At 42.0% G+C, this 288358-nt stretch overlaps 1 protein-coding gene across 1 annotated transcript; it reads left to right on the top strand.

Moving 5' to 3' along the window:
* The first annotated feature begins 47690 nt into the window (after window positions 1–47690).
* Window positions 47691–287156, top strand: ncam2 (neural cell adhesion molecule 2). The gene is made up of 17 exons (XM_022765596.1): window positions 47691–47754; window positions 215441–215515; window positions 220640–220846; window positions 225162–225305; window positions 227339–227476; window positions 236594–236711; window positions 242175–242344; window positions 248187–248332; window positions 253999–254149; window positions 256052–256239; window positions 257022–257118; window positions 258279–258452; window positions 261667–261786; window positions 262884–263005; window positions 264634–264808; window positions 277910–278117; window positions 287042–287156. Exons 1-17 carry the CDS (start codon window positions 47703–47705, stop codon window positions 287154–287156), a joined length of 2400 nt encoding a protein of 799 aa, XP_022621317.1. The 5' UTR covers window positions 47691–47702.
* Window positions 287157–288358: the final 1202 nt, after the last annotated feature.

Below are 288358 nucleotides of genomic sequence, written 5' to 3'. Positions count from 1 at the left end.
GCCTTTAAGTGCCTTCTACTTTCCCAACTCAAATGCTTCACAGACGTCCTGCTTGACACCGGTTTGCCTCGCTCAAGCGTAATACAGTCGCCACTGACCTAAACTTTGCTGAACTCCATGCACTTTTCCCTCAACCTTCTCCAACCCCTGAAGGAGGCGTAATGTGTTGGAAAGGTGGAGAGAATGACAGTAATAACACAGATTTTTAAAGTCAACAAATAGATGAGGGAGTGATGTTGTGTTGTGCCGTGCCAGGTTGCTCAAATTACAAGAAAGGCTGTCAGAAAAGGCGTCTATTCTTCACACAACAGATGACAGATCAGTAAAAAATACACTGTAGCTGTGTTGCACTGTGGTCGACTGAGGCAGCCGTCGGTAGAGGAAGGGTCCTTCTATGGCGCGTTTCTCTCGACAGGAATACTGGTGCAAAGTGATAAGTCTGAAAAGACTGCTTTTCATTCTGATGGGCTGATGTCAAAGCTGGTATTTATCTTTTGTGTTTTTTGTGTTGCTGAGGTTTTTTCATTTTTATTTATTTTTTTCTGTGTTAAATTTCAGTTAAAAGCCTGAAACGGCTTGATGTGGCGTCAGGTTGTCCACAGCGAGACACTCACCGTCAATCAACAAATGACACCGTTATGCTATGTTTGATGTCGCCGTGAAGATGGCAGAGGTGTAAACATGAGTCACATGGCATGAATCTGATAGCTTTAGGTTTGATCTGACCAAATCAAAAAAAAAAAAAAAGACAGGTAGAGTTAGTTAAATTTCAATTTAAGTTTAAGACTTTGACTTAACTTGATTTGACTCTAGATTTTATAGCCATGTCTTGTGAAACACTGGACCTCATGTAAGAAAATATGCAAATTCTTATCATGAACCTGTATTCAGTTTGTTGTGAGGTTTGCTTGTGTCAGTGTTCCAAGTCGGATTCACCAAACTCTTAACTGCACCAACTCATCGTACAGTAAGTTGCCTGATTTAATGTCAGCCCGTTCACGGGGAGGTGCGTTTGATTTTGAACATATACAACGCCCCTAAATTGCTGTATCACAAAAATGTCACCCAACAGGAGAATGAGGAACTCTCTGTCAGGCATCGGCGGATGAAAACAGAACGTATTTGGCTCCAACGTGTCTTCAGAGCAGCGCTGCACTGTGACAGAACTAAAGAAGCGATGGTTTCATGTGAAGATTAGATGCTAAAACAAGGATCTTGCTGAAGCAGAATCATCAAGAAACGTAGTTCTGGCGGCGTCTCGTTGGCTCACCTGGTAAACCGCGTACCACATGGGCTTAGTTCCGACCGCAGTGGCCGTGTGTTCGAGTCCGACTCGTGGCCCTTTGCTGCGTGTCATCCCCTCTCTCTCTCTCCCTGACTTTCCTGTCTCTCTCTCACTTTACCATCTGTGTAAATGCAGAAATGCCCCAAAAAATAACTTCACTTGTACGTGCCACAAATTTGTTTTGTACGAGCTTCCTTCCATGAGGCCTGATGACTTTGTCACCTCTATTAAAAAAAAAAAAACACAAAAAAACAGTCAGCATGTCTTGTCACGTATGGGACTGTTCTTGCATCTGGGAGCCTGGTTGTTTGATATGTAGCTGTGACCACAGGCATTTCATAGAAGCATATGTCTCACGCAGGCCCGCATCATGAAAAACCTGATCTACTTGAGATTCTGTGCTGCTGTGTACTCGGTGAAAACTAAAGACAGCTTCCCCCAGCGCCACTCAAACTCCCATGTAACTCCTTCAGTGTCAAAATCCTGCTAAACACGCTGTTTCTTTGAAGGACGACAATAACAATAACATCAGGGATTTTTTTCAACGCTATAGAATAGATTGCACCTACATGGGCCGTCAACATTTTGCAGATTGTGACAGTGGAAATATTCTCCGTCACAACAGTATGCGTTTTTCATTTTTCATGAGAGGCTTGCTGTTGCTTTGTTAGCACAAGAGGCAGTGGAGGAGATACACAGTGCTCTCAAAACACAAAAAAAAGAAAAAAAAAGACTTTAGACAGCTGGAGACAGGCGTTTTGGAGAGAAATTGCAAATCTGTCTCTTCACTCTTTTCATTATCTAACATCATGACGAAGTGAGAGTACCCGAGGGAAGTGGCAACAGATATAGCAGCAAGTATCAATAATTCATGTACTCATATATTGGACAAATACGAGCTCACTATTGTCAGGCAGTTAGATATAATTTTACTGAAATGGAGAGGAAAGAGCCAGAAGCAATCTCAAATGGCCCAGTGATCGTTATTCAGCGGTGGTTAATTGTGCTAATTCTGGAAAGGCTAAGATATGCCTCTGTGGACCAATGAAATTAATGTGTAGAGGAAGAAGTCCTCTGTTGTTTAAGAAATTAATTACAAACGTTTAATGAAAAGGAAATATTCCCTTTAGCATTTTCATGACTCGAATATCCAATGAATCTCACGTTGATGCAGATTGACAGGCCCCCTTTTTTTTTGACCATGTGCAGTTTGCCTGTTAACTGATATATTTAGTCTCATCAAGTTAATGTCACCAAACATCTTTTTCATTGATTTTGGATGGCACTTTTGAAAAGCGCTCATCTATAATTTTTTATTGTTTTTACCTCCCATATCCTCAGCCACGAAACCACGAACATTGCCGCTGCGCTCGTGCCGTTGTTCAGACGTTGGGAAATATTCCTTCCTGCAGTGACTGGACATGTCCGCTTCTCTTTAAACCCAGAGGGGCTTCACGCCTGCAGATGGAAACCCATTTTCAAGCATCCAGGACATTCCAATGATGCCACAAATTTATGAAGATGTTGTTTTGAGAGCTGTTGTGACCCTAACATGATGGCAAAACACCCGGAGGATACCTGGTAATGGATTGCACAATGCGTTCATAGACCCACGCAACATCAGTCACTCCCAGAGAGGGAAACAAGATGGGGGCGCCAGGACTCTCATTTTGATTAGGAGTGCCTTATTCCCTCACTTCTTTTTTGTTCTAGGCCTGAGGTCTGAGTTTTGAAAGCGTGGGACCTTCAATGATCTTCAACAGTTTGTTTTTAACAAGCAATGACAAACAACACCACCCCCACCCCCCCACCGCCTCCTCCTCTGCTCTCCCACTCTGCGGACTTTTATCTTTGCTGAGCCTTTGAACCAGGCCTTAAGGCAGCTGCATTGAAATAGACATGGCCCCGAGGAAGCCTCACTCCAGATAGAATACCCTCTAATTCTCGTATCTCTTTCTTACAAAAGAGCTGAGTGGCCGTGGGGAGGGAAATACTGCTAATACATGTCTGCCTATTAATCACTTCGCAGTTTTGAAATCTAGACTTTGTAGCATAGTTTAGTTCAAGTTCAGCCAAAATGTGGGAAAATGTGCTCATCAGCAGTTGAAAGGCTATTAACTCAAGAACTGTACTTACAGTTTTTTTTTTTTTTTTTTAACAGTTCTGTGGTACTATATTTGAGCATTTTCATGGCGGTACGAGTCATCAGAGCTCCTTGTCAGATGGTTGGACAGCTTTGGAAACTTCCTCCCCTCACACCTCGTCACCACAAAGAGACATTTCCCTTTTAACTTCTCAAATGATTTCATTTAGATAACTCAGCAAGTCCCAAAGAGCTCAACTCAATATTCTCCCCACCCCCCCCAAAAAAAAAAAATGCAAAGATGAGAAATGAATTAATGTTTTTTTCTTCTTTCCCATTAACCATTGAACGACCTCTCAGATGTGTCTTATGAGCCTTCAGTTGGGAACCTCTGGACAAAACCACCTAATTGTGTATAAAGCACAGGTGCTACATTTTACTGATACTACCTCACTTCTTTTACTGAAGTGGAGTTTTGAATGCAGGATTTTTACATTCATGTATTTGTACTTTTACTAAAGTGACAAAAAACTGTAGTTTGAGTACACACTCAGTCCACTGTAGCTGCAGTCTCAGACTCTTCATCAACATGAAGACAAAATATTTGTATGTATGTAGTGCCCTTTAATCCATAGACCGTTTTTGTGGGGAGCTCAGCATGTGATTTTTTTCTTAAATAAGTTACTTTGAAGGATCAAATCAGCTGAGGTACACGATATGTGTCTTATCATTTTAACATTTTCCTGTAGTTATGATGAGTATGTTAGATCAAACTTCATCCTCTTTTACCTCTCTTTGTTGTTTCCTGTGAACCAGCAGAACTCGGTAAAAGATCAGTGTCGTGTGGTGAGGGAAGTGTTTCCATTGAAAACAAAATGAATATTAACTGGAAATGTTGTTCTATCGCTCTCTTGCTTTTTCACTGACATTTAGTGTCATTTGCCGAAAGAGACATGAATAAATTAGAATTAAAATCATTTTGCTCAAGTGCTTGGCATTTGTTAAGGTTTATGGAAAAACAAATTTGCAGAAAGTGAGAGAAATTAAATATTCAACACAATTTATAAGAAATAAAACAAAGTGCAAACATTAAAAATGTATTTTTGGACATAAAATGTTTTTAGAAGCACAGAATTGATGTAGTTTAGATATATTTGGCTTGTTTATGATGCAAATAACTAGGAAGCACGTTGCAGTCTCATCAAAAAAAAAACCAAATTCTTTCAGCATTTGTCTGGGACTTCCATTTAAATTTACATAAATCACTCTAAAAGCCTGTGTTGGCTTGTCACATTCACCTCCTGAGCTGAGTGGTTTGTCCGTTTAAGAGAAATCACCAGAGAGCTTATGCACCTTAATGGATGCTGAGCCAAACAAACCTTATTGTCTCTACTCGCTTTAATCAAACACACGGCACAAAGAAGTCGATTATTTCATTAGTTTAGAAGTTGCCGGTGACGAGGTAACGGCCAGCATCCTTCACCTTCACCTGCGTGGGTTTGCTCCTCACCGATGATGCCAGCAACATAACTTCTACCACATTGCATGGTCTTGACTAGACTATGCAGATGACAGCTAATAAGTGGGACCATGAGTTGAGAAAATGTTGACACTGAAATTTGAATGTGCAGTATATATAACAGTCCTTTTTCCTTTGTTGATAATCTGATGTATTTGCTTGAACACTGTAGGTACAAAAATTGCTGCTCTATTCATTTCAGTGGAATACATTTCGAACCAACTTTCTTGCCTGGTACATGTTGCTCTGACTGATGAATGAATGCGAGGCTCACGCTCATTATCATCTGAAGTAGTAAGACAAGAACAGCTTGACCAGTGAGATCTGCCCGCCTTCACAAAACTCCTTGAACCTTGTGTTCTCCCTCGCACTGATGCCTGATTTATTGATGGAAGATCATCGTCCTTCCTGCATGCAGCTACGAGGCTCCACTAATAAAAAGCCCCTTTTATTTGGATCATCTTTTTCCATGAGTGAGACTTCAAAACAAGAGCAGCTCTCTCTTGACTACGGGAAAGAAAGCATCACTGAGCTCTCCTGTGATACCTGGCCCACTTATTACAATGAAGCATGTCAGTTGCCAAAGCGCATTCATCCATCACATTCATGTTCTGATGTAGTTTGTCCATGTGTTTGTTGTTCTCCAGCGGTGAAAAGTACATTTACTTAAATTCAATTTCCTGCTACTTTACTAATGTATTTCTATTCCAGCCCTACTTTACACTCCTACTTAACTAAATAATAACCACTGTTGTTCATTTCACTCCACTCCATTAATTTGACATCCCTTCCATATGTAGATTTTAAATATCTCTATTTTTTCTGTTTCTGTTTATTTAACATATACAAGGGAGATGTGATTTGCATTGAGCATCTAGCTGAAACTAATTTGCAGCCTCTGTCCTTGTGGTTAATGACTAAGATGCTTTATTAGAGATTAAATTACCCGTTTTAATACAAACCAAAATTAGCTTAATTTGACCAGCGATGACATTAACACAGCGGCCATATTTATATCTCATGAATACTTTTACTTTTGACATGAAATAGATTTTATATAATAAATAGTTTGTGCTTTTTACAGCATTTTGAACGCGGGACTTTTACTTGTAGTTTAGCATTTGTACATTGCTACATTTTACTACTAGGATGGAAATACTTTGGCCTATCTAGCTTTTCACAGCAGAACATTTTGTAATCCTCTACAGAACTCCATTAGGTTTTAGTGTAAAATTCACCCTTCAGGACACTTTTCCCAAAATATGCAGGTAGACACCCAAAGTATCTGTGAATATGCTACGGCAGGGACCTGAAGTTCATTTTTTTTTATTTTTATAATTTAATCTAATTTAAGTCTGTTTGTTTATTTGACAAGCACTGTGATAATTGATCACCAGAGAAATATTGTAAATGAGCCAGAGTGGAACGAGAATATAGACTAAACTGTAGAATTAAATAGTACAAAATAGTATGGTGCACATCCACTAATAAGTAATGTATATATTCTTTTTACTTATTTCACCTAAACATTAATGCACAGCTGAGTTCATATTAGAGTAGAAGCGACAACTTGAAGGAAACATCTACCCCTGGATACTCTCACATCATTACATGCTTTTAATTTGTGTCAAAGCACAGTCAGAATCCATGTGAGTGTATTTCACACACCACTAACAACAGGCCTGCAAATGTGTGCAGTTGCTGCATTGCATCCTGGTCTATTGAGGCTACTGTCAGTGTGGAAATTGCTATCTGTGCCTCCTCTGTGATGGATTTCTCCCCGTGTGATCATTGAATGCTGGTGTGAAATGGTGGTTCTGGGAAGAAGCTCTTCTCTCTGTGATTCAGATGGAAAAAAAAAAAGAAAAGCTGATGCTTTCTTCGTAGATGTTTTACAATCACTCCCTGCCATCAGAAGCTGCTTTGGAAATATCTTGATGTAATGTCATGTTGTCTGTTTGGCAATTTATCTGCACCACCAACCACAAAATACAAATGCAGAAATGCAAGCATCACCAATTTAGTGTTTTAGGGTGCATTTTCGTCGTTACATATTTTCATGCTTTGTCTGTTATTCCACTGAACGTATTTGTCTTTTACCTCTAAAACACACACAACACTCAGTCACCTTTAGTTTGTCTTTGTGGGGCCGTTATAAAGAGCCTCCTGCGCTGTTTGTGTGTTCATACTGACGGATGAGACAGGCTGTGCTTGTTTAAAGCAGTTTACACTTCTTCTTTTAGAGGTGTACCATGCAACCTATTCTCTATCATCAATAGAGCTTGGTGAACTTAGATAGGGTCAGATGTCTGTATTTCCTCACAGAAAACCATAACCAGTTTCCCCCTTTGGCCTAATAAAGATGTATGTGTTGTTCTGTTATGTCTTCCAGCATGTGAGGAAAAAGCAGGACGGATTATTTTGTGCTGTATCTTCCATCCATATGGATGAGTGAGACTCCATTGCTGATGCAGAGTCTTACTTTCCTCTATCTGTGATATTTAAACACTGAACACACACTCTGAAATTAATTAGAAAACAACTTAATGGAGTGGCAGAGGGCTTCATAAGCAGACCTAACGATGCTCGCCTACACCAGGCTATTTGGAGATTCAAATCTAATTCACACACTACCTTAATCTAATTCAAACACCACTACAAAGATTCTCATCATTATAACTGGCAGCTAATTATAGATGGTGTACGCGGTGATCGACTTAGAGGGAAAACGCTCTTCAAATTAAAAAGTTGTGTTGCACGTAAATCACGCTCTATCTAAGCTTTTCTTCCGCCAGAAAAGGATTGTCTAAATAATTTCGGCTAAATAGCGATAAAAGGCCTAATGTCTAATTTTTCTTTAGTAAAGGGAAAATAGATCAAGGTTGATTATAGAGGCTGTCACATTATCAGCAAGCCTGTATGTTGCTGTTCACGGTTCCAGCTGAGTCAGAGAAAATGGGATAAAAGGTGAGAGGGGTGAGCAGGCTTTCTAACTAGTTGTCAGTGGTGAACAATGACGACTTTCCCCCAAGCGTCAGCTTGCCGCGACAACAGCCGACAGTATCATCCACTTCACTCTGTACTGTTTTTCTTATCTGCTTAAGATTCTGCATCATCCGAAGCCTTTTCCACTCTATGATTTTCAGTGATGCGACGGCTCTCCCAGAAAATATGTACAAGGCATATAACACGCAGGAGATGAACAATTTCTACAGTTTTATCCTGCATTTACATAAAAATAAAGTCAATAAAGTTTTACATTGAAACATCATTTCATGCTTTATTTTACTTGTTTCTCTGACTAAAAAACCTTGCTGCAAAGATATTATAGGCCTTATTTGTGTCCATAAGTATGATGGCACTTTCTCTTTTCAGCTCATTCACTCTGTTTTTTAGAGCCAGTACATATCAATACATGCCCTATTTGATATAGAAAACATTTCTAGTTTTCATCTTTCATCTTGACAAACAAACATAGGATAGAGGATACAGCATAAATGAGTGAAAATGTTTCTCAGTATTGGCTGGATGTGTAAAAAGGCAACGATTTGCTCGCATGTTTCCCATATTAAAAAAAGTCAGTTAATGCAGCTTTAAGTGAGAAAGAACAAACAGGATCTTCACTTTTATTCTTCAAAGTGTAGATTTTGTTATATACAACAATTTTAAATGTAAATCTTTATGTCTGTAGCAGCTCTAGAAGCCTTTTTTCACAGGAGATATTTTGTTGTGTTATTGCAGGAAAAGCACAGTAACAGTGACTCAGTTCCATTAAATGCCCCAGTAAAACACTGGATGAGGATAAACAGGATCCTTCAGTGCAGTGGTTATTAACGCTATGTACTTTTTCATCAATGACGCATTAAAATGTGTGATGTTAAAAAGGCTTATTAAAGGAGGGAAGTGCACACAAGTATTTAAAGGCAAATCAGCAATACTTGAAATCTTGAAAAGTAAGCTGATCAGGGGAATGGAGACTTATTGTCAGGGTGCATAGAGACATACTTCAGCTGTGAGTCATCACAAGTGTAAAAACCATTATAGCACTTGTCATAGCTTGATAATTTAGATTCCCTTGCAGACATGGATTTTTTATTTATTTATTTATTTTTTTTTTACCTCCAACTGCCAAATACACTCATACTCATGACAACAAAAGAAATCAGAAATGTGGCCATTAATTCACAGCTAAAGGCCTTGTGGTGACGCCCACAGACCAGCTGGGGCAAAATCAAGAAGTCTTTGTTCAAAGACACCACAAAACAGATCAGTTTTTTTTTTTGTTTGTTTTGTTTTGGGGGTTTTTTTGGTGCCTTTTTACAAGTGAAAAACCCATTGGAAATGCCTGACTTTTCCACCGTGACTCTGCCACTGTGATCACTTTACGAGGTAATTGCAAGCAAACATTTTTGAAAATTAGCTCGTAGACGGCACCTGGCCTAGAACGACACTGACCTGCTCGATTCCGCAGTGACCACAATGAAAAAGAGATGAATGGACAGACCTTCATCCAAGACAGTCTCTGGCCTTCTCTCCTGAGCGTGTTGTCATACATGATTTCTCTCCCCTCTTGTGTCTCCCGCCTTTCTCTCCTCTCTGTCTCATACTACCTCTTGTAAAAGCAGACCTTTTCATTTAATTACCGTTGGTATTTTGGCCTGACCTTGCTGCATATAGGTTACACTTGCGTAAAATGGAATTGATGAGAACATCCCCTCTTGACTCCAGCCTCTCCAACAGGTTCTCTTGGATCGGATCAAAGTGTTGCACTATATTATAGAAAGAGGGATGTTTGGACATTTCTCATTAAGCGTGAAAGTTAAATGGGTAAAAATGATTCGGAAATGACTCATCAAAGTTTCTGCTCAAACACCGTTTTAAAGGACAGGAGCAAGATGATCTTGCTTTTGGCTCATTACCAGGTTCACTAAGCTACACTTCCCATACCTCTCTGTCCCACTTCTCCGTGAAACAGATTCCACCGCTTGTTTGAGAGGCATAATCCACCATTGCAAATATGAAGAGGATATGAATGTACTATCAAATACAAAAGGTATAATGCTAATATTAACATTTTGAATTGGCACAGCCTTTTATGCAGGCAGTGAGAACTAAAAATGAAACTACAAGAGTGAAGTAGAAGGTTACTATCTATTTCTGTTCTGTCACAAGAATATCTTTATATTTTATTTGTTTAGATCTAGTTTTCTACTTCCATTTATTCTCCTTATGAATATATGTAAGTTTAGCCGCTCACAGGATATACAAATGAACATTTTCTTGTAACCTAAATACCTAAATTAATCAAAGTAGAATGCATGATTTTGTCCCTAACTTTCAAAATAAAGAAAAGCTGAATCTAAATAAAAGCTGTGTTAGTGTAAAAGGTGCAGGTAGAAATGAATAGTGGAAAAAAACTGGTTAAAACATGAAGTTACTCACTCAATAACTCATTGGGCCCTGTTTCATCATTTAAAAAAAAATCAGGTTGTACTGTGCAATTCCAAATCCCAAAAAATATGGCTTGAAGTTTGTATGAAAAAAAGAGACGTTATTCATTCATAGAAATCTGAAAAACGCTGTCATTATGCGCGCACTTTTGAGACGGTCCCTAACTCCGTCATTTTCCCCATCCACTATCCAGTCATGCAAGGTACCATGCTTCGATCATGAGCTAAAAACAAAACCTGCGGAACATCATCAAAACTTCTTCCTCTAGCACTGCTCAACGAATGTGTCGAAGGCTGGTGGAAAGTTATCCAGTCTCCACACCTCTGTGTTTTGAACATATAGCCTGCTTGTTTATACAGGACCAGTCAAAACTGTTACTTAAGCACTGTATTTTAGCAAATGGGAAATGTTGCTGCAAAAAATACTGAACTGTTGTTTGTGTCTGTTCATATCCAAAAATGTAAATGTAAGGGTTTACTCTCCTGTGAAGTAGAATCAGTAGTTCCAGCTCCGTCACCACTTGCAGAATATGTCAGGCTTTCTGCTCTGTAACCCCTGACTGAATGTTTACGCACCAGCCTCTCTGCTCTTCATTTTAAGGTGTTTTATCAGAGTGAAAAGCCTTTTTGCCTGTGTTGTTTGGTTCACACCGGCCTGCACACATGCCAGTAGGTGGGTGGATGCTTTCCCTGTTCTCAATCTTTGTGCTCCAAATAATGAAGCCCATTTCCTTATTCATATTCAGAAACTCTGCTGAATTATTAAACCAAAAAAAAAAGCACAGCAGTAACTTGCTACATTTTCCTTTTTATTTATTTTTAAATGAGTTGGACAAAATCTCATTCTCCAAAGCGTTTATCTGTGAGCACATTATAAATTAAAATGATCATCTTATGTTTTTCTGAGGTGTACTGTTAAATGAAATTTGGTTTCTGCTAAAGAAAAAAAAAAAAAAAAAAAAAACCTGTCCTCTTCATTAGTTGCCTAGCAACTGTAGAATTGTTCCCCAAAAAGATTGAAGATTTATTTATTTCTATTTTTATTTATTTATTTTCTTTACCTGGCATCAGCAGCTGGAACACCTTGCTCCACATAAACACACTGTTAGGCAATCGAGTTGATGTTTGATGTATTTTACCCAATAACTCTTGTGAATTACTGTTTGAACGACTTTGTGTTTGAACTTGTGGCACTGTGGAAACTAATTACAGTGTTATTGGTGAATTGGCTGAGCACTACAGTAGATCCAATCTCCAATTTACCGCTAGTGACGAGCATGTAGTGTTTGGACTGATTATACACTCTTCTTCAGCCATTTTTCTGCAAGGTATAGACCGTGTGATGTGAGCCGAGGAAACCCGGCCAAAATAATAAATCAAAAGTCATTGAAACATCACCACGATCTCAAATCAGCCCCAAACTTCGGAATGAGTAATTAAACCCTGTAGTAAGCAGTAGATACTTTGTATTCACAGCTGGCAACACACACAGTACTAAATTTAATGTTTAAAGATAGCTGCAGCGATAAGAAATAATGTTTCATGATGTGCAGGGATGAACACGAGAGTTTACAGTCATTGAAGCTCGTACAAAGACTGACTTATAATGAGCAATTACTATTTAATGACTAAATGAGGCATTCAAGGAAAGCCAGGAAAAAAGAAGAGAAGAAAATGGGATACATATCACACAGCATCTGATGTTTGACTTTTTACTTATACATCTTTGTATTTAACATTGAATTTTTACTACTTTCAAATTATGTGCACACGTTATTAGTTACCCAAATGTTAAACAAAATTAGTAAACTGACATTTTGGATATTGTGTGAAAGTTCACTTTCCCCATTTGAGTTCAGCGCTTTATTGCAACGTTCAGGGGCTCTTTGCTTGTAAATTAAAGTGTGGAAAAGGGCAGAAAATGTAGCTGCATAATCTAATTTGCTACATGTTATGGTTTCAGACAAACCTTGGTTTCAATACTGTTGTTGATTGCAGCCTGGTAATTAGAAAAAAACTTAAATTAGTTTCACTTAATTATTTAGTCCTGAGGCCCTGAAATCACTTAAAATGTTGTCAATCGTGTAGTCATGAATATTCATGACTATCATATTTTGAGTATTTAGATGAATAGTTTGATGTGCTGGGAAATACTCATACTCGCTTACCTGCCAAGGACACAGGGCACATTTGTTTTGTTTTGTTTTTTTTTTTTTACCGCCTAGCTACCTCATAGTAATGACAAGAACTCAGGAAGTTACTGCTCCTGGCCAGAAAAATAGCCAAGCACACATAACGCACCATAAAACCTCAACTGGATGTTCCGCTGAAGTGTTTTGTAAGGATAAAACAATAGTTGTTATGTGTTAGTCAGTGAGTTTTAGAGGTTCTTTAAATTTTGTTCCCTTTGGACAGAGACAGGTTAGCTGTCTCCACTCTGTTATTTGCAGCATTAGTGTCCAATGCGCATGGCAGCTGAATTGACTTGGTATGACACGAGTGGGCTTTCGTTGTGTAATAAGCTTTGTGAAAGACGAGAGCATATACGCATTTGAATCAATGTCTTATTGAAGTGTTGGAGGACTCAAGTCTTTGACGCCTGTGTTATGTATTTTACATGGTGTCTCTGAAGCTCACTGTATTTCTTTTAATTGGTATGTGTTGTTGTCCTGGGAGAGGACTGCAGAGAAAAAAAAGAAAAGAAAAAGAAAAAAAGATTGGAAGTATAGTCACCATCTGTTGTCAAGGTCATTTGCCACACTATAAACACATCCATCATGACCAGAAAATGTTCACAGTTAAGTGGAAATGGAGTCGTTAGTCTTGGTGACATTTCACATTCAATATTTTGGATCATTGTGCAGTATAACAGCGCAGTAAAGACCAGATATAATCACCAGACCAGCTATAATCACGTATTTGATCTTTAATTCATTATAGCTACAGCGCTGAAGTTTCTTTTCAACTAACAAAAATAGCATTTTGATAAGTCAGCAGCAGAAGTCTTTATTCTCAGTGTCAGGGCGCAGCTAGTACAGCTTCCTTATTGACATTCTGTATATAACCTCTTCAAGAATCATCTAGCCAATCAGGGGAGGTTCTCACAAAGGGCAAATCCCCCAACCCCAAAAAAACTCTCCCAACATCCTGTCAGTCATGCATACAGGATTTCAACTTTGTTTCATCTCAAATGCCAAGTCAGGGCTACATGTCTGTCTTGGCAGCTAAATGCAGGTTATTTGATGGTGAAATGTACCGTGAGACTTTGAACCTGGTGTAGCGTGATCGCACTTTTGTTTCCTGTGCTGGAAGAAACATTCTTTTGAATTTGATTCATTTTACTCTCACACCACCTTATTAAAGGCAAAACTGTGTTTATGAACCAAAGGCACATGGACTCAAACTTAAGCTATTAAACAGAGTTTAGTAACCTGCCATAAATTAGAGATTTCCCTGGCAGGGGGAGTCAAAACAAATTCAATTCCAGCCTGTGTAACTTTAATTAAGCATGATGGACCTGCCCACGCTCTTTATCATAATTTTCCTTCTTTGGCGTTCATGTCATGTGCGCTCCTCTGCCCATGCAGTAAGGACTCATTTCACCTCACCACAGTTGGACTCTGAGGTTGTGCTCAGTTCATTTTATTGTACAAGTTTTTAGAAGGAGCAACTTCTGGCTATTAATGAAGATGGGTTTCTTTCTAAATGCGATACATTCAAGTGTCTGCCCCTGTGTATGAAAGACACTGACCTGTTCAAACTCAGTGAATTATGAGAGAAAAATTTGCTTATTGTTAACGAGAGGTACTGTATCTCACTTTGTGATTCTCTGATAATATTTCTTGTCTGTAATGTTTGAGGGTGCTACAGCAAATTATTCAAGGCTCTACATTATAAAACATCTCATTTATTGAAAACTGTCCTTCTAAATACTAATTGCAGACATAATCTTGGTTCAGAAAAGGGGGAAAATGCTTCAGTGCAACTCAAATATACCAATGTGCGGTTAATATCAATTATAAACTAGGAGTTTCTTAATGATACAGTATTTGAGATTAAAGTAGCATTTACGCACCGTGGGGAGCACTGCACAGCCTGCTACAAACTGGAGACGTGGGGATCTAAATCATCAGATGACTCAAGAAGCTACTGTGTCCATTAAAATTTGAGTTTGTAAATGCATTGAACAAAGAACTTTGGGAGTACAACTTCCCCAGATGTAATTATTTACAAGTTGGAAGGAACATGCCACAATAAGACACACTGCTGGACGTGCAACATCAAACTACCAGAACTGTGTGATACTCGCCTATTAGTGAACACACAACTTCTACCGATACAAAACACAAACAGCAATATTGATATTATCTGAAGAAAGGTATACATTGGAAATACCCCATAGGAATATTATTGAATAACCAAATCCATACATACTCCTAATAATCATTTGTACACATTTCACATTGCATACTATAGGACTTAAAACTACATTATTCCCTCTTTCAAGATAAATTCGCTTGACTTGACTTTAACTGACTCCCTGCAGATTCACCATTTACAATTTTTTCTTTCTGGTATGAACACGTTCCTAATTGAAGAGCAGAAAAAAAGTCCAAACTGTAGAGGCCAAGATGTACCTTCTTTTCCTTTTTATTGTGTTCATTTACTCAATTTATTCCTCAGTTAAGCATTCGCTCACTCCATCCAATATTCAGTGTCATTAAAAAACCCATCGGTAAAATCCTCAGACAGCAGAGAGAATTCATTTGATTGCTTTCATATAATCTCTGCTTCTTTTTTATTTTAAATGAGACTTGCATGAATCAAAAGTAATAATTAAATCCAGTAAACCTCTGACCTCAAGTTGATGCGTGTTGAAGATCAACATCCTCAAATGTCACCTGACCGTTCACACTTCCACATTCAGTCACAGAAAGTGGGTTGTCCCTCTCTCTGTCTCTCTGTCTCTCTCTCTCTCTCTCTCTCTCTCTCTCTCACACACACACACACCCATAACCTGCCCATAACCTGCCTTTAAATTTGTAAACATCACCACAGCGCCCTGCTTACATTTAGCAACAATGATAAATTGTCCGGAAACTCGCCAGTGGCTGTCTCTTATTGGTTTTTAAAGCAACATGAAGTCCCATCGGAGAGTAAGTCTGACCCAGTAACAACAGAAATGGATTTATGATAACAAGGCACAAGAAAACGCTGCAGTGGGAGAGCGAACAACTGAGGGAGAAGCTCTTAGGGGTCGAGGGAACAAGTTAAAAACATGGATTTTTGTCGCTCTTTTTTTTTTGTAGGTATCTGAAAGGTCAGACAGATGGAAATTGAACAGGCAGTTTAAAAAAACAAAACATTGCTGACCATCATTGTTAGCTGCCATGATAACTTTAATGGTACCCAGAGAGCTAGTTACCATTTGTTGTTTCCTCCTGCTTTTTGTTGATGTGTAACAGCGTGCTGCCTGGAAAGAAAACTGTCCATTCAGCACACATGTGCTGATGGCTGTAAAAACTACAATACCCAGGAGGATGTTTTTTTTTTGGCTTTGAAAGCAGACACGATGTCTCACTGGAATGAGGCAAACACTACCTGTTGGGTATTCTTGCCTAACTACAAAGTGAAAGTATGTTAAGTAAATTTAATTGGATTCTTTGCGACTGTCAAACTGTTTGGAATGCTCAGGAGGTACTGATTGTTTTGGCCACTTGGGGGCGGTGCATTAAGATTCTACCACAACATGGAGGAATTATCTACTTTATAAAGTTGATAAAGTTGAAACTGTTGCCTCTTTTCACACCCAGCAGACAAAGAGCAACATCAGCATTAACTTGGATTTGCTGTAGCTCTGTTTTTGGGTTTCATCATCTCCCCAGAAAACTACGCACCTTGGAAGAAAAGACCACATGGTTCTGTGTATTATGTTTGCACAGGTTTCCTCAATGGATGCACAGCAGATTGTGTTCTCTTGATTGTGTAACCTTTTACCCTCCACATTGGTTTGCAACTTTTCCAGCCTACTTTTCGTTTGCTTTAATCTTTCATAACACTGAGTTAAAAACATTGAGTTCTTTTCGACAAAGTAAATGCCGTCTTATACCTAATCTCATATCACGTAACACTTTACTTGTTCGGTTTGGACGGCGCTACCACAAGAAGATGTTTAGAGGCGATGATCAGAAAAAATAAGAGGCTTTCACAGTCAGTAATAGGAAGTCGTTGAGTATATGCATGTCATTAAGACAATCCGCCCTTAGCGCTCCGAGTAAATCCAAAGGAGCACAGCTTGGTGTTTGAATCAGGGCAGCATTATCAAGCTGTCACCACGTACTGAGGCTTAAATCCCAGAATGACAAACCCCTAGCTGGCCCTTGATATGAGACTGTGGTCAGTCAGGAAATAGAACTGCCATCCACCACTGTCCTCTCACTCACCCCGTGCGTCTGCATTGTTAATATTAAGTTGATGAGTGCACATTAAAGAACGCCCCACTCTGCCGCCTTCGCAGCAGCTGCGCGGCGCTGTGAGCTGGTCGAGAAGCTCCGATTTCTCGCAGAAGACGGGTGAAACTACGCCATGACGAGTTATTACTGCAGCTGCCAAACCATGTGGCTTTTACACGCCAACTCGCTCGCTTACTTTCTGACGGGTTTGACTGAAGCCCTCAGAAACATGGAGACACGAGAGACTTCTTTACCACACTCACATTCATGGCCATACATGGACACCCGCATATGGTGCTGTTTCACAAAGAGTAAGATACTTTAATGCAGGCTTACTCACTCTCAGACACACACACACACACACACACACACACACACACACACACACACGGATGCTCACACATGCTCCCGCAATTCCAAGTTATCCCATTCCTCAACACACAGTCATGCTTCATCCCCTACTGTGGATGAGTGTTTTGGCATGAAAGTTTGATTTATCCTCGTAATATCCATCAGGTCAGAGGGACCTTGGGAAGGCTCGGCCATAAAATCAGGACTCAGGCTGGGCCTTTTTAATACAGTCTCAGTAAAATGGCTGAAGGTCAATGGCACTCTCACTCAATCAGATAGAAACAACTCCTGCAGCTGGAGTGAGTGTTGTTGCATTGAAGTCGGGCTGATACACTGCAGTAACACTGCTCTGAATAAAAGATGTTTGTTCACCCGGTAGAAACAATGACTGTATACCCTGGTTCACAGTAGAAACACGGCTCTTAGAGAAAGATGTGTCCCCCACGGTGAAGCCATTACTTTGAGGTAAAAGATATCAGTTCTATAGTGAGGACATAGTAAAAGATGTGTGTTCTGCTGGAGAAACACAACTCTGAGTAAAATGTCTGTTCCTCAGTAAAAACACTGAATAAGAGATCTGTTTCCCAGTAGAAATACTGCAAGTACAGTTCAAGGAAAACTTACCTCACTTACCTCATCATGAGCTGCAAATAGCAAATCAATAAGGCCATCGAGACTAGAGAATTATTGTCAGGTGTTATGTGAGCTAAATTTTCCTAAAAATCAGTTCTATCTGTTGAGGATGTATAACAGCACTTTGGGCGATCAGACGTTGCGCAAAGTTAATGAATTAGGCACAGTCTTAATGTGCATAGTCGTCTCATAGATGCATATTATGCGGGGAGGCATTTTTAAAGAGCATAATGAGATTTACACATGATTTCCATGCGTGAGGATCGCAGGCTGTAAGTACAGCAGCTACGTGATGTGATTTTTGGGCTTTTTTCTCTGTAAAACTTGAGTAGCGAATATTTGGGTTCCACTCGCGAATGTTACTTCTTTGCTTTATAAATCAGTTGTAAGTCGATAATAGGAGCAAATTTTGTCAAACGTTTGTCGCTTTCTAAAAAAGCCATCAGCAAAAGTTAGTGAAAGTATTATTCTAAATGTAAAACACATCATTAAAATTGGGTCATACAATCATCTAAGTCTGCAGTGATAAATGTTGATGAATTATTAATGTATGGTTTTCAATCGATGAGATGTACATGATGTATTATCAGAAATCTCTATAGAAACACCAGCTGTAACAAGGCTTCGCATCAGTACAGGCTATGAGTGAAAGAAATGTTTTCCCACAGCAGAACACTGGAATAAAACACACTTGTAGAAAAAGACATGATGAGATTCATGAAACCATGTTTGTTTCCCAGTACATTTAGTTCAATCAGTAACATTTGTGGGGATAAACAACACATTTTTGTTTGTTTCAACAATATTTTAATTACTGTGATCAAGTGTTTCTTATGGACACCATTCTGATTACCAATAATATTTCTGAAATGTATCACATTTGAAATAGCGCAGCAGCTGTGCTGCTTTTATGATGACACTGAATCACTGTCTGATGATTTACTGTGGATTTGCTGTTGGTGACATTGTGTTTTGTTTCAGTGAAGAAATTAAAACTTCATTCAGAAAGCAGCGATTTCAGCTGAAAGCTCTGCAGAAAAACAAATAGAAGGAGCTGCAGAGAAAGGAGATAGTTGTGACTAATTGTGCGTAAATTTCCTTCCGTCAGTTCTGGGGAGCGTCTCTGACAGATGAATAATGCCTGATGTTCACAGCTTAATTATATATAGAGCATTAAGATCTGGCTGCCGGTGTGATCCAGAGGGAATGAAGTATATTCTTAACCACAGCTGTCCTGCTCTCATTCAATCTGATATCTGTCACAGCAAATTCTATATATAACATGTTACATAAATTTTTTTTTAAAAGAACACACTTCTAACAGGACTTCAGATGGCCTCTAATGATGCATGGTTTCAGTGAATAGAAAATGCTACAACTACAGGCTTTAATATGGAAACACTTAACATTTAAACATTTAACAAATGGTTTATAACATGTTATAGTGTTATTGTAGGCAGACATGAGAATTTATATGATCCAACTAGTTTCGTGTCGTGATTGTCATGAATTATGAATTTACAGTGAGTCCATCAACAGAACTCTTCCCTTTTGACCTTAAACACCTGCTGCTCCTGAAAGACAGCTGAAACTCTCAAACCTTACAGATATCAAATATGGATGGCACAGCTAATGTACTCAGACGAACCGTATGTTAATGAGAACGTGGCTGCTTGCTGCTGGTTAATAACAGCGCGTCAGTCTGTGCGTCCGTGTGGGCATCATGCTACTCTGAGTGATCTAAAAAGAAAAGTGCACATTTCTCCTTGTGAGGGACTGTCAGGCCTGCTTACCGTCATTTGGAATGACCTTGTCACTCGCACGCGGCAGATCTTTGAATTACATCCCACAGTGCCCCCCTAATGCTATCATTACCATTATTAATGGGACATGACACAAGTCATTGCCACACATAACAGTCTCCCACAACTGAGGAGTAATGGCATTCCTCTGATGTAATGCCGGTGGTTTTCTTAGTTAGTGTGTCAGGAAGTCAAATATGGAGAGTGAAATACTCGGTGCTGTAGACTTAACAATGCAAGTGTGGTGCAGGGGACCTCTCACACAAGCAATAAAATCCAATTTCATGTGTGGGTGTGTGGCTATGAATTAAATGCCCCCCCCCCCCATATCCCCATCTGCACATTGTTTCAAACACTTTGGCTTTAGCAATATTTTCTGGACACTGATTGAAAAGGGGCTGCTGTCTGTGGTGCTGAAAGTCATTTGTGGGTGTTCGTTTGGCAGCGCCGGGGTGAATGTCTCTGTGGGGCGTGTTTTGTCTGACTGTAAATCATTCCTGATTTCATGTAAATTATGCAACAGATCCAATATTAAATCTCTTTTTGTACACGAGATGGAATTTGTCATAAAAACAATAGCTTAAGCTGTGTTTTGAACACTTTGCTGTGCCGCTTTGTTCTGTTGCTCACTCACTTTTATGACATTAGTGTTTTTCCCAACGTATTATGTAATAGGCTTAATAGCAAAAAGGGTCCATAGTTAACAGTTTTAACAGTAAGACTTTGTTGGACTGTGGTGATGAAGTAGAACATGTATACCTTGAGAGCATTAAAAAAAAAAAACATTAAAAAAAGTTTTTTTTATATAACCTACAGTTTGGATACTTCACCTCACTCACTCACCTGGCTAAAACACACTATAAATGTGCACTATAACTTTCAACTTTAAGAGCAAAGTGCAGTTTCTTGGCTATTTATTTGATAAATGTATATTTTATGCAAATTAATTTCAGGTTTATTATTGCACTTTTTTAATGTTATCTTACACACAGAAATAGAAATCTTATATAACCTCAAATTATATGTGTATATAATTTTTCTTTAATTTAGAGAGCAACTTAAAGGTACCTTTTGCAGCTTTTGACCACTTAAAGCACTGACAATTAGCAAACAGGGATGTGAACAATGTGCAATTTAAATTCTTAAACAATGGCTTTGCAAATCTTTTATCACATTAAATCAGGGGTACACACAATGTAATATGAATGTGAATGTAAAAATTGTTTACTAGAAATCTGTGCAGGTCGCCTTCTAACAGCAGCTGAAACTTTCAAACCCACGATGTTAGTACAGATGCTGCAACTGAATGCTTTGCAGACTTCTGAGGACTGTGTTCCTAATAACAAAGACATCATTTGCTTACCTAGATACCCATGTTAACCAAGTCATTGTTTCCATGTGGGTGTAAATATATAAATGTATGTGTGTGCCTTGTGTCAAGACAACATTTTCAGAAAGTGCCATGTGATATTTTCACCCCGTGTTTTTTATCCAGCTGGGTGTGAAAATGTTAAAGATTTAAAGGACAATATGTCTGAATTTCAGGATGTGAAGATTGTGCCTTAGGCAGTCATTATGTAGCAGTGAGCTCTGTTTGTGTGTGTGTGTGTGTGTGTGTGTGTGTGTGTGTGTGTGTGTTTGTGTGTGTGTGTGTGTGTGTAGGTGGATGAAGGATGAGGGTTAGGGATCTTTTGTTCCTTGTGAAGACAACTGCGTTAGTAGCCTCATTATAGGCTACATCTTAATGACTCTACAGCTGCTATCTATTCTACAGGAAGCTAAAGGTCAGATCAGCATCTTAATGTGCTGTCCTCCTGCCTTCTGACCCACATGCAAACTTTGGTCACTCGATCCAGACCCATAGCATGTTCAGTAGCCTGAAGGATATATAAATCAATTTTCATTTAATTAAATCGTGACATTTGCTCAAGCACCCCCTGCAAGGATCACTGACAGCAGATGAGTCTACGGCTACAGCTTTATCAGGACTTTCTTTAGAAAAGGAACTGAGCGGTTTGTGAGAGTTTGTGAATATAAGTGACTTTGGCAGTGTATGAAAACAGAAGTGATAGAAGAGATTAGAGCGGGAAGAAAATAACAGAAATTCACCCACAAAGGAATAAAGACAAAATGTCAGAGAAAGGGTTTTTACTTATTTCTCTTTTGCACAAGAAGCAGAAAGCTTTAGAACAGCACTCAAGCCAAAAAAAAGAGCAAATTTCACTTTTGTTCATGAATCCCAGGAGAGCATACATCTGTCTCCTTTGAACACCAGACAAGATTCTTAAATAAAAATTCATCAGTCTGAATCATGAAATTTCTGCATAAGAAGACTGAAGATTTTTCTGCCGTTTTCTGTTTCAGTCTTGATTTTATTTGTCTCTTTCTGTGGGCAAAGGAATGTCCGTTTTACTGACCGCAGAATGGCGTCAACATAATTTTAAATCAAAATGTTGAAAACTGAAGCTTTGAAATTAGAAATATATTCAAGGGCTGACCATGAGTACCCGAGACACCCCCCCTTTACATTTTTAAAGAAGGTTTGGGCTTGAGCCTATTGACATTGGTTGAAGTGAATAGCAATTATCGGACTGTGTTCTGCAGGTTTTCAGCACATTTCTAAGCAACAGGTGAGAGGGATTCATAAGGTATAACTGGTGTGTGCACTAGCAGCAGCAAGCAGAACGGTTTGACTTGATCACTGCTTGCCTGCTTTTGTCTTTAATACATGGGGTTCATTTTTGCAGTCACTCCCCCTCAGGCTTCCACATCTATTTCTTTGTGTCTCTGTATAAATAATTGGTTGTGTTGAACTTCTGGGGTAGGTTTACATAAAACAGGTTCTTGTATTATTTATAATCTTAGGCTAAATCACACGTGCATGCACACAAGCACAGTGTGCAGTTTAGCCAGTTAGATCACTCTCTGTCGGCTTGTCACCCAGGCTGCGGTTCCACTCTCGGTAAAACACACAGCTCATCATTTGGAGCTTCCTTTCTTTACCTCAGAGCCGATCTGCCACTCCAACTCAGTAATTACCTCGTCCTCCTTTACTGCTAATGAGAAGGTAAAATATGAGCGTCTGGCAACCGCAGTCATTTGCGACCGTAGCTCGCCTCCCGGCAGGAGAAGGGAGGTGAAGGGAGAGACTAATTTCTACCCACAAGCCACCACTGAATGATGCCATCGATCCTCAGCCCACCTGTACAAGTGATCCGACGCAACCCTGGGTCTGCTCGACATGAATGGTCCACTTTGTTTCTCATGGAGTCGTCCATGTTTGAATGGGACCTCGCCGGCTTCCTCTTCTTCAGCTGGTGTCTCTTTAATTTTTCTAAACGAGGAGATAAGACTTACTGTTTGCTAAGCAGACATTTAGGATTAGCAACTTACAATTCCTCACATGCTTTTGTGCCTTGTGTTAATTACAGAATATCCTACTACAGCCCCCATTCACGTTGTTTCAGCAAGCGGTTTGCCATGCTTAGTTACCGTTTCTAAGCGTGATTGGACGATCACTAGTCAGGGGAGGGGTTTAGCCAATGGCTAAATGATGTCATTGCCATTAGAGGGTTATTAAGGTGTGGTCTCATTTTCACAGCCCCTTCTCTCTGTGCATGTGAAAACACACTGTTTCGGTAAAAGCAATAAACACTACTTTAATGCTCTACATGATTTAAGAGTTACAATCGATGACCTTAATCTGTGAATGTGACTCATTTTTTATGTCTCAAAGGCACCTTTCACCTCCTATCAGCAACAAAACAGGAACATTCAAATACAATCAAAATGAAAAACATGCTTTATGATCCCATAAGACCCTTCATTCACAAGCCAATACATATTTCCATGTAATCACTGCACTCTTCTGTTCCATTATCATGTTTTATCTGAGAGGAAACAAATCACGTTTTTTCCAGTGTCAGGAACAAAAGCCATTTTCATGTTGAAGGTTATAGAAAAGCACAGTAATGTAAAGGAAAAGATTATACTGGTGCCCTTCAATAGACTTCAATGTCACACATGAGGAGGCAAAAAATGTCATCACAGCGATGGTGGTTTTTGAGGGCAATCAGAAACATTTTATGCTCTTAACAGAGCTTCATATTTGCCATAAAATTGTAGAGATTGACTCCCAACCCTTACCACAGGGGTGAAGGAATCCTATTAGATTGAAAAACAGCAAGAGACATTGAAAACGTATTAGCAATAATAACAGAGAGATTGCTGGGATGCAATGCATTCCACTATTTTGGTGGAAATGATAAAGCCGGGGCATGAGAAAATTAAATTCATTTCAGAGGATCATGTAAATGCTAATGTTTACTGGTTATACAGCCACTTTCATTAGAAAACCATTAGCAGGGCGATTACAATGATTAACTTGAAATTGACTTACTGCATCAATTCACTGATTCAATGATACTACTGACCATGTTGAAATGTAGTTAACCAGAATATGAGGCTTGTTGCCGTGTCTATTCAATAAACTTAAGTCTCAAGTTGTAGTAGAGTTGTCTGGGGTGGACTAACTGGATTTAGAAACCACAGATTGGTAGATGCAACATGTCATTAAGATGTACAGTTAACGTAATGGCCTGACCCCTAGTTACAGCAAAAAGGAATTCAGCTCAGCCAATGCAATTACAGCCTGATAACAGTGATTGCATTGGAAAGGTGAAGATGCTGCAGCAGCTTGTTCTGCAGCCATTGCACTTAGTTCATATGCTCATGAACACATTTCTCAGATGAAATCATGCTTCAATTCCCAGAGGTCATATGACGGTTAATTCCAAATTGTTCATGGCACATCCAAGTGGGTGTTGCAGCCTTTTGTACAAACAACAACACATGGAAAACATGGCTTCAGGCACTTCTCATGCAAGCAATGCAACGGAAAAGACCCGCACAAAATTGCAAATTTTCTTAAATCCGTATGCTCGAGTGTTTCGTGTTTGTAAAGAAAAAGAGCCAAACATCCGTGTCACCAGCCGAGTTGGGGGCATTTGTGGGGTAAGTGTTGGCACATTTGGCTGTGTTATGGCACAGGACAATCAGGTTAGTAGCACCCTGCCAGCCTCGGGTCCTCAGAACCAGACTACACTTGGCCTGATTTTGGCATGTCATTCACCAGGGTCTATAAAGAAACAGTGGAAAATTAGACTTAGTAAAAACATGGAGGGAAGCTGTGCGGTGACAAAATCTAATCTGCTCAATTCATGCACAAACGCCAGCACTAAAGGGTAAGATGAACACACAAAAAAAACAAACCTGAACTGGCAGCTGCTCTGGTTGTGTTTCAAACTCTCTGCTCTCCCCGAGGAAGAACACCATATTTATGGCTGTTTGGCTGTAATTATCATGTCACTTCTTCAGTTTTTATTTGTCTTTGAGACATGCCAGCGAGAAGAAGTCAGTATACTCCAACAAAAACCCTTTTCTTGTGTCCTTTTAGCTTTTTACCGGAGCCTGTGAGCAGGCGTAGTGGAATTTAGTTGTTAGGCCATGCCATCCAAAGTGCTGAAAAATATAATTTGCCTTGACATACTTGAGATTTGTTCTTGACAGTCTGCCCACTTAGAGTTCACCACCTACCTAAACATATGGTTTTTTCCAGTACACTCTTATAGAATCAGCCTTCAAACAAACAAAAAACAAAAAAAATGGTCAGCTGCGGTAATGATTTCTGATTGCCTTGGCTCAGAGTGGGAGAGTGTGAAGGGGGCTGATAAAGGTTGGTAGCACACTAAATAGAAAAATTGACAAATGACCAGCTGTCACATGTGTTGATAACTAAATCTGAATTCCTAGTAAGAATGCAGCTCGTCGTACTGGCTGCGGATACTCCACGGCACACAGGAATGTACAAATATCTGAGCGAAATGTAAACGTGATGTTTACAATCAGCTGCCACTGACACTCTCATTCTGGTCCCTTAAATTATTCATCTGCGGGTTCGTGCAGATTTGAACTTCTCTTGAGGCAAATTGAAAGTTAACAAGCGTTTTAGGATAAGAAAAGTCATTTTCCCAGACCTCTAAGGTGGTGCGTACTCAAAAAATAAAATGTTTTTCACTCTGAACCTCCCCCAACCTCACAATGCTTGTAATTACACTAAATGGAAGCTTGTGCATCGTTGCACATTAGCATTGTTCAGCTCCCAATCAATTAACTGCAAGTACCTCTGTCTGTCTCTGCCTTTTATCATGTAGTATTTCTAATTGACTGAAAGTCCTAACTCTGCTCTTAAAGCTGCGAATATAAACTGTTCTGAGGGGAAACTCCTCAGAATTAAATGGACGGATTCAGTGGAAGTAAACATAGTGGCTGCTTGCTCCTGCCAAAACTGTAAAACACTGCAAATGGAAATGTTTGGTTTGCTACCATCAATGAAATCTGCTGAGTCAGATTAGCCTTTACCTTTCCAAATCAGTTGAACAATATTATTCTATCAATTTTATTTATTTATTTATGCTCCTCATTATGCTCTATCCTATAACCCCACTTCCCCATGCCATGTAAATGTTACTCCATGTGCTTTTGCCTCTTGCTGGTTTATTTAGATGTATTTATTACACTGTGTTGGTTGGTTTGAAGTTGGATACCTAAATGATTACTGTAAGTGAGTTGTGTAGTGGGTGGAGCAGCTCGTTCTGAATTCCTCTTTTCAGCTCCTGTTTTTTCCCATCACTTTGGCATGATGCATATCTCTAAATACGACAAGGTTTTATGTGCTTAGAAGCCTTTGAAGTACCCCAACTAACACTGTTAATGGAGGACGGGATTGAACTACAGTCAGGGACACCTGGTAGAAACATCTAAGATGAAAAACTATGAATATTGACAGGTTGGGAATTTAGGCGATGATTGGTTGTCATAGAAACGGTCTGAATCTTTTTTTTTTTCTATTCTTGTATTATTTTCATTTTCATATTGTTTTGATTGATTTTTTATGTCAGAGTTGAAGAGTCTTACTGATTTTTAATGGAATCAATAGTGCGAAACACTCACTTTTAGTTGATGTTGTTTAAACATTTTGTAAGTTTAAAAGGACAACTAGTGGTGAAAGATTGTGCTTTCCTTTTGAATTAAAATAGCCATCATTACAGTTTGAATTGAAACTGAAAAAAAGAAAGAAAGAAATGGAAATTGTTTAGGCCAGTGCAGGGCCTCAAACAACCGGAGCCTGATGAAACTGCAATGCTATAAAGCAAACCAGATCAGAAAATGACATCTCCCTATTCAGATTGACTGATTCCTGTCAAGGCCTGAGCGCGGAAAGCGCATTCTCCGAGCGGCTGGTACAGAAAGCTAACCACACGTAGATAAGGCCGAGCTTGGCTGGTGACACGCCTGGCTTGGAAGGAAAAGCAAATCATTCAGGACAATCTATTCCCACTGCTGCCACTCACTTCACTGCTGTCAATTCAATGCCGACTGCTCCGGAGCAACACAGTGGCCTGTGAATACCATTTCCATATAATTATTCCTACACAAATGGCAGACTGCTCGCTGTTTCATCAACCTTTTGGACCACACGCTGGCAAATAGATAGATAAATAAATAAAATTCTCAAGTCAATACTGTGAAGGGGTGAGGAAAAGCTAATGGAATCGAGTGTCCTGGCAATGGGCAACAGGAAGTGTTTTGTAGCCGCGCTGGAGTTCATTGTTGGATGGGATGACCTCTGCTTGGAGAAACATTTGTCGCAAATATTTTGTCTTTTGTGGAGACAGAGGTGAGGGTCTGCGCAATCAGCAATTGACACAAGTAAGAAAATGCAGGTATGAGAAGATATACAGTACTTAATAAAATACATATTGTAAAGGCCTGAAAGGCTATCAGGGTGATGCAGCTTGTTGTTTTTTTCCTCCAGCGCCGGAACAATGTTCATTCTGTATTTCCAACATGAGTGTATGAGATCAAACAGTTTCTGAGCTTTAAACAAAAAGTTTGCTTTTCAAACTTTTGCCCCCTCATCAAGACCAGTGACTTTTTCCTGCAGACGCTCCCCTGCTGTGAAGTTAAAAGCATTTGCATTTCACAGCCACAGTGGTGTGACTGAAGCTTTTATCGACCTAAATGCCCTTTTGAATTTCTTAACATATAATTTGAGTATAAAGTGTCCTTCTCATCTGTCATTCAAGGCCAACATGTGTAGCAACATGGTCTTAAAACTCAGTACCTTTAATTAAACTTAGAAGTATGGCAGCAGGGATTATTTTTTTCAGAACAACTTCACATAGAGGAAATAATTTCTTTTTTTTTTCTCCCGGTGAATCAGCTGAGGTGATCTGCAGCTCACTTCACTGACTTCACTGTTTCCAAGGGACAAAGTGGGGAAAAAAAAAACAAAGCAACAACGTACATTTCCAGAGGAGCTGACAAATGAATCATTCCATTATGATTCAGGTATACAAGAGACATCTGAGTTAATTGATTTAATACTTGTGCATTAATGCAGCACTTAAGTAAATGTCAGACTGATGTAGGTACAGCACATTTGTACTGAGGAAGGGATAAAACGGGAGGAGCAGCTTTTCACTTTGTGAGAAAATTTGATCGATTCACAGATTTTACTGAATACATTCAGTTGGTTGAGAAACCTATTTCATGGGGGTGATCTGATGGCTATTAAAAAATTCAAATTTTGAATGCATCACACTCTTATTTTCACAAATTGATCCTGAATTGACAATTGAGGTTGAGCATTTATTCTTACACTTATTCAAACTGTAGGTTGGATGGCTCAATTCCTCTGCAGCGTCTTAATTGGTTTTACCTTTCATGCTGTTACGTCATTTTTCATCAGATAACATAAGACGGTAGTTAGGAGCACTAATTAGTCAGTATTAACCAAAATACATTGAGAAGAATCAATATTGTGACTTGAGAGATAATCATTGATTCTGACAGAGATCCAGATCCAGCAGCTCTTTAAGCATAATTAGTACATGTTCGTTAGTAGTTTGTCAAATAGGAATGATACAGACCAGTGGTGGAAAATGCATTTACACACACATACATTTTAGAGATAAATATTTCAAATCTATACTCACTACTTTAAATACAAAGTTATTATACACACAAATTATGAGATGCACAAACCTCCCTTTTCTTTGCTGTCTTTGCATTTCTCGTGTGAAACTCTGACCTGACTCTCTAGAAATGAATCGAACAAAAACAATCAGAGCACACTGACATATCCAACATGGGACAAGTGTGTTGCCGTTATTTCTATGCATAGTAGTTTTCATTGTGAGTGATAGAGCCTGCAATCCCGATTCAAGTCAAGAGGGGAGACAGGGTATGCAAGAAATTTTATCTCATTATCACCCTCTCACCTTTCTGTTAATTATGTTTTTTACACCTCAGCATGGGTGTGTTATGTTGTGTTACTACAAATGTAAAGGTGAATCACAGGAAAAGCAATGTATGTCACAACCGTTTATGTCAACAGTGATGGTTCATCAAAAAACGTGTCTACAAAACAAGACCTCACTTGGCTGTGCTGTAAGCAAAACACGCCGGTCGGTTCTCTGTTGTGTTCCTAACAAAGTAGCGGCTCAGTGAGCGTTTACTGTTCCTGCCTGCCACAATGTACAAACGCTGCAGAAACGTTACTGAAAAAGCTGCAGACCATGAAAAGTTCAGTTCAGTTTTTTTTTTTTTTGTAGCTGACAAGTTCGCTGATCGTCCAAACATTGGTGTTTTCCAGCTGCCCTAACCCCCATTGTAAACAGCTTTTTCACTTGATGTGATGCATGTGAACACTTGAAGCCCATTTAAGGAGAACACCCTCATTTACTATAACACACATGAGCTGATGGAAATTAATCAAAGCCAGTGAAGCAGATAAGTAATCCACTGGACCACAGGTCTCTGTTGAGGTCAGATCCATCATGCGACAACACTGCAACACTGCAATGTGCTTAGTCAGTGCAACCCGCAGACGATAGATTGTGTTTGGATTGCATATCGGAGTGATATCCCTCTCCGTAACCCTCTTCACGTCCCCTGTAAACACATACGCACACACAATTATGTACTCAGCTCAAAAACATCATTCACAAATACTCTTTGCTGGCAGTCATTAGAGTCCCATGGGTTCTTTTGCTTGTACCTCCTCAGTCCCGTCGATCTGCATTGCCAATAATCGTTATAATTGATGTTTCCCTTCTAAGCCTCTAATGATGTTTTTAGTATTTATGGTTACAGACAGCCAGGCAAGCTGATTCATAATAGTTTCTCCCTGCCATTTCATTGGCATGGCGTTTCTCACATTCACATCAGTAAATTAATTTTGACCCCACGATGCCATATATCACGGCAAACCACTGCGCGCTGTCTCTCCGTGACCAGGTTTTCTTAAGCTGTTGTCGTAAAGAATGGTTTATCGATCCTCCCCGCTGACGCTTTAATAAGTGCTTTGCATAACAAGTGTTTTACTGCAGGATAAATCACGTGGGCTGGCGGCAGCTGTCAAACGCACAAGTACACACACATGTGGCTAGACGAGGCAGTGGGAGTAGGCAGAGGTGGGTGACCACGTCGAATGAGGTGGCGTTAAAGTGTTTGCTTCTTTGAAAAGTATTAGATAAATGCGAGAGTAAACAAAAAAAAGTTGAAGCTTGTTTTAGCTCTTCCACAGCGAGTTACATATTTGTGCAAAGAGAAAAATGATACTCAGGAAAACATATCAGGTTTCACCCGCTTAAAAAAAAAAAAACGTCTGGCCTGATGCTAGCAAGTTAGCCACTGCCAAGCAGGTCTGTTAGGAACAGGAGGGATTCAATCAGGGAGATCCATGGGCCAGAGCAGAGGCCCCCTGAGTGAGATCGATGGCTTGAGAAGCAGGTCGCGAAGGGGGCAGGTCCCTCGGTACAGTGTTTCATCCCCGTCCCGTTGCCACTCCTGTTTAGGCAGTGTGACTCTGGGTTGAAGGGAAAGGAGGGGAGGTCAAAAGCACCGTTGCATCCAGGTCCCGGAGGCTCGATCCGGCCCAGGCCTACCACAATAATATCACTTTATGTCAGCAATGAGTGAAAGTTTCTCCCAACTTGTGGTGGGCTGATTGATGGCTGTTGTAAATCAATGTTGAGGATGCTGCATGGGATTTTATAGCAGAGCAAAATAGTGCGGGTTGTATACAACTCACACATCTGTCCTTAGCCTGATGCTTTTACCTTCATTTTAACTATTCAAGGACTTTGAGCTTCTCAAAATGAAATTGTGAAAGAAACAAAACTAACAGTAAGTGCAACATACAGAAAATCCCTATGGAAATATCTCATATATTTGTGATGACAAGATGTTGTCTAGAGAGGAACTTGCAAGTGTTCTAAGGTCCAAATAAAGTCATCTCAATCATGCCTCGAGGAACATTGTTAGGCAATTTGGTCACATGAACTTTTCCAATACAAATATAGAACAAACGGCCATGGAGATGAAATAGAGTAGGAATGAATACCCATATTGACAGAAAGTGATTCATTCCCCATTTGGCCAGCATTGCCAGTAAATAAACAAGAGGCTGCAACCAAGTGCTCAGAAATAAAAACATTATGGTGAAAAAAGAGAGCTTGATTGAGTGATCAATACCAATGCCTTGTAAAGATGCACAGCCTTCCCTTGAAGTGATCACTAAACCCTGGAGAAAAGCATAAAAAATCAAACATTTTGATTAGTCTGTTGATACAACCATCTGTGAAGTTGTGACTAAAAAAAGGAGGGCTTATAAAAATCTATCAAGCTCAAAGAGAGCGAGAGAAAAATAACTGACAAGATGAAAAGCAGAGAGAAACAACAAACTGCAAAAATAACACCAGAAATAAGATACGAAGAAAACTGAAAGCATGTCTATGAGCATGTGTGTGTTTGTGTGTGTTTTCAAAGAGACGGTAAAGGCAAATGTCATGTCAGTCAAGGGTTTGTGTGTGTTCAAAGAGATAATGAAAACAGAGGAACTGTGGGGAGAAAAACTACTTTTGATCTCTGGTTTTTGAGCTAGAGCGCGTCATCAGATTAGAAGAGTCGTATATGATTATTACTATTATTATTAAATATGTATTTTTACGCACAGCACACACCCAGCACAAAACAAAGAAATAATACAGTCATTTCTTGTGAGATAGCAGAGGGAAATTGATGTTGCCGCTAATTTGCCTGATGTAAGCAAGGCACCAGGTAATTCAGGGGTGTTCTCTCTTATTGAAAACGTTGAGAGGTGCAGATTTTTGAGGATCTTGTGAAGACTATTTGATACAGCGATAGATAGGATGCACATACATTTTGCTAGTACAATAACAGGGATCAAAGTTCAGACCCATTTCATTGCTTTCTTTTGGTCACATTACCATGTTACCAACCTAATATTGCAGATCCAGCACTCTGGATTTAGACAATATTCACACAACAAGCAACAAACTAAATGTGTTTTTTCAGATTTCTTATCCATTTAAAAAAAAAAAAACTTTATTATTTTCATTCTAGCTTACAGTAAATGCATCTCTGTCCAACTTCATTTATATTTTATTCAGTATAATTTCATACATGTAAGTGTAAGCGCTTATCCTCACCATCTCGCATAAACTGCAATAGAATCGCTCAGGTCTGCTAACCCAGCTAGCTTTAGCAGGATTTTAACTGTGCCTGTCTGTTTTCTCCATCATGATTTTGGCTGCTGCCTCATTTACAGTTGTTTTGTAGAATAACAAACTTGTTAACCAAGGTGTCAGTTCATTGTTCTCGTTCATTCGTGTTTCAAGTACAGATAACAGCTAGGAAAAACCAAACTTTAATTACATTTTATTTTGTTTATAGCTCTCCTCTGAAGAAATGACACATTTATATGGTATGATATTTTATAGTAAAACATCATGAACTCAGACTGACATCTTGACTGAATTTTGACCAAAGCACTGCGTTCTGCCTTTGCAGTGGTGGTGCTGCTGTATGTGAGATATTGGAAAATCAATCTGTAGTATAATCTATAATACTGTGTCACAGACTGATGCTGCAGCAGTACTGGTAGCCAACAGTGTTTTTCCATCTCATGATGCTCCCCATCATGACACTGTGGAATGTTTATTGAACTAATTTCTCATTCAACCAGCGTGTGTGTTGCAGGAATGCTTGATTTTTGCTTTGAGGTTGATTGGTATTTAGACTTTCTCTAAACCTTTGATTCAGGTCCAGATGAGGTGCGGCAGGAGCGCTCTGTTGTTCCCTTTGTCAAATTATTGTTATCATAGCCTATGTGTTGTTGTTGTGTGTGAAAGACGCAAGACGAATACTGTAAATTTACCTCCTCGTAGCACCGGTATTCATCTTACAGCAATGTTGACTGAGTGACTCAGTGTGTGGCACATATAGGGAAGATGCTGAGGTGGTTATTGTCAGCAAATGAAAGGCTATATACACAAGTGTGATGGCACTGCAGCTGCGTGTTCATGGGTCTCACTCCTCAGCCAATGTACTGTAAAGAAAAGCCTGCAGAGTGGAGCGAATTTAGAACACAGTGTATATTATATTGTCATGAAAAACAGTGGCGGTGTTACATGGTAGTGCAGGTGGCTTTAAAGATGGAGTCAGGGTGCCTCTAACCTGCCAACTTCATAGACTGTGTTAAATCAATCATTATAATGCAGGCAGTGTTATAATGTTGGTATTTAAGTTAATTAAAGTTATCAGACTGTAATTGTACTTCATCACATGCTGACAAATAGTTATCAAAGGGGGGGATTATGTTGTAATTTAACTTATAGTCTGGGGATGATTTATGCTTCACCACATCCATAATGATTATTGTCCTGAAAGCATATAAACTACTTTGTGGTGGCAAAGCTTCAACGTGCGTGTCGTCTGGCGCTGTAGTTGCTTCCCACTCTTTTCGTCTTGTGACCCCTTCAAGCTGCATTTCCATCATTTGTGAGCAATTCAGTCGCGTTTTTCCTTTTGTCAGTTGTTTAATTTGAAACAACGAGTATTTAGTATTTCACAAGAAAAAAGCAACAATTAGAGAAAATGAATTCACTGGTTTAATAAAACATCCCTAGAAAAGATAAACCATATATATATATGTTGATATATATATATATATATCTCAACAGTATATGTTTAACTCATTTGTATTGGTTGTAAAAGATGCCTGTGCTGCATTTAAGTGCTGACAGTGAGTGGGAATTCAACCCTTTCTTTGAAAGTTTGATAATTGTACCATTGACAGCCTGTTCATGTGAAGTGGCTGCATTAAAGTTACAGCAAGTAAAGCTGTTTTAAATTTAGACCAGCATGAGTGGCCATTATTCCACTCTTGCAATTTAACACATTTCATCTTCTTTTCCTCTCCGTCTTTCACAGTCACAAAGGTCACTGTTCTACACACAGGTTACTGCTCTCCACACACCCACAGACACACACCCACACACACACACACACACACACACACACATAATCTTTCTTACAGCATCTAGCGATAATGAGGAAAAGCATGAACTTCCACATCAAGATGAGTGGGGAGGCAGGGAGGGAGAGGGTGGAGATAAGAGTTACGTCGGTGGGCAAGGAGTCCTGTGTGAAAATCCAAAGGTCAGCTGAGCTTGACTTCACACCAGCAGACATGGAGACACTGAAGGTCAGAGAGATTGAAGAGGTAATCCATTCACAAGGATGACAACCACACCTTCAATTTCACCCAGGTTCATGTTTTTTTTTCCTCTGCCGCTACAGTTTTACAGTTTTTTTATTTTCATTTTTTTTTTATCCTTTCCTGTTTTCTTTAATGCCAGACAATACGTAGCAATTCTTTGTCTCAGTAGAGAGGACCCAATTACAACTACTACCCATCCAGAAAGGTGACCCAAAGAATGAGACGGGCAGCGACACTGAGTAAAAGTACACCTGAAGCAGAGCACTGAACCCTGGTAGTATCAAGTAGCATATTAATTCTAGAGGAGCACCCTGGATAAGTGGGGCCTCTGGGCACTGAACACTCCGGATATAATCATGAAGTCACTGCAGTCCATAACATAATAAAAATATACAGTATAACACTAACACTGTGAAATGGATGTAAACAATCCAGCGGCAAAGACGACCATGGAAATGGAAATTGCAAAGGTTTTACAAGGATTTTTTTTTCCCAGCTTGTAGATGAGACATCAGTAATATACAGGGTGCCTGTTTCGGTGCAGTGTGACCGAATTGAACCGTGCAGACTCTGGCAAAATCAAATTCTTGCAAAAAAAAAAAAAGTGAAAATAGCATTCTGTTCAGGAACAGCTCACAGATTTGACTTAAGAGGCTGTGCATTTAAATCAGTATATATAACAGTATAGCAGTCACTCGTGTTTCCTGGCTGTTTTTCTGTGTCATCTGCTTATTGTGGGGTCTTCCTCATGATGAAGGTAAAATACAGCAGCAACTATAAAACAACTTTTAAAACTTCAATAATGGTTCATAATAGTGAAACATCTTGTGCTCACACTGGGAAAACCCTTTGTGTACCTTCACATCGAGCATGTTTGCACTCGTTTTTTTTTTTTGGGCCCACACTGTGGACCGTTTACTCCTTTAGCGCAGTTTGTTTGTGCAGCATAGGTCATTCAAAACAAATAAATAATCATGCTGAAAGGTCTGACAGTCATCATCTAAGCGTGCTGTGCCGCGGTGCAGTTTGTGAGGAGCGGGAAAGCAATACAGACTCCTACAGTTTGTACTGGACAAACTGTGCATCCGCAGTCTCAGAAAAAGCTCACAAAACAGCAGGTTTTCAGGGGCAGAAGATGGATGTTGACATATGATAGCGAGCAGTTCCTCATATTTGAAAAGCCTGGCACAAGAAAATTAATTGAGGGCAAAGTGAAGTCTGGATCGATGATCATATTCAGCTTTTTCTTCCCTGTGCTCTTAACTGCTCTGAACAGCAAAGCAAGTGAAATATGGGCAAGTCTATAATGCTTGCCAAAAACCAGTTCTCAGTGGGTGCAGGAGTCTGCCAAGGCTATTCCCCTGGTCACCAAATCTGTTTGTGATTTTCATGGACAGGCTCTCAATGTGCAGCCAAGGAGTGGTGAGCTTCCAGTTTGGTGACCTTTGTGTTGTTTAAACCCCGGCTTCACTGACCTGTGACCTTAAACAAGGTAAATTTGTAGTTAAATGTAGAGTGGTTCGGGTGTCAGTCTGCACTCTGACACCTGAGGCCTTGATATTGAAAATGGTGCATTACCCCCTTTAGTCTGGACTTGTGCGAAACACTACGTTATGTTAGATCAGCCCTGACCCCCCCCCCCCATTGTTCCCCTCCACAAATAGAATGTAATTCCGTGGATGAGATGAGAGGTAGTCAATGATAACTAAACAATGATTATTGTGTTTATATTTCATATGGATTTCATATTGGAGTGTTAAGTATCAAGGTGGAATTCTTGATTTACCAGTCAATTGAATTTCCAAGCCTCATCTATGTTCATGAGCTTTGTGTTCTGACTTAAAGAAAGAGATAAAAGTCAAATGAAACAGGCTTTGTTTGCTGGGTTCACCATGAAGTACAAGAAAATCTGGAAGGAACTCATTTGCATTGAGAGAAGCCAGTTGAGGTACAAGGGGGAGGAGACCCCAATGCATGCTGAAGGGATAACATTTCCCATTTGGCTTGGAATCACCTTGGGATTTTCCAGGAGTAGCTGGAGGAAGTAGCAAGGGAGAAGGGCATTGGGGCTGCTTTACTTAGCCTGCTAATGGATGGATGAATCCATAAAGCTTAGTTACAGGGACCAAAAGTCAGTCCAATTAGCCATGTACTGTTGAATTCTCTTTAAAAGCACTGGTTTGTCTGTAATCAGACACTGTGCACTCAGACAAAGCAAATACAAAACACTACAGATTGCATTTTCCTTAGGTTTGAACCAAGCAAAAAACGAACTGCAGGTACAATCAAACCTTTTAGTGCTTTTTCAGTCTGGTACACCACATTCTTTTGATGTCTTTGGTTCTTGCTCATTACCTATAACATCACTCCCAGCTTGAAGTTGCCGAACAGCGTGGAGCCATTTGGGATGAGAAGTTCTCCAGGGGCTGAAACCCCTGTTGGATTTTCTCAGCCTCTTGCCCTATGACCGCACTTCGTGTCGGCTGAGCCTAATCTGACAGGATGCTAATAGATCGTCTAATTAACATAATGTCCACCCATTAGGAGTGGTTAACCTTTGACTCATCACACTGACAGGGATAATAGGAGAAAGGGAAAGAAGCACGCAGATGCTCAAGCACTATGAACTCATGTTATTTACATATTATTTGCACATTTCGAACATGTGCATACATGGATGGGAACAGTCATATCTTTTTAATTTAAATCTGTACACACACTGCTATTACTTTTCATATCACCGGGCCCAGTGGTTCAGTCCTTGAGCTATGCTATCAGCTTGAGCCGCTACAGACGACAGGATCACAGAGCGGTCAGGCCGTCGCCATTTCACCTCACTGAACTACTGTCGCCGTTTCACCCGTAGCGAAAAAAAAAACTAAACGCGACCCCTCTCTCACACACACACACACACACACACACACACACGTGCGACCCACAAATATATGTGCGTCCTCGCCACTGATCCATCATGACGTCTCATTCCACCTCATTTCCTCAGACCCCTGCTTCTTTCTAATTGAGGCGGCAGCGAATACAATTATGGTGAGAATCATCCCGGACTGATGTGAGGACGGATTAACGGGATTAAGAAGATAATCTGTTGACCCTCTGGCCCCGGCGCAGTATGAGGCTGGGAAGGCAATTTGAAGCAGAGAGAAGAAAAGATAGGGGGGCTTTAATGAGCGAGCTGACGAAAGCCTCTGACCACCGAGGGCTTCGCTTGGCGTGCCGCTAGGGGATTACTTTCTGCAAAAACTCCCCCTCCACAGTCTCACCTCACCCCTCACATCTGCCCTGTTGCCCACACGCTCACTCCTGTTTCAAGGATGTTCAGGAACAGCCCCATGCATGTGCCAGTGAAGGCTTTAGCTTTATAAGACAGTGACAGTCAGACAATAAGAGTAGCAGAGCCCCAACTGTTAGTTTTGAATATCTGCCTGTTTTTAATGCTCGAGTCATGGAGGTTCATAGATTATTTTTTTTTAGGCTGAAATGGAAACTTTTGAGGAAAACTGTCAGTTCGTGGAAAATAATTCATGGTGACTAAACAAATATTACGGTTTCCCCTCCATCTGCCTGACATTTCAAGCCGTAGATCTTTCCTCAACTTAAAGTGATTTTCTAGCCACTTCATGGCAGCAGAACAAGCTGTTAACACAACAGTGACATTTTCACCTTATAAAGTTGATACAGTTAACGCGTCCGCAAAACATCCAGCCGACAGATAGCATCATTAGCTTTCATTTAGAGTCATATTTGTGTTGACTCAGTGAATGTCAATCGAGTATTTACTCTCCTTTTAACTCTATTTTGGTCTTTACCGGCTTCTGTAGGAAATATCCAGCTTGTTAGCGTGTTTAAATGCTACACTATGTTCACCACCAAGCTAAATGTGTCTGTGTGGCTTTTTGGTGCTGCAGGTAGCATATAGTGGGTTAATCTGAGATTTTTTTTTTTTTTTTGCTGAAAGTTAGTGCGGCTGCAGGTTATAAAAGTAAAAAGGTGTAGAGAAAAGTTTTAAAGTGTTGCCTGATTGATGAGGGGATCCAGGCCTCTTAAAGTCCTAATTGTGGTGTTAAATTAATGACAAAATTACCCCATAAACTGTGTAAACGAATGAGTTTTACAGCTCCTGTATGACCAAGGCAACTGACAGACTGTAAAAGTTACTTATGGATGCAGTCAGAGCAAAGTTTGTGGTACCCTCATACCTAAACATGAAAAAAAATATATATGCTGAAAGTAGACTCTGGCATTGTGTCATGTCCCTGTGGATTTCCTGCCAGTAGAAGAATAAAAAAATAAAAAATTCTGCACTCTTGTGTGAAAGTCAGGTTCATCGAATGACCACCATCAGAAAAGATGAGACAAAAACATGTGAGAAACTGGCTATTAGAACATTTTTATTAACAAACAGACAATATTTCAGTCTGACAAGGATCTCCCCTCAGTCGCTTCTAGTTTCACTCCTCCGACAGTAAGAAGGATTACCTTTTATCTTCTGTGCTACAAGTAAAGTATATTTCAAATTTCTCTTCATCATGTGACCTGTCAGGTATCATCCAGGAGAAACCCTTTTAATTTAATAGCTGTGAAACAGTTGTTGATCTGCGGCACACTCGATCAATGGACTGAGATTAAAAACAATGTCTAATGGACGTTTGATGGGCTTAAGCAATGCTTTTGACTTAAACCACAAGTCATCTTCCCTTTGCTGTCAAAAAGAACCGTCTCATAATGAGATTTTCATCCTTTTACACCAAACAAAGAGTATACTGACAGTCATCGCTGGACAAAATTTAATACAGTTTGGATTCTTTAAATTTAAGAAGCATCTCATCCCACCTTTCAGCAATACACTGACAATAATGGATGGTAGACGTGATTATATAATATACTCTATATATACTTTATAGTCTTCATAATGTATTGTGTAAATATTACCTTTAGTATTTCAACAGATGTGAATATTCAACAAAAGCAGTAAACCCACTCTGTAAACAAGAAAAACAAATACTTGGAGACCAAAAATATGGAAACACATATCACGATATTGATATTTTTCATGCTGAGTCACAGCCTCATAATCGTGGTCATTTTGACAACGGGTCATGCTAATGTAGCTCTCGCTAGCTCTCTGTGTTGTGGTGATTCAGAAAGACAGGAACTCCAGCGAAAACAAAGCTTAAAATTCAGTTTTACATGAATCATTTACAGCGCTTGTCTCAGAGTTCAACTGAGAGTAAACACAGAAATTAGTCTGCTGATATTTTAGCTAACTGCATGGGAATATAATTCTGGCGCAACCTGCCAGCTCATGAGCTATTGATCTGCCGGTTTGTTTACTTGTGTGAGGCTGTCGGGTCGCTGTTGATAGAATGTGCATGCATGCTAGAAAAGTGAGAGAAGCTTGTTTATGGTGTCTTCTTAGTCCTTAATCCAGTGGACTATGGTGAGGAGGGCTCATTTCACTCTGTTGGTCGACCAAACTACAGAGTACGCAGACGAGGAGCTGCATCTAAGAGGAAACACAAAGGCAGACAGGCAGCGAGAGCACTGTCCCACAATATAACATAACTAAAGAAACTGGTGGTGTTGCTGCAGTGACTGCTCTCCAAAGCTAACCTAGAAAAAAAAACCCGGGACCTGGTGATAGATTTTCCCATGGATGAGAGTTATCCCAGCTGCATAACTGCAACAAATGGATTCACAGTCTTGAAGACTGTGTTTCACCCCCACAAAATCAAATCAAAGCTCTTTATATGATTAGCACCAGTGATTGCAACTTCTAGAAAACAATCAAAATGTTTCCATTCTTTACATGACACAAAAAATAGTACAAGTGCAGAAATAGACCTCTTATGAGCTTAAATAATGTTATAATAGCTAATCCATGAGGCTAATGACTGTGTTAGCTTTCGATTGGACTCAGAGACAGGTATATAAAATGCTACTTTTGTGTTAGCTGAGTGGACTGTAAAAAAAAAAAACTTTACCCTGAGTGTGTTTTCATTCTACACTGCCATGTTTGATGTGTGTGTTATTAGTTGATTTCCAACATGTTATAACACAGGGAAGAGAGATGAAGAAACAGAAGTGTAAAGCTTGGCAGACTGAAATGTAACTGATGGGAATCTGTCCGTCACACTGGCTCATAAAAAAAAAAATCAGTTGCTACCACTGCTCTTTTGAATTTAACATGATTTTAAAGAGAACTATTTCAACTTTAATCAAAAAGCACTTTGCTTCAAGCAAATTTGCAGTAATCACATAGCAACACTAGAAAGCCACAACCAGCAATTCCCAGTAGCATCTGTAGCATTCAGCACTTACAGACTGTCCAAATATAATTAGGGGGCTTTCACATCAGGGAGCACACTCGACCCCAAAGTCCAGTTCGTTTGATCTGTGTGAACACTGTGTACCATACCCAAGCACAGATCAATGATCCCCGCTTGGGTCTATGCTGGAGTGGCAGCATAAACAAATGTCGCAGAGTTGATGACGCAAGTGTTCTTCTTCTTTGTGCTCACGGCCACCTGCTGTATCAGTGTGTGGAAATGTGCAAGTGCAGTCTGTGGAGGAACATTACTAACGTGAAAGATGAGCGGAGGGGGAGCAGAGAGGGGTGGCAGTCGCACTCAGGCGCAGTACGGAGCGATATATATATATACCTAATATGAAAACACCCCTAGACAAGGGATTTGTAATTGATTTCTGTGTGCAGGATTCCACTGAGGATTGAAATACTGTGCAAACCGAGTCGACTCCAAGATATCCAAGAGGCGCTTTGCAGATTTGTAGTATAACCCAGCAGACAGATGCAGCAGGTGTGAATATGTGTTTCACAAAGACAGAGTGATTTTTATTACCAGGGGGTTCAGTGATTCCTCTATCTGCTGTCCACATTGTGTGCTGAGTCAGGAGGCCGTTGAGGAGTTATTTTCAGCGTCCCTCGTACTATTGTCATTTTCTGAGGCCAAATTACATTTGAATCAATAAAGTGTTAAACAAGTGGGCCTTTTAGCCGTTAGCCTCCTCGATACTTAACACAAACGCACCTTTACTCTCTCTGTCTTATGCTTTCTGCCTCTTTCATAAATATACAAACAATCATAGGTTGTTCTTTTGCTTTTACTTGTGCTGCAATACATGAAATTGGTGTGACATTGCTGCAGTGAGTTTACTTCAATGATTGAATGTGCTTGTGTTTGTAGTCAGTCTGATTTCTTTATCTCCCGAGATCTCATGAACAGTCACATAACATGCATATTTGCTGTATGCTGCTTATTTGTCAGTTACTGTAAATCTAGCGAGGCGATATCCCCGTTACCTTTTTCCTGCCTCCGAGTGGAATTCAGTGCAGTGTTTAAACCCTGTCTCCTAAAGATTCATTTCACATGCGATATAGTATGGGAAATATGTTTTGTAGGAAATTCAGTGGGGTCAACAAACGAGTTCCTAAACAAGTACTTAAAAGCATTGCATTCATATCCTTCAAAAAAAATGTCCTTAGAAAGTTTTCAAGTCTTAAATTGTAAGAGTCCTTGCACCTGTGTAATAGTAATATAATATAATAAGTTATTGTTATATACAGTTAATTAAAAATATGATATATATGTCAGTACTACTTACAGTATGACCGTGATGCATTAAACTGCATTTTAGGTGGTATAAAAAATTAAAAAAAAAGTTTAGTGAACAATGCAAAAACCCTGCTGCCGCTGCAAAATATTTGTACTGGATGTATCAGCTAAATATTTCCTGTTGACATATTTTATTTGTTTTCCCTTTGGCAGTTAAAGCATGATTAACAAATCAAAGAACTTAGTTACTATCAGAGACAGACAAACAAGATGTGTGGACTTTTACAACATTTAACGAAAACCACGGGCTTTGGGAGATGCTGCACGTTTGCATGTTTTCATTTGTGCCGTCTCGGTCGATTTCCACTCATTTTATTTTGCTGATGAATCCAAACCCTGGTTTTGTTTTGCAAGAAGGTGAAATAGCAACAAAAGGTTCCAGAACAAATTTCCGAAGGGCAGCTCTGCAGCACATCTTGTTAACATAGCACCCACGTGCAAATTCAGACACTTTACTTTGTTTTCAGCTCGGGCTCCACACAGCATGCTGAGTTAGGCGTGTGTTCTGAAGGGGATAGCCATCTGGAAGTTGCTTCCAGGCTGACAGACATTCAAGCCGTCAAAGTCTACATCACTTCAGTACCTTTACTGTATACAAACAACTGTAAGCGTGTGTAATTTTTCTGAATCAATGTTTCAGTAGCTCTGCTCTGTGTCATTTGCTTAGAAACATTCATGCACCACATTAATCATAATAATCCCGCTTTTGTTGTGTTGAATATAAAGTGTGTTTTGTGCTAGAGGAGTCGCTGAGGCAAGCATCTTTTTTTCTTCACCACCTCAATTTCACCAAATACTGGTTTTTCTTCACTTGAGAGAAAGAAAAAAAAAAGATGTGCATGTGTTTCATGAAAGCGTGTGACTCACTTCCACACGTCATAATGCACAGTGTGACATATTATCGGGGGAGCTGATGTTTTGACACGCAGCATTCACCCACTCACTCGCTCCTCACTTTGAGACTTTGAGAGGAAGATATAAAAATGTACCGTGTTCTTTGGGGAGATCTGCACAGATGAGAAACATTTTTAATATATTTTGAAAGGCAGAGACAAAGTGCTGTGGGCTGCCACACTACATGTCAGGATCCTGCATGTGTGTCAAATCCCAATAGGAAGAGCATGATATGAGATTGGAACTCTCACTGTAACTGTACAGGGATAGCAGTGTAAATATATCCCTCTATTTCTTAACAATTTCCAACCATAACCTTTTGGCTCACTCTGAAATGTAGCGCGGTAGAAGCGTAAACTCCCAGAACAAGTACAACTAACTAAGTGTACTTAATTACAGTACTTTACTAAATGCGCATCGTTGCTTTTCACCACTGCCTTTACTGCACATTAATAAAATGGTATTGTTTAATACAAATTGTTTAATATAAAGTATTGTTTAAAGTAACATCAACAAAACCAAAGTGTAAAAACACGTTTTGCAAGTAATAGTCTTGCATTCAAAATGAACTTACAGTGGAAACAAAAAGAAAAAAAAAACCCTTCTAGGGAGAGTAGCCAGTGGGAGGGAGAGTTTGTCTGACTGCGGACTGATGAATATTTAAACTCTTTGAGATGACTTTCACCTTTATGCAACTGTTCTGGATGGGAAGTCTTCTGAGATTTCAGCAGATGATTCTTGCAAACTCAAACAGTTTTTTGTTTTTCTTGTTTTTTTTTTATTAGTCAAAGTAGCTGTAACCCACTCCTCCAGTCTTGTGTCATTGAGTCAACTGACACCTATGAATGTTTTAACTATGTTTTCGATATGGAAAAGACTTGTGTGTTATTAGTTAAAAAACGGTTTGTTTATTATTGTAACATAAATCGAGGTCATTCCAAAAGGTTCATCTACTATTCCTTTTTACTATAAGTGAATATTAAGAATTATCATCAGAAGTTTCAAGTATCAAAAGTACAAGGGCTCATAATGCACAGCTTCAGAGTGCTATATTATTATGTATATTATACAATTAGAATATTATTCGCAGCTGGTTAAGGTGGAGCAAATTAAACCCCTATTTATACACACACACACACATTACATTGCATCATATTTTATAAGCAGGCCATATGTTTTTTTATGTAATATAAAATATACAAACTGCAACTGTAGCTCTCAAAAAATATTAGGTAAAAATGTAGTGGAGTAGAAATATAAAAAACACTAGAAAGTCACCGAGTAGAGCGCATACATCTGCCAAGGCCAAACAATCCTGGACATGTCTGCCAGATCTGCACCAAATTGTACAAACTCATAGAGCTCAAGACCATAAATGTTTGATTTTTTCTTTTTTTTCTTTCATTTTTTTAACTTCAAGATCCAAACATTATTTCCTGAGAAACCGACAAAAAATGCCCTGTCTTGCAATGTTAAAATTCATCGATCCGCCCCTTTAGCTGGATCTGCACCAAAATTGAACAGGTTCCTCCCTGGCTCATGCTTCATCCGTCCACGGGGTTTGGTGCAAATCTATTCTGTACTTTCTGCATCAAACAGACATGAGTGAAAACATTACCTCCTTGTCTGAGGTAATAAAATAAAATTGCATTCAATGTCCTCAAGATTGTACATGAGGACAGACCTTGTGTGACTGTACTTGTTGTATCTAGCTGTGAAAAATGAATGGACTGGAACTTGTAATTTGTGGTATTGTGATATTTGCAGAGGTCACGGTGAGAGCGGAGACACTAGACTGTTGACAAAACCTGTGAGCAAGCAGGGCAATGCACAGTTGTTCTGAGATAATGTGATGAAAGCGATTTGTCCCCCACACAGTGAAATCAAGGGAAGACTATTATATATGGATTGCACTGTTCTAACATCAAATATTCATTTCAGCTCTTGACCTGATGGAGATGTTATACTTACAGGTCAGCCTTTGAGGTTTTGAGATATATATACGTGCTGCTCTACTTGTGTGTTTGATTAAACTTGAAGTGGTAATGCATCTCCCATCACTCGTTGGCGGGTGGGGTGGGGGGTGTTACAGACTTGTTTATGCTTTACAAAGACCCCAACAATGAATTGTCTGTGTATGCAACTCCAGTGCTCAGGCCCGCTCTTCAATACAGCCATTTAACCTCGTTGCTATGGCGGCAGGGCTCGCTCGGGTGATGGCGGTGATGACAGAGCGATCACTGACAGTCTGACTTCAGGACAGGCCACAAGTTTTTCCACTTGGTGCAAAACACTCAAGGCTTTCTTTTTCCCCAGCACAAAGGAGGCAGCATTATGCAACACTTTGCAACAGTGAAGTGGCAGTGAAGTGACATATTTGTTGTGGAATGGACTGTGCCTTTTAAGTACAGTTGGACGCACCCTGACAGCAGTTATTATGTTACTATTGATTTAAAGGAAGTAGAAAACATACCTATTTAAGGCAATGAAGTGATGCAAATGATAGTTTTTTACTGATATATGTACAATTACCATTCTGAAAGTGTGACAAATGGACATGTTCGGTCGTGACAGACTAACATTAACGTGACTGGACCATCACTTCGACTCCATGAAAGTTGCAATGTACATAAGTGGTGCATAAAGACAGTATTTTCCTGTTACAAGTCACTTCCCGGGTATCCATCTTTCTATAAAGCGAACAAAAGAATCAAAACAAACACTTAAATTCAAATGTGGAGCTTTCGCTTCACTTTCATGACCTTCGTGCTGCAAGCAGACATGCTTTTCTCTTGAACGATCTTGTTTCAAAAGTCATGAATAGTTCATGTCAAGAGTATTTGACACTGGGGTTGGATTTATTCTGCATTACAAGGACTTTTTGCATCCTCGCCATCCAGTTAAAGAGCAGGTAGACATTTCACAATGCTGATTTAAAAAAAAAAAAAAACAACAAAAAAAAAAACTTGAACTTTGCCTTTTCAATGACTCATCTGGCCACGGTCTTAAAACATGAAAACTACTGAACAACTAAAATCATAAATTTGCACTCATGCCATGTGGGAACCAATGGCAATGGGGAGAACTGATGTAGAGTTCACACTTGTTCTTGTTCTTTAGTGCGATTCATTTTCTTTAATAATGACCTTTCCGCAAGTGAGAGACTGCAGTAATATTAAGTGGCTCTTTAAGCAGTAGTGCAGCTGTGTGAGAAAAAAGTCTGTCTGAATTTAGCAGGAACAATGGACTATTAATAATTGCACCAATTAGAGATTGAATCACCTGCGTTCACTTAAACCTAATCCACAACTCCAGCATTGTTCGGCTGAAATAAAAATAGGCCTCACTGGGAAAAAGGATTGTTGATCTTCATTTTCACACCTTCCCAGTTTCCACTTAGAGAGTTTGACACATATTGCACCGCGACACAATCCTGAGAGGCTACAACTCACCTCTAGATGGCTGTTAGGCAGGTTGGGACTTTCCCTTATCTGCCACAGTTTACCCACATTGCATCAGTCTGTCAGGCGACTATGGGGAATTACAGCCATGGAGCCCTTTTGACGCGTGTCCGTTAGGAGCACAGCAATGTGGGTCAAGTCACAGACCAAAAAATGAATTGTTGTTGTCGTGAAATGAAATCCAGAGAGGGCACTATGGTTTGAAGTCCATCCAACAGACAAACCTGATCCTACCTCAGACATCTATGAATGATATTGACAAAATTTGCAGCCGTGATGTGTTTTTTCTGGCTGAAAAAGAGCATGTCGCCCAGTTTTCAAGATATCAGTCCCAACTAAGGTCTCCAGAGATTTCGATATCCACTTTCATTTCTGGTTCCTTGGCTAAGTGGATCAGTGTTTTGTCAGTTTTAATTCACCACTTCATTTGCGCTCAACAGGGATGCTCACAAGTCTGAGATCTCTTTCCCTGGCTTCATGTGAGGTGATAATCACTGCCTTCACAAATCCAAATATGTCTTATGCAGGACTGCTGTAATTTATGTTATTTTTGTTGGTGAATTATTTTAGATGGAATCAGATTTCAGTAAATGTTTGCTTTCTATCTATTTAGCTGCCAAGTTCTCCACTGATCAGTAAATGCTCGCATGCTAGTCTCTAAATTTGCCTTTCTTCTGCGCGGTGCGGTTTCTAAGAGCATTGAGATTTAACAGACACAGTGCAGTTGTTACTTTAAAGATGCTAAAGAGTTAACACTCACATATTTACATACATTCACCTATTTTGCATGGACAAGCTAATGACACTGATTTGGAAGACGCGTACGAGCAAACCTCAAAGAAAAATGTTGTCGCATGAGCCCCATTGTGTAAAACATGTGACAGGAAAGGCCTGGGAGTGTCTGCATTATTCACACCAGGCAAACTTTTCCGACTTTGCATGTTCGTCTGGATTTCAGGGATAAGCAGGCTCTTCTGTTCCTATGTGGGATTATAGGTGGAGGATTCCAGGGGCCCACAGCTGGAGGGGACCCACAGATATTTGAAAGGTGTTCCTAGCCATGCTCCTGCAGACCCTGGGACTAAAGATGTTTTCTTTTTCTTTAAATCCTCCCCCTCTAACTTTACAGCATGTCTTCAAATACCTCATGAAGTCATGACAAATATAAACATGTTTTGCTTGATTTCCTTCATGTTTGTCTTCCACCAACAGCTTCCAGCAGTGAGGTTGGAGAGAAGCGATGGTGGTGGTGAGGGGGGGGGGGTCCTCAACGCGGCGCAGGCACTGTGAACGAGCGGCGAGCGGGAGCGCGCGTATAGGAAGGAAGGGAAGGAAGGAGCTGAGGCAGACCAGTCGCCAGCGGAGCCGGAGCCCAAGAAGACAGCGGATGCGCGGAGCCGAGCGTGTGTGTCGCCCTTGTCGTTTTTTACAGCAGCCGAAAGCAGCGTCCGGCAGCGCGAACCCTGCCCGAAAATGATGCTCAAACTCGTCCATCTCCTCGGGGTGCTCGTCTGCGGCAGTCAAGGTAAGGGTGCGGACGTGAGTGTGTCAAACCATCGAGCTTTGGTGACTTTGTGGACAAGTTGAGTGCATTTGCCATCGTGAGCTGCAGCAGGCAGAGAGAGCTGCTGTGGAGGGAGCGGAGGGAGAGAGAGCTAGAGTAAGAGAGGGAGTGAGAGCGAGAGAGACAGAGAGAGAGAGAGAGAGAGAGAGAGAGAGAGAGAGAGAGAGAGAGGGCTGGATTGTTTAACTGGACGTTGTTTGGTAATTGAAGCACGTCTTGCAGGGGCCAGAATGGTTTCTGACTGAAAAGGGGGATTATGATGGGGTCCCTTTTTTTTTTTAAGGGGTGAGCTGTTGAGATGTAGACTCTGCACGCCCCGGACATAAACTGTTATCTTCATCATATACCATTGCTCACTCTTTAGTTTGTTCATCTTTAGGAGCAGCCTCGGGGTGCTGTGCTGTTTTGGTGTATGGATCTTATTTACAAAGAGCTTCCGTCTTGCCTGGTTTCATCCTAAAAATCGATGATGTCTCCTAACTTCAACTGGCATCATACATGGAGGCATACATTTCAGTTCCAATATGCTGGATCATATTCTCCTGCCTTGTTTTCACCCACTCTCCTGTCCACTCTGTGTTGCTGTAGAAAATGACTGTAGGCTAGATTGAAGAAGCACGGTGAAACATCTTCCTTCTGTGTCTGCATCTTGTGCGCAGGCTGTAGCACGATGATATCGGGCCCGTGATGCTGTTACACATTGTGAAATGATTCGGGAAAGTTTGGAAATATGAGCTGCCTTTGTGACAGCAGAGTGACACTTCACCGGTAATTGGCTTTAACGTGCGTCGCGCACCTGATCCGGAGGTGCGGCGATTGTCTGTGCGCGCGCCCTCTTGTGTGTGTGTGTGTGTGTGTGTGTGTGTGTGTGTGTGTGTGTGTGTGTGGGTCTCGCGCACGGTGGAAGATGAAGATGTTACTCGGTTTACACATTCGCCTTTGGCCTTTGTGTGTGTGTGTGTGTGTTTGTGTGTGTGTGTGTCCTGGTCAGTGACGCGCGTCGCCTTGTCACCGCGGGATGAGACCCGCGTGCACCGCGGAAATTACTCAACTCCTGTAGCTTCAGATTCAGTGTTAATCCATTTCTGGAGGCGAAAAAGAACTGCTTGCAGGATGGGATTATTTTATTATTTTATTTATTTCAGCACAAATGTAAATGCACTTCAGGCAGGCTTCTTTTATTTAAAAAAAATCTTGCAACAAGTTAATTTGCATCCGGGATAAGACGCATTATCATATCCCCTTGGCCAGATTTTCCCACTTATTAAAAAAAAACAAGAGTTAGATGGACATTTTTTGCAGTGTTGTCACACTGGGTTCCTGGCGCACAACGGCAGGTGGGGGTAGAGCGCTGCAAAGTGGTGCCAAGAGTGAAGCCACTGGTCATTAAAGCGTGTTGCATCTCATTCATACTGACTGCTTTGCTTGAAGTCCTTCAGGGTAGTGGGTCTCAAAGGTGTGTGTGTGGGTGTGGGAGGTGCTCCTATGGAGAATCATTGATCAGTTTTTACCATACTTCAGTGTGCTATACATAACACCAGTTTGAGGAGGTGTAAAAAAAGACTATGCATATTTATAACAGGTCCATCTGTCACTGCTAATGTGTAATTGCATATAATTCCGATTATAAACCTGTAGCTGCCTTGTCATAGGGAGATTTCTGGGATGAAACTGAGTCCACATGATGTAATGGGTGTTTGTTTTGGTGGTTTGTGGCATGGAAACAGAAGCAGACACACAAGAGGCACAGAGTTTGATTATGCTCAACATTTTAAAAGGACTGTAGTATATTGGCAGTTGAGGTAAAATAAAGAGGCACAGGCTACTGTTCGTAAGCCTCAACTGGAATATTCATGGCTTTGTTACTTTCCCTTTGTTACAGTAGTATTACATCATCCAGCCATCCAATTTTCATTCTTATCATGTTTTTCATGATAGCAAAGTCCATGCAAATTGACCTATAAGACAAAGCAGAGAACATGCTGTAATGTGAATAATAAGGATAGTTCTGAGATGAAGGGTATGTACTGGAACCTGACAGGGAGCCTGATTCTCAGCGTTTCTTATCCTCGTGGGGCTTTGGAGTGGACACTAAACCATTAATAAAAGAAGTAGAACCAGAAAGAGGTTTCATTCGCTTGCACCGATTCATGACGCCAGCTTGATTTTCTGACAGGAGTCAGCGAGGTGCCCCGGCTCCCACCACACTAACTCTACAGATATCCTCTGTTCTACCCCTGCTGACTTCTGAAGGAAAACATTTGCTTTTGAAGTCCCAGCTCACCGTCTACCCTGCACTTGAGTGTGCATCCATGAAGGTTTATGTATTTGGCTTTTACCGATGCTTAGTACAATGAATTATATGCTTGCTTGGGCTCACCCGGGACTCGCCGATGTGATGTTAAGTGGCGTAATTAAGATACTTCGCTGTATCTCATGGGGGGAAATGTCAGTGGCTGAGGGTTTAAAAGATTTATGCCCCTGCGCTTAAGTGTCTCTCATTGCACCCTGAGCCGAGGCTTAAGCATGTATTTGAGGTTTGCTAACATCCTGTAGTTCTGGTTTATGTACATGCTCACATGAGTGAGCATAAATGCAGGGACACACACACTTAACCGCACATAGACACTGTACTCGGCATCAAACTATTCAAATGAATCATCGGTTAAATATTCATGAGGGTAGTGCAGGGTTTCTTTTTTTTTTTCGGAAATTCACTCCACTAGTGTTGCAAGAGGAACTTTTTTTCTATCTTTCCTTGTATCCATTCTTTTTTTCTAACTAACTCTAACTAAATCTAGACCCTAAAAGTTTCTATCTTTCTATATTTCCTGCTCTGCTGATTATTTGATACTGGAACAATGCTGCACACAGTTCTTAACACCATGCAACACCACTCACAAACCCTTATTAAAGACATGCAAAGCTGTTCACGAAAGAAATCGCCTGTGTCTTGGTCCTGCAAGGTGAATTTGATTGCATTATTTGATTAATAGACTAAGACTGAGAGCACACATATAGAGAGCCAGTGTATATATGAAAATGGAATCACCCCCTCGAGGCAACCGCGTATGAGAAATCAATTTAAGGAACGACTAGAGTCAGCAGGCCTCTGAATTGTACAAAGGGCAATCTCAGTGTTATGGATACACTATTTATTTGCCTGCAAGCTTTTGATTTCTCATGTGTGCCCTTTAGCACCGGATCCGCCGAGATCAGGTCCCACCATTGAATTTGTGCATGCAAGACAAGAGGCGTGTGTGATATTCAAAACACCTGAACACTTGAGAAAAGCACTGCCGAACATCTGTGCCGCAGGGCTTGTTGTCAGCCTGCTGAGAATGAAGTGGCGTAAATAAGACCGAAAGGAAATGAGCAGTAATTTTGAGATATGACATTGCCATATTTTTTCTAACTCCTACATGCATATGTTCCAGCCCATTTCCAAACTCAAAGACTGTAGAAGTATTAAATTATTAAAGAGTAGACTGTGTGACTAAAACTTTTCTCACATGCCTGGTTCCAGCAGTGGGAAATTCAGATATATTTTTAAACAACCTTATCTTCTATATGTTACCATGCGGTTGATAACAGCGACTAGCCAACGGGTCCTGGAGGGTCAGGCCACCCAAAGATCAGAGCATCTGCTTGAAGTGTTGACATTTCTCGTTGGAAAGTCAATCAAGTGACCACAGAGGGATACAAAAAGACAACAAAGAAACCCAAAATTACCACAAAGAGACCAAAAAAAACAACCTCCAAGAGAAGAAAACAACAACAGAAACTAAACCGACCTCAAAGACACCTGAAACGACAACACAGGGACCATTAGGATGAACAAAACAACCACAAGGAGACACAAAAGAACTTCAGAACACCTATAATTACTACACTTTTACATGTTTATACCCAGCGTCTGTTTATGTCCTCATTCTTCCGTGTACGTAACTACTTCATTGGGAAGTTTACAGGTCAGTCTGAGTGCAGCACCCTTTAAAAGAAACGAATTGCCTTGCTCAAGGGTAGTTTGGGAAGCTCTGTGTACAAGCTGCACAGTCATCAGCTCTCAGCTCGGTTAACAGGATTAGCATCAGGGATTAGGAGACCTGTGCGGCTAAAACGTTCATAGTTGCTTGAAAAAACTGTCTTTTAATAACATTTCTTACGCAATAGCAGAAGTACTGAGAGGCGAGATGATATTAAAACAACAAGCTCCAGTAGGTGAACGTTTGGCATATTTTTTGAAAACCTTATTTGTGATGCATTGAGCAAAAACAGCGGCATGTTCAATAATGCCCTCAGCCAACCTCGCTCCATTTTCACTCAAATTAGCCATTATTATCATGGAAGTGACTAATGTTCTCTTCAGGGAGTCTCTCCCAACCAGAAGCCAAGAAAACGTAGATACGCTAAGCAGTTGGGGCCTCTTGTAGGAAGAGTTTGGCGTCGCTCATTATAGTCTATAGTCTGAATGCCAGAAAGAGAAAATTGAGAACGATGGAGTGAGCAACACGATTTATACAGAGGGAGGAAGCGAGGAAGAGATTATGTTTAAAAATTCATTCAGTTCAAGTGAATCTGATTGCATCTAGTTAAATTGCATTGCCAGAGATTGAATCAAACTCTGTGGAGTCGCACTGCGCCAAAATTAATAAAATGTAATTGAATCCTGTCGAGATGGAATCAAATTAGGCCAGAGTGACGTGATTGGAGGAGGCAGCTGCTGCATGTTGCCATGTGCTCCTGTGGGTTTGTCTACTGTTTTACATCACTTTGGTGCTAGCCAAGCAGGAGACCCTTTGGCTCCTGCCCGTGTGTGTCCTGCCAGTCTAAATGCCAGTCTAACTAGCAGGCTAATAGGCAGAGCCAGGATGCCAGGGTGACAACAGCATCAGTGGGCACACTCTCTGACTGACAGATGGATGTGGGGGAAAGTGGTTGCGTGGTCCTCCTTCTCCCTCTCTTGTTGTTCACTTTATTTCTGCAGCATATGCATTCACGTACACACGCGTTGACACCCCTTCACAGCCTGCTCCTCCACAGCGCATCCTCTCATGGGACGCATCGCTGTTGGTCTGGGGCTTAGTTTTGGGTTCGGGCACCGGCAGGCATGATTAAATGAAGAACAGAGGGATCAGAGAAATGGCAGAAGAGCTTCAGAACAACTACAGTATGGGCTGTGCGTTTTGAGTGACCCACTTAGACCGTATTAATAACCACACTAAAGCTGTGGGATTTGCTGCGGAGTGATCTGATGTAGAGCATATGTGAAATATACATTGGAGACTACGTTTTTCTATTACGTAATACATACATTAACGAAACTGAATGGCAGCAGTAGAGGACTGTCTGCATGTCCTGTCCCTTTACTTCAGAAACACTGACTTGACAGAAACACTGATGTGATGTCAGTGACGTCAGTGACAAATTTTCATCCTCTCAGTTACAAAGATTTTCTGAAGGTTGTTATGTGTTGGGGATGGAGGGTGAAGGGGCGCAAACATGTGTGAGATTAACTGTGATATGTATAAGATTGCATGAACATAGGCACAATATTGATTTTTACACTCAGAGTTGGATTAACACTAACAACATGAATGTGTGAGCTTTTTGAAAAAGGGTGACAGCAATGACAGCTGTTTTGAAAAAATGAAGCTGCATTTATTTTCTTCTAGTGTGAAATATTCACTCGCTGTATCTCCCTGGTACAATACTTTCAATTTGTTTACTTATTTAAATGCATTTGTTCTTTGGTAAAAGCATCACTTTTTGCTCCTGAGGTCTCGTAGTAAAATCAAGTCTTCAAATCTTTCCAAACCTGTTTTAACTTTTTACTAACGAAGGCACAGTCTTGCGCATTTCTTCACTGCCTCAGAGAAGTAATTTCTCTGCTGAAGTGCTATAGCTACAAATGAGGACACCGAGGTCATGTCCTCATTTTATTCCATGTCTGCTTTGAGTTTTCACACACACATCTATTCAGAGGATGTTCTTTAATATGATCTCAAGTTTGAGTCCGATTCAGGAGCGAACACACTGTTATTTACACTCTAAGGTGTTAACTGTTAATCCAGTAAACGTGACTAAGTGAAAAGCGACTAAATTAAATTAAAAAGAGAGTAGAATACGTTCCCTGTCACCGCTCCACTCTCTAGTCTCTCCACCTTTGCATGACATTTGCACTTAAAACAAGTTGTTTAAAATTGGCACAAATTGTCCATTTTCTCTTACTGTCAATCCCTACTCTTGTTTGTGGAAACACTTTCCCCAGCTCCAAGTGTTGACCTCCTGAGGCGTTAATGACAACGCACAGCTGATGTGTCACGTTTCTCTCAAATAGTGTCTTTACGTATTTTAGTTCATTTACTCCCAGTCTTGTAATACTGCCAAACATTTACCAAAGCATGCTGCACAGTAAACAGTAATGTGTATGTGATTTGTAGTAAACGGGCTGGAATGTGCATGTGCCTGGAAGTGCAGGAGAGACATGGACTTCGCTGAAAGTGGATGGATAAATAGGGACGGATAGTGAGTTGGTACAGACATGGGTACATTTTTGAGCCATCATTAAAAGGAGTTTTTCATGGAACTGCAGCAGGTGAAGTCCTGGAGGGCTACCAACACACTGACAGATGAAATTCTGGGCTCAGTATGCACTAAGATGGACACAGACGGATGACAGGAAGGGCTGGCTGGATGACAGATTACGGAACAGCTGAATGTGCTAACGTTGAGAGGCGGATAGAGCCATAATGAAGAGGAGCCATCCATTGACGGACAAAGAACAATATTTTTCAACTTCTTTCCTGCTGGATGTGTGCCTGGCGTCGATTAAGCACTAGTTAGTGTGAGCCTATGGAGGCTGCAGAATGTCTATACGGTTCATCAACATGATTGAGAAAGGGACTGATGCTAATTGTAGCCGTGCTAGCAGGCAGACACTAATGAAAGTGTGGTGCAGGCTTTTGGACACACCTATCAACGAGATCAGGCGAGCCAGGGAGAGACTTTTATTACTGTAAGCAATCTAAGATTTCTGCAAGTGCTTGTGAACTTAAATACTGCGTGTGAAGAATTCTAATAACTGGTAGGGCTGGGTATGGGACTTTAATTGTTATTTAGTACTGACTGAAATATGCCTGTAGCACTGAGTTTCAAAAACTGTCATTGACTGTATGGAGAGTTTTAATCTTCTTTCCTGTTATAAATCATAAGTTTAGTTTATTCAGGGAAAGTTTTGGTAGAACTGCTTGTGACTGAATAATATTCTGAGAGAATTTTAAACTCTCGTTTGAATTAAAAGAAAAGAGGTCTTGCAAAAAAACATGTTTTTATTTCACATTAAGCCCCAAAAAAAGTGTCATTTTCATTGTGGTACTGGAATCTAGGTATTGTATTAACACTGGTATTAAAATGTTTTCACTACACCCATCCCTAATTTATTGGTTTTAAAAAAGCTGACAATACAATTGCACCACAGGATCCATTTAGTGGCTGCTCTAGAGTTTTCACTCATATCACAAGATCTTCAGATTGTTCAGTTGTCACGCAATTGTAGATTTTCAAATTTCTGAGTTTTTTTCTGAGCACTTCAAGGGCTTCTTGTCTATGCTGGCCTAAAAGCAGAGATTGAAAGAGTAGCTGACAAAGCAACCTCACCACAGTGTCCATTTAGTAGCTGTTCTCGAGCTTTCGATCATATCACAAGCACTTCCTCAGCAGATTGAGCATTGGAATTGTACATGTTCACATTTACATTTTTGTGAGCACTTCAAAGACTTCTTGTTCAGACTGCCTTATTAGTTCAGTTTTAAAAAGTTTCATGAAGCTTAGTTTTGCAATTTTCTCAAGCCTTTCAGGATTTTGTGATCCATGCTGTTTTTCATGGACGCCCCTGGGAGGTTTTTGCCTTTATCTTTGATAATGGACAATCTGAAGGTGGCTGGAAATGAGTTAAGAGAGAGTAGAGAGTGACAAAGGTCTTCAAACTGGGGGACTGTTGTGATTACCTGGTCAGCATCTTATACCCCAAAGCCACCGGGACAAACTGGTTTAAAGCTTAGATAATAACGTTACAGCAGCCAATAGATTCAGTCTCCTTCTATATAAATAAAATTGAAAACCATATTGTAGTAGTTAACTGAATGTTGTGAAGTAATCTCTCTCTTGGCTGGCGTCAGCTGCTCCTCTTTTCTCTGCAGTCTTGAGTTTCCCTTTGGGCTTACAGTATTAAATTATCTTCTGCTGTATTGTGCTGTGTTGTATCCATCATATTTCCTTGTATCCATTCATCCATCCATCCAGCCAGACAGACAGTGGGCCCCTGTCTTGTCATTCCTGCCGGTTAATTAAGCCAAATTGTGATTGATGGACTCTCAAGTGAATAGCGTTGTGGTGTGTTGCTGACCCGCCCAAGGAGATCAACCCAGCTGCCAATCACACATCACAATGGTCTCGTAAACAGTGGCTGTCCTAGAGTGTGTAACAATGAGGGCATATCCCGGCTTTAATCCCCCTATCACTGATACTTCCCAGCATTAAGATGATTCAGGTTGTCCGGTGTCCTTGTGGGACCGGGCTCTGCGAGGAAATGATGCGGAGTTCATCTTGAAAAAGGGATCCGTCTTCTCAGATTTCTTGCCAGTGGTGGCCAGCATCCTTGTTTATGGGAGGCAGCACTCGATGAGGAATAGATGAGAGAGAGAGTGAGCGATAGATGAGAGAGAAAGACGGGGGGGGGGACTCGATGTGGTCGCAGTGCAGCAGAATAGCTTGCAGTGAGGCCAAACAGTCTCTGCTCTCTTGATTGCCTCTCCATGCCAGACAATCTTCAAACGGAATCTCCTAATGCAATGTGGGCCAGCTTATTTTTGTTTCCATCTCTTCTCGTTTGACTCCTCTCTCTTCCACTTTTTTTTTTCACCCCCCTTTCCATTCCTTCCTCTTTTCATGTGCATGCTCTGTTTTCTGGTACTCCCACACTAGTCTCATCACCAGCGTCTGTGGGGGGAAGATATCCTGTTCTCCCCTACGTGGGAAGCTTTTCAAGCAGCACCCATGCTTAATGTTATTTGCTCGGGAAGCTAATGATGTTTGTTGTTCTGCTCCTCAGTATATAGTTATTAACACCTATGGATTTTATGTTACTTGCCTATCTTCTGCACAACAGCGGTCAGGAAATTTTAAGTATAGCTGTTTCAGGGTTGTTCTGTCAAGCATGTCATTATCTCTCAAAGTCATAATGATCGTCTTGCAAGCACTCATAAGGTGCACCAGGCAAAGTGTAGGCGTGTTTTTAATTACTTTGTATATCTGCACAACTTCCCATCAATCCTAGTTGGCCTACTCCCAATGTGGGCACTATGGGATTGTTGTCTTCCCGCCCACCAGCCGATGAGTTCCCAAGGACGTGCACCTCCATGGGAATACACAAAGCGTTTCTCAGTAATTAAAGAACCTGTCTTATCTTTACTTAGATCGGATGGTGTGTTTACTGACACGCAGGCCCTCCTGGTTAAAAAAAAAGTTTCCTCGCTTCTCGGCCCCAGTCCTTCTTCGCCTCTCAAATCAGTGGGTCCCACATGAGGCAGTCGGCTGAGGATATTTTTGGACTTCACTGTCCTACCTACTAAGCTTCATATTTCTTTTCCTGATTTTCTTCAGTGGTTGCACCGAAAAGCTGAGCACGAGGATCTTCATGCGCGTCCTTCCTGCATCAGTCAAAAAAACACGGAAATTGTCAAATTTACAGATCGCTCTTGTTTTTCACTAATTGGACCACATTTGTGTTGTTTGTGCATATTTAAAAGTCAAGCGAGATAAAGAGTGATGTTGGAAGAAGCAAAGAAGGAAGGTTAGCGGGAGGAGTGCCAGTGTTGGCCTTCCTTTCATGTGGATGTATGTGCTGCAGGGCTTGAGTCTTAAGAGAGCCTTGTGATCTCACACGTGCCTTTTTTTTTCGACAGGAGGTTCTTGTTGAAAAGCCTGATTAAAACGAGCCGCATAGCAACCAAAAAACAGCATCTAGAGAAACAAAGGTTGTGTGGGAACAGTTTTTCTTACAGTTAGATTCTTTATCGTATTGAATTTTGCCTGACTGATTCACAATCCGTAAGATGTGTTTAGAGGTTGTGCATTTTTCCGATATTTTGCAAACATTCGCAGCAGGTTGCTGCTCACAAAACTCCACCAAAGCTATCTTGTTAGCTCGAAATTCCTCTTCTGGTTATACTTCAACAAGACTTAACAGAACCAGATTAGATTTCTCAGAGCATGCCATGTAGGAACAAAGTGTATTTCTGCTAGCTAAAGCCTGTATATTGCTCCAAGAACCAAGATTACTTTTATTTCACGCTGCTCTTCATCCATCCTGTAAAGTCTGGAGTAGGCGACCAAAGAAATGATAGATCGTCTCGGCACTTGAGGCGAAAGCCGCAGCCGCGGTCGTGGAGAAACATTGCAGTGCAGCTCCTCAGTCAATAAGCAACAAGAATCTTTGCTGGAAGCTGCAAAGGGGATGCAGTACTGGCTGTGGCAGCTCTCTCCCCAAGGAGGCGGCCTGAGCCACAAATTAATAGAGCGCTCCCACATGATCTGGGAGTTTCATTTGGAACCGTCACGCTACATAAAGCCCCACAGAAATGAGGAGTTCACTGAGGTCCTCCTCTACTTCCCAGAGAGTCCCCAAATAACCTGTGTGATTGTAAGACTCTGCCCACTGATCCCCCACCTTCTTTACACCTCCCTCTGTGAAACTACTGGGCAAAGCTTCATGCTCATTCTGGCTACTACAACTTATCGTCTCCTTCATACATAATCGCGTTGCCCCTTTGTTTTGCCAGCTTGATTCTTAACAACCCAATACAGGTCCAAGCCTTTTGGGAAATACTAACACAGCGTGAGCCTTGTTATGTGATATTTTCAGTGCTGAAAGTTCTACAGAAGAATCCAGAGTAAGATTAAAAATGAAAGATGGAGGAAAAAAGAGTTTAATTTCATCTCACTGCCCTGATTTATTGGCCTATAAATCTCAAGCGCATGTAAACACTTCTACAGTTTTTTTTTTCCTTCTTCTCACACTCATTTGACAACAGCGTGAAATTCTTGGTGACAAACGTGGAGAGCGGCGTGCCCCTGAGGCCCGCTTTGCTCTTATCATTATCTTTGCAACGCCTGAGATTAGACACAGCAACCACCTCTCTCACAACAGTGTGCCTCAGAGCCCAGATTAACACAATGACTAATCACTCAACTCACCGGACACAAAACATACAGCACTGATTCATATTTTGTCACAAAGTCTACTTCCTAAAAAATTGGCGTAGAATATTCGCTTGTGGCGTAACATAGTATACCAATATATACTGAGAGAATAACCTGATCATCTTTTTGTCTGTTAAACAATTTACACAATAGTGGTTTCAGAAAATATTCAAATTAGAGCAAGTTTTGTTTCTTTTCAGTGCTGTGACCAGATGAATCTGGGATTCTGACCCAGAGCTGGAAACTCAGTCACACAACAACATTCAAGTAGTCAGTATACACCGGATAACTAATCAGTTATCAGTATGGATGTGTGTATGACAATGTCAGTCTGATGATTGGTTGGTTCACCGCTTTGCTCCAGACTGAAATATCTTAAAAGCTTTTAAATGGATTGTAATGTGATTTGGTGCAAACATGCCTGGTGTGCAGAGGATGAAGCCTACTGACTTTGGTTTTGACCTGCAAAACTAATGGTGTTGTGCTAACTAGCAAAAGTTAGCATGCCAGAACACTAAATTATGAATGAATATGATAAACATTGCACCTGCTTAACATTGCCTTTGTGCACATATTCACTTCTGCCTTTAGTTCAATAATATCCTACATTTCCCAGAATGCCTGTCATCAACCCCCAAAGAATATGCATACAGTCCTAAAGTTGCAGAGAGCACTAGTGACAGTAATAGAGTATATTAAAAAAAACAAAACAAAATTTAAACATATTAGTCTATTGCGTCTACTCTCAGTGGAGAGTCTTCTATGATAACAAATCCCGGTGTGATCCTGTTCTCTCCTCTCTTGAAGAGAGAATAGTAAATCAGCACTGAAGAACTTCCTCTTTGATTCCGAGCGCCTGACACCAAAAACTCATATTTACTGTTGATGTTTTTAGTTTGCTGAAAAATGCGCCTGCCTCAAGTCCAATGTAGCTGTGCTCGAAAAAATCTCAGTCTACATCTGGCCAATTATCTGCAGGAATGGAAAAGTACACAAGCAAAACAAAAACAATGCTTGAATTGCAATGCTAAAGTACTATATGACATTGGTGCAATGCTTTTAAAGTGGACTATTTCATCACTTTTAATGCAAACAATTATGACATGACTGCAGGGGATCTAGACACAGCCAGCATACAGGTCCTTTGTGGTCAAGGTCATGGACTTCACTTCCAGTCATCATATTGGCTTTTCCAAAACATACATATATATATATATTATTTGTTTCTGTGATGTATAAATAAAAGGGGACATTCCAGTGTTACCACTTTGACTCTTTGTGTTGTCTGCCAGAGATACAGCACAGTATAACAATTTTCACTACAGTGCAGGCTGGCCCTTTTCATCTGTTATCTCACAGACTAGCAAACAATCCTGGCATTCTTTTCTCTTTCACTCTTCCTTCCAAGAATGAGTATCCTCGAGCTTCGTCCTTACATCCGAGCCGTCACAGAAATACCAGGAATCGACAAAGAATCCTTTTCTCCGAAACAACAATTACCCCTCAAGTCAAAATGGAGTTGGTGATAAGTGAAATGGGTGCTGGAAAAAAGGGAATACAGGATTTGGTTTTCATTTTTTATCATGTCATCAAAGGATACAGTACGGACAGATGAAAGGATAAGAAATTAAATGGCATTATTTTGTATTCACAGGATAAGGAAGTATCACTCTGCTCTAAGTCCAAGCTCTCAAACAAAGGACACTTGTGACGAACTGTTTCTTAACCACATACTGGGATGTATTTATTTTTTTTCCCAAACACCGGTCCCTTGAGCGTGACTGCCCGTCCTATCGTTTTTAGGTAGGTGTGTGGCACTGCTTTTAGCACAGTGCTTACATAACCATTCACTTGTATAACCTGAGAAAATAGGAAGCCGACAGACATAGTTGCTGCGGTATTAGGGTGCGCTGAGTCTCCGAAACGCAACCATTTGTTATGAAGTGCAGTGGCACACTGGTTTGTGGGGAGCTGAAAGTGTTTTTGCTGTGATGGAGCACATGGAGCTCGGCGTGATGCACGGCCCAGGCTTTGGGGAATGCTGTGCCACTCCAAGGTTGTTTAATGGGAGTCTTTTGCTTGTTATAGATTTGGACAACGTGACTCAAAGGCCTCAGCACCTGAGTGCTGCATCGTAGGGTATTGTGTAGTCTGTGTGTGTGTAGTCTGTGTGTGTGTGTGCTTATGCGTGTGCAAAGGATGTGAGCTGATTGGAAGCCCATAGGTCATCCCAATGTGAAGTCTGACACTGTACGTTTGTAAATCAAATATGATTCTTTGCAAAAAGGAGCTGCTAAAGTGGAAAATGAGTTTCAGAGGGGAGAGATTGCGGCTGTGTGTGTGTGTGTGTGTGTGTTTGTTTATGCGTGTATTTATTTCAGGATTTTGCTTACTCTTTGATTTTCGCTGTTTTGGGTTTTGCCCCTTACTAGCTCAAGGCTCTGAGCGTTGAGTGAAGATGCAGTGCCCGTATCCGCCTGCATCAGCAAAACTTTATGCAAAACGACATACACACAGGCAAGCAGGCAGAGTCTCACACACACGCACGCACGCACAGACACACAGACACACGCATGCACGCACACACACACACACACACACACACACACACACACACACACACACAGATGCACACACATTTCCTGAAACGCATGTGTCTCATATTTCTTCCAGCTTGAAATCTTGAGATACTGGCAAAACTTCATGTTCAGTCGTGTGACACGTGTCCCTGCGATGACGAGAGAATTGGATAACTGGAGGAGAAAGTTCAAGCACTGAATCAAAATCAGACCTCCCACCTGGCTGCCGATTATAGTCCAATCATAATCTCTTGGCTGGATTCCTCCTTCAGTAAGTGATCATGAGAAGGCCAGATAGTCCATCAGCAGCACAGAGGGAGGGAGATGCTCTCAGTGTGCGTACGCTGAACATGCTCAAGCCGTATGCGGTGACTTCCTGGCTACAATGAGCTGCAGAACACCCGCAGTTCTTTGGAGAAGTTGTAGAAAACTGCAAGGAATGAAAATGGAAAAACGAGTACCACGTGAAGTCAGCAGTCAGCTCTATGTGAAATGTAAATGGCTGAGTATATGTTAGGCTCTAATCAGCACTTGTCGTCTTGCTCGTCTCTGCAGCGCAAACTTAGATTTTCACAATCCCCTGTATGTTTTGAAGCAGCCAGTGTGTGATTCGATATGCTGATTATCTCACAGCGTGCTCTGCTGTATGTTTGTGTGAGTGGTGTGAGCGGTGGCTCAGTATATGAACCCTCACAAAGCAGCTTGACATCTGAGCAGCAGGAGAAATCAGATGCTCCCACCTCAACAGGAGTCGCGAGTCGCTTTAAATTTCACTCTCGCTTCATATTTGACACCTATCTTGTAATGCTGTTTCACCTGCTGCTATTAGTTCAAGAAACAGTCTGCCTGCCATGATATCGAACTTTAACCTCCTTATGCTCAGATCCATCTCTGCTCTACTGTATTCAGTTCATGCTGAACTGGCGTCTGATTGAAGGTTTATGTGTGACCGGACTGCAGACGCTGTGAAGAGTCAGGTAATCTAGCTTCATCCAGCAATAATTCATATGCTTTGACCACAGGAGTCGACTCAGTGCTGTGATTGTTTGTGTTCGTGTGCAAACAAACGCCTACTGTATTTGCCCATTTTACACAAGTGAGAGTCATGTGAAATGGTCCTGTGTCAGTGCGAGAGATGGAGCGTGCGAGTGGCCAGTGTTTGCTGTTCGGCACCAGCGATGCTATCGCTGCTAATCTACTGCCTGTGTTATTGTGCCGCCAGCTGCCAGAAGAGACGGCGCCGCTTCATATGAACCTCAGTGAGGGCCAGCCAGAGGGATCACAGTGTGCTACTGTGTGCATGTGTGAGAGAAGTTAATACTTAGTGTGATGACCTTCCAGTTATTGTCAGTGAGGCTCTGTGGGTGGCTGTTTGAACACCAGGACTGTGGCAGTTGTTATTATTACATAAGTCCATGATTTTAAAATCAATCTTTTCTTTCACCAGCTGTAACTGTAGCATGACATCATTGGCAGGAAACCGCATCATGTTGCACGCAAACATGTACGTCCCAATGAAATTTGCACAATGTTATCAATACAAGGACCAACTCTTAAGAACATTCCTCCATTGTGCTCCTTTTGGTACAGGACTCCACGGTGTACCTTTAACTGTTCAGTTGTTATTTCTGGAAATAAAATTTCCCATCATAGAGGGCTAAATGCTCTTTCAAAGCCTTCCCCACTCTGCCAAGAATACGGTTCTGGGGGAAGACTGCCAAGACTTTGTTTTATTAAATTTTTGCATGAATGTTGTCAAATTTAAACAAATAAGTCATCTCATAAAATACCCGTTTCTTTCTCTTTTATGGTGATATATTCAATCTCTCGGTTTTGGACTGAAGTCACCTCTCCTTCATTTCCTTTAGGACACTGTGATCAGCAGTTTCTACTATTTTCAGATGATTCATTGATTAATTGAGAAAATAATCAGTAATGAAAAGGATCAGTACTGCAGCCCTGGACCTGACCTGACCTCAGCATGGCAGCTCCCACCCACGCACGAAATTCTAGCACAAGAACACAGGTGTGCGCAGGTTTATTCATGCGTCCTCACGTCATCGCCTGTCATCCACATGTTGGGGACCCCTGAGTCCACCCCGTGTTAGATTTCCTTGTCGAGTCATGTAAGGAAGATGTAAACAATTAATGGTGGTTGGTGAGGAAAATCAATGGCGAGGGGTGTGTGAGTGAGATGCACTAATGAGCTCTCTGCTCATCAGTGAAATTACTCTGGAGTTGCTGCATCATCTTGACATCGGTTCATTCCCATTGTTGAAATTCCTGGTGGAGGTTTATTATCATCATCTTTGCATTTTCACTGCCTCATCACTCAAATTAAAGTAAAAAATAAACTGGGCGTTTTTTGCATACATGTAAATTGTGTAAAATCTATGACTGTACTATAATATCATATGAAAGTATAAACAACCTAATTTGCAGCTGCTTTATGAGACGGTGAGACAGGGTGTGTGAGTGGAAGTGTATGTGTCCTTCAGGCCCCTCAAATTGGTTGTACAATGTTGTAGTGTGTATTAAAGGCATGTGGCTGATGGCTTAATTTGAGGCTGTGTGTGAGTGTGTGTGTATACATTCGCGTGCATGTGCATACACCCATGTGAACAAGTGATTTATGGGCTGTTTTTAATCACGCAGTAGAAAATGTTATTAGACAGCCTTCTCGCGCTCCCTCCGCCTGCAAATGAGCCGGCCCCCGCTGCACCCTGGGATAGCCTCCTGTAATTAGTTCTGGGAACTCACCTGTTACCGAACGAGATTGAGAGAGAGAGCGAGGGAGGGACATGAGGAGAGGATGGAGTGAGAGGGTAACAAGCAGACAGATAAACAAACAGAGAGGAGAGAGACTGGGGAGCAGGGGGGGAGGGAGAGAAAATGAGGGGGTGTGCTGGAGGTCGGGGTTGAAAAAGAGGACGAGGAGGGAAGAGGAGGAGGCGCAAGGATGAGGGAAGACAGAGGGAAAAAGAAACTGACCTCGACGCCCTCACAGCTCTCGGTTTGTCTTCTAACAAGCTAGCCAGCCTCCACCTGACTTTTCCAGAATATATTAGGATTGAGCGCTCTCGTCTGTAGCATCTCATCCTGGCTACAAGAGGACTGTAGGAGTTGTGTGGAAATTTGCTCTCAGGTGAGTTATATATCCACAGCAACAGAGCCTGCTTTACTTTCTTTCACTAATAAGATATCGCCAGATAAACAACAACCATTAATTGTTTTCAAAGCACTTTCAAACTAATTGAAAAACAAAAACAGTTCCTAAACAATAAGTAAAACTGGCTAAAATTAATTCTCTTGTTTATTGTTTGGCCTTCGAGGAGTATCATTTTAGTTGATATATGTAAGGTCTGAACCCTAATCAATACCACTGCAGAAAAGGCAGCTCCTGTTATATTGCTGGGCAATAATTTCATACTGTGATTTATCAACTTTTATGAGAATATGATATTAACATTGATTATAGTTTTGTGCAAATGTGGAAACATCAGTTATATATTACAGACTTGTACTGTCCACATTAATGATTCCAAGCAAGTAAAGTAAGTAAATGAAAAACAAAGAAAATAAGGGATTTAAAGCCGCATTCAACATTCATTAACATAAACATAATCAACAGTTTAATATCAACAATGGATTGAGTGACGGTGCGTAATGTGGAAGGGGTCGTCAGTTGGGACAAACCCTCAAAGTGTTATCCTCTAACCTTGCAGTTCTATGCAACATTTTTGCATCTGGAGCTAAAATCTCACTTCCCATCAAATAACATTTGAAGTAAGAAAAGTTGTCTTCTATAGGTATAAACTGTAGGTTCTTCCACTTTTCAAAAATACATTTCCCCCAGTTTTGAACTCACCACGCTGACAAAATTATCATGTGACCTGCCTGCTACTTGGCGCATCACTGAGGTCCTGGTGAACTGACTGTAGCTGCAGGCTGTGGGCTCTCCACTGAGCACTGCCTTGACAGTCAATCATAGCAGTGGCCTGTCACTCCCAGACACACACACACACTCACACTCACACACACACACACACACACACACACACTCACTGACACAGACACACAGAGACAAAAACACTGAAATCGACATGTACACAATTTAAATCTGCACATATGCAGACACAGTTACAGTGCAAACACACACACACATGCGCGCTGCACTGCTCCGATGCTCCTGACAGACCAGTAAAAACATTATGAAATATTCAGTAAGTCTCACTGCGGTTTGGGTTCTACCTGTCTCAGCTTTTCTCGTTGCTTTGTGTGTGTTTGTTTGTATGAGAGAGGAAGAGATACTGTCTGCGTGCGTGTTGGCATCGGCTCGGTTCAGACTTCTCCTCACTGGCACACTGAGGAGAAATATGCGTGTATGCTCGCGCACATATGCAGCGAGTGCGACTGTGTTTGTACATGTTTGCAGTATCTCTCAATTCTTGCTGTCACGATGTGTGTAATTGGGTCTGAGGGAGCCGAAACCTTTTGTCTGTGTGTTGCCTTGTGCTTACATCAACTCGGTTGCTCCTCTAAACAACATCACCAACTAGACAAACCTGGAGTCAGGCCCTTCAGCCTCTCTATTTTCAGACCTATGAGCTTTTAAGAGCACATTTTCAACACCAAGAGGCGGTTACGGATGCCAGTGCCCATTTTACCATCTGACATACTACAATTATCATAATTTTAAAGGCTTTTGTTCAGATTTCAGACCTTCCCCTCAACTGTAAGAGGTGTATTTTCGGGTTAATCAACAGAAACATACTTGACCATACTGTATGAAACACACAGCAGAAGAAGCACAGTACAGCCTTTGGTGTCCCACTCTCTCTCGCTCTATCCTTGAACCCAGTGCATTCCTCAGTCCTGTTATCCCTCTCTAGTCCGACTCTTTAGTGCTGGTGGAGTTTGTAGCTTCAACTCTAGTTGATAGCTGAAGTTTGTTCTTTGATATCAGTTCAATTTTTGACAGATTAAAGGTGCTGTCTTGTGACCCTTCCTGTGTTTGGAAAATGACTCCTCTCTTACCCTCAGCTGCCTTTTGTAGAAGGTCTTTTTCAACATAATATCCTCATGATTACTCATTTGCAGTTCTGTTTCCTCCCACTTGAACCCAAACTCTCTCTCTATCGACTCAGATGGCTGCCATTGGGGATGCTGTCTGCTGATTAACAGACCATAGCACAATTGTAGCACCTCTGCACTGATGAGGGAGCCACTTGATTGGTGTTTGGAAGAGCTCATAGAGAAGGGCACTTGTTAATGATCATCAAGAGAGTAACAAAATGGACGTTTACTAATATGAAAGTTTTGGAAATTCTAAGGCAAATGTGAGTCATTATTTTTCTCACCAAGCACATGAAGAACCAATTCAAAGCTTAGAACATTCTTTATATGATTTATTCTTTATCAGTTAATGCGCAAGAAAAAAAGAAAAAGAAAGTAAAAAAAGAAAAACAGAGAGTAATGACACAAGTCCAGCTGGTCAATACGACCTTCAAACTAAAACAAAACATCGGACTTAAACACGTGAGACTGCTGTTCATTTCCTGTTTCAAACCTTTGTTTCTTTTAGCCACAAGGGTTATTTATTTATTTATCGTGTCACCATGACGGCATGATCTGCAAGATTTAACGCCAAAACTAACAGAATTGTTTTTGTGCCTAAACCAAAACGAAACTTTCACCATAGCACTGTCATGTCATAAAAGGGCTAGTTATTTATTTTTCAGCAGTGATTCAGGAAACGCTCCTTCTGGCTAATAGGGTAGGATGGTCGTCTAGGTCAGATGACACATTCGCTTCTCTGCCAAGAGTAGGATAAAACGAGAGGGTTGATGCCACGGCTAAACAGGTGACAAAGTCCACCCACTAGCCTCCAAAGCTCACTAATTAAAATGTCATAACTTGTTTGTGAAATCCAAACTAGAAAGTGTGTAAGAAGAATGTCATTGTTGCGGTGTCTCTGGCTGCGTGGCAACCTTTCCTCATCCTTGTATTTAATAAAAACAACAACAAAGAAATAAAGAAACAATAATGAGTAGTGATGCAATTACTCTGCATCAAAAGTACAATAGTTCAAAAGGTAATTTCTTACCTGAATTTCTTCTCCTTAGGCATTTGTTGCAGTGCGTTTACAACCCCACCACTCTGACGCCATGTCATGGTTGGACAGAAATGATTGGCGTAGCTTGAAACCTTATGGGAGCTAAAGAGATTTTTCCACTCAGTCAAACAGGAATATTGGCACGACTGTTTTTCACACCGTGCATGTTAACAACTTCATTAAATGTATTCCAGGACAGACGAAGGCGATAATTTGGTGATTGGACGCATGTAAAAAGTCGATTTGGAAAGTCCTGCACACGTATGAACACACACACAAATATCTAAATATATGACATTCAAATATTATAGTTGTAATTAGTGTTGTCCCCGTCTTTGAAAAGATCAACATCTCTCTGGAGCTGATTGAAAGAGCGTGTACTGTTAAAAAAGCCATCTGTGGCAGCCGCCCAGCTCCTGCTGTGCTTTGAAAGCCTGTTCCCATTCACTGAGACATATCAGCCAGTGACGGGCTGGGAAGAAAACCTGTCAAAGGATATACTTTGCACAGCACTCAGCAGCAAATAAATCACAGAGAATGGCAGATTTCTGCAAACACTTTCCTTGACCAGTCTGTACTTTTCTACCCGTGTAAATGTGCAATAGGTAAGAAGATTTTTAAAGATCTAACTGTGTTTGTATATTTGAGGTCTAGTGATTGTTTTCATTCTTCATTGAAGTTGATGTTGAGTTTGCTTTACAGACAATGGTGCTGAAGTGCATAATATAGTAAAGACAATTTGACATTTTGGTCAATATTATTATTTGCTTTCTTGCAGAGAGTTCCCACTCAATACCACTCATATCTACAGGATAAATAGAAAGCTATACACTGAAGGGAATAAGCTTAGCAAAGCATAAAGAAACCATGAAATAAAGTAAACACGGCAGCATAAATATACTTCAGTGACAGTAAAGTTACTGACTTTAAAAATAGACTTGTTTAATCTTAACTGTTAGGGAGTTTAATATAAAGAAAAGTAGCAAAACTTTCTGTTATTATGTTGATTTGTCAAAAGTTATGACCTTTTCTTCATTATTTAATTACTCAGTGTCTAATGAGGGAGCTTGTACATAAACAGCTTAGCTCTAGAGTGATGACATTTAGCAGCAAGAGCGCAGCAGGGGTTGTAGCCTTGCGCTGCTGTCAGGTGAAAATCAGGAAAGCTTCTGTGACGTACGTGTTGTCTTCAGTCGGGGGGATTACGTGGGCCTCCGTAGGCCGAGAAACCATTTGAATCCAATTCAAAAACCCTGCGCACCATTTTTCCCAAAAAAAAGAAAAAGAAAAAAAATCAACAACAAACAGCATCTTTCTATAAACAGGACCGATTTTCTTAATTCCTTAAAAGTTGCCATTTTTGAATATACCATGCATTATCAATTTTACCTTTTGCTAGTGCTTAGCTCACCTGGAGCATACTACTGGGTAACATGGTGCCAGGTTGGAGGAGCAACACATCCATGTCATGGGATTACACTGATCTACTTTAAAAATGGTAACTGTAATCACTGTAAAAATAGCTCAGTAATCATATAAGTAGTTGACAAAAATAATAACTGTTGGATTAGAGATAGTCAGATCATAGAGGGGGATATTTAGCAGAACATAAAATAACAGAAAGGCCAATACTGTGCAGTTAACATGAACAGAAGTATGCCCAAGGTGCCCAACAATGGCTACCTGTAGGTTTTGTTCCCATTCTGGCCTAATATTTTGATCTAATTACAAATTAATTATGCAGATTAAATGCAGATTAAATGAATTTGTAGTGCTTATGTTTACAAACTAAGCAGTGTTCATTTCAGGGCTGTAAGACTGTTTAAAACCATGTGAACCTAAATCTCGTTTTCATCTGCTTGTATCTGACATAGCAGACGGATTACAAGCCCGCGTCGACAGTGCTTTCACCATGCGTTAGTACTTATGATGCAATGTCCGAGACCCCCTCCTCAAAGACAGAGTGATGGTGGAACACGGTCCCTCCATCCCAAACACATGTCGGGTAGCGTTCATTAGTCCCACCGTTCTGAGAGGTTCATAAATCACAGCCATCTGGAACGCTCTCGGTGCTGCAAAGCGGCACGCTCTGTGCACACCCACCCACCCACCCACCCCATGGTGCTGGCAAACAGCCAATCAGACAGCAAAGCCCGTAGTGGCACATCACGGCTGAGCCAGGCTGGGAGCAACACCACAGACAACCTTCATTCAAACTTTCATTTTGCTACAGACACTGCGGTTACACTGTGGTTCCACCGCATCTGATGGAGAAGCTGATTCAGAGGGAATGTGGCGTAAAACTCGAGCACAATGCTGATTTTTAATCACATATAAACCAAGACTGATGTCATTTGTAAAAGCTAACAAGGTTTAACTCCAGAACTCCAAACAGAAATAGGGTTAAATTCCACTTTGAGTGCCTCATTTAACCAACATTGTCTGCCACTGAATTGAATCATGTCACTGCAGTTTTTAACAACAGTCACTCATTTTTCCTCAAGCTGGAGATTTTTTTCAAGGATTGGTTTCACATGTTTTCAAGTATCTCAGTACAGCACTCACAAACTAGCATGTAGATTGAAAGAGCTCTTGAAAATTCATGAAGAGATTCCTTGGGGGAGGGGCAAAAAATCCATGGTCTTGTTTTTCTGCAAATATGCCCTCTAAAGTTCAGCTGAATCTAATAAGGCGTCAGCAGCCTGAATTTTTTTTTTTTTTGACAGAAGTGATTTGGAAATTGCGGCATTGCTTTATGTTACAGGTCCAGTATTCCCCATCTGACTTCCTGGAAACTGTCCTCATCATTTCCTTAAAACTTTGAATTACCAAGAAAAGCGATGTGCTAATTATAAGGCAAGTGGAAGAAGTAGTTGTAGGTAGTAGTAGGAGAAGGAGTTTCTATGTGAAAAAAAAAAAAAACAACAACTTTTAGCTAACACATTCTAGATCATTAAACTTGAATATTAATTTGTGCTTCACATTAGCTGAATTGCACACTTACCTGTAGTTTTCAGCTGCTGCCACTAACCTCAGCTGACTTAAAGTTTGCTTATTTGCACTTAAGCATGTAGTTGTTCTTCATTTGATCTTAGCAGCAGCACATGGACAAATCTACATAAAATCATATGACATGGTCAACTGATTAATCCATTACCTTATTTGTAGTGGAATTAGCACCAGCATGCAGCAGCAGTTGTCTGTTATTAGTTCAAGGAGTGGGAATAAATTATGCTAATTTTATTTTTCAATGTCACTTTTTAAAAGCTGGATTTAGAAATGTCTGCGTTTGCAGGCCTTCTGATTTTACGCGTGCGACACTGAAAGCGTGCGCACGTGTGTATTTGTGTGTGTTGGTGTGGCATGCATATATTCAGCTCAACACCTGTAGCTCCCGCCGAGCATGAAATGGCTTATTTGCTCGCGGAGACTCAGCCCCGGTGTTTGTTATGTGCTTTGCATGTTTTGAGCACCGAGCTTATCATTTAGCAAACAGAGCACAGCTATCGAACAGTTAGCCACACACACACACACACACACACACACACACACACACACACTACACACAAAGGCAGTTTAACAAACACTTATTGAGTCTGCTAGGTGTAATTTACCCTTGATACATCTTGCTCTGTTGACATTTCTCTGTTGTCACATTATCTGCTGATCCACAAGCCAAACTACAAAGAGGATATCAAATGGGGGGGGGGGGGGGGTGAGAGAACAATTTGAGTATTAAGATTTTAGCTGAGCAATGCTGAAAGTTCTCATTTGATCTGACATATTTGTATTGCCCCAGTCCATCTGGATGCTATTAAACTGAGTGAAACTTCCAAAAGGAGAATGGTGCAGCAGCAAGACAGAAAGAGACATTTTCAGCCACCAGCAAATCCCCCCCCCTCCCCTCCACCTCTCTGGGGAAATCACCAACAGGGGAGAGAGGAGAGATGTTGTTTTCTTTTCACTCAGGCGGCGTGTTACCCCCAGCGTTCTCCCCCCTCCTCTGCCCACCTGTGCCCTCCTCAGCCCTTCCTGCAGCACAATAACAATCTACCCATCTGTTGTAATCAAACTTTTCTCCTCTTCCCCCTCTTCTTCCCCTCTTGTTCATCATTCTTCTGTGCCCTTCTCCTTATCCTTTGCACCGTCCTCTCCTCTCCTCTTTTTTATTCTCCTGTACCCCCCCACCACCCTTCCCCGCCTCAATCACAGCCTCATTGTCCCTTCCATCTTCCTCATTATCTCCCCCCAACCCACCCACCTGCCTCTTCTCCACTTCCCGCCTCCCATCGCCAGCAGAACTCCAGCGGCACCATTATTGATCAGCTTAATCGGAGGCGTTAGAATGCAATTCCACCTGTCTTCTCTGCTTCATAGCTCCGTGGGCTATTCGATAACGTTTAGATGCTCGGATGCAGATGTGGCTGTGTTGGTTGTCAATGACAAAAAGGGAGGGAGAGGGGAGGGACGGTGTTAATGATGAGCCACTGCCTTCAGTCTTTCTCTTCACCATCTGTCAAAAACCAAATCTCTCTTTCTCCTTTTGCCTCTTTCTCGTTTTCTCTCTCTTCTCTTTCTTGTCTGTTTTTCTCTCCCGCACCTTTGTCTTATTTGCCCATCTGAGTCAGTGTATATATCCCTGATCCCCTTTTTTTTCCTCTTCATTTCCGTCTTTCTCTCGCCTCCTTTCTGTTACATACAAATATTCCATGTCTCATTGTGGCTGAGAGGGGATATTTTGAACAGACTGAATCCTGTATTGATATTCAAATAATCCTCCTCCGGGAGATAAAGAGGCCATTGTCTCTCATCCTTGATGTGTAAACTATAATTCCCATTTTCTCTACATCTCGCATGCACGAAATAAATCCCAGACTGGCTGGGGAGAATCTAGTTGTGGGGAAGTGTTTTCCGATCCATCAGCAACTTTTGTGCGGGTACCCTTGAGCAACACAATAATCCCCAGATTTAATCCCCAGTTTTTGCACAGTGCCCAACAGTACAAGATTAACAGTGTTTTTGGGCAGCTCACAGGTATGAAAGCATGTTATTTTCCACTATCACCTCGCGATACATTTGCACTAACCAGCATCTGGGAGCTGACCAGTAGAGCCACAGTCTGCTCGACACTGAGCCGGTCAGGAAATTAAAAGAAAACGCTTTACTGATTCACGGTTGCTTCGGTTGCCTACATGTGTTCTCAAACTGTGATATTCACGATGTTAAAGATCCTCATCATTTCCCCCATCTTCCCTCAGTGTGCTTTATCTACTTTATACACTTTTCGTATTTTGACAACTCCCAATATGGCCCATGTGATCGCATGAATAGAGAAGGTGAGTAGGAGTTAAGTCTTCAAGGCTACATTGTACTCTGGTGTTTCTGAAGGTTTTTCGTCAGCGGAGAGAATCTCGTCTTCCCTTTGGCACCAGCGGATGTATAGATTTATAGATGAAAAAGCATTTTTCGCTGAGGTGCATTCGACACATGAATACCCAGGAGCTCATTGTTTATGGAGCGTCCGCCTCTGTAAGGGATCACCAGGAAACTTTACCCTCCGGGCAACTAATGACCATGTTTTCTAAGAAAATCATGCAGTACAATGTATGCGTTATGGTTTTGCATTAATTTGCAGCTGCAGTGCCTGAATTCAGTGCCTGGTTTACAAAAGCAGCAGCTCATTCATTCACACTGTCTCTAGCTTTTTGTGACATTGGTAGGAATGTGTAAATTCAATTCTATCCCTATTACCAAGGTCTCACGAGTACATTGAATGTGTCTTGGTAGGATGCGTCACATCTGCACCTGAGAAAATGGCGGCAAATATTGTACTGTAACGCATGACATGGCGTCTCTCTCCTGAACTCGGGGTTGCCTGCCTGCTAAGCAGTAATGGAATGAGTGAAATGGTTGTTAAACATTCGGGACATGTAAATGTGGCCTTTCAATTCCTGTACTTCTCAGGTACTGACGCCGAAGCTGTTACTGTTTTACAAAAAACATCCAGCGACATCAGACACATCTTACATCTTACAGTTTGATGTTATTGATATAGATCATTAATTGGCTTAAGTCTGTATTTTTCTTCAGTATTTTTCAATATAGACCGTAAAACCTGAGCAATTGAACGCTGAAGCCCACTCTGTTCTCCAGTTTGAGTCACAGCGGGGGGCTTTTTAACTTTTGATTTAAAAAAGATCAGCAGGCAACCCTCTGCAGAGCTTACTGTACTCGGCTCGGCGGGAGGGCCGGTCGGCGGGCTGAGTCCTCGCGGTGCGAAAAGAAACAGGTGTGTCAGCTTTCGACGAGCCTCACTTTGAGTATAATTCATATGAATGCCTCTGAGAAGGCCCTGTCTGCTTGCATCAAAGCACACAAGGGCTCTTGTTGTCTCGCTGCCTCTGGTGATTAGTCTGGCTCACTCGCTTTCACCGACGCTTACCAACTGGTTGAATCCTGCAGTGGGTACTGTATGTTTTACTAGACTGTGGTGTTAATGGTCTGAACTGGTCCCCAGGGGAGTGATTAATGACTTACCGCTCCTCAAAGCTTTTGGATTCCTTAGATAAGATATAGTGGGTGCTACCCGCCTTTTTACTCGACTTGGCTTCATGTTACATCAACACACAGTTAAGGCACAACTCATAAATAACTGTCAAGTAAACAAGCAATCATTTTCAGGAATTTGTACTGTACTATGACTAAGATAAAAGTGAGTCTATGAAGAGTTATAAAGAACAGTAGAAAGATGATACCTGGAATAAAGATACTATGTGTACAAAGTGTGTGGCAGCTATAAGAGTTCAGTTGATCGTAATGGAATTTCTCAACTGTTATGATTTTTAATCAAAGTGCAGACGTAGAAACCTTTAACATATTCTCCCCTATGAATCAGTGGCAACATTTTGACACCAGTGCTTTGCTTGCTTGTTCCTTCCAAAAGATTCCCTTTTATTGTTTCCTTATTATTGTAACCTAAACTCTTCTTTTTTGTCTCTTTGATTTCACACCCTCACTTTTCTACCTCACATTTCTTCTTCTCCTTCTTCTTCTTCTTCTTCTTCTTCTTCTCGGCAGGCAGGGAGGCAGGCAGGCAGGCAGGCAGGCAGGCAGGCAGGCAGGCAGGCAGGCAGGCAGGCAGGCAGCAGATTGTCCTTGAACCTGCCGCTCTTCTCAGATCATTTGAACTCCTTTCACATTTCGTTACTCCCAAAGAAAAGCACTTCCACTCGCTAGTTCTCATCTCAGTGACTTAAAAAAAAAAAAGAAAAAAAAGAAAGAAAGACCCTTGTCGGGGGAATTTTGACCGAGCTCTCATCCTCTGTTACAACTGTGCCCTCCTTCACACTGGCACTGTAACACACAGTGACACTGTTGCTACTCTTTATAACTGCCTTCTACTACTGTCAGCCACTTGACTATTCCCCCTGGTGCCAAGTGGGGTGCAGTATCTTGCTCAAGGGCACCTCTACGGAAGATGTTCAGGGAGCGGAAAGCCTTTCTCACTCAATTTCCCCACATAGATTTTTCCCAGCTGGTCTGGGACTGAAAAAGCCGACCTTGGCATAACAAGCTCACTGCTGAACCTCCAGGCCACTGTCCCACTGTCCCACTGTACCACTGTCCCAAGACTGTAACTACAAGGTTCAGAGGAAGGACGACACTTGGAGTGTGTGTGTGTGTGTGTGTGTATAAATGTGTGTGTGTGGACTCTGTTTAAACACGTCTTTCCACTTGCCATTACAGCTCCATTGCCTTTTTTCGTGTTCATATTTTGGGATAAAGATGTTTGCGGTGTGAGTCTTTCATATCCTCCACACCACAGTGGAGTGGATGATAACACCGACCTTGGAGTAAACAAACGTTTTGTTGACACTGGATTTGAGGAGGAATAGCTGTTTCCAAGGTAACAACTAATAGAAATCCAAATAAATTACTATTCCCCTGCATAGATTTTCCTTGACGGTTAGAGTAGAGGAATAAAGGTTACATATTGTGTGTTATCCAGAAATACTCAACGGATATTGTGCTATTGTGTCAGATTGATGGTTGTTTAGAGGTGGATACATTTTAGTGCTGAAAATATCTGATTATTTGATTAGTCAATGCCAACAATTTTGTTAATAGATAAAAAAATTTTGTTATATTCTATAAGAGTATTTTTTTTGGGGGGGGGGCAGTTTTTATGCCTTCATTTGATAGGAAGGTGCCACGTTTTTTAGTTTAAAGTGTCACATTTCTCCAAAAAGACAACACCTTGGAGGCCTGTAAATGCATATAGATGCATACAAACATATTCTCTTTTAGTTAAAGTTGAGCTGACACAGGAGAAGTGGATGAAATACAGCAAGGGGGAGAGGGAAGGATATGATATATTTCTTACAGATTTCTTTTGAATTCTTCCCTGTTTTCTTCTCACCTACCATGACACATGTCAGTTTGTCTCTCTGTTTGATCAGTCTCCCTGTTGTTTCATTGCCTGGCCCCCTCCAGGGCCCCGGCAGGTTGAAGATCACATGTCTTTGGCCCAGCTGGCCATTTCTCCGCCCTGGGCCAGCCAGGAGGCAGACTGGAGGGGGAGCTGTCCAGCTGCCAGTGCTGAATCGCCCTAGCACACAGTTTCTAGCAGCGGCGCTGTCTGTGGTGCTGAAACGCAGCTCCCTTACCCTCAAGAGACAGAGCGGGGAGCAGCTCGGCTCCCTGCGCCCAGCTCTGCCTGGCCTTGTCAGTAAAGACGGCAGATGGGAACGGAGGCGGATGTTCTGTGATGCTATTTTCATGTAACTGTGTGGATGACATGAGCAACACAAGCGCAATCTCTCTCATTTTTTTGCATGTGGCGTGTCTTTCTCTGTCAAATGATGGAGGCAAGGAGCATAGAGGGGTGAAAAAAAAAGCAACAGGAAATGTGTGACTCTGACAGGAATACAGCATTTCAAGGCAGGCAGGTGAAACGGGTAAGAAAATGTGTACTGCTGGTTGTCTGTGCCTGAACAGAGCGACTCAGGAGTCAGTGACACATGCGGCACCAGAACACCTCTCTCACAGCCAGAGCACACCCATTTGTGTCCTGAGCCAAGAATACGTGCGTGTGCGTGTGCGTGTGTGTGTGTGTGTGTGTGTGTGTGTAGAGACAAGGAAAGAGAAATGGTGTTTATCTCCGGTAGAGTAGTGTGTAGTTCCTAGGTTAAAAAGACAAAAAAGAAAGGCTTAAAGAGGTGAGTCACAGTGTGGCGCTGTGTCCTCAGTTTGACACCACAGCCCACTGCCGTCATATCTGATCTCTCCAGTGAAAGGTTTTAACCTTGTGACATGCTGTCAGAAAAACTGAGGGGACATTTCAGTGCTGTGCACCTTTTGAGCTTGTCTCCTCGGAAGTGTAACTCTGAAAAGGATTGTTGAGTGTTCTAGGAAGAGAACTGAGTAGTTTTATTCTGGTTTTATAAGTACTGGGAGCAGAAATTGTCTCGTGAAAAGTGCTAGTGAAAATCAATAGGCATGAAACAGCTTTACAGTAAGTTTCCCACTGTATCACAACTTGGGTAACTAAGGAGACGAACATAATTTGTCCTAATTTGTCCAGGATGTGGGTTGTAGCCACACTGACTTTCTTCAGCACTGCGAACAAAAGTTGCTTGAGTGGACTAAAACATCTCGTAGTTCTAGTTTCTAATGGATCAAACTGGCTCCTTGAAACCCGAGCTATCATTTTTTACAAAACATGCATTCCATGTGTAATCCCTCATGTCATTTAGACTGCTGAAAAGAAGAAAAGGCTGCCATGAGGAAGAGAGAATGACAGATTAACCCCCTGCTGGTAATCAAACCCTGCTAACACACAGGATACCATTAGCATTGACTTTGATTTACTTTGAACCACCACGAGTTTGTAGCAGAAATCAGTTATTTATAGACACGAGCACTTAGATTTGTACAAATCGCAACCACAACCACTTTGTGTTGTGTCATCGCGTTGCCACAGCGTCAGCAAAACATCATTTTCAGATGTATTTCCGTCTTCAAGGAAAACGTCAAAGCTGTGTAATCGGCTCAGCCTGTTTGATTCGACTCATCTTTTTTTCCCTCCCTCTGCCAGAATCAAAAGTCGCTCTGATTACCATAATCATACAAATCTGACAAGATGTTTAATCAAGATCAAACGGGGAAGAGATTAGTGTTTTCATTCAGATGTTAGTCTTTTACACTTAATGTGTGGATGCGTTTGGCGGCAGAGGTAATCCATGAAAAATTGGTGTTGCCGAGCTGTTTAACGCTGCAGATGAGAAGTCCTCAGAAAAGCCGTGCACACATGCGTAACACTTGCTCACGCATGCACCTGATACACACACACACACACACTCTGGATGCTAATACACACTCACGAGAACCCACAAACTCAAGCACGCAGAATATTTCTTCAAACTGTGAAAGAAGAGGACACAAAAAAATAAATAAATAAAGGGGGAAATTTGTGTGGATTATCAGAGAAAAGACTAAGGGAGAGCTGCATAGGATTTCATTAATATTAAAGTTCTTGTTTGAATGTTTAATTATAAGGCTCAGTGGTTTCTAAGCTCGTAACTTTCAAATGGAATCTGGCAGTTGAGTCCGGCAGAGCACACACAAAGCACAATTTATGTTGGTCAATACAACTTTATACGGACGCAATAAATGTCAGAGACAGGCGCAACTCTCACTTTAGCAATGAAACGCAACCCTTTTAATCATTTTGATTTTATGAGGATTATTTCATTGCGCCTTATCATAAAGCAGCAGAGTGATCTGTGGCATTTATTTTAAGAATGACAGCCCCCTGCTGGTGTTGATATACATGAAAGCAGCTTGTTAAAGTTGCAGAAACATGCAACAAACAACAATAAGCGGCTGTAAAAAAAAAAAAAAAGGCTCATCAATCAGTGTCATCATGTTGGATAAAAGGACTCCAGCTGTGATGTGATGCCCTGTGATTGCAAATGTCTTTTTCCAAAGCTTCAAGCCATTTCTTTGTAATTCTACCTAATTATTCTTCACTCTTTCATGTTCAGCATGAAAATCTGATGATCTTCACCGGCAGAGCGTCTTGACGTCACCATTTGAGTTTCAGACGCTTTTTTACTGTGGAAGATATTAAACCATTGAGCCATGAAGTCTTCTCTTTCATTGCATCCTCATCTCTATTTTCTGTTTTATTGCATTTGAGGAAAAAAAAAAAAAAACAACACACTGAGCAAATAACTGAGTCCCCAGTGGCAGCACTGAATCAACCGGTCCTCACTGACTCCACAGTGAAAGAGGAAAAAAGCACCAGCCTCTTAAGAGGGCAACGAGCTAATAAAGACCATATTCTGGGAAGCAAAAGCAGACTGAAGAGTCGCGAGAGAACAAACAACCAGTAAATTCCACTTGAAAGACGAGAAGCTGCATCAAGTGTGTTGTTTACTGACAAAATAGTGAGGGGGGAAAAAGCAGGTGCTCTTCTTCATTTCATTCCTCCAAGAAGATGTTTTCACGCTCGCCCCTTTATGTTTGTAGCAGAAGTAATTGCTGGCATCTTTTGCTCAGTTTGAGTCTTGCACCTTGAGGGGCTTACGCAGGGATCCTCTGTTAAACAGGCCTGACCTCCGTCTGTCCCTTTTTTGTGCACAAACTTGTGTTGTTCTCTTCTCACCCCCCTTTCCACTTGAAGCCTCCCCACCTCCTCCTCATCCTCCTCCTCCTCCTCCTCCTCCTCCTCCGTGCCTGCTGGAGTGTGTGGAGAGCTGCTACAGGAAGGCAAAGTGTCGGAGTCAAACACGGCGCTAACCTTGGCCGGCTCAAGGGCAAGCACTCGCACTCAACCGAGCTTAAACACCTGCATGTGATCGCCAGGGATAGCCACTCACCCCCCACCCCCACCATCCCCCCACATGCGCACACTCTCCCCACCTCCACCACCACTCTCACTCCAAGCCCTCACATGTCCCCCCTCTCCCTCTCTACAGCACGTCATTAGCATATAGGAAGACAGGCGTAGTTCAGGGATGCAAATGAGGCCGAGCGCGGGCATGCATATTTATTTGGCTGCTGAGGCTGGGGCCGATGCTGATGGGGAGAGTTTGCACGCTGACCCTGGAGTGGTGCTCAATTTTTACATTAACCCAGAGACACCCACTCGTAAACACGGCTGTGTAGGGGGGGGGGGCCTCTCAGTGCCGCATGTGATTTGTGACCCCAATTACCTATTCACTTTGGTGCTCCAGTTGCGCCTCATGAGAGGTTACTCGTGTTTGTGTGGTTGTTGGCATCGTCAAAAGATGTTGTGGGCGAAACTACGTGTCACTCATTTGACACCGCTTCCCTTTTTGTTGGTGAATAACACAGTCTGTGCGCTTGTGATCTGTAAAACAGGACTTTGTCTACGTGCAGCAGCAAGCTCCAGTCACTTAGTGGAATTATCTTTATTTCTGATGCGATTGAATGGTAACCAAAAGATCATTTGTTTTGTTTTTTTCTTGGTGCCCTTTTTAAAAGCATCCTTTTTTTGTTTTTTTCCATTCCTTTTTCTATGGTGGCAATGAGGGCTCAGTGCACTGCATCTTAACAAAACAAAAAAATGATTTTAAAAAATCCTCACCGGTACCAAAAAACTGCAAAGAAATAAAATCAGGCCAATTTGACAACACATGCAAACAAATACAGAAACATTTATACCTTATGTTCTCTTTGCAGCGCATTCTTTCGATCCCTATACAAGTCCTAGGACAGTTGGTGTGAACTGATCCTGAGTCAGATCTGATACTTATATTTACTGAAATGCTGATACTGCTGATAAATACACATCTGATACATTGAAATAACAGCTGAAGCCTATATAATTTCCTGCCTCATTTTTCACAAGCTACTTCATCCAAATACTGATGGTTCAGGTACAAAACTATAAAATTTATAAGCCTGAATAATTGATATGATGAATAAAACTTTAACTGGGAGAGTGTGAGGACCGAAGTCGACACGACACTAGGACGCTAAAGAGAAGATGTCTCACTGTGTCGGAGTTGGTGGAACTGCAAAAGACACTCACTGCGCAGTGATGTTTCAGAGTGGAGGTTCTTCTCCCATAAATGATCTTTGGCCTGTCAAAACTGACAGAAGCTTTCAGTGAGGAGTTCATTTCAGGATCAGATTTTGATTTGCTTTGTTTTATTTTCTCTAATAGTTGATAGTGTTACCTGTATTTACAGTGCATTTCTGTATTTCTTCTTCTTCAAATTTTCTTCCATCATTTGCTTGTTTTTTTTTTTGTTTTTTTTGCAGCTTTTTGATCTCTCGGGGCTTCCGTACTTCCCTTGTGCACTTCAGTTTGAGATGAAGTTCACAACGGAGTCACCGGCAGCAGGCAAAAAGACAACGGACACTTGTCATCTAGTGTGATGTAGAGGGTAGTTGGCATTTGAAAACGGAGGGAGGAAAAAAATAAATAAAAAATAGTAATAAAAAATCATAGCCGACTGGGTTTGCAGACTCTGCCAACCTCAACACTCAGGCCTGTTATACCATTCATCTGTTTCTCCATTCAGCTCCTGTCAAGTGAGTGAGCTAGTTCTGCTTCTCTCAAGTGAATTTTTAGACAGCGAGGCATTGTGTGCTGCTAGCCTTCGGTGACAAAGCATGGGGCGACACCCACCACATCGGGACTCAAAAGAAGTAAGAAGAAGGGACTTGAATAGGCGGAATTGGTTGAAAGGTTTTTCGAGCAGGCACAGAACTATCTCATGTGGTGTGTGTGATTTAACGAAAAAAAAAAAAAAATGAAAGGGGTCAGATGTAGATGGAGCTGTAGCACTGGATTTTCCCTTTATATTTAATGAGTGAACACTCTCAACCAATGCACCTTTACATAAGGGCAGGATAATGGAGGAGTGGATGTTTGCTCCATCACCATCTGAATCCCGACGAGCGCTGCAGCAGGAGATAAAAGCAGCAGCTCAAGAAACAGCGGAATCACTGCTGTGAGCAAGACAAATAATCACAATTTTTACAATATTTCGCTAAGCAAATTGTGACGAGTGAAGGAGCAAGAAGCAGACTGAAAGCATGCACACTGTTCATAATGGTATAATGGAGCAAACATAATAATACATGATGTACACCCCCCTGTTTTTTGTTTGAGTGGATGTCACTGAGATTCTGCTTCTTTACTAACTTGTTCATCTGTCTTTTGGCTCATAAAGATGGATTAAGATTTTAAGTGGCGGCTTCCGCTGATGTAGTTCCACTTGGGAGGAGTAAAAAAAAATGAATGTGTTACGGAAAGCCAGGTGCGTTTACCTTTTCAACATCTGGCTAGATTGCGTCTCAAACCACCAATTGGGACAGCTATCCGATCCACCTGAGACCCACGAGGTGGCCAGGTGTGCATGGGGTAGCAATAACTTTTGTCAGACAGAGTATATTATCTTTGCGTGGTTCTATTATTTTTAGCATTATGGAAATACCTCGGTGGCGCCTTCAGCGACTCAGCAGCAAACCTAGAAAAAAACAACATGGACGTGGCAGTAAGGCAGATTCTTCCCTTCCTTCCTTTCCTCTAACATCAAATGTTTCAGTGTCCTCAATTTCACCAGATTTTTAAAAAATTCAACCGCTTGCAAATGCATCACCGCATAAATAAGATATGAGCATGGACAGACTATGAAAAAATGGGGCCCCCGGGCACAGACAGGTAAAAGGTTCCCCACTCCTCCTATATGGGGCCCCTGGACTTGAAAGTTTGTGTCACTTTATGGTCATTTTGTGTGTTTTTATGGTAATTTTTCATCTCTTTGTGTCATGCTTTTGCCTCTCTTTTTGGTCATTTTATGCCCCTCTATGGCCACTTTTCACGTCTTTGTAGTGCCGGGTCTTTTTTTATGGTTGTTTTGCCTCTTTGGGATCATTTTTCATCTCTGTGAGGTGGTTTTTGTTTCTTTTAAGTGACCTATCTGTGACTTTGGAAGCAAGAAATATTAGCAGCCACATCATGCAGGGCCGCCGAACCTCTCCGGCCTGTGGGCCTGTGCCTGGTATCCCTGTTAGTTATTCATCCATGCATATGAATGACTAATTGTTCAATATAATGAATTACCTCCTGTATCTCAAGCATGCAAGTTAGGTTTCATGGTGATGCTACAGAAATGAAAGGAAATCAGCAACTGCCTGAAAAGATATGCTTTTGAAAAAAAAAAAAAAACATTAAATGATTCATAATGAATGGGGTTGGTACTCCTTTACAACCATCTTTTGCATCACCTTATTAATAAGATGCAACATTATAGGCCTGTTTACTGTATCTCTTGTGTACAGTGCAGAGCTGCAGGGCTCTGCTCCATTTTTGTGGTGCACTGTCGCTGCATGTGGGCTGCTGTGGCCGTTTGATTGAAGGCTCGGGGAAAGAGTTTGGTGAGAGGACAGATACATCAGTGCCTCGGTGGAGCTCTGACAGGCCTGTGACTGCTATAAATGTACGGCGGAAAATCCTTGTTAGTCACGCAATGGCGCGCAAGATGATAAACAGTCGGACGTGCAAATCACCAAAGTGTGAGGGATACACGCTTTTACTGTACCGTAGGTGACTGCGGTAGTGACACGCCCTAATGCAGATATGTAACATTGCACACACGCGCACACACACATACACTCGGATAGAGGCATCTGTACTCAACAAAGAGAAATTCCATCCCTGCCCAGCGGCGTCCATTAACCATCCATCAGAAAGAAATCACCGGCACTGTGATAAATCAAGCCAACAAAATCCATGCAGCCATAAGGTCCCTGTGCCCTCACAGTATGACATGTAGGATATTATTATTACCCCTAAGCCCCGGCGTTGGTCTCAAAGGCCCTTCAGGCGCATGGCCAGCGTGGAGGAGAGGCGTGCACACTCCGAGGCCAAGGTGGCGCCGGCGCCGAGCAGGGCGTCACACGTATGCTCGGCCAAGGTGAGTTCAAGACCGCGGACAGGCAAAGGCAAAGCACACAGCTGATTTTCCACATCACAGATGATCCGTGCAGCTGTGATACTCTCGTGCTCGTTAAGTTTCGTCAGACTGGACGGCCTCGGGCCAAAGACGGCGAGCACGTCCAGTGAGATGGACTGAGTGGGCGTTTGTCTCAAAGACATTGATATTAAAGCCTCAGGTTGAAGGTTTTTGTGCTTGTTTGCCAATTTTTTTGAGCTTATAGATTTGACCTACGACCTCCCTGCTGGTGGCTAATATTTATTTTCTCCCAAATTCTGTATATTTAATCTAAAAACTTTCATGGATCATTTTTTAATGAAACCAATCTGTTATCTAGCAGCCTGAGGCAGTTTGGAAATAAATGTGACAGCAACACGAACTTGCTAGCTGTAAGCATTACACAAGCACACATCAACAGAGGATCAGTGTTCGGACTGTTGCACTTTTATTTAGAGTTTGGACTCCAAACCTACTTAGCTTTAATTGTATCTTAGTTGTGTGTTTGAGATTTGAGCGAGGCAAGCTAGACATTTCTGATTCAACATTCTTGCTGTCAGGTCGAGCACTTCAAGGACCTGAACGTTTAAGCCTTGCGAGCTAAAAAGTTGTCAAGCTCATTCTTGACCTCGTAAAGAAAAGACTTGGTTCGTCGGCCGCTGCTTCAGAGATGGAGAATGAACTGTGAAGCTCAGTCTGGTCACATGGGGGCAGAGGGAAGAAGTTGTGAACTCAACATTGACCTATCTGAGGTTTTAGAGCGATTTCATTGTTTTTCCCATTGTCATTTGATACAAGTTTAAATAAAAATATTAGTTATATTGTACCTGCTTTAATAGAGGATTTTCTATATCTAATTATAATGCAATATACTGGATATTGGGTTCAGAAAAAGGCCTTGTAGTTACTTAGATCATCTGGATACACAAATATCAAAATAAATCATGTGTAAGATGTTAGATTTAACATACAATGCTATTAGAATTTGCAGGACGCATGTTATGACCTCAGTTGCTTTCCGAGGTTGAAGAACTGATAACAAGTGAAGCAGAATATTTTTAGACGGAGCGTGTTGTTGCTGTTTCTCTCCTGTTGTGTGTCGGGTGAGAGCAACGTTACATGAAGTCCGACCCCTGCAGCGGAGGAAGGTTATTGTTCCCTAACAGAAACTGTAGTAGTTTGATGTTACGTCCCGTCTTCAGCGCGATTTCCTCACGAGCTGCGAATGTAAAATGAAAGGATTATTAAAGACGAATCTCGCACGCGGGGCAGTGCAAAAGGTCAGAGCAGTTTCAGCTTGAGGAGCAGCAAAATCTCTTCTCTTCCAGGCGTGTTCAACAAATGTACTAATAAATCATTTATAGTTTGTGACTTTGAGAGCACAATTTAACATTCATGACTAATTTAAGAAGAATTTAAGCATCACTGCTTAATCTTTAATACATAATTTAGAAATCAAGAGGGGGGGAAAGTAAAAACTACAGCTTGTATTAAGGTCTGATTGTGAATTTATGTGAAAAAGATCATTCAGAAACAACATATCAGCTGTCAGGAATCGTTCTAGGAAAGGCATTAGTGTTTAATTATTATCTCCTTAAAGGCCACTGCTCTTTCCATCTAGTTCTTTTTTCGAATTTGACAAAACTTTAAAGTGTCAGCGTCTTAAGAAGCCAGAAAATATGAGGCAGAACCTGGCTGAGACATTTTTTTTTTCTCCACTTCCAGATGGAGTTTATGGTCACCTTGTACTGTGCATATAGTAAAGAAACAAAACATAAAATTGACAGCTGGGAGATAAATTTGACAACCGGTGGAAATAAAAAAAAAGCTGATGAAATACACGCCAGCAACCAGCTGTCCCGACAGCACACCCTCCCTCTCTGACTTTCTCCCCGTCTTCCCACCCCGCCGTCATCTTGTTTCTCTGCCCCGTGCCCTGCAGATGAGACGGGACAAGTGTGACTGATTCAGACACATTGAGTCGGGGTCCCTTCGCAACCAGAGCAGAACCTGCTGTCAAGTGTGCGCAGAATGGATAGGAGTGGAGAGACATTTGCCATGAACTCCCAGTGAACCTTGCACTCCCCTGCTGACATTTTACACCGCTAAAGTGCGCACACATGCACACGCACACTCACACGCACACTCATTTCTGCACTTCCTCACCCCTCCAAATGAATCACGTCTTCACACCTCATCCCCCCATCACACACTAGTTTTTCACCTGCTTTTCAGCAGTTCCTGATGCGAGAGCTGTAAGGCCGCTAATAGGTTCCAGTGGTTGACTCTGTGTGCTGCGTTTGAGTGTCACTTAGCACGATCAGGAGTGACAGTCCGCCCTAGTGGCACCCCTGCTCCGCTGATGGACTAGGTCAGGATGGGACAGGTGTCTCTCAGCCACGGTCAGTTACAGGAGGAGGAGGGAAATATGATCCTGAAGGCATTAAGGCAGAGATCTCTACTTTCACACACAAGCGTTTCAGAGACAGACATGCGGTGGTGGTCGGTGATGAATGTGGGTTTGTGCATGGAGACTCCACAGCTCCCACTTAGCGTCAGAACCGCTTTCATCAGTTCATCTCAAATGACTTGGATGAAGGCTCCGCAATGGCCTTGATTGTAGATGATCATTGCCAGTGATTCAATTATCAGCCGCAGTTTACGCTCTGACTGTGCAATTTAAAGCACATCAGCAGCGACGCTCAGAAGAGACGACTGCAGCTGACGCCAAAATGGATTTGAGAACATTTCCAGGAACTTTGGGGAATTATTTATTTATTATTTATTAGAACGAACGCTCAGTGACTACTGGAGCAATCAGGAATCATTTAATGAGTAAATGTTGGTCGAGGTAAATTCCTGAAAGACCGATCTAACAAACTCGCAGGTATTCAACAATAAACATTTTATGGAGCACACTGGCAGTATTTTTATCTTTACTTTTAGCAGAACCAGAGCCCGGGGCTGTTCTTGCCTGCTTTTCATTTGCATTATTTACAGGCTTGTAATAGGCCCTACATGTCTTAGCCAGACCTACCATTTGTTAATGAGGCGGACTCCGAAAGCAGATGTTGCAAGTTTACCTCGTGTTTATTCACACATTTACACCAAAGCTAAAAGGGAGGAAACGGGGACGGCGAGTAGACTCCTGAGCTCCTCTGTCTCGACACATCAGTCCAATCAGTCTCTCAGCTCTGCAGCCTCCACATCGGTGCGCAGGAGTGGAATGCTTACCGTAGTTCCCATCAACTTACATGTGAGAGGTAATATACACATGATTTACAAAACGCAAACCCAAAGAAATTCAAATTACAGTGATATAAAAACAGGAAGTTACATTTAAGACACTGCTAGCAGCAAATGTTTGGCATTTTTTCCAAATAATTCATCCACTATCAAACTATGACAGATCTGACGAATCCTACAGTCGACTAATAATCAGCCTCACCTGAGCCTGTGTTTATTCACATCATCAGGCTCCATCTGAAGCCATTAGGATCAGCGTTTTATGTGATTTCGGAGTGGATTCATGGACGTTTATCCTCGAGGTACATTGTGTGAAACTGGAAAGAGAAAAGTGCCATTTTGACACAGATGGTTCTGAGAAGAAGGGTTGTCATTTTTGAACTGAATGCATTGATCAGGTTTCAAGGGTTAAATGAATGTGCATTGTGGGTCTTATTGTATGTGATTGGAGCTCCCTAGCGTTGCTTTATCAGTCTCTGGAAGACTGTACTTGGTAGTATGATACATTCAGTGTTGGCTTTGGTGTTTCCTTTGAGGGGAAGTAAATAAATAAAGTAGTGGCGGACTTATCCTTTAAGTAAAAACATGCTCCATGGAGACCTGGAGCGCTTTAACTCCCCTGCTTGATTTAAAGCAGGTATTAATCAAATAATTTTCAAAACAAGCGCAGACATGGCTGTCTTTAAGTCAGCGTACAAACATATGGCGCTTGGTAGCATTTTGACCCCTCTTTGCATTTGAGATGAATCAGCACATTCCGGCGGAGCGCAGCGCAGGCGTATCCCAGAGTCCCCCTCGGTCGCCTCTCTCCTCTCGCCCATCCGCGGGGATCGCTTTAATACTGCTCAGCGTTAATGAAGACGAATCATCCAATGAGATCGATCGATGATGGAGTCACTGTACCCAGAGGTCCCCCGGAGGGTGTGCGAGGAGCGACGCACACGAAGATAACTTAGAGCGCCACACGCTCGGATGCACACGCGCAGAGTCACACACACACACACACAAACACACACATGCTGAGGTTGTGTCGCTGGCTGTACACTTTCACAAACTTCTCTGCAGCTTTATTAAATTAGACGGCACAAGCACGTCACGACTGTGTACTCGACTGTGATTCAAATTCCCACTCAGTCTTCAGCCTGTGTTTTCAGGACTCCTTTTTCTTCTCCCCGAGTGGCGGCTGGTAGTCAGGAGGAATAAAGCGTCAATGCCAGATCAAAGTGAGCTCAAACTGCAGCGAGGGGGGAAATGAGAAATCTGAGCTTCACCCCGCTGCCATTGTGAATGTGTGTGTTAGCTCCAACAGTAATCTGTGTGTGTGTGTGTGTGTGTGTGTGTGTGTGTGTGTGTGTGGGCATAGCTATGAGAAAGGTGCTTCTGAAAAACTTCACATTATTTTTATTATTTAAGTTTCCTGGCACCTCCATTACGCAACCTGCTCATACTGTAGTATATGTAATCCTTTGAGTTTTTAAAGAGGATAAGTGCATTTTATTACTACATTAATGCAGTTTCATACCACACATGATGGAAAAGAAGGCTGACAACACTACAGTAACCTAAGCACAGAAGATGAAGACTATGAATGTTTTCCTTTTTTAAAAGCTTTATATATATATATATATATATCTTTTTTTTCTTTCTTTTTTTTTTGGCAAAATCCAATTCCATCGTACACAGGAAGGTAAAAGATTGATTCCTTTCTCCGGCTTTTCTTTGTCATTTTCCATCCTTTCAGCTGAGATAGAGGATATGTTTTCTCTTGCACACCAAGGGAATCAGATATTGGATTGTATTTGTTTTGTTATAACATATTCTCCTACAAATACACAGGCAATCAAGCACAGGTGCTCCAAAAATGGGTTCTGGGGCCACTTGAGAGCCCTCGTGTGACCTCAAACAACGTTTGATGGTTTCAGTTCAATATTGTCTTATTTACTTGAGGTTAACAGTGCAATGACAGAAAGCAATTGTGGGAAGATGTTTTCTTTCTTTACACTATATTCCTACCAGCAAAATGCCCACAGATGTGTACCTCTGCTTAACGTTGGCCTCATTGGCTTTAACCACTTCTTCATCTTAATCTGGCGCCCAAACACAACTTTTTGACTCGCCTAAACTTTTCGGCTCACTAGACAAAAAAAAAGATTTCGATTGCGGTCACACAGCATTATATTGTTTGAGGAGATGGTAATGCCTAGAGCAATTTTATGAGGTATAAAAAAGCCCAGTGAGCACCAGACTGCTCATTCTGCCTTATTGTAAGGGCTAAGTGCTGCAACTAATTATTTTCATTACTGATTATGCTGCTGATGTTCTCAAATTAACAGAGTTGTTTAGTCCAGGAAATGTAATCTAAAAGTCTCCATCACAATTTTAGATCCTAAGGTGATGAGTAAGACTAAGTTTTGTTTTTTGTTTTTTTTGTTGTTGAATTTTCAGGCCTTTATTTTGATAGAGTTCACAGGAAATGAAGGAGGATAGAGAATGGGATGTAACGAAGGGTCGTGACCTCCCCGACAGGTCACAAGCAAACAGAAAAAATAGACATCTGCTCCAACATTATCATCGTTTTCTTTTTCCTGTTAGTTACTGGACAATCGTCTTCCTTCTAAAACTTACCGAATAATCTCTTCTTTTGCTCTTTTTTTCTTTGTACACAAATCATTGTACTACTCATGGTGACTTTTCTTTTTTCTTGGCACCGTAATCTCTGCAAACTTAAGATGGGGAACCAGCAATCTCAAAATTGTAAAGATGGCTCATCAGAGATTTCAGGAAATTGGTCACTTCTAGGTGTAAGCTCGCTGTATGGTGCCGTCTTCCTCCGTCACAGTTCGGTTTGGTCGTCTGAGTGGAAGCACCGCAACATGACTGGCCGCTTTCTTCCTTTTTTTGTAAAGTTCAGCTTCACCAAAAAAAAAAAAATCCTCAACTGTAGTTTGTGATGATTCCCACCCAGCAGCTTCCCTCCTTGAGGAAATGCCCTCTGGGAGTATGCTCAACCTGAGAGATTAAAAAACGAAGTACATTCCCTGAGGCTGTTCAACTCTTGAACGGAAACCTTTAGCATTTTAAGGCACAGTTTGTTTTTAGTTGGATTTCTTTGCGACTATTTGTATATTTTTAATATATTTCACTTATGTTTTACACTGATGGTGCTTTGTGTGTTTCAAAATGGTCTTCTGTTTATTATCATGCTGTATTGAGTGCTGTGTATCCTGTTCTCACCAAGGAAAATCTCAACATTTCTTGTAATAGCAGTAAAGTACATTGTACTTGTACAGAACCGTTGACAACGGGCCTTAATTAGCCAATGCTTTAATTCAAGGGGTCACAAGCCAAAAAGTTGAAACCCTCTCTCAACTTCTTCTGCACTGCAAAGACAGTTTCAATCAATATCCAGTCAGAGGAGAAACATTAATGCAGGCAGGTTAATGCAGTCGTTCCTTCACCCTGATATAACAGGCTAATTTACAGCACAGTGAGTTATGGTGGTCATCTTACAAGAAGCAAAACTTGATATAAACAAGGTGTCCAAATGTTCCTGTACAGTAAATCGCCGCTGTGCTTGTTGATGTAGATTTCAAGAGAAATCTTCGGGGCATTTTCATGCTTGGCAGGTGTTTAAATCAGACACTGGTTGTACATAAATGAGATTAAATTAGACTTTAACAATTCTCACAGGGAAACTAGTTAATGTTTTTGCCTCTACATCATTGACCTCCAGGTTATCAGCATGTTTTGTTCTGAGCCCTTCTGCTGTCAGTCAGCTTCCACACCCGGCTGGTGTCAGGGGAGGGGTTTTCACACCTAGCGTGCATGCTTTACAAGCTCAGGGCTTTAATTGGAGCATTGGATTCACACTTGACTCATCGTTGCCCGTTTTTATTTCCAGCCATGAAAAATGATCCAGTGTGGCGGGATTTGCTTTCACCCGCACACATCAAAATCTCAAAACGCTCCGTTTTTTCTCGCTTTTTCCCGCCTTTAACCTGACAGACTTTCTACAAGTCACGCAGAAACAATTTTTAGCAATTATGTCAGAACTGCGACACAGAAAATGATAAACTCAGAGAGAGTGAGGGGTAGAAATGCAATGTAATTAAATCATACATTAAACATAAGAATTCAATGAGTGTGAGAGATTGGCAGTGTGTCTCATTTACACATAACCGTTTCGCCGGTGATGTAATTAGGTCATTAAAGGCAATTAGTCAGATCTGAAACAGCGCTGTCACACAGATAACTGACAATTTGTGAAAGTTTCGCCTCACGACACGACCCGTTCTGCGCTAGAAAAGTCAGGATGGAGGGGTGGAAAATGAGTCTGACTGCAGGTTGAAGGCAGAAAGGATGTGAGAGCAGCAGGGGGGGGAGCGAATAGTCCACGCAGCTCCAGTGGCTGTACAAAACACAGCCTGTCAGGAACATAAAACGGCATTCAAAGAAGATTCCAAGTGAAAGGTGCGATTCCTGAACACCTGTTATATCAATGTTAAACGTGAGGGGTTGGTCTAAATGATGGGGCACAAAGAGGGAGGCATGCCAGGGCGCCTGTATCTTTCCTTAGAAATAGGAACTCAAACTTAAAATTAATTTTGTATCATGAAAAAAAACCAAAAAAACAAACTATGGCGACAGTATGCCAGGAAAAGTGCTGAGGCACAACCTTCAAATGCACCTGAAAAGATGAATTTCACGTAAGCCTTCAATATAGCTTCTTTCTCTGACAGTGTTCTAGCTGCTACTTTGAATAACTACAGTTAGATAAAGAGCCCTGCAGCACCGCTGAGCATAGAAAGAGAAAATCTCAAGGGAAACAAACTTTCAGTTAAGTGATATTGTAGGTTAATCCATTGCACTCTAATGTCTAATTCCTCGCTGTACAATATAGTTCACTGTCAAGCTTCAGCATTGTGGAAAAATAGTGTGTGGGAAGGAGGATATTTATGTCAGGCTTGTTTCAGTGTTCCACATGAATGAATCAACATTTTATCAACAGGAACTGAAACTGATTTTCACCTACGTTGTGTATAGGTGGACCAATGCAAGGACCAATATGAATCTGACCTTTATTATCAGTATAAAATACTAATAATGGCAAAAATAATAAATGTTTATAACAGGCGATGTCTAAAAGCCCTATTATAAATCAATCAAAATGTGTACATGCAAGAGATCTTTTGTAAAGATGGGGAATCATTTCAAAATTGTCTGTGTTAAACCCAGATAAATGGGGACACGTCTGATGCCGGGTTCAGATCATGATCCTGGAGAGGAAAAAAAAAAAAAAAAAGAGCCGACTTACCACTCCTGCAACGCCAGGGCCTGAATATCTCAAAATCTTACCTTTGATCATACCCCCATAATACCCACGGGTGGAAGCTGCCTGAGTCCAACATCAAACACAACACGGTGCTGCACTGAAAAAAAAAAAAAAATATATATATATATATATATATATATATATATATATAGGAGGAGTGTGTGATTTTTGAACATTAGGGGGCAGAAAAACAACAGACGAAACAGCTAGACATCCTCTATATGCTATGTTCTTTTGTGTAAAAAGTTTGCATACAATTAGGTCTTCCATGTCCGTCAGAAGTGCAGCATCCTTTTGGTTTAGGATCCAATATTCACTAGAGTTTTATTCCCGCTTTGACTGTCAGGTCCTTAAAAAATATCAGCCTCTTTTTAGATTTCAAAAGTCTCGAAGAACGTGAATAAAGACACAGCTGTCAGAGGATGTGGTCTAGTTATTACAGAGACTGAGACTGAAAAATGAGAACAATTACAAATACAATAAGCCAGACAGAAAATACAAATAATAGAGAATATAGAGGCTGGTTTTGCCAATATAGAGATCGAGGTGGGTTGAGTCCTTGATGACCACTCCTCTCCTGCAGTGTATTTGCAAACCTGACCTGCCTTGTAAACAGTTTTGTCCCACAAGGCCCTCCTCTTGTAGCTCTGCTGGACTAAGCAGTGGCCTGCAGCTGGGGCAGGAAGAAAAATTACCAGTCAAGTGTGTTCAGACCTTGAGCAGTCCAGTGTCTCCCACTACCACTTCCACCGCTGATGATCCTCATTTTTTAGCCACCCACCAACTTTGGCACTAATATATAAGAAAGAGTTCACAGCATGCCCCTGTCCCTACACATTTTTACAGTCACTTTTATGTCCAAAAATGTCAACTTGGTGACATTTGCAATTTTACGTCATTATTCTACTAAAATGAAATTAAAAAAACCGGAGGCTATCGAAGTATTAATATTTCTGGCCAGATGATATAAGACAGAGGCAGGGAGAAGACACACTGATAGTTGTTACAGCTACAGCTACGCCTCAATGTTCATTAACATTTGAATGAAACTCCAGGCATGAGTGGCAGTCATATTGTAGTGATGAGTGTGTGGGAGCACCAACGATGTCTGAGCCATCTCTCATTTCTGCAGATATTTTTAGAATGGTAGCACTAGAGCGAGCTGTCAATCGCTCTTTTATTGTCCTTGGTGAAATGTGAATATGTTGCGGACGTTTGTTTGGGGTAGTGATGATTGTTGGTGTTTAGCAGGCAGTGATGTTGTTGTGTTGGTTGATATAATCCTAAGGAGGCAGGAGTACCAGACCTTTGTTGTCATAGTTACACTATTAAACACGTAACCGTCACAGTTTGGTCGGGTTTACACAAAAAAAAAAACTCAAAATTGGTGAGGTTAAAGGAATAGACATGGTTTGGGTTAAAATCAGTGCTTTTGTAAGGCTAGAAGACATTCGCTGTCATGGTTACAGTAATAAACATGTAGTCAAGGTCGGGAAATAGTCACGGTTAAAAGAAACTGATGGTTTCAAACAGGAAACATACAGCGACCTTCTCTTAACGTGGACTTTGTGCTGTTTATACTACGTCACCTGACTTCCTCCTTTGCCTATCACAATTACTACAGCCACTAGAGTTTGCCTAACAATAAAATCTAGCTATGGCTTTTAATCAACAAGCTGCGTGCACAGACAAGAGGACAGTCTCACATAATCATGTTGTGTTCACTTTACCGCACGCTGCTTTTTCTGTTGGTCCCAACCTTACTTTTCTGACTGACATAATTAAAAAAAGCTGTGTTTGATTTGAGTCAAAATTTTTCTTTCAGTTCTGCAGCTGCTGCAAAAACAATGTTTATGGATGAAATCATTGTTCGCTGATTCAAAACATAGACAAATAGTGTGTCCCAGCAGAAGCCAATCTAGCTGATTGGCTGGCAATCACAGTACAGGAATGTAGGATAAATGTATTTGCATTCACCTTGGAAAGCAAAATATGACTTATATATCTCACCACATGTTTGTTTATTTACTGTACTTCTACAGAAAACCCCTCCATCTATACCTTTTGGAAGATGATGATGGCTTGACATCAAAATTATGTTACTGCCTTGTAAATGTGCGACTCAAAATAAGAACGTTAATAGAAAACTTTGTACCATCTGTCCATCACCATGCCGTCCATCCATCTTTAACTAAAACTTTACTCAAACCATATCGTGTTACTTACAAGCATTACATGTCATAATAGAAATTAACTGAAATTATTTTAATAGAAAGATCTATAAGGTTTCCCCTGTGCCAATTGTATCTACTTTAGTTCAAAGAGAGTAGCAATGGTCACGTAGGATTGGTCAGATTGGAGCAAACTGCCGCAAGCACCAGCCTCATGTACACGAGTGTTTACTCTGTACCAATCATTGCTTTATTTAAAGGTTTAAAACTTAATATCCTCTCTTCTTTCTATCAAGAAATCTAATCCTCAATGGAATTACCTAAAAAAAAAAAAAAAATTTTAAAAGAGAAACTACTTCAAATCAGGCATCCGCTGTCTTTATATGTCTTTATAATGGTCTGACTGCTTTCAATTAAAAGACATGAAACAAATGGGTCTAGTAAAGTCAGCCTCACTCCTCTGGGACTTTTCCTCACAAGTTTGTAACAGCATTTTAAGAACTACATGACTTCTTAACACTTGTTTACAGTATATTAACAACTCCCACTTTTCACACACAGTGAAACAGAAGGGCAGATACTGTTTGTTAAATATGCCATCGCAGCTTGGAGATTGGCAGTAAGGAAGAGGCAGAGTGGGTGAGAGAGAGAGTCTGCCTATGGAGTGACTAAAGATGGCTGAACAATGGTGGGATGATGGGCTTACATTCGTGAGACTCATTTGTGATTAATTTGCTTTTTGCTGTGTCACGATACTTTGTGTGAACATTACACTTTAATTTCAACGAAGCACTACAATACCACCATATCTACAGGTTTAAATAGTTTCATCCTTGTGCCCACAGCTGTAAAACGTTTCAATGATGTGATACTTGTTTTGACATCATTTGCAAGATCTTGTGTTATTTATTTTTTTCTATGTTTGTTAATTTGTAAGATAAAACTATTTCATATTCATTGCCTGTTTTATCAGCCTCTCTTTGGGTGCATCATTTATGGTTGGCTTTTAATTGTTTTTTAACTAAACCTGAGCTTCATTAATGTTCTCCTGGAATATGTGAGGTTATGAGTTAGTGTCACTTTTGCCGTAGCATTTGCAGTTTCTTTCGTATGTTGTATGCGTGACCTTTCTGACCTGTGCATCTTTTGTTATTTGGCTAGACTTCCCATCTGGGGATTTATGAAGTTATCTAATCTAATCAAAGTTCTAATTGCTGTGGCTGATTGACTTAACAGCCTGAGGTTCAGTGAGTGTAAAGTTTAAACTAATTTAGATTTTAGAGTTTCATTTGAAACACTTGTGATATTTTGAGATTCATATATTACTTGAACAGTGACAAATCCAGTCCCTAACATGTTATACCAGCTTATTCCTTCAGTGATATAGGATGGTGCATATTCTTTATCTTTTATTTATGTATTTTTTTCCCCAGAACTTTTTCCCTGAAAAAACAGTGTGAGGTAATCAATATCTCTTTTTCTTGACAAAACATTTTGTAGTAGTCTAAAAATCCATCCTGAGTGTTCCCTTAGAGTTTGACTGTAGGATTCAACTGAGAAGGGCTTTACACATTTGGATGAGTGTTCCAGCACAAACACCCCACATCCATAATCACACACTTGGCAGGCACGAGCTGTAATTTACTTATACTGAGATCCCTCATTTGCATACAAAGATGTCTCTCTTGCACACCAGCGCTAATGAAATTAGCATGTAGTGTAGAGGCCCTTGGAGAAGTCTTATTGCGCCACAGCAACATGTTAATACTTAATGCATTCTGTCAACGAACTCCTTGATGGGTGTCTGTGGCGCGTCACTGTGAACGTGGAAGGACTGAGTAATCACAGCGCCCTCTTTTTTTCCCTTCAACCCCTCTCTTTTTCTTCCCTCGCTGTCATTTTTCAAATGGCAGTGCAGACTCTTCTCTCTCAGATCCTACTTTCTTCAAAAAATATTTGCCTTCTGCTCTCCTTCAGACTTTCTTCTTCACCACCACGTCTCCATCCATCACTTCGCCGTACATTTTTCTTTCGAATTCATCCCCCACATTGAGCTTTTTGTCTCCTTCTCCTTCTGCTTTCTTGTGTTGTCATTCTCTGTATCAGCTGCTGCTTTGGCCTCAGGGATACTGAATCATACTTAGCTGAGTCCTACTGTAGTTATCAAGGACACACAGTCCCCATTATAAAAGGAGCTGAATAGCTTCTCTGTAAAACACAAACTTGACTCTGAAAGGCCATGACTTGCCCTTGGCTGATGTTAACATTATCCTGAAATGTAAACCTGATCTCCCCTAGTGTCAAGAGAGTCTTAATAGGTGACATGTCTTTGTGTGTGTGTGTGTGTGTGTGTGTGTGTGTGTGTGAGTGTGCGCACTCTGAGGAGTATGTTTCCAGGGATCTCTGGTATATGTGTAACTTGAAGCGATGGTGGTTCGATTTTTAAATCTTTTAGCTAAGCTAGCATGTATATTATATATTATTATATTAGAATTCTATGTTTCCACAATAAGAAGTGTGTGATTTGTTTTGGCAGTGATGAGGAGCTCCGAACAATCTCTAAATATGCAATTACAAAGCAGAAACACTTGCAAACGCAAACTGCAGATACAATTCCAAAAAAAAAAAAAAAAATCCTGAACCTGAGCATGAAAACATTAAATGGCTCATCTTCTGTCATTTAGACATTTTTAAAATATTACTTTATTTAAATGAGATGATGATACCAGTGACATTGTAACTTTGCCCTGTAGTAACGAAGCAAGAAGTAATTGTTGGATTTTTTTTAAGCTGAGACCACAGAGAAGTGAAAACAACATTTTGTAGTTGCTGTTTGAGAGGCGCTAAAAAACCAGAAAGCTCATGAATAGAGTATATTTACTTATATAACTGTCTGATTGATTTTGGTTGCATGTAATGTTGCTTTTCTGTGTGTTTTAATTTCATTGTTTGGAAACGTGCACTCAATTTCGATGGAAACTGCTGGAAATGTTGGTGTCATCTTTATATACTTGTGTTGTATTCATTGCGGTGCTTTTCTGTCAGTAAGTCCAGTTGCCTCACAGGGGCATTGATACATGTTATACTGTCCTCCAAGCCATATGCATTCAGACTGAAAATGGCAATGTATTTATAAAGGAGGCTGCATTCATGTGGGTGTATCACTGGGGATACAAAGATCATGTTTGACTAATAAATAAACCATCGGCTTTAAAGTGTTTGCAGACGGGATTTTACAAGTCTGGGATGTTGTTACGCCAACTGTGATTTCATCCTTGACTATCGCAAGGTGAAGAGTGGAATGAAGTTGTTCAAGTGACAGTAACCTAATGTGCTCTTACATGTATTTGATTGACCAAGGACATGCATGGCTGGACAAAGCTGGATTGCACTAACCTTTTGTGAGGCAAATAAACAAATCAGCATCACATACATTTGCTGTACAATCAGGGGACTGTAGTGTCCACAAATGCATCGCCGCTTTGAATCACTTGTGGTATAATCAATCATTATACCGGGTCAGCAACAACAACAACAACGACAACAACAACAGATCCCAGCTTCAAATTGCAGTGAGTAATATTAAGGTGTAGCAGCCATCAAATAAATGAAATAATTGTGTCCTTGAGACTGAGATAAATGATTTTGATTAATAGCTGGGATCATGGTATTTAGCAGAGTAATCAAGATGAGCATTTCTGACATAATCATGCAGTCTTACACCCATTGTTTGTCTGATTATTGTTGGATCCTTCAACTGATTATAACCCTTGTTCTTTATTTTGATAATATTTAAGTCGTGATGAGCAGGTTTCATTAGATTTCGACATAATGAGATGCCATCAAACACACGCTGTACTCTGAGACAGGGTGGTGGGTGGAAAGGGGGGGAGGGAGGGGGGGAGCGGGAGGAGTGATGATGGAGGGGGAGAAAATGTGAAATGACACATTGACAGCTTCTCAACAAGGCACAATCAGCACTGCACTTCATCATATTTGAATCCCCGCCAAGGTCTCTGCGGAGCTCTACCTGCAGCATTGTTTCCATTACGGACCCAATTATCTGCCTTGATCAATAGCAGCTCGCAGCACCTAAGTACTCAGATTGCTGGTTTGTGATGAAATGAGCTGTTGTCTCAGGTTGCCTTTAATATCCCCTTAGGAAGACGTCAATGTCCTCAAAAGTTTGGTTAGCAGTTGCTCTCTTTTAATACCCACTCTATGCACTTGGGAAGGTAAGCAAATCCGCCAGATGGATGAAGGATAATGTGTTCTGTGGCCCATTAGCGGAGGAAAGAGGTTTGAATACCAGAACCTCCTCTGATTATTGCTCTTCAGCTGACCTCTGCATTCACAGCTCAAATGAATAGAGATACCCTGCGGTGTTTCTAAAGTGATTAGTGATGGCTGATACCCTGCAAACCGGCAGGTATCTCAGGCCAGCATTTCATGGTGAGACTGCATGCAATTTTACCGGTGCTCTCAACCTTTCTAAAGAAATTAAACCACTCACAAGACTGCACAGTTAAGTGTAAATCATTTTATTGGTCTGTAATTAGCTCATAAGTTTATTTCTAGAGCACATATAGCAACAAAAACCTTATTTGTTAATGGTGATCTACTTCTAAGTTGACTATACTGAATGTTCACTTTAGTTCCCAGTGACTGAAACCTGCCTAGCAACCTGAATCAGATTGGGTCAAACTTATATTGAGTCTAATTAGGACATGTTGTATTGCTTAGTGTCTTTGGGCCTATGTGTGAATTTGTCTAATTACTATTTGGATGTGAATGAAGTCAGTGTCAGCTTTGATCACATGGAGAAATATGCAGCTTTTCTCAGACAGGACGGAGAGTATGAAAAAAAAAAACCATGTATTTCTCCGTTTGTCAGTCACCGTTGCTAATGAATTGGAGGAGCATCACGCTGCTGCTCCCAGTCTTGGGCTCTTTCTCTACATTGATATGTTCAATTTGACTCCTGAATGGATGAGCTCTAATTATCCTTGGGTCTTTTTCTCTTGTGGATGGGTCTTTTTTATTTCTGTGGATGGCAATGTTGGTCGACCGCCACCACAACTGTTGGATGGATCGGTTGGATGGATGGACAACAGTACACTAATGGACCCTCATGGCCGTTGTTTGTGTTGTTATGGAAGGATGCTTCCACGATGGCGGTTTAGTCCGACGTCTGGAATAGTTTGCGTGAAACTTTTGGTCATATATGAATTTAACCCGGGCTGAACTTGTTTCTATGAACATGAATACACAGTATCATACTGTTCCACACGTGTCAAAATGCAAAAGCTGAGCGTCACTATTAGAAGGATGGCAAATCATCAAATTTTCAAAATGGACCCATCCTAAAAACCACCCAGAATGCCGCGCCTGCACACTGAGAATCATGGGTTCATGAGTGCAGTTGTGTTTTTCTGGAACTGACTTCTTTTGAGTGTCCATTTGCTTTCCTAGATGGTATTTGAAAGCTACGAGTATGCACCATAAATTGCTCGAGTGAACCCATTGACAAGATACTGGTCAGAAATGATTGCCATGATGAAAAATAAATGGGAAAATTGCACCCAGTGGCAAATTGATAGAGTTGTGCCGTAAATATCAGAATCTAGCGACCTGTAGCCATGGTGGAGGTAATAGTCTTCAGGCATTTTAGCACTGCAAATTGGCTTTAGGACTAGTCTACCACCGCAGGAGGATTTCAGCCTCTTTTCCCGCCACAACACTTGCTTTCTAGTTGGTGTTTCCTCAGGCCGAAGCCCATCAACTTACCGTACATGACTGACAGGTGAAAGGCGAATGACAGCCTTAATAGTGGAAGTAGCAGGGATGGCTGGAGGGAGTTAGGTGGCTGTGTCACGGCTAAGAAAAAAAGACACATGGACACAGGTGGCAACTGAAGGTGTCAGGTTGGATCCACTGGAGACTGCCCATGGAAACCCCTTGAGTCAGTGACTTACTCCTTTATATTAATACAGCTACGCTCTTTCTCCTGTTTTTAATATGTTTGCACTGCAGCTCTCCAGCTTTCAGTGTGAGCAAAATGTGTGGATGTGAGCCAAAGGTACTGCTGAATATCATCTATTCTCAGCTTATTCTCTCTGTATAAACCAAAAAAAATAACATCGGCATCATTAAGCACTTCTGAGAACATCTGCTGTTAAATCTTGAGCTGGTATTTTCACACAAGTGAAAGGAAAAGAGCAACGGAAAGCACAGGAGAGAAAGGTGGTGTTGTTGTTTTTTTTTTTAAGTATATTTTTTGGGCTTTTTTATGCCTTTATTTGATAGTATAGTAGAGAGACAGGAAATGGGGAGGCAGAGAGAGAGGGAATGACATGCAGCAAAGGCCGTCCGATGCGGGACTCAAACCAGGGCCAACTGCAGCGAGGACTGTAGCCTCTACACATGGGGCGCCTGCTTAGACCACTACGGCACACGACGCCACAGGTGGTGTTGTTCTTAACGTGATCTTTTTAAAAAAAAAAATGTTTTTATTTTTTTATCAGACTCAGCTGTTGTGTTGCTGTCTCTTGTCACATCCTCTCTTGGACCTCTTACATATTTGCTACATCCATTAAAGCCACAAACTTGAGCAACAACGACCTGATGTAGCTCCAAATTTCCAGCCAGACGAGTGAGTCAGGAGTGTATAGGATGTGATGCGAGAGTAATGAAGTTTTTGTTGCCATAGTTACCTGAGGGATAACATCACAGGTATGAAAGGAGATGTGAATATGACTCCAGAAGCAAATACTAATTTTTGTTGCTCCGGCTTTATACTTTCGCTTAAATGGTTGAATCTGGATAACCTGATAGGAGGTAAACATTAAAGATCAGTGATGGAAGAAACACTCAGAACCTAAAAATACTCCATCACAACGTATTATGCAGACTGGCTCATTTCACAGTGTTAGAATATTACATTACACCATGATGATGTAAATGTATCATTTTAATTTTGATGAATTTTTGCGTGTTTTTGATTTATGTCTCATGTGATTGTGAACCGAATGGATTAGGGTTTTGCGATGTAGGTCGAACACAACAAGCTATTTGATGACATCATACAACAATCCAGCATTTAATCTTTAAATTGGTGGATTAATCAATAATGAAAACTGATCGAAGCAATACAGTAAGAAATAATTTTACAGTGATTTTACAGTGTCTAATATCATTACCTCTCTAGTTGAGGGGAATGAAAATGGGGAATATAAGACCTTTATGTTGAAGAGCTGGAACAGTGTTGCTCACCACACTTTTTAATATTCCATTATTACATTCTGTTTGGCCCCCTCCCACCTCACGCTCCCCCAGCTCTTTGTCTGTACACCATCTAAGGTTTCCTTCAGCATCTGCCACACAACAGAAGGACATCAGAAGTACTGTATATCTGCGATCATTATGACGCCTGCCTTGCTTTATTTTTACAAGTCTGCTAATTACCACTTGTGCCTTCGCCCGTGTCCCCCTGGAGCCCTCTCTCTCCGCTACCTCTCCTCCTCTCCCCTCCATCGATCACAACTCAGGGAAAAGTAAACTTTGTGAGTGCTTTTTTTTCTTTTTTTTTCCACCCTGATGATTCCCAGTTGAGCGGCCTGATTGTGGGAGCGCTAGCAAAGATGCTAATTTGTTCTTGACTAGTGGAGTAAAAATCATTAAGGAGTACCTCAGTACCCAAGAGGGGGAGAAGAGGACAGGTATGGGAGGGGTGCGTGCGTGCGTGTGTGCGTGCATGTGAGCGTGCGTGTGTGTGTGTGCGCGTGTGTGTGTGTGTGTGTATACAAAGCAGTTTCCGCTGTGTGAAAGCTGAAGCTGGGGGACTTCCAACAAGAGTTTCAGATCAAAGATAGCCTAATATTTGCAAAGTGTATCACACACTTTCCTAATAACACTTAGCAGAACGTATTGCTTGATATTGTGTTGAAAAATCTGATCAGTGAATTAATGATCTCTTTCTTTTTCTTCTCTCTGTTTCATGCTTTCTTCCCCATGTGGATTCTCTACATAGGTAAGTCAGCCATACTGCTTGTCATCTACACACACACACACACACACACACACACACACACACTCACACAGAAAGCCCTCTAGCCATTGTTTGTCTTTGTCATAGCACTCACCAAATGGCTGTCAGCGCTTTAGAGCATCCAAACCATCTGCACCGGAGAATCCATCTTTCTCTAATGCGTGGTAATTGATACCTCTGCAGCCGATTGTATGTCACATATGTGTTTCGCTGTAGAGAAGAGAGGTGGTTGTTCACATCCAGGTATGACAGATGTGTGTATCCTGTTGTGAAGGTGCAGGGATATTGCAAAGTGCATGCACAAAACAATGCCAGCACCGGCAGCTGTGGCGCTGCAGAAGCTGTGACTGGGAGGATGTTTGATTGACGCGCATGATATTTCTGGTGTATGCATGTGTTGTGGCAGCAATCTCACATGTAATGAATTTTTATCACTTCTGAAAAAAAGTCGGACTTAAAAATTTCAGAGGTGAGAGGGAAGTAAAAAGTGGAATGATTTTTTTTGGGGGGGGGGTTTGGCAGAAATAAGCTCATGCATTTTCTATCAAAGACCGGCGAGTGATGTTATTTGAGGCTTTACAACATGTTTGCTGCTTTTTCTTTCTACCGTAAACTTGAACAAATTATACTGAGGTTTCGGTTGATACACTCGTTCAGTGTTTTCAGGTGATCTGACTGTATCAAAGGGCAATATTATCATTGAATGATATAAAGTGTCTCAGCTGCTGTTCGATGGTCTGCAATTTGAGGAACAATTGTGGAGCCATTTGCATGTTGAATGAGGGAAAAGAAGTGCCGCTTTAGTTGGTTACAATATCGTGGTGTCTCGGTGTAGATACAGATATTAAGGAAATGAGTAAGAAGTGCTGGGGGATCTTTGGAAAAATTGCAGCTATTATAGTCTTTACAGTCCAATGGTCCAAACCGATGTGGTTCATAGCTGCAGCAGTTGTTTGTAAGTTCAAACTTTGCCTTGTTCTAAAGCCAGTGATGAATATGTGGAGTTTTTCCGCATCACTAAATTAAAACTAAATCGACACCGACTAACTGCCAGGTGTAACTGCTGTCACTAACTGACAAAGCTAACGTTAGCCTGCTAATGTGTGACCCATTTAGAGCGAAGAATCAGCGAGATAATATTTGCTGTTTAATGCTGTTGTCAATGACCAAACATGATGACAGTAACATTTGGCTAAATAAGTAAATAGCATCAGTTAGCTTAGCATGATCAGATATTTCCCACTCATTCTGAGCTGTATGAATACTGCTGACTCTGAAACACACATTTCTGCATGTGTGCAGACATAAATAGAACGTAGCCACAAGATATAGAGACAAGAAATGTAAGTGATGAGTTGAATGAAGAAAAATGTGAAAACTTGAAAACCCTGGTTGCAGCCCTGCACGCACACTTTACATTTTTATTGTGATAACTTTTTACTGTAACATAAATTCAAAGAGATGAGAGTCGTACCACTTATCAAAGCATACACCCTCCTGTGCCATTTTGCACTTCATTTACATTTCAGTCAACAGAGTAGCAGTTACACCTCAATTTGAAGTTAAAGCTGAAAGGAAAACAAACGGAAAGACTTCAGTGCCCAGAAATACACCTGAAGCTTGTCAGTACATGGTCGGGTTTTGATTTGCCAGGCCTTGTGCACAAAGAAGGTAACTGTCACCAGAATTTCATCTGCGAAACACAAATTGAATCTGCAGGGTCGTAGTTAAAGGAACTGTGGTGATCATATCCGACTTCTCTCTCCTGCTCTCATTTGAATTTGTTCATCTTTGTCCAGTGATCTAATTAGTTTTCCTAAACTCTCTTTCCGTGATTTGTCGTCAGCTGAACGTGTGGGGCCCCGAGAACGCTCGGATGCCGCACTCATTCAGCACACACCCAGTTAATAGCAACAGTAATCACTTAGCCCGCCACCAGTGCTCATTTAGCAGTATGGTTGGATGAGCTGCAAGCTGTTCTGGAGGTATTTGTTGGGCTCCTGACATAAGTGTTTTCAGCACACACAAGGAAATGACTAGAGAGGAGAAGAAAAAAAGCTGTTAGATCATTTACAGAGAAAGATGATGGATGGATTTCAGTGGACTCCTGGAGTGTGGATGCATCTAAGTCAGAACGTAAAAAAGAACATCTTAAAATAACACATGAATAACGTGACCTCAATCAGTCACACCTTGAACCAACCGGGAGATAAATTCTCACTCAAAACATCATATCTGCATCACTTCCAATGAGGACAAAGGTTTGTTTTGAAGCAGCATTTGTAAATTTATGGGCGACACTCACATTTCTATTGTGCCATCCCTCACTCATACACAGCCAGTCCAATAGCGGATCGTACCAGCCCAGAATTTATTGTTCACACTGTAATTTCCTTCCCCAGGAGTTAGAGAGGTTAGCTTTTATCCTCAAAGATCGCACATTACGGCGCTAAGTGCTTTTTTTACTGCCACACGCTATCATCCGCGCTTAAACTGGCTGCAGATATATTAAAAGCCTCTTTTTTTTTAAGTACGGGCGGTCATTTGTGGAAGCGCCGTAACTACAGCACTCTCCTCCCTCGCACTTCTGCCAGCGCTTATTTATCCTTGTTTCCTTCAGAGCTTGTATCTTGTCACCGAGGATTTTTTTTCTCATGTCTCTATTCTGTGTTAGCAGATGCATTAAACTCAAGTGTTCACTCATAAATGGCTCCGATCGCTCACATGGTACTGAGTTCGGAGTGGGGAGGGATGGAGGAGAGCTAGCTCAGCAGCCACTCGTCTTCCTGAGACTAAAGGTTGTCCTGCCATGACGGAAATGTCTGTAGGACAAATGACTTCTGTGCCCTCCTTGTTCTAGTTATTTTTTTTTTTGTAGTTACTTCTTTTTATTTGAAATATTTTTAGGTCAGTTTGATGTTTTCAGCATCGTTTCTAAACCAATGCGGCAGCAGATTGGCCTCGAGGTTTAAGAAACAGACCTGTAATTAATGTACGATACTAAACAACACCCCCGAGTTGGCCAATGTGCGTTTAACAAGCGCCGTATGTCCTGTTGGACTATTTCTGAACAAGACAGCCATTGTGAGTCTATTCAGCTGATACTCTCCCTGAGCCTCAGCTGAATTCCTCAAAGGTCAGTTGACAGTAAACAAGTAAACACGTTGTACCTTGAAGGGATGCGAGGGCTCCTTTGGGATAGTCAGTAATAAGTTCCACCAGTTCATTATATGTGCTTTTTTTTTTTTAAGTCCAGCAAAGACGGTGCAGAGTCACAGGAAATCTGCTGTTTTCACGCTTCTGTTTTTGTATGGATTAAACAAACAAGATATAATGTGATAATGAGTAAGCTTTAGAGGTGCTGGTAGGCAAATTTTGTTACCATTAAATAGAGCCAAGCTACCTGCCCCCCCCTTGTTTCCAGCCTTTGTGCTAAGTTGAGCTAACCAGCTGCAACAAAAACAGACATCTTATAGATGTCAGATATCTCATTTCACTTCAGGCAAGGAAGCGAATGAGCATATTTCCAAGAATGACTTTGATCGAACATTCGATGCGTGATGCAGTGTATGTATAGACAGATTAGCTCTGATTCAGACAGTGGAAACAAACAGGGTGAGTTCAGGCATTTGTTTCATCTGATTCTCCTGCTGCGGCATTGTATCGTGGCTACCTGATCCATAACAGACGTGTGATCATCAGACTATCAGCCTTGTTTCAGTTTGTTTTTTCCTCACAAAATATATTGAAGTAAGAGCATTATAACTTCTCCAACAAGTACAATTTACTCAAAAGAAGCCACTTAAATACATGTGGTAGAGTAAATAAAACTCCCTACTACCCATCTTTGAACCTACCTAGTTTTGTCAAAGATTTCTCGATACCCTGCTGGTAAAATAAACGCTACTGAAGAGGCAGTCAAGGTTTCAAGATCACCTCTGCTATAGGGGGAAGAAGCCACTCGCCATTTTCTGATCCCCAGGTATTGTATTGATTGAGCACTCAGCTGGAGTGTCGTCCTCTCGCCCCGGCTTTCTGCTTTTCTCTTCTTGGAGACATGGAAGGTCAATTGCGACGGGGCCTGACTTTGTGAGTCTGACACATTTAAAGGAAGAATGATATGAGGAATGTGTCTGCGGCAAACAAGGGAGACGGATCGAACGGAGCAATTTCTGACAGCACCCTCTCCCGAAAATGTTCAAAGAAAGAAAAATCAACCGGTGAAATACACGGAATGGCGGCGGAAAGACAGAGGCATGTGTGTGGCATGGAAGGATATAATGAAGGGGAGATTTCACTGGGAGAGGTTCCTGGAAATTGGCTGGCCCTTCGAGGTCTGTGACATTTCTCTGAAAGTGCTTTGGGCAGCAAATTCAAGCTCTGACTCACATTGTTGGCAAACTGTTGAGACGATAGAGAACGTCTGAAAAGAATAACTGAATGACCGAATGGAGCCCTCTTTTCTTGGACTTAAGACGTAGACATGCATACGACTCCGCATTCAGTTGGTGTCAGCACCGTGCATGAATGATTCATCCAAAAAAAAACTTTTATGCTGTAGCACAGGAGTGATTAAAAGAATAAATTAGAGGACTCAAATACATGATTCATTGTATTTACGTGCAGAAATAAGAATGAATTGAAACGAACTCACCGAGCAAATAGATGTGACATGATGTGACAGGTGCTTTGTTCCATTTAAACTATACATCTGAAAGGTGGTGTTAATGGCCTAAAAATATTATTTATTATAGGAGGTTTAGCAGTATTCCTTCATGTATGAACTCAATCAAAAGAAGCATTTTTTGAGTGACAAACTCATTTATTTACCTGTTTTTCTCCATTCCCAAGAGGGAAAAATGACACAGATTTTGGCTCTAGCCCATAGGCTGTCTTCCAGTTTGTGTCCATCCACTTCAGTCCAACACGCCCTGCGGCAATTCCCACATGGTCACATTAGATCACATGTCGTCGGACCTGTATGTGCATCAGAGGAGGCTGAAAGTGCACTTTTATGTCACCGCTCTGCCTTGGGTCTTGTGGCGGTGAGCGAGGGCTTCCTTCAGGAGCGCTGTAAGTGCTAGTTTGAATTGGTCATTTGTTATATTGACGGCGCACTGAAGGCTTCCCATTGATTTCCCATCGATGTGTAGGTGAGCAGTAGATAAGCCGGCAGACGGGAGGAGATAAGCGCTTGTCGTTTTCCCCTGACAGCTACGGACACCACAAAGGACGGCGCAAAGTCAGATGTCTCCCAAAGTCACCCATTGAGCGTCGAGTTACTCCTACACCAACACACACACAAGCTCTCAAACAAAAACCCCTCAACATCTTAGCACCTCGTCCAACGTCTTGCTGTCGCACTGCAAGGCTGCTGTATTGAATTAGCTATCGTCTCTGTCACAGTAGAAGTCTTCTTCCTGACAGCAGCGTATCAATCAGCTGATTCATCCTTATTAGATTAAACTATCGGGGTGTCGCGTCGTTAATGTGAAAAATGGGACGGTGGAGCAAGAGGATGGAAAATCTATTTCAACAAAAGGGCCAAGAGTCAGGCGGAGAACGTCAAATGTTACTAATGCTAATGTTTGGAGGAAGAACTAAAGACATTAATATTGATTGAATGACACTTTAATCTGTCTTCATACATGGAAATTCAGGTGTTGGGGTTTTTGATAGGCACCACGAAGATTAATTCCACAAAGTTGGACATGTTTTTTGTAGTGTAAATTAATTACTGAGTGGCTGAATGCAAAAGTAAATCCAGCTAAACTATAGTCTCTCATATAAAGATGTATATTTTTTTGAGGAAAGTGCTGTAGCTGATATTAGAAGGAGTACAGTTTTAGAGCAGGAAGTTCAACATCAGTGATGTAGTGGTTTCTTGGTCGATGGGTACACTCTGGCTTTTTCTACTTTACATGAACAATATATGAAACAATATAAAATAGTTTAAATGAGCTAATGCTACTCACACATCATACATATATAATACAGTAGGTCTTTATGATACTTGTTCTGCATTATGAGCATTATCATGACCTCCTTTTAGTTTTTAAGACATTTTATTAATAATACTGAAACACTTGAATTTAAAGGTGCCCTGTAGAGTTTTCTTGCAAGCACATGAGAGACATGTTTGCAGTATTATCAGGATATAATCTGAGTAATTGAAATGTAGAGTAGATTTGTGAATATTTTATATCCTGCATTGTTAACATCCATGGTTGCACATGCACAATATAAACCAAATGGGGAGCCATGGCTAAAAGGTCCAGATTTTACATTTAAGTGACATTTCCAGGCTGAATTCAGGGAATAAAAGATTCCATGAAATACTGCCCGCAGCCTTGTACTGTAGAGTCTAGTGGGTATAAGAGGTATGCTTTCACATATGCATCACAACTCCTCTGTTCAAGCTAAACGCAGAGTTGGTAATTATATTTGTACCTAGTTTTTTTTTTGTCATCATAAGCAGTAGGCAGACTTAGCCTATAAATAGTTGTCCCTGATGTTTCTTCTTTCAGATACACCACCGAAATCTGCTTAGTCTTGAATCACTGCAAAGGCGATTTATGCTTGATACATAATTTAAATATTACTCAGTCCAGCATGTTTCATTCTCAGCAACACTAAATTTAGAAGAGAAATAAAAATATTCAAGTCGACTCGTGTGTAATTAGACGTCCTCCACTTCGGTTGGGGGATTTAAGAACGTCAAACCTGTTGGTAGTATGTGTGGACAGCGACTGTTAAAGTCAGACAAAGACATCCCCGAAAATTTAACACAATTGCCTGTCAAAGCAATGAGGTCGACATGCACAAAACTTTAGTCTGAAGTGGTTTTTGGCAGCCTGAATTATAGCTGAAATATGGCCACGGGCTTCTGGAACAAAGGCTGGCTCCATACTGTGTTTTTGTGCCAATTTCCACAACCCCGTAAATGGCCATTAAAAGGGTTTGTAAAAAATGCATAGGGAAGCTAGCCAGTTAGTTGTTTCCTCTGTTGTTGCCTTCTCTGAGGCTAACTACTGGTGAAGCAGAATCATATGGTCAAACAAGCACAGTCAGAGGCACTTTGTCTCTTCTCATCCCAGCTTTCTTTGCCGATCTAAACGCCCCCCCCCCCTTGTTTTTTTTTCCAGACAGTGATTATATTTGCTGTCTCTTACTTTCTCTGGGATTTATTGGAAAAGGAATAGAAGTTGATAAACCAGCATCTGAAGCTTCTGTCTAACTCTCCAGTGGCTTCTGCACCCCCCCACGCCCTGCAGTAGGTGTCCATGTGTCTCACCCCCCCCGCCGAGGGAGAAGTGAGCGACGTTCGCCCACCCGGGCCTGTGTGTGAGAGAAAGAAGAGGGAGACTGAGGGTGGGTGATTAAAGGAGTGGTACAGTGGGAGAGAGAAAATGGGGTGAGAACAGAGGAGAAGAGAAATGAGGTGACTCGACGGAGCTGCAAGTGTGTTGTGGTAGCAAAGAGGCTTTTGGAACCTCCTCAGTGGCCTCTTTTGTTTTTTTGTTTTTATTTTAACTGTATCATCCAAGTCACCAGCCCCCGAGGGGGGCTTTGAAAGAAGTGATTTGCCTCTTTTCTCCGGCTTTGTTCCAGCCGCACACGCTTTTGGTTGGAACCTCAGGGGGACTCGACGCTTGGGAGAGTCAGGCTTTGTCGCCATATTCAAGCCATGTTGTAGAGACATTTGCATTTCTGAAACATATGTTTGTTGTATTTTTATATAGATCTGAAAATCCTGTGTATTTCAAGACTCCCATATATATTGAGGCTACTGTGTAAGTCCCTGTTCATTCAGTTGCTGTAATGAGCACTGTGCGTCATCAGCCTGTGTTATCTTTCCTCTAATGTTTTGAGTATGAATTGAGGAGGAGACTTTTGTTTCAGATAAGACGTTGCCTAATTATTGTTCTGGAATCAGGTGACTGCAGAGAGACAGAACTTTTGTTCCTAAAGGAGACAATTTGCAAAAAGTTACATTAACACCTCGTCTACATATTTGCTGCAGAAGGAACACCTCACCTTTTTAGTGGCTTCACTGAATCTGAGTCTGTTTCCTAGCAGCATTTTACTGAGCTCCCTGTGAAATAAATGATTTGTGTGCTTAGTCGCAAAACTGAAAGAGTTGCTCTGCACATAAAACCCAAGTGAAGCTTGTGCTGTTCTGTGGCCAGTTTAGCCAGCCAGTATATACAGCATTTTCTAGTATTTGGCACCTTTCAGACTGGTATCAAGTGGAAGTAAAACAACATGCATCATTATTCTTTACAAAATATTAAGCTGTAGGCCACATAAAAGTGATAAATCATGAAATCAAGAAGTGTTTTTACTTAACTCTATGTGATAAGTGTATTGATGCTACGTGTGTACTTTTACAGTACGTAAAAATCCACAGAGCATGGGACTTCCAAGCAGGAGAGTGTTTGTTTGAGTGACTGTTTGTTTTATCCATCACCATTCCACAACCTTCACTGCACTTTTATGATTGTAACCATGACGATGGATGACTGTAACCCTAAGGAAGTAGTTAATGTGACCCACGATGATCTAAGTAGTTTTTGTGCCTAAACAAACAATGACCACGTGTTTATTATTCTAACCATGATGACAATGGTCCGGTGCATCTGCCGCCGTTGTGCCGTTGTTTCAGGAGATGCTTCTACGGTTTGTATCAAAGGATAGGGACACATGACCTGTATGGTCACACAGGAGGAGTGTGTGGGACTCACCAGTGTTGGATCTTTTGCCTCTTTAGTCCTTTTAGTCCCCCTTTAAAGTAATCACAGACTGACCAGGGTGCAAAATCACTACACATCTTTAGGGTATTCAAGTGGAAATAGCTCACACGGTTGCCTCTCACTACAAGCTGCCAACATGGAAAGTTGCCTAGCGCAGCTTAAAATCCGTGTTTGATAGATAATAATTACAGACAGAATCCTCTATATCACATGGATACAGCACAGCAGTTTCCCAATGTGGCTTGCAGCAAAATCAAGGACTCCTACGGAGGCTACAAATGTACAAATTGTATACCCGGATCTATCACACAAACACACCTCTTCCCGTTGGTTGCTAGGGAATGAAGGGCAGGTGTCCATGTGGTGGAAACACAGTCACACTCTTGGCAGCCTGTGGCAGGGTTATTGATGACTCTTGGTGGCAGCAGTGATAGGATCGGCTCGAGCTTAATCGCTGAGCAGGAGGGACTTACTGCTAGTGCGAGGGCTGAATCCCCTCATTGCATCTCACACACACAAAGCTCATACACTAAAAGTAGAGAACATACAGCCACATTGTGTGTATGGACACATAGAAACCTTTGTTTTGTTCAGTTTTGTAGTTTTCATAGGATAGCTCTCTGCATCTCCAGCTTCTTTTAATTCCCCCCCCCCCCCCCCACACACACACACACACACACACTCCTCGCATCACTTGAATTCCAAATGAAATCATGCACACGCTCTCAGAAAAAGCAGCATAAATTAGATAGCACAACAAATGGGTGTTTAGCCTCTGTTTTTAAATTGATGCCACTTTGCATGCAACAAGCTGGATTCTTCTTCTTCTTCAGTGAGGGTGTAATCAGGCCATTGGTTCCTCCATATGCTCCACCTTATACACTGTATTTATGATTTCTGCAGCCTGGCTACATCACACCAACGCCCCCACAGTGAGGGTCATTACTGTTGCTGTATCACGGTGATTTGTAGCACATCCTCCGCCACCAGCTTTACCGCTGTAATTGTGCATGCTTTAGCCTCCAATTAGCATAGGTTTCCATATGTATGGAGGAGATCTCCATATATTATGAGCATCGCCAGAAGAGGTGAGGGCACCAAGAGCTAATGTGTATTATTAGCATTGGCTGGTGGGGGGGGGGCTGCCAGGGATGGAAGCTGGTGAAAGATGCAGTTTTGATTCTGCTTCCTGTCAAATGAATCTTGGCCTCGAGTGACCTAATTAGGCTGGTAATAAATCAAAGCACCCCACAGGCTCTCGCATTCTGTTGGTGTGAGATATGTCAGTGACCCTCAGGGGAGGCCAGGGCAACCTTCATCACTTCCCTGAATCAAGGTTAGCACTGTAAATCAAGGACTATGTGCAAACTCTATCAGCCTTTTGGCGGACACTTGCATATTTTTACGCAGTCATGGCAGAATAAAACTTGCTTTAGTTATTATGCTGAAAGAATAAATGCTGACCTGTACGGGGCTGGTTGTGTCTTTGAGTTCAAGCGCTGGGGACGGGACGGTGCTCATTTGATTTTTCTTTTTCATTAACGGGGATTTTTAGCGGGAATGAGCTGTCATAACTCATTTAAAGCTGCGCTAATCATTTTTAATATTACCTGTGGATCAAATGACTATGTGTAATGTGACAAGTGCTGCTCATGGTGACAAACCCACAGTGAGTTATCACCGGATTCTGCAGGTCCTGTCAGCTCTGTGGAGTGGTTTTTTTTTGTTTGTTTTTTTTTTAAACATTTTTCAGCTCATTGTTTTGGTTTTATGACTCTCATCAGCAGCAGCGTATCCATCAACTGTCCATCAACTGAAAAAATAATTGGCAATTCTTTTGATAATCACTATTAACCATTTTCAAGCCAAAAGTGTGTAAAAACACGGAACACTGGTTCCAGCTTCTCAAAGATGCTTTGCAGCTTTTCTGTGTTTGTAGTCAACTGAAAAGATAATCAGCAAATTGATCGTTAATGGAAATAATTGTTCACAGATGAATGTGGTGGAGCATTTAGCAACTTAAAAGCCAGATATTTCCCTCTGGAGTTGGTGGAGACCAAAACAGAACTAAAAAACATTCAACAGGAAGCCAGAAACACGACTCAAAATTGATGCTAATGCTGCACGTCTCTGGTCTTTGCCATATTTATTTGAAATTAGATATCAGTGTTGTGTTTGCAGCTCCTTTCTGCTACCCCCAAGTGGGGATAGAGTGAAGAGTGTTTCCAGTGTTCCAAATGTGTTTCCAGTGGCCTCATAGTAACCAGCAGTGCATTCGATATCTGTGTTACGCTTCTAGCTAAAGATGGATGGCCAGTGGGCATAGGGGCTTATGTATCTAATACACCTGAGGTAACTATACGCCAACAGTTTTGAATAACTTCCTAGTTCTTGCCAAAAAAAAAAAAAGTTCTTTCCTCGCTTGTTAAGTTGCCAAACCAGCGACACACCCCACTGGTATTTTAAAAACAGAGCAGTTCTTGTCCTTCCACATGCTTCATAAAACAGCTCTCTCGCTGTATAACTAACAGAACTTATTGTCAATCACTTTTCAGCAGCAGTTTATAGAGACAGAGTGAAGAAATCCAGAAGCGGCATGGATAAACAGAGAGGGCGAGCGGTCACACTCACTGAGGGAAGCGTTCGTGCATCACAAACTAATCAAACCAGTACAACAGCACTCCCCAAGACCAAGTCGCTTACTGACTGCAGCCTCACCTGTCCACACACACACACACACACACACACACACAACAGCACGTCCGCAAGTGTGTCCTCCGAAAGCTGTATGGAAACTATATTGCTGGGAGGCTGTTAGTGTAGATGGCAGGGTGGCGGGCTGACAGGTGTGACGGGCCTCGCGCTGCGAGGGAAGGCGGCTAACAACTCTGATAGGCCCGGCGCCTCAGCGCAGAGCCCTCGGGGAAATGTCCGTGCTGCTGGCCTTATTGGTGGAAAGATGAAGCTGACAGGCCTCAGAGGATGATGCCCGGTGGAATGCCTTGTCCTTCTCACTCAGCCTCTCTCTCTCTCTCTTTCCCTCAATCTCCCCTGTTTCCCCTCCTCTTTTTACTTGCCTGGAAAGTCTCCTGTTGGTTTTTTTTTTTTTTTAGCTAAAGCAGCATTATCTACCACGCAGATAATGGAATCAGAAGCTTAAGTCATTGTTACGTACCGTATATCTCATACGCTGCCACTTTGATTCACAGTGCTAATGCTACCTGTAGGTTTAACATGTAACTTCTAATCTCCACAAATTTTACTAATGCAGGCATTTATTATATTATACAAGTATTTAACTTGGTCTGACCCATTATTCATCCTTCATTAAAGATTTCTTATATACTTTTTTAAATGTTATTTAAAAAAAACATTGATTTTATCCGTGTGAAATCTTTCAATACCTCCAGTTGGAATTAGCTTGTGAAATTAACAAGAAGTCTCACAGGCTAGATAACGGTAGGATGGTAGTTTGATTCGCCTCTGTCTCCATTCTTCAGCCAAAAACCAGCTTCAGTAACATCTAGAGCTCTTAAACCTTTGGTGAATAGTACAAAAAACAATGATAATAGTTTTTGTATTATTCATCATACAATAAATTAAGTATAAGTGAAAGATTTTTACTTGTAAATTTCCCTGGGTAAACCCTTGGTTGGGATGCTGTGCTCGTGTGACAAGGCTAATATAACGTGTGGCTAATGTGCTAACCTTACACATTTTCCTTCTATAGAAACTCTCCCCGAGGTCATGCTTAGGTTAAAATTCCATTTGTCACATAAATTTCAGGCTTCCACTGGAAACGGATTGTTCCATAATGGGGCTGCAAATGCTACTCCCACTTTACAAGCACACACACAGACACCAGCCCGACATTACACTCATGCTTTACTCATGCCGACTCATTTAACCTCTGGCTACAAGCTCCAGCATCTGACTCTGAATGAAGCACAAGAATAGAAGTAACAATGAATTATCATGGAGTTTCACTGAGTGTGCGTCTGCTAATACTGCTACCTCCAAGACATGTTTTGTGACAATCAAATGATGTACACAAGTGATGGAAAAAAGAACCATAAAGGTTTGAATAATTCATACTTTGAAGGTGAGAGATGTCTCGCCAAGGAGAGGAAATGTATTCCATAGTTGCAAATCTGTTATCTGGATGCAAGGGTGTGTAAAAATACACAAGAGCAATCTCAATAGCAGTAGATGTCAAATGACACTGTGTGGGGCGAATCATCAGCCGAAGCGGACTTGTTTTCCCCTACAAACAATCTTGTTTCCACGAGACAACCCCCCCCCCCAAGGTCACAAGCTGGAAGTGGGGCGCCGTCGACCTTCAGTGTCCTTCACCAGGCTCGAACACGCCATGCGCCTCCTGCTTGTTTTATAACGCAACAGGAAAAGAAAAAGGTGAAAAGATGAGAGACGGACAAGAAAGAAAGTAAATAGAAAGGGTGTGGGGAAACGGGAGTAAGGGAAGAGATTTGTAGACAAACACCAGAAAAACATTATATCCTCACCTTTTGTGAGCAGAATCAAAATATTTTCACGTTGCTGGATTTTTTTTTTTCTTTTCAATATTTGACGGCAAAAAGATTTTTTTTTTTTTTCTTAAAGACAGAGATGAAAGATTGATTGGGAACTGATGATTCCTTCGCTGCATGTTTTTGCAGCTCATTTTTGCAGCCAGTCTCTCTTTTGGGGCCTTATGGGAGAGAAAAGTGACATTGAAAATTGAGGCGAAGTAGCGTAGATGTGCACTTTTCTGTGTAGCTCTTAATGTTCACCTTGAGTAAAGTTTAATGCGACTGGTAAATATTCAATTTCAAGTAAAATTAGAACCCCCAGCTTTAAGACGCAGCTCCCCTATAGGGAGTGTAAACAAGTGACATCATCTCCCTCCTGCTGCTAAGCCCCTCCCCTGTGGCTTTGAGTGACAGCTCCTGGCGGCAGGGCCCCCGGGCAGTGAGTCTTAAACACAGTGCTCGGAGCCACACATTCACACAGCCCAGGGCTATGCCAGCTGCCGCGCTGATACCCCTCTGCGGGGTGCCAGCGCCGTTGCTGAGTGGGTGCACGTGCACAGCTGGCGACTCGTGCACACATGTGTGTGTGTGTGTCTTCACTCTTGTGTGTGTGACATCAGGCGTGTGTTTGAGCAAAGGATCAGAGACAGCCCCGACCAAAGCAATTCAGGGTGTTTACTTTTAATTATGTTGTTTTTTTTACCCCCTTTCTTAGCAATGAATGAGGGTTTCTATTAATTATACACAGGAAATGTGCTGTGTGTTTTCAAAGGCACTGAGATATGCCTTTTGTCCGTCCCCACATTTTCCTTCTATTGACTTTGAGCAGATAAACGAGGTATGTTTGGTTCATATTCAGCGGCTGTCAATGGATCGTGTTTAATGTCTGCTATTACGAATGATTAGCTTTGGATTAGCTGAAGCTTTTGTCTTGTCTGCCTGCTTTGGTTTTTTTTTTTTGTCCTTTTCAAAATCCAAGTCATTTGGAGAAGTGGCTCTTTTAGAATTGTATCTAAACCCAATCAAAAGCAGACAAAAAAAAAACCTGCGGGGTTGGGCTATTGTCATAGTGCTGCCTTTGATGGCGTGTCTCGACTTTGATGGTTCGACATGTTGGCAAACACTGTGCGACTTTTACTGAGAGCTGAATGTTTGCTGAATATAAAGCAGGCTTTCGATATGGTCATTGTTTGTGTGTTTGTCAAAATTTGGATGACGGTTGTATCCACTAATGGCGCAGTGGGTGTTGCCGTATGATTAATTTTGAATTAAAGACTAAATCAATACTAAATCACATCAGGGAGAAAAATTCCTGCCCTCCATATTCTGACGTAAAATGTACTTCGAGCCCATCACTGATATCAAAGCAAGTGTTTTTCCTCTGCTATCAAAGGCAACACGCACAGGATATTAATTACAAAACACTAAACACATGCAAAAAAAAGTCCTGGTTTACAAAACCATCCATATGTTCATGTACATGCAGCGGTGTATACATCACAATGAATTTGATACACAAGCCCATGCCTATGCATACAAATCCACCTGTTGGTGATGGAGAAAACGTAGGAATTGAAACATTTAAAAATAGTAATTGCAGTGTGTTTTTGAATAGAGCTGAGGGTTGAAACAAGACAGGCTAATAGGTAAGGTGCTCAGAAATACAAAATGCATTGATTATTTACAACCACTGAGGAGCATCTGGCTTACACAGCTCCACGAGTGAACCTTCAGAATAGGATTAAAGGATTCGTGTCTCAGTGGGATTTACACTGGACGAAAGCTTTAGTGCCTCGAGCTTTTATGTCTTGACCATATCACTTTAAATTGTCTTGTCGTCTTGAAAGGCGTGATACAAATGAACCTGTCTCGTTGCAGATGCAGTGAGCCATTCGGTCCTGCTGGCTGCTGCAGGTCAACCATCATATACCGTCATCTGTGTTGTTAAATTGGTAAATATATACCAGTGTTTTTTGACCTTTCAAGAGATTTTTCACGACTTTACTTGCCTTTACATTCAGTTTGAATGTGCTGCGTGATGTCTACAGAGACACAGGTGCAGTTTGTCAGCACCTATGATGCACCTGTATTTTCACCTGTTTCAACCTGTTTTATTTTTTCTCAGTTTTTTGCATCTGTTCATTTTTCTCAGGTTTGATACACAGTAGCTAAAAGGCATCAATCCATAGATCTGTGCAGCTACTTGCAATTTAGAAGCACAGATACCCTTAGGTGTGGTTTGACGCGCTGTTCTCTACTATACAAGAGATTAGAGGCTGTTATTGTGAGAAAGTGTGGTAATTGATAGAGCGGAACTTGTTAGATAAACAATAAGTTGACTTGCTCTCGGCTTGTAGCGAGAGATGGCCAATTTAACTTGTGATACAAACCAGCGTGAAGTAATTACGAATTTCATCACCTGTAATGAAGTTCAGGATGATGTGGTAAACTGAAAGAGTTCTCCTTGAATGCAAAAACTCGTCTTGGAATTGATACATTTTATTTTGAAAGAAAATCCTTCAATTAAGTGAATGAAACGTTTGATAGAGATCCCCTGTATGTTTGTTTGTTGTCTCTCCACAAAACAAGATATATATTTATGTGGAACCATAGTTTAGAAATCCCGTTTCCATTCATCCAGTCAAGAAATATAGACTTGGATGCTGTGGTTTTTATTGAGAGCAAACTGAGCCGTGACCTGTCAAGTGTTGGCTGCGACTCGCGCTTTTTCCCGTTCACCTGTGGCTGCCCGTCCCCTGTTGTGTGGAGTCAACAGCCGAGCCACTATCATTGCAGGTAATCATCTCCACGCTCCGTTGCATCCGGAGGGAGACGAGCCAAACGCCGTCTCCGGCTCGCGTTAAGGCCACCCGACTGACCGGCATGTGGCGATGTAAGCACGCCGTCGTCTGTGTCGCGGAAGGGACACCATCCGCTCACCGTGGCTGGGCTGGGGGGGGGGGGGGGGGGGGGGGTCCAATTACCTGAGCTGCGATTGGAAGCGAGAGGAAGTGCCAGCAGTGGTTAGCACACATCAGTACCCAGGAGACGGATGGACGCTTGCTTTTCCCAGTTGACTCTCCTTCCCATACATATATACACACTTACATGCAGAGCTCAAGCTTATTTATGCGCTTGCTCAGTGAACCTTAAAGTCCCTGCTGTCCTCGGTGCATGCCTGTGTGTGAGTGTTGGTCTTTCTGGGAGTCTCTCAGTTATATTTGAATGTCATAAACCCATGCATGTGTAGCCCTGAAGAGAAAAAGATAAAATTGACAACAAAAAAAAAAAGCTTGTCTAACTGTGCATAACCCGGAACACATATTCCTCTCACTCTCTTATCAGGCCTGCAAATGTTAGTTTACTAGGCAGGAAACATTCAAAAAATATTTCTCTGAGATGAATGGCGCTGGCCAATTAGCGTGTTTCCTCTCATGTGATCTGACAGCTGCTGATGCTCTGAACAAGGCCCCGTAGCTCCGCTCCTTTTTCGGAACTGGAGAGTCGATCATAGAGCAGGGGCCATAGCTCTCGCTTTGACTGCTTGTTTGCAGTTCGTCAGTGGGAAGGATTTGCCTGATCAATGAAAAGAGCATTCAATGTTATGGTTCGGAAAAAAATCAACATGGCTACAAGCTCATCTGCTAAAGGAAATGAAGTCGATTGACCTCCTCTGATGAAAATCAAGTTTTTAACCTTGTTGACATTGTGTTTTTTATGTAATACAAACACATCATGAGTCGAATGCAGATGTCACTTTAGTCATCGTTCCTGTTGAAACACAGTCTTTGTGACTGAAGCCCCCTGCCATCTGTGCACCGACAGTCAACCCCCCCTCCTCCTTTCGAAGTCACTTAGATCTGTCCCCTTTTGCCATCTTGATACAAAAATCAGAATCAACTGGGCCCGCTCAGCGTTTTTACACATGCCACAGAGCATGATGGGATCTTAATTGCTTAATTGTACCATGCAGAGCAACAGTGTGGAAGCATGTGCATTCGTTATGTTTCTCCGCTCATTTACTCAGGTTTTTCATTTAGTTTGTCATCCGTCTGTTGTTGCTAAGTGTTAATTAATCTAGGAAGTAAGTGCCTTATATTTGCATGATTGTACATTGTTTACTAATCATAATGCAACAGGCTTGGAAGCATGTTAAGTGCTAATGGATTACTCTTCTCTTTTTTCTTAAATGCATAGTGTTGTAAAGCCTCTATAACCAAACGTGGTGTGTTTGCCCTTGTGGGTGAAGGAGGGTGCACTGGGGTTATGTATCCTCTCCTCCCTCTGGGACAATCATCACTATCCCCTGTCCCCCACCAGCCCAATTAGGATAGTAATTCAAGAGCACTTGTGCAGGCCATCATACTGTCATTTGCCCTGTCTGTGGTAACACAGGTTAAATCATTCACACACACACACACACACACACACACACACACACACGCACACACACACACACTAACTCGGAGTCACTCACACAATCAGCTGAAGACAGGAACTCACACACAGCTTCTTTGACCCTCTGGTGATTATGTAGATTATGTGTATGTGTGTGTGAGGGCACGGGTTCCCCTCCATTTCACTAATTGCTTCGAATAGTAGATAAGACTATAATTACAACTCTCGTCTAAGAAAAGAGCTTGTGGTGTCAGTCTTCTTCTCTGCTGCTTTATTTCGCCACTGATGACTCTCTCTCCTCCGTCACTGCCATATAGAAGCTGCAAAAAACGCCGGCCTTATTTCTCGCTATTACCTGAGACCTACGTTATCTTTGTTCAAGCAAATGTGTTTTCTTCTCTTCCTTAAGTTCGGCTGATTGAGACATTGTGTGCGGCGTGTGTTGCAATCAGATGAGACATTAAATCAGATGAGAACCGGGTGAGATGTGTTGACAACATCCTCAACATCCAGATTTTGTGTGTGTGTGTGTGTGTGTGTGTGTGTGTGTGTGTGTGTGTGTGTGTGTGTGTGAGTGAGAAATTTTGAGTTCAGGTAACAATTGTACAATTTGCAAGGCTGGAATTAAATCAGTGTAAATCCTTTCAAAGTTTTAGCTGCTGAAGCTTTCAATCATATTATATGATCTTGGTCAGATGGTGGATTGTGACCAGCTGTCATGGAATTAGAGAAGCGTAAATTTCTTCTTTCTTCTTCTTTGAGGGCTGTTGTCTTGCACGGCTCAAGGTTAAAGATGTGTCTGAACTTTGAACCCTTGATTTTCTTGCATGGAAGTGCACTCTTACCACTCTGATATAGGGTGTGATTGAAGTATATAATTAAAGGCGCTGTATTTAGGTGACTTATTTGACTTTAATTTCCAAAAGCTAACATAGCAGCTTTGGAAATGAACTTCTTTGACACTTTTCCTCTGCGGCAGCTGAGCTCCACTCAGGTTGAGTTGGTTCTGTGTTCCTGGAGTGGAAAGCCTGCAGTCAGTTATTATGTTTACATGTACGTTCGTATCTTGGTGTTGAGTCTTACCTTTGTTTTGATCATATTTTGGGGATTTGACATTTACACAGTACACGAGGAACTTGGTTATTCAAATTCCTGTATACATAACCATAGCAGGTTTATTCTGGTGTCATTTCTTTACCTCGACAGTTGAGCTAACTGCACTTTTGTGCATTTATTATCCCACTGGAGGCGTTTCCATTTGATTTGTAATGGAAAACAAAAAAAGCAACACAGTTTATTCTCCATTATTTCAGCGTATGACACCTTTTACCATAATATTTTTTTTTGGAATTTCACTAACTCACTACTACATGACAGCAGTTGAGAAAACACCTCCACACCATGGTTTTCTTACGGAGTACTCCAGCAAGATTATACGTTTCTCTATAACATATAACCCTGATCATAACAAGGGTACTACTGCACATGAAAACCAGGGAGTAAGATGAAGAAACAGGATTCTACATTGCCACAGAAAATCATTTAAATATTAGTGTTTTTACAGTTGTGTTTTTTTTGGGGGGGGTTTTCAGTTTTTTCCACAAATAGCTTTTTTAATCTAAAAAAAAATAAAGTGCCACAACAATCCTACAACCCTAAAATTAAAAAAAGTTTTGTCCACTTGAATGAGACGATCTCGCCCAGAAACATCTCCTAAATATGATGCTTTGTTTGACTCAGAGCCAAGTTTGTTATTGTGGACTGCGGGAGCTGTCCATGGTGCTGAACTCTCAGCTCTAATACCATACAAAACATACTGCACTGTGTGTGTAGGGTGGACACTTTATATAACCCCAGAGGGGATTCTCTTTTCATTACTTATTGTACAGTATTACTCCGTCTGTAACATTATTTGTGTATTTGACAAGATGTCGGATTCAAGTGTTCTTTCTCTACAGATATTTCACCCCAGTGCATGAATGTTAGTTGAGTGTAATCCATGCTTGGGTCAGGCTCAAGGATGTTTTTCCACAGGGGAAAAGAGATACCTATATTTGTTCCAAAACCCGGTGAGCAGTCAACTTCAATTGGCTTCCTTTCTCACAGCTGTCACGTCTTATTTGTTCGATCGCTGTATCCCATATAGGTGTAACGGGGCAAATAAACAAACACAGACTGACAATACATAAGAAGCCCGGTCGATTTCAAGACTGATCAGCTAAAGAAAGACCATATTGATGATTTTAATTCCCTTTTCGCAGCAGACTTCGTCTTTCACCAGCACAGGATTAAAACAAAGTGTGAAGGGAGGTGTATGTGTGTGGGTGGGTGCTTAAATGATGGTGACAGATAAAAGGAGCTTAAGAGGCAGTTTGTGGGAGAAATCAGCAGGTGACAGGGGCTAGAAGGTACCCGCCTGCTGTGAGGAACCATTTGTAAGGGGCAAGAGCAGCGTGATGCCACATTTCTGCACTTGTTTTTGTGGACTTGTTTTTGAAAAACACCACTTGTCTCAATGAAGAATACAATTGTAGACGAAGCCTCTTGTCCACTCATGTTGACAAATGCACATTTACGCACAGCGGAGGATTTGCACACCCACACACACAGCGAGAGCAACATTTTTTTCGAAGATGACCGCGCAACACACACAGGCATAGTCATAGACGGGGGGGGGGGGCTTGGAATGATCCATTAGGGGGAGTGGTTGCAGTGCGCATCAGACAAGCGAGATGACAAAGGCAACTCAGACGGATGAATCAGCCCAGTCGCTGTGAAAGGAGCGTGAAAGAGATGTTCACATTCATCCATCCATCCTCGTCAGCAGCCAGCAGGCCACCCGGCTGTCCCCCATCCTGACGCCTGACACATTCACCCACGCACACACACCCATATTCGCACCAGAGAGACATGCGCTGATATCGGAGTCACTCACTCGGTCACACATACTTGCACTTTGTGTGCTCGTAACATCCACACACACACACACACACACACACACACACACACACAAATATTCTCACCACTCACACTATCATGGGAGGAGGGGAGTTAGCCACATCTTGTTGACATTTTCATAGGCACTAGGAGTAATTTATGTAAGGTTAGCTTGCTCCCAGTGCACTGGGCCAGAACACAGTAAAAGCAAACAGAGGGAGAAAGAGAACAAATTGCTTTTTTAAATTGCTCAGACAAGGGGTGCTCTTTTTGCTCTATTAGGACAAAGTGCAAACACTGCTACAAAGCAGGGGGGCCAAACCACAGCAGTGTGACTAAATCTAATAGAAATACCACTTGCCAACATGTACGCCAATGGGCAGTTGGCATCTGCACAGAACCAGTTTGATGTGGGTGGAAAACATTTATGAACTTGCACAGCGCTAAGCTAACTCGATACCCAGAGCTAGCATTTTCTACAAAGTTGTCTATTTTCAGCCCGGATTACTTTGTTTCATGAGGGACGAAGCAGGGAACAGTCCGAAAATATCAACACAAGCTAAAAATGTCGTTTGTTCCAATCTCCAATTGGAATTTGCTCAAAAATGCATGCGACTTTGCCTAAACATCAACGTTTAAAAAAAAAAAAGTATATTTATTGTCTAGATTCTATAAAGAGGAGCCATATTATCTCCATAATTTTTGATTCTTCATTCACGCACACCGGCGTGAACGTGTCCTTGTCTGTCTACCACCTTGTCTTTTGACCCCCATGCTGTAAACACGTCATGTTACGCACTCAATTACTGGTTACCAACGTATATTCTTCTCTCATTAGTGAGAGGTATAATTGTAAATAATTACAGAATTCTTATGACGCTTACATGTTGCAGGGATTTCTGATGTGCCCTCCATGCAGTACTTGGTTTACTGTTTTCATGGGGCTTGCACTTAGACTTCTGGGAAATGGATGAAAATAAATCTATATCACATGGAAACTTAATAAATAATGTTAAATCCTAATTTTAATGGATGAGGAATGTTTTTTTTATATGGGTCGGTTTGCCGGGTTTGCTGCCACCCTCTGAGGACCATGAATACCCACCTCTAATTTAATGGCACTCTCATCATTACCTGTGGTGATAGTTTAGCCTCAGAACTGTGCTGGAGGAGAGGTCGTAATTACCAAAATAGGAGATCCTCTGGAGAAGGGGTAGACAGAGAGCAAAAAATGACGCCACGACTGAAATATTCATGGGGACATTTCTCATGTTCATGTCTCTGAACAGGGATCTCTCGCTTGCTCTGCTGTATCTCCAGCTCTGATTTCATCAGATAAGGCAGACAGTAAAAGTGGAGGTCTGGCAGGAGCTTAACCAGATTTTATTTTGAAATAGTGCAGGAAAGTACAATATAATACACTTTCCGTGATTTAGCGCACAGTCTTAGAACGAGGTTATTGGCCTTTGCTTTATGGTGATCACGACTGACCTGAACACACCTTCAATCAACTGACTGATTTTTATTTTAACCCAGCCCCATGGTGTGTGTAAGATGATTCTTAGGGCTTTAGATTGTTGTTCTTTGTAGAGTTTTGTGGTCTCTGTACAATATGAAGCTCAAGTCACCATATGCATTATAATGACACTTTCATTGATTACTTTTGCAGCTAATAAAGGAACAAAGAAATTAATCAAAATAAAAAAACAAAGCCAGAAGAAATGGTTTTTCCTTCTGTGGAAATTAAATGTAGCCAATAGATAAATCCATAAAGTAAACAAATTTAAATTTGTGTAAGCGATGGCGATGCCCACACTCCCTGTGTGTTTCCTGGCTGGTGATGAACTTCAAAGTGGCCTGTTTCCTCTCCCTGGGTATCACAGCACCCGACACCCCCGTGGAGAGGGGGGAGAAATTGGCTATCTACAAGAGACACCCCCTGGTGCTACCATGTCCTGTCCACGGCCCTATTTGGGCTGAACCTCAATGGATGCATGTAATCCTACTTCCCTCATATGTTTATTTGGCCTCTGCAAGGCCCCCCCTTGGAGGGACATTGACGTTGTAGGGTGACAACAAGGACATCATGCTCTCCTCTTGCATTGGACCATGCTCAGAAATCAAGGTCAACGCACTCACAGAGCTCACAGTGCAGAATCGGTGTTCATGAAGTGAAAAATTGGATCCTCAAATCAAATTAGACACAACATCGGGCGAAAGGTTGATCCCGTTCACACAGTGTCTTGTGTTTTCCATTAAAACCTTCTCACTTTTCCGTCATGGAAGACTTTCTAGGAGTCGTTTTGTGCGGTTTGAGTGTATGCACAACAAATTAAAGCCAACAATGAAAGAGATTTTTTCAAGAATCTTCTGTTCCTATTTGTCCCTAATTGGTCTTTCCCCAAGATGATAGCCACTTACTACCAAGAATACCTCAAATTACTGGAGGAAAATATTCTTAAAAGCCGTTCCACTGCAATTTTAAAGGCAAATGTGCTTTTTTTTATGTGTTTGCACTGGGTTGAATTCACTCACAAGCACTCACAAATCTCTTGTGTGCACTTTAAGGCAAACATCCATACATGCATGCCTTCGACTTCAACACTCCTGTACAGAGCCCCAGTCAGAAGCATTTGACTCACTGGTTTTGATGAACTGTTTGTAAAGCTCTGCCATGCACGGACAAGCAGAAGATTAGCAGTGACAGATACTTCTCGTGCTGTCTCCTTACTGGGGGGGGGGGGGGGGGGGGGGGGGGGCGAAGACGGGCTTTCATCTACAAAAGCATGCTAACGCTTCCCGCCTATGTTGGTGTTAATATGCCCTTATGATGTTTCCCTGCTCAACACTGAACACTCGTGCAAAAGTGTCAAGGGTCCATCAGTGCGTGTGGCATTTTTTACTTCAGTGCATTCTGGGTAAAGATCAGCCACCACCCCGCTCAGTGATTCATCTTCGCAGGTGATGAAATATACATTTATCAGAGAAGGACATACAGCTGGTCCCAGTGAATAAGGCATTTGTAACGATAAGACTATGATATACTCTGGGTGAAGTTCAAGAGGGCGAGTCCGCAACACATTAACTATGATATACTATCTGCTCTCTGCTAAAATGGAGCTCTGCTGCAGCCAAAGGAAAGAGAAAGTGGGTTTCTTTTGTGTCTCTTATTGGGGTTATTCATTTTTATCAGATGTACAGACACAGCAGCAAAATCCCAAATGTTTTCTCATAAGAATTTTATTGAGAAATTCAGCTTTGAGCAGTTTGGTACCAGCTCTTTGGATGTCAATGCCATTGTTTTGATATATGGATTAGATGGTGCTTTTACCTTTTACTGGAGTTCATATCTCAAAACACTGCAAAGTGCATTGTATTCTCCAATCTATCTATCACTAACACGAGTGCCTAGTAATTCTATAATTCTATAGAAATAATCTGAGCTTTGGAAAAGCCGATATAAAAAGCATACTGGTAAATGCATATTTTGAGTTGTCAGTTTATCTGAAAATGTGCTGCTTTGTGGCAGATAAGTATATCAGTAAATACAAAAAAGGCTTCACCTGTTATCTGTGTTGTTGTACACAATCCACTTGGAAGATTTCTTCTAATGGCATTCATACAAACAGCACATTTTTCCGTGCTACGGTTGTTGATGTATGTCTTATACAAAAATGGCTGCCACAGCTATTTGGCTAAAACGAGGAGCTTTATTCCGCATCTATAAAACTGTCAGAATCCTTTTCCCTTACAAGGGTGATAATGGTCCTGCTGCATAACCATGTTGAGGCAATCCTTCTCCCCTGGTCCCTTTCATGCTCTTCCCCTCCCGCTTCTTTCTTTTCCTTTATCTTCCTGTCATCTTGTCGATTCTCCTCCTGTCCGGGAACAGTGTGTTCCTCTCCAGCATGTGTGGAAATATAAGGGATGCTCCTCGGCTGACAGCCACCCTGCATCACAGCAAAGTGCCGCTGTCTTTTGTTTAAGGTAGACTGTGAAACCCTCTTGGTAGGTTCGTTTTTCTTGAGTTGGGAGCAGCTTTGCTGTTAAAAAGATGTGTAAGGTTTGTGGAGACAGAAAGAGTTCATGTCCACCTTTGTTATTTAAACAAGAATGCTGCAATGTTAAAATACATAAAATTATAATATTATACCTGAGAATCGCTATTACATCTGCAATAGCCATTATAGGAATTTTTTATCCATTAGAGGTGACTTTGCATAAGGGCTTTTATACAGTAGGTTGGAAAATATGTGCTTAAGTTCTAATAAATGTGAATTAGTAATAATTGCCATCTTTCATCACATTTCTTGCCATAAATGTGTGAAAGTACGTGGACACTTGTCAGCGACAGCTGTAATTCTCCCGTTGGTTCAAGTAATGAGTAATTGTGAGCCATAATATCTTTTATGTGGATTTGCCCCCAGACCTCTGTTGCTGATAATGTGATAATGTGGGGTTTCTGCGCACTTGGTGTGGGTATCCCACTGCAGCCAAGGTGCCCTATTGTTTTATGGTCGTCTACAAAACAAAGACAGCACATCCCTAACTTTAATGGCAGAAACGCTCACTAGGCTACTCAGTCTGCACCTTGATTTACATGCAACTCAATCACACCAGCTCTCAGACTAATGGCGTCTCCGTGCACTTTATTTCATTACGTTTAATGGCTCTCTAATTGTGTGCATTTATAAAAATCAGAGGAACAAGAAGTACAAAGAGGTGTGCACACGTTCAAGAGCAGTCACATACTATTTGTTAAGTGAGAGGTAAAGTAACAGAATAGGTAGAGAGGTGTGTATTTCTTAAGAAAGCATTGGAGGATCATGTTAAAAAGAGCCACTCCACTGTGGCATTCAGTGAGGAGTGTGAAGTTTTTCTTGAAAGGTGAGTGTTCGTCTCACAGCTCTGTCTTACTGAAAAAGACGCTGCATCGTCTCACGTTAGTTTAAAACTGGCAGCAGCTTGAACGCTGACACGTTTTTGCACATGCTTCCGGAGCCTAATCGGCCGAGTATGGCGGCGCATCAACAGTCGCGGCTAAATTGACTGTCTCGGAACAAGTCGGTTTCTCGCACAAGCCTTCACTCACGGCGCCACTTCAATGTAAACGTCCATACATGATGCACAAAGCAAATGATAGACCTGCTGGAAATGTCAGATAACGACAAAGGTGCCTATCAAGCAGTAATTCATGATTCCCATAATGGAGGGTTCCTTTAGCAGTTGAAGTGAATGCTCTATCCTGTGCTGAATGGAAGCAAATGTCCATGTTTTTACCCAACATAATGGCTCCTTGCTGCTATGTTAAGATTCATCGTTTCTGCTTTTTTAATGAAACTATTTTAGACGAGGTGACATTGCATCACCTCACCTGAGGGCTGAAGAACTAGCCATTCATCAGTCATCTGGTTTTGTACTTTTAACTAGTTAGTCACCCTTTGTTATCCACCCATTACAGCTCAGTCTGATTGATTTTCTCCCAGTCCAACACAGGCTCTGTTATCTAACTGCCACCATCGGTGATCATGAATCCTTCTGTAAAGCACCTTCCCTCAGTAACTGTGGCCCTACCGCACTCTGCTATCACACATGTTCCACCTGATGTGTCTAAACACTCTGCATTGCTATTTGGAATCCATTCACGCAGTCTGATTCTCCATTCTATGGGAAATCTATAAGTGCTGAACAATTGGTCCCTGTTTGGTAGAAAATAGCTTTTATCACAAAGAGCTTGTCGGTCAATCAGAAAACTGGTGTGAAGTACCTTCGGAGTTGTAGGCCTTTAACAGATCTTGTACATATTGTACATTTGTGACAGGCTCTTTAGCTGCTAAATGCTCCACTGTGGTCACCAGCTAATAGCAAGTAGTGGTAGAGCACAAAACTGAAACAATAAGCTGAAAGATGCTGTAAAGCTGCTTAGAGCTGAGGGGAACTGCAGACTCTAATGTGGGTTAGTCGATACGAGTAAACCCTTTTCACAATACACATACGCATTTGATCTATTGTTGATATAAAAATATTGATTAGAGCAGCTTTAAAATGAAAATCCGAATTAGGAATTCATGAAAATGTTAATTTTTAAATGTTACAGCTGAGAATGAGACACAATAATAGTGTTTTCTTATTGAGTTCTGACTTGATACATCATCTCCTGCATGTATAACATCCTGCAATTTTTTATTTTGGCCAAAGTGCGGTGTCTGAATTAGAAGGGATGGGCCGCGTCTCACTGTTGTAACCCCCCATGATGTGATTTATGCTGCTCAGACAGTAATAGACTAATATACTTTTTTTTTTTTTTTTTTTACGTCACAACACTTGACTAGAACATCTTTAAAAGCATAACACCACGGGCAGAAAATGTGCTGGTCAATTTCCGATGAACACTTTTCCCATTTATGTTTCTCCATGCATCACTCTGCTCCCACTGACATCAAAGATGACGAGCGCAGACATGCGGCGCGCAGGAGGGCTTGTAATCCATTATTGTAAATAGCGAGCCGAGGATGAATGTGGGGAACGTACATGGCATTATTGCACTAATATTCACATGTCTGTTGGGGTCTATTTTCAGCGCCACACTGTTATTTATTCCCAGTGCTTAAAAGTGGGCTAAACAAACTTAACGCAACAAACATAATTGAAAACGCCATATTTCATGTGTCGCTTCTTTGTCTTTTGTTGCAGTGATGGATTACAGCTTTTAAAGGAAACAGTGTCTCTCTGAGGTGGTTTTGATGTTGGAACAGAATGGGAGATACTATAGACTAAAATAACAGAGTACAGTAAAATGTAAGCGCTTGGAGGAATCAGTATCATTAGTTTTGTTTGTATCCTGAACCATGAAATCCCATTTATAATAGAGTGAGGATAGTTTAATCTTAACAGGAGGGCTTCCAACTCCATTATTCAAACCATACACTTAAGACTTTCTATACCTGACATTAGTAGTCAATAAAATAAATAAAAGTGGCTTCATGGATTATCATCTTACAATAGATGCCCCTTTGTTGCCATTATTCTAATTACTAACTTTGCATATTGCTGTCGTAGTTTAGGCTAACAGCTCTGTCATGCTCTTTATTGAATTTGAGAACATCTACTTCATCAACCACAGGCAGCGTTACCTCAGATAGCATTAGGTTTAATTTTTCTTATGGTTGATGTAATTTTAATCCACAGAACATAACAAGTAGCAAGCGAAAGGTTTTGTTTGTTTGTTTTTGTTTTTTTTCTACTTGTGATCCAGTTGATTAAAGTGTGAATTTGAGACTATTAAGGACGAGTAGAAACACGTTGATAATGGGTTTTGTGGAAATTGATTTGAACCTGTATGTTTTATATCTTAGCTACTGGTGCGTCATCTTCCCCTCAGCACTTGTTTTTCTTATGATATACATGGTGAAAACAGCCATGTAATGCCAAAATAATATAAATAATGTAATGTAAATTGTATTTTGTAAAATCTCTTTAAAAATCAAAATTAAAAAAAAAAAAGTCATCTGAACTTAAGCATTTTAACCAACTTACAGAGATGACATTAGCTTATTTGGCTAGCCTCTTTTCTCTAATTAACCAAAGGTACCAAAAGGTACAAAAAAAGTTGAGTTGTAAATCTGGCAATGTTACCACTGTAAACATCATGCACAAGCTGTATTAACAGTAAGTAAGAATAGCAGGGCCAAACAAAGAGGGAGTTAGTGTGCGTGATCCACCTACAGTCAGTGCACATGTATGTTATTAAAGAGTAATCCAGTGTCATTTGTGTTGGAGCACCCTTGAATCAGTTTGGATGTAGTGCCTCATTCAAGAGCACTTGAATGATTTGAATGATGCCGCTCAGACCACCCACCAGTCTTGTGCTCACTGCAGAGCCACTCTGTTCCTTTTTAGTGCCGCAGATGCAACCAGCAACCTTTTAGGTCACCTGTCAGGACGTGGACGCGGACGTCTAGGTAGAGCAGCATCCCACACAGTCACCCGACGAGCAAGTGATGCTGTGGCATTTGTTCGCTCAGGCAAATTCAGAACGAGTCAGGAGAGAAAATGAGTGAGTGGGTAGAGAGTGAAAAGAGAGAAAACAGAGAGGCGCACCGAGAGAGGGAGAGCATGGGAGAGGAATGCAAAGAGAGATAAGTGAACCTTGGTTTCTAATCCTTCTCCTTAGTTTCTTTTCCCATCTAGAGCAAAAAAAAAAAAAAGAGGAGGGCAATCTCATTTACATCCCAGCACACGTTTGCTTCCCAACAGCCTCTGGAGGATCCCTAATCAGCCACAATTGGAGAGATAGATTTTTCAAAACGAGTCTTTGATGTGAGGGTTTAACATTTGTTTTTTTGATCTAATTATATAATAGGCAGGCCAGCCGTGTCAGGGGCAGCGCAGGCACATGCCTCTTCATTGAAACAGCAAATCAGAACAATGCAGATTTTGTCCGTTGGGAAACAACTGTGAACTTTTGTTAGGTAACGAGATGACTTGCTTTCTTTGAAGTTTTTTTTTTTTTTTTTTTTTTTTTTATTATGTTCATGTTTTTATAAGGCCGGTATTATATTCCTGGTTGTTTTAAATCTAAAAGTATTTATAAACAGCAATACAGGGCTATTCCCATGGCGACATCTTTAGGATTCCATCTTTAATTATCTTGCGATTACTGGGGTTTGGACATCCTTGGACGCTGTTGAGGTGAAGACGAGTTATACATATTGATAAAACATAAATGAAAAGGGTTTCATTTTTATTATGAGCATATATTTCCAAAGTGACAAATACTAAGATTCATTTGTTTCTTCTCTTACAATAATATTTATTGCTTTAGTCTCAATAAAAAGAGTTCGAATTAACAATTAGCCACCAAATAGATGGTTGTTAAATTATATTATATATAATTAAGATGGCAACTGCTTGTTTTAATGGTCTACCTAGCAATGTGTGCGCAGCGTCTTTGTAAAAATGACATACATACATATATAATCTTTAACTACTGGCAATGATTCATAGAGCTTGCCAAGGATATAGGAAAATTGCCTGCTTTTCTAATTTGACTGTAACAAGCAACTGCACTCACTGTCAAGAAGATGCAGCTTTAAGACTCATTGGCTCTCCATCCAGCAGTGTGCTCGATAAATCCAGAGTGGAATGACTGTGTGTGTGTGTGTGTGTGTGTGTGTGTGTGTGTGTGTGTGTGTGTGTGTGTGTGTGTGTGTGTGTGTGTGTGTGTGTGTTTTCATGTGCTTGAGGACATATCTAACTGTAGACTTAAAGTATGGGAACACTGCTGCTAAATTGAATTATTTCTGGGAAATTTCTGCCTCTTGAACTTGCGGTTTTTGAGGTCAGGATTATAATGAGGACTGGTATGAGGTGAAGTAACGCTCCAAGCTGTTGATGTATATACACTCACTGTCATGCATCTTAATTCAGCTTTAGGTGAAAACAGGATGTTCAGGCAGCGCACAGTAGAAGAGGATCAGTTGAGTAGTGGGCAGGCTGTACTACCACACACTAAGTATAAATGGAGCTGTTTGGGAGTAAATGAATATGAGGCAATCCACTGTGAAACGTTTTGCACACAATATTCAGCGGCGGTAGATTATAAAATTTCACTTTCAAAAGAATGAATACATTCCAGACACTCGGAGTAATTACCACAAGAAAAGTACAAAAAGACCAAAAAAAAGACAATATTCTGCAGGTTAATAAAATGTCTTTGATGTAAAATGGATCTATATTCATTTTATCTTTAGCCTTGAATTCAATACATTTGTAAACAAGTTGGGCCAGAAGTGTTATTCCACTTAAATCTCTACCATATCCAATATTACCTCTCTCTTCTTATACATTACCACCATTACACCAGTATCTAACCTTTGGGGATTACAGCAGGAGATTTAATCTAAAACTCACCAAAGAATGAAATATAGAAATCCATGAATATTTCTTTTGATGTAGTCGTTCAAAACCGCAGCAGCTTTTCCTTCAAAATGTATGATTAAAGCAGCAAAATCAGACACAACTTTTAAAATAAACCTAACCCTCTTTTAGAAGTTTACCAATTATCTTTACAGCATTCACAAGTGTAGCTGCTCAGAGATCCTGTTATAACCCATTGTCTTGTAAACTCAACAATGGCCGAAGCTCTCGTCGAGGAACAATCACCGCCACTGGCTCCCGGCAAGAAACCATGTTCAGCAGCAGAGAAAACTTCCAAATAATCCAAATGAATATTTGCTGTTAAAGACAAGTGGTCCGGATTTGAGACTCTTCATGGTGCTTACTACAGAAGTGTAATGTAACAGTGTTGTCTCTCTCATGAACAGAAACTTATTTGAAAAAAGACTGAGTGAGCGTGAGCGTGAGATGACAAGCTATCCGAAAGATAGCTTGAGGTTACAAAATCCCCACAATTCCACAGAAACTCCCAAGCAGTTCTCTGGCAAAGAAACATCCCTCTCAACAAATCAATTTCCAGCTCAAAGAAACGACACTCCCCATCAGAACTCCCAAAAGAAACCAGCTCGGAGCGAGGCAATCTGTTTGGTTAAGTTCATTAGAGACGAAAAGCAACAAAGTTTTCCTCCACTTTGTAATTGTTTTGTCATGGGGGAGCCTGGGAAAAGCCCATTGTTATTGTGTATTAGCGCCCATTGTCTTTTATCTCATCAGTGGTCATCTTCCTCATGTGCGCTTTAATCTTGCAGTTTGAGTCAAGGCTATTATCCAAATAACTTAACTAATTGCTCAGTGGTTGCTCAGCGGGAACATAAAAGTTTCAAGGATGATTAACGGCAGATAGAGATCTGTGCGACATTAGAAAAAGTTTCACCCCTCTGACGGCTCGTAATTGGAACATTCACGGCGTGAGAGTGGCCACACTTTGTTGAATTTAGCCTCTTATTCACCTTTATGTATTCCTCTCTGCTTATACCAGTCATTAAATTGAAGTCTCCCGGAACAATTCCCTTTTTATCGGCATGACAGAGAATCCTTAATTCAGCTGCGCCTGAAATATAACTTCTTTTTCTGTTCTCTTCATCACACTCTCCATTGTAACAAGTGACATTATCCTCCTGCTTTAGTTAACACCCAGGTCTGCAGGAGTGGGCGGACCAGATCTCCCTGATGGGGCACAGCTTTGTGACGAATGGCTGAACCACTAGAGACAGTCTCCAGTTCAAACCCTGGCAGTCCTTCATAGTGACTATTTCCATCACAACACACTACCTTTTTGTATAAAAAAAAGACACCATGGATATCTATTATATATAAGATATCAGTATGAACCCCTCCTGTCATGTTATTTTAATGCAACATGTCTGTTGGCTATAGAGCTGTGTTTTGTCTGGAGTTAAACTTAATTGGTACCATTGGGTGGATGTCTTGTCTTGCCTGTTTTTGATATATTGCATTTTTTATTGTGTGCATAAAAAAACTACCTGAGTGGAAAAACCTGAAGCATGACAAAAAAAAGAAAAAGTTTTTCTGCTTTTCCTGCCTGAGAAGGGAAAGTTGTGTATCAATGAAAGCAGACTTCCACGACATGTGACTAAAGATCCGCTGAGGAGCTTTCTCAGAACATTTGTGATGCATTCGGATGGAGATCTAGCTTTCGCTGCATTTGATAACGTGACGCAAATGCTAACAGCCCCTCTCCACAAAGAGCCACAAACCAAAAGGGCCTCACTGTACAGTCCAATTATAGATCCTATTGCCAGTCGAGGGTCATTCTTCTCAGACTACATTGTGAGCTGGGATTTCATTTCTTTCAGCTACATACACAGTGTCATTTCTTTGACAATGCTTGCTCTACCTATCTGTTCTGAAAGTGTATTTTGTTATGGTGGACATGGACCGCCATGTCACCAATCTCACTTGCAGCGTAACTAGTAACGTCGATTTTGATATTTATTCAGTTTTGATATATTTGAAAACGATATATGAAAATGTAAATGAGACACACGCAACGAAGGACGTGAGCAAATCTTGACCTTGGCTTGTCGGCGAGGGAACCTGTTAGTGTCGTCCAGTGTAAATGTGAAAAACTGCACATCCTGGTGCCTCAGCAAGTGCCCTGTCCGCACATTTTAAAAACACGTGCGCGTACAGTAGGATACCCATGTAACTCCTGACACGGGGCTCAGTCATTGGACAACAGGCCCCCGGGCATCTCTCTCTCCCTTGAAGTTTTGGGAGCTTCTCCATAATGCATGAGGAGAGCGAGGCTCCCAGGCGGTGTGGGCGGAATGAAGAGCAGCTCCTGAGCTTGACATCAGGATGACTGACCCAGGTTTCTGACAGGCCTGTCCCGCTCCTGCTGCACCACTGTCCTAATCAATCAGGGAACGTCTTCCTTGTGTGACCTGTATTTATTTACTCTGTCTTTACACATCCTTTCTGTAAGCATCTTAAGGTCTATGGGTCCTATACACAGCGGGGTTATCCTCAATATGGTGCGAGGATACAGAACAGCCGCTGTTGTCATAGTAACAACCTGTCAGAATGGGAATGTTTCTCTGGTCAAGGTGCGATAAACTTTCTATTTTTATCCCCCTTTGTCTGCGACCATAATGATGTAGTACAACACTGAACGCTGTGTGGTAGATCTGGTTTTTACACACTTCTTGTGGGCATTCAATGTCTTGCTCAAGGGCACCTAAGTGGGGCTAGTGCCTTCCTAGGGGCTTGTAACCAGGTCTGTCTGGCTGAGGGATGGTCTCTCTAGCCCACAGTGCTCAGCTCAATTCAGCTCCATTGATCTCTCTGTCTGCCAGCTCCCTGCAGGCTAACATTTATCAGTTAATTGGGCTTAAAGCCGCTCTTCTTGGCGGGAGCGCATTCTGGGGACAGCTCGATACGGCCCAGGCGACTGCCCTTACGATGTTGCGGGGTTTGAAGAAAAAGGCCACTCTCCTTCATTGACTCTTGCCTCATGTGCCTGGAGTGGAGTCTCAAACAAACTTTTGATCTTATCCTGCGACCATAAGGAACGCTGAGTTGTGACAGGAAAGCATGATTCGGCGCAAAGCCTTTTAAATCCGTAGGAACTCTCGGTAGGGTTGCCTTGCAACTGAGCGTGGACCAAATTTTAAACTGATCTCCTTTGTCTGTTAAAAAAAAAAAAAATGGACGCTCGAATGATCTTGAAAGGCAGCTAACCGTCTTCCACAGTAAATGCTCGTTAGTGTATGTGAAGCTGTTTAGGATTCAACCCCTTTTCCCCTGCTCCTTCTGTGAATGCCAATCAGATCCCGTCACAAAAATAGACCCGCCGTCCCCGGTATTATCCTGCCAGTGAAACAGTCACAGTGTCATGTTATTCATAACAAGCAGGAACCTTCTATAGTGTGTGTGCCTCAGTCACAGTAGCATGGTGACTGCATATAAATACACTTAACATTTCAACCACGCTTACGCCCCTAATCGCACCAACATAAACGCAGGCGAAGCGTGGCTAACGCTAATCAGCAATAGGACACAGCTATCACTCCCAATATGGTTCGCTGCTGGTACAAAGCAACCCACGTGAGATTTCATATCTTATAGCCCTCACATTTGCTATGGCAACAACATTGTGTTCCTGTTTAAAAAGGATTATGTACACAAGTGAAGGTTGTCTTATCCCTTTGTTGTAGCATTGACCCTGACCACCATATAAATATTCTGTCAGTGTTCCTCTTCCTGAGAGAGAATCAAGAAATTTCATAGCATCTATAATCGCCAGTGGCTGTGGTGGGGAGAGCTCATTTGTTGAATGGATTCATCAGTCATTGATTTGTGGGTGCTGTAGACCATGTGGGCCCCTCTGGAGCTCCGATTTTGTCTGTAGCCAGCAGAGTTACAACTCTGTCGCCATAGAGACAGCTCACGCTTTCGGGGGGGTGGGGGGGTGGGGGGCATCAGAGATGACAGGAGAAACACATACAAATTAAATCACTGAGAATCATCTCTTGAGACAACAAGTCAGCCTGAAATGCTGGGAAATGTTTTGAGCAGCCAGCGCGTTTGTACTTGAGCTGTCAGTTACACGATGTCAGTGTGAACGGTGCACTTTACCAGAAAGGTGTATTTACAGGGCACAAACATTTATTTGTTGACAGTGAGCTGTCTACCTCACTTAATCTGCTTGAAAACTTTAAATGGACTCTTTTTGCCAGGAGGAAAGTTGTTGTGTCTCTGCTGAGTGCTTTACCTGTGCTTAAACTAAACACTAAATCCACTTTTCTTCTTTCACCCTGCTTTGATCTTGCACTGATGGAAAATGGTGTCCGTTAAAGGCCAGTGATTTATGGTGTGGATCTCCAGTTATCTGCGTTATTACAAATGTCAGTGGGATTTTGAATGAGGTTTTCCCACTTGTTGAACGGAACCTGGAAGTTCTGGTTTCTCTTCAGCTCCCTGTTGCACCTGAAGCCAGCCCCACACACACACACACACACACACACACACACACACAATCTCACAGTTGAGTTGGGGGGGGGGTGAGTCTGTCTGTTTGAATACATTTTTTCAATTGGTGATGGGGCTGCACTCAAACCAAACTGTTAAATTGCTCTTTATGCATCATTCACCATGTTCATGAAGCATACTCATTCTTGTGGCTGTTAAAGCCTCTGTCCATTGTAAAGTGATTTGTTTCTGATGAAGACATCTTGCTTCCCATGGCATGCGAAAAAAACGGAATTACCATAAAACATCTTAAAACCCATGTTGGACTTCTTCTGAACAAGCCTCGGACAGCCACATCACAGCTTCTAGCTTCTGTAAATCACAATGCCCTACATGTCATAAAAAAGATATGAGCAGCCTTTGCTTTATGGCGACATAAAATCTAACGATTCTGTGCGAGTCTAGAACAGCCACGCAGAAGGCTTTTGGTTTTTAAAGCCATCAGGCGAGGCTAATTCTGTGCGAACCCCTCATCGCCACTGATAAATAGCCAGGTTTGTCAGAACTAAAAGCGTTACAGTTAGAGAATCCATGTGCAGGGTGCGTGAGCGATGTTTTAATGTACTTTGCAGAGAGTGCATCATCATATTAAGAACAAAGGACCAAAGGGGTTTGAATTTCCAGGCCTGAAGAAAAACATACTCTGTGTTTTTACTTTGTACACACACTGTACCTGTGTGTATAAGTAGTTGGAAGTTGTCTTAAGCACCACTGTCTGTCTGGAGTGTCACTGTCCTCTTGTCCTCAGCAGATAGCGTGACTATGAAAGTACTGACTGGACCAGGGCGCAGTGGGGAAGTGGACATAGTGGGACGTTTGGTTTCTCATTGCAGTTCTTTTCATATGGCTTTGTTTCCATTGTCTTTGGTGGTCTGACCTTGTCACTGCTGATTTTCTCTCCTTTTAAAATTTATGGACCTACTGCAGTTGGGTTTTTCTTTTTTATACCAAACTCATTACAAAGGAATGTATAATGAGAGTTAGATTGAAGTATTCCCCCCTGACCTTATGTAACGGACATTTTATGAGTGTTTTCTTGGAATGCCACTTTATACTTCTACTCCACAAGTTTCTATAGGGAAATACTGTTCTTTTTATACCACTACAATTATTTGAACACTGCTAGTTACTTAACAAATGAAGATTCTACACAGAAAACATATGAATAGCTTCTAAAATATAATTGGTCATAAATTTCACTACACAATAATATAAACAATTAGAACAGAAACAATTATTTGATTGACAGAAAAATAATAAGCATCTATTTTCATAGTCATTGAAGTGATTTTTCTTGCACAAATAGCACAACAGCCACAACATTAAAACTGGTAACTGGTTTTGCTGTTGTGGCTGATTGGTATATATAGGGAATATATATTCAGCAGTATACATATGTATACTGTGACCGATTGGTGTGTCCAAGTAATCCAGAGCCAAAAGTGATGCTCAAGAGAAAAATGCACATTAGCAAATATCAAAAATGTAAATGTAGGAAGGGAATAACGCCATAAGTGCCGCTTGTGTAAAAAGCCGTGGGTGCCACCATGAATCGCCCGGCGTTTACAGTAATTGTTATAGTCAGTATCACCCTTTTCCCCGGGATGACTTCTATTTCTCTACTGAGCTGCGCAGATGTGTCACTTACAGGAATTGTAATCATTTTAATAAGTGGCATGTGCGCCGGGGAAGAATGAGCTGATTAAGCTAACACCGAGTCCCGACTGTTGCGTAGAGACCATCTCTCTCCACTAATTACGAGACCCCAGTTGGTCTGCGCCTGGGAAACACAGGGACTCTCTCTGAACACTTGTACTTGGTCAAAAAAAAAAAAAAAAGATATTGCATTTCAAATTGTGTCAAATTCAACTGAAAATAAATCTCTCCTGTAGAAGCGAGGGGAAACATTATGATCAGTGCTGCCGTATCACTGGCGATTGTGTACAGCTGTCTGCTCACATCGTGCCATGGAATAACACTACAAACTAACCATGGCCACCCATCACACACAGCCGCTCTCTCACACACATTCACAAACTGTCACGTGTGCTCTGATTCCCCACACGGTCCACCAGAATTTTCAAACACTTCCTCTCTCTTAGGGGATTGTTGGCGTGAAGCAGAAACAGAAATCAATAACACATCTAGGCTGATCTGGGAGAGAGGGGTTGTTGCCAGCTGAGGCCGTTTTTAACCACAGCGGCGGGGACGGCGTCAGACTGCACCTTCCACTGACTGAGTGCACCGCCGCACTCGTCCTCCTCTGCGCACTTTGCTAAGAGTTTTTATTTTCTTCTTTTTTTCTGATCAGTCAAGCAAAAGAACAGTTCCTGATCGGTGCGCTCTTGTTACCCTGCTTTAAAGTGTGCACGCCCACATGTTTGAATCTGTGTGTTTTTTTGTTTGTGTAAGCGAGAAAATGTTGCCAGGCTACTATTAAACTGGAGCGGTGCAAACATGACCTGTAGCGTTACCCAGCAACATCCGCTCCTCTACCTGTTTCTCTGTGTTTCTACTGTAGAGAATTTTTATTAGAAAACATGTAATTTAGTTTAATTAAAGGCCTCTGTGCCTCTGTCCAATGATGCTTTTTTGATTCTGTCATCGACAAATACGCCATTTGCTCTAACCAAGTGGAGAATAGGAGGAGTACTGTGGAACAGCCCTGTATTAAAATGACCATCATAAAGTCACAGTCATCTTTTTCCAAACAGAGCCAAATGTTTGCTTGATGTCCCAGGAGCTGGGATAAAGGCTCTAATCTCCACTGTATGCATACAAGGACACACATGGCAGCAGAGAGCCACAAAGCTGATATAAATCCACCACAGGTGAAATGCTGGGATAGCACCTGTTTCCACGCCTGCTGGGCGCTGTGACTTTTTCAAGGTGTCTGATTCGTCTCCTTGTGACGCTAACTTCAGTTACAGTGAAAGCGGAGTTGTTTGTTTCAATTGGATGCTGGGAATTATTTAATTCAAGCCTTAAAATATAGAAGATCAGGCAGCCTTTATTTTGAATATGAAAGTTAATTCTTGAGCTTGAGAAAATCGCAGTTGGGCGAGATAATGTTTTAATCATATCATGAAGACCGTGAGATACAGGTGACCTTGCATCAGGACTTCTTTGCAGGCATCACTGCCCTGACCTTGTCACTCCCGCACAGGAAACGCCGCATCCCTACTTGCATGAAAACATGTAGTTGTGAACACTGGCGTTTGGTGAAATCAGTTCATGTCCAATGAAAATAAAGTAGGATAGCAACAGCACAGAGTATAAAAGCTCTCACTACTAATAAATTCAAAATCAAACACGTTTTAATTATTCCAAGCTACCACAGCTCATTGGACAATAATGCAACGATCCTTAAAAATGCCACATGTTGAGCACTAGCTTACGACACAACATTCACTCCACTTTATCAGTGTCCTTAGCATCCGAGATTTCTCTGACTGAACATTACGGCTGAAAAAGCCCCCTGTATCCCGTGTGTGTTCGGGGGTCACTTGTGACACTGATGAGATAAACCGCAGGTATTAAACTGATCTCAACTACGCACCAGTGAAGTTTAATGACGCTATCGCCTGCCAAAGCGCTCAAATCCGCCTCTGTGGTGGTTCCCGCTACAATACGTGTGATTTTTCTTTTGTTTTTTTCTTTTCTGAATGCGGTGTGAATACAAAATGCCATGGTTTTAGGAGATTTTCACAGCAACGGAGCACTGCTGTCCGCTGGGAGCAGATACTACAAGTCAGGGAGGATTGTCGGGGCATTAGTGAGGTATCAGTGGCCAAACACACTCCTACTTCATCCCTTCTTCTCTTTACGTCGCCTGCCTGCTAGCCGGTGGCGGCGCTCGGCCCCTTCTCTCTAATCTTTGCTCTCTCTCTCTGTCTCTCTCTCTCTCTCTTCTCTTTTCATTCTTTCATTCTGTCCGTCACTTTGTCTTTCTGCAAGGATTAGCGCTAATATCTACCGGGGAGACTGGGCCAATGCAATCCCAACCACACCACATGGGCTTAGAGTTGGGAAAACAAGCTTTAAAAGTGGGGTGGGGGGGGGATTAAGGATGAAACCCTGCTAAAGAGCAATGTGTGCACATGAATGCGCATGTTTGTGTATACAAGTGATTCGGACAGATTGAGACAATATGCAAGGCAGCTGCATGGATAGGTAGAGAGTAGCTAGGTAGTGAGCAAAGGGAGGGTAATGGTAAGTGGATTTAAAGGAGACCCACCCTCTTGTACACACACACACACACACACACACACACAGAGCAAGGGATCAGGGGCGGAGACACCTGTAGGACCAAAGCAGAAACAAAACGCAGCGTGTGAATCCTCTCTCGAATGCACACACACACACACACACACACACGCCCTCTCGCTTTTGTCGTTCCCTCTTTGCCTCCGACTTTTCACCCGCACTCTCTCCCTCACCCTCGCAATTCCTCTCATTCTCTGTTACTCTCACTGCTCCCCTCCTCTGCTTTTCTTTGTCATAATAGCCCGCAGATGCTATTCATTTCACAAGCAGGGTGTAGGTGGAAGCATTTCTACCCAGAGCGGCGCGTCTGCGATATCACTGCCAATGCTCGTATGCAATGCCTTCTGCTCACCCCTCCCCTTTTCATTCTTATTCTTTTTTATTTAACAGCCCAGGGATTTTCTTTTTTTTTTCTTTTTTTTTTGTAGACTTCTTAAATATCTGTTGCACTGATGACATCCCAAGCAGCAACACAGTAAGATTAAAAAAAAAAAAACTAAACAAGTTCTTCGAGGAAAAAAGGCAACATATTGATTCAGAATTAGGATTTTCAAATTGAGGCATCATTCTGTTGAGAAAAGGTGCAGCTGAGAAGCTGTTTCGCCTTTCAGACGGTTTTGTTTGTGCGAGAGCGTCATAAATTACTCGGCAGACGGAACAATACGGCAGCGCCCAAATCAAATGAATTAGTCAGTCCACTGAAAACAGCCATAATGAAGGCTTTGTCACTGATACTGCGGAACTGTCCTCTTCAGTGTAAACTGTAATTACATCTTAAAGCAGTCTGTCCACAAATAAAAGAGCTCTGAGTGGCGACGCAGTGTTGGTTCTTTCAGTGCTCAACCTTGGGAGACAATGGAGCGTAGTTAAGATGTAGCAAATGTTATCAAACAAGTCACCCTGAATAAGGTGAATTGAGGTGACAATTATCTGTAATCAAAAAGACTCATTTAGTTTTTCTTCACATAAAATGTACAGAGAGACACTTTAATGTTGCAATCCATAGAATTTCATGATTAGTATTTATGTTTACATTTGTCCTGCACCATTCAATATATTGACATTCAGCGGTTATCTCTCTCTCTCTCTCTCTCTCCCTCTCTCTGTATATATATATATATATATATATATATATATATATATTAGTTTGTATTGGTAGTGGCAGGATCCGATCATTCCCGCACTGGATTCAGATTCAGATTTTCCTCTTTACACTGTGTCAAATCTGCACATCTGCTTTACAGTGAAGCAGCCACAGGAAATGCAAATGTTCTTCACAGTTGCGCTTATTATTGACGGACTCCTTTATATTTTAAAAGAAGTGAGTCTGTTAAATTGCACAGTAAATGGACAGTAGCTATGAATCCATGTGGTGTTACCATGGTACCCACAGGCATCACCAAATGGATTCGGACAATATTCTTAAGGATTACAATTAAGGTTTTCCGACGTCATGTTATCACGCAGCAGAAATTCCGCCTTTAAGTCAGGGGATAACAAAGGAGCGGTCCCCGTAGCAACTGAGAAAACTCTGTCTGCTGAGGAAGGCCACAGGATGTGACTGAAAGCTCTAGAACATTTGTAGTAAGAGGATTTAGTGATGATAAGTTTTTGTTTTTAGGGGTGGTTGAGCATTGTTTAGTTTTGGTTCCTGCATAGTGCTTTGTGTTGTTTTCTGGTGGGAAAGCAAAAAATAAAAAATAAAAAATCTGCCACACAACAGACTTAAAGGATTAGGCTGGTGATATTTTATATTTTTACTGATTGCCAACAAATCCAATCAAAAGACCAAAACCCAACAAAGCATTAGTCTGTCTCTCAGTGTTTTCTGACTTCCCCACCCTGTCTGCCCCGAGGCTGTTTGGTTTTAGTGACGTCAATCTCTTAAAACAGATCACAGTCTGTGTGCGCCTTTGGCCACACAGACAATACTTGTTAGAGCCTCGTTTCCGTTTGTACAGAACTGGGATCAGCAGGGCTCACTCTAAGTAAGTATTAAGTATTAAACCACAAATGAAATCTTATTTTGTAAGGTATTAGTTTAGATATTAATTTACCCTTTATATTTGCGCTAATGGCAGTCTTTTATTTTGCAGTGTTTGCAGTCAAATTTAAGATACCAGGCAGTTTCACAGCACAATGTCCTCTTTTATATGACTGTGAAGAAATGGCAAATAACCAGCCGACAGAAAACACTTGTCTCCTCAAATTAAGACTCTTAAAAACAATGTATGAGGATAAAAGTTAAGTGGTTACACCACATTGACAAGCATCCATTTACTGATAACATCAAATGAAGGGTAAATGATATCACGACTATGAAAGCTTCTTTGTTAGAGGAAGGAAATTTGGCATTAATCACACAACTGACAGGAAGACACTAATGGCATTGATCTGGATTCATACAGGAGTTTTATCAAGTTGAATAAAGATGCACCCAGTTCCAATTAAGATGGCGGAGAGCCGAGAGCGCTTTGTAGCAATCATCCAGTCAGGTTATAAGCTGAAATGTCACATTGCACACATCATAAGTAAATTTGACCAAAGCTTGAAATTTACCCTTCAGAAAATGGAGGCCATATTGTCACGTTGATCTGCTGTAAGAAGAGAAACTGAAAGTGCTCACGATGTCTGCTTGGAAGCATTGGATTGCTTTTCTCCGTCCTCGCGTTAGCTGAGCTCTGTGACACACACACACACACACACACACACACACACACCAAGCAAATGCAAATGCAAAAAAAAAGGAAGGAAGATGAGCAACAATCAGCAGCACAGCCACAAAACGATGGAAGAACAACATCAGAGAAAGAAAGCCGCGTAACTTCAAAAAAAAAAGAAAGCCACCGTGAGAGGACGCCCACCTGCAGCCAGAGAATGCAGAGGGCAATTTTCACTTATTCTCAAAGGGTTCATTTCTCTTCCCCAAGCCACGCACAGACGACACAATTGAAGAGAGGAAGGACACCTGGAGCAGCAGGCGGCCCGATCGATACCCACCAGGCTTTGGCAATACAAGGGGTCAGCGTGTTGAGCGGTTGATTGGTGGAAGGCCCAAAATAACTTGCAGCCTGTCACAGCGTCTGTGACCCCCATCATTGACACAGCACTTGGCTAGATTGGAGCAACATCAACACATACAAGACACCCAGAATGGAGCTGTATTGGATTTTCAGCTTCTCAGTCTTTTTGAGTTTTATCCATTTTTACTTTCTGATTTCAAGTTGACATGCTCTCTCCTCTGGTTAGTATATCGTGTTTGTTTAAATTGCTGTGAAATTGTTATCTCTTTTTGCGTGTCCTGTAGAGAAGAAAAAACATACCTCCATTACAGCCCTTTGTAAACCTGCTGTGATATACAGTACATCATAAAAGTTGATGCACTTCTCAGGATGGAAAAATCCTTGTATGAACCTGGAACATGAAAGAGTACTCTGCTGTCCATGATATTTATCGGACTTTGAACTGCTGCCATTGTTAAAGGAAAAACAGAGATAAAATCCAAGAAGACGGATAGAAAACTAGAATAGAAGGAGAAAAAAATGAACACCAATAGTAGCATTTTTCTCTGCCATCAAAATGATGTAGAATTAAATATATTATTATTTAAATGCAGTACATAAAGCTGCTCCAATCAATATTTTCAATCGATCAAATTACTGTGTAATGTGAAATTTTCAGCGAAAAAGGTCTGAAGCCACTGCTCATTTCCTGCCCAGCAGTTAGCAGCTTAGCTGGTGACGATAAATGAGATAAAGAGACAGACATTTTCTCTCAGGAGTTAGTGGAGACCCAGTCAGAGCAAAACAAAGAGTGAATAACGTGGCCAGAAACACAAACTAATAGTAGTAATAGTAATAGTAATAGTAATAGTGATACTACCAGAGCTAAACATTTAGGGAAATATCAAACTGAAAAGTCAATAAAAAAACAACAGATGACTTACTGCAGGCCAGTGGTTCCTTCTGATAACTCTTCAAAGCAAAGCAAAATCTACTCGTGCCCTTGTGGCTAAGTATGTCTATGAAGTGAAAGCAGTTCAAACAAAGAGCAATGTTCACAGATTTAAAAAAAATTCCTAGAGATAAATGACCAAATGTAGAATGTAGAAATGTGGCAAACTAAAAGACAAAAATGAGTAAATAGGCTCTAATTGATCTAAAACATCGTCAAAGATTTCCCTCCATGTGAAGTCTTCAGTCAACACATTCATTCAGCGAATCAGTGAGCGGTGATATGTGGCTACCTCATGCATGACTAGTGTTTTTTTTATTTATTTTTTTTATCCTGAGCCAGTGAAACATTAAATTGCAAAATAGCCCTTTTCACAATGAGGACATTCCACCTAGCTGTTTATGAACCGGTCACGAGAACGGCCATCCTTACCAATCAACCACCTCCATCCAACATACCTACCTTTACACCGTAAATAAATCCCCTGTCCATCTCCGATGACAAGATAAATACCATCTACTCCCCACCTGACAGAGAAACCTGTCCACCCCAGGGAGGAATGCATTCGCTTCCCTAAAGGGGCGATAAGGATAAGTGATGGTTTGTGAACCAACAGGAGCTCTTAAAGATAGAGTGAAGCTTTTGAGAAATAAGCTTTGGACTTCATAAGGGAATTTCTTTTGTCCCCAGATGTGGGGCAGTTATCATTACAAGTGTTTATGATAGCTTCTGATAAAGCTCTGCTTAGCTGAGTTTGCTGGGGGATTATTACAAACATATCCTCCGTCTGCTGGTATTGGGCCAAAGCAGAAGGGGATAAAGAAAGAAAAAAAATGCTTTTAAAACAAGTTAAAAAATGACGGACGGTTGCATTTCTGTGGTGCATTGGATTTTTACACCTCCAGCAAAGCAGAAAAATGTTCTTCAATAATAGTTCATGTTTTTTTAGCCTCAATAGATCAGAATGCAATGCTGCTGCAGGCGTGCAGGAAATCACTAATTCAAGTAGAAGTAGATAATAATCACAAAACCACTTTTGTGGTCGATCATTGCAAATTGATGATTTATTACAACACTAGAATTTATAAGGGTGTTTTGTTTTACTTCAGCCCAGTGCTGTGCTAAGAACAGTAGGAAACCTACAAAGGACACTGATCATTTCTTATTCTGTCTCCCTGCAGTCCTCCTTCCAAAGCTTGTCCAAAGCTTGTTTTTAAAACCTGTTACTCTTCACAACCCAAAAAGGGAAACAAAGATATTTTCTGATATTTTCTGTGCTTCTGTGCTTTAGCAAAAAGAACATGATAAAAAAAAGAAAACAATGCTGAATTTTTGCCGGATGAGTCGTCTCTCCAAGACACCAGATAGTCATTTGAGTCTTCAGAGAGATCAATATGGCTCCTTTATATGAAAATGAAGCTTTTTACTGGGCAGTTAAAAATCCAACTGATACCCCTCGCTGAGAGAAAAGTGACTTTTTCAGTCGGGATTAGATAGTGACACAGCACCTGTTCAAAATCTCCCTGAGCTGCAATGAAGAGCAATTAAGTGTGCCAAATATGGAATATGAGTAGCACAACACACTAACAGCAGATGTGGGAAAGGATGTTGGGATGGCTCATGCGGGGATGCTCTGTGTTAGCGTCGCAGAAGATTGGGTGAAGGGTTGGTCAGCTGTAAACGCCTCGCGGTCGTGCCGTGGGTTTTCATTAGCCGCTAAAGCAGATGTGACGGTCACCGGCAGCGGTCAGCGCCGAAGACGTAGAGAAGCACGGGGGCTGAGGCACAGATTCGTAATGAGATGTGAAGCCATCGTGACGGGGGGATGCATGTTCCCCCTTGCACAAACATGGTCTCATTAGTTATGTTGGAGAATTGACCTCTATATATGAGCACACAAATTAATCTTTTGGTCGGTTCAACCAAATTACAATTAACCGTCTGTAGTCTGGTTCCAAAATGAGGACAATGTTTTATAAAAAAGACACATGAATGTTGCATTTTTATGTGTATTGTTTCCACTACAATTGAAATCCAATTCACTTTCATTACATTGGGATGGAGGTGGAAATCTAAGACAGTAGTAGTTTCTAGTATGACAAAAGAAACACAAATAACTTGAGCACTCTTTTGCAACTTGGGTGAAACAACCCTTTAAATCATGTGAACCACAATAACACAGTTGTTTTTGCTGTCCTGCGACAACCATGTATCTCCAAAGCATCTGCTTTTCATGAGCTTAGAGAGACAGCCCCGCTTTCTGCTTTCTGACAAGGTGCTTCTCTTTAATCCACTGGGTTTATATGAGCGTCTTATTTAGCTAAAACACAGAGGAGAATTTTCTCAGCCCATGCACAAACACTTGATCCTTTACTTAACCTTTCTCGAAAAACTACAAATCACCAAATTTGGAGATACATGGCGTTTTTTTGGGGCTGCAACAGTACGTTTGTGACATTGTGACATCATCATGCAGTGGAAATGAATAGTGCGAGAGGCACATATCAATGTATGCATTCAATATTTATGTTTTACAGACAGAACATTCATTTAATTAATGAAAGACTTTTGTCAATTACATATTAATTGATTACAGCTTCGAAAGTGTGAAGATTTGCTGCTTCTCGTGGTTTTATCCCATTGTCAGTTGGAAATGTTTGGATTTTTGACTGTTGGCCAAAATCAGTTTGACTTTGAATGGGAAATAGTTATGAGCACTTGTTAATATTTGCGTTGTTGAATGATTGGGCTGCTCTTTAAGATTCATGGGAGCAACTTGAGCTTTTCAGTATTTGTGCTTGGAAAAGATTTCTGTGTCTGTGAGGGCTCGACTTGACCTTGGCGTGGAGGCACGTCGGAGCAGCGTGGCCGCTCAGGCAGCATGAAGTTGGCCACGGAGGAGGCAGTTTGGTAGGCAGGTGTCGGCAGGGTGCCAGGACGGAGCTTCTTTGATATTCACAGCTCATGAGGGAGGGGAGAGGGGGAGGCTGATGTCTAGAGGACTGATGGGGTAGAGAGGGTGGGGGGTGGAGGGGTTAGGAAGAGAAATGAGAGAAAAAAAAAAAGTGAGGAGGAAGACGGGCAAGAAAATGAAGACAGGGATGGAGGGTGGGCAGAGAGAGAGGAGGAAGGGGAAGACGGAGATCTGCTGTAGTTTGGTTTGACAGCATCACTGCCTGTGGGGGGGGGGGGATGGTGTGCACTGACCTGTTTCTAATATTATCTCTGCCTTCCTTCTTGCCCACCACCTTTCCCCTGCTTCCGCTCTTGTTTTCCTCTCACGTCTTCACGTTTAATTTCACCCTCCTGCGTCACCTATTGTCAGCTATTTGCTCCTCTTTTCCCTCTTTAATTTCCCTCCTTTTTATTTGTGCACCATTTCCCGGGTTTGTTGTCTTGTCAAATTTTCCAACATGCGCCAATTCACGTTTTTACTAGCCCACTCTTTCTTTCTCCACGCTGTCGTTTTCTCCGTCTCCTGCTCCAGCCCATTTTTATTACTGCAGAACAATCCCCTTCCACACTCCAGGGGCTAGTTATCCTTTTACATACACATGGGCTATGGAGGTACATCACTCCCAGCACCCTTTAACCTTCAAATACCTGTTAGCATTGCAAAGTTATCACTTCATCCCACTGTAACATTAAACATGACCCAATATGTAAAACCATAAAAAAGACAAGTCCATGTTAAACTATTAAAAATCCAGATTTGCCAAATGACAGTGGCTTTGGACTAAAAGCTAGAAGTGGATTCAGCTCTGCCTCTCCGTGTTGCACCACCTCCCGTGTGTCCTTCAATAATCCACATTCACAGGTCTGATGTGGATTTTTTGTGCAAACATCGCAGAGATAACAGACCAGGAGCGGACTGTTTTAGATTCTGCAAAAAAAAGGAGGAGGATGAGAGGTGAAAGAGGGCTCATTAGCCATGTTTCTGTGGCATCTCTGACATTTTGAAAATGTATTTTTTTTCCTCACTTGGCTCTTGTCATGATGTCGGGATAAAAGTGCGCATTTGATGTCAAATGGAAAATGGCACATTAGTGTTTTCCATTTTTATCTAGTGAGTGCTACTGGATCCCTGCAAAGCAAAAGGGTAGCTTTTGTTTTCTTTTTTTTTGTCTGCAACAGAGCAAGCCAGCAGTTGTTTTTTTTTTGTTTGTTTTTAGAGTCACCAAAGGTCCAATGTAGAAACTTCCACCCCCATATTTTGGCAGCGACCTGATGGAAGAAATACAACATAGTAAAAATATAGTAGTAAATGCTGTAAAACGTCCAGGTGTTGCTTTAATTTCGCCCAGGAAGCTGGAAGTGAAAGCAAGCAGCAGCAGCAGTGTGTGTTGGGAAGTTTTACACAGGGAACAATTCAAGGGGCCCGGTGCCAAATAAACACAGACAGGAGGCAGCAAGGAACAAAATGAGGTGAGACAGCAGCACTGATAAAGGATGTTTTGCATGTGTATGTGTGTGTGTGTGTGTGTGTGTGTGTGTGTGTGTCTTTGCCTGCAGCTCTCTCATTAAGGACATCTCTCTTCCCAAACCTGGCCCCTACTGTGGTTGGATTATACACACACACACACTCTTGCATAGATGCACTCCCCAAACCTGATAGAGACTGGTTGGCTAATTCTGCTACATTAGCTATCAATGCCTCAGATCTCCCCCTCACGCCTCTTTATTTCAAGTTACGGAGCTAGGAAACTAATTAATGGACTCTATGTCTCCTCTTCAGAGGCCATTAGATTCATAGCTTATTACTATTCAAGCTGGCTCGTTCTCTTTATGCTTTCACGATAATCCAAATATGCTGTAATTATGAGTCTATGGTTCTGAAATATCCATAAGCCAACACAGCAGCAGCAGCAGCAGCAATGTCTCAGTATGCATGCAGTGGCGCCAGCAAAGTCTTCCCTGAATGCTGATTCCAGCTCGTGGGCTCACCCGCCTCACAGTCGCACAACGTCGCTGTTTATCAGAAACGCACGTGCACACAAAACAAAACCCGACCGGGGGGGGGGGGGGGGGGGGGGGAGGATGTTGCAGTGGAGGATTTGAATCGGGTTCAGACCTGTGGATGGTTTCTTTTAAGGAGCGAGCTGATGGAATAAAAAATAAATAAAAACGGCAAATGCCAATAAATCCGTCAAACTAAATGCCAGGCCTATGCTAAGGAAATGTCATTGGCTGTTTTATAATGGGGCCGCTGGCCACGGGGTTGAAGCTGTAGCATGTGCCGCCTGCTCAGGAAAGCGCTGTACATGCAGAGGAGCACTCCGGCGAGGGGAGGCCAAGCAGCTGGTGGTGACGCGTGGAGTCACAAATTAAAGGAAAAACCTGAAGGAAAACGCTTAACACATGCAAATGCTGTCATAAAAGTGTCCTGAACGATACAATTAAGCTATGAACATCCCATCATGCAATGCGATATGTATATATAAAAAAAATGTACAGCTCCACCTTCCTAAGTTGCATCAGCCCAACGCTTCACTTACTTTATGTTTATTTTTCTCTCTCTCTCTCATTCGTCGCCCATCTGCAGCATTGTGGGCAGTAAAACCGCCGCATCCTTACTGGATAGAATATTCTTGGACGTGGTTCATGTATCGAGTCCTCGGTTTCACACTTCACACTCTTCGTTTTTTTGTCCAACACCTTCCTGTCCTCTGCAATCTTATCAGATGTCACACCGCCCGAGTCCCCGAGCAGCACAATGGTTAACTCTCTCTCTCTCTCTCATTAGCAGGTATTAGCCGACCTGTCGGTAAACAAAACACACACACACACACACACACACTCTTTTTGTCTCCCTTTATTCAGTAGTAAGCAATTTCACTCAGCCTCTCCTGGACTTGTTTAACAGTGACAGAGAGGCTGTAAGGAGAGAAATGCTTGTGTGTGTGCACAGTAAGTAAGCGTGCGCGCCTCCCTCCTCCTGCATCGCTGGCCTTTTTTCACACGATGCGAACTGACATCTAGCAGGTAGCGACATTAATATTCAAGGTGTGGGAGTACATGTAGGCGTGTGCTCTTGTGGCTGTGTGTGTGTGTGTGTGTGTGTGTGTGTGTGTGTGGCTATTACCAGGAATGAATTCTTTCGCCAAGACACTCAAGTCCTGCACCGTCTCTGTCTTTGATGTCTACGTAGGTTGTCACGGCAGCCACGACACTCACTGTGTATGCTGCATAAATGTTTACAGCAAATGCCAGGCCACATTAGCACTGTGTGCGGTTGTGTGTGTGGGCAAGAGAGAGAGAGAGAGAGAGATAGGAGGATCATAAACACCATGACTGCCGGCATGTACACTTACATTAAAAAGAAAAAAAAAAAACCAAAAGCTTGTGGAATTGAGGTCATTTAGAGTACTGGAAATGATACTGTGGGATATCAGGTCTTAAAGCTGCTGTGAAAATATAAAACATTCATGTGCGAAGCATTGAGCCAGCAGCAGTACAAGTGAGCTGGTGAGAAGAGCTTACATGTCTCATCTGTGACACTTCAGGGATTACGCACAAAACAGACTGTTGAGGCACGTCAGCATCGCTGGATGGGAGTTCTTCATGTATGTCCGTGGACTTGCCGGTTGGTAATTTGGATAAAACGCTGTTGTGGCAGAGCCTGCTTTCCAGTTATTTGAAGAAGTAATAGGAGCTGACATATTTGCGCTAACCAACACGAGTTTCAGGAGACAGTTTTTTTTTTTTCCATAAAGGAATAGCTTGAACTTTTGTCCACCATGTAGGTGGCTTGGCAGGTAGATTTTGTTAGCTGTTTCCCTCTGTTTTCTGTCTTCATGCTAAGCCGAGCTACCCATCTCCTAGCTAATAGCTTCATACTCATCTTCCAGACATTGGAGTATTGTCAATCTTCTTGTCAAACTATCCGCAAGAAAAGCGGATGAGTGCATTAACCAAAAACATCGAAACTCCTGCTCCCAGCTCTGGCATTGTGGATTATCTGTTTTGCCACAGCTTCTGACCATAGTGACTTTTCTGTCGCTTGGAAGAGCCCAGAAAGAAACCAGTCGAGAGGGCAAAGTCTATTAGAAATCAATTCTTGATGCGAAGAAGTGGAGGCTGATGAGGTCAGCCCACTGAGACGTTTCTCCATCTGGCTCTTCCAGGGCTGCTCTCTAACACTCAGCGATTAGCAGGAAAGCGTCAGAGTGGCTGTTGTGACAGAGTGCGAGCAGCTGACACCCCACTGCGCATGTGGAGTGCCTGTAGTTCTTTCCAAATCCACACATCTCCGGGGCAATCTGTCTTTGAAAATAAAAGCTCATTGGTAAATTCCTACCTTGATTACATGTCGAAGAGACGAGTGAGCGCTGTGTTTGACATTGTCTTTTTTGGAAACAACAAAAAGCCGATTTCAAAAATGTCTCAGGGGGTTCAGCCTCCCTTTTGACACCAGGATCTGTGGCCTGTATAGTGCTGAGCGGAGGCTGGATAGAAGAGCACCACAGTGAAAGGATTAACATTAGAGCTAGTGGCTAAAGCGTTGCCCACAGGTCAGATTAACAGAATGTAAAGCTTGCACCCCTTACACTGCACTTTGAAGTGGGGCTTACATCCTTGGCTTTATCCTGTCAAGATGTGGAGCCAATGGTGAAAGGAAGCTTTTTTTCCATTTTTTTTATCTTATTTTATTTTTTATATTTGACATGTGGGTTTGCTTGGGGTGACGAGCAATGAAGGATCACAGCAGTAGGTATGAGCTGGTGTTGTCTAAGTCAGGACTCCACTGAGAGTAGCTGAGGGTAGGAGAGTTATCCCTGCCTTACATATTATCTACCTGTCCCTCTCTGCCACATGTTCCAGTGATAATTCATTGCAGTACTCCTTTTAAATTCAATAGAAAATATACATTTATATAACAATATATGTATTGTAAATGCTAAAGGAATACATGCACATTTGTTCATTTCTTTGAGGCTCTTACTTTTGGATTTTCGTCTTTAAGGTGGATTGTTGAGGCATTTTTGGAAGAGAAGCGGCTTCGTGTTGCGTCTCCAGGTACCATTGAGTAGCTGTTCTGGAGCTTTTGACTGCATCTTCCTCCAGCAGGTGGAGTTTGCCTAATTATCACTGAATCGTCAACTTTGAATATTGTGGATAAGAAAGTGCAGAGGATGTGGCCGTTTGAACACCATGCAATATGTTCAAAACCTCCAGAATACTTAACGGACCTTGCGGGAGAGTGTTTCCTTAACTTACTGTTTCTTTATTTCCTTTTTTTTTCTAATGTTGAATACTTGTGATTAACTCAGCAAGTAATTTAATTGCCGGGTTCTGTAACACACAAATAAGTGAACCATATACAGCTCTATCTCTGTGTTTGCCGTCAGTCTCACCTGTTGCTCCTGCCCTCTCCGGCTCTCTCTCTCTCTCCCTCGGCTGCATGTTGACTGAGCCTCCTCTCTTCATTAGCTGATATCCATTCCTGACCGCCTCCCGCTGCCTCAGCCGCCTCTCGCCTGGCAACACGCGACGCAAATTAATTGGATAGCTAATCGCGCCGGTCGGCCTGTTCAGCTTTCCCACGTGTGCTTTCTCAAGTTTTCCAGGTACGCCCCTCCCCTCAGGAAGGAGTCTCAGAAAATATTTTTTCAAAGTCCATCTGGACTATGAGGGCAAACCTTCATCGCCACAGTTAAAGAATTAATGTCACCCACTCGCACGAGCATGTCGATGTTAACCGGCAGCTATGCTAACCGTCTTCTCTGCGGGATGATGTCTGGATGCAGAATGTGCACGGAGAGGACGGGCTGTTGACAGACGGGTCTGTTGTCAATGTGACAGAGAGGGGATAAACGAATCAATGCGCTGCACTCCGCTCGACAGTGAAATAAGATTTTACCCATTTGAAAATGTAAAAATATCAAAAATCAATATGTGGCAGTCAATGTTGCCACCATATCAATTTCTTCTCAGTTGTGAGGGTTTCGCTGTTTTCCTTCACCTTGTGTGACAGTTAACAGAATATTTTTTGGAGGTTTTACACTGTTTGTTTAACCCATAAAAAACCACAAAAACAATTTGAAAACATCACTCGAGCTGTGATGAGCAATTTTCGCTATTTTTGGGGCATTTCATTGACCATATGTCGCAGCTTGATGGTAGCAGGTAGCAGCAGAGGCGGAAAGGACCCAAATACACACACAGACACACACGCGCAGATTCAGTGAAGAAACTTTAATTGATGAAGTGAAGAAAAGCAGGCTTAGAGACAGATGGATGGAGTAGCAGGCAGGCAGGTACAGGAAACAGGATACTGCACACTGGTAGCGGGCGCATGGGGGGAAACACACTGGAACATGAGCAGATGATCCAGGCCAGGAGCTGGTACTCACTGGGGGATAAAAAATTAAAAAAAAAAAAAGAGGAAACTTGGGAACAGGTGTGTGAGCGGGCAGGGGAGCTCAGGTTGGGGTGGGAGACAGGTGAGCTGGAGGAAAGTCTGAGGACATCTGGTGGGCGGATGGAGAGTGGCAAGAGACAGATAAAATAACAAAAAAGGGGAGAAGCAGGAATCCTAACAGAGGGGATGGTGAGGCCAGGAAAAAAAAGAAAAGAGTTTGTTTATTGTGCTTGAAAGACATGATTTTAATGTTAATGGACCTTTTAAGAGGCCGCTGTTTCTGAATTTGAATCATTTTCGACACAATGGTGGGATTTAAACAGACGACGACGAGGGGGTGAAGCTAAGTGAGACGAGAAGAGGGGACAGGAGAGCGGGAGGATCTGCTCTTAATTAGGCTGATTCATTATGTGCAGAATTTTAAACCGCGCTGAGCTCAAGTGCACACAGCTGTATAGCGCTGAATATATATGGGGAGGGATGTGTGTGGTCCAGAGTCCATTATATGTCTTGCATTTCTTATGTGGATGTCGGTCTACTGTAGCTCTGCTCCCTCAGCTTCACCTAAATATCTCGTTTTCAGACTTGAAAATGGGTGTAATTCAAATTCTCTTCTTCTTGTCCTTGCATGATAATTCATCCAATGCTAATATATCAGTTTATTCTGCCTTCCAATCCTGTTTTGATCCTGTGTAATTTCCACGTTAACGGTGACGCAGCCGACACGGTTTGCCAACTTGAATATAGCCCCAGATCGTGACAACAGGCCTGCGTTAAACTGATTACCTGGATTTACTGTATGTGGGGGAGATAATCAGACATCATCACCCTGCACCGAGACAGCTGTGGCATATAAAACAACTGTGATGGAGCAGATATAAATTCCTCCTGACTCTCATATGACCCCCAAGGCTTGATTTTTTTTTTTCCCCAATCCCGATCCAGATGACACAGTGTAATAACATCTGTCCCTCAAGGATCCATGTTCGACGTCAGCCTCTCTACTTTGAGGTTATTGGAAAGTAATGTGTGTTGAATTTGACTCATGATTCATGTCATGTTTGAGATTGCTTAAATACAGCTGGGTGAGATAATGGGCGACAGGAATGAAAAAAGAGCCATGACATGAGGCCTCAGTGGGACAATTCTGAGGAAATGTTATTCAACAGTCTCAACCGTGACCCTTCTGGGGAATTCACATCATATCAGAAGACTTATGAGCAAATATGCTATAAGGGAAATTACAATAGTGAGGGACAAAATGCATGTATGACTTTTTTTCATGGTGTTACAGATGTCTGAAGGTCCGTCTGGGTGGAAATGCAGTTAGACAGAATCGCACGAATCACAGTATGTGGGACTTCGCCATCAATATTTGAGAAAAAGGGAAAGGCAGGAAATTAGAGCAGGATACAGGAGAAGAGAGGCTTTAATTTGGAAGAGGAGACAAAAGTTGGACACGCTCCAGTGAGAGTGAATTTGAAATGGAGTCTTCCCCACTAATGTAATGTTTGTCTCAACTGTCTGAGCAATCGAGGCAGCTTTGTTTTACCGTAGTGCAGCGACACCAGTAAAGTGAAGCCAGATCTTTCCTGAAATTGCCCGGCCATTCATTGGTATTTAAGCAGCATTAATGGTGCATTTACAGTACATCATTATATCATCAGATGGCAAACTGGTTGTGTGTGTGGTTTCAGTGGAGAGGAATTTGAAATCGATGGAAGAAGTCCAAGTTTTACTTTTTCTGATCATAGGCGCTGACTGCAATTACAAAATAGAAGCGAAAATGCACAAAAAGCACCGTGAAGTTACTGGAATTCTTTTTAAATAGAGAAATGCTCCATGAATATTAAAAACCGAAAACAGTTCAAACTAAATAAAGACAGATTTGTCTCCCTCTACTTCTTGTCTAGACAGCATACAGTGTGGAAAGCCCCATAGTTTCCAGATCTCTAATACTTCCTGATAGCAGAATATGTCTGGATAGTAAAAGGGTTTATGGTTTGATTCAGTCTGAACAGAATATTTTCCCTGTTCTTTGCACCTTACAGTTAAAAAAAATGCTGCATTCTCTCATTTGTGAAACAAGAACTCATGAAATGCACAGAATCTAGTTGTTCCTCACTAATGAGCCTTTGTTTTTGTTTTTTTCTCTTGTCCTCCATGCTCTCCGCGTGACCAATGTGATCTCCATCTTCTCATGTGTTTTCTAACGGCCGATGGCGATACTCCCTTTCTGCTGACATCATTAGGTAAGAACAAACATTACTTAACCATGCTGTTGTTGTTGGTTGGACTATTTCACATACTTATCTCCTGCTTTTTAGTTTTATTTGAATACTTTTGAATACCTTGGAAACAGATGAGGACGCAGCTTATTGCTTGAACTTCTTTGCCACTTTATCTCTGATTCATTTTTCAGCAAAGATGTGCTTGATGATTTGGGGTATTTTAGTCAAACCATGTTATGGTGTCATTTCTTGTCAGGGTCTTTTTTTTTTCTTTCTTTTTTTTTCATATAAGAAACATAAAAAGGAAGGAAGAAACAAAACAAAACAGATGACTCTGCAGAGATAACAGAGATACGAGAGATTTACAAGAGCTCAAATAAAAAAATCTGACATCAAAAGAAATCAAGATGACAAGCCAAAAACTCAGGATGACTGCACTGACCTGGATTCTAGTTGATTCCTCAGTGCAATAGCTAGCAAAGCAAAATTAGGGCTACAAGCAGGCTAAATAGCTTTTTAATAATTTATAGTTTGTTCTGCTGTTGGCTGCATTGATAAGCTGCCTGCTTAACATATTGAGATCATGAATAAGTGAAAATCAGATTCACAGTAGCGGCGCACGGCTCGGAGGTAACATCGACACGAGCAGGCGTGATCTTAACCGTCTTTGCAAAGGCGGGAAAATCTCTGGAACAAGCTAGACTCAATCCAAGATGGCCGGGGCGCGCCGACGGGAGCCAGGGGGTTCAAGTGGGAGTTTCAGAAGCGCTGCCCTCTGGCAATGTCACGAGCCACCTAACCATGCGCTCCTCTTGTCGAAACAGCGCCGCAGCCCCTTCAAAAGGTTCATTTCTGTCGTCGCCTTAGGCACCAGCAGCTCCGCTCTGCACTGTTATTTGCTTCAAGTCTGATCATTAGCACCACCAGAGAGCAGCGTCAGGATTAAGGAATTGATCCCACCTTGTTTTCATTCCTGGCATCATTACAGTCCGACCATACCGCACGAGGGGGAGGAAGCTGTCTTTTTTCGTGCGGTTTTTTTTTGGGGGGGTGGGGGGGACAAGGACTTGAAAGCCTCCCAAGGTTTTTCATTCTGTGGTTGTGGTATTACCCCGTTTGCTCTGGTGCAGTACCCTGCCACAAATTTGATTAAACAATCTCCGAGATCATCCGCAAGTCAAGTGCATAGCCTGAAGGCCGAAGCTGTGTGTGAACCACAGAGTCTGTGCTGTCGCTGTGTTTTTGTGAGAAAATGAGAGTTGTTTGTAGTTGTATCATTTCAGAGAAGAGTCATGTCCAAGATGAGAAAAGAGAGTGTTTGTCTCTGGTCGACGCTTTGAAATCAACTGCCTCGTGCTCAGTTTAAGAAATAAGGTTGATTTTTGAGGTTCCGGGAGTTTAGGGTATGTTCATGTAATAGTATTAAGCCTGAGTGTAAGGGTTAATGAAAGTGTAAGTCAGAGGGATGCTCCCAAACAAAATGTGCGTGTCTTTTGTGTTGTGCACGTGTACGCGCGTGCGTGTGTGTGTGTGTGTGTGTGTGTGTGTGTGTGTGTGTGTGTGTGTGTGTGTGCTGGAGCCCTTAATCCTTTAACGGGATTACAAGATGCATTGTCCTTTGTTCACTTGTTCCTTTCCACCCACGTATGCTGGTAGCGCAGATGTCAGAGCCCACATCCAGGATTATAATGTAATGGGCTCTCAGTCGGGCGGGTGAGAGGGTATATTTTCATTTAATCTACCCTTAAGCCATTATGATTTTTTAATGCAACCTGAGATGATACATATTGTTTGTGCTTGTTTGACACAGAGGAAATGTGTTGTGTGAGTGTCACATTTACGTTCATGGAATGTAGCTTCTTTTGACTTTTGAGCAGACCTCTGCCCAGTCGAAAATGCACGTTCCCCAGTGTGAGTGTTGAACTTAAATTGCTGAAAATGAGGCAATGTGGTGCGAGCGTGGACGGATTACAGAGTGGGCTCATAAAACTCAGGGGCTCAAGGGGTCAGGTTGCCCCTGAGCCAGAGCCCCTGACCCCTGAGATAGCCACAGAGACAGCAAGAGACCCAAAACAACCACCAAATTGTTAACAAAGGTGTGTCCAGGGGCCTGTTGTTTCATAATCCATCCATGGGTGAGAGTCAAAGGTGTGTTCAGCAGCTACTGTATATACCTTTAAGGATCATTGAGCTCCTGTCTTTTCTACAGAGCTAAAAAAAAAAAAAACACACAGCTGTCTCCAAGCTGCACGAGGCTCAAACTCCATGTGGAGATGCATGGGATCCATTAAAAAAGTGTTCTCCGCTTTCTTCGCTGGCCTTCACCAGCACACCACTCCAGTGGCCTCGCCGCTGATATTTAGAATAACAAGACCGCAGTGCATGGCGCTCGCTTTTTCTTTTCTTTTTTTCTTTTTTTACCAAGCCACTGGTGATGCAGTGAGTTATTTTGCGAGTTAACTTAATATAAAAGACACTGTGAGAGCACACCTGTCCATGTTTATCCTCACTGCAGGATGTTTGTAGCTGTGCTGAGGCATTTTCCCCCAGCGAAATGAACCAGAACCGCACGCAGCATACACAAACAAATGCAGGCTCCTCTGTCTGTGTGTGTGTGTGTGTGCTCATTGTATTTAAAAGAATATGCCAGCGGTTTTACATGTTTTAGACCATTAAGTACAAATTGCATATAGCTTGCTTTACAGTGTCCCATTCCCCAGAGCACAGAATAAGCACGTTTTTAAGATGGATTTTCATCTTTCCTGCCAATTTTGACCACTTTTATTTCAGCGCTTCACGAAAATCAGCTTGCAGAACTCAGACGTGCACTTTGCTTCCTTTTTTGGTTCAACTATCATCTGTGTCAGGTTAATTCAGTCGCAAGCAGTGACTGTTAGCGCTTTGAAAGATGCTTCCACAGTTCACTCGGTTGCTTAACAACCACATAAACCGGCACGTGTTATGCCCATTACATCTTTTGTGATGGCTCATGGAATACAGAGTTTATTTTACATACGACCATATTTTCAGTGTCGGAACATCCTTTGTGCCACCGAGGAAAGTTTTGCCAATGGTCCCTGTTTGCAACTGCACTCGTTGTAATACTGACACTAGCATAAAAGTGAAGATAAGAAACATTTTTACATAATTAACACAGGAACTCAAATAATTCTCAAGCGTCTTCGAGTTCATTGTCACTGTATACTGAGAAAAATAAAGAAAAAATCAGCTTTAAACACAGGTCCGTATTAATGCGATGCACTTTGTGTTTATAACAGGATGAAGCATGTTTACCACCGACATGTTTCTTTTGGTGAATGCGTGGGTTTGCATGTAAGTGAAGTCATTTTAGTATATTGCCATTCATTCATCCCCAGGCCCGCAGAGTTGGATGGCTGTGTTTCACCAGCATGGAAAATAGAGGATATGTCCGTAAACGCAACATTGTCAGAGGAATAAGTGTCAAGTGGCCACTTTGCCGGGGCTCTAGATGCAGGTAGATGGGAGGGAAAGAGGTGGGCGAGAGCCGCACTGGCGAGGTAATGACAACCTGGTCGTTGCATCCAAAGTCAACAACTGGAATAGCGACGGAAGAGCTTGAATTATCCCCAGAGGAACGGCCGTGTGTGGATCCATCCAGCGCGTGTGTTTGCATATGTGAGTGACACCGGACCTGGAAGGGTTGTTTTGCTGGCATATCGACTGAGGGGCCGAAAGTGGATGAAGGCAGTCTGAGCTCATCCAATAATTCACAGTGGCTTATGGAGACATAGATTTTTTTTTCAGGAGATCAAAAGATATGCAAGACAAAGTCATTACCATCATGGATACAATCTATGATCCACGTCTAAACTTAGTTATTAATGTTTCTCGATGATGTTTGTTTATATCAGTAATAGTTTAAAAACTGCAGGAAAGATGCCAAATGAAAAATCTTGATATGTCAAAGCGTCTGATTGAAGTGAAATGCATGAACTGTCTGAACACACGAGCATGATTCACACGGTTTTAGATGGCTCTAGATTTTAGATCTGCTTAAAAGTCGTAGATAAAAAAAAAACACAGCCTGACAATCATCACAGCTTTCCTCAGTACCAAAGAAAACCAGCGATGTTCCAGTGCAAACAGGAACTACTCATAGATTATTAAGCATATATTTTATATATAGTGGTCTAAAATCACTGAGTGGACCGTAAACTTTGAATTAATCAAAAGCTCCATCACCCTGTTTTCTATCAAACGCAACACAAGTTTAATAATTAGGCCACGCATGAAATGTGAATGGTAGGAGATGGTACTTCTTACCTGTCTGTACAAATGAACAGTGTAATTGGATTGTTTGTCTATTCACCCCCCCACCCCCACCCCCCAGCTCTGCTCATCATGCCTGCCGCGTCCTACTTTCAGCCTACTTCACACCGCAGTGAAAACAATCTCCTTGAAAATCTCTGCAGTGTCAGGAAAAAAAAAAGTAAAAAAAAAAGTTGACTGCATCTTCTGTCAATTAGTGTGTTTCCACCATATGTGGTGCTCAGTTATTCTGTTTGTGAGTTGCAGCATGGAAAATGTCATTTCCTGTCCCTGTGGTGGAGGCTCAGGCCTTTGTGAGCGCTAATCAATAATGTATTACATTACAAAAAAAAAAACCCACATGCCCATTGTAAACACAACTGGAATATGCTAATATTTATACTGAGCCTTGTATGCACTTAATCATAATCACTGCTGGGTTTTGTGGCTTTTCGCATGCTCTCTTGTCAACTGTAATATCAATTCATTGTCAGTTTATTCATGCATTGACGGATATACTGTATGTATTCAAACTCAATGAGGTAGCAGTGCTGTCTTGTTTGTCAATAGAAATGCATTGAGTCAGAACAACATCCAAGAATCCATTTAAAGCAAATCAAGGGAAACTGTAGCTGTCAAAAAAATGAACGCTTAGTCATTTTAATACGTGTGCGCTGAGAACGAATGCGTCTTTGGCCTCTTCTCCACCTGTAACCACACCCAACAGTGATGCAAGGGTGTACTACCAACAACCTGAATTGCATCACGGCAACAAGCTGAGAAAAACCAATATTTTCTGCTTTGGCTTTTATTTTGGAGAACTATTGACTCTGCTTTTAGGTTTGGTTTGGTTCTTCTGCTGCTAAGATTCCACTATGTTTCCCAGCCGGTTGCTGACTTTGTGTGCCTGCTGTGTGATGCTGGACAGGTAACATATGGGGTGGTTTGACAGCTGCTGAGTTGATAAGAGCGGCGAGAGTGGGCCTCATACTAAATATGCACGGCCGTAAAACCAAAACAATGAGCTTTCACCACTTTCACATTACACACGCTGCATATGTTGCAGAGAAACGCTCTGTAATGAGGAAAAAATCTTTTACTCTCCACTCACTTGCCCACCTGCACACAGAGGTCAGAGGTCAAGGTCATTCAGAGAAAAGAGTAGATTACCACCAGACTCTCCCAGTGATGAAATGAAGAAAGGAAAAAAAAAACAAATATCGCAGCAATCAGCGAGTGTGAGAGAAACCAAAGTAAGAGACTGAGGAGTTATTTGGTCAACACAGCGATGGGTGGAGAGGTGCAAAGTAAGAGGTGTGTGTATGTGTGCATGCAGTGGAAAAAGAGGGGAGGCTGTTGTTCTTAACTGAGACAAACTGGAGCTATTAGAGGGCCTATTGTTGCCCGGCTGGCCCCTGAAAGAACAGCTTGTCCCAGCACTTATTCAGTGAATAGATGTGGCCGGCACTCCCGGCTATCTCGGCTGATCGCACAGATCAATCTGGCGAGGGGACCTGCAGCAGCTGTATAGGAAGGTGTGTGTGTGTGTGTGTGTGTGTGTGTGTGTGTGTGTGTGTGTGTGTGTGTGTGTGTGTGTGCGCGTGTGTGCGCGTGTGCATGTGTGTGCGTGCGCTTTGTGTGGGTATGAGAACATATACACATAGACGTTTACATCTTTATCTATAAACAGCTTCATAATTAAATCTATGTGAAGTGGTTTTTTCTCACAAAGAGACCAGCTAGACAAGAGACTATTTTCTCATTCAGTTTCTTACAAAGAAAGTCAGAACAGTTTGCAATGGTAGATTTCTGTCTGTGCATCTCTTACTTTCATTTGGGAAAAGATAATGTCACGTAGATGTACTTCACCCGTCAGGAAGTGGCAATGATTTGAATCAAACCGCGCCAGACATTTGCGGGGTTGTTTGACGATGACGCCGGGCGACCGTCAGTCAAATGCGATCCGAACTACACCCACACAATCCTGATCAAGCAGGTTATCTGAGGTTGTGACTGTTTAACTTGGAAGAAAGATTTGGGTTCCATACAATTCCAGTTTAATACAAATGGGATCTCACTCTCGTAGTTTGTGGCCATCATTTCTATTGTTTATGATAACGCTGTAGTTTCCAAGGTGATTGTGCAGCATCTGCGGAACATTGCTAATAAGTTGTTTTCATTTTGACTTTTCCTGACAGTCTACATCCATTTGCATTTTCGATGACACTGACGTGAGGTAATTTACAATGATGTGTTGTTTCCTTTGTTGACTAAGCATTCACAGTGCAGCAGTAAATGTTGACTGTGCATGTAGACTGTGTTCAGTTGGTGCAACAGGCTGCCCAGAACTATCCTTTAAATTATCCTTTAATCAGTTGTTGACCTCCTTCCTCCTCACGTATAACAGTGTGCTAATGCTCTCGTTCCTGTCTCCACACACACACTTTTGCCCATCCACCTGCACAACTTCAAAGATGGCTGATTTAACCACTGCTATCTCCCAGTCCAATAAACAGCTTCCAACGTGGCTTTGAAGTAGCATCAATCTTCCTTTTGCATCTGTCAAACTTCTCTAACATCCACTCTCCAACCAACCAGCCCATCAAGGGGAAATCAAAGTGCCTTCGGGCGATTGACACGCTGTAAATAGACTGGTGCGGATAAGCCGTGGCCTGAATGAGCTCTGAATGGGATGGGTCTATTTGCTGGCTCATAACTGTGCGGTTTCATATCCCCCACAGGCCATATAATACAGACTTCCTAATGGTCCTCTCATCATTTCAAATTCAACTCACAGGGTTTCCACCCCTGCCTTAATTTGTGTGTGCATAATTGAAAGAAAATTAGATTTATGGGAACCCCCCACGTACAGTAGAGAAAGCCTGCAGTCCTTCTCTATCTCTGTCTCCTCTTCACACACACACACACACACACACTGACCTTGTTGCCTCTTTTATTTACTGGACAATGACTGCAATTTCCAGAGTGTAATTAGAGCTGTTATAGCCTGGCCTTTGGTCTCAGTCATTTAGAGGTGAGCACACTATCACTCTTTCCCCCCCATGAGTCAGAGTTTTTCCTCCCCACTTCTCCTCTGTCCTCGACTGAGGCCTTGGAGCTCACACTTCCCCCTTTTTTAAAGTCACAAGAGGACCATTTTCTCCAGTCATTTTCATTTGGGCTACTTAATTAATCATTTCCCCACATTTTCAGCTGAACACCCACAAATTGCCCTGGTCAGAGCCCGAAGACAAAGGGATTTTGTGTTAATTAACCATACAGCAATTCATTTACACACCATCCTTTTCCTCCCACATGCACACATCCACCAACAGCGACTCCGCAGCTGTCACCGCTTTAATTTGTGTGTGCATTTTTTCTTTCTTTGTCTTTGTGCTGCCTCTGCCTCATGCTCGAGGAAGACACTGTACCTTGGCGGTAATCACATTCAAGCGAGGAGAGAAAGGATTTAGTTTCAATTTTGACCGGGCATCTGCTTGATGAAAAGGGTTTTTTTTTTTTTTTGTTGTTTTTTTTTTTGCGCAAAGACGTCTGAACTTCCAAACAACAGTGGTGCCTTCTGCCGTTTTTCTCCAGCAGTGAAAACATTTTTTGAATTGTACTGGGCCCAGAGTGATGCTTTATTTCCCAGCCTAGACTAAAGCAAACATATACCAAAAGTGCAACAGCAATGTAAAACTTGTACTTAGTGCATTTACTTGTTCCATCATTAATTATGGATATACTTTAGTGCACTGTATGAAAATTTTGAGTCCATCCTGTGCTGACAGCCTGTTCACAGTAACTTGCACATGAAAAAATGAGCGAAAAACATCTTAAAAATTCATCCAGGAAGTGCTATTGGCTCTATTTGCTTTCAACATAAAATATTAGAACCTACAGGCCTGTATTGATTTTTTTCTCTGTTCCCGCTCTGATACCATAAAGCTCATACATTACTCCTGAAACCAGCCCGTCAACCAATTCAGGTCAATAGATCTTCTCTTTCTCAGTGTCGGCGGGGAGATCTGGCCGAGGCGTGCTTTTTAATACGTTGATGTATCGGGCCAGGTGTCTCAAACCGGAGCTGATGGACGATAGTGACCTTTCTCTTCCTGATATACAGTGGTCATCGCTGGCTATCAGTCCATTCACGAACAGGCTTTAAAGCACAGACCCGAGTGCGGCAAGCTAAAGATGCACTCCACTGGTACATATGTGAGTGAATGAGGCAGGAAAACAACACTGCAGAACTTTTAAACAGTGCATGGTTAGCTGCAGCTGTAAGAAGCATTAAAAAGTCTCTTATGTAAGTTTTTATGATCATATGTTGTGTAGGAAGAGCAGTATGTACACATCTGCCAGGCAAAGAGGACTACTTTCATAATTCACTTCTAATCAGTTGTCCTGTCTGTCATTACAGCAAAGGCTTTTATCTAATGTTGCCTGGCAACACAAAATATTTATTTAACAGATATATTAGTGCCTCAATGTCAAAGTCTGTTACATGGTATGGCACTGAGAGAAACAAGCTGTTTTTCCAGACTCAGGGAAGGAGGCAACTGCAGACTGAGTTATGCTTTGAAACAAATTCAGATCTTTGTGGTGGTCTCGCCATTGCCATGGCAACACACAGAACCGATTTCAATAGGCTTGAGACTTCATTAGTTCTGGGCAAAAAGCTACACTGATGGACTGTATAACTGTGCTTTTTCTTTCTGTCTTTTTTTACCTTCAATTAGATAAAACAAGTGAATGCACTCATCTGATAATTGCAAGGGAGGAACAGAAGGAGGGAAGGAGGGATGAAGCGATGGATGAGGGGAGCAAAGGAAGGTGAAAATTACAGTGGTTCCTTTTTTTTTCCTGGCGTGCACTGCTCCATCGTGTATCTGTCAGCACGGAGTGCGATGAGTGCACGGGTGCAGCGAGGGAGCCTTCAGTAGCCTGACAAGCTTATCTTTATCACCTGTCACTCTGACATTAGGTGTCTCTGCTCAGGCCCAAATCCTCCCCGTTTCCCTCCCTGTCACTGAACACCCTCCATCTCTCCACCTTTGTCCCACATATGCATAGCAACTATGATGTGCTTTGTCATACTGCTCTGCACACAACAGTGTGTTGTTACCACCTGCCTCCAGCCACACGAGCAGAGTTATAATACAAAAAGAGATTTATTTGAATAACAAATTGGAACATTTTCAACTGCAGCAAATCAGGCAGATGGGGGTCCTCACTAGAAACCTCATTATAAATTAATATTAGTTACAAGGAAGCATTTTAAGAGTGGAGAAAACCACCATTTAAGGAAGCAAGAGCCATCTGTGGGAAACACCCAACTTAAACAGAAATTGCACAGCGCATTGCTTCTGTGTTAACATCTTCAGCTCTCCTTTACACCTCAGATGTCTAAATAAAACAGATGAGGGAAGAGACACCAATACTTAAGCCAGTCATTCAGGTTCTGGGAGGTTTGGAGAGAGTAGAGAAAAGCTGCTAAAGGGCACGCTCCTCCTCCCACATAGATTGTAAAATGTTTCAATGCCCAAATCAGTGAGAGCACTTTCTTTCTCTCCTATAGAAAAATCCATGTGAAACGTTAAGCAGTTTAGACAAGAGGAAATACAGTATGTGGCTTATATGCAACAAAAGGAAAAAAGGTGCTATTGTCATGGATAAAGAGGGAGGTAGTTTCTCAGCCTCTTTTTTTTTTACCCCATATATGCATTTAAAATCCAGTATCCACCTCAAGCTGAGGATGCAGGCAAACAGCTCCCACACTGTAAGGGTAAGCAAACCCACACCGAACGCAGTCCTGGCTAAATTGAATATTGATTGTTGGTAATCCATGCGCTGCAGCTCTATATGAAACAGTGGTAAAGAGACAAAGCACGCTGCACTCGCTGATCTCCTTCAGCTAATTCACAGAGCTCCCCTTTTCCAGCAGTCACATCACGGTCACATCACCACATCACTCTGCTTCGAAGAAAAGCCAATCATCACCATCAGGATGTGATGGCAAAATTGAGGTCATTTTTTGAGAATCTATAAACTTTACTGCCACATCAAAGAGGAGATATTCTCTAGCACATGCTGGTGGTTTGGGAAATATAGCAGGGGGCAGTTAATGAAGCACATTACAGTAGAGAGATGACATGGATTTTGAAGGCTTGAAATTGGCATCACAGATGCTCATCAGGCAATCGGCACTATTTGGATGTAATTTTCTGGTAATCCTTTTATATTCTGAGCCATTTTGTTCATTTCATGGACTGTAGATGTGGCTGTGAAAAGACTCTGGGAGAAAATGGCACACAATAAACCGAGCCTCCAAATTCAAATGAGAAAGCTCCGCGCTCGGAAATGCTACCTCGAGCCGCTAAGCGAGTAATTGTGTGACGCGTGTGAATGGATGCGCAGGTTTCAATTACTACAAACAGCAGTGATTGTATTTGTGAAACACGTAGGACAATAAGACGGGGAGTGGAATACAGACTCCAAAAGCTGAGTTTACCTCTGTCCGGAGCAGCAACTGTGAAGTGTAGTTGAGCCGAAAACTGTCTCCATCATCCACTCCACACTCCATTTTGATTTCAGTCACCCTGCGTTCCCCCGGATGCATTCAATCGCGCACACTTATTTTCATTCAGTGAATCATGTCAAGCCTACACATTGAAACTGTGTGTGAAGAATCAGCACTGCCTCTGTGTTAATGCTGAAGCAGAGCTGAGACATATGAGCTGATAAACAACACTCCAATCAACACTTGCCAACTACAATTGTCACAGAAAAATCTAAACCTATTAACACAAGGAAAGTTACAGTGTTTCATCTTGACGAATTAGCTGTTATTTAGTTGTTACTAAACTTCTCGCTTTGCGCCTAAACTTACAATAGTAAGAGACAATAGTTCACCAAGCCAAATGAATTGTTAGCAACTGTTACTGTTGTGTTGCATATTTCTATGAGCTGCTACCTGCTGGTAATAATTTCCCACCCCCCGCTGATGTTAATGCAACTTCTAAGTCTGTACTGTGAGGTTAAAGTCTTCATGACTGCTGTAGGTAGTAAAAGTGGAGGATGAGCTTCCTGCATCATGTATTATTTTTCAAAAACTGAACAACGGTGAGTTTTATATTGTACTTATGCCATGGCAGATTTAAGGATGTATTTTTTTCTCACTAAAATCCCTTAAAAAAACAAACATTTTATTGCTCCTGCTAACAAGAAATGTCTGCAGCTAGAACCCTGTTATGGTTGATAGAGCTCAGCTGTTCTACAAAAACTATTCCAGACATCAATGGGTCACTGTGGGTGGCACGTAAACAAAGAAGTTATTCATAATCAAATCTCGCATACACCATCTTGCTGCTCTAAATATTCACTAGTTCACCAAATACGTATTAATCAGCAGCTGAAAATGGTCCTCAATAAAATCCCCATTTTCTCCTACAGTGCACAGCTGTGTTAGAAAAAATTCTTTGCCTTTAAAATGAAAATGAAACTGTACATTTGTGGCTCATTATTAAAGATTTAGATCTTCAGTAGAGCAAATGGAGCTCGGATCTTAGTGCCACAGTTGGAAGTTGGAAGGTGTTAAGAGATGAATTAACAAGTTGTTGGTTTTGGTAGAAAAATACAGCCTTAAATTATCACCATCATTCATTGTTTATTTATATTTTGAGTTATTGCATTTTTAGATAGACATTAGTTAATCAGCACAATGAGAAATAGGAATTTAATGCCGCAGACATCACGTAATAGAGTTTATTCTCTGGGTACTTTTTATTCTGTAAGACAATCCTGAATATTTAATGCAAAATGCAAAGAACAAACAAGCACAGACACAGATAATTAATTAATTTCTTCACCCAAAGGCTCATTTGTCATATAATGCAGATTTATACAGTGTATTACAGTGGAATTTCTGTATGTAGCAGATTAAAGCACATTTTAATAAAAGTAACAGATGATTTCTTCCACTTTACGGGGATGTTTTTGAACTCTTTGCCCTTCTCCTGGTGTGTGCTGCGCTGTAGCACAAATATAAGCACATATGCAGCGCAACCACACTTTGATTGCAGCACAAGAGGAGTAAATATTTACATGGTAAACCCGTTTGGTTTGACTTTACACGGATGTGGAGCTGTTTGTTGGGATTTCTATCCCAACAAACAGCGTAGCCTGCACTGTGAATCAGTAAAATGGGCTTTTATAATGCTGAGAAAAACACGATCAGTGTGCGTCGGAGCAGCATCTGTGTGCGTTTCTTATTCAAGAAAATGTTGTACGTTAAATGCTAAAACTGGTATGTTTTCACATCCATCAGTAACATCTTTCCCCTCTTTAAAATGGAATAAATATCAGCATGGTGTTTCTATTCTCAAGTCTCCATTTAGGAAATCAATCTCATAAATAAACATTGGCGTTTGAACACTTTAATTAAACGAGTAAGTGGCTCGGGCCTGTTATTCCCTAAGGTTAGCATATCCCAGGAAAGCAGAATCATTTACAGTGATGCGACATATTGGGGCGCTTTCCCCCTTGAGTTTGTTTTCCAACAATGACAACAAACTGCAGCGTCATTCCAAAAATAGTTGGATTTCAAAGCCAATGTCCATGGGCAATTTGCAGCTTGCTTTTGGAACAAATTGCTGATCTTAAAAAAAAAAAAAAAAATGTTCATATACAAGGACTTTGAAGTACAAAATGGCTCTTATCAACTTTTGCCAGCTGTTTTAAAAGACGCCCGTTGCTGTGTGCATGTGTGTGTTGCATTTAAGGTTTTCTCAAAATTGCTTTTCATTCATGCAAATCCTCATCATTGAGATTCAATGTGCATCAAAAGTGCATTTACCCGAGAGACAAGTAGATTTATCATCGGAACAAAGTCAGAGAGGAAACTTGTGAGAGTTTTGATCCTGTTTCTGAAGATTTCTCGTTAGCCTCACCGAGAACCATTTAATGGAACGGATATCATTATCACGTTTAAGACTAACGGCTTCCTCGCTGATGAATGCTCCATGTTTCATCTTAAAAGCTTAAGGTAACCAGCTCCCGGTAAGACAAATTATGACATTTTCCTCTGAGTTGCAAAACCAGCATGTATGAGAAAGCCATTTCAACTAGTAAAAGATAAGTGTGACTGAGTTTGCTGAGCAAAGAGTCTCATCCTGGTAATAAATGTAAAATGGCTGTTTAAGACCGGATGGCGGACATATTTTCAGGTTGTTAGATTATTGGCTGAAGCTGGAACAATTCAATTAACATTTCCATGAGCGAGATTAATCAGAGACTCTGCCCCGCTCCCTCACACCTTGCTGCTGTAATGTAAACTTCGGCTGCAGCTAGAAGGATTCATTATGGTCACTCTTAATCCATTTTCAACATCATGGAACATGAAAGTGGTCTGAGTCAGAAGTTGGTGAGATTTAATTAAGCGGGTTCACTAGATCGCTATCTGAGAGCTTTATCAGACCAGACGAGCATTGAAATCTGTGAGCGTGGAACATTTTCAGATGCCATGATTACACCCTCTCCCTGTGGGGACTCCCACCACTTGAAGGGACACGTTAAAGTTATTTGACATTTTCATGCCTGACAGGCGAAAGTAGATTTCTAAGGCAAAGTTATAGATCTGGGATAAGATACAGAGAGATACACATTAGACACAGTCTGGTTGGAGCTATGCATGGTGAGGCAGATGTTGGTTGTTTGTCCAGTTAAGCAGTATAGTTTTATTATATAAAAAGTATGGACCCAGGACAGGACCACTTAATAGGGATTATGTTATATTCACTTTTATTTCCCGTGTCTTGCTTCAACACCTTGTTTCTTAAACTAAAATATTGGACAAATTCAAATTTTTATTCCACAGTTTGATAGATACTGAGATATTTTTTAGGATAAGAGACAGCTTTGACCTAAAATTGATGAAGTCAGAGGATCACCAGAGTAATTAAGGCTCTTCCTCATGGTAGTAGTGGTTTCCATTTTTCTGTTTGGACAGAAATGGTTATTTTAAATTGTTAAACAATGTTATTTTAAATGGACACTTGCGCGACATATACCTATGACTCCGAAGGAGTAACACAGGAACAATTTGCTATTATTTTATTTTATTACAAACAATGGTTTTCAACCTATTCAGCAGCCATGAGCAGAGAGTTTGGCATTCATTCATATTTCATTCACAAATGATTCAGCAACGAGCGCTTTTATTTCCACATGGGGTTTGGCACTGTGTAAATGTGTAAATGCATTGGATGTGACACGTGTTGATGTTTATGTGAACGGCACAGGCTGCAGGACCTTTCATCGGTCTGACGGCCCGCTGAACTGCACAACACGCACATTTGGCTCCACTGTCGCTGGGTGATATCTGATAAGAATACACTAAAGATTACTGATACATTAAGGGATTAATGAAAGAGGAGCCAACGAGGTAGTTTGCAAGCCGTGTGCTGTTGCCAAAGAGTCCCGATCGGCAGATGAACTGTCGCGCGTGACAGAGCGCGTGATCGAGATAGTTACGAATAGATAGAATAGGTGGACGGGGGTGGGGGTGGGGGGGTGTCTCCGGTCCAACCGAAGACCATGGAGTGTTCAAGAGCTTCGACGCTCATGGTTGGCTGAGCTGTGAGATGCATATCACATGATTCTGCTTGGCGGCTCCAGCGAGCAGTTGATCCAATTAACACAAGAAAGGCCAGGACACTTTGAGTTGATTGCTGCTGTTTGTCTTCCCTGAGCTCTCATGTCTATGCCAAAAATGATTGTTAGTTTTTCGAAACAGAGGACCCTGGACACATTTCTTATTTGTCTTGATTGGTTAAATATAAGATAACGTGTGAACGAGGCCCATCCCGTCAAAGAGCACGTACAGGTGGTGAATGTGTACCTGTTGTGGAAAGCTGAAATTCCAAACAGACCCGGCAACTTGGAAAAACCATGCTAGGCATCCAGATGTGAGCCAAATCTGTCAGGTTGGAGAAAAATGCCCCCCCCCCTCTCTAAGTCCGGTCATCTGCAGCACCCCTGGCATCATCACAAAGTTTCTGCTTTTAGTGAAAAAGGGATTGTACCTTAATCCCGAACCATCAAAAATGCAATCGATCGACTGTAAAACTCGATTTAGATTCTTTTCTTCCTTGTTTGCTCTCCTTTTTTTTTTACTTTCCGACTGTGATGGCTGAAGGCTGTCAGGAGCTGAGGGGAGCTGACCTGTTGCCAACAAACATGCACATCAAAAGGCACATCATCAAAGTGAGCCATCTGTTCTGCACGGCCCGGGCTCCTTCGCCACCCAGTTGATGATTTATACCTACAGTAATAAGAATACACTGATGATATCTAACAACACAAGAAGCGGTGATCTGTGAAGGGTGGAATTGTAAAAGTGACAAGTCAATGGAACCATTTTCCAGGGATACAGTTTAAGCTTAAATAATTTCTTTTTTTCAGTCTTGATGCTTATTGTCACGGTCGAAAGTATCTGTTTCCTGCTTCTTTAACTCTCTGACATTCTCTCTTTACAGAGTAAAGAGTACATACACTCTTTTCAAATGATTTCGAGAACCTTAAGCAATGTCAGCATCCCCCGCTGTATATCTGAAAGATAAAACCCCACTTTGTTTAAACATTTATTTATTTTTCCACACTGAAAAGGTGGAGGGGGGGGGGCACTGACAGAGGTGACACTTGAGGTACAGTAAAGAAATGTAGGTCATATATTCTCAATCTCAGAAGTTGGTCTACTGTACTGTATGTGCAAGAAGAGACAGGAGGATTACACTGAGGTGTACTAGTACCTCAGTGTACTACAGAAAAGAAATGAATTCCTCTGTAACACCTTATATTTTATATTTGTCTAAAGTGTAAGTTCGGATTTAAATGCGTCATATCATTAAACAAACCAGGTGACAGCCAGATGTTGCCAATCCCCATTAGGCAAAACAAAGTTTTCTGTTCTGCTTTCTTCATCTGCTGCAGTGAGCTCATCACTTCCTGCATCTGCTTTACAATAAAAACATGTTAATGTGAAGAGGGTGGTAGGGCTTTAATGCGAAACTAGAATTGTGGACAATGCTATTCATGGCTAGCTAACATTACCAAAAAATTTACTTATTTTTCATTTTTATAAAAGTCAATTTTCTGGAGTTTATGCTATATTATATAATATATTACTATTATATAATCATAATATTATATAATAATATAATATTTTATATATATATATATATATATATATATATATATATCACTCAGTATCAACAGATATTTCATAGTTTATGAATCACAACAGTAAAAGTCACTAGCAGCGAGTTAGCTCAGCAGCAAGTTAGCGAGCAGGCAGCGTACACAGAGTGCAAATGAAAGAGCTTCGGAGTTCTTGCTTACAGAAACACATGGAGTACTCTGCTGGAGTCACTCACACAGGCTCATAAGAATCAACAGTTCAGAGAGATAATTAGGCTTAGGTCATGCAGACCCATTAGATAAATCAGCACAGTGTCTTAATAAATTCTACAGACGTACCAGCAAGCAGTGAGCAGACACTAAAATGGGTTTGATACAGTCTTGCGCAATTAGCTTTGGTTTCCTGCAGAATTTTAAACACATTATTAGTCGCCACCTTTTTACCCCCTCCACTGAGATTATAGGAAGGAGGCATCATTTTCAAACGGTCCCTAAGATTGCAGGAGGCAGACAGCCGCTGACACTCTTCAAGTATCACAGGTTTCTTAAGGGGTTTTGGATCGTATGCTGTCAGGAAGATGAGAAGATGGCATCTAACGTGGCACGGTACCCGTTACAGTTCATGGGAGTTCAGCTGAAACAGACTCAGGGTTATACGATAAGGACAGAGTGCTTTGTTGATAGACACGTCCTGGCGGTGAAGATCTTTTGCTATTAAGGATACGTGGTGGAGCCTTCATGGAGTAAATATGATAGAAATGGAAGGTTGTGAAATTCACAAAGTCCGTATTTGAAGAAAAAGAGATATCAAGGGAGCATGGTTCACAAAGCAATCAATGTTTAAAAAAGAAGAACTAGGGATTGTGCTGATTTATAGAGATTAGTTCAGAGAAATATTTTTACCCTTGTTTTTTCTCATATTGAATGGTAATAATTCCTTCATGTCTTGTAATGAACAAACAGCTTTGTACTTTCCCACGTCCATTTGCCTTTTGTACGCTCCCTTTGAGGCAAAGGGTGCTTTCATTTATCCAAGGCGATGTACCGACAGATTAGTTGGATGTGCAGTTGCTTTTAGTGTTGCCAAAGCGTCTAAAGAAGAAGAAGAAGAAGAAGAAAAAAACTATCACAGAAGCAAATTAATCAGATAGTGTGTGTATACTGTGCCAGAGGAAAATCATTTTAACCCTTGATAATGTCAGAGCAAACTGTGCGGTGTTCTGTGACAACTTGAAAAGCAGATTTGACCATAATTTACTAGTCATTAGTGATATAATTATAATATAGCCAGAAAGCAAAATCTTGTATCTCAAGTTCTGGTGATTTTTCATGTTTTAAATTGACCGCTGGCTAAAGAATTCATTTGTTAGAATGACATGCTACCTAGCTCACTAGCTACAGTTTTAATTCCAAGGTCATATCATTAACTAATTAACTCGTTTCTATACTTTTATTTCATGGGAATATATTTTATGTAAAAAAAGTTGTAAAAATGTGTCCACCTCTGCCTGAAATCAAAGATGTATTCTTAAAAAGAAAAAAGAAAAAAGTGGGAAGTCTGCCACTGTAGTCAACCTGTGCTACAGCTGAAAGTGTGATAAGCATAGCAACAGTAAGTGAGTAAGGATTACATGCTTCCACTATGGATTCTTTTGCACTGACAAGGCTGTTTCTATGCATTCAAGGTCAGCTCTTCCTCTCTGACTGCACTCCACCACACTGAGGACTCTTACCCCCCCCCCCCCCCCCCCCCCCCCCCCCCCGTGCCTTTTCATTTTCACTTTAACAAGACAAGATGGCCAAAAGATGGCGAGTCATTCATCAGTTTCATTTCCTTGAGCAATAATAGAGTCATGTATTTTTGGCAGAGGCGTTCTCTGAAATGTTGTGCCCATTTAATTTAAGAGGTGGATGTTCTAAATGGAAAGACGAATGAGGGTTTTTTTTCTTTTTTTCAATTTATATATAGTTTTCTGTTCACATCGTCATTATCAGAGGACATACTGTACATGACAAAGTTTGCCAAAAACAGAAGCTGCATTGAAGCCTCTCATTAGCCCTCGTTGAGACTGAGTATCTATAACTTTACATTTTCTTTTCTTTTTTTCTTTTTTTTCCCATGGGGAACTGGCAGAGAGCATTTGCCCTCTCATCAATTTTTCATAGTTACTTCGGGGGGTCACCGCTGCAGTCCCCATACAGTCCATTAGCGACCAGCATGCTCGACTTGGTGGAGTAACTCGGCTTCGTGTCTTTTGTCTCTTGGCACGCAGAGGAAGCCACTGAAGGGGTTGAGATGGCACAGTGGGATGTTTCAGAGCAGGCCCGACAGTCACGACTGACTCCGCACTGTCCACCTCATTCCTCTGAAAAAAAATAAACGACAGCAGGCAGCGCATACCTCAGTTCAGCAGGTGCGTCAAAATCAACGTAGGGAAATGATGGCGAGTTTCCTTTTTCTTTTTCTTTTTCTTTTTTTTAGGGTAATCAAAATCTGTCGGTGTGGAACTGAACAAAACGATGTGCACACCTGAACATATCTCCATCCGAACCCGCAGGCATTATTATGCTTCAGTTAGCCTACTGCAGTCTTTTGGGAACGTTTTGTGCATGATTTTTGGAAGCTGGCTGCTTTGAGCCACGAAAGTGTTAGCGAGATTGGACACTGATGCTGAGCATTAACACCTGGCAGAGTCGATGTTCCATAATTATCCTTTTGAGGTCAGAGCAAGTGGGGCATCGCCATATTGAAATGGGAAACCACAAACGTTGACACACCCACTATTGTATAAAATATCATCCAACCAAACTATAATATCCAGACCCAGACTAAACGCCACAAAAATGATATGGCTTGTCCTCATACTTTTGGCCACATAGTGTATGTACAGGAATGAAAAAACATCCCTGCAGTTGTATTGGTGCTATCTGTACCAAACTCACCCAACTTCTTCCTTCACTCATGATCAAACTCTCCACAAAAATTTCATCGAAATCTGCCAAGACGTTTCCGAGGCAAGTGGGTTGCTGTGAGCGGAACCCGCTGGCAGCAGCCGTATCGCATCAGGAATATTCTTCCCTCACTCATGTCTCACTGACCCAGAAGAATACATCACTCCTCTCACCGTTAAACCCACATCTCTTGCATTTTCCTGTCCCGTGGCTCTCCGGGCAGACACTGAGACATCTCAGGGTTAATGGTTTGACACAGTAGAGACATTTGCCACCCGGTTCAGTGTAGTTCAACCATTTCTCACTGGTAATTGATGTTAAATATTCCTTAAAAGAAATAAAACATTAAAAAAAATCCAAGTGAACTGAGGTTAAGAAAATCTCCTCATCTTACCACTGAACTTTTCCCTACATAACATCCTGCACCTTCATTGTGTCGGTTTTAACTTTTTGCTTTGACTTTCTCTTGTTTTCTTATTGATATTTGACAAGCTGCGCTCTCCTCCTTTCATCTCAGCAGCAAAGCTTCCCTCTACCCTCCTCGCCTTTGTCTCTCTGCTCGTTTCCAGCTGCCCTTCCATCTCTCTGTCTCCCAGCTCTCGCAGGCTCTCGTGTCTTTAACGAGCCAATAAGGGACAACTCGACAAACATTCCATCACATTAGCATTGGGGGAACTGGGGCTAGGGATTGTGTTAAGCTCAGCATTAGCCAGCCTGCCACTGCTTTAATTACGTTTGCTCAGCACTAGCCACGCTAATGGCTACCTTCATGCCACGTTTCCTCCTCGGAAAGACGGGCAAGTGAGCCAGGGCTTCAGCTGGATGATGCCACAGAGGATCGTTAGACTAAGCAGGGCAAAGAGTTATGCATTAATAGGAGATATCTGCCATTATATAAAAGACTGCTTGTTGTATATAGTGAGGAATAGCTTGATTACAGTTTTGAAGAAATGCTTAATGCAATTATTTTTTATCAGGAAGGAAAAACACATTTTATTATTGTCACTTGTCTCAGTGTCAGCAGTGAGTTATATCTCCAGTATTATTTTCTCATTTCTTATTGTTATGGTAAAGAAAAAAGTGCCAAACGCAACGCATCAGCCTCGCAAACAGGCATTGTTATTTCTATAGCTTTCTTCACACCACAACCTTTTATCTCCACCGTCTTCGCCTCTTTGATTCTCTGTGTTTGTCCCTTTCTCAAATCTCTCTCTGTCTGTGCTCAGCGCTGCTGCAGATAGTTATCCCTGTGGGTGGGGACGTATCATCTCTCTCACTGTTACATCTGCTGTCTTCTCACTGGACATTAAACACATGTAGCTACCGCAGATTTGGACTCATAAACCCACCATGCATGCATCCTTTGTTTTAACTCTTGTTAGTAAATTCTCCTAGTTTTTTTGACCAGGATTCCTTTTTGTAATTATTAAGTAACCACAATGAATCAAAGAGTTGCTTATTTAAAAATCCAGCAAATATGGTGTAACATTAGTGTAAAAACTGTATTGTAAAGTACATATAAACCAGTATAAAACTGTGTGTGGTGCCTATAATGAAAAACAAATCCTTGGTGAAGAATATTCTAACGTATGTACTCTTTTGTAGTCTTCTGCATGTGACCACTACACAACTGGAGGTTATGTAATGGTGAAGCAAGGCACTTGAGTTGAGGCATAACAGAGCATTTCGTGTTCATTTTGCACAGCCGTCAGTCTTCCCTCCTGGTTTGAGGACTCAAACCGGTGCCCAGATTCTCAACCCCTAAGGCCAGTGCCACCACTGATATTAAAAACTGGGCTGAGGCAAATGCCACACGCTCGTGACATTAAGGCTCTGCGCCTGGCTCATCACCTTCGTACCACATCGCATTCCCTCTTGGCACATCATCCGTCCTCCCATCTCCTTCCTAATTACTTTAAACTCTGTGTGTTTATTTGAGAATGTGTTGATCTCATTCAGATACACCAAGGAAGTGTTGGTGGAGGGAATGGGTTTCTTAAAAAAGGTGTGTAAATCATTGATGCAGATGTTTTTTTTTTAAAGGCAACGCCTCTGTTTATACGATGCTTATTTTTGATGTGAGAGGTCCCTCTGCTGCAGCTCCCTGCATCACATGAAAGACAGCTAACAATTTACAAGAGTTGCTTTAAACCATTGTAGATTAATGTAGGTTAATTAAAGGTTAGCTCTAAACTAAACTGTGCTGTGCTTCTGTGTATTTTGTCAGGGATGATTTTTGACAGGAAAGCATGTGTACTTAGCAGAGCGCGCTGAGGAAAGAGGAGCGGAAAGGAAATTCTGCTGTGTCCCAGGTTAATTAAAAGATGATCTTGTCTTCAACATCTGGCTGTGAAGTTGTCAAACTCAATGAGGAAAGAGAAGTCAAAGAATTGCCCAGGGGAGTATTCCAACAGAGCGAGAGTGAGATGAAAAATAACATCTCACTGGTGCGTTGGCTTGTGCGCAAGCAGGAGGACGAGATGTTGTGTGATAGAGACAGAGAGAGATCTTGTCAAAAATTTTCCGCTGTGCAGAAGTTACACTCACTGAGTGGGAGGCCGGAAGCAAAGAGCTGATTGATACGTTCAGTTTGGTTGGAACCTTATCGAACACACTTGTGCAGACTGTTAAGCAGCGTGATCATTACGGCTCTGATTTTCTTTCCTGTGGGGCTTTCTTATTAAGGGTGTAGCACCAAAAGCATAACTTCACATTTGGAAGAATCTCTGAGAAATCTTATGTTTGCACAGGTAAGCTGTTAAAAAAAAAAACTTTAAAGACATAAAAACTTTCAAGTCTGAGCTTTTTTTCTCTTTAACATTAAATATGTATGATTTAGTAAGCAACAATCAAAGCTCAAGTTTGGAGAACAACTCATCTAACCTGCTTCATCAGGGCTGTGTGGGTGTGTTTCACCAGATATGACTTATTCATATGGAGAAGAAAAAATCATCATGTGTTTCATGTTAGTGGTTGGGTGAATGGCAAATTTACTTTTAACCAGTGTCAATTCCAGGTGATTCACAGCTGTTGAAACATCAACTCCTCTTGCACCTGATTCACTGACTGTTTTGGAAATGAAGCCAAATTTCCCCCCTCACTCTCCCCTGAAATGGCTTATGAATACATGCGTGGCGAGAAATAGTCCGTGAAGTTGCTGAGTCGTGTGTCGTGCTGCTAAAATTGCAATCTTGTGCAGCTTGACCTCCATTTTTGTTAAAGCTCACAAAGGTGTTGAGAAAAAACCTCCTGCAGACCACGGTGTGTACCGTTTTCCTTTCCAGTGTGTTTCTCCACTGTAAGCTCGAAGAGACGGTGGTTGAGTTAGCTTGTTAGAGTTAGAACCTCTGTATGAAGAGACTGTTAACATTTCTTGTTGGAAGGTTATTCAAACAACCACAAAGAGACACAAAACAACCACAAAATGACTCATAAGGACCACAATACGACTATGAAGAGATGCAAAATGACCAAGACAAGAAATTACTACTAGAGTCACGGCTGCGTCAGTCTGGGTGTCTTGCTCCGATGCATGATGGGTGGTGGTTTACATATCTGCGTCCAGCCTGTTGTCTCATTATCTGTCCATGGCTATTTGTTAGAAATAGCAGCTGTTTATTGATGTTGTAGGATATTAGATTATTTCATGTTGTTTATTTTGCATTCATTTATCACACTGAATAATGAATGTAGCTGCTCATTATGGACAGTTTATTTTTAGCAAGAACCATAGCTTTAATATGTTTTCACTTATTTCCCATACGTGCCTCCCTCATGTGAATATGTTTGGAAGCTTGTCCCTTCGGTTGAGAGGAAGTCAAAAGGCATTAAAGTCTCCAGTCACTGCTCGGCTGCCTACAGCTGGCAGCGCCATCCACCTCTCCCGCTCTTTGTTCCTCTCTTCCCCCTCCATCTCACCACCTCCGGATCTCTCCCCTACTTGTTTTCTCCTCCTCTCGGTTCCCCGCCTCTCGCTCACTGTCACTCTCTTCTCTCTCTCTCTCTCTCCCAGCAGTCGCTCGCTCAGCCAACAGGTAGACCCAGAGCTGCCGACAGGTTTGATACAGATGTGATGACATGCCGTGGCCCGAGGCACAAAGCTGAGAATTAATACTCCTCCTACTTTCGTTCCTTTTCCTCCTGCGAATCCCTCCGTCATCGCAGTCCTCCCCCTCTCCTCCTCCTCCTGCGTTCATGTCTCTTTGTTTATGTCATTTTCCACTGGGAGGTACCAGCCACCGCTCATTATACTCCTCTTACACTAATTGGGGGCAGAGGATGTGCAGATTGAGCCTTGATTGCTGCCTTCCCCTTTGCATTTTGTACCATCCTCCCTCCTGTCCCCTGACATCCACTTCCTCCCCTTTTTCACACACACACACACACACACACACACACACAGAGACACACACTCCAAACACAACCAGGCGTTCATGCTCTGTCTCTTCTGTCAACATCAAACACACCGCAAGAGTGGTCACTGACACAGTTACGTGGGTTCTGGCGTAAACGCCCCCCCCCCCCCCCCCCCCCCCCCCCCCCCAGATTACGGCTCTATTAGCAAGCATTTTCATTATCTCACCCCGATACAGGCTGAATCTGCTGCTCTTCCCTCTCGCCGCCCTAATCCTCTTTGTTTCCGGTGGCCTTTTTGAGGTCGCATGGTCTTGTATCTGATAAATTTATAATGACTCCTAATGAGCCATTATTTATTCCTGGCTAATCAGCTGCGTATCGAGTGTGAAGGGATTGCTGACGAGGCCTGTTCCTGAAACAAAGTCTCATTTTTCATGCTGGGAAAAAAAAGAGAGAAAGAGGTGGCTCTTTCACATGAAGTGTTTGTGGAAAATGAGGAATGAGCGTTTGCACCTTGTAAAGAAGAAAAGGATTGTCTGTGCTCCGCCGCTTCGTGAAGGCGTTTTGGCTCACGATGTCAAGGCAATAAAGGGGGAATCTTGTGTTTAGTTTGAACAATTAAATACAAGAAAAGATAATGGAGCCTTGCAGTGTGAGCTCAGTGACAGTCTGTCAGCTTTGTTCAGATTGGCTACAGATAGTGTGAGTATCCCTCCCTCTCAGACGAGTCAATCGTATCTAGATACACACCCTGTAATGTGCTACAAATATGATACGATCAAAGCTAAGTCAATATGATTTGCTTTAACAGTGGTTAAAGTTACTTTTTCTTTTTTTAAATAAAACTTAAACAGATAATTTCCTCCATTTTCATCTCAAATATTGATTTAGAAATGCTATTGCTATTGTTGCAGTAAAAGATTAAAACCTTGACATGGGCGTCCTGACTGGACTGTTTAAGTAATATTGACGAATCAAGAGTCGTGCTTACGTTGGGTTATCCACTCGCACCTCCCTGTAGCCACACGGCTCTTCGTATGATCCGCCGGGCAGTGTTTTGACACGTTGACTGACATCCACAGGTTTCTTTCCTCTCCCTGGCAGCTCTATTAACTAAGTAACACCACGGTGACAGGAAGCGCCGCAGCTCCACAGTGTCGGAGTCAGGTGGAGGAAATGGCGCCTCGGAGGGAATTGGGCGCACAGTCCCCATGCTTGAACCTCAGCAGCTCCTACTGCTAGGTGTCCACACACACACACACACACACACACACACACACACACACACACACACACACACAGAACCTGCGCCCTGACATACTGTACTCTTTTAATGGTTTACAGGGGGAAACATGACCAGTCCCCACCCTGAATATCAACACTTCCATTATGCTGCCAACGAGGTGAGGAAAATGGGGGAATTTATGCAAAGTTAATGCAACGCTTAAACAAAGGCATGCGAGGTGAAAAAAAAAAAAAGAAACAGCTCAATGGAAAAGAGCAGAAATCTGTTCCTCCTTCAACACTGTCCTGTCCCCTTCATGCTGGGGCGCAGAGATTAGCCTTACATTAATAAACCCAAACAATACAGGCTCAAGTGAGACACATGGGAGTTTCAGGGCAAAGTGACTTTGTACACAGTCCCAGCCCTGCTATTCAGGTAGCTCACTTGACAGATGAGTTTTGCTAATTAACAAACTGTAGGGACTCATATCCAGGTGTCTTGTGAATAATTGTGAAAATGTACATTTCCCTGGGAGGGGGGTGGGGGGGGGGGCGTACGATGAGTTGACACAATGTCACGGAGCAAATTCTCCTCATTTTCGATATAGCCGTTGCAGTTTATCTGACTCGGTAGATCATTCGCACTTCCTTGCTTTTCCGCTCAAATGGCCGCGGTTGAATAGGCAAATAATGGGAAACACAAATTCATTTTTATCCCGCTCAGGCTGAAGTGTCATTTCTGGTGGCGCTCCCACATTTATACACAACCAAGTGTAACCCAGGCATTAAATATCTTTATCCATACATTCGTTTTACACTGAGAGATTCTTGATTATGTCGAGGGCTCGCGTCAGAGTTGGCATTTTCCCTCGTGAAGAGGCTTTGATTTGCCATGCATCAGTTGACAGGACTGATTATATGCATCTGGCCCACATGGGAGAGATAAGCCAGGATTCAGCTGCTTTCTCTATAGTACATGCTTGTGCAATACAAGGATCTGTCGAGGATTTTCTCTGTTTGTTTGAACAAGAATCTGACTTTGCCGATCAGCCCCTTTCTTGTTTGGTTTGGACCACTGAAGTTAAAGTCAGCTGTGTTTTTATGGGCTCAATTATATATATATATATATATATATATAAAAAGGATGCTGTAGTCAATGCACATCACTCGTCTGAAGTTTTCAATAAGATTCACTTTGTGCTTTGGGTTGTGGCCAAGTGGAAATTTGAGAATGCACTTAACTCTAATCCGAAATTAACCAAACACAAGGGCAACAAGTGACCACTTTAAAGTTCCCCAGCTAAGTGGCCATTCGATGAACAAAGTGGCTGTTGCACCCACATCCACAAATTCACTCTGCTCTTTCCATGTGTGCTCGTGAGTAAAGCAGCGCTTGTGAGTTTAGTGTTAACTCTGCTACAGTAATTATCTCCTAGCCTGCGGACGGAAACATCACCAGTCTGCGGGGAAGACACAATGGCTGATGGCTGCATTAATACACCGTTCATTTTATCCATCAGGGGAATTAGAGATGAGTCTCAAATTGAGGCAAAATAAGCCTGGTTAGAAGCACACGGTGGGGTTCCATGTTCTCCATTTTGACTTCCTCTTCACTGAAGTGTGAAGACAGAAACACGGGTTGTTTACTGCACCATTTTCCTCACGAATATTCCTGTAAAAAGAAAAACACATACTAAAAAATGCAAATTCTTTGGTTAATCATGCATTTATTTTAGCTGAGGAGCGCCTACGTTGAGAGGCAAAGTTATCTTTGGTGAATTGCTATGTTTTAATGGCTGAGTCACAGTTTTAATATCAGACGCTAGAGGAATCAAATTAACTTTTAAGCCTTAATAACATGTGATTCTAACCCGCTGTTGTGTTAAATACTGGTGAATATTTGTAAGACCAAAGTGAATCGCTACTTTTTCAGCCATGCTAGCAGTATAGCTCCAGAGCTGGCAATGTCAGCTTGGAATATCTCAGCAAATTAATGAAATGTGCCACTGATATCTATGCTGCCCAGAAGTTGAATCTAGTGCCAGGGTGTTTGAGTGTTAATTTGCATCTGTTATTTTTGGAAGTAAAACGGCATGATTCATGTTTTTAATTTTTCCTATGCTGCTGTAAAGCTAATGCATGTTGAATTTCCTTGTTTTTATTGTCTTTTAAATACAATTTTAATGTCTTTTGATATCTTATTTTTAGTGTTTTTCTCTGCCTCTGTAAAGCACTTTGAATTGCCTTTTATCTCAATGGTGCTACAAGTATATAAACAAACTCGCCTTGCCTTAAAGCTAAACTTAGTCACACAGTAATTAAGCACATTTTTAATACTATTTAAGGTTGTAACACTTCCATTTACAAGGTTGGCAGATAACATATGCCGAGGAGACGGAAGACGGTGAAAACTTTAGTCAGTGTCGGATATCAGAGAGTGAGCATATGGCTATTTCCTGGAGGTAGTATGTACCAGTGTAGGCTCAATTTGTATTGAACTCACAGGAATACCAGCGGGAAGTCTTCGGCCGTTCCTTTTGGGGGCCAGCACGAGCTGAATCCTAATAACAAAGTTTGCAGTTAGTCTATGAAATAGGTCGGATCGGCACAACATTTAATACAAGCATCCGCGTTCTCCACAGGATGAATGCTCACCTTAGCTGATCCTCTTTTTATATTATGCAATGACCCTACAGCTAAAGGGAGATGGTGAACATGGCCAACAGAACCTGCGTGGTTCTACACTCCTGGTGCTTGCTGAAGAGTTCTCTTTTTCACTCACGTCTTAAGATGTGTTTTAAAAATCAGTCCATGTAAGGAGCAGATCATGCTCTGCTCTGAAATGTATTTTTGAAGATGAACCTTGATCTGAACTACATTGCCAACTCCCACTTACTGAAATTCAGGGCCATATGTCATAGTGGAAAGTGTTAGCAGCCCTGTGACCAGTAAGACTTTGATTCTCCCCTCTTCAGCCTCTATTGATCTCTGCTATAAGAACCACTCCTATGAAGAGCGAATTAGAAAAGCGACCTGGTCGTCGATCTTTGCTTGCCTTTTCCACACACACACACACACACACACAGATGTGCGACACATGCACACACACTTTGGAGAAATGTCCCTCAGCACATAAAGAAGAACCTTGCGGAGTGGAGATAGTGGCGCGGACAGCCATGGAGTGCCAGCGATAATGGCCATCTCCTGGCAGAACCAAAGAGCCGTGACGGGCCGCCATTTCCCCGCCGCCGGCTCCCTGCCACCGATAAGGACGGGGCACTGCAGCGGGGCGATCTCTTTCTCCTACAGCATATTCACTCTGTCCCCGCGCCGGCCAGACAGCTGGCTGCACTGTACACGCTCCGAGCCTCACTCACTGTAGACGGTTGATTCATGGAATATGTGTGTGCACCTGCTGAGGGCTGAGATTTGTACATAATGGAGGGGAAACAGAAAAGGAGTGTGTGTGTGTGTGTGTGTGTGTGTGTGTGTGTGTGTGTGTGTGTGTGTGTGTGTGTGTGGTTACAGTTTGGTGTTTGTGTGCACTCTGCAGTGAATTCGCTCGCTTCTACTACTTTAATCATATTTACAGGTAAATACTGGTGTGATTTGTTAAAAAAAAACCTCTGCTGTAAAGTAATTAGACTTTTAACAACCTGACACAATAAATAGCTGAACCCAAAGTTGAGCATCAAATAAATCAATTAAACTGCATTTAATCTGTAATTAACCAGTCATTTATCAGTAGCCTGCTCTGACGCTGTACCCTCTCCTTCAGGATTCCTTTTTTTTTTTTGCTCCCAACCAATTTTCCTACAGAGTTCAATTAGTAAATTAGCCTGGAAAATGAGCATGGATAAATGACCCATTATCGCTGTGAATTATAGTGGCAGTGATGATGACAGCTTTTGGTGTGCCCCCCCCCCCCCCCTCTTGTTATCTGCTACGCCTGCCTGCCACATCCCTGCTCGGCAACAGAGCTAAAAGAATGTCGTACACACCACCACAGCTGAGATTCAGCGCTGAAAAACAGACCGGGGACGTGTTTAGTGGGATTATCGGGCCGAGCCAGACCAATGGACGAAGAGAAAATCTCTGAGAGAAGATGTCTCGTTTCGGAAGCTGCTCATTCATCCTCACTGCGGTTAATTTAGCCAAATGTGGCGTTGTGAACTTGCAGAAGAGTTTTCTACATTACCAACCGATGTTCGTATATTAGCTGAGTGCTTTGTGAGGGCGAATGATCTGCTTTTTAATGTATTTTTGTGTAAACATTTAATGTAATCTTGTGCAGCAGAGATATGCTTCTCTTCTTTCCTATCCTATTGATCTTGTGACTCTCAGATTTATCTCGCAAAACCTTTAAGGTCCAAAGTCTATGGTTGTGACCCACTGCATTGTGGGACAATGAAACTAAAGACTTGTTGTAAAATGTCTTATAGCTTTGTAAGACTTTAAGCTGTCTTAGGAGGCTATTTAAGCCACAGAGGAATCGTTTTACTTACATTAGTCTTATTGTTAAAGGAAAGCATACTTAAAGGATAAGAGTGTCAATATTCAATAATCAACAAATCCCATGAAAAGACCCGAACCAACAATACTTCAACTTCCCTATTTACACTGGCTGAGTCTGAGCCCAACAGGCGCTGGTTTCCTAGTGAAGACACACATGGACACAGGGGAACAGATATAAATTTCACTTTTAAACAAGTCTAAGTAATGTCCTTAAAGAGGAGGAAATAGACCATTAGACACTGATTATTTACAGCAGCTGGACAATATATGAGTGATTAACTCAGAATAAACTACACTCACTGAATAATGACAGCAGCAATCTTATTTGTATTTTGAGGAGACCAATAACTAAATATATATCAGTAAGTAAATTAGCAGGTTCATATGCAGTGCAGATATGTTAGGAATATATTTCTGTATGCGTGTCTGCATACGGTTGTTACGGATGTGTTTTAGGTGTGAGGAGAACATGCCCATATGTGTGGGTTTCACTGTCTGCGGCAGAGACAAATCGGCCTGGAGACAGAGATGGAGAGGATGAAATTTACGTCCAGAGCAGGAGAGGTTTCATGATGGATAGTACTCCAGCTAATAGTTTGTTGGCACCGGGACAGACAGCAACAGCAGGCTCTGGTCGAGAAGTGTCGTTTCCTGGGAAAAGAGTGTGGCCACCACATGAGCCATGGCTCTGTCTAGCACTGTTGGATCGCTCCCCCTACTCTAAATGGTAATGTCTCCCTAGGGCAACACAGCATGGTACTACATATGGAGCTACAACATGTTCACTAGTGGGTGTGGGTGTGGGTGTGGGTGTGTGCGCGTGCGCAGCGGCGGCTCCACTCGCACCTGTGTGTGTGTGCGATCACGCTCGCGGCCTTCGGACGGGGAGGACGGAGCCCCGAGAGCAGCTGTGTCCTTAGCATTCAGCCGGTGGTCACTTCACCCAGTCGAACTGGATCTCACGCACTGTTGATCCAATCACCTCGGCCGTCACGCACCATTGAGCCAATCAGCTTGGACATCGCACTCTGTCGAGCTTGGGCCCGCCTATAAAGCTGGGCTGTGTTCAGGTTTAGGCGCTGGGGCGCTTTTTTGGCAACAAAAATACAAACTCTAACCTGTAAGAGGAGAAAGGAGCTCACAATGCTTTTTTTTTCTCTCTCTCTCTGAACTAAATATATGACCTCAATGTTTGTACACGTTGTTTTACCAGGCCTTACAGCTGCTCATCTCAGTTATAAGTGAGCATGTGCAAACACACACACGCACACTGAACCCATCATATTCAACTGTGTCTGTTGACATGCCCCATGATCTATGTTAATGAGAAATTAACGAGACCCTGTCAGATATGAATGAGTCATTAACATGTTCATGTTGGTAGCGTCAGCGGTGCCTGGATGACTCACACATACAGACAATTAATGGAGAATCTGTCGATTTGATGAATCCCTTTACCACTATCTACCTGCCTGTCTGTTCCCCGTCCGTACTGTATTTATCTGTCAATCTCTCTGCCTCCGTTCAGATAGCATCAACTTTAAGGTTACGTTATTGCTAAAGTCCCTATGCATATTGTATGGGACATGTATACTATATGGTAGAGGATATGTGGACTTTGCTCTGAGGCGATTTGTCATGGTTTGGGCTTGGTCCTTAGGTTCCAGTTGTGATGTAATATTTTTGAAAATAGTGTTTTTTCAAGTGGAGAAAGCCAACATGACTGTGCACAAAGCCAGGCCCATTGAGAAACCGTTTTTCCTGGTGTGGGGATGGAAGAGCTCGACTGGTCCTGCACTTGATCCACATCCACTATCCCTAGGAAACTGCTGTATGCTCTTATTGTATGAATCTCCAACACGCTATTTATGTCCAGGGCCCGGTGTTCAGTGTCGGTGCAGGGAAGTAGTGGAGCGGAAAGTAAGGGTGTAACGCATCCAACCTTTGAGTGCGTGGACGGATTATTGAAGGGGCCTACTGGGCACGGACCCTACGTTTGAAGTGACTGTTCACATTTTTTTTTGCTGGAAATGCAGAAGAAAACCCACAAAGAGACTCGAGCTGACATCACAGAGACTCAAAAAGACTACAAAGAGACACAAACTGACCTCAAAGAGACACGAAATGACTGCAGAGACTCAGATCAACTACAAAGACTGCAGAAACACAATACTACTACAAAGACATACAAATTGACCACAAAGAGACCTTAACCATGTTGGACTGCTTTTTTTAGAACAACACAGTTTTAAAAACATTGGCAATGGAAGTAAAACAAACAAACTAAGAAAGCACTGGCTTTGAATGTAATCTGGGGTTTTGTGGAATTGTCCAATATCAACGTTCTCTTTTCTGGTGATAGGGTCGGAGCCAGGCCTTATCGCCCCAACCTGACTAATGCTCTCTGGGTGTAAATGGAAGCATATCTCTGCAGACGGCTTCCAAAATCTCATGGAAATCCTCCTCTTGTAGCTTTTATAGCAGCGTATCAATGCCCATCGTTTTGAAATTGTATGTTCATCAGTCAGATACGGGTGTAATATTCGGTTGCCCGCCTACTTTTGGCCATTTAGTGTGCATTTCCCTGCAGAGAAACCACATAACAAATATCCTACATCTGCACTATAACCAAATGGGGGAGATGATGAAATAAGAAGCGGTTCCACCTGTTTTGTGATATCCAGACACAAATTCAGCAGCCGAGAGAGTTGATACCTCCCAAAATGTTACCTTCCATTTGTGTTATAAAGGATTTATCTCTCTTGATATAGTTCACAGCTGTCTCTCTATCTCTGTTTACCAGCAGATCAATTCCAGACGGAAATGCCACTGCCTCACATGGAGAGTGACTGCTGTTATTTCCAGTGGAAATTGAGATAATATATATGTGTATATCCATATCCCTGACTCATTATGGCTTCAAATTATTAAGTGGACATTAAATTAACTGCACACATTTCAGCACTGCGCTCTCCAAATCCAAGGTCTTAAAAAATTGCTTTACTTTTGCCTCCGTGGGCGCCACCGCCCCATATTAGTTTCCTCTTGTCCACCTGAGCTTCTTGAACTGTGCAGCCAGAGGAGCGAGGAGGGAAAAGCCCACTCACGTTAATGACTCACCGAACCCGGAGGCGAGACTCAGAGTTAATGGCTAGCGGGGCGCAGTCGCATTTCAAAACAAGGTCACAGTCTGCGTCTGAGGCGAACACCCCCCCCACACACACACACACACACACACACACACACACACACACACACACACACACACACACCCCAATCAGGACCGTGTGATTTATGAGTCAGCATTGCTCTGCAGGGGTCTGGTGGAGGTGTTTTTTTTTTCTTTTTTTTCCCCCCAGCCTGTGCTGTAATGAATGTCCTCTAGAAGGTGTTAATTTGGTGGCACAGAGTCTTCAGCGCCTCATCTCCTCTTCCCACGGTGACAGCAAAAAATACCTATTTAACAAGTCAATTAGTCAGATGTTGACCCTTAAAAAAATCTGGAAAAAGACTAATGAAGAGATGAAATACTAACATTTTTGAAATACATCACTAGAGTAAAATAAAGGAGCTGACTTTCAATATAAGGATCATGCCAGTTGATGTAGGGAAACACTGTTGAACAGCAGTTTGCAGGTGCAGCAGACCACACCCGAACACATCCATCAGTGATCCCAGGTGTGGTCGGCGGCGAAAACAGACTTGTGCAGCTTGTAGCCCCGTCTCTTCTTATGCCAACTGTCCGTGTGTGCGCACGTATCTCCGTGTGTGGCCATTATACAGCTTATTATGCCAGCAGGCCATCTGTCGCCTGCTTAGCACCGCGCGACTCGGGAAGGACAGCGAGCGCGAGGTTGTCCCCTCTTTACACTTCGTCGACAGCTGATGTCCCCAGCTCGACTCGTTTGACGGCTCTCGGTCTTTCTGACACACGCGCACCTCCTGTGAATCACGCCAACTTGCATTTATGAAAAAAAAAACAAAAAAACGACACATAAACAAGACACACACACACACACATAGGGCCTAAACTGAGCCAGCTTTGGGCCAGGTGGGGACTTTCTAAGCAGGCTGGCGCTCTGTTAGGTCACTGCAGGTGGATGGGGTCCTGGCAGAGTCACAGGCAGACAGGCGCGTCTGAAGCCAGCGTTGGCCCTGCACAGTTCTGCAGGCAGATGGTCATACATGGCCATGGGAGTTATTAGAAAAGCAGTAAAGAAGTGACAGAGTGACATATGAATCCTAATTTCTTCACTATTTTCTCGCTGTTTCTTTGTTCTCTTCTTTCTCCTTAATCTCTCTGTCTCTGTTGATTCGTTCATCTACCCTGCTTTACCACCTGCATGTCTATTATCCCCCTGTCCCCTGTTAAGTTAACCTTTTCGTTGAGCGAGTTCTGACTATTCCAGCCTACTCCCCAGTGTGCCATTGATGCGCATGGTAGACTTTTAAACTACAACATCAATCACCGCCTCAGCTTACAGCGGCCCCGCGGCTTCAAAAAGATCGGTCTGTGTCAGTGTTACTTTTCATCTTCGACAGAAATAAACTCACATTATTTTCATTTTCAAATTAAGGCTTTTAGGAAAGAAAGTCATCTTACTGACGAGTTCCCTTTAATTCCCTTCATGCGTGTTTCCCCCCTTTCCACAAAGAAAATGAGAAAAATGCATCATTTCAATTTGCTTTAAGGGATGGATCATTTACTCTGCGATATTTGAAATACTCAAAGTATTAGCCTAGTTAGTTTGCAGGCATACATGACACAGTTTCACGTCTTCTTTCTCTGATGTCAACATATCTGAAAGTGTCTGTTATTGCCAGTCCTGTACATGAAAAGATGCGTTACTCGTGCTATAGGCGCTGGTGTGTCTGTTATGTCATCCAAAAGATAAGAAAGTAATTTCTTTTGGTGTGAATCTGAACAAAAGCAAAGCTGTGAGGCAATAATAAAGGCATTAATAACAAGGTTTATCTATAGTGCAGTAAATACAACGTGAATGAGGAATCTGTGCAGGGGATCACGCTGTTTTTCCTTTTGATTTTAAGAGCTGAGAGGCTGTTGGTAATTCTTCATGTGCTAAAGAGGACTCTCAATGCACTTTCAACATGGAAGCTCCATACAAGGTGGAGGACCCGTTGGCACAGGCCTCTTCCCCCTCAACCCGAGTCCGCGGAGGTCCTAGAGAAATAAGGAGACGCCAGAAGCTAGTTTTGGTACCTTAGCTGAAGTGACGACAGAGTTATTGTTTCAGTTCGTCCTTGTTCTGAATGTGCTACGTGGTCAGACAGTGGGCCGAGATGCAGGTGACAATAGGATTGAGTAGTATAGATGCACAAATAGAAGTTAACACACAGGATCCAGTGAATGGCAGCCATGACAGATTCTTCATTTTTATTTTGAAATCCTCCTTTTTATTTTATTATCATCCTTTTAAGATATATCATCATTGCTGCCTCGGTGAAGTTCATGTAATGTCAACCTGAGCGTAATAACTTCCCTTTTGAGGCTTTGCCATTAAGGAATTTTGGTGCTTTTCCTACATGCATGCCAGCAGAGTGTAAGCATTTCACAGGAAAGGTAATGCTTCCATTGTTGCTGGTCCTCAGCAGCTACTGTCAGTGGAAGGACGTCCTGGCTCTCTGTGGCGTTTGTAGTTTCAAAATGAGTGCAAAATGCTAATTTGTCTAAAAGACTGTAGAAACAAACCATTTTGGTACCACACAATGAATCCCAGAGCCATAAGCAAGTCAGAAAAGAGGAAATTCTTTTTATGTTTCCAGAGCTCCCTTCAGCACTGTGGCTGTTTAAACACTCGCCAGTGAACCTGAAAACAGCCCAAGCGCTGTCGAGGCACCGGCTGAAACAGCCACAACTCCGACAGCCTGAATGAGACAGACTCCCAATTGACGCAGCCATCGGAGACAGCTCCCTCTGCTCCTCTGCAGTGTCCATTCTTCTGCTGCCGCCGCCGCTGGCTGCTGAGCTACAGGGTGGTGGCTGGCGAGGGAGGGTGCTGTAGTTTTCTAGCCCAGAGAGGGATAAATAAAGCACTAGACAATAAAGTCACTCTCCATGGACTTCAGCCTCTGGGCTATGTTCCAGCCAAACCGGCCAATCGCTCAAATGGAAATTAGAAGCAAGGAGACAGATTGTGAATAGTACATTTACTGAAGTCGGCCCCGGATAGATCGATGGACTAGATTCCGCAGGGCATGGAGCGACAGAAATTGGGGTGAAGGGGGCAAACAGGGTGTTTGTGTGTGTGCATAGAGTTTGTATGCGCTTATACTCGCCATAACCTCAATAGGACTGGGAAGCCACTATCCACACACAGTGCTGTCTACCTTGTTTCCTGGCAATAGCTCTTTCTCTTCCCTCCGTCGTCTCTTCCTTTTACGGTCGCTTTCATCCTGAGGACACAGTCGAGGCCAGCCACTAGAGAAGCTGCCTCCGCTTGCCAGGGGGCTGTCACCGAGCAGAACAGCCTCAAACGGAGGGGGGGGACATTGTTTCCTTTGTCCCCAGGCCAGAGCGCTGTTTCAGTCTCTGGAGCGCGGCGGTAAACACATCCAAGAGCCCCGCGGAAGGTTTAAGGAGCGGCACGGTGGGAAAGGATGCAAGCACGGCTCCAATTAAAGACATGATAATAAAGGAGCTAGCTAGTGGAGTGCCTGTAATCAGTATTCAGCGGCCTGTTGTTAAGGGCCATTCGGAGTGTTCATGAGGGTTGTGTATCCCGAACCGACGTGTCTGTGTGTGTGCGTGCATTTTTTGTGGCTTCTCTGTATGTTTTTAGAAGTTGGAGGGCCACTCTGAAGTTCCACTTTCAGTTCTGTGTGTATCCGGAATGAAGTGTGAGGGAAGGAGGCAGGCTTGTGTTGAATTCACCTGAGACAAACCGCAGCCACACACCTCTCAGTGTTTACCACAGATCTTTATTTCAACAAGAGATCAGATCAGTAAAGATGAGAGCCTGAGAGACACAGACAACAAGGCCATGAGAGAGAGAGAGAGAGAGAGAGAGAGAGAGAGAGAGAGAGAGAGATTGAGAGAGAGAGAGAGTGAGTGAGAAGGGAGAGGGAAGCAGACGCAATAGTACGCCACTCTCCTGTATTTGGCATGCATACATCACTCCCATTGCAACGCAGATAACCTTCTGCCACCGTTATCTCCACGCGCCGCAAGGAGAGCCCAGTGTTTACAGCCCCTCTCATCCCCACATCACAGGAGAGGGGGAAAAAAGACTCCCCTCCAATAAATTGTTCCTATCAGACCGAGGCATAAGTCGCAGAAGCTGAATCAGATTTAGTGGTGCCACTAGGCTCTAATGAATTCTCCCTGCTCGCCCCCGCACGTCCGTCGAGCCTCGGCGGCAAGTCCTTCCAATCGGCTGGGCTGCTCAGTGCAGTGCTATTGATAACGAGCCCTGGGGGGCTCGCCAGTGAGCGCGGCGAGTCCCCCGTAATGAAGGAGTCCAGAGCACTGCCGAGAAAACAGCTGGCGTAATGAGAGGAGTGTGGTGGAGGCAGGGGTCGCCGGGGGTCAGTGTTAGGGGAGGTGCGGCTTGAGTTATTGCAAAGACATGCTGGGTGAATTACTAAAGAGGGGGTTTTCATGGGGTATGTGCATGTGTACATGGACGCGTGTGATGTAGTCTCCCGTCTGTGGCTTGCTGCAGTATGGCAGGCTACCTCCAGGCGATGGTGACTGGCAGAAAGGGTTCTCCTCCATCTGTTCAAATATTCCAGACCTAACCAAACATTTGCTGTTTTCTCGCAGAGGGCAGCAGAGGGAACCGACCCGGGTACGGCTCATTCTGTTGAGTCATCCCTCTAGCAGCCTCCTATTATGCCACTCCTGTCTTTTCAAGTCAACTGCTGCCGTGTTGTTCAGACTTAATGGTCTGATTAGTGATGTGCAACTCTCGAATGATTTGTTCCATCTTTCCAGTGGGTTGGGGGCTGCTGATTCACCCTAGTGAGTCGTAAAATGACTAATTGAATGAGCTATCAAGAGAAGTGTGAAGTATGTCGTGTCAATTGAACACTGCTGGAAGCTGGGCTACAGTTAATCATTAGTTGAAATTGGACAAGGAGTTGCTTTCATTGAAGTTACAACTACTTTTTTTGATTCTGTTTCACAGTTTAATGGAGGTCTGCTCTTCCCTAATGCTGGAATTAGCTTGCTATGTTTCTTTTATTTGCACTGTGATTAGAAAAAAACAGTGGTTAAAGGTGAAAGAAGAAAAACAAACTGGGCTGCAAATGATCAATTTTTGCACCTGAGACGAAGCTGAACTCTTAAAAAAAGTCCAATCACAATACAATTTTTAAAAAAGCAATAACCACGGCAGGTCATCTTGTGCATCTCCCCCTAAGCAGATTAAAGCCTCCATTAAAACATCATCGACTTGCAGTTTGTTGGACTTTTTTTTTTTTTTAAATAATTGCCTCCTAAATCTCCACACGGCACAGCTCTTATCGCTGCCATCGCACCGACAGGTCCGAGAGGTCAGCGTGTTAAATTGGAACAAGCTCTCGCCCGTTTTGGTGTTTTTTTTTTTCCGAACACACCGACATCGATTCAAGTGCACAGCGCCTCTCCCGAGGTCTAGCGGTAAAAGGAATTCCTCCACTACCTTTACAGTGTTACATGCAGATCCATCATTCAGAAGAACGGGTTACAAGTACGCAGTAATTAATTTTGCAGTCACTATTAATTAGGTGGATGTGCATTCATTCCTATTGCACTCCATTTTGCGGCATGTATTCTGTGCTCTCTGACTGAAAAGCAGCCTACCGTTCCTTTCACTACTCAGACTATGAGATGAAATTATAGTAACAGATGATGAAAGAGAAATGCTTGATGCAGACGGATGTTGTGAAATGAGAAGCAGTGGGGGGAATTGAGTACATAGGACTGATCATGTGAATTAGGATAAAATGGAAATCCATCTCGTCGGTTGTTATCCATTTAGCAGCAAGCTGAATTGAAATGGGTTAAAGCTTTAACAACCTGGATAAACCCTCCACTGTGCGCTGCCAACAGGCGTGCATGTTCTATTTTGACACGTGTCATCTTAGCAAATAATCCACAACAATCAGCGTGTAAATTTAAATACAGTAGTTTTATCAAACTTTCTCTGAGCGAGGTCACCTCACACACTTTGCCGACCTTGCGTTGCTTTTTCTCACACAAAAGAAAACGCACTTTGGTGTCGTTGCAAAATCTGGCAAAAGAAACAACTTTCATTCATTTTTTTAAACATTTTGTAGAAAAAGCAGAAGGTGAACCAGGCTCACTCATACATAAAGAAAGGTATTCGTATTGTTAATGCTGAAGTACATCCACAACCACGGAGCGAAATTCAGGCATAATGGTTTACGTCCGCAGTGCGAGAGCAAACTTTTTTTTCCCTGTCTGGAAAGATGTGCATTTCCCATTTAAAGGCCTCCTGTGGTCACGGATCAGCAGGCTGTCAGGCTGCGCTGCGGTTGCTCTGTTGTAACTATCACCCGCCTATTGCGCCTCAATTGACCTGCTCATGGGGCCACTTCACAGAGGCCAAGGTCCATCATATTCATGATCCGCCATTAGATCCCCAACAATTTCAGAAACCTTGAGGCCAGTCACACTCTTGACCCCTGTAATGCGATCAAAGTCATTTCAGGCCCTCCAGTATTAGCAGGGTCAAGAAAAGTAAGACGGAAAAAGTTTGATCTGGTCTTAGTGGTGAACTTTCCATGCCAGAGGTGGATTTGTTCATCATCTGTGCACAGAATGTCAGTACATCTGTGGTGCGCTTTTAGCACTCGGTGGCTTTGGCCTCATTTCGGTCATTGATTATTCCAACCTCATACAAAATTATCATGGAAGCACCAATCTGTATCTTGTTTCAAACACAAACGAGATTTCCCTCAATCAATTTTAGTGTGGAAGCACATCTTCCATCCCATCTGTTAACTTTCTCTGGCAGCGTTGCCCTTTTTGGATAAAGGGCACTGGGCCATCATTGTAAATAAGAATTTGTTAATTAATCTCAGTTTCTCCATCCATGGACTTAGGGTAAACAAACGATCCTCCCTGTGCTAAGATGCTTTTCAGAAATGGAGGCTTATACTGCATGAAATAAAAGCCAAATACAAATCAAAGGATTAGTTGTCTGGGTTAAATGTACGCTTGCCTAAAATTTCCTTGTTGTAAAAAAAAAAAGAAATATCAACTACAAATGAGCAAAAAAGACTCATTTCATTCGAGCTTTGTTAGCAGCAGCTTATCCATGTGTCCGATTTTCATTGATTTTTCAGGCGTCGTACAGTATTTCATTTCCTGCACGGTTTGAGCTTAAGCTGGTGGTTTTGATTTGCAGAAGTCTGGTCTGGTTTTTTGTGTGGAGCAGAATCCAGAATGAAGCTACAGTGTCACAATCGATCCCACGACACTGAGACCAGCGATAAAACCACCACCACAATTCATACACAAGCTCTTTCTTATTGATTTGCATACGATATAAACCCGAGCTCTTTTAATTCCTCACTGTACACATGCAGCGCAGTTATACACAGCTTCATCATGTTATTGCCCACATCCGACTGATGGGTCTGTGTGGTGAGAAAATTCCCATTAGATACCATAAGCTGCAGGCGAGGCTGCTGCTGTTGCTGCTGCTGCTTGTTTGGAAGGAGTGATACTCTTCCAGAAGCCTATCCAGCGGGGAAGAAAGCTGCCATGAGAGAAGAATGCATGGGACAAGACCCAGTTTCTATGGAAACAAAAGAAATCTAAAACAGGAGTTGGGGGGTGGAAAATGGGGATGAGAGAGAAAGAAGAGGAGGAGGATGTATTGGAATGTTTTTTGGAGATAGATGATCATGAAAGGAGGTAGCGTATGTGAAATGCTGCAAATCTGTGCCTCCCCTGTGGTAGCCAGTGTTATTTATTCATCAATGGTATGCATGGCACAGCAAACCATCACAGCTGCAGCTCGTGGCTCCTTTCATATCTAAGCGGCGTGTGAAAGTATTTGCAGAGCGGTTGTGGACCTAACCTGCTTGCAAGTATGTTTTGAACCACATGCAGTTCATAATTATGCTCAACAGAAGTAATGCTTTTGCTATGCGAAAACACAGGGGCTCAAATTCCTCCTGCATTCCACCACGATCGAGGAGGTTATGTACAACAAGCGCGAACATACGACCAGGCCAAGCCAAGCTGTCATTCAATACACCTCCAGGCTGCATGTAAACAGGATTTCTTAAAAGTAAAAAAAAGAAAAAAAAGAAAGAAAGAAACTAAGGGGAAGAAGGATTCCAGGCAACAATGGCAGAAAGAACAGGCTCAGTATGAATAATTAAACAGGCTGTGCCGTTGATAACGACGGCGAAACCGCAGCTCATTAACACTGAGAAGTGGGACGAGGGATGACTGGAAAACTGAAATTGTACCCCGGTTTTCTTTAATAAGGGAAGTTATTTTTGCCCCCACAGTGTAAACAATAGCCAGACAATGTGGCGTTGACAGCCGGGAGCTGTCGAAGTCACAATTTTCACAAATAGCCGCGCTCTTCAAAGAAAAGCACAAGGTGCCTTTTGCACAGAAACCTCGCTGCTCCATTGATCTACACGTTATCAACAAAGGCCTTCTAGATTACCGCTCTCTTAGAAGCTTTCCACAGGCCCTGATGCTGCAGCTCATCTCCAATGCTAATCACAAATGACAAGATTGTGTTCTCTTGACTCGTTCCTGCTCTTCCCTCAAACAATTGTTGCTTTGTGTCAGAGCCGCCCAGGACGCCCATTGTCTCCGGGCCTCCTCAGCGCAGCTGTGGGAGCCCGCGTTGTTGTCCCGCCCACCGCCCGTCCCCCATGTGGTCCGACAAACAAACACTATTAACAGCAACAACGACAACAACGGCAGGGGGAGAGGGGAAAAAAAAAGCAAGCAAACCCATTGGGCAACTGGGGACACATTTGCATCCACTGCAAAGCCAGCAGGGACTCCATCTCTAAATGTAAGCTCGGGCCTCTGCCAGCGATTGTGTGGGGAGCCTCCGCTCAGTCGTTAACACAAAGGGTCGTCACAGTCAGCTAACTCGACGCTCACCCACCAGCCACTGTATACAATGAAATGCAAAGTGGGAAATGGGGAAAATAAACAACAGAAGTAACACCAGAGCACTTTGTTATGAGTGTCTTATAAGAAGTACTTCCATTAAAGACTGCTTGGAAAATATTGTTCTCCATGGCACTTGAATTGAGCGGCTGGGGATGTAAGCGTCAGGCGTTTGCTCTGTTCCCCCTTTTATTTCTGACTGACTGAATGACTTCATGGAAATTTAACTTGTCTCGACTAAGGACAGCTGGTGTGGGCACATAATCCATAAGACGAGATGACTCAATTAAGCAATGAATACACCCCTCAGTATGGCACCATTAGTTATATTCAACCCCATCTTTACTTTTCAGCCTGTTCATCACCTTGACTTCTGAGGCTCAGCTGCATAGGTATTTTCATAGGTTGTATAACAGTGAAAACCTGCTGAATAGTTAATTTTCTATGGGATGCAAGTGAATCAGCTCAGTTTAATTTGTTTCTGTCCTTATTAAAATTTGTACATGGTAAATACACATGGAAATAAAATACAACAATATCAGCCAAAATTGTGTAGCTGAAGCTATAGCTTATTACACCAACCCTCTCTACATGAATCTGCAGCCCTCTCGCTCTCAGCCAATGTATAGTCACATTGTGGAACAGGACATGGCGTGGGATTTGCAAGCGAGAAAAGCTTTATTAAAAACATGCTCATTTATCAAAAACTGACCCTGAATTGATTGATTCCTCTTTTGTATGTACTTTGCATTCATGCTTACCGATATAAACAGCAATGAAGTACTGAATGGCAGTGGTATCTTGCCTATTCACCCAATGCTAATGCTATTTGCTACACTTAAGAGCCTCGACATGCCCACAACAATCCCAAAGTCGTAAAAAAGATGATTTTTTTCACCTTACAGAGAGTGCAGCAGAATAGGTATCTCCTGAGTCTCAATGCTGATATCAATAAGCATTCTCACTCATGGCAGGTTGTCACCCGCCCCAGCAGCACACCAACTTTTTTTTTTCCCGAATGTGTCCCAGCAGCAAGCCGGCAGTCACTGCGGCACAGCAGCCACCGGCGGTTTGCTGCTAGTGGCGTTGACATCCTCGGTGCAACAGCTATAGTATATGTATCTTAGTGGGAATCACTTAGCAGGCTGCCAGTTGATGAGCACTGATGGCTACCACTAGCTTCTGCTGCTGTGACCCAGCGCTACATCCACCCAGTCTTTCCACCACCCCCCCACCTCCTCCTCTGCTGAACCACTGCCCCGCTGCTCTGATCCCACTCTCTCAGTCCTCTTTTGACGCGGCTCTGCTGACACACACACCACCACCTTTTGCTGTGGTTCACAAGCAGCAAAAAAAAATAAAAAATTGCCAAAATGGATGTGAAGCATTTTGGGATGAAGCTGTGTCAGCTTTGTGCCAACACTCTGGCCTGCATTTAAGAGTAATTTCCTGTTGGCTATCAGATGGATGCACATATCGAATGAACTCTGCACTGTCCTCTGCAAAGGAAGACTGGTGACTAGTGAATGCGGGAACCCATCAAAGTTTAATATCCTTGACCAGGATCAAACAGACCCTGATATATGGCCTGAGAGCGTGTGTCATTAACTCGAATGAGCAGAGACGAGAATCATGGGGGCATTTTTATGAGCACATCCAACCCCCTCCTCCTTCCTCCTGATTTAGAAAGCTGACATGAGTCCGTTGGCTCTGGCAGTCCATTAAAAACTGGAGTACCTGCGCCAGAGCTGAGCTGCGATATCCTTCTTCCGTCTTTGGAGAGTTAGCGGTTAGCAACGGCGGTAATTGCAATAATTGTCACCACTTTCTTGATGCATTTCTGTTGACTGTTGGCACACAAACACGGCGAGGTTGGTTCGTCTGTGCAATGGCAGTGCTCACGACATAGGCTGTCACTTTTTGTCATGTCCCAAAAGTTATCTTTTTTTTCTTTTCTTTTTTTTTTCCTACATTCTCATTTATATTCATTCCCTTTTAGGTATTTTCCCCCGATTCAGTTTAATCAAATTCTGCTTCTCATGTGAACATTATTGAAAGCATTTCATTTGCCAATTAGCCAGCTGCTCCCCAGTTAAATAATGAATATGCTAATTCTAAAGCTGGGGGATATGTTGTCTTTTGAGTTACAGCAGCGACAATTATCCAAGTCAGGGATACTCTCAGTGGTGTGCTGTATTGTATACTTGTGTGTGTACTGTATGGCTGCAGGTTTTTTTTTGTGCACAGTCATGTTCACGAAAAGCATATAGTGTGTGTAGGTGTTTATATAGGACAGTGTGTGTGTGAATGTGACGCATCACTGCATGCATATTTTGTGAATGTATACATGTCGGCACAAATATGGATATTATTTTGAGCCTGCAGTTGTCATTGTAGCGTATATACTGAATGTGTTTTAATGCAAATTTGACGTACATGTGACACACACAGATAAAGTGTGTGTGTGTGTGTGTGTGTGTGTGTGTGTGTGTGTGTGTGTGTGTGTGTGTGTGTGTGCAGGATGTGTGTGTTTAGGGGAATGTTAGTTTTAGAGGGATGCTTCCCACCATGCATATTGATTTGTTTGCCTACCTTTATCTCAGTGGGGCGCTGAGTGCATGTTCCTGACAGTTCTAATTGAAAGCCATGCGGTGCTGAGTCTATGTATGCAGATACACACCCTGCTATCATCCATCAGATGCAGGGGTGGGGGATTGGGGGGGGCTGGTGTACTCACCCATGAGCTAGGTGACAGATTCTTCTTTAATGTGCTTACTGCAATACTCAGTGGCACAGCACTGTATGGAGCAATCATTCAATACACATGTACTGTACCTTCACACTCCATCATGTTTCAGCCTATTAATTAAAACTGCCACCGACGTACAGTACGACAGTCTGTCGGTCTATCCATGCATCCATCCGTTCATCCATGATTTTTGAACACAAGAGTTAATGCTAATCAGTGGGTTTCCTTCCCTCTGCAACATTCCCCATTTAACTTGCAACAAAGTGTGTATTTTCAAAGATGCAGCGATCAGATTATATAATGACTTGACCTTTAGCCACACAGCGGGAGAAGCCAATCTCCCGTGGCAACCGATTAAAGTTTCTGATCTCACAAACATCCAATCTCCATGAAAGTGGGATTATTAGCATTCAGTCGGATGAAATAAATCATATAAGCCTTTTTGCAGCTTTGGGGCGAAATCAATAGATGCTCACTATGGGCTTTTTAAAACTGTACTGCAATGTTCAAGAGTGTTCTTATGTTCAGTATAACAGTTTACACTCTCCTGATTTATGATGCTCTTCAAAGTCACTACTGTCACATGAGCATTTTTCATGGTGGTTGTAAATTGTCCATTAACATAATGGAGGCCTTCTTCATTCCCTGTTAAAGCTCTAGAGAATGAAGGTTTGCTCTTTTGTTAAAGGCTGTGTATGGAGCTTTCTTTTTAGCCACGTCAGTCTGTTGGCCTGTCCGCCAGACTTAAATATCTCAGCAACTGGATTTGTTGCTATGAAATTTGAAGCAATTCATGTTCCCCAGAGGATGATGCGTATTCTTTTTTTTTTGTCCAGCAGCACAATATTTCAATATTTGTGGATCAGAGCAAAACATCTTGACAACTATTTGATAGATTTCTGTCAAACTTTCTACAGTTTCAAGTTTTCACTTGTTCATGTTGCTTGATACTGGATACTGGATGGATCGGCACAAAATTTTTGACACCATTCATGCGCCCCAGAGGATGAATCCTGCTGATTTTTGCCATCACATACCTTTTCATTTCGTGCCACCTGCAGATTTTAATGAAATGTACTACAAATTGTTCACGTTCCCTTGAAGATAAATTCCATAATAACTTTTCATGTTGCACCATCATCATATTGAAAGGCTAAACTAATGTGGTGAACGTGTTAAATATTACCAGCTAAACTTCAGCAAGTTGCAAATTCACAACCACTGCAAGCATATTAGTATGCTGATTTTAGCATTTAGCACAAAGCACTGCTGTGCTGAGTTCAGCCTCTGGAGCTGTTGGCATGTAAAAGGCTCCTACTCTCGTTTATGTCCTCTTGCACCTTATGATCACTATGATTCTGTCTCTAAGTTTAAAATTTAAAAAAAGGCAAATGAGCAGATCATAGATATTTTGGTGATGATGAGTATGCTCCCATGATGCATTTCATGTTTAAATATTTAAACGTTTTGTGTTATTAGCAAGAAAAGATGTTAACGAGTACTGATTTTCGGCTGATTTTGCAATGTGTAGCAGTGTTGGAGGGGTCAGGATAATAGATTGAGAGAAAGTAATATTTGTGTAATATTTATACTGGCGTGATTTGACTTAATGGAGAAGGTTCTCTGGGATCCTGAATTCCCGGTCAGCCAGGGCCCACGGTGACAGTTGGTGGCAGGTTCTTGTCAGGAGCACCACATGGACAACCGTGAAACTGTCAGAGAGAGCAAGAGACAGACAGAGAGAGAGAGAAGAGAAGAGAGAGATCAAGTGAGCAACAGACAGACATGATATCTGAAAGGAATCAGAAAAGGTGAACAGGCAATTCATTGCACAATGAAGCAAGAAAGGGGAAAGATGAAAGGCTCCGACTTGAGTGAAATTAAGAGTGATGGGTAGAAAGGGAAATAGAAATACAAAAGTGTGCTGGAGTCGGAAGAATTGAAGAAGCTGAAAAGTGAATAATACAGGTTGAGCCTTTGAAGCACTGATCTTGAGATCAGAGAAGAGAATGACATTAGCTCAAAGTATGACTTGTTTTTTTTTTTGTTTTATACTCTATTACATCTTCACATTATTAGCCTTATTCAAATTATTATTGAAAAATGGCTAAAATTAATTAATATTAATTTACTGTACATGTCATGTCATACATTGCATTCCTGGGCTGCAGTTTGAGTGTAATTCAATTCTGGAGAATGCAGCCACACGACTCATTGTCCAAAAACATCAAATCCTATCTTATTCTCGCTGCGTATTCATTGCTGGTTCAGTGTAATTGGGATTTAGAATCCAATCCAATTCATTCCTAAATTGAGAGCGCGGCGTTATCCCATTCAAGAGCGAAATTCAGAAGATGAGTGTAATTCAGTTTACAATGCAGATCATTTAGCAGGGAATTCCAGCTGTAATGGTCTGCTCCGGTATTGTCATGGGGTGTACCCTCCCAATTAGGGAGACTGTTGACCTTAAACCTTAGAATTTCAAAGCAGAAAAGCTAGAAGAAGACGTTCTCGCCTTGCCCCACTCCCGCTCGCGAAATCCCCCAGAGTCTCGTCTCTCAGGCCTGGCAGGAGCCGGTGACCTCTCCTTTGTGACTGAATTAATCTGCGGGCCTGAGATAATGGCCATGTCACCGCCACAGGCAGGATGTGGCAGGAGAATAATCAGCCCACCGCCGTGCCATTTCAATCCCTGCGGCAATGATCGCTTCGCCACAGAAAAAAAGAAAGAAAAAAAAAAACAAAAAAAAAGACATGTTGCTTCACTTATTCTCCAGCATGCATGAAATGAAAATTAAGATTACAGGCCCTTACAGGCATAGCAGGCAGGCTCACCTCACTGATCAGTTTTGATGGTTTGCCGAGGTTTTGGGAACAAGAGGGTTTTTCTGAATATGGATTCTGCATCAAGATGGAAATGTTTGGACACGTTTTACAAGGTTTGGGCTGCTTACGATGCGTTAGTAGTGTTTGGCTGCACTTTACACATATTGAGAAATCTCAAATTTGTAACAGATGTAGATGTAGTAGAACCCGTCACTTTCATATGTTAGCAACTGGTGTTTTTTTTGTTTTTTTTGCAGTTGAATGCGGCAACGGTCAGATACAGTCAGAATTGAATATTCTCGGTGGATCTGACAGGCCAGCGAAGACCAAATAACAGTCTGTGCAAAGAACAGAGAGCAGCTCCCAGTCTGCGATGAAAGCACGTTTGTGTACATCTTTTGCTCGGAGACAGCAGAATTGTAAATCTTTACTTTGTGTTGAGGACTTTCTGAGCGCTCGAGCCGTTGTTTGAGTATCATGTGCTTTTGATTCTGAACCGCAGAAACCAAAAGTTTCATGTTAGTGCGAGAGGAGAAAGTGCAGTGACAGGAGCTCTTGTGAAAAATCATCTGCTCCTAACCCCTTGTTCCGTAAAATTGAGACTGAATTCAGTACTCTTCTTCGGTGGAAACCGGAGGTCGTCAGTGCAGATGAACTCCGGCGTCTCCGGGGAGGAAAGTACAGGAGGAAATGAAGCTGTACAGCATATCAAAAGCTGAGGCCGCTGTGTGACAAAAGCGGACCAAAGGGTAACCAAGTCCCTTAATTAAGCCACAAACTGTGTCTGTTGCAGCTGGGAAATTTAGAAACTTTGCTCCCACCAGAAAATATGTGTGAAAATGTACTGTGGCTAGTGATAAGGTCAGCATTCATTCTGCTTGTGTCTACTTGTGCAACTTCTAGATCGCCCACAAGGCTGCTAATCGTGTCCCGCGTGAGTATTCAGATGTTGCACAAATACATACTGTAGGTGTGATAATGAGCTGTGATTAAAGATTCTGCTCCCAGTGTGACAACCAGAACACGTCTACTAGCAACCGGTCCGCCACCCACAGTGAACGTTGTGTTATCTTCTCTCCCATCACCCCGTCTCTGCCTGTGCTTTCTGCACCACACGCTGTTCTTCCCGCGATGTCAAGCTAATGCGAGTTAACCAGTATTGTAATTATTGTGATTCGCTTGCTCTAAAGATGTTTCTAAATGGACTTATTCCCACACGAAACAGCTGGCGGAGGGGAACGGCTGAACAAAGAAACAGATATGCTGCTATTTTTATTTAGCCCCCCCGCTTCATTCTTGGAGCGGGGAGAGCGAAGACAAAGAGTAGGGTGCAGGATGGTGGGAGAGCATCAACAGCAAACCTCTGTCTTGCTTCACGTTTTAGTAAATCTGACGGGCACAACGCCTACATACCTTCACTGGAAGGCTCTTTCTGCTGACAGAAGCCCAGCACAATTCTTGGTGTTTGAGGCCGCTATGCCTCGTCATGACGCTCATCCTCTGTTTGTTTGTTTTTGTGCCCTGAAACTGTCATTTATCTGTCAAAGACGGCAAAGTACGGCACACTTAACGTACAGGGTTTGATACAGTAACCTCTTTTTCATGTGAGAAATGATGGTAATTCATGTAAGTGAGTGCTGCGTACACACACTTCATTGCTCATCTGTTTGCTTCCTACAAATGTCGGGACCTTCACCCTCCCACAACCTACGAGGCTTCCCTCAGCGGCGCCTGGAAATCAGATACTGCCTCCGAGGCCTTTGGGTTTTATTACTGAATCACTCTTCGCCGAACTCAATCGAGTCAACTTCCTCTCGCAGTGGCGGAAAGCCTCCCATCACTCGTGGGTTCGCCCATCTCAGCACGCTTATAGAGGGCCAGGGAAATAATCAGCTGAGCTCAGCCAGACCATTGGCAAGATCAATATATGATGTTTGTTTGAATGGCAGGATATTTTGAATTTCGCAGGGATCATCATAACCAAACCTCTCGCCTACCTCCAGTCCTTCCTCTTGACCGAGAAAAAAACACTCCTCCTCCATCAGCTCCAGACTTTTATTAGTTTGACTGATGGAGTTCCAGGCTATCTGCAGTACATGTGAGGCAGCTGCAGCAGCCATGAACATCTGTTGCAAACCAGCTCTTAGCTGCTGTCCAGAGCAATGTGTACCTGCTTATAACAGAAATGACCTATCTGTCCAAGATGCTACAATAATATTAAAGCTGATGACATTAACCTATGATTATAAAATGCCCTTCTTCCGTCGACTCCGGGACACAGTTTTGAAACTTAAAGTTCACAGTGAAGCCTTGCAGAGCGACACTAAAGTGCCATGAGTGGCCTCCTCATAAATATATATTTAATTAGCCAGTCTATATTCAGAAAAATGGCCGGTCATTTTAATTGGCTTTATTACCCTAATCATTTGACGGGAACCTTTTCGTCTTGATGGATGACCTTATTAATACGTAAAAGAAGCTGCCACAATCCTTGGAAACGGAGCAGCTCAAGTGACTCATTAAAACTGTCAGTGCTGCTCCATTTATTCAATGCTATTTATGTTACAAGCTCAGTCCTGATCAACACGTCGTCATCATTCAGGTCTGACGTACCGACTGACGAGGTGATGGACGGACACCTTGATTTGGTTTTAAATAAAACATCAAAGCTCTACATTGTTATAAATATATATTTTTTATGAGAGTATCTGAAGATAAAATTGAACTCAGCTCAAGTTGATAGAAGCTAGATTTTTGATTTTACACATCGTGGTAAGGTATGAATATTATACCCAGTCCTTCGGGAGAACGGCTCAGTGGGAGAGAATTGCAGGCTTGGTGAATGGTGAGAAGCAAATCATAGTGTGTGAGTGACACAGGTGGATTTATTGTGGTCTCAGACTTCTCCCAGGTGATGGCTGATGTCGGCGTATTGCAGAAACCGCTCTCACCGATGTTGCCATATATGCGGAGAGCAGGCAGCAGCCCAAGGACAGAGGGAGAGAGGGGATAAAAGGGACGAAATTGAGAAACATAAGCGGCGGGATGGCGGAGATAAGGAAAAATAATACTAATAGATTAGACACAGGACTCAGAAGTGCAGAGAGGACAAGAAAGAATAAAAAAAAAAAACCTTAGAAAATGTCGAAGCGTCTGTTTAATTTTCATTGGAGCATTATTCTATTTCTGAAAAGGGAAAGGGGATAAGGACATTATCTTGCACTTATGTTTGCAAGCCCTATTTTTCTTATGTTTCCATAAATATGACCACAATATCTGAGCAAATGGGATTTACTCTATCACAGTGTGATGCTCCAGTTTCAGCGCAATCTGGGCAGGAAATCATCTTTGTGATGGAGGATAAAGAAGACAAGGGATACGAGACAATACCCAGGTCATTCCAGAGTCTATGTTTGTCTGAATGCTCCTGTAGGATGTCTATGAATATTTTTGTGGGTGCTATTTTACATACTACACTCTAAACATGTAAATTTGCATGTGTACTTGGCGGTGTGTGTGTGTGTGTGTGTGTGTGTGTGTGTGTGTGTGTGTGTGTGTGTGTGTGTGGTTGTGTGTTCCTTGAGTAATCATTTTGTGAATCGCTTCTCCACATTTTCTTTTTTTTTTTTTTTCCAGCACCTTTGACATATGGAAGCTCTGATTGCAAGGTAGCAATTGAAAACCCGAAGTGAAGCTGTGGCCCTTAACCCCTCTTATTTCTATCATGGCTGATGATTGCACTGCCACTTGGAGCTCGGCTTTTTCCCTTCTGGCAACTCATCTGCCCTCTGACACAGCCTCGATTGTCTGACTGGCTTTTCAACAGGTTTAGCGTTCGATTTCCAGACAGAAAGGTCCTTTAGGAATATTACTGTCACCGCCTCGCGGGGTTTCAGAGTGACATGACGGCAGCTTCAAACCTTGTGATGTTTTACATTTTGCTTATGAGTTCATTCCCCACTGGAAAAAAAACAAAAAAAAAACATCAAACTTACTTCAGCAATGCCTCAACATAAACACCAAGATTACAACAAACACAGTTCAAGCCCCAAGGTCGCTATTTAAATACCCCCCCCCCCCCCCCCCCCCCCCCCCCAACGATCACGAAGGTTTGATCCGCTTGAACAACTCAGACATCAGCAGTCCGCCCCTGGACTATACTCCAGCCTTTTAAAACGTCTCATTTGTATGATATGTAGCAGAACGTAACCCTCGTCACTTCCCACCTTCAAGTAGCTCACACGATTTACTAAAGTGGTAAATACAACTTAGATAGTCTTAAGTGTGCCTTCGGTGCAACCTTAAAACTCCTGCATTTCAATTAAAGACGTTCCTTCTTCAAAGATCAACTTACATTTTATGTTTACAGTCAAATGCAGTGCAGTTAATTTATACAGCTTTTAATCACAGAAGAAGATGATTATGGTCTGTTGAAGGCACATCTTACCTTTTGAGAGCATGAACGTAACAATGGGCTCTCTGTGACCTGTTCTGGACCCCGCTGTAGGCTGTGTCGTTATCATCATCATCACAAAGACTACCTCTAGAAATAATGAGAGCTTCTGTCTAAAATATTTATTGGCCCAATAAATGCAAGTAGCACAAAAGATTCAGGGAGTCATGCAAAATTCATGGAACAGCAGTGTAACTAATGACTTTTATTAGGAAGGGAAAGGTAAAATGATTCAATACATTTTCACACACATTTCTGATGGGGACTTTGATGAACTTTTGTGCAATCATATTTTGACTTTACAGAGAGAAAAAAAAAAAAAAAAAAGATCATTTAATTAATTTACTGACTGGCCCAAGGGCTGACTGCATAATTCTTCAGTTTACTAATTTAATGAACCCCAAATGCCAAAATGGGAACAAATTCTAATTCAAATAAAGCTGGAAATGCAATGAAGCTTACAGTGAGTTAGTACTGTCATATAAGTACACTAGTGCTTCAGATATCGGATGTTTTACTGTTTTGCTATGTCCTTGTTATTGAGGGACAGAATCTACAAAGAGAAAGAGACAGTATAGAAGAAATGAGAAAAACATTTTACCCACCTGGTAAACGCAATCTCGTTGCACTTTCTTACTAATTAACAAAAGATTCCACATCTGTGTACAGCTTAACATCTGTGTATTTGCTTGTTGCCGCACGTGCGTGTGCATGACTGGAGTTTTATGGTTTTCAGGATATACATAGGAAGAGGTCCATCACAGCCACAGCAGCCTGAAAGCCTAAGAGGCTTAAGGAAGGGAGCATAAATCACAAAGCAGTTGGTGAGCGAAAAGCAGAGATGCAGAGAAGAAGGTGTGCGGGAGAGAGGGGAGATAATAGGTAGCTGTGGGTGGTGCCTGAGACCATACACGTGGCCTGATACTGTATGTTGGCACGATTGGATATGGTTTGCTGAGTGGAAACCAGCACTCTTCTCTCCTCTTCTCTCCTCTCCAGCATGAAAGCAGGCTTGTTATGCAGCCAGACAGATACAGTGTATAGGAGTGGTGGGACACAGGGCGCCAGGTTGGCAAACAAACAGGTACTTTGCTGCTGCTAAACAACTCCAGGTGAATCCAAATGCAAAGTTGGCAACGACTTATTTGCAAAATTTAGCTTTATTATGTTAAACATCCTGATGCTGTAACATCAAGTAACAACACTGTCCTTCTACTCGCAGCGTTCTGCCTGCACCACAGGAAATGAATGTGGAAAACATTTCTGAAATCTTGTGTGTTGCTATGAAACGTTATTTACTCCTGACTTTCCTCCACATAATATTTCTGTGATGTGTGCCGCCTCATAGACCCGGGTCAACATTGGAGATGGGTCGTAACACAACTCTTGTTTTTCTCTTTCTGCTATCCGTCAAAATATAATGTACTACATTTCCCAGCATGCCAAAGCCTGAAGGGGTTATTCTGTTACTTTAAGAGGGTCACTGATTGTTTTTTAAAGGTTTAAGGGTAGTGAGACAATCCAGTGCTGGTGTAAATTATCATGCAATTAATTAATAATTGGGTCTTATTTTAGCCTTTTAGCTGTTTAGCCATTAGCCATTTAGCCATTTAGCCATCTCGTAACGCAGCAAAATCATTAAAAATAAGCGCAACAGAAGCATCAGACAGGTCAGCCAAACTTACCTGGAAGAGAAAATAAAGATTGTGGGGGAATTATAACCTACAGTCTTCATTGTAAACATCCATCACAGTGTAAAGACTAACTTTCATGGTTCAGCTCTTCTCCAATGTGCTGCCAGTACCTTGCATTGTTTGTATTGTAAAGCCCTTTGAGACAAATTTGTGATTTTGCAGCATTATCACAACCAATTGAGATGATGGCCGACAACAAAAATATGGCCCAGGGTGTAATAAACTGGAATTTCCTTTTAAACAAAGAAATCCCTGACATCTGTACTATCGCTCAGCACCTTGTGCCACCGCTCACCGGAGAGACTTTGCAGCTTTTAAAGAATGCTGACTGTTTGGTGTTTTCGAAGCTCATTTCTTCCTGGATATTTTTTTTTCTGCCTTTGCTAACACCTTTGAAGAAATGCATGAGACACACAGGTTCGAGTGAATACAAAACATAGTAATTAGTATTTTATCTCATTCCTTCTTTAGCTCCTGCTCTACCCACTCTTTACTTCTTACCTTTGTCTCTCTCTCTCTGTCTCTCTCTCTCTCTCTCTCTGTCTCTGTGGTTCAAGGGAAGAATTCCCTTCAACTCCTCCACAAAATCACAGACAATTAAAGCAGAGCATTTTTTTGCCTCTGGGCCTATCTGCTCTGTGTGTTTAATACATTTACACACATGCACATGGGCAAACACACTCACAGCCTCCCAGCTACCCACACACACACGAATAAAGATATACAGTACACATACACCCCCACACACTCACATATATACAAACACACAAAGGCATGTTCTCTGCGGTGCATTTTATTTGGCCATGGCTTTAATGGGGCTTTTAATGGAGTACAGGATTACAGAATCACATCCCTGTCTCCCTGCCAGCTGATTGGACACTCTCCACCCCGTCAATCAAACATTGGATTTAGCCTGCTGCTAAATGCAACGGTGCGTTTAGCCACGCTTTAGTCAGCCCTAGATTTAGTCACACTGACTTAGCTGCTGGCAAGTTTCACACACTGTTGCACAGATGTCGCTGAATCATGTCACCGGGCCAGCTCACTCAGCAACGCCCCCACCGTGACCTCAATGACCTCCATTCGAGGAATACGATGATTTGGCGCTGTTAGAGGAAATTTCAAACTGGTGGGTTTTACAAAATAAAAGCAGCAAGACACAACTTCTAATGGTCATAAAATTTGATCTTCCTCGCAGACAGTCAGGGGCACCAAATGGTGATTAGTCCAGCTATTCCTGCACAGAGTGCTATTTAAATCTGCACTAATAGAGTTTGTGGGCCACTTGGAAACAAGCTGTAAACACAACATAGACATATTATTATCCAATAAAGATGGTGTGATGAATGCGTTGGGAAACAGTTGCCTATTCACACATCCAGCTCATGCAGAGCAACATTAGTCTTCATTTGGATTCATGTTCTGGCGTCTGAAGGAAATATTTGGCTCTTTAGCTGCTAAGTCTCCAATTAGTGGCTAACTTTGTCTGGCTGTTATTTGGTGCCGGGTAGTGTACAGTCTTTTTGTTTTTGGCTGTTGCTGTAAACAGCTCTCTGCTGCGGGGAATGATGCTGATCAGGGCTGAAGGAATGAACCAAAAGTTACATCCATTTTTTTTTTTTTTGTAGGGAATTGGTCATTTTTAACCATGAGTGGAAATTACCAGATTATGATGAATGTCAAAAAGTAAAGTGTAGACAAGATTCTTTAAGTCTGAGTATGATAACATAAGCTAGTTAGCCAGCATTAGCTATGGGTGAAGGAGAGTACAGGGGTTGTAAAGTCAGCAAATTCTCTTAGTAATGTGAGTCATCTATCTTCAGTTTGCTAATTAACATTAGCCGCTAACATGAATTTGTGCTCATATCAGACTGCATCAGCAAAACCGCTGAGTATTGAATTGAGAGTCTTTTTATTCAATTTATCATTTGTTAACGGTCCAGAGTGTCACTTTAAACTGATGAGCTGTGTGCAGGTACATAAAATGTTGAGGTTTAAACGTTCTCTGGAAAAAACTAGGGCTTAAATGCTGTTGCCCCAGAATGATAGTTGTTGAGGAAAGTGAGTATCTTTCATTAGGCAGCAGCTTTATGACCAAAATCAGCTTCTCTAGCTTTCATAATATTTGAGATTGGATTTCATAATTGATTCTTATTCGAGTCTCAATGTTTTTAGATGAGCTGGCGAGTCATGTATGGTATCGACCATCTCTGACACATTACAAATGGCAATCAATGGTTTTTGTTTGTTGTCTTATTTTGCTTGTCTCCAAGGCTTCTCAGAGACACTAATAATTGGAGCTGATAATTGCTACCAGGCTCACAACATATTGACCCGAAGCTCTGTAATAAGCAGGTGAACAAGACCGAAAACATTCCATTTCTGAAAAGTGATATAATTAGCATGTCTCTTTGTGTCGCCACCAGGCGAGACAGTGTTGAATAAACACATTCTCCCATGCCATATTTCAAATCAAATCAGTGTTCTCATTAAAATGTCACTGTATTCTCGCTGTGTGGACTGTTGTGTATTTCCGCTTAAAAATAGGTTGAACTTAATTATACGATTCACATCGATGACTCCGGCAGCAGAGAAAAAGCCCTTCTTTTTTTTTTTTCCCCTCTTCCTCCTGGGTTTGGTGAGCAACTTATTGCATGATCAATCACATACAGCATGAACGGACCGAGATCAATTAATAATTGAAAACAGTTAAACTACTTTAAGCGCTGATTGGAATCTGCCTTAAGTCAGAGGCAAGGCAGTGTGGAAGGGCAGCAGGTTAAACAGACATGATTAATCAACCCGAGAGCACTATCTGCATTCATTTGCAACAATGCGTGTGTGTGTGTGTGTGTGTGTGTGTGTGTGTGTGTGTGTGTAGAGACAGTAGCTCGGTTACAGTTCCATAATACATAGTAATTATAAGCAGGTTTTGAGTATATAGTGTGTTTACATTATAAAATTTGTGACAAAATTAAGCACACACAAAGATGTTGCATAATTGTGCGTGTGGTTATATATGCATTATAAGTATGCCAATATAAATGTGTTGCGTACACGTTTTCTATTTGTTCCGTTTGTGTGTGTGTGTTCCCTGAGCCTCTGCAGGTGACTGTTAAGTTCTGTAGCGGTCAAGTTACACAGCAGAAATGATCTAATGCATTGATAAAGCAAGTCCTCAAACACATCATGCAGCCTCCTCAGGCAAAGGTGCCAGTGCCCCTCTACTGCCATCTGTAGACGGCCTCGGCTCATGACAGATGGCTCCCACTGATAACTGCTGCTTCACTGTGATGCTCGCGCTGGCTGCAGCCATCTTCCCCCGAGAAGGAGCAGATAATCATTTCATCATTTTCTCAATTATTGACAGGCGCTCTGAGCTCCACTGTTAAGTTTCCAGTGTTGTAGAGACAATTAACATCCATTAGAGTATATTATACAGTATGTGTGTGCAAATGTGTGTGTGTGTGTGTGTGTGTGTGGTTGTTGGGGGGGGGTTGGAATTTGATCCTAACTAGACTTGCAGCTCTGAGGGAGCTCGGATATGGCAGGCTCATCAAATATCTCGCCTCACACAGTGCTGCAGCGAGACTACCGCTGCGTCGAGAGGCTCTATCCTAAAAATGACCCTCTCCCCACTGAGTTGCCAATCATTACTCATCACATTAAACATCTAGGGCACATTCTCAGCTCCAACTTGCTGCGCTGCCATTCAAACGCTCCCTTTTCTTTGCCCCATATCCGACTCTGTGTCCGCGTTTTGTCTGTCTTCCTAACCATTCGACAAAAAAATTCACGTCAGCACAAGATTGAGGCCCAGTCTTGTTCAGCTAACTACCTTTCACTTTAGCCTAACAGAACTTCCCGCCATTGTGTGGCATTATTGCAGCGCTAACAATAGACCAGTGCAGACAAATGGCATTTGATTGTAGCTTGACCATGCAAAATTTTACAGCACTGCAACCACCTGCAAGTTTTTGGTCCATTTCTACCATGTTATTAGAGTGAATGGATATCCTGTTCAGTCTGAGAAGCTCTTGTTTTGTTAGTCACCATGGAAAATACCAATATCATTGAGTTATTTACTGATCTCTGGTGTTTCTTACCTTCTTAAACTCCCACCCCACTGTTTATCCCATCGTCAAGAGCGATGTCTGCAAATAGCATTACAGTACCTTAGACTGAATTGGTGCCATTCATTGTGAAACGGACTGACAAGTTTGACACAAACACCCATGTGTCCATTAGAAGGTATGAAGCCAATCTGTCTCGGAGCTTTGTCAGGAAATAGCAGCGTTTCTCAGTCGAAAGTTTGAATAAAAATACAAAAATTGCTCCTTTCGGCAGGGACAATGGGTCTTCTACTAGCAATAGCTGCAAACCCAGGTTATTTCTAAGAAGCTTCTTATTTATATACAAGGATATTTGAATGTAAGCTGCACACTGCCTTTCACATAAATGCAGTAAGAATGGTCCTCAGATACTATAAAAACACATGGAAATGAGTCACAGTGTGAAAGAAGCTGATGTTTTTTCAAAGCAATTTTGTATTATTATATCTCTCCAGTCAGCAAATAATGAAAATCCTTTGCGTTCTCTTGCGTTGTAATAACTAATCCATTTTCTCTCTCTCCTACCGTCTCCCTCCCCCTTTCCTTCTCTCTTACAGCCGCCCTGCAGGTGTCCATATCCTTGAACAAAGTGGAGTTAAGTGTCGGAGAGTCCAAATTCTTCATCTGTACAGGTACACACACTTTCATTTTTTATGTGAATGGACTGTATGTGTGTGTGTGTGTGTGTGTGTGTGTGTGTGTGTGTGTGTGTGTGTGTGCGTGTGTGTGTGTGTGTGTGTGTGTGTGTGTGTGTTTTGAGGCAGGTCAGAGACGCGGCAGGTGGGTCCTTACAGCAGCGCTTGTGAAAGTCTGTTTGTATGTGCGACAGGGAACACAGCGCAACCCGCGCTGTCCGTATGGCTGGGAGACTCTTTGTCCCAGCGGTGTGACTGGATCCTCACAGGGGACAGCCCCGTCCCTCTCTTCCTGTCCTCCTCATTGTCCTCCCTGAACGACATATCAACACAGAGAACCCGGTGGCGCCGGTGCCAGTGGCTCGGTGGGGTGGCAACACACTCTGGCAGGCGGCGGCCCGCCTCCTGCTGGCTGCCTCTTCTCTCCTGCCAGCCCACTCAGCGTGGAGCTAACAGCCAAGGGAGTAGAGACACACTGGGAGGAGCGTAGGTCTAACGTGTGCTGAGGAGGTAGAATAGAGGTGAATGGCAGGAATTGAAAGGCAAAGGTAGAAGCCTCTCTCTCCTGTAGTTATTTGTGCTCTCTCTCTCTCTCTCTCTCTCTCTCTCTCAACCCATCCATTTGAGGCAGACCATCCAGTGCCTGGTTCTGCTTCAGGTTTCCTCCCGTTCAAAGGGAGGTCAGCCCAAGTCAAAGTGCGTGGGAGGAAGCGTTTGTGTCACTTGTTGCTTTCTCTTGCCCTTCTCCACCATGAGCAATCACACCAAGCCCTTGCTTTTTTTTTTTTTTAAACCATATTCACATGCACTCCTGCCAACTGGAGCGGGCTGTAAAGCGGGACACAAGAGTCGGAGGCGAAAAAGCAAAAGCCATTCAGCCCGCAAACAAATAAACGAAGAGCAAGTCAATAACAGCGACTTTTTGGTTTTATAGTGCTGTGTCCCATTGTATGAATCATGTCCGTATAAATATGGATTAGAGAAAGGAGAGGAACAGACGGCACAGGGAGGCACTTAGTTTTTATGTTGATTCATGGGTCGGAAGCTGTTCTGTGAGGGAAGGCAGAGCACAGAGGTGAGTGTGTTGTTGTTGTTGTTGGGGAAAAAAAAGACACCTGGGTGAAATCAATTTAACTTGTTCGATATAAATCTTTCTTGTCCAAAAAGTTTGCCAGGAAGAATTGGCAGCAGACCCCCCCCCCTCAACTGAAGCAATGCTTAAACAAGCTGTTTTGGGTCAAGATGAGGTCTAACGTTGGTCACCATGGCAGCCAGGAGGAAGCCGGCTGGCATCCCTTCTTGCTTGTGAATCCAGCTGAAGTATCGTTTGCTCCCAGCTCTTTCTAGTGTTTTTCTTTCTGCTTTCTACAGCCCTACCTACAAATGCTTTAAAGCTCCTCCAGGTGTAGTTTTCGTCTGTAGCTTTAACGTGACTAAGTGATCAAAGTTCAAAGTTTGTAAAGAACAGACAAAACACAGAAACCCTCTCAATTTAAATGAACCACATCGCTCACAGTAAGAAGCTGATGGAGGAAAATGTGTCGATGATATGATGACTTTCTCACGGTGCAGTATGTTAATATCGACTTTTTTTTTTCAATTTTTCCATCTTTACCTGCTTCCAACAAAAATGATTTCTTAAAACCTTTCAACAATTTCTGTCTTTTCATCTGTTTTCTTCTCACACTACATGTATTTTATGCCTTGACAGCGAAGTGCTCCAAAGAGATTCTTCTTCAATGTGCTCTCTGAATTGAGGCCACAGCGTTGTAGGAGACAAGACAGAAGGCTAAAGGTATTTGGGGGGGGTCAGGAAGAGAAAAGGAAAAAACTGTGAGAGGGTGGGCAGGCAGAGTGAAAAAGCAAACAAACAGGTGAACCGAGTTACAGAGCAGGAGAGCAGGGGGCGACTGGAGGGATTGTCTGTAGAAAATAGTCGGGGTTAAGTAGTCTATGACCTGCCACCTTGAGTGAATTTTCCCCCTCTTTGTCTTCATGTCGCAGGTGTTTTGAAAGCTCGGGGACATCTCTATGACAACCGCATACAATGACAGACATGAGCAGCTTCTGCAGCTGTGATTCAAGATCAATATTACTGTTATTGTTAGTGCATGGAAACAGGAAGTAGACAGGCTTTTATCCACTATTTGACGGTATGTTTTATCCGTAGTGTTTTCTGCTGCAGGAGAGTGACACGTCGACGCATAGCATAGAATGATTGTCACCTTGAGAACTTATTAAAGCTCTAAAATCAGTATTATAAACCTCTGTGCAGCCAGACGTGACTTCCTGGATGGTATGTCATTGTCTCGCTGATATCTGATACAAACACAGCCCCTTGCATTTTATCAATGCTGGGGCGTTTTTCAGATGATGCTCAGCTGATTTTTAATTTCTTCACTCGTACAGCTCTTGAAATACTCTTAATACTCACGTTGCATCCTTGAAATCACCCGGACAACAGTGTGGGGAAAAAACTTCCCAACAAAAGCAGCCAATCATAGAGAAGAAGAACATAATTATAAGACCTAGAGCTTTTTCTAATGTGAAATTGGTCTCGTGTCAGCGGTAAATAAACCTGAGTTCATGGCACAACAAATAAGCAGGTGGATAAACTGGTGAACTGGTATTTAGGTGCGTGTTTTTTATCCTCCCCTATAACCGGAGCGGCAGAGAGCCAGAACAAGAGCGGCCTCAGCGGTCGCACCAGGTCCAGCAGCTACTATGTTTCCATGTGGTTTCATTCAGATGTGTCTAACTAGAGCAAAGGTAGGTCACATCACTTGTCCCAGCAGACCTATGTTTACCTATTGGCCAGATTAGAGAATATACAGAGATGGAAAGGCAGCTGTAACCGATAATTTTGACATCATGTCAAGCTACACACACAAACACATCCACACACACATGTTATTCCTTCCCTGCTCAGCCCTTGTTTTCCCCCTGCTATCCATCTCCCTGGAGGCCTAAATCAATTACTGCCATGGCTCCAGTGCCAGCCACAGCGAGTGCTTCAGCTTGCGCTCGGCTAATTTTGGCACCAAAGGGGCATGTCTATAGTCAATAATCTGCCTTGTACAGGAGGCTGAGATCGCTTCAATATTTCCGTCGCTTCATATTGCTGCCCTCGCTGCGAAGGAGGATCAGAAACATTTGTATGAGACACCTTCCAGACACGCTGAAGCGGAAATGAAGCCGAGATGCGGAGGAGCCGTTGGCTTTGTTGGCAGTTAGCAAAAGCAGACGATGAGTTGTTGTTGTTGTGGTTGTTGCTGTTGTGCAGACATTTTTGCTTGCACCTAGAGAAGTGATCATCATTGTCTTAGTCTACCGTCAGAGGAATCAGTCATTGAGCGCGTTCCCTCTTGCCAAGAATCTGTAATAATACCAGAGCGGTTTTGACAGAACATTTCCGCCAGCTATTCTTCCAGTTGTAAAGACACACAGAGGGAGGCAGGTCTGAGTGTGGGAAACAGGGCAGCAGTGCTACACACTCCCGTCTTCTCAGATCATCTGCCTAGCAAATAGCCTGTCATCGTGCTAGCTGCATTAATATGAGCATATTTAGCTGTCACCGCTGTCAACAGGCTGTAAAATGGTAAGAGGTGATAATGCAGAAATGCTAAGAGATATAAAGGGAGATGATGTCTGTTCTCCACATGAACCACGAGGCCGCGGCTGGGGAAGCCACGTGCGAAGAAAAGCAGGAGGACCACATGTGCTGTGATATCAATTCAGCAACACTCGAGCTCGATCGCCTCATCTGATTGGCTGGCCTCGAAAAACCTAACGAGCGTCAGACCCAACATGCCAAGGATGTGATGCTGATTGCTGCTGGAAACGTGATGATAATCGGCGCTAGCATGCCGGGGTGCGAGCTGGAGCCTGCAAGTGTTTGTAAGACGCAAAGTGAGGACATCAAGAGACAAATCAGCCAATTTGTCATTATTTACCGTTTATGTACCAGTGTACTATCCAACTGAGAGATGATTATATGATGTCATGATCTATTTACAGGTTGTGGGACAAATAATGCCCATTATCTGCAAACTACTGCCCCACAAGAGCACCACCTCCTCACAGTTACACCAGGGAGCTGCTGAGATGAACCACCACAACCCTCTGCTGAGCTAATGGAGGTTAAAAGCTTTGCTTAAGGGCATTTATTTAGGGAGAAGAGCTGCCTCCTCTCTCTCTGTGGGATTAAACATATGTGTCCCAACTGCATTATCTCTATTTTCTCTTTTTCTCTTCCTGTTTCTTTTGGGTCCTTAATTAAATCCAGAGACATGTCTCTGAGGGACTGGACAAGCTTCTGTTTATTTCCTCTCTTGTTCAAGGCTTGGGTGGATTGATAGGCAAAGTGATGTCCCTCCACACTGACAGGCAAAGGGCACCTGCTGCTTGCAGATGGCCCTTTCGTCTCCTGCAGTAGCCAGTAATCAGGGTTGAAGTTAGTATGTGATCAGCCCCCCCGTTTGTTTCTGTGTGTAGTGCCTGTGTGTGTGTTCGTATGTGTGCCTGATCTTGGAAAATGAGAGTGGAATTTACAGCCTACATATGTCCCTGTTCCTTTACGGACTTATTAGCTATGTAAATCCAAGATTATGACATAATCATATAATTTCAGGCCGTCTGTTCCCTCGACAAGTTCCAACAGCGATGTTGGATGGTCCTCAGCTGTTCGAGCAGACCAGCAGCACCACGAAATACCTCCAACTCAGCTTATTTCAGAATCTGGTGACTGGCTGCCTAAACGGCTGCCTGTAAATCAGTCAGCGTGGAGCACCCTGTCGGCTTACTGCCCCCTTTGATCTGTTTAATGAGGGTGGAAATTTCCTCCAAAAAAAAGAAATCACTATAAATCGGACTCAATAGAAGTTTGCTTTCGAGGGAGTTGTGGCGAGAGGACTAAAATACTTAGCTTATACAGTAGACTTACACAAGACGGCAAGTGGAACTGTGTGCTGCAAGATGATCATCTTTCAGGCTTGCCTGGTAAAAAGGAGAACATATACTCATCATAATTAGTTCATTTTGTCTCTCTTTCTCTCTCTCTCTCTCTCTCTCTCTCTCTCTCTCTCTCTCTCTCTCTCTCTCTCTCACTGACCTCTGTCCTAGCTATCGGTGAGCCGGTGAGGCTGGAGTGGTACAACCCGCAGGGCGAGCGCATCGCGCCCTCCAAGCGGATGGCGCTCCACACAGAGACGTCAAGGTCCCGGCTCATCATTTACAACGCCATCATCGAGGACGCGGGCATCTACCGCTGCCAGGCCACAGACGCTGGCGGTCACACGGAGGAGGCCTCCGTCGTGCTGGAGATCTACCGTAAGCTTGACAGATAACGTGCACAGACATACGCTCTTACACATTTACCTGCAGATGCTCCGTGTTTGCCTCCCGAGGAGATTTAGACATGGAGACATGAAGAGAATAAACTTCTCGCATTAGTGTTTGATCACATGGAAAGCCAGCTGATTCATATTCCTGCCCTCACCGCAGCCACAAGCTGTTAGAAATGTTGGCTCTCTCTGTGTGCATGTGCATTTTAAGTCCATGTGTACCTTTTGACTTTGTGTGTGAGCTTGTGCAAGAGAGTGTGTTCCACTCATTCTTGTGATTAAAGTATAATGACAGCTGGTTATACCAAGGGACACAGATCCTGCCAGGCATAATGAGGGATGTGGCACTGAGGCTAACCTGCCTCAGTGACCCGTCACTATTTCCTGGGCAAAACCTAATGTTACGAGGCAGGGGGGGTGGTCACAGAGACTGTCCCAATCACAAGTTCCATCCTTACAGCGAGCAGTGAATTACCCGCAGTTTGCCCCATTAAAACGTCCTTGAGAGTGACATCCAGTTTAACTCCCACCCACTTTCTACTGTGATTTGCTGTGGAGAAGAATTAGAAAAACCATGTAGGACCAGAATAGTAGCTGCCACTAGGAACACTAAGGTCTCTGAGTATTTACTTGAGGGATTTGGTGAGTTTATAAAAAAGGTACAAAGTATTTGGAAGACATTAAGTACAATTGAACAGTTAACTGCAAATGAAATATGGAAAATCCAATAAACGTTCTTACAATGTTGGTGCACATGTTTAAAAGTGAGATGCCACGACAGTTGTGATGGCTTGTTTACTTCCACATCCAACCCCAGGCTGTCTATTTCTGAGATCTTTGCTAGAGCACCTTTCCCAATACTTATCAGTACCTTCTGTTCACAGGTAGCACAGTGACAGGAAATGGATTAACATTATAATGCATGCAAAAGACACACACACACACACACACACACACAAAAGGATTACATAAGAGCCAAGTGAATTCTGAGATGTGAGTAACCCAAATACCCAGATACACCAGGAGTCTTCCCTAAGTTTAATTGGAGAAAATGTTGCGGTACAGGGATTTGATTCCCAGAGACACACACACACACACGCTCACATGCGCACACACTCTCTGGAAATCATCACCTTTTTTCATCCTTTCCCAGCAAATCATTAGGGGAGACATCACAGCCTCAATCACACCTGCCACCGCTCAGCCCTCACCTCATTCACTGCAGCTCCAGCTCCCAAAAACCATTGTTTCCATGGTAACTGGGCGTCACTCAGCCAGGCCCTTGGTGTAGATTGCATGAGCAGCATGCGGATGAAAATCTGCCTAAAGCGCCAGCCAGCCATTCTGCCCAGGCGCAGCCAGAGCAGGCCAGGACACCTCAGGCAATGCACAGGCCTGTATGTTGTACATGAAAATAATGACCTGTGGGAGAGAAACCGTTGACATCCTCTCAGTAGTAGCTGACATCTCTATAATGGCCTGTTATAATCAGCCTGCACGGAGTGGCGTATCAGTTCTATATCCAAAACAGGGAGCTGGGAGCTGGGACTTGGGTTAACGTCATACAATTATACAAAAGCTGCCGATATAATGTGTGTGTTTTTAACGATGCTAGTAGTATACCTCTAGCGAGGCAACGTCAGTTGGTCCAGATTTTGATGAAATTCTGTTCAGACATTAATGGTCCCTAGGGGATGAGTTCTACCCCCCCTTAGTGATCCCCTGACTTTTCCTCTGCTGCCACCTTTGGCCTTTAGTGAAAAATTTTGACAACTACTGGATGGTCTGCAATGAAATTCTGTTCAAACATTCATGGTACCCAGAGGATGAATCCCGAACACTAACAGCATATCACATTATTTATGTAATATCTCAAAATCTACTTGGTGAATTGGCAGTTCTGAAGACATTCACGTTCCTGGATGAACTCTAATGACTTTTATCATCCTCTGACTTTTCCGCCACTATGAAGTTCATATTAGTTGGTTTGAGTAAACTTGTTGTAGACTCAGTATTATTATTATTATAAGATAAAACCCTTGCTGTTCCACACTGAAGAAGGAAATCTAAATAGTTTTACCTGAATGAAAACTGAAATGAAAAGCCAAAATTGCTTTAAATTAACTGCAGTAGTTTGGCATCTGAGCAGCCGTATGAGGTGACAGGAAATTCATAATAAAGTAAGCCAGTACAATGTCTGAGCCAGCTCCTTTAATTTCATTCCATTTTCATCTCAGTTTATTAATGGACAAAGCAATAATGCTGCATAAGCCAGTTTTCCAAAACCAGTAGAGTTGGGACAGTAAAAGAACAAATCTGCATCCCATTTGAGAGAGGTCCAGGGAAATTGGCTTGTCAACGAATCAGACAGTTATCCTTACAGTGATGCGTATGCAAATGGTGGAAGAGAAACTCTGGAGGGCTGAATATATTCTCAGTTCACCAGTGTCAAATGTGCAGTAGAGTGGCGCTGTGGAGAGGTTGTTTCCCTTACCGATTCGCTTGTAGAGCAGTGCAACTACAAAAGAGACAGGAAATGGATACAAACAGGAGGAACAAGTGACACCAAGAAGTGTTGGAACCTGAGAGAGAAAGACAAAGGGAATGAAAGAGCAAAAGATTTTGGGAAATAAAAAGAAGAACACAAGGGGGGGAACTGTTAAGAAACCAACAGAGTGAATGACAAAACATGCAAAGGCATCCTTGAAGTTAATGAAGACACTGAGATGCCAGACACGTTCAAAGTCGGAGGGTGCAGTCGGGGAGAGAAAGCTCATTTTAGGGAGCAGCCTGGCATAAATCACACAGTAAAATGCTAATGCTGAAGCCTCGCTAACGGAAGGGACTGATACGGGAGCTGTCGTTGATTTATTCACACCTTCGCCGTACAGCATGCAGATGATAGCAGGTGGTTGCAGCGCTACCAGCGCCAGACCCGGCGCACATCAAAGCCGGCTATCTGAACGAGAGCAGGGTTCGAAGAAAGCGCCGGTCCAAGAACACTGTCCTCGTAAAAGCAATTTGTCAAAACACCAAATGTTTGTCAAGAGGGAGGACGCAGCCTCAAAGTGGCACACAGTGGAATCTGCTATTCAAGCGCTCCTGAAGCCAAGATGGAGTGAATCAAAGGCTGCTTGTGTTGTTGTCTAATTCTGCAAACAGAGAGGCTGTAGAATATATCTGCTTACTTTTTACCATTTTTTTGTCATGGGCATGATTGGCAGCAAGTAAAATGACCATCCTTCTGTCTTCTGTGGTGTTTCATCAGAATCGCCTTATCTGTGTCCCAGAAAACAGTCAAAGCTGGATTTAGCTTTTGTTTCATTTGATTCTGTGAGTGAATGCTGCACATCCACGTCTGACGCGCACATTGTTTTTCAGGTGCCTGTTTTCCGAATACATGAAGTCTGAACTCCTGAGCGTTAAGTCACGTGACAGCAATGTTGTGCTTAACAATGTTGTTTTTTAGCCATTTTAGCAGCATGGCTCAATGGATGAAATTTGGTCCAGATATTCACGCTACCCTTGGGATGAATTTGCAGCATCTCTGGTGATCCCCTAAGTTTCCATCTAGCTCCATCATCAGGTCAAAATGAGCAAATATTAGCACGCTAACACTTTAAACTAATATGGTAAACATGGTAAACATTATGCCTGCTTAATATGAGGATATTAGCATAGTCACTTTGAGCTTGTTAGCTATAGCTCTGAACTGCCTGGGTACAGCTTCTTAGCCTTGGTTTAAAAACATGACCCAAGCTCCATCCAATAAGAAACATTAAATATGGGCCATGTGTGAACTACAGTTATTTCCTTTAGTGAAATGAAACTGAATCATGCACAACAAGATTAATACCTTAATTTCAGCAGTAGTTCTACCAAACAAGTGCATTTCTAAACCAAATATTTTTTTTTACAACAGGTGAAGAATTCACATTTTTTTTCACCGTTTTACTTTTACTTTTGCTTGCTGGCTTTTCAGGGTAGGAACACATGCTGCTTAGTGGACACCACAACACTTTTTCCTGTATTATCAGCAAAACTAGCAAACTACCTTCTACACTTAAGGGATGTAAGCCAGACAGAAAATTGGAAGGAAATGCATTTTAAAAAGAACTTTTACCAAAACCCCAAAACCCTAAATTCTGTCTGGAAACAGTCATAGCTAACAGGACAGTGAGAGCACACGCCGCAATTTTTCCTTATTTTCCTTTTGATGTTGGAACTCGCAATAAACCGTCCGCTCTGAATACTCACAGGAAAAGAAAGGTGTTCAATCTCCATCTCGTTTGATCTTGCAGAGAGGCTGACGTTTCAGGATGTCCAGTCACCGCAGGAGTTCCGCCACGGCGAGACGGCGGAGGTGGTGTGTGATGTCATTAGCTCACCAGTGCCCGTGGTGGTGTGGTACTACCAGGATAGGGAAATCACTGAGGAGCACCACAGTAAGTTTTCATGACCTTCTTTCATGATGAAATTTTTCTTCTCTTTGAAAACTTTATTTTTTTTAATTTTTTGGGAGGTGTTTTGTTATTGGTTTGATTGAGAGAGAGAATTTGTTTCTGTTATTGAAGAACTTCAAGTAGGTTTTTCAAGTAGTTTTTTTAGAGCAATCTTTTTAAGATTCTCCATTTTGTTTTCTCATGCACGAGGACATCACATTCACATGAGGACAGGAAACAGGTGCACCTTTGAAAAAAAAAAAAACTGAATGGGAGAAGAGTTAATAAAACAGATGGACAGATGGAGTTTTGTGGAGAGTATGTCTAAAATTTTGATCAAAGCCCCTGAAAGCTGTAGGATTTCTCTGTAACCTGAACTATTAATGACTAAAAAAGGAAGAATCAAAGTTAAAGTTTTGGGGTGAAAAATTGTCCTTTGGTATAAAATTGTATAATGAATAAAAATATGATGTTATTTTATACTCTTTTTTTGTAGCAGCATGAGTATGGTGGTGTCTTATTATTCTTTTTTTTAGCAGCATATTATTGTTCAAGGTTTATTTAGTATTTGAAGTTACTGAGGAAAAGGAAAAGTTTTAAAGAGGGACTTTTGTAATATAATTATTATTGTAGGTACTGGATAAAGTAGCTTTACCTGGTGCTGCTTTGAGTTACGTAACTGTGTAACTGATCTTAATCGTTTCACCAGTAGATTATGATTCTAATAAAAGTTTCAAGGAAGCAGCCACTCAGAAGAATAACATTTTGAATGTAAACCTGCCAAATACACGATTACTGAGAGAAAGGAAATCTCATGAGTCCCAGTTTACCCAATTCTCTCTCTCATTTAATAGATGCGCTAATGTGCCAAGAATACGGTTCTCTAGGAAATGCTATTTCCTTCTTTTGTGTGGCTTCACAATAAGACAAGGTTATCAAATTCTACGAATAGAAACCCCATCAGGCCCTGGAGGAGGCGTGTAACTTGGACAGAAACCATGTTAACAAGCGACTGTGTGGACTGATCACAGAGCAGTTGGATGGTGACATTCGAAGATGCTGCCTCGCATGAGATAAAGTGCAGACAAGTACACTGTGTCTTTTGAGGGAAAAAAAGGCCTCAAAATTGCTGTATTTACTGTACACGCTACTGCTAACTCAACCTGTACAATCATATTGTCAGTCCGCTGTCTCTTACCAGCTGATGTATATCATTTCTAAGGAGCTCTTCTGTAATCCCACCCTTTTCACTTGCTTTAATAGCATTAAATATCAGGAGGGTGGTCTCCTTAATTTGCAGGAGAAAAAAAGACAGAGATAGAAAGGCACTCAGAGGACAGATTCACTTTCACTAATATTCTTTCCTGATAGAAGGCAGGTGCAGTAGTAAGTACCAGCAGACCAGGATTCATTATATCCTCTTCTCCTCCTCACTGATTTACAAGTCTCTACACCGCTTCCCCATCCTCCTTCCAGACTAAATGTATGCCTGAACACTGATTAGAAAGAGTGACCCCTTGAATCTGTCACATTTTTTAATTGAAATTCAAATCATCATTTGAGCGGTAATGATGAGACATGGAGAAGACGTTTTTTTTTTTTTTTTTTCCTTTAATCATTTCACTCTAATTACGATGCATGGTTATAAATATCTTCACTTGAGAGAAATGAGATAGAGGCCTCATCACTCCTGGCCAATCTCACAGTGGCCACAGTGGGAGGGAGTGGGGACTGTTTGGAACTGTAATTGCGCGAGTGTTTATCTGTGTGGACTCTATCAGGTAAATGTGCCGAAGTGAAGATTGACAGTCTAACGCTTGAAGAGTGGAGATGGCAATTTTCTGCTGCTGTTTTCCTAACTTTCTTATCTCGCTTCTCTCTCTATCATACGCTATTGTTGTTGTGTCGTTTCCTCCTCCCGCTCTCTCTCGCTCTCTCGCTCTCTCTCTCTCTCTCTCTTTCTCTCTTTCTGGCTTTTTTTGTTTGTTTGTTTTTTTTCCCCCTGTCTGTCCTCCTCTTCGCCCCGTGCTGTGAAGGCAAGTTCCAGGTGCTGGCAAACAACAACCTACAGATCCATCAGGTGACCAAGGCCGACGAGGGCGTGTACCGGTGTGAGGCCAGCGTCGAGGCCCGCGGCGAGATCGATTTCGTTGACATCGCTGTAGTCGTCAACGGTGAGTTACATTTTGAGTCATTACTTGAAGATTTTTGATGATGATGATGATTTTTACTCTTCATACAGTAAGTCCTAAAGAATAAGAGCTTCGAGAGGCCTGTAACTAACTGTTTACTGCACAAAGGCAAAAAGCCTCAATGGCTTATGTGGGAGCCTGTGCGTAAAGGTTGAGGAGTAAATATAGAAACTACTGCAAAGGAATGAATAAATTATATACTGTATAACACTGAATTCTTTGAAAGAAATTGACATTTCATTAAGTTGACTTTAGAAGTACAACAACAAGCGGATCCGAAATCCTGCAAGTTGATGTTTTCCTACAAAAAACGTTGTTTTGGCTACTAAGTTAGAGTCTCAATAGCCACTACCTTTTTCGTAGATTTTTTGTTTCACAAAGACATAAAATCGTGTGTCATGGCGTGTTCGCTTGACGTACAGTGCAGGTTCGACCTGGCCTGTACAGTATGTCTCACCCCAGCTCTTCCCTTTTCTTTAACTTGGATTTCATTGCAACAGAAATTGACAAAGCGAGTGTTAAACCCGAGTTTAATCTGCAGAAACAAAATGGACCTTCAGAGCCTCTGGCTGATGTTACAGATGCTACATTCTTGCATGTGTGCAGCAGAGATCTTGTTGTTGTGAGGTCTGAATGTGCAATGAAATGAAGTCTTAAATAGCTTCAAATTGTGGAAAAACCCTTTGTTGCTGCTTACTAACCATGTGGTTTCCAAGTCACTATCAGCATACAAACCAAAACCTCGAAATCCAGCTGAGAACTGAGGGCCTTCGCACGCCACTTTAATGGAAGCTATGCAAATCGCATAAACCAACGACGTCCATTTAGATTCCAAGCAGACACATGCTCTTCTTCACACAGTGTCAACAGATTAGCATGCATTAGGGATTGAATTTCCTCTGCATACACAAGTTTTGTTGCCGCCGTTGCTGTTGTTTTCAAAACTGAATGCCACTCATTCTTTTTTTTTTTTTTGATTATTCCGGAGCCTATGGTGCAGGTGCCCAAGGTTAAAATGCAATAAACCAGCAAGGTTGGTTCATCTCAATGGACGCAGGAGCAGCTGTGATTGCACAAGCAAATAGAAATAAATCAAAGTCACATTCTTCAGCTTTGATTAAATAACAATCATTTCTCAACTTAAAAGGAACCTGTATTTTCTTTCAGCAGCTAATTTCTGTTATTTCTAAACATGCAGTATAATAGCCTCAAAACGTGTCAGTTTTCTGATGTTCGCTCGAGTGTCGTTGAATCCATTTCAGGGCTTGTTTTTGCACTGTCAAGTGAATCTGAAGCAACAGGAACCTCGCGGCCCTTCAGTCGTAATGTCAGAGCAGAGTTGTCAGCTTTGACGGATTGTGCTCCACTTACTCATCATTGCCACTCTGCTCTTTCTGCTATCATTGGCCTGATTTTTTTATTTTATTTTTTTTTATTCTCTTTATTCTTAAGTGTGATTAAAACTTTCAGTTAGCAATGGCTTGGCGCTCTATGGCCTAAAAAAATCGAAGAATGTAATTTTAATTTTCTCATCTGTCCTCATTTAAAGTGAGTCACCTGAGACTGATGAAGTGATTGAAATGTGATTTCACTAAGGCCACAAGCGTCTTGTAACGGTTGAACAGCTGCAATATTGTCTCTGCCTATGTAATTCTCTCCCACCTAATGTAATATCAGAGCGGCCCTCTGCCCAAAAACTATGAATTGCATTCAATTTAGCACACCACTTACCTCACTTCTGAGGAAGATCTAATAAGCCTGCTCAATGAGGCACGACCTATTATTGCAGCAACACGACACTTGCCATGTGTTGCTGAGATGGGACGGTCCGCGCAGCACTTTGCAGTGCATCCTGAGTGGAGCACACTCTCTGAGGGGGGGGCCACACCCAGACGGAGACACTTGAAAGTGAACTTCACTTCGCCTCAAGGAGGCTCATTCGGTTCATCCCTGAAGAGTCGCGCACTCAGACGCGCCTTGAGTCGAGCCTGAAGGAGAAAAAATCTGATTTGTAGCAACACCACTCCTTCCTCATGAAATATGTAAAAGTCAAAGAGGAAACTAAAACAGTGAAACTAATGAGTTTTCTAATATGTTACCACCAGGCTAATGGATATGTGTTACTGTTGTATGTGTACTTAAAGCTGCTATACTCAATATTTCTATTTTAACAACCGGTCACATGACTGTGTGAAAGATGATCAAGGTAATGAAGCCACAGACAGTTATTGTATTTATTTATTTAACCAGGAAAAATTCCATTGTGATTAATAATCTCTTTTTTTATGGGAGACTTGTCTAAGACAGGAAGCAGCACTGATAAAAACATATTTACAGACAGGAAACACAATAGGAGACAAAAAGAACTAAAAATCAGGTTTAGAGCACAAGAGAGAAATTTAAAGGAGTCAGGTTCATAACCAGGAAAGTTGTAAGTAACAAAGGCATCTTAAGAAATCTGCCTCATTTTGGATTTAGTGTCAAAGCATTTAATTCAGATTAGAGATGAATTCATTGAGTTTGAACTCCCTCTGCAGTGTATGCCATGCTGCCAGTGCACAATACACAAAAGCCTTTTTTTTCCCCAATTTCCATAAGGGAAAGTGAGTGTGTTAGTTCTCAGAAGGCAGAGTATCGTTCAACACTGCAAGTTTTCAACGGTCTGTACAAGAGTTAGTGAAAAGCAGTATATAACAGTGTCAGCATGAAATGAAAATAAACAGCGGACATATCTTTGCAGCACTTTAACCACTTTTATTGCCCAACATTATCAAAAGAGGAATTTATTTCTGAGGTCAGCAGTTATCCCGTGCTCCAGAGGAACCTGTACTTAAGCCTCTGGCCTCTAAGAGAGTACAGAGAGCTGGTCTGAAGGTGACCGAGATGGAAAGGACACTTTCTAAAATGTTAACTTACTGTCATGGGGGCAGGCAAATATCAACTGTCTGCCTCTGTCAGTAGAAAGTGAGACTATGTTTAGTCATCCACTCAGCTCTTGCTCAGAGCTGCCTCTCGTTTGTCAATACATGAAGTGGAAGATGTGTAAGAACAAGGGAGTGGATGTGCAGGGTGCTAAGTGGCTCCCAATGTCTGTCCTCTCACAAGATCACATACTGATAAATCTTGGATCCAGCTATTTTCTTGTTGTACAGCAGCGGACACTGTGGTCTCAGGAGTCTCCCAAGGAGTTGTTTTCAGAGCACTGAGGCCTGTGATGTTCAGGAAAGCCATGTATGCATTAGCCTGTAGGCTTGTCATTTGCATACACAACCCCCATCAGAATCAGAATTTCCTGCCCACAAGCTAGAGGTGTAATTCTCTTCTGACTCTGATGGAGTGCTGTTCTAGGCCTGGAAACCAGGGAGAACTTTAATCTTGTCTGCTCTCTACACCACCAACATTATATTTAAGGGCTATATCACTTCCAGAATTCACTCGGATTCCTCCCTTTCTATGGTTTGCAATTGCAATGGCAAGGTGGAGCAAGGAGACACGTCTTAGCAGAGGATTTCCGAAGGATAAGGGAGCCACAGGGGCTACCAGTGAATATACCGTATCGACAACATCCCGGACCGGCCAAACAACACAGAGGTCCTGAACACAATTGGATATAGATAGTGTAGATTGCTAGGAGGCTCAGTTATGTCAATGAGTGCAACAAGACTGTCCACTACATGTTTTATCAATCAGCGGTGCACAGTGAGCTGCTCTCTTTTGTGGTGCCTTGGGATTCGGCAGTGAGGTCCAGATAAACAAACGGATGAACAAAAACAGCCTCTGTCTTACTCTATCTGGAAGATACCCCCCCCCCCAAAGGAAGAATAAAGAAGGAAGGGTGAGGACTAAACGGATGCAGCCACAGAGCATCTACAGGCTTTCCCCCCTCATCTCCTGAGGTCCAACATGGAGCGCTTAAGGCGTTCTTTGGTGCCAAAATAAGATCTGGACATTGATTCTTGTCCAAACAGCAGTGGTGCAATATGCAGAAGGGTGATCTGAGTGACAGACTTCAGGTGGAGCTCAGCGCTGAGGCAACTTTCTTTTAAGCACACGATTAGCAGAAGAGTGTTATTCAGTCAGAAAAGTTTTCAGCTCAGTGTGAAACCTGCTTCAGAGAAGTCGAGAGTCTTTTGTGTTACTGCTGAAAAAACATGTCTGATGGAGGTTTGATTATTTCATTCTACAGTTTAATGTGTTGAAAAAGGTGAAGGGCTTCCAACTGAATCATAAGAGTTTCCCTCTATAAAGTTGCAAATTGTATGTCTTAGTTACTGCACAGCCACCGTCCAGCTGTGTTGATTGAAGGCCGCAGAGTCCATATGATCTGCTTCTCCCGTCGACTACACTTGAACGTGATCACCATTTCTGAGCCACGGATACACCGCGCTTGTTCTTTGGACACGGCGCATCAAGAGGAAGTGTCGGTTCCGACTACTTCAGCCACTTGTTAACAGACATTGCTTTAAGCAGCCAGGCGGAACACCGTTTCTGTCTGAGCGCAGCGCCTGTCGTATGTAGCTGTAACTGTGTACGTCTCTCTCGCTCCCCATGAAGTCATGAATATTCACGGGTCGGTTGAGGAAGAGAGCGGATTCTTTCCCATACGCATTCCCATTCCCATGAAGCGCTGCTGACCCACTGCAGCCCCCACCCCCACCCCCACCGTTCCTCCAGTTTCCAGTGTATCATCAAAGCGGACCGTAGATGAGGACGAAGGCGTGCCGAGGGAGACGACCGCCCCGCTGAATGCCTCATCAACCTGAGGCCAAAACAGCTCAGTGTCTAGAAGAATCCACAGCGTTTCAGGATCTGAGCTCAGAAGTCGCCACAGATGAGTCATGAGCGGCTGCGTCAACACAACGTGGAGAAACGAGCTGAAAACAGCAGGACTGGATAGAGCGTGCATCAAGTGGTTTCCAGTTAACTCTCGCTGTAATGGAAACCTGACACAGTTAGAGGATTTGCAAATATAATTTTGCTCTGCTCATGTTGTCAATAAGCTTTTGAAATTATAAGTGCTGTTGAACAATAGTGAGAGTTCCCCTCTCTGTGACACTGTCACACACCTCCACTGTTAGTTCAGTTTAACATGGGCATGTTTGTCCTTCCTGTGACATGCAGTGATTCATCCCTGAACAATGAGGGGGATCCCATGAGATAGATAGATAGATAGATAGATAGATAGATAGATAGATAGATAGATGTTGGTCGGCAGACTTTCTCACCTTTGGTAGACTAACTGCTTCTCCTGCTTCCAGTTGTTTATGCTATGCTAAGCTAACTGGCTAATGTTGAACTACTGCTTTGATGACATTCACTTTGGATTGAATTATTACATTTTTTAACTCCCACATTCTTCATCTATGGCTCGCATATGCCAACCTTTTCCATTTTACTCCCCTCAATAGAGCCTAATGTTTTCCTTTTATCATTTGATAAAAGATCTCTCTCTCTCTCTCTCTCTCTCTCTCTCTCGTCTCTGTTTTGATGACCCCTCTAGCAACACTACTCGCAATTTGTTTCTATGGCAACTTACGGTGACACAAAATGGAAATAACTTCCCTGATCTGGCCGCTATCCTTCCACAACACATCCACTTAATTGTTGGTTCAGTCACTCACACATAAGACCCACAATTTCCCCTGTTCAGCTGTCAAAGGAAACTACCGGCTGTGTCCTTCAAGATTTCTTCCGTAATTTTCTTCTTTTTTCTTTTCTTTTTTTTTTTTTTGCAGTGACAGTCTTCTCTGTTACATTACATTCCCAGTTGAATAAATCAGGGCTGGTTTGATTCCAGTGCTAATCTAGGATGCAAAACAAATCCTTAATAAGCACCCTGGAAAAGAAAACACTCCATTTCCAGTAAGTGTAATAAAGTTATGACATTTACCAAGAACATTTCATGACTTCTAAACCCCGGCGATCCTCACTTCATTGAGCCCATTAGCGCTGAACAGAAAACAAGTCCTCTTGCCCTCATGCATTTAAATCGGGTCCGAGCGAGTTTGTGTCTTGAAATATGTTCGCAGTGTAAGTTCACGCTAGTTGGGGACTTCTGTAAACATCACGTTATCTCCCCCGAGCCCTCTGAAGTTTCCAGGCTATGACTAATACATGAAGAATTCATAAAGCTTGCCATATTCCTTTTTGGACGCTTAAACCCTGTTGCTGATCTGCTCTTTTTGAAGTCTTTTCTGCTTGGCAGTGTGTCTCATTAACAGGGCTGTTTCAACAAGGCCCATTGATGTGGGGGTGCATTGCATAGGAAGAGGAGGACACCGGAGAATGGAGATCTATTGGCGTGGAAATCAATGGTTATCATGTCAGGCAGATGCTCTCTCCTCTCATTCGCAGAGTCAGTGCTGCTGGAAAAAGGACTCGCAGTGTTTGATTATTTGCTGAGGCCATTTTTATCCCTGAGAAGCTTTCTGTGCCGTGATGTGTGTCTCATTCAGGCCTGTTTCCTGTTGTGTGTTGATTTTACGACAAAAATAGAAGCATTCATTCATTTTTTTTTTTTTTAGCACAACAATGACTAAATGAATAATAGACACCATGAGAGCAGACACTGTGGAATTTAAATGTACCATGACGTCTTATTCACTTACACAGAAATACACAATGGTGTTGTTTGTGTAATTGATCTTTTAAGAAAGACTCCAGTACACTGCAGGGTTTTGGTTCATTAGGTATCTGCAATGATGCTTTGTTTTGATTAGGGTTCCCTATTCATTATCCCGAGATGTAAAATGTCTTTTTTTATTCATTTTTTTATTTTTTTTCCTTCACAGCTTCACACCTTCTTTTCCACCAAAAAAACAGCATATTAATGAGACTCTGAGCCACATGTCAAATTTAATTTTCACCTCTCATGCAGGTGTTTTTAGATCTAAGTTGAACAAGTGTCCTCCAGGTGACACTGCTTCCAAATTGAATTCATTAATTCTACATAAATCCCACACACACACAAAAAAATTTAAAAAATGAGGGCTGGTTACAGTTTCGGAATATAAAAGAATTCAGCGTTGTCTTCCAGCGGAGTGACCTTTAATGCCTTTCAACCCTTTTTGTTTAATCAGAGGAAAACAAATGGCGCTGGAACAGTATGGCTCTTGCAGCTACCAGTTACAATAACACATAATTAGTGCTCATAACTGTTTGTGTGGGCTGAGCTGATGTTGTGTTAATATTTGGATGATCTTCATCTTGAAGAGATTAAATATCTGGATTATAAATGACACTGAAGTTACAGTACGTGCCTCATAAAAACATGTTGAAGAGAGAGGCGTTTAGAGATTACACGTCGTCATCGTTTACACCTCGTGTTAACATGCGATCTGTGCAGAGATAGACACATAGATACATAATCTTGGTAATAACATCTGATCACAGGCCTTTGCAATTACACCGGGTATTAATAAGCTTTCTCATTATGTAGCTTCTGCACATGTTAAAATTACAATATGCTAATTTTTAAGTGGACTTGGTGGGCTAATTGATAGAGCAGGCTGTAATGCTGGTGTATAGTCTTAATAAACAGGGTTCTCTGTGGTTTTCTGCTGTGTTAGACATTTTTTTTATTGTTGTATAAGGTATATCATTTTCTGATTTAGCCAAAAACAGACGTCCATGTATGGTTATTATCACAATCTATATCAATATTGTGATCTCCATGTCTCCCATTAGAAATGCAGCTCGTTGGGCCAAACCATTATTTAAACCAGAGAGAGAACACTTTTAAAGGTTGTTGGCAGCTTACAAATGATTGGCTGAAAGCGAGCGCGTCGGTTTGTGATTGGATGAAGGCTAGAACGAGCTGCAAGCTGCAAGTAGAACTTTTGCTGAACTTGATTTTCACTGACGTGTCTGAACATGATTCACTGCCGGCTCACACGTCCAGCCTCAGGCGGTGGACTTGTTTGATTTTTCACCTGGTTTTTGAGTGTCATTGTTCTCACCTAGCCAGTGGATGTAAAACCGAAGGAGGAAATGCTCCAGAGATCCAGTAAGCTGCCCCAGACATGTTTGATCACGCTGCGAGGACCGGACAAGGCCACGGCAGATCGGTTTTAGTGGGAGTAGAAGTACTACAAAAGCACAGGCTTGAGAAATGGACTGAGATGCCTGATAAACATGCTTGTGCCATAAAGCTGTCATTCCCGTCCCACTGCAAAGGGGCGAAGAGGGAAAAAGGCTCGCTCTGCTCTCCCTTCACTGAATGACAAGATGATAGTCCTCGGCTGGTTGGGTGGCAGCAGCTGGTTGAGCTTTCCTGACAGCTCTCGGCATATACTGCCGTTTGTTTTTTTAACCACTGATGTTCCTAGAAGATTAAGACACTGTATGTACATTTTCCTACAGCTTTACATTGTAAAAAGTCAGCTGTTGCTTGTCTGCACGGCTCACAGCATGTGAGCGTATATTGTAAGCATAACATACATTGATTGAAAGAATAAATGCATTTCAGTTCGTATTCATTTTGTAGTCATAATGAAAATAGAGTATATATAACATACCCTCTCGGTTTGCATTTGCAAATCTTTGAAACCGCTAACCTTAAAATCACAGCGATGAGGCGCTTCTCATTTTGACACTGCAGGAAATCTGCCACGTCAAAAAAAAAAAACGAACAATGGCTGCAGCCGGAGCGCTTCACGTGGGGGTTGAATAGTTCATGCACAAAAAAAAAAAAAAAAATGTCCTGGTTTTCACAGATGCTACAGTCGCGTTTGATGTCGACTCGCATTTTTCTTGTCATGCCATTGTTTATGTGGATTTAGCCGGGCATCTCTGAACCAGACAATAGTATTATGGTTTCACATCACTGTGTTCAGCTCCTTTGTGTTTTTACCAAAGCTGGGTCAAAATGTTACTTGAAATCCCCATTGGATTACTAACAGAAGTAGCGTTTTCAGTGAGTGCTTACAGGCCACTTACAAGGCCAATGTATTTCCATTTGAAAATGTTAGCCTCCACCCCTCTGGTTTCATAAAGACTAACATTTGTTTTGAATAAGCTGTAGTTTGCATCTCACTGGGTGTAATGACAGCGTTCCTGTCTGACTGTGTTTTTTTTCCGGCTCTGTCTTTGTGTCCACAGTCCCTCCGGTGTTGTCAGTGTCCCAGCAGTCCTTCAATGCCACAGCTGACTACCAGGAATCGGTCACCTTCACTTGCATCACCTCTGGATCTCCTGACCCTGTGGTCACGTGGCACAGGTACCTTCTCCTGCCTTAATTGCTCCCGTCTCTCAGACACACAGCTCAGAGAGATACTGGGGGGTAAAAAGAAAAACAGCCTTTGAAAACTGGTGAGCCCTCAAAGATGAAGGATATACAGTCTAGATATACACAAGTGGACACCCAAATATTACACCCCATACATGATTCAATTCCAAAACCACCAGTATTAATCCGCTGGTGTAACAGCCTCCACTTTTCAGGGAAGCTTTCCGCAGCATTTCAGAACCTGGCTGCAGGGATTTGCTTCCATTCAGCCACAAGAGCATCGGTGAAGTTGGGTGCTGATGCTGGGAGATAAGAGTTTGAATCTAAAGTCCCTCCTAAGCTCTACTAGCTATTTTCAAACTAGTGATTTATTCAATCAGGCTGCACCAGTAAAACTTATGCTAATGGATCTGGTGGTAGTAAGAGTAAATCGGTTGCTCGGTAGATTTAACCTACTTCCAGATAGAACATACAGGACATACTGTATGTGCTACCACTCATAGCCATTGCAAATGTATTCATCTACATCGCCCATGCGTGTTTCCTTTAGAGAGAGGGAAAAAAATTGTACATTTGTACAATTGTAATTTTTTTGAATCACAGATCAAGCAGATATTCTCTCACAGTTCTGAGGAATTTTATAGTCCGCCCTCGCACGCCGCCCTCAGCAGACACTCCATAATATCACACGCCACGTAGCAACGGTGGGGAAAATTTGCACCTGGAGAGCATTTGATATCCCACTATCCAGTCTATAGCGCGCCATCAATGTAATTAGCTTGTTCCCACTTAGCAGGCAGTCATGACAGGCTGTTTGCACATGGGCACCTTATTGGCATTGCCGTGTAGTTCACACTTTTTCCATGTACTGCTGTTTTGTCTTGTGTTATTCTTCCAGTTAATTCATCATAATGCACCATTGCAGTGTTTTCTCATATTTTAGCCCATTTAGTACAAATCAGTTGCTGCTGGCTGTTTTCTAAAGTAAGTAATCCATCACAATTAACAGCATGTTACATTATTTGCAGCATTAATGGTTGATAATCAAGTCAAATGAGGTGGCACTTACAATGCATTAGCACACAACAATGATGTAACTTCGACGCGATACACGGCTGACATTGTTTCTGCGTTGATGTATTTCTCTCAGGTTTCTGTGAGTTGTTTTTCATGCTGTACTGAAAATGAATGAATGGAAATCAATGGCTGCCAGGAAGGGACTGCAGGAAAATGCGTTCGAAAATCAAAGTATGCTTTGAAAAATGGTTGCAGGTAAAATTTTATTTGTCGCTAAAGGGACGAAAGCGTGGGAGATAGGGCAGCATCGTCCTTCAAATAACGGTAATGTTAACTCCAGCTCCCTCAACAATAGCAGAGGAAGGAAACAATCCAGCGCTGCCTGGTAAAATAACACACCATTTAAGTGTGAAGTCTTAAACAACTACACTTAGCTTTCATTAAAAGCAATTTGAAGTTGTTATTTTCTGTCTTTATCTATCATGCTTTATGGTCTTTTAGTTTGAGTCTAGCTGCCTTTTTTTTGTTGAGTTAGGTTAGTCTGGGAATTTGCAGCCAAGAGGTTCAAGTGTACAGCCTGGGACCAGCAGGTATAAACCAGTCAGAAATGCTCGAGTAAATGTATTTGATGAAGAAAATTGCGTTTTGTCTTCTGACTTGGTGACATTTATACATGCAGATTTATTTTTACGCAATGTCATGTCGGCGCCACAGGTTAGTTTGAGCGCACAGGGTGTGAGTGATGTTGAAGGAGGGCTACGTGCATGAAAAGGTAAACAAGCAGATATTTGCATGTAGACACTCATCACCTTAACTAAAAACGTCACATATTCCAGCATTTAACCTAATGACAGGAACATTGTAAATCTACCGTGCATTACACTGTGAAGTATGCAGTCAGGCTGGAGGAGTGAATGCATCACTCCTGCGTTTAATGTGACATTTTCTCCAAGAGTGATGCAGACATAATGAGAACTGAAGTGTCAGTGTAGTAAGTTTGAAAGAGAAGTCGATCACGGCAGAGAGAAAAAAAAAAAAGAAGCAAGGCACAGGCACATGCATCACTTTAGAAAGCACAAACAAAATTTAATGGCGCCGCACAGCTGGAGACAACCTCAACTTTGTAACCCTCATTCATCTTGCTCTCTAGGTTCCAGCCCAAGCAACAGAAATTATATTTACCCCGGGGTGTGTTACCTTCAGCAGCACAGCAAACCAGGAAAATGTGCTTTTGATGATTTAACAGCATGCATAATACAAACAGCAAATTTTCCAGCAGTGATGGGCGAGAGCTGACGTATTGATTCATTCACATAGAGACTATCTATATGACAGCTTTGTCCCTACGTAATGATTCCCCTCACTGTCACTATTTTGCAGCACAATGGGAAATTGAGTTATGTATGGCTCGGTAATTACAAAAGGCAATTGAAATGAGAAACCTGTTCATCTGTGGAAAATGACATCTTTGTCTTTATGTGCTCGAATTACACACCAAGCCAAGATAAAGAGCCTTTACAGAGGGAGTTGTGTGTTGACACTGTGATCAGCCTCGTGTTCAAAGAGCTAGAGCTAAAAAACTGACCCAGAGATGAGGCAATTGAGAGTAAAGAGGGAAATTTTCATTGGAAAATGACCTTCCACTTTAGCAGAGCAGTTTATACTCAGGAAGAACAGGCTTAAATAAAACTGGATGGTGCAACACAGCTAATAAACTACGATAGCTTCCTCCATTATGGACTCTGGATTCTCGGGAATGTACAGCACGTGTCACCTGTATAATTTGCACGATCGCTGCAATTCTAATTGTTTTTGTCTAACTAAAACTGTTTTTGTTTTTTACACCATTCTGCAAAAACTCCACCTAAAAGAAAACTCTTTGTTTGTCTCCACTCACATTTTGTTTTTTAATACATAAAGTGTAAATCATTCGTCAAGGCCAAACGTCTGCCTCTCACCTTAGAGATGACATCACTTCACCTTCGATAGACTGCGGTGTCCAATGACTGTCAGGCCTTACAGTGCGTTCTCCTGTATTTCCCAGGTCAGTAACTCCTCAACGTCAGTCCTGGACTACAGAATTAAAATGCGCACACGGCAACAAAAGCATCGGCTTAGGCGTAAACAACAATCACAACCCAATTTAGTTTTTCCTTTGAAGTCACCTCTCCCAGCGATCTCCGGCTTCCCGGTTGCATTTCCTGTCAGCGCAGGAGTTTTCGCCGCATCCCCTGTGCATCTTGGGTAATGGACTACCTGTCAGCAGTCAGTCAGTATAATGACATTCAGTGCTGCAGCCCCGTCCTGCACTGTCCGTTCTAAAGATGAAGCCTCTCTTCATTTCCTCTTTGGCTCGCTAGCGTTATTATTACTTGGCTTTGGTGTTTCTTCAATCGACTTTCAATTATCCTCCCTCCCGCTTTCCCTACAGTACAGTGAAGCTGGGGCGCAGGCCCCGCTGCACACCACCCCTGCGTTTGTGTCTGAATGGACAAATCTCCACATTTGAAATCCCTAAAATAATACGCTTGTTTTCTTTTTCCATTCACATAGACTATACAGTGTGAGCCATAGAGAGAAGTCTAAATATATTTAGATGTATGCACTATTCTAAGCTCTGTGCTTCTGAATCCTATTTCTACAATAGCTTATGAGGTTAAAAAACAGGCTGCCCGTCTCAGATTGAGGGCATTATCCTCCATATCGAATGAACAGGTGAAAAGAAAATTGTGTTTTCATACTTATCATTCATATTTTAAGGTTAAAATAGTTTTTGGTGAATTAATAATAAAAAAGGAACTGATAGTATTTCTATCAAAGCTGTAACCCATAAACATCTGCTCAAATCTTTCTTCATATCCTTTTATCCACAGCTATAATCTTTTTTATTTTTAAATTGTTATTCTTCCATGGAAACTCATGCATGCTCTCACCCAGCAACAGCCTGCTTTGGACACAGATTGTCTTTGTAAAGGGAGAGGAGAACATTACTCATTCACTCTGCCTCCCGATCTGTGCCTTTTGTCAGCTGATCCCAGAATTCAAAGCACTTATCTCCCAGCCACACACAAACACACACCTGCACCTCTGACCTCTGGACTATCTGACTTTGTTACCACTGGATCAATTTAGAGGATTCTTCTCTAACCTCTGCCTCTGCCTTAAAAGATTACTTTGCTTTTTAAATGGTGTAATTCTTTTTCTTATCTTACAGAGTTTTATCCATCTTTTAATGTTTCGTTGAACATTTGAATGAACATTTTGTAATATGTTCCAGTGGGATTGTTAAAGCAGTACACACACTGTAGATCTTGTTGACCACTTGAAGACAACAGGACACTGCCTGTTTACTTATCCAGCGGGTGCAGATCAACATTATAGCATCCATTTTAAGCCATCTCCTGGTCAACATTCACTCTTCTTTTTGCTCTGCTTTGGTCTCTACCGACTCCTGAGTCTTTGGCAGTGAAAATAGCAGTGGATGAGAGCGGTGAGGCCGAACCAAAACATAGCGGTTAGGGGCCGTAAAACAGAAACAAGTGGTTGAAAGATGCTAAAACAATCAGCTGAGGGCGACTTTATAGTCCGGGTGATCGTTTTTCTATTTGTTCTGAGTGCTGCTGCTGCTGCTTGATCCCATAGACATTCAGTCACGGAGCTAACCTTTTTACTTTCAGCCTGCATGCAGACGGCATCAAAAAGCACCCATGATTTTGTCTAAAAACTAAACGATCCCTTACACATTATAGGTGACGCGCCTGGTTAAGCAGCTTCAGATAAACAAACAGGGGGAGGCAGCAAACCTGCTTCGCACCATTATGCCTCTGCTATGAAGCTTAAATATAGACATAGATCAGCTTTAGCAGTTGCTTTTTTTTGCTTGTTTTTTTCTGGCTAATTTCCGCACAGAGTCCAATATGCATAAGACATTAAGTCAGCACTGTATTTCCAAACCACACCGGAGTCATTCTGGGAGCACTGCAGTCCATAACAGAATGTACACAAGTGAGCCCAGGTGGAATATGAAGGGGGATATTTTTATTTGCATGGCTGGAGTTTGAGAAGTCATAGCAGGTGACGTATCCCGACGGCACAAGACAAATGATTCATTGAACTATAGTTATTTCAATTAGAATAAGAGATGTCTACTCAAAACATGACTTCTATTGTGCTTGAAAGAGTTTCTATAAAAAGCTCTGTCATGTTTATGTGCTATAGATAGAAATAGCTTCAAACTCAAACTGTCTGCACTTAGCCTCTCTTTTATGGGATCAGTAGACATCCAAAGTGCTAAGATTATACATCTGTAACATCAAAACGTGCAGCGGAGTGAATGTTGCGGAGGTCAAGGGTCGAGGTGCGAGTTTGCTGTATTTTCTCCGCCTCACTCGTCTGCGGCGTGTGCCTCCGCTTTTTCTGTGTTTTTTTTTTGCGCAGGAAAGGGCAGCAGCTGGAGCCGTCAGAGCAGCACTTCTTCAACAGGCTGGAGGGCGGGCGCAGCATGCTGACCATCCGCAACATCCGGCAGGGCGACGGGGGTACCTACTCCTGCAAGGCCACCAACAAGGCGGGATCTCAGGAAAGAGAGCTCTTCCTCAAAGTGTTCGGTAAGTACGGCTACGGATATTCAGGAAGACTAAACAGGAAATGAAGGATGTTAACAGGCCGGTGGTGTATTTGGGAGTTCCAGGTTAGAAACTAAGCAACTTTTTACGCTTACTGTATCTGAATCCATGATTTTAAACCCCTCTTTCCCTGTGATCGTAGAAAGGAAAACATTTAACCACCAATTTCATAATGACATTCATAAAGACTGTATTTACTGTGGATAGGTCACGTCAAGGCCACTAGCCGATCTGATGCTGTGTTGGCATATATCAGATTGGTGCAACTTCAGTCAGGAGCTGAAGTAATCCACTTTTTTAACGTCCTTCCAGCCACTGTGAGAGAAAGCTGTGATCGCAGTCCACAAAAGTGATTTCACTGGTTACTGAAACGAGTGAATAACCTTTACTTCGACTTGCTGAATGTTGTCTTCACTGACCAATCACAGCTGCTCCTCTCTTTCTTACCTCCAGCAGTTTCAACCCATGAAATAAAACTGTATTTTAATAATTCAGCAGAGGCATGTCCTTCTGGATATTGTTTCCTTTTCACCAAAGACCTCACTGTTAACCATTCATGGGGACTATTTCCTCAGTATGTAGCAGTTTCAAAGTAAATTGATCTCCATTGTACTGAGTGTTTGGTTACATTTAGCCAAAAAAAACAGTTTGGTTAGGTTTTGGGAAAGATTGGTTTGGGTTAAAATTCAGTGCATTTAAAGTTAGGAGACCTCCGTCGTCATGGTTACAATATTAAACACATGATTATGGTTATAGAACAACTGTGTTCATGGTTGAATCTAGCTGACCTGAATTAACAGAAATCATTATAAAAAAGTTTTGATTATTATATACATTTCTAATAATAGAAATATTAGATTATTCTCCACCAAAGACAAGTGTAATAACATTGCACATATGTGTGATATCTATAAACCCTCACTGTGATGACCTCCACTAATTACATGTCATATAAAAAACAGTTTTTCAAAAGCACAAATGTCCAGATATGATCCTCAGCCCATCACAATAACAGCTGCATCAATATGATATATTTCTCCTCAACGAAAATATTTCATTTATTGCTTCATATTTCAATTACTGCACACCTCCATAGAAAAATTTCAATTTATACTTTCATAAACCTGCTGGCTATTTCCTCTCAGATCCCTCTGATAGGGCATATTCGGCTCATGAAAATGTATGGAGATTTTTGTGCTCAAGTCATCAACATCCTCCCCGAGATGTGAGAAGCGCTTGTTCTTCAAAATGCACATTTAAATGAGGAAGTTAAGAGGGGAGGGAGGAGTCCCGCTTTTCACTGTGCGGCGGAGGAAACGCAGTTGTAAGTTAGTTTTATTACCCTTGACAGCGCAGACAGGAGGAGAGCAGTCCATTTAGGGGGGGGGGGGGGGGTGTATGTGTTCTTAATTCATGTTTAGGCGCCGCAACACGCCGTCAGACTCGGCGTTTCTTCTTTAAGTCGGTCATGTTTCCACCAGGATATGTTTGTTTTTATTTTTTCATATTCTGCATAGACATATATTCTATATTCAAAGGGGCCAAGTAAGATACTCACATTTCCTGAATGCTATTAAAATCCCTTAGATAAGGCAGAGATTTAACTTTATCATCATATCCAATGATTTTAACACTAGTACACAGTTAAAGCTTCAATTCTATGATCACAAAAGTTCCAGTCAAGCTTAGACAGCAGATTCACAAATGTATCTTATCTCAGTTGTGTCTGATGACATGATTATAAGACGTAAAATTAGCAAAGGTAATAGGATCTTCAGCACAAAATGAGATGAAAGACAGGACAAAAGAAGAGGGAGAATTTATTCCTCGTAGAGACGAGTTTTCACTGTACACCGGAGGATTGGGAATGAGCTACGTAGCTGCAGCAGCTGCTGGATATTCACTTTCACAGATGGGTTTCAAAAACTGTAGCCCTATCACAATGTGTTGCCGCAAACAGGGTTATTGTGGCAATTAATAGCTTGAAGCCTCATTCCTATTTCACTTTCATACACTTCAATACTTTCACATCTGGAGGTCCAGCGTCACCCGCAACGTGCCGTCTGGCCACTTTTGTGAAGTGCCGGTAACAGCCCCCTCGAGCCGTAAATGCCAGAAGTGTTTGTCCTTCCAGCTACGATCAGTCTTCGGAGATTATGTCAAGTTGTCCTGCCATTTAGGCTCCGGGTCGTTCAGCACCTGAGAGGAAAAAAATCCAACATTTACACTGTTAGGAAATAGCTACATATCATTTCTTGAGTAGTTCTTAGACACGCTAGCAGCGTGGCTCCAGGGACGCGCCGTCGGTTGGTCCAGCCTGAAATATCTCAACAACTACTGGATGGATCGACATGAACTTTAATGTTGGCATTTTTGTCTCTGGAGGATGGAAGCGTTCTCACTCTATGAACATTTGCAACTTACAGTTTACCCCCATAACACCCATCTCGCCCTTAAACTTTAAACTTTACTTTGTAGATTTAATTGTGAATGGATCAAACGGCCATTCATTTTACACTCAATTGCCCATAATGACAAAATGAAAATTGAAACCACAGTAAATGTAGACAGCAGTGAGTTCATCTATCTGAGGCAACTGCAGTAAATGTACATTAAGCAGCGATACAGGAAGAAGCAGAGATGCACATCCCTCTGCAGACAGAAGCCTCGCTGTCCTCTGCAACCAGCTGCTGTTTGCACCTTGTAGCTGTGTTGTCAGGAGTCTGTGAAATACACCGTCCCTCTTTAATGGGCTTTTATCATTCGAACAAGATGGCTGAACACATCGCGGCATTGTCCTCTCTCTTTTTTTCTCTTATGTTCCTGCAGAATACGCATCGTACACTATTCACTGTTTGTTACGGCGAACGTAAGCAGAGGCAGACAATAGATAATAGCAGATAATATGTGGTGAATTACATCACCGCAAAATAACTCCCTGGGATGAAGTGAGACTCACAATCTGAAAAGATATATGACAGGAGAGCGCGTGAGGGGGGTGTGTTTCTCCGCTCGTCCTCCTCTCAACTTGTGAGTGAGTGAATCTGTACTGACATCTGCATATGCTGAAAGAACACACGCGCACATTATTCTTATCAGATACAGTCATCCGTCAGTGGGAGGGATAACAGCTTTATGCTACCACAGAGGGGGATGTGAATACAGTTCAGCTGCATAAGGACACCCCCCACCCCCCCACCCCCCAACTGTGGTGTAAGCAGCAAAGAAATGTCAAGGTAAACATTACTGACACTCTTTGGTCATTATGTTGTCATCATGTCACATTCTGCTGCAACACTGAGACAGTTAATGGCTTTTTTTTCTTTACGTATGTTGTGTCAGGGCTGACGCTGTGAGGTAGCTTCATGCAACATTTACAAGTATAATTATGATAATACCTATAATTGATATAATAAAGTGTAATTATAGTTAACAAAAAAACACTTGTTCTTAATTACACTGGGTTAAAAAAGAAACTTGCAGAAGTTAATTTAAATTTACGAATCAAACTGAAAAGAATAAACTCTACTCTAAAAAAAAAATACCGCAAACCTGGAAGGTCAAATTAATTCTGAATTTTTTTTATCTCCTAGCACACAAATGCTTCTCAGTTCTTTCTCATTTCGAGTCCAAATGTTTTAGATAATGCGTTATTAATAATGTTCCCTGTAGAGTGGGGTTTTTGCACCATGCTTGATAAATGAGACATTTTCCATTTAATATTTGCATGATGAAGGGCATCTGGGGCAAAAACGGCTGCAGATAAGGTGGTGATGAAGAACCGGTTCAGACTGGTCTCTGTACTATTAACAGTGTTATCTGTGTATGCGTATGTGTGTCTGGTGGTGGCGGGATGCCTTTGAATGTGTGTTTGTGTCAAGCGAAAGTGTCTATTTACACGCGTGCGTTTGTGATGACTGGAGCCATCACAAGGTTTAAAAGATGTGAACGATCATCTGAAGTGCTCCTCATCTTCCTCTCCGCAGAAATCTTCTGAAGTCATTTAGTCTCATCACGAGGCTTTAAATCTTTTTCTTTCTTTTTTTTTTTTTCTTCGAAGGAGAAAAACTTCAAGGGGTTCAGATAATTTCACTTGTTCCCGCCGCAGCTTTCCCTCTTCGTCTCGACACAAAACAGAATCAGGCAGATTGTTGCATTGTAAGAAAACGCCACTTGATTCTGGAGGATTTTTGAAGTCATGATTTATTTTCAAAACAACTGAAATTATCTTTGCTTATTGGCAAATCTGTTTGACTTGTTTCAGGAAAACAACAATTTGTAGACTAAATTACTCACATTATTAGGGTGGTTATTTTTAGAAGTGCTGGGATTGTAGGAGACTTGTGTTTATTGTTAAAGGACAACTCATTTATTTACATTTCAGGCTTATTTCCTGCTTTCAGACATCTTTCCCGTTTGATACGATGACATTGTAGTCGCTGGGTTAATTGCTGAGATCTCAGAACACACACACACGTGCGTGACGTGGAAAGGAGCGCAAACCCTCACAATATCCGAACACACGTGGAAGATGAAATGACGGGTGGAAAAATCAATTACTCTTAATTGTCCATTGTAAACATTCATCGCAGTGTCCAGATTGACTTCCCCAGTTTTAAACTTTGAGCAGGTGCAGGCAGGGCTTTACACTTCTCGCCAAATCTAACTCTATAACCTTTTTTATTTTCATGAATGGTTAATTCCTCCATCGTTTCGGGTGCGTTCTTTACAACCTTTTCTTGCCCTGTTGTAGTGATACCGCCGCGTCCCCAGATCTTAGTGAGCTCACATGGCGTCAATCACTGATGAGAAATGACAGCTGGAGCTAAACTGTGACTTGTGTTACAATTATCCTGTAAGAGTAGATCTGGCATTAGGTTTAGTGTAGGTTAATTAACACAGCTTTAACACAGCTTCAACACAGCGGTTAGGTAAGGATCTATGCACTGAAGGTCTTTGCAGGTCTCGTAAAATGTGTGTGTGTGTGTGACCACATGTTTTGACAAGCTCCCGAAATCCCTCGAGATGGCTCCTCCACCCCGAGGTTGAAGCCATGTGAAATTCCCAAACGTTCCTTAGACCCCCCCCCCACCACCACCACCACCACCACCACCACCTCACCCCCTCCGGGTGGTGTTAAAAGCCTTCAGTACAGTTGTCACTATTTTCCATTCACTTCCCTTTTCCTTTTGGAATTTATGCCATGCTGCTTTGCAAGCACCCTGTCAGGGATTTAAGTGCAAGTGCAGGGGGAAAAAAAGAAGAAGCAATCCATGATTCATGTGACATGCTCTGTGCCCTTGACATGCATGGTGTTTCAGGGCTTGCTAAGAGCATCTTATCAGGGGGAAGCTGCTGTGGTGCTCGCTCTGCGCCGAAAAGGAAATCACAGGGTGCATCCTTCCAGACAAAAATCTATATTTATTTAAAACAACAAAAGGTGGAACACACACACAGGTAGAGGTCGTTTTGATATGTTTTTATCAAACTTCAGCAAAGTCAGTTTTTGGTGTTGTCATCTAGGGCTAAGACAAGACGTGTGCACAGAAGTAGGCCAGAGGGCGTGCGTTCCCACCATGCCGGACCTGGAGAGTTTGACTGCAGTGTATAAATGATCTTGGCCTAGACTGTCAGCACCAAAGTCATGCATCAGCTCTGTGTTAAACCCCACGGTACAGCCGTCATCTCCCCTCCCTTATGAGTTAGATCTTTTGACAGTTCCTCTTCCACTCACCCTTTCACTTCCTCACTAATTTTTCCTCTGTTTCCTCTCTTTCCTTCACCCCTCCACCCCCCCACCCTCCTCGTCCTCTGTGGTCTCCAGTCCAGCCCCATATCACCCAGCTGAAGAACGTGACAGCCGTGGAGGGCAGCGCCGCCATGATCTCCTGCGTGGCTGAGGGCGAGCCTCTGCCCGACATCTCCTGGAGGAGAGCCAGCGACGGCCAGACCTTCGTGGACGGAGACAAGGTAGAAACTGCCAGAGTCCATCTGGCTCTGTGCGCGCGCGCGTGCGCGTGTGTGTTTGTGTGTGTGTGTGTGTGTGTGTGTGTGTGTGTGTGCGTGCGTGCATCATCATAAATCATGGGCACATAGGACATAACTCAGAAAGAATAAAGAACATTCACCAGTTTTGCAAAACACATACATATACGCTTCAGGATACATCAGATCCTGCCAAAAATCATCTTCTGATTTCATCCAGGAGCGAGAACCTGTCTGATGCTGGAACGAGAGGTGAGGCCGCGTCCGGCGTTTTCTGTAACTTTCCGACAATCTGCCATTCACACCCACTTGTATTTCATTGATCCTGAATGCCATCTACATGTGGCAATGTTTTTTGTATAGCTGTTTGAAACACAGCAGCTCTCCTTCAATGTGACATTACTGCCGCTACTTTCTAGCCAAATTAGTGATTTGCCAAATGTCAATTTTAAATGAAGCTTTGAAATCCGAGGGCCTATTTTTTTACACCTGCTGTCAGTGAGTTTCACTAATGAGGTTTTTTGATAAAAACCAAAGTGTCCTGAAATAACCTCGACTCACAGAAGAGCATGAAGTCATTGAGCCGGAGTTGGAGCGCAGACGTAGGAATTACAAAACAGGATTCAGCCACACGTGTGTAATGTTTTTGTTTTTTTTATGGGAACCATTAAAATGTCACTATTTTTATTTTTGCAGAGAAAATATTTGTGTTGAGTATTAAAAGAAATAGCCAACATGAACTGGTAATTACTTGTGTATGTCCTCATAAAAATGAAAGCAGGCATAATTATTCCCATCTGCCACACATGAAACGTTACCGTTAGAGCTATTTATTGCCTGTCTTAAAGGCAGATGCTAATAACATTCACATCCAAGAGTGATCGGCCATTGATCCTCGTCTGCTTCTGCGCTGCATTCGCTTTTCCATACTATAACTGACACATGATGCCTCAAGGACTTTTCATCATTTCAAAGCTGTACTCTTCACCTTGGTCCCTGGTTTTCTTTCTTTCTTTTTTTTTCTTTTTTTACAGGAAGTGTTTAAATCTCTCGACTTTGCAGAGATTATTATCTCAGGGGAAATCAGCACACACATTTATTTTGATTAGCTCTCCGCACAAAGAAGCAGCAAGAACCTTGAAGTTTCAATTTCCACTTTGATATGTACCTCCCTTTGACTTTTGAAGTTAATCCAACTTAAGAAACAGAAGAGGCGCTAACCTTCAGTTGTGTATTTTTCTCTCAGAATCCATTATTCACTTTGTCCAAAAATCAGAAATCGAATGAGCTGCAGCGACATATTTTTTTTTTGGAACAGTAATTACTTTTCATTGAGTTGCCATCAATGTCAAAAACCCTGTTTCCATCACAGTCTCACGGCTGAAGCTTTCACAGATGCAGTTAAAAAAAAAAAAAGAAAGAAAGAAAAGAAAAACAAAGATGGCAGCCATTCTTTTGCTCGGGGAAAAAAGGTCACCGCAGAGATAAATGAATGTGTGCATTGGCTCGAATCGCTCGGGTTGATAAATCACAGCCAAAAATGAGAGTAAGTGCCTCTCTTCCCACAGCAAATGCAATTATGGAAATGCGTCGTGCAAACCAACACACCTAAACATGCGCAAAGACAAACACGGCTCGTGCGGCGCGAGGCGTGATGGATGGCCGCAGTCATTTAGGTTTAAGTCAGGATGTTCCTCTCTCAATTTGCTCTCCAATCTGCATATCCAGTCAGCACGCTCTCCTCTCCTTTTGAGAGACATTAAAGCCTCAGAGGCCTTACTTTTACCCGCCGCATAATGTCGCCTCCATTCTTCTCCCTCCCCGTCAACTTACACTGTGACCCTCGCTAAAAGAACATAATGGGATGCAGTTCCAGGAATTTAATTACGAACTGAGGCGCGATTTGAGTCGGGGGATTGTTTCACTCATGTGCTATTGTTGTGCTTATGAGCAAGGTTAGCAAACTGCACTGGTAACCTCTGTCCTATTCATGCAGAACAACCAAGGCTGAAGAGCTGGTGACATTAAAGCTCTGCGCTATTGTTCAGATGCTGATGCCTGTGTGTTCAATAGTTCAATCATTTTAACTTTTTGAAGAACCTTTTCACCTTTTTTTTTTCCTCCTCTAATTCAGACGTCAAGCTCTCATTGGTGATGGTTGCAGCGCTTATCAAGAGACACTTTGCAGTTAAACCTTCAAAACGCAGACTCCCACACCACACTGAGATTATTGTTTTGATTTCTGTTTGATACCTCATCATGAAATAAAACAGCCGCGAAATACAGCGGAAAGCAGATCACAGTGATGCTGAAACCCCCTAGCTGGCCCCTTATTTTCTTGAAGCAGAAAGCCATTATTAAATGTCACTCTGTTGTTGCCATGAGAATGCGGTGGTACAGTAATCATTAAGAGTTGTGCGACTATGAAGACCCCATGTTCAGCCCCCACACTAAACTGTTGGAATAAGCTGCGCTCGCCGGAATTAGACTACAGTGCGCTTCCAGCCTCGTTGACATTTCCAGCTGACATTTTTAATATCTGAAAATTCTCCAGCAGTTGGTCTGAAAAAACACGGCGACAGTCTCCACGATCCCATTTGAGAGATTGCATTTGAGATTTAGCTTCATATGTTCACTGTAAACCCCACACACATTCTCATTTTTGAGGTCTCATGGATCAGATAGGGAGAGGATTTCATCTTTTTTCTCTCTTCTTCCCTCCTGCTTCCACTACCTGCTTGTCCTTTTATCTCCTGCAGTTCCTCTATTCCCCCAGCTTCCACATCCCTCCGCCTTTTATCTGCCTGCGCTCTCATGTTGGTCGCTGTTCACGTGTGTTACAGTGTGTGTGTGTGTGTGTGTGTGTGTGTGTGTGTGTGTGTGTGTGAGTGTGCCTCCGCCGGAACACGCATGCTCCTGTGTGTGCACGTGAGCCAGTGTTGTGTTCACGTCTGGCCGCTCGCCTTGTCATTCCACTGTGCTGCATATCAAACAGGCTGCGCTTTAGGGGCTGAGTTCGTCTCCAGACACAGACCCTGTCAGTTGGCGGAGGGGGTTTTGGGGAGAGGGGGGGCAGCAGGGGGTGTTAGCGAGTAATTTCCTGACTCAGAAGTTCCCCCCCCCCGGAAGATTTCCTCTCTTTCTCCTCCTCCCTCCATCTTCACTATTCCTATTCAACACACACACTCCCAATCCCATTGACCTCAGCCGGCGACGTAAACAAGCAAAGAAGCGTGCAGTGGCGACACACGGAGACCCGAGGCGAGCCTTTAAAAGCCGCCTCAGCTCATTGGTTAATAGCATTGCAACGATAAGAGCAAAGATAAGCCATTCTAAACGGGATAATGCCGAAAGCAGTGGGAGAGCGACAACATGAAGAGAGCGTGATTCAGAGGAGGCGGCTTCACGGCCGAGGCTTATGAGGCTTAGACTCATAATGAGTATTAGCAGCGGCGGGGGAGGGGGGAGGGGGGGGTGTTGGGCGCTGTGTTCAGAGTCTCTATTACTAGTTACCGTGATGAGCAATGACAAAAATCAACAAACAAGATACAGGACGGTAATTAGCCAGTGTTAGAGGTGCTGACAGGCAGATGTTGTGACGTCTGGACAGAGCACAGCTCGCTGTCCCCCGCCCCCGCACCGTTTCCACTCCTCATGTGATGCTGCAGCTCCAGCAGCATTTTTAGCACACACATACACACACACACACACACACACACACACACACACACACACACACACACACATCCACACAAACATACATACACACAGATACAGGCATATGCAGTATGGCATAAAATAAGACCGGGGTAAAAGTTGGCATGAACCACGTTAGCCATCGTGGCTGAATTACAGAGCAGCACAACAGTAATCAGTGATTATCACCAAAAGATGATGCAGAAACACACAAATAAGAATCCTGCTGATTAAGGCGTGAACTATAAAAACCTCCCAAAGCATTGTGGGGCATCCCTTCGCTAAATAGGCTTACAGGGAGCCTGATTCAGCCTCAGCTTCTTTTTTATTCAGTTGTTTTTTAGATCTCATTCCTTTATTAGGAACATATTAATTTGAGTGCGGTCCTACATTAACTCTCAGGCCTTGAGCTAAATAACTTTTACTCTATTTTTACTCCGTTAAAGCTGTTTGTTGAAGTTGAATTAATTGACTAATTAGAAAGGCAACGATGCGAGAAAAGCAAAGTTGTGATTCATGGATGAAATCATGATTATGATAAACAATTCTATGTATACCCTTGGACATGTGTACGTTTATAACCACAAAGCTTCTGTGCAGTGTGTGTGTGAGTGTGTGTCCACTTCCACGTCAGTCCCCCATCATAATAAGACCTCGTCGTTCCCGCAGCGGGGCAGCTGCACCACGTGCACGGACGTCTCCAAGCCGGAAACATTTCAGCGTTGCTTCGCAGTGACAGTGGAATCGTGACACATCACTGCTATTGTTGACAGCCGTGTCAAGAGCCCAGGATATAGACTGCCACCATATTGTGTGCCATGTGTTCCGCGAACTCAAACAGTGTTTACTGTTTACATCTGCGAATGGAGATGTCATCCAACGTCTTCATTACAATATTCATTTGAAGTCGAAACAGCAAATCAAACGAAAGATTTCGTAGCCTTGGCTCATGATGTTTATCATGTGATTTGCTGAAGTAGGACAGATACAAGACATTTTGTATTGGAAAAGGTTTTTTCTGCATGAATGGGGGAAAAAATGACCTTGGAAAAAAAAAATAGGCTAAAAATAGTATTTCAAGATAAAAGGCAGCAAGTGACATTGCTTAAGATGATTTTACTCCGTGTGTCTGACCTCCAAATCTTCCAATCACACACACACACACACAAATAAAAAACCCAGCTGTAGTCACGCAGCTCTCAAATGCATCAACCCTGAGTCCATGGGCAGTAGCACTGAAAAGTAGTTTCTTGGGGGTGGCAGAGGTTATCTGTTAGGTAACAGTCTGGAGGCTACAGCTGTATCGTGTCTGCAACGAGGATGCTCCTGGCGTGTTTTTTCTCATTACGAGTGAATGTCGATTACTGGAATGATAGCCTCGTCTGCTGTAATTGACCCGTTGCTTCAAATTGATACCATCTGTCTTCATACAGATGTAATGACCTTGTAATAAATCGACATTTTATTGCATTAACCCTGACTCTGTGTGACAAGTGACGGTTGCCTGCAGGGAGGGATGGAGGGAGTGAGGGCGGGGGGGTCAAAATGGATCAAGGGGCTGTCATTCAGTCCCAAGTACGAAGTTGGGCGAGGAACTTTCTGTGAAATGACTTGGCGGATTCGGGCCTTTGTGTTCCTCCTTTATATCATAATAAGTTAATCACCTCTCCAGTTTTACACAATCATAAAGCATGGATGTGGCTTTTTTCCTTCAAATATAATAACACAAATAAATTGCTAACCATACTATGAATTATTAAGTGGTTGAATCAATCTGCTCCTGTTTCAGCAGCCTATTTGATAAGCTGCTGTTTTTGGGTTGTTTTTGCTTATTAACTGCAATAAATGTGTGAAAAAAACGACAGGAGCTACAGTAAATGCTACTTCTTGAGCGCCCAAACCTCACAGCTAGAATTTTCTGACCCATCTCCGACTTGTTGCTTTTGTGTCCGCAGAGCCAGGACGGACGTTTCGAGGTCCGCGGTCGCCACGGCAAGTCGGTGCTGGCCATCAGCGGCGTGAGGCTCGCCGACTTGGGCCGCTTCGACTGCGAGGCGCTCAGCAGGATCGGAGGTCACCAGAAGAGCATGTTTCTGGACATTGAGTGTAAGTACGCGCGTTGGAGGAATGGATGAACACGCACACGAGGGCGGGGTTCAGTTATTCCTGGTCATTAGACGGCACGCAAGACGAGATGACACAGAAACAGAGTGGACAAATGGCAGAAGGTGATGGTTCCAGAGCTATTTTTTCTTTCAGTTTACTTTTAACAATAAATTCATTATTGACAATTTGAGTGTTCAGCTTGTTGAGGGCAGAAACTGATGTAAATGCACAGACTTACGTGCTTTCTCTCTTGAACGTCTCCATCTTACCTGAGAGGGATGAAGAACAAGGCAGTATTAGAGTAGTGTGTCACAAGTTGGAGCCACCCGGTCACCGCGTCTCCTTAATCTGAAAATGAAACACGTCCACACATTTAAGCAGCCAGAGATGTGCGAATTCCCTGCAGACACACGTACAAGGTTCAGAGGTTCAACTTTGCTTCTTGTCCCACTGTGGCGGCGTTGGTTCTTATTGAAGATCGTTATACTATAAACAGCTCGCCACCACCACCACACACACACACACACACAGCCTCCAGAAGGGTGAATTAGTGAGAGGATATCATGCATCGCCTTTCGTTTCCACCCTGCTGACAACTCCCCTTCTCCTCCGATGAGCGCACCCATTCCTCAGCGCTGGTTGTTTGGGGTTATTTGGGGCGGGCTATCCCCTGCCTAATGAGCTCTGAAGCAAAGATCTCCATTTTGGCCTCGGAATGATTAGGTTCATTATGAAGAGCAGGGCGGCTGTGATGCCGGAACGAGACCAATGGAAAAACGCACTTTTCCGTAGGTAGCCGCGCTTCCGCCTCGGAGCTCAGAGGAACAACAAAGAGAGAGCGGGCAGACAAACAAATGTATTCAGAGAGACAGCGAGGGGATAAAGTGAATACTTCATCTCTGTTGTCATGTGGAAACTAATTTTCTCCTCTTCTGGCTGGGGTGAATTTTGAGGTTCACAGATTCCCCTCCGAAAACCCGTGTTGCATAGTTCTTGAGAAGTTGACGTGTTTGGAAAAAAAGTTAGACGGCATCCTGATCTCACATGCACGCACCCACTCTCCAAACCATGAAGTCGCTGTCATTCTGCTGTGAACTTGTTTTCTGCTGGAGCCACAGCTGACAACTTGCTCTCAGACTTGACTCCCACTCTGCGGAAAGACACAGGCTGTGTGTGTGTGTGTGCGTGTGTGTGTGTGTGTGTGTGTGTGTGTGTGTGTGTGTGCGTGTGTGTGTGCATGTGTGTTTGAGTGCAGCGGGGCTGAGCCAGCCATTGCCACCGAACTAATGAACTCATTTACTAAGTCACTGCAGGCTGCGGGGGGATAACACGTCCTCGGCTGTGACAGAGAGCCGGGCATCAATCTCTTTAATGGAATCCTGCAAGCGAGCATAAAACAACCATAATGCCTCTCTGACTGAGCTGGGGCTGACTGGGCCCAGAGAAATCCGCACGACAGCTCGCCGCTTCGATCGTCCATTACTGCCCTTCCTATTTGCTGGGGCAAATGAGCTTCTGTTTGCATCCTTTTTTTTTTTCCTGAGGATATGATCATGAAGGAGACCCCCCCCCCCACCCTTCCCCTACTTTCCCTCAGCATGAGGTGGCTTGAATTAAGTTTGAGGAGTTTGGGAAGAATTAATGAAATGCTTTTTCTTCTCCCTTTGAGGAATTTGGGGGTTAAGCCTGAGTAAGTCATTTTCATGACTTTGATCATCCAGCGCAGCTCCACCTTTGATTTGAGAGTTTAATTGGCTGCCACAAATTCCTGACATACCACCGGTTACTCTTTTAGCAAGTCAGGTCTTGCTTTAGCACTACTTTGCCATATAAATGATGGAGGTGTGAGCGATAATATCTCTATTTTTCTTTTCTCTTTTTTTTTTTTTTTTTTTTTGACAGACATACCAAAGTTCCTGACCAATCACACCATCTATTACTCATGGGAGGGGAACCCGGTGAACATAAGCTGCGACGTGATGTCCAACCCTCCCGCCACCATGCTGTGGAGGAGAGAGCGCTTCACCATCTCTGCGGAGGGAACGGCCAACACGCGGGTGCACAGCGCAGAGGGCAAGTCTGTGCTGGAGGTGGGTGCCAGTCGCTGGTGATGGAAGCCGAAGCCGCGGTATTGACCTGTTTACGAGCAATTGCAAAACATGAGGCAACACCCGCACGACTTACCATTGCCTCATTAAATAGCATCGAGATTAGTAAAACAATTAATTGATTTTGTGATGGAGCGAGAATTGATCTACAACAACTTTTGTAATCATAATAATTAAACTAGTTCCATCTCCTGATTGTGTTAAAACAAACAAGTTAAAGATGTCATTTGATGATGGTTTTATTTCAGTATTTTTCTGACATTTTATAAATTAAACATTTAATCACCTAATAAAAAAATAAAAAAAGTGACAGATTAATCAAAAAGAAAGTGAAATTTTCATCCAAACAACTTTTAATTAAAGAAATAGCCCTCATAAAAAAGATTGTTTCTATTGAAAGCAGCTGGAAACAAGATGGAATAGAGAAGTGCGAGTGAACCAAAACATTAACGCTGCAGGCCTCAAAACCAAAACGATAAGCTATGATAAGTCTCACTACAAGTGACCTCTTTCACATTAAACAGTCATTTGATCCATTGTTAATGTAAAAATGTTGATTGGTGCAGCTTTATATTTACTTCATTTATATTCAGTGAGCTCCACAAACAAAACTCCATTGACCTCCACTGTGATGGGATAGAAGCAGAAATGTCAGAGGCAGGTTATCTCCAACCAACGTATTCGCTCTACCATTAGAGTTATGTAAGAAACATAATGGTTTGTAATGTAACTCGCTCTGGTTGATTATTATTCTCTGGTTCTAGGTGACTCCTATGTCTGACAGGGACTTTGGCCGCTACAACTGCACAGCCAGGAACAACATAGGAGTTCGATACCAGGAGTTCATCCTGGCCCAGGCAGGTGAGTCTGCAGAGCTGCCGCTACTGTGTGGCCCCTTTACCTGAGCCGATGAGAATGAGGACTTGTTTTCAAGTCCAGAATGTGTGCAGTCTGGGACCCTAAATCTTTTGAATCACTAACTCCAACCATCCAGCTACTTTGTAACCCTCTACCTCTCCACTAATAGTAATCACCTTATTTGCAATTCTCAGGAAGATGAATTCCACTACAACCCCCCACCTCTATTCAGGCTAGCCTAATCTCAAATAGCGCCATCTGATTTACCCTACCCCTCGCTATTCACTGAAGTAGCCCCTAATTTACTGTAGCGGAGGCTAATACACAATAGTGCAGTCCAATTATCTTTAGTGCTGATTGAATTGCTCTGCAAAGGGGGAAAGTAGTGAGCAAAAAGCTGACCTAACATGTAGTCGTGCAGAAAACAATGTGTTTTGGAAGTGGTTCTGACACTTAGAATTCTGCACACACACACACACACACACACACTCTAGTAAAAGTTGGATACAGTTGACAAGCTGAAAAAGACTCATCCCTCCACCACAGTGTCTCCACAGAGCTAAACCCTGAGTGAACACCAGTAGGAATTGCTTTTCTTGAAAATAAGTTTGTCGTGAATCGGACTGTTTTGATTTGAATAAGGCTGAATCAGGCACTGATGCTTTCCAAGTGACAAAAATGGGGAAAAAAAAGAGCAAATATGTTGGTTTGCAGCTAAAACTAGCCGAAGGACAAATGGTAGATGCAGCTGAGTGATGTACCACCTTCCCTCACAGTGTTCTATTGCTTTCAAGGCCTAGAATTATTACAGCCATAATGTCTGTCTTTAGTTTGATTATGGGGATGGCGGTGATGTAATAGGTAGGAGGCAAAGTAGGTATCGACTGCAGCATTTAAGTACCTTCATCCTTTTTTAAAAGATGCATTTAGTGGTATTTCGGTTAGTCTGTCTACCACTTTGTTCCAGACTGAAATATCTCAACAACATCAGCCTTCCTTTTTTTTTTTTTCTTTTTTTTTTTTTTTCCTGCTTTCATTCATACAAGGTTGTGAAATATGATTTTTTTTCAGATCCTGAAAAAGTGAAAAAGTGGTTCAGGCAAAACTGGTGTCATACCAAAACCAACAAGTTCGTAACTGATGCCATTATTGTGTCTTTTCAGACGTACCATCGAATCCGTACTCAGTGCGTCTGTCGGCTGTCTCCCAGCGCCTGGCGACCGTCACCTTCATGAAGCCCGACTCGCACGGCGGCGTGCCCATCAGCTACTACCTGGTCCAGTACAAGGAGGTGGGCTCGCAGGACTGGAGGGACGTCAAGTCGCACAGTGTCCAGAGTGAGTGGTGTTAACGCTAACAGTGAAAGTCTTTTTTTTCCTTTTTCTTTTTTTATCACTGATTTACTTGTACAGAAAATGACTGGAAGATACAGCCATTGTGCAAAATATAAGGAGGTGGAGGTGGAAGGCATTACGGACAATGTTCTTATTGTTAAGACAGCTAAAAGCCCATTTGAACATGTCCATTACTGTTTGCGTTTCATTACTGAGGTCGGTTGAACGTGTCAGATCGATGAGAAAGCTTTCACCTGTTCACATGCTCCGCTCATTTCATGGACAGAGCCAATTACCTTTAGGTTTGTTAACATAGTTAATATGAGAGGTGGATAACAGCAGTCACCATGACATGCTTTCTCTCTTTCATCCTCACATCGTTAGGTCAAAGGTTACTGTAACTTCTGAGACCTTCTGAGGCTTTTATGATCCACTGATGTCTAAATAGAGTTTGATGAAAGTAATTTTCCTCAAACATAAGCTGATACAGTCAAGGATCGTAGGATCATAGGTCAAGGATCAGGGGAAAAAAACCTTCATAAAATGTGAAATTGCACACAAGTGCTCAGAAAATGGTCCACAGTGAAACTAAGTAGTTGTCATTTCTAGTTACAGAGCTGAAAACACTGGCACATTTCTTTAAGAGTGCTCGCTTTCATTCAGGTTTTCTTGTGAAACATCCTTACAGAAAAAAAATACTATTAATGGTACATGGTTTTTCACATGGCAGCAATGAATAAAAAAGGAATGTAAAAAACAATCGTTGCTGCATGTCGTTCCCCTTCTCTCTATTCCAATCCTGTGGCTCTTCACAAAAACTTTTTTAGCTTTTACATGTAACATTAGCTCTGTAGTAAAATGATGAGTTCAATGACCCCTCATACTCATACATAGTCATGAATATGACTACTTCACTTTTGAGAAATAAGAATATTTTTTTTAAAAACCTACAGCTTCTACTCAATAGACCAGCCACATCGGACCTCTCTGCACGCCACATTAACATCATATCTGGCTTTAACAAGCAGTTTCCGCCCGTTAACACCGCCGCTCATCAGCTGACACCCATCGAGCACTAGTCGGAACCGTATCACATGATCTGCCCTGAGATGTCACCAGGTCACGACGAACCCCGAGACGCCTCGCGGGGCAGAGCGCCACAGACCTGTCAGAGCTGAAAGAGCACGCCCCTCCTCTTCTTATGCTTTTGCGACTCCTAATTGATTTCCAAGCCTGTTGGTGGGGAAAGTACACCACGAGGTGAAGGATGGATGGAAGGAAAATGGAAGCCAGAGGACGAATGGTCGGGTGATAAGCAGGTCCGACAAACCTGAAGGGCTTATCACTAATATCCCTCATTTCAGAGTCAGTTACAATATGGAGATGCAGTGAGGTGAATACTAAACACCAGCTAGGGCTTCAACAGTGTATGTAAAAATATACTGCACATATGCAGGGAGGAAACATCAGGAACAGAAGCAGATAAATAAAGCTAATCAATTTAATTTAGTTAAATGTTTTTTTTGTTTGTTTGTTTTTTTTTATTCAACTAAAATATTGGACTAAAATATTAAAATAGTGAGCTGGACTAATTACAAGGCAGTTAAGTGGCATCATATAATCGTAGAAGCCTCCTCCTCACTGGAAAGTACTTACACAATAAACTCTTCATCATAATGAGATGCCCGGACTTGTTTCATTGGAAATGCTGTTGCCTAAATTGAAATGTCTGCTTATGGCCTGGAAACGAACCTAGCACGGCTGCAAATTGCAGAATTTGTTTTTCAGTTCTGGGACTAAAGAACGGCGAGAGCACCTATTACCATTCAAGTATTTAATTTGTGCCGACTGACAAAAACAACAACTTTCACTCAGGCTCGTTACACTGCCGGCTCTCTGCTGGATTTTCTGAATAGTGAAGGTTATGTAAACAGACTCTAATCACTGTAGAATTTAAATGGGGATCCGTAATGTGCTCTGATAATGAGATTTCCTGTTTTCTTCAATCATGAATGGGATTTTTACAGTATGAATGCAAAACACTACACTGTTTTTTATCTGTTGGTATCCTTCTGATATTCTCCAGAATAATGTACAGTGGTTGTATCTTTCAATACACCACTGATTATAACTCATTGTTCAATATTATTGTAGGTGTGCATCTGTTTTCTCAACTCTAATTATTTCTTCTTTTTTTAACTCTAGTATATTGTACACAAAATATTTACACTCTTAATATCGTCTTGCATTCACATAATTATCCTCCCATACTGTTTATTATAAGTATTTTACCAGAATACTGTAGCTGCTCTGTTATATTTTAGACGTTCAGCTTCAACTTTTATTCTGAAACTTGAAAGTCAGGGGATGATAGAGAGGCAATGACTCTTGTAGAGATCAATATAATAATAGGTCTGGTTTCGATATTGGTGGAACATAACTTTAAAATACAAAACACGGGCGAAACTTACACTCATGTGATTGTTAAACCATAAGAATTGAGGTGTCAGTGCTTGTTGGATGGTTGGAAATATCCAATTTTGGGTGTCAAAGGTCAAGGTCACTATGACCTCATAAGACATGTTTTTGTGAAAGCACCGCAAGCTCATCGGCTCATATTGAGCTGTAACAATAGTCTCTAAAGTGAAGCCAGCGTATTTCTCTATCAAGCGGTGCCAGTGCACTGATAAGTTCCATCATTCCTTTACGGTCTGCACTGCATATATCAGTTGACTCGGGACAAACGTGCACACCGACTGCGTTTAACATACCGCTGTAACAGCCTCCTCTCTTCTGACGAGGGCTAATTGGGTGCACAGCCTCAAAAACAAAAAAATAATTTCCAAAGCAGTCGCTGCGTAAGCGTTTTCGGTCACAGGCGCTTCCATGGAGCACGAATCGTGTGAACAGCAAGTCTCTTTTCTTTGTTGGTATACAAGACAATCAAAGCAATGACATAATTCAACAACAGGAATACAAGAGTGTAATATCTTATATCAAGACTAAAACATAATCGTAAGAAAGTGAAATAAATCTATAATTACTGACTATTTTCTCAAGGGGAAACTAAGACACAGCATGACAGTCCAATCTCTCAAGAGTATTGCGATGCACATATGGCGTAAATGATTTTCAGGCTTTGTGTACATTGATGATGTTCAATATTGCTGTCTGCACTGACAGCAATGATGAACGAACTCTGGTTGTGCCTCTCCAGCGACAGTGGTGCTGACAGGACTGGAGCCCAACACGACGTACGAGGTCCGAGTGGCGGCTGTCAACGGGAAAGGTCAGGGGGAGTTCAGCCACACGGAGACCTTCCAGACTTTACCCATCCGTAAGCCCGACTCTCTGTTCTTCCTCATTTCCTGTGGCATTCTTCAAAATAAGAGCTTCTCAACTCGACCCAAAAGGAATTTTCCTAAACCATTCTAGCAGCCACTTCACTTATCTATCTATGAAATTAAATCCAGACATAATCACTTGAATTCATTACGACAATGAGCACGTAGACTGGGTTAATTGTTAATTATCAGCACGTCCCAGCAGTTAATGAATGAAGATGTGCTGAAGATAATGAGGAAACAAACCCCAGTGTACAAAAATGTCATATATATTATCAAATGGGACAGTAAGCGCCGATATAACCGCTCTGCAAATGTATTTGACTTGAAATCAGAAAGATATGTGTGTCCTGATTTCATAAAATAAAATAAAATAAAGATGTGATAGAACCACAAACAAGCTGTGAAATCTATTCCAAGCATCAGCACCTTGGCAAAATGAGACTTACTTATGAAACTCTGGCTCGTGCTTATGTTTGAGGTGGTTACAACCTCCTCATATTTCAGTGATATGAATCCATATTATTGGAATAGATCCTGTCAAATTTGTGTCTTGATGTAAAACTGCTGCATTAAAAATGTTATACTGCAGGGGTTTTATGATAAGCATTTTATTTATTCTGGCAATCTGGCACAGCAGGATTGCAGTAAATCCAGGCAAGGCCATCGAGAGAGGAAAAAAAAAAAATGTTTCCACCGTTAATATTACACAGCAGTGCAGCTACTGAGAATGAATGTTAGAAGGAAGATCCAATTAGCAAAATACAGTGAATAATAAGAGCCTCCAGTCAACATTAGTTATAGCCAGGCAGTGGGAGTTGCCTTGTAATATGAATTTAATTCAGCTTAAAACCTCCCCTCTCCTCGTACTGCATCCTTATCTCATATCTCACATTGCCACCTGCTCCCCTCCTTGGGAATGCACACACAGGCAGACACACACATCCTCTCACAGAAAAAAAAAAAAAAAAAAAAAAAAAACACACACACACACACACACACACACACACACACACACACACACACACACACAAAGGCGTTTTGTCTCACATCTCTTCTGAAGCCTCCTTCTCACCACGTTCTCCCTCAGGAGAGCCAAGTCCGCCGGCGGTCCACGGCCAGAGAGGAATGGGCAAGGCCTACAGGCTGGGGCTGGTCAAGCAGGACGATGGAGGGATGCCCATCGTGGAGTACATAGTCAAGTACAAGACTGTGAGTCATTTACAGTGAAACATATCAAAGCGTCACACTAAGATTCCCCCGGTGTGTGAATGAAATCCAAAAACACTGACGCCAAGAAAGAAAAAAAAAAGCGGAATGAGAATTTATTTCTTTATGTTTTTTTTTTTGCATAATCGCCCAACTCAAGTTCTACACACTTGAAACTGACGCTTAATACACTATTTGTTGACTCTGCCTTCACAGTTTGAACTAAACAAAGAAGCAGTGCTGATAATGAACCCACAATAGTGGCTGAATGGAGGGAGAAAGCGCTTAGTAAATTGAGAAAATGAGGAGGTTTTCTCTCATTTTCAAGTGTGCAATTTAGTAACATATGAAAGACGCCAGAACGGCTCACTGTCATAGATTCTTCATTCTTCAACGCAACAGCGACATGTGACACTGGAAAGGCTGTCTCCTCCCCGGGTGGAGCGTGTTTGAGTCAATAGCTTGATAGGCTCCTGTTGATTGAGCTGAGTGAGCATGTTGGCGGGAAAACGATACTTACAGTTCGCGTTTTAAACGAGAGCACACACACACTCTCAGAATTCACTCTTCCATATTAGTAGTTGATGTTTTTTTGGGTTTTTTTTTTTGTATGTAAAATAGCAAAAAGCAGCTTAAACTCACAAGATAAGGCGAGCCGCCGAGATGAGGCCAGGAAGCAGAAGAGATGGCACTCGTACAAAAACTCACCACAGGACTAAGTGGATTTGAGCTGGTCTAAATCTCCTATCTCCCCAATGCTAATGTGTCCAAGCAGGCATTTCTCTGTCTCATTGAGGAAGTGACAGCGATTTAAAATAATACCGCCGCGGATGAAAACATGCTGTGGAGAAGAGGGTCAGGAAGTCTCAGCTTTTTTTTTTTATTTTTTTTTCAGGCTGTGCAAGGAAAAAAATGCGGATCTTTCAACACACACACACACACACACACACACACACACACACACACACACACACACCTACCCCTAGTAATCTTATGGCCCTCGTCTGGCGTACATGTGCTCAATCATGGAGGTGCAGGCTCGGATGAACTCCAGACGCATCAGAGTTACCTGACAATCTGGACAAATGTTAGATACATTTATGTCCCTGTATCTTGGCTTCATTTTGCGCTCCTCTCTGTCCTCTAACATCGGGAGGACGAGGTGCCAAGCAGGCGAGAATATTAAGTACACAGTGCGTTTGGCATGTTTTCAGTGTACAGCTCTCAGCCTGACTCTTCAGTCTCCAATCTGTTGTTTGCAATTGGTAACAAGAGGGAGCGGGGGGGGTAAAAAAGAGAAGGCTGAGGCCACAAAGGGATGGAAACGTATCAGAGAACTTGCGTGAACTCGATGGAAAAACAGAGGATTACCCTTTTTTTTTTCTTTTTACCTATGCAAGTGCATCTGCGTGGGGGCGCTTCGCAACTGCGACTCAATTTGTGATTGCGGTTACTCCCCAGATTAAAAACACAAAGGGTAAGCTGTTGTTTATCACATAAAGCAACACTTCCTCTCCTTTTGATGCTCGCTGACAGAATAAAATGTGGAGCATACATTCAAGGGGTAAGCAGGCTATTTTCTTTTTGACTTTATTTTCTATTTTCTTGCCTCCTCTTTATTCTCCCGCCAGGATAAAGAGGAACAGTGGATGACCAAGCTGGTTCCGGGGGCGAATGATTTTGCGATGCTTCAGCCGCTGCAGTGGAACACGAGATATGAGGTGGAAATCACGGCGCGCAACGTCAAGGGCCTGTCGGAGCCGACCTTCTATCAGTTCTTCATGCCACAGAAACCGGACATTACAGGTAAAAGCATGACAAGGAAAAACTTGATCTTGTAATTTGTCTTTGTAATATATCCACTTCTCCTTCACTTGCTACCCCTGGGAACCCCCAGAGAATATTTTCTGAACTTTCTTGTGTTGTGGTGTGTTCATGCCACTTGGAAAGAGTGATAGCGTTGGCGATAACAAAAGCAAGAGAGCAAGATGTTCCAGTCGAGATAAAGCAAGCTGCAGAACACAGCAGGCCTTGTTGCTTGCAATGCTTTCTGGACAAATGAGGTTGCTGTCAGTGGAGAAATTGGTGCCGGTGCCTCGCCTGCAATGGATTTCTCCCTGTATGATCGTTGAATGGCGTTTAAATGCGAGAGTCCGGAGAGAAGCTTCTTTTTTTTTTTTCTTTTTCGTTCAAAAGTTGTTTTCTGGTGCTGCATTGAAAAGATGGACGTGTTTTCCGCTGTGAGATTTCATCGTAGCTGCTCTAAAAACCTCACTCTGTGGTGCATCATCTACACATCACTTTATCCGTAGGTATAAGAAAAAGTAAACAAACGGGGCAATAACATCGTAGATAGAACGATGCAGGTGAAACGAACAGGTCATGCTGGTGTGTTTTATAAACGACTGGGGAAGTTGATTATTGTAGTTTAACTGTGATTTGCTTGTAGAATTAAATACTTCAAAAAAAACAACATATTAACATTATCATTAACTCTCAAGTAAATGTCCCTAAATCTGGGAAATAACAGACAAAAAGACGCTCCTTTTAACTTTTCCTCAGTGTCCCAGTGATTCCTTCACAGTTGTGTGGGCACATCCATGGGGACACTGCAAACAGGTACTGCTAATAGCTAATACGGCACACTTATGATAGTGCCAATTGTAAACTTACTGAATCTACAGTGACTTCCTGTTTACATCACCTTAGGATCATATTTCCTTCTTACCACAAACAGGTGATTCATTAGGACTGTGGCTAAAGCGAACTTTCACTGATTGACAGCAAGCGAGAGCCAATGAAGAAATAGTCGGATATGAGCATTTGCTAAGACAGCGATTGGAATTCATTCAAACGAGAAAAAAACACACGCACCGTGAGCTCATTCACAACAAGAAAACCCACAAGTGGAAATCTCCTCAGGCTATGGTTTTCTTCTTTAACATCTAATTTTATTTATTTATTTATTTTTTTACCTCTCCGTCTTCCTTTTTTTTTTTTTTTTTTTTTCCGTCCAACATGTGGTTCTCCTGTCGTGCTGCTTTGCAATTCTGCAGCGGAGTGTTTCTGCATGGTTAGTCAAGCTCATTTCTCATTTGAAAGACCCAACACGCAGACGGTCACATAAGCCAGTACACAAACACGGACATCTTTGTCAGCACTTGCATCCCTTGTGTTGAGGTTATGCGGTTCTATCCCATGAAAAGTGTGTGTGTGTGTGTGTGTGTGTGTGTGTGTGTGTGTGTGTGTGTGTGTGTGTGTGTGTGTGTGTGTGTGTGTGTGTGTGTGTTTGTGTGTGTGTGGTGCTCGTGGTCGTGCAGGAAAGCTTCTCATTTCCAACTCCTCCGAGGACATTGGGGCTGACATGCGTACGCACGTGTGAAGAAATGCAAGCAGAGACTTTGAAGTGTGCTTTTAAAGATACATGTATCGTTAAAATAAAAATGTTATGTGCACTTCCCACTTGCACACGTGAAAAAAAAAGAAGGGCTGTTTCAGTGTTGTTTTGCTCTGGTAGCACGTCCATCCATTTGTGCTGTTTCGGATCGAGCGAGTGTTTGCCTCTGTCATTACTGCACTGGTTAAATGGCCTGTGAGAGTGTGCGCTGCTTTTCAAACACATAACAAGACCAAGGAACAGCGAGCTTAAGGCGGGCCACTTCGATTGACTGTCCTCTCTTGTTAGCGAACAGCCGTGCATCATGGGAAAAGCGCCTGAGAGAGAGAGAGACAGGGAGGAAATGCTTTTCTCTTCAGGTTGTTTGTCTGAAGAAGAGTAACACAGCTGAGCTTTTTGGCAAGAAGGCAATAAAGGAGCGGACAGTCGACAGAGAGAGCGGGAAAACGTGAGTAATCACTCGCTCACCTGCTCAAACTTTGTCTCTCAACTTTTCCACCCCCCCCACTCAAGACTCTGCCGTTCCTCCTTTTCAAAACCAATCACCAGCCCCCACACCAGTCCCGCACCAATTTACAGCTTTATAATTGCAGTTCATGTTTACTGCATTTTCATTAAGTCAAGCCGTCACTGTCAATATTCTTCCGCCCCAAAACGATGTTCATTTATTCATACAATCCGGCAAAGTCGCGCAGGTTAAACAGAGAAATTACTCGCCGCTCACATTTCCTGCTACACTGAGTCAAATTGGATGTTGAGGAAAAGCCATGGTCAGTGTTAGCTCTATCAACAATATTACATGTGAAATATCTGTCCGTCTCAATTGTGCAGCATCTTTCCAATCCATCGCCTCCCTTCTTCTTTTTTTTTCTTTCTTCTTCTTCTTCTTCACCCATATAATCACACTCGCACACAGTCTTGATGAAAGAAACATCCCCTCGTTTTTTGTTTTTTTTTTCCGACACACGTTTTCTGCAGTATGTATCACCGACCAATTTCTCTCCTCATTTCTCTCTCTGTGTATAATGCAGCAGGGTATTGAATCGGCACTTTTCTGTTTTGTTTTGTTGTTTTTTTTCTCCTCCTCCTTTGTCCGTCCTATTTTAGATTGTAACAGACTGAATAACCTTTGTACCCTCCTTCTCTCAGAGAATCCTTAAAGAAAAAACGCCATTGATTGCAGCACTGGCCTTAGTTCCTTTTCAATTTACTCCTCTCCGTTTGAGCTTTTTTTTTTTTTTTAAATCAAAGCATTCTGTTCACCGCCTCAACCCAACGCTGTCCCACTGCCCTCCCCAGTCACAGCACTGCACCTCTAACACCAGCTTTTTTGCCTTGTCAACCTTTTTGCCTCACTCTACCACACTGCATCGCCTTGTGATTTCCCCTTCAGTATTGTTACCATGACATCGTTAGGGGTGGACTTTTAACATTAGGCAAGGGAGGGAATCGCCCGGCTAAGAGGGGCCCCCTAATTGCTACAGATTTATGATGAGTTATGTCACTATTCTAACTCACATTTACCCTGCAATAACTTCACATGTGTCCTGAAAGCGCTTATCATTGTCAGTGTGCCGCCATCGCACACGTGTTAGAGACTGATGGACTGCCGTGCGCCTCACACTTGTTGCTGAATCTCCGGCGTTTTAAGCCTCGAGGTAACGCGCAATTCAATTTCAAACGCTGAAAGTTATTACAGCGGGTCGTCCAAACAGAGCAACAACCAAAAAAGAAGATATTCATTGACTGTCGTGGAGTAGAAAACATAAAGTAGCATGAACTGAAAACGTAAACGATAAAGCACAAGTGCCTTAATTTAGTGAATAAATGCAGAGGAAACAATTGGATCCCGAGTGCCAGTGGTGGAAAGTTGATCATTTTCTCAGGTATTATGCTTAATTAAAGTAATGAGGTGTTTGTATTCAACTTGAATATTTTCATTTTATTTAATTTTATACTTCTACTCCCCAGTCCCTTTGATTTCAGAGGGAAACATTGTACTTTTGTTCACCAAATTTATTATTTATCAGATTGTTTTTGCATAAAACATATGACTAACAAGTAATATATGGTGAATTATTATTGACTGAATTATCCAGCAATATATAAAGCGGTTAAAATGCACTTAAAGTGAATATAATTTAACTAAATCTAACACTGTGCTCCTAATGCTTCTCTACTTTAACATGAGTACAATTTCAAATGCTTTTACTTATAATAGATAATAATAGAATAGTATTTTTTTTACAGTTTCACTATAGTAAAAGCAACACCGACAGAGAAAGAGAGAAAAAATAAGGCACAATGGAGGCTCCACGCCTGATGCAGTGTGGTATTTCTTGTGTCGAGCTTTGTTACGACTGCTGTATTTTTCTCTTGGCTCCCTCCTCGTCTTCTCCTTCCAGTCATGCGCCATAAAAAGCCGTGATTGAAACAGGCGTCATAGATTTTGTTTGCAATAATCTCATCAAAGCACTTGAAGAAATAATCTGGGAGAGCCGCTCTCCTCCTCTCCCGAGAGCTCCAGTGAAACTTTTCCTGGAAGCGGTGCCAACAAATCAAAATGGGGAAAGAGTTCTTTTATAGCCGTCCATTACATTAATCAATCCTCTCATCAATTTCCAAAATGAAAGCCATTGTTTTTAAAGCAGCGTAATGAAAAAGATGCATGACAATCAAATCTGTTGTTGGAGGATTTACTATTTAAAAAGGCAACTCATAAACCATCCAGGCTACCTGAGGTAAAACCTTTTTGATCTTGTTATTATGCCACAGTATAAAATGCGATGAATTTTCCACTTGCTACTGCTGAATGAATTACCTGAAACCATTTAAATGTAACTAATGCTATCATTCACAGGTTAGCACTCGGCTAGGCAAATAAAGAAAGTGTGAGGTTAAAAAGCATCAGTTAAATTACGCTTCCTGCGTCCGTAAAAACACGCTTCGATGTCTTTGCTCTTTAATGAACGGTTTTGTTTCATACGGGAAAAAAAAAAGAAGCTTTGTTGAATATAATCAGATCAAGTATACCACTGGCGCTCTTGATACTGACACACCGAGAAACAGGTGGTGACGCTGAAAGCTTGAAATATGGACCGAAGACGACGCTGCTGTCAATCACTCTGAGCAACACAAGCACAGCGGGGTTTTTTTTTTTTTAAATGCAAGTACCATTTGAATCTGGAAAACCTACAGTTGTTGAACAGAATCAAGGCTCCAGTCCTCAACAATACGATACGAGATCAGAGCTGATGTTTACATGTTTGCTTTCTCATTTATTCATCGGACAAAGATAATCCTGTCGAGATGAAAGGATTGTGCTTCTGTGGGAGCGCATTAAACATCAGACAATATCACTGTCAACTGACTAAATATTTTATCATAAGCAAGACAAGCAAGTGAAGGACTTCCTCCTGAGACGGAAGGAAAGCAAGAACAGTGGCCCAGTTCTAAGACACACAGTTTGTGTTATTTTGACTGTAGTCAGTGAAACGCTCAGTGACTATCCTGGCTTTACTGTTTACTCACTGTGTGCAGGGAATTTAAAACTATAGTTTTACATTCAATTTGCGACGGCTCTCTAATCGTCCCTGGGTTCAAACACTTTTATTTTTTTTAAACGTTGCCAAAAATAAGCTGCCTGACAGCCGTTTCATAAAGGAGTTTTGAGTCAGGGAAGTAGTATAGTGTTGCCGTGGAGTCTGTGAGTTGGAAGTTGTGTTATGTAGCCTATTTCAGTCATTAAAAGTATGCTGAATTAGCCATCAGCTTATTGCAGCGTACATGTGGATGCACAGAAAAATATCACCAGATCACTCTGATACTGAAGAAAAAACTTTTAAAACGTGATGATTCTCAGGCAAGTTCTGGATTTGTAGGAGCGTGTTTCTCTATGATCTCTAATTGGATTTATGGACGTTTATTTATGATGGAAATCAGAGATATATTTGTATGATAATGAAATAGTATTATTACTCTATTTTGTAGTATAAAACTATAAAGTGATGAGATTAATTGATATGTTTAGCATGATGAGAGAGTCTGGAGACTTGAGTGACACCTTGCTGAACATCTACTTCTTGTCAGTGAAGAAGCAACGCCTCACTGTTGCGCTGCTCGAAGGGCAAAGTGAAGCAAATGAAAAATGAATTCAAATTCCTTCAAAATGAATGAATAAAAGCGTCCTGCTGCAGGCTCTTCTTTTCACCACATTATGAATAAAGTCCGGTGTCTAAGAACAGGAAGTCTCTGCTGTGGTAAAACATAACAGGTGTTCAGCAGGTCTTGTTGTGCCTTTTTTTTTATAACAATAATCCCTCAATCTATTGATTTTCCGAGCTATTTCATCCATTTTAACACTTCAAATTAGGGTCATGGAGCATTGTGACAAACATTTTAGTTATAAACTGCAGTTGATGCATTTAGATCAGTGTCCTGCTGCTGTTTAAACTCGAATTCCAACTCCAAAGATCAAGGAGGAGGCACCTCGATTGCACCTGAAATGAGCCATAACCCCAGAAAGCAGCAATTACAGAAAAGTGGACCAAATTTCTTTGAAGTCTTTTGAGGTTGACTGTTAAGGATGTCATATTCTTGCAAGCTAAGAGTAATTACTCATGGTTTTTCATTTCCTCTTCGCTGGTTCTTGAGTGCACTTGAGTTGCATTAGGGCTTCTCTTCCTCCTTAGAAATGGACAAAAATGGAAGGACTCACCCCTGTCCTTCAAACTATGCAGAATTTTAATGATTATCTTTAATTCTCCGAGGGCCTCCTCAGACAAACTTCCCCTTCTACACCCCTCATCGCATCCCAAAGTGAGCACTTGTAGGAAGAATCCTCCCTCGCATCCACAAATGATGATGTTCATCACCCCGCAGATTAGCACCTGCCACCTCCCCAATCAATGAACGTCCCATTGGTCAACATTAATCAAGTAACTTCCTCTCAGATCCAATTGAGGGACGGTCAGTCACCGCCCAGGCCTAATGAGTTTGAATTGCCGAAGTGAGATGTGTACGAATGGCTTCAGGTGCCACACAAGCAGTTGGGTGTCTAGCGATTGAATAATACTGCTAATGGGCCAATATATCAACAAGTAATCAGAAGAAGTCAATAAAAGGGTTAATAGAGCAGGGAAATAAGAATTAATCACCGCCGTGTTTCAGGGATACGAGAGTTTGTGAAAACTCAAGTCACACGGAACAAATGAATGATCTCCAAGAGGCTGTGAGGAGAACACGTTTGTGATAAGCGAGAGTAGATACCATGAAATTTGGTTTGTAAGCTTCGCCAGATAGCTAAGTTTAAAAACAGTGTCAGCTCTTCCTCACTTTAACAGAACGTAGGTACTTCTGCACACGGGGCTACAAGAAACAGGGAGGAACTAATAGAAATATACATTAAAGCAATAATGATAGATAAAGCGCTGTGAATGACAATTTAATAATAACTATTGGATTTACAATAATATGACAATAAATCTTAAAAATACTTCAAAAAGTCCATTAAAAACTACAATTACTACTGCTACTACTGTAAAAACTACTAAAAATATATTTGTCCTGTTGAAACCACTTTATTTTCATTGTTTGTTCCCCACTCATTTGACTGAATTACCTGTATTTTAAGTTTTATATTAAGTTTTATTGCTTGCTTGTATATGGTATATGATATATTATATATTATATATATATGTATGTATATGTGTGGAATCTCAGCCTGTAATGTAGGGAAGTAGTGTACAGTACTGTTCTGTAGCCTCCAATCACCTCAAGCAGGTAACATGAGGAACGTCAATGTAAAACATAATACAGACAGCAGCAACAATCCACCTAAAGATGAAAGATCAATCTGAATTGAAAGCTAGAAAGAGTCAGACAACATGACAAGTGCTGTGAAGGTCTGGACACTATAGAAAGAAAGAAGCAAGAGGGAGAAGAAAAGTGAATTCATCTGTAACTCAGGGATGTTAGAAGGGAGAAGAAGTATCATTTGAAAACACATCATTTGCCAATAGTGGCTATTTGACCAAAAAAAAAAAACCAATCCTCCTTAAGCCAACATCAGTCTGTATCATCAGCCATGTCCATCAGCACATCGTAATTTCCCAACACAAAGTCAGTTTTATTATCAGCCTCAGTCCTCAGTGGTGTTCGATCTGTCGACGGATGTTTCTACCAGCTTGACCTCCAGCAGGAGAGCATGAAATGGGGAATGATGCTGCAGCGTGGACAGTTTTATAGATGCTGGGAGGGGGTGGGGGGGGGGCAGAGTCAAAATATCACCACAGAGGACACAGACCCCATCGTGCTTTTCTACTGGAACAAAGAAGCTGCTCCTCTCTGGATGTGTTTCATGCTGACACAAATCAGTGACTGTGGCATTTTTAGACAAGGACAAGGACAATTAATGAACTAAAGGAGAGCACAAAACCATGGAGCTTTTGATTGGTTCACTGTGTCTACAAAAAGCCAGAAACATCGTGTCGTAACATTAACAAATAGAACTATTATTCATTCATTTAATTTTCATTTATATGGGGACAAGTTTGTGCACCAATGCCACATCCACAGTGTTTACAGCCAAAGCTAATTTGCAATGCCCCCAGATGAGCCTTTAAAATACATACAACTACATAAATGATACCCTAATATTTTATGAGTATGGAATTAAACTAATTTGAAAATTAGATTTGGGATGAAAACATGCCTTTGAATATATAAATAATTCAGTTTTATTCTCAAATGAAAATACCCTTTCTTGACCAGGACACTGGGATTCACATGCACACAGTGCAGCTTTGGCCCTTCAGCCCCTGCAGGCAGTTTATCACTCTGACCTGTGGGGGTGGCTTTCACAGCCGCTGTTGCCTCTTGCATCAGTTTGAGTGCGGGTGATCATTTGCTACAAGTGGAGAGCAGCATTGACCTCTATTTTCTGAAAGACCCTCGCATAGAAATGACGCCATTACTTCTCCCTTACTCTTCCATTACAAATCAACTGGAGGTGACCATACGAGCATTTGCTGCAAATCAGTGTATACGGGAAATTACCCAAAAAATGATATTATATCGCAAAGCAGATGTATTGTATTTTCGCTTTTACGTCACTATATTTTGCACAATAGTAGTTACACAAAAGTATTAGCTGTCGGAAGGCATCGTGGCTGCGAACTTGAAAACAGTTTGACTGGTGGCCATGCACGTTTGGCCGTGTTTCATCTTTGTTTATTAAATTTAAAGTTAAGCCGCTTTTCTCGCCTTAATTCCTCACGCAGAGATCTGAGCTGTTGTGAGGGAAGGCATCTTGTTTCTGGCTCACAGAGCAATGCAGCTAAAAAAAAAGAGGCTGCAATAGTGAAGGCAGGAAAGACAAAATTGAAGAATTCCCTTTAAAGACTTTAAATCCCTATCTTTCTCAAATCTCTGCATCTATAGTTCTGTTCAGTAAGTCATAAACACACAAGGGCATCCGACAGGTGACCCGGACTCTTATCCTTCAGAAACAGCAGCACATTCTTACTTAGACAACTTAAAGAAATGTTATTTTTGGAGTCCTCACAAAAAGACTGAATGTACTTTGTCCCTGCAACATATTCATACTTGATGACCCCCAACCTGAGAGTCACGTATCACAGAGAACGAGAAACACACTGGATGCCAGGACGCAGCGTGTTCACACCTATATACATACGATGTAAACACTTTTAAACAGTCAAGATTACAAATAAAAAGACAACATTAGTGACTTTTACAGACATGGATGAAACCATCATTTTCATGGGAGCTGTAGTTTTGTTTTGTTTTGTTTTTTTTTGTGATCAAAAAAGGTTTCAGTTTCTAAAGAACATGTTTCATTTTCTACATAAATAGCGGTGAAAGAAACTTTCAGTGGTTTCTGCAAATACTGAGTGTTTAAAACATTCAATTAACTATGACATTTTTTGAAATTTTAGAATTGGCCCTGAAGTGCAAAACACATCATTTAAAAACCAGAAAAACACACCAGTGTTAGAGAAAACATGTCATTTAAGAAAACATGTCAACATCCATCCGTATGTCAGTGCATTTCAGTTGAGCTTCTTCTGTTGAAAATTATTTCCAAACTTTGGAATAAATCGAATAAAATGGCTGGCAGAAAGACTACAAGTAAACAAGCATGTAACATATCAATCCAACCTCAAACTGTCAGGCTGCTGCTAAGCACTTTAGAGTAATACTCCTTATCGGATGAAAGTCTGATGTTTATGGATTTCAGTCTTTCACACTAAGAGTTTTTGCTGGCATCCCTGAAAATGGCGCTTTAATAAAATCTTTATCCTTGGAAATGTTGTGTATCTTGAAACATGGCACTCCTAAATACTTTGGACAGTCCTTCAAATGAAAAAGATTTCTATTAGTTTTCGATTTAGGAGCAAACGCCGGCACTTCAACTTCGTTATTGGTGATTTTATGTTGAAAATATTGGTATGTGAACCAGTTTTGCGGTTGATTGTTTCACCGTCATCAATACAAGAGACAAGGGCTTCATGTGATGTGAAAATGCAAACATAGATATGAAAGCTGAAGGCCACAGCAGTCTGATGATGACAAAGAAGTGAGGTATGGCTTAAAGAAAGTATTCTTTTTCTCGTCTGGTGTATGTGAACGCCCCAGGGGAGCCGGAGAGGTGTTGTTTACCACCCCTGAATCTGTGGCTTCAGCAGCCAAATTAACTCGGATAAACTTTCAAAAGGTGAGATACAAAACAGTAGCCTGTGGCGGTGAGAAAATATTGATCCAGTCTACAAGTTTCAACTCCCACATCCCTGGATTCACAAAAACGCAAAGTGTTTTAATTAGAGTTCTCTTTGCCACAAGCTCCTCTCTCTGGCTGACTTTCTGTTCCTCTCTGTGCTTTGACTTGCTGCCAATCTCCTTTTGTCTGCAGTCTCAGCTCCAAGTCAAGAACAAAGTCACCAACATGAGAGTCATTTGGGTGGTGACACAGTGACAGCCTCTGATGTGGCGCGTTTTTTTGTTTTTTGTTGTTGTTGTTGTTGTTGTGTTGGCTCGGAGCTCCTGCACGCCGGATTTGAAATCAAACAGTGACTATGAGGTGAAAGTGTTGACTTTCGGCTTTAATTTGAGGGAGTTTTTCAGCCGTAATGGGGAGGCACTGTTGGATCGTCCTGTTCTGCAGTGACTAGTATCGCGATTCCTTCCATAGATTTCAACATTCAACCATCCCTAAACCCCTTACAACCTCAAAACCTCACTGCCATTGTTTAAAACAGAAGAAAATGTCCACATACTTGTGTCACTGTCCAAATACTAATGGCCTGATCTCTATGTTGGTAGACCAACATTAGAGAAAGCCTTCCATAATAAACTGCTGGCATGGAGTTTGAAAGATATTGACATTTACTAAGCAGAAACAGTGAAATGAAAGAAGCAATTGAGCTGCATTGTGGGAAATGTCGGATCTAGCATATCAGAAGCTTGATCCTTACAAGGGATTAAAAACAAGGATAGTGTATCTTGGCCTCTGCTGCACGGATTTCTTTTGGTTTAATCTGTTTTGTGCAGCTGTTCTAACTTTATGAAAGCACTAAAATCGCTGGAGTATGAGTCAGACTGAGACTCGTGGCACTGGTCTCTCCTCAGAGGTAACTGTGCAATTGACGAACAAAGTGACTCATGTACAGAATCACAAGCGTTTATTTGACATTTCTGTTCTGTATTCACTCCCTCTACTTCGTGCTTTACAAACAGTGCAGTGGTTTGTGAAAGTTTGGTGAGGAATCAACTGGATGCCGTCCAAAACAGAAACATTTATTTGTATTTTAAAATACCCATGAGACACTTTGGCCTTGGTAAGCACGCTCTTGACTTGATTTGCTCCGAAGTAACCGTGGCTCAGTATCTCTCATCTCTCATTCTGACTTGTTGATTGTAAGTTACCTTTCAAAAAGAGACCAGGGTTATGACTGCAGTCAAAAGATTTGCAGGACAATTACCTTTTTTTTTTTCTTTTTTTTTGTTATTATTTTTGGCGACATTATTACTGGGCTTGTGCACAAGAATGGGGGTAACCCTCTTTGAAAGGTTAAAGATTTTTTTTTTACTCTAGCTGTGCTCTCTAAATGAACCTTTATCTCAAATAAACAGTATGTAGGTAGGAACATGGAAACAGCATTCAGCTCACATTTACTTTATGTTGTGCCCCACAGGAGGGAGGGAACAGGCAAGAGGAAGCTCTGGCAGCATTCACTCCGTGCTCAATTTTGAGAAGCCATCTCCGGGTTGCTCGCACCTTCACGTTATGGCCTCATCCGCCCTTTTTAACTCGCAGGCTACTGATCACCCGTACGAGAGCTCTCTTAAATAGGAAAGTTCATTCATTCTCACTCTTCCACCGCTGATTACTCCTGGCGAGGTCTGACCTCCGGCTGTCAACACCGATCCTACAGTGGATGTTCAGTTTGTTCGACCCCGGGATCACTAAAGGGCGCAACTCCATTCAGCTGAGCCCCCCCCCCCCCCCCCGGAGCCTCTCCTTACTGCGCTGCCTTCATTTTCTCATTACTCTCAATTGAAAGCAGGCCCCACTGCTTGTTCCCGTCTGAGCTGGGAGCTTGATTTGTTTTAGAGCGCAGTGTGCTGGCTCCTCTCAGAGAACATTTTTTAAAGTTCTTCTTTTTTTTTTTTGCTGAAAAATACTTCCTTCGTCTCCCATGTGAATCTGTTTAGTGCTACGGAATAAGAGTCCATTCACATACCTCGCGCTGTGGTGCGGTACAACATCGGTGAAAAGAGTACCCTAACCTCTGCACCTGTGGAAGCAGAGATGTTGACAGCCGGCACATGATGGAGAAGGCAGTGCAGGGTGTGAGGGAGAACACCCACGAAATACTCACAGTGCTGTATTCTTTCAGCCCTTAAACAGAGGAAGCTGCAGATCGTCTGATATTACAAATAAATCAACCAAGTAAAGCCTTCCCCACTTGTTTCGAGCCCTACAGATCTCCTTTCAGTCTTTAAAACTTTTATTCTATTTGCTGAATATAGAAAAAGCTGAGATTGATTTATTTTGAAGGAGATTTGGTGGATTCAAGCTAATAATTGAGATCCTCCACTGAGGATTGCTTGGATTTGAGGCGTTGTGGATTAGGACTTATCTACGTGTTGGAAACTATCCAGGTGGCTCCAGAGGAATTCATTGACCTTCCAGCGGTTCTGAAAGTAACCGTGGTAAAAAGTTTTCTGGAGCGAGTGTGCTTTTGTGCGGTAGTGTAAGTGCCCCACCCCCCCCTTCACTCAGAGGTCAGGCCTCATCTGACCTGCGGGCACATCCTTCAGCGAGCTGATGAATCCCTACCAGCTATAGCGATGCTGCGATACACCTGATGCTGACCTTTGTCTTGTGCATCAACCGGCGTATGAATCCAAATTGCTAACAGTGTTTTGTTTTTTTTTCTCCATGTTGTGTCTCTGTGTGTGTCTGCGTGTGTGTTTCACTGCCTTAGCAGAATCCCTGTTCAGCGGCCTGGGGCTGGGGGCGGTGGTGGGCCTGGGCCTGGGAGCGCTGCTGCTGCTCCTCGTGCTGGTGGACATCAGCTGCTTCTTCCTGCGTCACTGCGGCCTGCTGATGTGCATCACGCGCACGCTATGCAGCAAGAAGACAGCCACCAGCGGCAAGGGCAAAGAAATGGAGGAGGGCAAGGCCGCCTACCTGTGAGTTTTTTTCATTTTTATATTGTTCTTCTTTTTTCTTCTTTCTTTTTAACAAAAAAAAACTTTAACTCCTTTGATTTCTACGCTACAAGTATCGATATATGTCAGTCACCAGGTCATTCATGCTTGCTGAGGGAGCATCTGCTGTGGGTGTATCTTGATGCTTGTGCGTCACTCTGGCAACTGATTTTTTTTTTTTTGCTGTATAACAATGAACTGAGAGACCTAAATAAATATTAGGTAAATTTATGACAAGAAATGAGGTCCAACAGTTTTATAACCAGCTTTGGAGAGAGAGAAAAAAAATGACCCTGGTTTAGCGATCAAGGATTGACTTTTTGACCTTTTTAAAAAAAGGGTCACAAATTGATAAGTTTTTCTTTTTTTGTCCCCGTTGACATTTTTATTAAATCTCACCTTTCAAATATTTATGAATAGAGCTCATGTCATGTACAGCCCAGAATCCTCTTTCTGTGAATGAGAAAAACATTTTACATTTACCATAGGTACACCTACAACAGCCGCCCAACCGCCTTTTCAACCACAGTATGTCTTTGATTATGTCTTATTCACTAACGTCAGTGGCGTCCATACGATGTGCAGTGAGTTCTTTTGCATGCAGTGTGTGTGTGTNCACCACCACCACCACTCCATGAAATTTACAAGTACAATCGATTTTCAACATTTAGCCCGCAGAGTCTGATTCATTCGCCTCAGCGGTGCCATTTTTGTTTTAAAACTGTCAGAGTGCCAGCTCGGTGTCTGGGCTGCAGAGAGAGAGAGAGAGAGANGCATTCACGTCACGTGCTATCATGGTTTGTGTGCGTACACCTCTGTGATCACATAACGTGTGCATGCAAACAGTCTGTGTGTGACCCGACGGCGGTCTCGTACAGTGTGATCGCTGCATGATGCCCCACCCCACCCACCCACCACCACCACCACCACTCCATGAAATTTACAAGTACAATCGATTTTCAACATTTAGCCCGCAGAGTCTGATTCATTCGCCTCAGCGGTGCCATTTTTGTTTTAAAACTGTCAGAGTGCCAGCTCGGTGTCTGGGCTGCAGAGAGAGAGAGAGAGAGAGGGCACAGAGAAAGAGAGGAGGAGGAAGAGGGAGGGGAGGGTTCGACTTTTGCTGAGTCACTAAGCTCACAGTGCCGGAGGGCTGAGTGACGGGCCTGAGCAGACAGCAGCAGAATCTGCCCTCAGCTTCTCTGTACGAGCCGGCGCCGCAGCTGCAACTCACGCAGGCGTTTACAGGCTCTACGTTACTACGACAACATCTTTATGGCTCTATTAGACCTGATACCTTAGTCCAGTCACATCACACACACAAAGCAGTGTCACCGATTTTAGAAAGATGTTGTTGGGGATGTTTACGCCTTTATTTGACAGTAAGAGGAGAGAGATGACAGAAAATAAGGGGAGCACAGGAGAAAGAGAGACAACAACATGCCCAAAATATTTTAAAGCATACTTCTGTTTTATTTATTAGCAATACGATAAAGTTTGTTATTATGCTAGTAACAACATTATATATACCAAATTAAAGGGATACTCCAGTTACTCAGTATGAATTTTAAAAAGTCAGTGCAGCTGAGGCCAAGATCTGCAAACTTATAAACAAATACTACCCTATCCTACGTTTCCCATAATGCTCAACAAATGGCTTTAGCTTTCAACCTCTGTACCCGAGGGTTATACATTTGTTGTCCCAGCCCATAACTTCATGCGTATAACTGTCGCGAATGTCCCTGTAATTGTCAAGTTCAGACAAAGCAATAAAACCAGCAGTCAGACCAGCGTGGACGCGCTCAGTGGCCCGTGTGCAATATCACCTCAGGATATGTGAGTTTGAAGATGCAGGGATATGAAACTTTACCACAAGCTACCAGCTATGATGGAACCAGTTGCACCAGCGTTGTAACTGGTTTCCCTCCATCTCCAGATCTCTAGAGATAAACTGCAACTTTTCTGATTCTGAGAGGAACGGCGAGGGGAAAACAAGAGGCTTGGTGTTTTATCTCGGAGCTCCCGTGGAGGGACCAAAGTAATGAAGTTGTCTGCTATACAATGACACATAGCACGGAGCTGCGAGTCTAATGAGATAACGTTTGATATAATACAAAGCTCAGACACTCCTGCTGAGTGTGCAAGATGTCAGTAGTGCAAGTCTGAGGGTGCTGAAGGCCAGCAGATCCTGCACTGCAATATCGGTGTTGGGATAAACAGCATTAGGTGGCAGGCCAGAGGCTGTGTGTGTGTGTGTGTGTGTGTGTGTGTGTGTGTGTATGTGTGTGTGTGCAGCTCTGACGCCACAGGTTCCTATTGTCCTGCGTAGGTCATAGGCGGCCTTCACTGGCCCTTTTCTCACCTGGACGTGGAGCTGAGGCTTTAGCAGGGAGCGCCCTCTCATCACTGCAGCGTTAACTTAAAGCCAGGGCGCCGGAGCAGCCCTCGGACAATGAGGGACGTGAGGTCGCCCTTCTTATTAAGAGTCTGTCAAGTTGTGCCGAGATCAGTCGGGAACACGCCGGGGCTTCTAGAGTTTGCCTCGGGAAAAGTTGAAAGACTTGTTCACGGTTGCCCCCGGCGACATTGGAAGTCAATCCTCAGCTTCCAGTTTTAGAGTGTTAAATGTAAGCTCTTTACTGTGAGCGCTGTGTGATGTCAGCGGCCACAGTGGACGGACAGAAAAAGACTCGGACACCTTGAAGCCGGACAGGTTAGCAGAGCTGCGGTCCGTGACTCCATCGCTGCTACTGCTGTCCCCCTGGGCATGACTTGCTATTTATGACTGTGAAATAGCATCACAGTGTTCACTCCTACTCCAGATAATTTTAAAATACACATATTCAAGCAATGAAAAAACGCAGTAAAATTCAACAAATAAATGTTCTGGGAGTAATACTGTCTGTAATTTTGGTCCTGTGCCCACTTTTTTTCTGCATTGCCCCGCTCCCATCCTCTCAGTCAGCGATCCAGGAATGGATTTGTGCACCTGTCCGACTCTTCAGTGACCTCCCTCGCAAAGCACCTCAGGGACAGAATCTTTAAAAAAGCTGCACTCAAAAGATATATAGTACCTTAAAACAATGTTTCAAACTTGAGAGAGAAAAAAAATCTGACCAAACACAGGATGAAATTCTGGCACTGGTGCCGTAATGTGACTGAGGCGATGCAAGGGAGGTCGGTGCTGACGCCAGAGAACAGTTTGACTTCAGGGGTTCAGATTGGAGGCTCAGTGACAGATTTGACTTGGCGCAGACCAAGACTTTTTGAGCGCCGTCACACTCATTGCTCACGGCAGGAAATATAAAACAGAATGTCGGACTGTTTTCGAAGGTTCTGGCGTCCTGCAGCCGTAGGAAGAAAACATTTCTACAACACTGAAGAAAAATCCATTCTATGAGTTGCCATTTAATGAGTTTATTTTGACTTTTTCAGTACCCCTCTCTCTCTCTCTCTCTCTCTCTCGCTCTCTCTCTCTCTCTATCTCTCTCTCTCTCTCTGCGCTAACAATGTATGGAAGGAAAGCAGTATTTTCAAAAAGGAAAGAAGCTCTTTCAGGGCGTAAGCTGCAACTGTTTATTCAACCAAAACTGTCTCAATTCTTCTTGATAAAAGAAGCCTCAGCCTCCAGCAATCATCTGTTTACTCTCTGTACAGACTCCATCCCTATTAGTGTCAGAATACTTGAAATGTAGATAATCCTTAGACCTTAAAATTCATTTTGTTCTTGACTTTTCTACTCATTTGGTCAAGAAATTCCAGTCTTATTTATCTTTCTGACATGATAGCCGAGGTTGTTATTTTACAACCCGAACAATCAAATCTGCAAGTGGAAAAATGAGCGCGGGGTTGTTCATTTTTTACAGTGTAATGAGTGGAAATGAGTTTCTTGTCACAGCAAGATGAGGGTGGTTTTCCCACATGAACGTTAAACATTTTATTTGATGTCGTGTGTTGTAGAAAATGGCATTAAAGGCAGAGTAAATTTAGATGGATCGTTACTACTTTGGTCAGCCATCCCTGATTAGATGCCCTACTTTAATTACTGCTTTCATGTTTTGTGCTCCATTGCATTTCATTATGCCCCCCCCTTTGTCTTTGTCATGCTGGTGAAAAAATAAAAAAAATCACATCAGCACAGTGATACAGAGGCTCTTGATTGTGGAGAGGAGACAGTTTGTGTTATTGACATGCAGAGAACACTTAAGTTTGAAAGCAGCAGGCTCAGACGTCTGACATTTAATTAAGCGCGATTTTACAGTACTCTCCGTAAACTCCACAACAAACCGAATGTCGGTGATCTCGAGAAAGCTAAAAGGCTTTGGAGTGAGCGCACGTGAAACAGACATACATGTAATTGGCCGCGGAAAAGACGACCGGGGCGAGCGAGCCGATTCCTGTGACGCGCGAGGCCGCCGGCCGACGTGGCCATCAGCTGCTTCGTCCTCGTGTCCTTGATCAAGACTTCTGCTCGTGCGCTCACTGTGAGATCCTGGATGACAGCTATGATAAAATATGCTCGAGGAAAATAGAAATGTAAATGTAAAGATTTAGATAAGAGTGTAAACAAACCCCCCTGGGAGGTGGTTTATACCCCGGGCAACCTAATTTATCTCTGTGAAAAGCAGGGATTGTAGTCAGCCTTTGCGGCCCACCGTCGATGGGCCTGCGCTTAATTAACGTCGGCGGAGGAAAGAACAAGTCGCCCCTGCTGTGCTTTGGTGTCACTTGGAAGCTCCCAGATTACAAATAAACATCTGCATACACACTCTGATATCTCCCCCAGCCCACCATGAGGTGCACACAGCTGCTGGCACTCGCAACATAATCAAAGAGGCTTGTCAAGACCCAGCAGCATTTCTGTTTGCTTTGTGTCCCAGACATTGTTTTAAGTGTCTGAGGGCATTGTGGGTGCATACATACATACAGGATATGCACATGAGGCAGTGTGTGTGTGTGTGTGTGTGTGTGTGTGTTGGGGGGGGGGTGAGTCATGGAGAGGTGAAAACAAAAAAGTTAGAACCCATCGGTGCAGTTTCCCTCCACATTTTAAGGAAGGATCCACATCCACGCAACCTTTGGTTTGAACCCGAATTAGCTGTCCACGCGTCCGCTGACGACACAGCTTCACGCCGTTGTTGAAAATATTCATTCAAAGCGAGATGTTTGCACAAAAATCTCTGGCATCACTAAATGAGTCATTTATTTTATTATCCTCTTTCCTCTATTTGCCCAAAGTCATAGTGACACAGGGTAGTTAATAACTCCCAGCTCCTACTTGCATCTGCCAATCCCCAGTGTATTGACTTTTATAACCACAAACTGTATTGAGATACTGGTTCGGAAAATGCACTTGCGATTGCCTCCAGTTGGCGTCCCCCCACTCAAGAAAGTGGAAAAAGAGCAAGTAGCAGGACCTTCCCATATGTTGAGAAAACCTCCACATCTGAGCAATAAGTCCAATCTGGGTTTGCATGAAGCTAATGGGACATGAAATTGGCTTCACTGTGCAGGAACTTTAACATCCACCAATCAACAGAGGGAAAAAGCCCCTCTGGCCAATTGCAACATTTGGGCTTATTAGGTCCAGTATCACGCAGAGATGCTATTTTACATTCATGATCTCATTCACTGAAAATCTCCCTCGGAGTTGTTAAACGTCCAGTGTGGCTATTTGGAGGTGATTTGATGCTGCATTTTCAAATTGACATGGAAATGTTTATACGATAAAAAAAAAAAAAAAAGCAATATTGTGAAACAGCACTGATGCCATCAATGGACCCAAAAAAAACAGGCCTTTAAAGGAAGAAATAACAGAGATATAATTACTGAATTAAATGAATACAACTCTTATCACATCAGTCATGGGCAATATTGAGTGATTCACATCTAATAGTTTATTAAAGGAGGAAAGTTTTAATCCGCCTCCTCTAAATCCTCGTTCAGGGACATTTCATCTCATATATGTCATTGTAGATTATTAGGGATGTAGATTAAGCAAGTTGTTTTGTGTTTTATGGCTAAGATAAGGGAGAACAACTTTTCAGTCAAAGGCACTGATGGATGGAAGGTTTATGTTTCTCCCAACAAGGTGACGTACGAGTCTTGGATGATTAACAGGAGCTTGAAGTACAACAAAATAAGAAGCAGCATAACCCTGTGATCTCAGGAAATGAGTAGCCCTCAGCTAAAGTGTGTTTATACCGGCCTGCTGGTAGACTGATACCGATCATCTCCCAGCCCACGGAGCAAGATCAGGTCTACATCTACTTTTTCTTCCCTTTTTTTTTTTTCCTAAATGTCCTGATAAAATCTGAGACATACACACGGAATGAACAAAATACAAGGTGTGCAGTGATGAGGTGAAACCAGGTAAAAGCCTCTGCTCCTTATTGAGTTCCCTTATTAAATCTATACCAATCCCAAAAGATCCACTGTACAAGAAGGAGATTTTGCAGCTTTGATGTGAAAAAGAGGGCTACAACTCATATTTTCGCACTTTGGCGTTTATTGTTCCCTGTGTGTTTAGGCGTGGGAGCTGCTGAAAGGGCAGCCTTGAGACGTCCCTTGCTGATATTTCAGCACAGCACTTTTATTTCCGAAATGAAACGAGTGAAACGTGTGTCTGTGCGCGCTTCATATTTTTCAAAGTGATTGTGTCTCTGCTGGTTGTCAATAAGTGCTTTTTGGTTAGGTCTTTGTATCTTAGCGGCTGTAGCAAATAAAACGGACCCCGCAGATAACTCCGTTTAAATGTGTGTCCTGCAGACGTACAAATGCATCAGTAAATTACAACTGGGAAGCACCTGTAATAGCTTAGAAGGAAGATTTATTTTTTATTTTTTTAAATAGCTATTGCCTAATTATGGGCCATTTTAAATGCCCAGATGCACTATAACTGTAAGTTAGATGTGCAATACAGATTAGAAATCACCACTATTTAGATCATACTATATAATCACTGTCAATATAATCACTGTCATACCAGTGTATTAACTGGATGAGAATCATTTTTTGTGCCAAATGCAAATGGAAGCTCTCATACATCGTGTTCCTTGAAATACAGGCTGCTAAGATATTCATCATGTGGACACATTAACATAAAGATAGAGCTGTGACATCCCTGTGCTGAATTTCTCTAAACTCACGGAAGATGAAATGAACAAGAGGCAGTCAGCCAATCAAATGGCTCCTGCTTAATAACATATACATGTATGTTCGATTTATTTATTTATTTATTTTTCTCCCTCGATATGAATCACATTTAAAAAAGTAAATGGCAGCTCTGATGTGATGTTATTCAGGTCGACACAGGCGGAAAAAAACTGAGAGCAACAACAACCAGCGGGAGAAGCTGAAAGGAGAGAGGGCAACCACTCACAAAGTGTGTTCACCAAATTAGTCTCGAAAGAAATGTAATTGTTGCCAGGATTATGTTTAATCGCAACATGGCCGTATTAACCTGTTAGAGTGCCTCTTGCCAAAAAGTTGGCTAATGGGCCCCCGTCACCCCCTCCACCCCCACCCTCGCCATCTGTGCATTTTGTACAGACCCTGAGGCCTCCGAGTTCCCATCTGCTGATTTAATATTGCACTTAGTTGTCGAAAAAGTTGGACAAGAATAGTCAAAATTGTAGCAGCAGATGCCGAGATATCCTGACTTTTAATCCTTAGGTCAAGCTCAGAGCATGCTGCATCCTACGTTTCCCATAATGCAACTTAATAGCATCTTTACATCAGACCCTTGCTGCCTAAACACCCGCGTCTTTCGAGCACCCTGCCCCCGGTTTAAAACGCAGGGTTTCTGCTAAAAATGTGTAATATCCAAGCGAAAGCTGAGATAACCCTGATGACATCATAGTGATGTCATCAGGGTTATTTTAGAAAGAAGTCATCATACAGGATTGCCACTGTAAGGTTTTCTCCAGCTTTTGTGCATGTCAGTTAGTTTGTGATGTTACTTTCAGCATTAATGAATATTCACTGACATTCATCTGGATTCAATAATTAAAATCAACTGAAGTAACTAAAATAACAGACTAAGAACTTGGTGCAGTACTGATTGATTGATTGATTGATTGATTGATTGATTGATTGATTGATTGATTTTGCTCTCATCTTACCCAAGTGCTTAAGGTTGACTACATACCACCATAAAACCATTCATTTGTTTGAGTTGCTGCATGTGGATATTGTAGGAGAACAAATGAAATGTGTGGTGGGTGCTTTGATGACGGGATGAAAACCCAAATCACAATTAACATTTTTGTGTCTCAGTACTCTCTCTCTTTTACTGTCTGTGTAAATGTTACATAGTGGTTACTCTGATCATGTTTGGTTGTGGCCGTTCGTGCATTACCTCACCTCTGTCCTCGGCCGACATATATCCACAACACAGGTGGACAAACTGATCACTCTTCCAGGTCAAGTCTCCCAGCATCCAGGCCAAAGAGAGCCAAAAGTATAAATGATATGCCTTTCTGTAACCTTTTGTACAGCCCTGTAGAGGCTGTTATATTTAATATCCCTGCTGCCTTTTCACTTCAATTAAATCCAGCTTTATTAATCCCACTGGGGCCAACACTTTCACCCACCAAAAGGTCTAAAAGGTGATTACTGGTGGGCTCTAAAGCAGGAAAGTACTTATTTTGTGAAAGAAAAAAAAAAAACGAAAAAAAACCATTAAGCCCACACTCTCCTGTGGTAGTAATTCAACTCTAATTGAGCTAGCATTTATATATGTGCCTGCTCCATACAAAAACATCCTCTCGATGGTCACTCTCAAGTCTGTGCCTGTTCAATTGTATTTGTTCTTTAAGTTCCTGTAATTACGAAGCTGCTGAGTGCATCCGCTGCAAATCTCACACCAACTTTTTTTTATTTTTTTTTATTTTTTTCTACCGCAGGAAGCTACCGCTGAAGGAAGAAAATGGAAAAGAGTCTCTCAAGCCGGATACGATTGAAATCAAAGTGCACAGTGACAACAGCATCCACACAAAGCCTGACGACAGCAAAGCGTAAAAGAAAAATATATAATTAAAAAAAAATAAAAAATAAAAAAAAATGGTCGGTCCCCTCGCCACCAAAAGAACATTCGGATCATGAGACCAAAACCCGGAGAAACTACAACACTGGAAAATAGTGGAGTAAAATACCATATCTGTTTATAACAATGCCCCAGTGAAAGGCATATGTAAATACAAATAATAGAGAGAAAATAGAAAGGAAGAAAGGGTCAACCTTTTAGACACCTTGGGTGATAAATGTATCATGTTCTTATAAACATGGCATCAGTGGAAGGCTCTTGTTGATCAATGATTGTAGATTATTTTTTGGCTTTTGTTTGTCTCATTTTTTGTTGTGTGTTTCCTGGTTTTATTGTTTGTTTGTTGGGTTTTTTGTTTTTTGTTTTTTGTTTTTTTTTACAATCCACATAAGACTTTCATGCATCTCCAGCGCCCTCTCCCCTCCGCCCACACACACACACACACACACACACACATATACACACTTCTATGACACAATCACAAATGCAGGCGTGTAAGCTAGTATGCTAGTGTGGCCCTAAGCTCACTCTGCTAATGCTCTTGCTTTTTTTTTTTTTTTTCTGTCAGGGCGAATGCATGGGCCGAGCCAACCGCTGCAGGAATAGCATAGTGATTTAAACCCGATCTGCCTGTTTCCATACCTGAGTGTTACACTGCAGCAACCCCTTTTTATGCCTTTAATAGCCGAGCTAGGTGTCGGGCTAATGAGAGGCAAACACTGTAGTGTTGTGTTTCATGCGAGCTGGCTTCAATAACAAAAGGTGAACCATTCCTAATGAGATTTGAGGCTTCGGGTTCTCGTGAGTTGCATTTGTTCCCGGTAACATTGAAAACTTGTATCAAACAGGACCTAATCATTAATTATTAAGAAAAATTTGGACTTGATTAATGTTGTCTGAAGGGCTGTTGTGGATTATAGTTTGTGTTGCAGGAAAGCAAGCTTAAAAAAAAACAAAAAAAAAAACAAATCTTGACAAAAAGAAAGAATGTGTTGCAGTCTATGGAGTGTACAGTATAATACCACACATGTGCATTGATGTCACTGTTGGCAAAGCCTTTTATATTGACACGGAATATTGTTGACAGTCTTCAGCTGTCTCATGTGCATACATATGTTTTTACTCATCTGTGTTTAAACTGCAGTGTTGCAGGGTCAACCGTACTGGCAGCCAATGT

The sequence above is a fragment of the Seriola dumerili genome, unplaced genomic scaffold (genome assembly GCF_002260705.1).
Source record: "Seriola dumerili isolate Sdu_G_001 unplaced genomic scaffold, Sdu_1.0 BDQW01000716.1, whole genome shotgun sequence".
Lineage (NCBI taxonomy): Eukaryota > Metazoa > Chordata > Actinopteri > Carangiformes > Carangidae > Seriola > Seriola dumerili.
The sequence above is the reverse complement of the archived record's forward strand: the minus strand, read 5'-3'. Positions and strand labels throughout refer to the sequence as shown.

What these genes read in the sequence shown, in the direction of transcription:
- ncam2 (XM_022765596.1), top strand. Translation starts at nt 47,703, where the DNA reads ATGATGCTCAAACTCGTCCATCTCCTCGGGGTGCTCGTCTGCGGCAGT. An exon ending in CGTCGTGCTGGAGATCTACC is followed by an intron (nt 220,847 to 225,161) that starts GTAAGCTTGACA and finishes TTGATCTTGCAG; the next exon opens with AGAGGCTGACGTTTCAGGAT. An exon ending in GAGGGCAAGGCCGCCTACCT is followed by an intron (nt 278,118 to 287,041) that starts GTGAGTTTTTTT and finishes TTTCTACCGCAG; the next exon opens with GAAGCTACCGCTGAAGGAAG.